General features: G+C 41.6%; 2 protein-coding genes and 2 long non-coding RNA genes across 11 annotated transcripts; 1 reads left to right on the forward strand and 3 right to left on the reverse strand.

Annotated features, from left to right (window-relative positions):
* Positions 1 to 17741: 17741 nt before the first annotated feature.
* On the reverse strand, positions 17742 to 52134 carry LOC112996728 (uncharacterized). 4 transcript variants are annotated; one of them, XR_003262528.2, is made up of 3 exons: positions 51586 to 52134; positions 45660 to 45755; positions 17742 to 19479 (listed from the first exon to the last, which is right to left on the reverse strand). It is a non-coding gene; the product is annotated as an uncharacterized LOC112996728 (long non-coding RNA). The 4 variants fall into 4 exon arrangements; XR_003262527.2 differs by lacking the exon at positions 17742 to 19479 and adding an exon at positions 24928 to 25612; XR_003262529.2 differs by lacking the exon at positions 17742 to 19479 and adding an exon at positions 29059 to 29174.
* An 18576-nt stretch (positions 52135 to 70710) lies between these two features.
* On the reverse strand, positions 70711 to 136457 carry LOC112996729 (uncharacterized). The gene is made up of 7 exons (XR_003262530.2): positions 136280 to 136457; positions 130810 to 130986; positions 128562 to 128687; positions 126665 to 126757; positions 105720 to 105871; positions 73297 to 75408; positions 70711 to 72670 (listed from the first exon to the last, which is right to left on the reverse strand). It is a non-coding gene; the product is annotated as an uncharacterized LOC112996729 (long non-coding RNA).
* On the forward strand, positions 75228 to 123419 carry ADRA1A (adrenoceptor alpha 1A). 3 transcript variants are annotated; one of them, XR_003262526.2, is made up of 4 exons: positions 75228 to 75359; positions 101514 to 103176; positions 116062 to 117279; positions 119298 to 123419. XR_003262526.2 is itself a non-coding variant. In XM_026122375.2 (3 exons), exons 2-3 carry the CDS (start codon positions 102294 to 102296, stop codon positions 116580 to 116582), a joined length of 1404 nt encoding a protein of 467 aa, XP_025978160.1. In that variant the 5' UTR covers positions 75228 to 75359; positions 101514 to 102293; the 3' UTR covers positions 116583 to 123419. The 3 variants fall into 3 exon arrangements, 2 of the variants coding, with proteins under 2 accessions (XP_025978160.1, XP_064353945.1); XM_026122375.2 differs by having other exon boundaries at positions 116062 to 123419; XM_064497875.1 differs by lacking the exon at positions 75228 to 75359 and adding an exon at positions 99870 to 100149 and having other exon boundaries at positions 116062 to 123419.
* A 10752-nt stretch (positions 136458 to 147209) lies between the features above and the next one.
* Positions 147210 to 204716, reverse strand: DPYSL2 (dihydropyrimidinase like 2). Of its 3 annotated transcripts, none has more exons than XM_026122311.2 (14): positions 204004 to 204716; positions 190043 to 190131; positions 188513 to 188697; positions 169010 to 169174; positions 167408 to 167469; positions 166188 to 166268; positions 165243 to 165311; positions 160490 to 160610; positions 157091 to 157247; positions 156786 to 156927; positions 155885 to 156055; positions 152551 to 152730; positions 150865 to 151030; positions 147210 to 150085 (listed from the first exon to the last, which is right to left on the reverse strand). In XM_026122311.2, exons 1-14 carry the CDS (start codon positions 204352 to 204354, stop codon positions 149994 to 149996), a joined length of 2031 nt encoding a protein of 676 aa, XP_025978096.1. In that variant the 5' UTR covers positions 204355 to 204716; the 3' UTR covers positions 147210 to 149993. The 3 variants fall into 3 exon arrangements, with proteins under 3 accessions (XP_025978096.1, XP_025978099.1, XP_064353965.1); XM_026122314.2 differs by lacking the exon at positions 204004 to 204716 and adding an exon at positions 193109 to 193289; XM_064497895.1 differs by lacking the exons at positions 188513 to 188697; positions 190043 to 190131; positions 204004 to 204716 and adding an exon at positions 193109 to 193564.
* Positions 204717 to 215888: the final 11172 nt, after the last annotated feature.

Consider the following 215888-nt stretch of genomic DNA (forward strand, 5'->3'; position numbering starts at 1 on the left):
AGTTGGGAAAGGGTTCTGTTGCATTAGACCCAAGAGAAACTTGCTTTATTGGTGCTGAATGCCTTCCTCAGGAATAATTTTTGTCTACCTGTCTCTTCTCTATTTCCATTTATCTTGGGAGAAAATAACTCCATTTCAAGCAGAAGCTGCTTTTCCCAGGAAGGGCAGGTCTATAGGAGACTCTCAGATGTTCTCTGAGGATTTTACTGTTGCTACAGATTTTGTGCAGAAATGATTCCAAACTATGGCAATGAGGCAGTGTAAAATCCCAAGATAGATATTAATTGTTACTGTGCAGGAATGTAATAGCAACCAGGTTTGGAGTTATTGATCCTTATGGAGTTTGACGTAGTCAGAGGCTATTCTGGATGGAATTTGGGGAAATGAATTAAATACAGTTTTTTAAAATAGGAATTTATAGGTCATTTAAGGCTCAATGATCTCTATCTGGAGCTCTTGGCTTTGGAACCCTTGTGAGGAAAAAACAGGAAAACAACTCAGCTTTCTGACTGGGGAGAAGGAGGAAGTGCCCTGAGGAAGTCTGATTAGGAGTCAAATCATGTATTGGGAAATAGGCTTAAGAAAAGCAAAGGATAATTAAGTGCTGAAGGAAGAGGATGCAATTGGAATTCATCTCTCTTAAGTCCCAAAGGGGAAAAAGCAATCAAGATCAATGAGGTTAAATAGTGATGTAAGAGCAAAGTATTTATGTTAATTTCAGAAGACATACCTAAAAAAATATAAGCAGCTTTGCAGGGAGGTGAGCCGGGATGCATCTTTCAATAGTAGCAATATCAAGCTAGAGGCAAGGAAGAAATACCACGTGTAGAATCATTCCAAAGATTTCATCTCCCAAGAAATGGCTTTTTACACCTCTATTCTCTGGGGAGGAAGGAAAGAGAAATGAGAAAGGAGGGGAGGGGAATACAGAAAAGACAGATTGATTTCAACTGCTCTCTTTCTTTGCTTTACACCAAAGGAAATGGAGGTGGAATGACTCCAAAGACAAAGCTCAGATGACTGTTGACACTGCTAGGGGAGACCGTAAGCGCTAACTACATACAAGCAGGAACTAATGTCATATTAAAAGATCTTTGAATGTGAAGTGAGAGTAAGTTGTGTATTTTTTAAGGGGAGGGTCTGAATGTGGCAGAAGTTAAATTGCAGTGGAATAAATGTAAGCATGTATTTTTGAAAAAGAGTTTCTCTCCAAAAAGAGTGTCAGGAAGCAGAAGAAAATTGAAACTGTTCAGAGGTTTGTTAGTAGTTTCAGATAAAAATCAAAATCACTAGCCTTAATGCTTCATCGATATATTTTACTATACTTCTGCTGTTTTGATTGTAGTCTGCAAAACAAAGTTTTCTTAATGAAAATAGCCAAGATTTAAGGATCAGAAATCCAAAGCTGAAATCAAATGTTTTATTTTCAGTTGCCTGGGATAGTTGACCTTTTCATTACTATTCTTATTATTGCAGTTTGTTGTGTGAATTATATTTTTAATAAATGTTTTGCTTCACTATAAACCAAAATATAAAAAGAAGCAAAAATATATACAGTAAAGCAACAGTTACAAAATGAAGTCTTAAATTGAGCTCTGAATAGCTATGCTACTGGCTTTGACTACTACCATCTCCTTGCTAAATGTGAATGCAAAGTATAAAATGTCTTTCTCTCCAGAATTCTTGCTTAGCACTGATGTAAATTTCCTAATTAAAGGAGATTATGGAGTACAACAGACAAGTGCTCTTATAGGGCTGAACTGGAATAAAAGATGCAGTTTTCATGTGCATCTTTTAAAACTATTAATTGAATGTCTTTTAATAATAGCCTAGATTTTTTCTGAAACAAATACCTGAAGAGATGTAATATCCTGCTTCATGTTTCTGACAGATATGCATGGTAGTCTAGTGTGTGTTGGTACAAGAGGGCTATAAAATGATTTTCTTTGAAAGAAAGGTTCAGGGTGTTTTGGGTTTCTTTTTGCTTTAGGCACCATGTCTCCCACAATGCAATGTGGATGACAAAAAGTCACCCCTTTTTTCGTCTTAGATTTGTAATTTTCCAGAAGTCTGATGTTAACAATGAGTGACCATTCCTGGAGCTCTGTATTTATCAGGAATGGCAGAGGAGTTAATTGCATAGCCAGAGAGCTATGCATTAAACAATGCCTGGCGATTTGTTTGGGGGGTTGTTTATTGTTATTGCTGTGATCAAACACTTCTGTGCTTCCTCTCTTGCTGTTTCAGCTTCTCTTCCACTTACGAAAATAGTGAATAACAGACCACTGAACAATGGTGTCAGGGGATTCTTTTCTCCTCTAAGAGCTAATGTCTGTAAAGAAATACTGTTTCTTAATCAATCATTTATCCACTTCATTAGGTACCATTAGCAACTGAATAAAAAATGGGGCTGCTAAGATGATGCACATTTGTATTTATTTTCTTTTCTGGGGAGCTGGAGGTTGTTTAAACAAGCAGATGTGTTAGAAACACTGAAGGTAGAATTTTCTAATGAGCAGAACATGGGCTGGGTGACAGGGCAGGCCTGTTTTATTCCTGGCTTGGTCCATTCCTTGCCATGTTACCACTTCAGCTTTCTAGAGTGTATCCGCATAAAAACTGTGGTCTCTAACCTGGCTTTGAGGTACCCTCTGGAAAGAAGCTTTCTCTTCCTTTTCCCACCTCTTGCCTCTTCTGATACCTCTTACGACATGTATATGCAGGGCCTATTAGAATGCAACTTCAGTCTTTTTAGGGGTCTGTAGGTATTACTATAGTGCAAATAATGATGATAAAATCGATGTGGGAGTGCCATCTCTAACTTAAACAGCCTGACATGGAAAGGTGCTCCCCGCTCCCCCCCCAGTTGTCATTGACTATAAGAGGACATGCGCTCTCAAACACCATCTTTGAAAATCTGGCCTTAGATTAAAATGTTCACTTCTTTTCTGCTGAGCAAGTGAATAGCACTTGTTACACTGCAAAGTGCTTGCAGTGTAACAGAGCTACTATAGCATATCTCTGGCCAGCTGGGACTCTGCATCTGTCACGATGCTGCACACCTCGGCTGCTTCCTAGTGGCAGCAGGGAAAACTCAGATCTTCCTGTCTGCAACTCATATTCCTGTCCCTCGTGCAGAACTGGGTCTCCGAGGGCAATGAATAACAGAACAGTCGAATGCCCTTGGGTAAGATGACTGTGTCGCCAAACCATGGATGACTGTAATACCAGTCCTGGAGTGTGGTCAATCTAGACCCAAACCAGAGGAGAATGCTCTGTATTGAGGGCAATGCGTAACAGAACAGTCGAATGCCCTTGGGTAAGATGACTGTGTCGCCAAACCGTGGATGACTGTAACACCAGTCCTGGAGTGTGGTCAACCTAGACCCAAACCAGAGGAGAATGCTCTGTATTGAAGTGTGTTAAAAGTTTGGTTGCAGTCATCTGTAAGATAGAGCTTTCTTTTCATTAATAATTACTTAATACATGATTAAGAAGTGTTAGAAGCACACTGCAAGCATGAATAATCTGTACAAGACATAGTCATAAGTATCCTCTTGAACTATTGAACTACTAGAAAGATTGATTTGCCACACATTAACTCTTTATAATCTGTACATTTTAGATATTTTATCTCAGATTTCCATTAGAATCAGCTAAACCTGAGAGATTATATCACTTTCTGTGTTGTATGGTTGGAAAAAATATGGAAATGTGCTAAGCATATCTTGACTTTACATGGTCTCTGGTAGAGATAAGGTGAAGGATCTGTCCTGGGATGAGATCTGCAGTGGGCATCTTTGCTGAGGGATCCCAGGAATTAAGTGAGGCAAGAGGTGCTCGGCTCAAATCAGTTACTGTGTAAGTTAGAGGAAAATTGCGACTGCGTAAGGGCAGATGCATCTGCAAGCCAGTTTCCTTCTCAGTGCGAAAGATGGAACAGCCAAAGAAGGAGGGAGAGACCTTTCAAATCTATGTTTAGTGTGATACCTCAAGCCAGCAGTGTAGGAATGGCCTCTTAGACCCCTGGCCCAATAGGGATGTTTATTTCTTCTGCTCAGGGTTTATATTTTATAGGCTCTGTAGCTTTCAACTGGGGAGGCCACAGTAAACTTCATCTTTAATAGCTCACCAACTGGTTCTCATATCTGGGATCCAAAGTATATGCTTCACTGATGGTATATTTTTTGTTCAGACACTATACAGATGAGGAGCGAATAAATAGGCAGAGGCCTAGTAAGAGTCTTGGCTAGGAAGGAGGCAGAGCAGGAGTCATCGGTGAGAACCTTTAATATTTATCCCAGTAGTCATTGCTGGCCTGTAAATGGATGGACTGATATTCATCTTCCTCAAATAGACTGAACAGCTCTTCTTGCTCCTCCCACTCTCCTTCTGCCTGTGGGCCATATAACAGAATTTGATTTATTTGTTTCCTCTTCTCACATTCATCTGAATCAAAGGTCTACTGGACTGTGGATGTAAAACTTGCCAACAAAAAGTTCATGGAGAATAGCATTGGCAATTCCAGTTCTTTGTTGGCTACTAACCACCTGTCAAATTTTAATGTGGCGCTATTACTGCTCACCTCACCCCAGCTAGTATTCAGTCCCGTTTGCAATGGACCTTTTAACCTCTGCACTGAGTTTCATTGACAATATATCATATTTTTATCGTCACCTCTCACCTTGTCTCTGTTAAATTAATAAGCATTTCTTCATGTCATTAATTCATTCTTTTTTTATTTTCTGCTGCTGTCACTCTGTCATTCTGTTATGTGGCACAGAGAGAAATGAATTCCATTTGGCTGAATAGCAATGCAAAGATAAAATGGCCAAAAGTACAAGCTCTGGGAAAACATGGGGAGAAATAAAAGGAAATGAAACCCTACTGCAGAGAGTCTATTCAGTGGTTTTTGTATTTCTTCAATGATTGTCTAGTTTCATAATATTTCATGGAAATAAAAAGGATGTGATACAAATGAAACATGGACAGCCTTTTCCTGCATTAATCATCAGCAATTACGCTTTGCTCCATATATTCCAGACTTATATCTAATGACAATAGCTGAACACATTGAATTGATTATAATCAATTAGGACCCCATCTTACTTAAATAGAGAATTCTTATTCATGATGTATTTTTATAGTCTCAGAAGTCCTTATTTAAAATTCAAAGATAAGCGACTTTGACCCAGAAGAATGTGGGATGTATTAAAAAATCAAAGCCAAAAAACCCAGAAAGATGACTTCAGGCAAACCAAATAATCAGACAATTTAATCATCATGCTGCCCATCAATCTTTGCTTTTATCATTGCATGTATCAGTTTTATGGGGAATGCATAGTGCAGTAAATTATGTCTATTTCTTTTGTTTAAAACAATGTAATAATGATGGTGATGTTCGCCGGAAAGGCCGTGACAGAATCCATCACTAACAGTATTGTATAAGAGTAGAGAAGAACCAAGCACTTGCAGAAGACGTTCCATATCCTTCCTGATACTATCTCTGGTCCTGGGAGACCTGCTTGAGAATGAATACTACTTTAACATCCCAGATGGGAGACTCAGAGCTACTGGAGCAAGTGGCCCTGAATCTTTATGGGAGCTCTGACAAGACTGGAAGCCCAGAGCTGTAGTCTGCTGTGCCAGCTGAGTCTGCGCAGTCTTTTTTTCCCCCTACTTCAGAGAACGGTCCTTATAGCCTTCAGGTACAGTTTCAAGACACAGATCTTGGGAATAGCAATCTAGGTGTTTTCACCAACAGTAGAGCCTTCAGTGCTCTTTCTAGTCAAAACCTGTGTGATTTAGACTTCCAGTTGTATCTGAGTCAGCCTGGGACGGTCTTCTTTAGATAGGTGACAAGGTGTTTGCTGTATTTAAAAACTAACATTAAGGTAAATGTTTCCTTTTACTGTTCCCACACCCTGCAGCACAGAAGAAGCAGCAGCAGTGACAAGCAAACTCTTTCAGACACCAGCTTTGAAATGGACACTCAAAGGATTTAATTATTTCTCGGAGTCTGATGCTTGACAATTTCCAGTGCAACTCTGTCTGCTCACATATTAGTTTTGGTTGAGATTGCTGGCACGCATCCAGAGTGAGAAAGTATATGGATTAATTATAGTCCTGGCCACCTGCTTCACCTAACATAAACTCTCTGAATTTGTAGCTCATTTCACAATGGCAGGCTCTATCCTTGTGAATATGGAATTGGAAACGGGCTTGTAGAACACTGCTTTAACCAGTGTAATACATTCTGAATGTTCCACTAAACATTCTGCAAAATAGATTGGAAACTCAAAACTAGATTTTTCTCATTAAATCTGCGTACTTTTCTGGAATGGAATAGGGAAGAAATGATTAGATCCTACTCAGCCTCTTTAACTCCTCCTTCCCTTGGGCTGTGATGATTTATGGAAGAAAAGCAGGATGTTTTGGGGTAGAGGGACACAGACTGTAGCTGACTGCAGTTCAGGGAAGCCTGCGTATTTTCCGGGACATTTCCAAATAGAGCGAAGCCAATGACAACTGATAGTTTGTGTTGCTGAAGTAGTTTTTCTCCTATTTTACTTTCTGCTCTCACTCTGGCTTGTTAGAGGTTAAAGGACTGAAATGGCACTTTGGGATGCAGGTTTGAATTTTTTGCATCTTCTCTGAAGCTTTTTTTATCAAGACTCTGAGTTTCTCTATGCCTCAGTTTCCCATACTGTGGAGAAGTGGGGATAATAGTTCTTACTCCTCCTTCTGCCCACTGTCTTTCATATTATTTAAGTTGTAAGCTCCTTGGGGTAATGAAAGTTCTCACTGTGCCACTATCAAGGGCTTACAAATGTGCTGTAATCATGTCTTGGGCTTCTAAACCCTACTGCAATGGAAATAATACAGTGATGAGGAGTCTTGAAAACACTTGGGATTCAGTGATGATCTCTGTAATGCATGATGTCTGCATCATACCACAGGAAACGAATCAATAAAAGAATAAGGAGTATGAAAATAAGGATACTCACCTACCTTAACCTCTGAGGAAAGAAAAGAGTGGAAAAGAGAAGCCTCTTTCCCTCCTAATTACAAGATAACACTATTGTCTTTTTCACTGCAACTTAAGTAAGGTTCATCTTCCTGGCTGTGTTTGTTTCCCTACCTCTGTTAATGATGTAAGACCTCTCTCTTTATGTTTTTTCGGCCATAGTCTGTTATTCCCTGGCAAATTAAGAATCTATCCATGTTATCAGGGCTGGGTGACAATAGAGTCTCATTCCTAGGAGAAAAACTGTTCTCATGAGAGTGGCTATCTAGTCTGCCGGTGTTTTTTGAATCTTTAGATCAGTACAGTTTCTACTGAAATTGTTTGAGATCTTTGACTTTTGTGAATGCATGATATACTAATAGAGGATTTATGGATCATGCTTTGCTTGGGAATACCAAGCAGTAGCTGGTATCAGAGACACAATGCTGTGATGATGGGGATGGCACAGATACCTTAATGGACAGGGACAAAATCAAGGCTGCTCTGGAGAAGAACCTGAGCCTTCTTCCACTTGCAAAGTTTCTACCCTGCTGCAAATTTACTGATGTGGATCCTTTTTCTTGCAGTCCTTAGAAGGAAAAGGGAAGTAGCTTGCAAAGTTTGTTCATTTATTTGTTATTCACCACACTTTGGGAATTAGCTGCAAGAAAATCACTCCTGAATGCTTGAGTGTTTTGTTACCCATAGATTTAAAATTGTTGTCCAGTCCTAGCTATTTACATCCAAAATGTGATTTTACAGAAGATGAATCATGTATGTACAAACTCTGTGTTAAAAAGCTAAATTTCCCTCTGTTAAAATATGAACTGCAATTGGTCACTTCTTTCCATGCACATGAATCAGAAGGTTTTTGCTTTGTTTTAGAAGAGGTTTGAGATGGAAGATGCTGGAGTCTAATGTCTGAAATTAAATTGTTAAGCTTTCTCTTTCTTTATCGAAGCCTGGAGTTTGTTTAACCTATCCTGGTATCTGAAAAATCATTATTAGACCAATAATTTCTGATGAACATGTTCTAGGAAATAGTGTCAATTATAACTGTGTATGACTTTGTTATTTCAGTCTATTACCTGCCAATGAGTTATTCTGGAACAAGAAGTTCAATTGATAAAAGGCAAAAAATCAATAGGTAAGATTGTTGAGATTAATTCTGAGTTCATAATGGATTTCTTTCCCATTGAGGTTTCCAAAAGCTTTTGTAGACTATCTGTCTTAGATCTAAATTTAAGTTTAGTGGTGCCAAATGTGTGACTGAACTCAAGCAAAACTTTTGGAAATCCATATTTTTGCATTAAGTTTGTTAATAATTTCAAAATAGCAGCCATTGGGGATAAATGAGGAGAGCTACAGAAACAAAGAGGACCTTCTTTAGCAGAAATTGCAATAAGTTTTCTGGATGCAGTTCCTTAATCTAGTGAACTGTGGCATACGATGACACGGACCACAAGAAGAATGGTGCAAGAAAGCCTTTATTGAAAACACAATGGCTGGTTATATAGCCATCAGGCTCAGCCACTCCTCCAAGTATCTCCTTGGCATTGTGGTATCCTGTGATAGGTAGCAGACGTCTTCTGATGCCCAGCAGGCGGGCAGGACAGTCCAGCAGGACAGGCCCACCACAGCTCCTGACACGTAGGCAGGAAGGCACACCGTGACTGCTGACACAGACAGGAAGACACATCATCACTGGCAACTCACGTGCACACATTCTGGCCACAAATCATAGTTACCAGATCATTACTTTCTGCCTTAGAGATTGTCTGCTGTCTTACACAGCATCACTCAATCTTGGTCCCCAACAGTGAACGAAGGGATAATTTAGTTTAATAGTTGTATAACAAGTGTGTGTCAAGGATCAGGATGCTATTGTGCAGGGTGCTGGACCTGCTCAAAGAAAGAGAGTCATTAAACCACAAAGCTTATGATCTAGATAGAGAAGAAAAAGGGAATATTATTCCCTGTTTACAGCTGGGCATGAGGAGACTAAAGGCATTGACAAAGGGATGCTGTGGCAGATGTAAAAAATTTGAACCTCCAGCATCCCAGCCAAGTGCCTGATAGCTGTCTAAGGAAGATTATTACTGTATTTATGAACATGGCAGGTACCATGATTAGACTCTGGTTCTGACCTCATACTTCTAGGCACCACAATATTAAAAGCAAATGAGCCAAAACAGCTGCACTGTACTGAGCAATTTTGATTTGACAGGGAGAGAACTAGAAAAATGGTTACAGGTGATGTTTTTGCTTAAATTATGGAGCAAATGGTGAAAGATGCAAGTACTAATTCCTATGTGCTGAGATTGAGACCCTGCCTCATTAAGGTGTTTGAGTGATTGCCTGACTAAGTAAATGTAAAGAATTTCTTCTGAAAACCATTTGCTACTGACCTGTGTGAAATAAGATGGGCAGAGAAGCCTTTTTAGGCTTAGCTTTGGCTGTAAACCTATCCCTCCTCTCTGGCACTCCTTGCACTGCAAAACCTAGCACGCATTTTGGCAGCCTTCCTCCCATTGCCCTCTCTTGGTTATTGTTGCCTTTGCTGAACAGTCAGTAAATTTTGATAACCTGCAGATTGGAGAAGTGTTGAACATCCTTGAAAAGTCCTTGTTCAGTCTTTTCATGTGAGCAGAACAGGTCCCCCAGGATGTTCAGAAAAAGTGCCGCTTACTCTGTTCTTCTCCTACCAGCGTTTTACACCAAGGCCACCCACTCTCATTTCCTTTTACCTTTTTCTGCTGAACTGGGATTTCCTAACTCTCCATCCAGCCACCTTTCATTGTTTCTGGACAGAAGCTTAGAGCTATCAGCTACATCTCCAAGACCATCAATTAGTTTCTGTTTTAATCAAGGAATCATATCTTTCTTTTCAGGCCCATCAATCATCTCTGGTTCCTTGTGAAGCTGTAGTCATCCATCCTTCACCTGCCTCATTACTCAGAGGACCATTGTGCTGACATGATGGGCAGAGAGGTTGCAGTGCCAGCACTCCCTGCAGTGCTGTGAGATTGCAGGCTGCAGGGCGTTCCTCTCCACTGGATAGGACATGAATATTCTTCCTTTCTCCTTTCTTTCAGGGGACTTAGACTACTTTGTATGAGCTTCTTTCTTATGCAGCTGTAGTTCATTCTGACTCAGGCTGGGCAGTTATCCCCTCAAACTAGGGAATCGCACAATATTGTTCAGCACTGAGTAGGCTTTGGCAGAGGCTCTCCCTCTGCAACAGGGAACAACGCATACCACAGGAAACTCACTCTGGAGAAACCATAGCAGTCAGATCTCCACTAGTGTATCTCTAATTAATTAAGCATAAAGCAGACCTAATTAAGTGTGAAACAATGCCCCAAGTTAATGCCCTAATACCTGTCACTTGTTAGTGTCCTGCAGTTTGTGGGGGGATGATGAAGTCTTACCATATACTTTTGTCACAGCGATATGCTTGTAAATCCCTATTTTTAGGGTTAAGGAGAATGTAGCTAGATATTGCTTAATTCCTTGTTCTCTTGACTGGAAGTCCCAATGTCATGGTCTTCAGTGGGATTTATGAAGAAAACAGCTCTTGCTACAGACAGAGAGGTGTCCCCACACACCTTTAGTCCCAGGTCTCTCATTTGAGCAGGGGCCACACTGCATTTGGAGATTTCTCTGTCACATCTTGTGGCTAAATGCAGCATTGCAAGCAAAAGCAATGTGATACTGCAGTCACTGCTCTGTGCCTCTGAAGGAGGGGAGGGGTTAACAAACAGCTTCTTCAGATTACATACACACATGCAGGCTGAGAAAAGAAGCAAATGGGACAAGTGTAGTGAGGCATATTTCTCATTAAATATAGCAACTGGAAACACAGCTACTGGAAAAGGGAGCTCATTTATCATATCTCATGGATGACGCTGTGTTTTATTACCTTTGGGGCTATAGGTAAACTTCCAACTGTCTTTCTGGGTGACACTGGGAATCAGAGCGTTATTGTTGCTAGGGTTTCAGCCAAACTCCTATTTTAATATTTCTAGTCAGCTGCATTGCAACTTTTGTTTCTTGTGTGGAACAATTTGGGGCACTGTCATCTGACCCTGTTACAGCAAAGCCATCTGTATTTCCTTCGCTGGCTCTGTTTCCAGTGACCTCTCGGATACGTTATTGGACAGCTACGCTTCTCTTGATTGTCTACATCTTAACTTTCATATCTTGAAACTCGCATATTGGAATTGCCTGTCTTCTCACCTTAAATGCTGTCTCACATTAAGCTGTACCCTACAGACAGTGATTTTTCAGTGCTAATACTAGACCTTAGCTGACATGTGCAAGGCAGTGACAATGGCTGCTTTTTCACACATTTATTTCTTTTACAGATAACATCAGTTACAAATTTAAGCCCTTTCAGTAAAGTTCCTGACAGTAATTGTCCTATTAAATTTGTGTGAGAATTTTAAATTGAGAATTTATCATTTGATGACTAAACATTCTAGTAACATCTCATTTATATCAATTGTTGGTGTACACAGGCATTAATATGATCAATTCAGAAGCCTGAATAGCAGTGCAGATTGTGAAAATTTGTGAAAACTGACTGAACAGAACAGAGTACAACTAAAATGTCTACTCTTTTAATTTTTACTGCTCTTCACAGCTAATGCAGTAACAGCATTTTGCATTTTTGCGGGTGTGGGAAAGATGCCATAGCTAAACCGAGAAGGGTTTGCCATGTTTTTGTGGTGCAGGAGCTCTCACTTGTTCAAAAAGGACCTCTGTAGCATGAAAGCATGTCAGTCCCTTTTGGGTTTAGCTATGGTATCTTTTCTGTTCAACTGCAGAGCTGCCATTTTATTTTGATTAATAAGGGGCCAGTAAAAGAAATACTGCCCAGACTAATAATAAAACATTTATTTCTAAACTTTATCAAAAGACATAGTAGTCTAGGGAAACTAACACCCTTAGTGATTCCTGGTTAGCTTTTTACTACTGCACAAAAAGTGAAATACCGAGATTCAGATCTGGATCTCTGGTCCAATTTTCTAGGCCAGCTTGAGGCTCATGTTGGAACATCACTTAACTCTGTCTTGATGTGTGTATCCAAAGGGTGTTGAAGGACATTGGAGTTCATTTGCAAGGTACACGTGTAGATGTGGCTTATGTTGACTAAACCTATCTATGTTGAAGCATTCTAGGAGAATCTGAGCAGGTATCCAAAATGCCTCAATGGAAAGGTACTCCCCAGGAAAGGTATTCAAACGTGATACTGGCAGTGAGTATAAGAAATAGCATATATATGAAAGCACTTAAGTGGATGTACATTTCAGTCTCGATGATCCATAGGGACCAACACAAAGCTTATCAACATCAAAGGCTGACAAACATGCCTCTTAACCTTTTAATGCCTCAAAGTATATAAATTTGCTGTTTATCTTTTCTAACATTTTGTGTTTATAAATCTTTTCTGGTTTGTATGTCAAATACTTAACTTGTATTTATGCTGTGCTTCTTCATTTCAGACATCTTACAATACTGAAATATTCTGGCAGATAGGGAGCATCTGATTCCCTACTCCCTAGTGTGCAGTATAATTAATTGCTTCATTTTGACCATGCCTAGGTGTAGCATGGTCAGGGAACCATTTATCCGTCATGTTGTAGAGCACTTACAGGCCTCAGTCTGGCCTGAGCTCTGTTGTGCGAATTGTTTCAAAACGTGTACCAAAGAAATTGCAATCTAAATGATGGTGAGATCAAAATGGTACTAGATAAAGATTAATTCAGGGGGAGGTATGTGATTACGAACTCACTAGGGGTTATTAAATCACCAACCTCACTTACTGTTTCCTCTGTAAAGCTCAATCTTCTTTGACATTCAAGATGACATTACAATTCTCTAAAGAGTAAGTCATGCTTGTACTTTCACGTCCATTTTGCCACTGTTGCATTGCTATTTAAGATAGGTGGGTATCTCATGGCACTGACCCTGGTCTGGTGGGGGTTCAAGCAGCTGAAGAAATGGAGGTGATACTTCTCCATGGCTCAATTTACCTTTTTCCTACTTTCGAGTGAGGGTGAATTACAAAGGCAGAACAGATCTTCATGCATCGCTGCAGCCCACTCAGTAGTAGAAAATTGTAGATGATGATGATAAATCTTACAGAAAAATGTCAAACACTGGTGAGCTTTCTAGTTAAAACATTTCTGCTCACAAGTGTCATATGGAAGGGAATCATTCTGCATGTACCTACACCAGCCAGGCAGAAAAATCTGTTTTCACATTCAGTGTGATTGAGCACAAGTCAGTTCTCCTAATACTTTAAATGCCTACTCAAAAAAGTTATGCAAGTCAGGTGAGAAGAACTGTGGGAGATGAATTTTAAAACACTGGGACAAAGTGTATGAATAGTAGATGGACCCTACAGTTAAATTTTTGTTAAACCCTGATTTTGTTGGGCTGACACGCTTGTCCATGTATTTGATGACAGAACCATTTTCTTTGGAAGGGATAATACAGTAATTATCTATATTGTTGTTTACCATTATTACAGTAGGTCATAAGGAGGAAGTAATAGAATAGATACGGTCACAGTCATACTTCTAATTTAAATGGCTTAAATTTGCTTTCTAGACTGAGATTAAAGGTAGCTGTTCATGTCTGTAAATAATTTTGATTTAAAAACTAGTTTCATCTTTCTTTTTTAAGGAAATGTGATTAAAGGAGAAAATAAACAAGTTTTTGTTCCTTATTATCACATCTCTGGTGCAAATGCCTATGTTATTAGAAGGAGTTATGAAAAACTAGATTTCTTCCTTGACTGGTTCTGACTGTATTCAACAGTGAGACTTGAACAGAGCTTATATAATTTAAAAATACTATGTGAATAAAATGACAAAGTGGCTTTCTCTCTAAGCTATCAGTTTGCCATTCTCGAATGCACAGACTCAGTTGGAGAGAGCGTAAATGATTTTTACAGATTGTGTCTTTATGCTGTAACAAAAGATGTGGGATAGTGTCTGAAGAATTTTTTGTCTTTCTTTTGTGTCCTTGAAGGTTTTGCTGAATCCACCCAAGGATAAAGAATTAGGCGTTAGAATGGAGGGAGAAACTAAACCTATAAAGGAACCCAAACTGCCTGTCTCAAAAACCCCTTTCCAGCACCTTGTCTGTGAGGTGTTTTTTTTCAGTTCGTGCCATTGTGCACAAGTCAAAATCATTTTCAGCCCTTCTAGTCTAGCAGTATTCTATAGAAAAAAGCCCCTTTCATTTTTCGCTTAGTCTGTTGTTTGACTTGAAAGCTCCCCCCACCCCACCCCCCAGTGGCTACGGGAAGCACAGGAAACACTTTTTGTTCTAGGAATGGCTTTTTAAATTGAAACTAAACCACATTACCAAAGGCAAACTGTGTACTATCATTTAAACAAATGCAGGCAAGAAAAAACATGTGTTCCCCTTGAGGAAACAGTGAAAACACATGATGCTTCCCCTCATTTTTATTCTAATACTCTGCCTCTCTGTAATAAATATATTGTCTTTTCCCTACTATGGCTGCTTTTCTCAGCTTTGCCACATCTGTCCTGGCTTTGTGCTCTCTTCTCATTGCTATTTCTGTATCTTCTTCCATGCAGCTTTCTTTGCCAATCACTCCAGCGCTGTGTGCTGTACTTTCACCCTCCTCACTTTTTAGCCTGTGCTTGAAGAGCCTGAAATCCTGTGGCGACTGGCCTTTGTATAGAGCTATGTAATGAAAACTGTGCTTATAGTTGTTAGTCTGTTGACTAGTAGATCTGAGAGTCTGTAGACTTGTTCTTTTTTCTGAGTCTGAGCCACTACATACTGGTAGACAAAGTTTCCCTCTCATGGCCTCACATTTCTCCTTCTAGAAATTATGAGCAATGCTTTTTCTGTGCTGAGTACTTTGAGTTCTCCAGGAGAAAATCAGTGCTTAATGGAGGAACCTATGACTTAAAAACCTGTGAACCTCTCTGAACTGGGAGTCAGGCATGCTAAGAAATTTTGTATGGAAATATACAATAGTCACCACCGTCTATGTTCTCTACCTAGTCTAGATATATTGTAGTAGCGTCTATTCTGATTTCCAAGCACCTTCTTGCATAGAGAGGAGAAATATGTTGTCAGTGAGTTCCCTCTTAATTTGCATTCTTCCAATCTAATCAAACCTTTGTAAACACTGGCTTCTGAAAATAATAATCAACAGCAAGAGACACATTGGCAGGCTAAGGGAAGGTGGATTAAGATGCTTTTCTTTCTCCTATGCTAATCTTTTCCTAATTATGTTTTATTAATATTGTGATGCAGACACTGGCATTCTTGTTTTCACTCATCTTGTCCGTAGTTAAAATCAAATTGCAAATGAATGAGCTATATATTGAACTTAATCACTTAAGCCTCTCACTTTAATCATTTTCATAAGCAACCCCTACAGTCATCCCAGAACTGGGTGCATTTCATTTTTTTCTCTTTTTGAAGTATTCTTACATGATTATTCTATGGATGACATTGACATTTTGTAATGATAAATTGGCTGAGTCATTATCATCAGGGGGCTGTTCGTTTTTCTTATATTTATAATAAGGTGCTTTTCATTCCAGAATAAAAAAGGCAAACCTTTTTTGTTTTAAACAGTCTAACATTGCAGCTTTTTTGTCAGAATTGCCATGGAATAATGCTGTATTCTTCCCTTTTGATTTTTTAGGGATGCTTTGAAAGGCCTAATCAAAAAGAAATTTGAGTCTTGGGCTTGGTTGTTCTCCGCAGATGAGGAAGTCTCTGAAGTTGAACAGTTGGTAATCCAGTCTGTTCAAGATGTAGGGAGTCTGCAATGCCTAGTGCAGGCCATTATTTTTGCGGGAAAGTATGTCAGGACCAGCTTTTCCAGATAAGCCACTGGGCTGCTGTACAGTTCCCTTGGCGTAAGCAAGAACAATTTTGGAAAACACTCTTCTAGTAAATGAGTAACAGTATTTACCCCTCTCTGGAGAGCAAATGTTCAAAAAAAAAAAAAAGCGTAAGCAGTTCAGATGCCAATGAGACATAGATTTCCCAGTCACTGAGGTTTAGACTAGCAAAGGTATTTAGTTGTCTGATGGTATTTCTACAACTGAACTTAGGAGGCTGCGCTTTCTAGCCAGTAGACACACCGAACAGAGAGCATGCAGGTCAAGTGCTTGTGTTAAGTGTGTGAACATCCCTCCCACCCACCCCATATTGCACTTGCAATATTTTGTGCTCTCCAGAGGTCATAAAACCTCTTCAGTTTCTTTTGTCTTATGATTATCTGGAAATCTGGCCTTACATTTTTGAAAGGGTTAAGTTTCAAGTCCTGTTGGCTAAAAAGAAAAGCTGAAATACAGACCCTGCAAATCCAGACTCGTTCCCAACCTAGAAGGCGAATAATGTGTAATGCTGTCATTTAAATAATGTATAAGCTATTCATTTGGTTTTGGGTGGGCTGAGTGATGCACATCCATTTGTGGGGTGCAAGTATGGTTGTAACAATATGTTTTGGGGTTTTTTTATATGTTATTTTTCAGGTGCAGCAGTGTAGTGAAAATTGTGTAAAAGAAATGGAAATGTATGTCGCGCTGAATTTAGAAGCTTTTGTTCAAGATCTGTTTTGATAGAAGTGCCAAATTCTATCAGCTTAGTTTATTTCAGGTGGCTCTTGCAAATCCTCCTGCTGGCTTGTCCATCTGTCGATGCTGATGCTTTTTATTTTCTATTTTTTTATGGAGATATGAGGATACCCTTCACTGCTATGGACAATTTTGAAAATACTGCTGATGTTTATCAAAGAAATGTCAACCCATGAGTTTGTTTCCTTCCTGGAAAAAAGAAAATAATGCCTTAAGAGGAGAAAATATTTTTTGGTTGACAGAAGCTATTTAAATACATAATTAGCACTGGGAGGGAGTCATTAAGATGAAACATTTTCTACTCCGACGAATGTATTGAATTATTAGTTGCATCAGAACCATTTATAGATCTAGCTTAAAGACAGATATGTAAATAAGATATGGTGACTTACATCCAAGCTAACACACCCTCACTGCAGTTCTCTAATAAGTAAAGGGCTTAGTTCTGATCCTGTAGCACCTAAAAACTGGAGTAAATTCATTATTATCAAGAGGGTTGTCCTGGATTTTCCCTGGTACTACTGAGATGAGTCTGTGTACCTCTGTATATTAGGGGTGAAATTCAGTCTTACATGGAGGATCAGTTCAAGTCCTATGTGAGTTTAAACACCACTCAGCATTTAAGAAGAAATGCACAGTCTTTTGAAAATCATAGTTTTAAGGCCTTAAGTGGAACTTAAGTGGCACAGAGGCCTTCTGCAAAAGACTCTGTTTTCACCTCGATAGTAAGGAAGAGACTATCTTTATTGCAGAGTGCTCCTCAGTGCTTTTCCTTGTTCTTTCTTTCACTCCACAAATCTGGCATTTGCTGAAGAGCCAAGGAGATGAGCAAGCTGCTAAGAATGGGGCTACTCTTAAAAGGGAGATATATTCAGGTCTAAGGAGCAAATGTTCCCATAACTGTACAAAGAAAAGGACTGATGTTAAGAAAATGCTGGAACAGTAAAGACCATATTAAATTTAGGCAGGTCTGATAGGCGTGTGTAACATATTTCTCATCTAGCAATAATCACCGTAGTTCCAGGTTATGCAAGATGACCCTGGCGTTTTTTAATGCAAATAAATTGCTTTACTCACACCTTTCTTGCTGCACATTTTTCTTCATCTTATCCAGATTTTTTTTTTCTTTTAGATTCAGCTTTTCTCTAGTTTTATCCTCTCTCTTCTCTATCTGCACTAAACTGTGGTCACAAGAAGAGAATAGTCACAAAGTTAGAGAGGCAGGGACTCAAAGAGAGATTTAATGGGACTGTACTCCAGAAAGCGCCCCTGAGAAGATGTATATTGCAACAAATGGCCCACATTCTTGATTAAATTGCCTCCATTGATGGAATGAAATGGGCATGTCTTGCCAGAAGACTTGATTTTTCTCCTGCCACGCACAATATATTTGCTCTCGAAGATGCAAAAACTATCAAGAGGAGCAACTAAATATGCAGCCTGTCATACCTATCTAGGGACATTCCCAGACTCAACATTGTGATCTATAACACAACGTGTTGGAAGTGGGAAACTGTTCCTGTTATTCATTAATCTTGAGGTGCTGAGAGGAGCTGTCCTATGTAGTGTTACAAAGTGCATCAGACACACAAAGTTAAAGAGCTGTAATTAGAGTGGCTCCTGTCTTTCTCTCTATTTCCTCAGCACTTCCCTGCACACACCAGATCTCCATACATGCCCAAATGTACATTTTCCCCATGGTCACATAACTGATAGGCCAAGTGACCCATTCATTTGGAATAGATGCACCTGAGATAATTTTTTAAAAACAGGCTGCACATACAGTTCCAGTTGGTTTCAGTAACAATTAGTCATTGTTATGCATAGCAAAAGTTTTTATAGAAAAAAAACTGAGGGGTGTGCAAAGTGAATTTTTCAACCTAATTTAAGTGGGCGGGTTTCAATACTTTGGTCACTCATCTTAATTAGAATTATTCTTAATTGTAGAATTTTTCTTTGGTTTATAGCTAGTCAGAGTGAGGCACTCCTAGAGTAGTTGATGGATGTGCAGGGTCTGCATAAGATGATTTGGTTGCAGTCCAGTTCCCAGTAGACATGTATCCACGTTACAGAAACAGAACATTATTAAATGGCCATTGAATTGATGGAGTCAGAACAAAGACTCAGCAGGCCATTAATACTGAGGTCGGATGCTGGATGCTTCAGTGCTTAGGGTGCAGCCTTAGTGCTCAGAAGGCACTGTGCTAAGGGCACTCATTTAGGACTTTAGCTCGATCGCTGTCTGGTTTCCCCATCTGTAAAATGTAGATTGCTGCCCTTCCAGGAGAACCGCAAAGGTAAATAATCGAAAGGTTATGATATATTCCGATCACAGAGGAAGCTGTGAATATAGTTAGTTCCTTATTCCATGTCACAGTGACAGTGCTTTTGATCACTACGTAGACACACTTCCCTATCTGTGGCCAGATTGTAATTTTGTGTACTCTGTGGCATCCTTTTGTAGAATTTTCAAGGAGCAGTTTCCCTGAGAGATTTCAGGTACGTTCTTACTTTCTGGCTGTGTTTGAGAATATTAGAGATGGGCTGAAAAAGGTAGGTGTTGGTAATTTTTTTCCCCTAAATTCAGAATTTCATGATTTATCAAATACAGATGAGCATTAAAAAATTAGGGAGCCCCATTGGTAGATGAAATCATGCTGGGGAAATTTCGCAAAAACCTTAATTGCATATTGCTGGATATTGTCAATTTAACATGCTGACATTTGAAAAGATTGAGCACCTCTTTTTACAGCACAGTGAAGCCCTAGCAGTGACAATCAGTTATGCTGCTGGTAGTCGTCTTCCACTATTGTAGCACGAACATCCACTCTGTAAATTAGAGAAAAAACTCTATTACTGAACAGCCAAAGAGGGTTCACATCTTCTGAAGAAACATATTCTCCTCTGTAAGTACACTGCAGAAACACAGGGGCAACTGCCTTATTTTTGTCATTTCAGCTTCAGATAAAACTGTACAGTTCAGGAGTTGAAAGCTTGGTGGCTCACTATTACAGCTGAACAAGTTCTCCTTCATCTTTAGCAGAGCCTCAGAAGGAAAGCAAAGATGAAAATAAAAACCTGTTGAGAATAGAGGTCACCATGAGAGACAGGGACTCGGGATGAAAAGCCTCGAGAGAAAACAATTGGTAACAGCTCTCCAGGTGTCAGAGAGAAGGGGAGGGAGGTTTGTGCCTACAGGCACCACTAATAAGCTGCCTAAAATGAAGAGCAGCATTGTTGGTTAGGGGTGTTTGCTTTTTGCTTTCAGATAAAAAGAACAGCAGCAGAGTGGGCTGCTGTTTATCTGAAATTGTGACAGCAGTGGAGGATACATGATAGAATCATCTGTTTGTGCAGAACCTGCTTGAAAAGTAATCAGATGCAGGAAAGGGGTAGAGAAGTGTGAATGTTATTGATTTAATTCAACTACAGTGTATTTATTTTCCATTGTATTGGGAAGTGCTAGATAGTTTTGCTTTCGATCTTTTTTAATCTTATTTGGATAATAATAAAAAGTCTTTGAATTATGGAGGGAGTAAGAATTACTAGCCTAGATTGTATTGTGAAGGAGTCCAGTCCAGTGTCTTGTCTTTTGCCCTGGCCGCTGTCAGACATTGAAGAGAAGGGTGGAGTGGAAGAAACTCAGCACGTACAGGATAAAGCACCTGCCTCATGAAAGCTTCATCCATCATTCTTCATGGTTAGAGAGCACTTTAGGCCCTAAATCACAAAGTTTTGTATCCCATTGAGCTGATCTAAGAACCAGTGTGGGACCCCAGGCCAAATTTATCTTTTCCATACACAGGATGAATGAGAGCAAATCCGACTGCGTGAAGTTCTTATGCTTCTTGGCTGAACTTAAACCAATAGGGAAGTTCCAGACAACTTTCAGAGAAGAAATGAAATCTCAAGCAAAATACTTCTGTAAAGGCCCTTGTGTTTTTTATGCATCAAAATAATTACTTATAACTTGAACCAAGAACCTATTTATGCCAACTGGAATACTTCTGTTATATGATTGTGTCATGTGTTTGCAGTAAATATGTGGCCCTTAAGCACTGGCACTTAAAATCACATCCAAGAAACAGAAATGTGTTTGCTTGTAGGGATGACAGCATGGATTTTAGTGGGGAAATGAAGGATCTGTATTTTTGGTAGAGAAGTTCTAATGTATTGAATGAAAAACTTGAAATGCAAATGTATTAATCCTGAGTTGGAAACCTGAATCTAAAATCTCAGGGTTGAGTAAAACTGAGCATGGTGCTGTAGCTAAGATTATTTCTGTATTCTGTCTTTACTGCAGGCTGAACCAAAACATACACTTTTCCTTCATAACACCCCTAACCCTCTTGACCACGTAAAGCTCAGTCTGACTCTGATGAAGGCTGGCTGGCTGACTCTCACTGGCCTCAGGTGAGTCTGTACTCACTCAGAGTACTGGCCATTCCCAAGGGAGGCAAATCCCTCTTAGAGTTCCATGTTTCCTAATTTGTGCAGATCAGCACCAGGACCTGAATCTCCCCATTGTATCTCAGGGCAATAGCTGTCAGCTTCTGTTTTGTTGTTTGTTTACTCTTTTCTTGTCTCTTACATTCATGTATATTTATGTGAAGCTCCAAAATAGCCAAGAGCACTTTAATCAGAGGACTATCTACAACCTAATCAAGGATAATACTAATCAGGAAGCTCAGAACATGCTTAAACACTTACTGCAGGAGGGGGAAGTTTGCTCCCAACTCTAAAACAGAGTTTGGTGATGTCTTTTGCATTTGCCCCCTTTACAGGAAGGAAAAACACAGATTTACCATTTACATCTGGCGTTTTAAAGCCCGTAGGAGCAATGAATGCTGGGTAAGAGCATAAGAGCAGGTATCGTCATGAGGAAATTATGCAAACAGTACAGTGGTAATTTAGATCTACCATCTCTTGTGTTTCCAACCATAGGGATCTCACTTTTCAAGTCAATCTCTCAAAATCCCATATTTTTTTGTCACATGGCTTGGTTTAAATACGTATTTTAGCTTGCAGGAGAATGATTTAAATGCAGAAAAGCTGGCATGTTCCTTCTGTGTAAGTATTTTTAAATCATTGACTTTGCAATCTTGATAGCCAGGATTTTCCTACAGTGATTATATTCAAAAGGGGAGAAAAAAAACCTCTGAACATTTGGCTGCAAATAAAGGTAAAACTTTTTAAGGTTTAGCAAACTTAAAATTAGAGCTCATGAGGGTTTTAGACCTGCCAGGCAATATTGTACATCTGTTTAACATGATGCCCTTTCTTGAATTGAGATTTTTTTTTTTAATTCTCACTCTGACACAGAGTTTTGCAGAAAATCCTTTTACAAGATTCACATGAAAGTCTTTGCTTCCTGAAGTCTTCTCAGATATAAATGACAAAAGCTCACATTATCTGCTCCATTTTTCAATTGCAACTTTATGGGATAAGGAACCACAGTGCTACTGGATTATATCTTTAATGCAGATTTTCCACTGAGGTTTTATTTTTAAAGCATTCATCTTTAGAAATACGTGGATTTAAAAATAAATAAAACATCTCTTCCTTTTAGGTCACAGTCCTGCTTCAGCTGAAGTCAAAGGGGAGCAGCATTAGGCAACAAATTCTGTCTAGTTAGTGTGCGTATCTGCTTGCTGGATATCTTTCTTCCTCTTCCCTTAGATACTAATAGAACGTGGACCAGATCCTTTGTGGTGACAGTGGCATAGGGAGGAGGTCTGAAGCAATAGCTGTCTTTCCATACAAAATGTATCACACAAGAAGTGTGCACATCCCCAGAAATAAACAGTTGCTAAGCTGTATAATTGGACCCCTTTCCCTCCTTCCCTCTTGAGAACGTACCTTCTTACATATAAGTCGTAGCTAAAGTAGCAGAATAAGTACTTGTATTACAAGTACAGACAGCGTTGACACAGTCTTGTTGATGCCACATGATTAATTCGATTCCAGATCAGTACATAAGTTCAGTTGGCTGTCAGCAGAAATGTAGTACTATCTAAAATCAGTGCAGTTGTATCACAGAGCTCACATGCTAGATACTACTTTGACTAGTGTAGGCAGTCTACAGAAAGATTTTTTTTTGCCTATATTCTGCATAGATCACAACTAAAGGCTCTCTAGGACTCAAAGCCACAATCTAGTTACCATTGCTCAGATGCACTGCAGCAGCTTTCTTGTGCATGCAACTTCAGCTAATGACATTTGGCTCTCACCATGGGCTGAGCTACATCAAACTACCTACACCTTTGTCTTTGGCTAAAACAGCCCACAAAACAGCTACCCTACATCAGCTGAACCATGATAACTTGTTACACCACAGACGTTTGTAGGTTTGAATTTGTAGGGCACAAACAAACAACAAACAGCATGCTGGTTATGTGTACTGGTATTGTCAAATAATTATCCTGCCCTCTATCTTGTTTTAATGCTGATGCAAATGTGAACAAATTCAAAGTAGCAGTTGTGGTGGTTTTAAAGCCATTGCAGTCCTGATGAGTTGATAGCTTATATCCCTGCCACAATGGATTTTTTTTTCTTTTGTTTTAATCATTAGCACAAAATAATTTCATTCCTTTTATTGTCCTACAAAGCAACAAAGTGACAGAGCAACAAAATAAACATTTATATGATCTTCTTTACAGAGGAAGCAAAATTAGGTTTGCAAAATAAAATAAAGGAATCAATCACTTTTCATACACAAAGACTGGTTTTAAGTAATTCTTGAAGCAGGAGATGTTTTGGGATCAGAGAAGTGGCTGTAATCAAAATGCTGGAAGAAAATGGGATTCATTCAGAAAACTAAGTACGTCATTAAAAATCAATTCCTTTTCTCCACATTCAAATGGCATATTGATTATAATACTTTATCAGATCTCTTTATGGTTACATTTGCTTGAGAGGGAAAAAAAACATGTTGTGTCGTATTTACTAAAGGATTTAGCCATCTTTAGATGCAATTTGATACTCAGAAGTTTTGTGAAATGCCAAAGGAAGTTAGATACCTACTATGATATTTGCATGGGGGAGGGCAGTCATACCAATGGTTTATCTTCATTGCTCAACTCCTAACTGTAAACCTGACCCTTTGTGATGAGTTTATGGCTACCTAGCACTGCTTAAGTCACTCTTTCTTCACCATCAAGGCCTTTTCCCAGGAAAATCAGAGATCTTTCTGTTCTTACAGAGCATGTTACTAAAGATTTGCAAGTGAAAACAGGGTAACAAGCAGTTGATGGCAAAAGGTTCATTATTCAAATTCCATTTCCTGATTGCCAGCATGCTAACTTTCTTAATTTACAAGCAAGCAACTCCCTTGAGTCTTTGAGCTCATAAATTATTTTTCTTCCTTCACCTAGCAAAGCTAAACCAGCAGGTATTACTAGAGGCTTCAGAGTTCACTAGCAACATTGTGGTCTTCCTCTTTTAATGAAACAGCCTCTGAGTACCACCTGCATGTGATTCTTGATTATACTATATATCTCATCTAAGACAGACTTTGAATTGTACTTCTGAATATTTATAGGAGTGAGCCTAAATATGAATCTCATCTGACCATCCAAATGGTGATCTCTCCTCCTATATTGAATTGGAGGCAAGTTAGTATGTATAGTGTAAGTGAATAGGATTGCTCTGCTGTTTTCCATAACAAACATGTTCTTTGCATTCTCCTGTTCAGTCATCAATAATTATGGCTGATGGTACCTCCCAATAACACTAAATTCTTCTGATAACTCTCTTCTTATTTCGCTACCCACTGTAAACTGCTACAGTTTGGAAAATCTGACTAAGCTGACAGTAGTAGAGATGGGTAAGGGGGGAAGGAAAAACCTTGCTTTGAGGACAGTCCGTTTTTTTTTCAAAGGAAATTGTGGGACTGACCTTGCAGAAACACAACATATTCTCCTATTGATTTGCATTCATGGATCAAACTTAGAATACTCTTAAGCTTCCTCTAAGTGCCAATAAGTAGATTATTTGACTGCAGTTGCCTCATTGAAAAACACACCCCTTTTTCCTATCAGGAAAATTTGCGTACATCTAATTTGCAACATCTTAAAAGTAGTCTGGCTGGTTCTTCACTTCACCCTACAAGGGACTGTCCTCTGGAAAGGGGACCAGTGCAGAAGCTGCTGCAGTTGCTCTAATCCATTTAGTTCAGAGGCCTGCTGCTTTTTCTGTGCTCTTATAACCCTGTGTAGGGATGAAATGCCAGGCTGTTGCATCTCCCCCCTACTCCCCCCCCCCCCCCCCCCAGGAGGCTCAGACCAGGAACTTCCTGCTGACTTCATAATCTGTAGCATATTTTTGATACCAAGAAAAATGCAAATGCAGCAGAGCTTCCTACTGCCCTGCTTGAGAAGGAATGGCAGGCTCTGATTTTTTTTTAAGACTCAGGTGCTAACTACTGTGAAATGCTTTCCTAAGAGATACCAGTCCCCTAAGGGAAATTGTTGGGGGAGGCATTATTTTCCATCTAATCTATTAAATTTAGAAGCTAGGATGGCTGCCACCTGGGAGACCGCTGTGATTATTGACTTATGCAAGCACACTAATTTCCACTGCTATGTCAGCTGCATATTACCAAAATTGTAGACTTTTTTTTAGTATTACACTAGCACCCATGAGCCCCAGCCAAGATCAGGTTTCAGGTGTGATAAACACTACGCAGAGAAGACAGAAGTCTTTATCTGCCAAGGATGTACAGTACAAATAGGCTGTCAGGTAGCAAAGAGTAGGATCAAAAGCAAGAACAAATACAAGGCTGGTCTCAGAGCTGCTGAAATAGGGTCTGGTGCCTGGATGTGATTGTGAGCTGCCTGAAGGAGTAGGGACTGATCCTTTGTGTGGTGGGTATTCAGCACGTAATCAGAAAGAACATTTGACTTCATGTAAAATTTCAGCTGGAGACCCGAGTCATCTCCAGGCTTCTCTCACCAGGGCCAGACTGTAAAAATCAAACAGAAAAAACCCAGTAACTTTCTAGTTCTTACCAAGCAGTCATTCTCTACAAGATACAGAAATTTTGTAAGGTTCTTGATTTTTCTTTATTGCAATCAGTATTTCAAAGAAACAATGTTTGGAAAAAACTTGCTACGAAAAAGCAAGTTGATGTTAAGAACCTTTGCTTGAGTTAGGACAGTCTTCAGAAATAAAGTATTGTATTTCATGATGATCCTGGCTGTGTGCATCTGCTACTCAAATGCAGTCCCCTTTGAGACAGGATGTAGCTACTGTGGAAGGAACCAGACTTTGGAGATGCTATGTGAAATTTCTACAGTTTTCAGTCACCACAGTTTTTCAAGCTCTTGCTTCTAACTACATGTTGCTTACCAAGATGTGAAGATGCTTCAGGCATGGCTCAGTGGACAATTCATTGTGCACTGAGCCTCTGTAAAGCCAGCTTAAGGCCTGCTCAGAGCCAGCTGATGTCCCTGAGGAAACCTGCTGGTCACCATAGTATTTAGGATCTGTTGTTTTCTTTATGCATTATACTTTTGTTTATATATACCTAACTTTATACCTATACAGAGACATGTTTGTACGCAACATGAGTGCTAGCATTGACCCTGTTGCTTAGCAGTAAGTACACACGCTCTGCAGCACCATACAGCCCAAGTAGACCTCTAATGGCTGAATAATATGCTTCAGCTAAATATATCACTGTGCCATTGATTTAAATGGTCTTTGGATTGGACAGTAAGTCTTTACAATGTATTTTACTTCTCACTCCCTAGCTCTTGCTTTTTTGCATTTAATGCAGGCCTTTCCATGTTACTTTAAAAAAGTTTTATGTGTTTTAATTTTCTTTTATTACTTTGTAGCCAATTTCCAACTGCTTCACAAGACAAGTCAATGAGACAAAGCTCCTAATAAAGCTGCATTCATCAATGCCTTGTTTTACTCTCTCTCATCTCTAACTACTATCCAATCACTTGGACAACTGATGCTTCTGAGCTTGCAATTAGACCCATGCTTTCTGCTGCTGATGAAGGAAGATTAATTAAATCAATGCTTTTCAAGGCTAGAACAAATGCAGGAACATACCTAGCAATTTTCTCATTCTTTTAAACCTATAGTCTATTAATTGAAGACACCTGGCATGGAACTAACATTTTGCCCTGATAGAAGACAATAAACTGAGATTTATACACAGGAGCCTTATGGAAAGGTTTCTTTTCCTTCCCGAAATGCAAATGAAGGAATAAAACGACATGAGATCAGAGAAGTTTATAACCTCCCATCCAAACACTAAGAAAGACTTCTGCAAGGAACCTTTAACTTTTTAACTACACCTGAGAGGGAGAGCATAACACAGTAATATATTAATATCAGTATTTATCTCATAGAGTACTGAGATTGTTTTATCATTTGAAACTCCCTGTGGTGCTAGGCACTGTATGTGTCCACATGCACATTTAAGACTACATCTCAGAAAGTTTACAGTCCAAATAAACAGGACAAAAAGGATAAGAGAAAGAAGTCAGCGTGATTCTATTCTATTGTGCAGAACAGGAACTGAGTTGTGGCAAGATTTTAGATACAGAGATTGGAATTACTGCAAATCTAACTTAAGAGGCAAAAAGAGAAAAATGAGTGGTGGTGGGACAGCAGAAAAGGATCACAGGTCTGCCTGTACCTTTAATTTCCCATCCTGAGGGTGATTGGCAGGTTACCTTTGAACTGTAAGAGCTGCATTCATCTCTTGAGAGAGCTAGATGTGGTGGCTCTTCCCTTTTCCCCATGGGATTTAGGGAGAGTCTATATTCACTCTTGTATTCAGACTTTCATACAGATTAGTGAATATAAGCTAGATTCTGCCCAAGCTGACTTATCCACTGTGGACTCCATTGGAATGACTACGAGTAAAGCCAAACTCTTCTCCCTTTAACTCCCAGAGAAGACATTTCCAATTTGTTTTTGCTCTGGTGACAGTGGATTTCAAGCATCTTTGGGAAATTTGCAAGAGGGCATTTCTTTTTTGAGACTGAGAACAGCTCATGCTATTTAATACATCATGCTTCTCTGCTTCTCTAAGACAGTTTTTCTGGGGAGAAAAAGGAGGTCTGTTGATCTTTTTTACAGTCTATTTGCTTAAAGAAACATCAGAGATAACAAAAGACTAATTATTTTCCTAAGAACAAAGATCCAAACAGTGCAATTAGATTGTGATAGGTATTCTCCATTTACTAATTAGTATATATTTAAGGCTCTCTGTTCAGGATTGGTTTTTTTTCCCCACTCCCACAGGAACAACTGCTGATAGCATGCGGACTTTTTCATTTTCTGAGGCTACTCTTGTGGGTCCTGTAAGTGTCTGCTGAAGCCAAAGAGAGGAGTGTGACTTTAAAAACCTGGGTAAGAATCATCATCTTGGATGGAATTCATGTAAGTGGCATGCAGTAAATTTTCCTGTGCATCCTTGGATTTTGAAGGCCTAAATCCTACCGTTTTTCTTGTATTTTATGTCAGCTGGTGCTTCTGAAAGGCCTAGAGCCATGTATCCAGAGAAGATTTCAGCTATTGGTTTTAGATGGAAAATTCTAACAACGCTGTTAGAAGATGCATGTGTTTCTATACCGTTGCTTAGGTATGCTTATATAACCGTTGCTTAGATAACATTAGCTGAGTGGTTGCTTGGTAGGTGTCATTGTATTTTTAATGATTGTACCTGCAAAAATGTATTTATAACATTTTCTCTTCAAGTACTGGTGATTAATTACCTGTACTAAGGTACAGGTAAGGAACTGCAGATACTTTTCAATGTTTTAAGTATCTTATAAACAACACAAGAAATTACATATACTGCAAAACACTTGTAAGATACTATTTCCCAAAAGCATCACAATTGTACAAATATTCATTAACATGGTCTTTCAGCACTAGCTGTCTCTTCATTGTCAGTCTTTTAGATAGTATGGGTGCAATTTGCATAGTTCTGTGTGATTATATCCATTGCTAATGCCTCTCCCTTCGTTGGCTTGTCAGGGTCAGCCAGGGCTGCGTTGCAGGAGAACTGGAATAGCTTTGGTTGTAAAATGTGCAAACTCTCTGTTGGTGTCTGTTGTCCATCCATACCTTGCATGTGGCAGTGACTGGCTCCAAACTCCACTTGATGGTAGCCTGCATGCAGTGTCTGGTGAACTAGGCAGATCTGCATGACAGATTTGGCATTAATTTCCTCTCTTTTTGGAACAGATGAGACAATAAACATATTTGTCAATATAAACTGTTGCATTTTCAGAGACATTGGTGGAATGTGGCTCCCTGCAATTTCTAAAGATTTGTTGAAATCCTCCCTACTTGTTCCACATTTAGGAAAAGTCTGCATAAGATTTAGAGCTCCTCTTTTTGCAGGCAAAGCTGCAAGTAGAAAAAAACCCCTAAGCCAAACAGTGTTCTGCATATGTGGAATCCAAGGCAACATGCTATTTTATTGCTGTCAGCAATCTTCTCTGGTCTGTGTTCCAACTTCCTGATACAATAAGCAAGATATAATAGTGCTGAACCTAAGGCAGAGCACAAAGATAACTGTTTTCAGCTGTGATTTTTACTGATTTGTACCTATGTTTTAACATAGAGACATGGAGATTGCTGGTAAAATAGTACATGCATCTGTCTTTTTCTGTGATGATTTGAGGTACTCAGGTGCCTCACAGTGATTGTTGATTAGCTTGAAGCAGAGGGGTTCCCCACATCTTAGTTAATTGAAGCACACATCAAGTGGACATGATTCATAAATGGGTAATTTATAAATAAGACTGCAATGAAAAGATCTTGGCAGAAGTCACCACTAGAATTGCTAATGTGTATCAGCACTCATCCAAGTGGGATGTGCGGACATGCATCAAAACGTGCATGGACATGCATCAAAAATTCTCTAGCGTCATGAAAATAAGAGCAGTGGTAGCAGATGGATAAACACAAGTAATACAATGGCATCCAATTTTCAGTTTGGTGACAATCTTGGAAAATTTACTAATGTATCAAAAGTCTCTGGTAATTCATAGAAGTCGACTTGTAGGTATTGCCAGATATTGCCACCTTAAAAGGCAACTGGCTCAGGGACTGTAAGCAGGAAGAATGAGCAGAGAGAAAGGCTTAAGACTGATGCTGTCTGATTTTGGTCATTTTTGTCTCTGAGGCTTTAATAAACTACTTGTACACCAAGATAACTCCATTCTCCAATTGTTTGCCTCACCTGTATAACTTACAGTCTCTCCAAGGACTAAAAGTGCCTCTTAGTGTGTGTATATGCATTTTTTATCATTGTAAGGCCTGCACCTTGAAGCCTGCTTAGCACTACTGCATTCTAAATATAGACATGACAAAATGCATCAGTGTTGTAAACCATCATTATCTGTAAGTAAAACGTTTTCCAATCCACAGATGAAAGAGTCTTTAAGTGCAAAGTATTGCTATTACTGGAAGTTACTTCTTGTTGGGTTTTATTGGATTTTAAAAAGTAATTTTAAATATCTTCTCCATTTTTCTGGCTAATGTTTCACAGGGTATACCTAGGCACAGAGATAAAATGCATAGTTACTGTTGCCACGGTTTGTGATTTATAAAATAGTAACATACTATTCAGTGTTTTCCTTAAAAAGCCTTCTCCTGGAATCATGCACTACTCATGTGAAATACTGAATTTTCTTTTAAAACTACACTAATATTCACAGTTGAATAGAGAAAAACATGCTGATCTATTAAAAATACCAGTTATGTGTGGTTCGCAAGAGCTTTCTGAAAGACTTTTCTAGTGGGGAAGCAGAGGCAAAACAATGTTCTCAGGAATGCTGTGTAAGTCACTAAATACTTTGGATTTCCCTACTTGTGAGCTGGAAGTGTTGATCCTGATGATAGCTTCCTGTGTGTTTTGTCTTTTTGCTTTCCTATAGAAGGAGACTGGAGTGATCCTATGATCTTACCTGGAAGAAGGGGGAAGTAGACCTATCTATTTGCTGTAAGAACAGGATTCTTTAGCATCTTACTGCTAGTAAGAACAGCCAAAAGTTTGAGTGTGCCATTTAGGGATGCAACTGAACATATGGGCACCATAATCAAAACAAACTCAGTCTGTATCTATAAAAGTTTAGCCATATTTGCATGTTGACTAGGAAACAAGACTTTGTAATTGTAATAGGAACTGACAGGCTAGATTGTCCATCTTCAGCAAAATTGCCAAAGGCGTTGCTCTGATTTAAATACACTGTTTACTCGATATGGGGGAGAATGTGAACAAAGGGATGTGTTGTTTATTCAGGATCTGATTGTGCATTCATTCCATATGTTGAATTCCACTCAATCCAGCTGAATCCAACCTGTTACAAGTGAACCCTTTGCAACTGCTTTTGCTCACTGAGGTGGAGTTTATGAAAGCAAATAAAATACATTTGCATTAAAATCAATAGAAGTTGAATGTAATGAAACAAATTAGACATCTGCAAACATTTCAACTTTGGTGAACAAGGTCTTTTACCCTGGAAAACGGGAGTCCTCAGTCTGTGCTACTGTAAATGACCATTCCACTCCAACATGCATAATCTCAGGTTATCCTTAGCACTTACAGCAAGGTAGCATTGCTGGTAATGCACAAATGTACCTCTGTGAGAAAGGATTTGACTTTGGCTGCCCATGTTACATCTCCTCTGTAGTCCATAGGGAAGTTTGGGCTTTAGAGCTGCCAGTCCAGCATGAAATTCACATTAAAACACATATACTTCACAGATCCGAGAGCCAAGGGGTATTAGCCTTATAATTTGGCGGGTTAGACTCACACTAGAGTTTAATGGCAATTTAAATCTTTCTCTTGCTCTGATGCAGAAATATTAACACTTTGATCAAGGCCCTTCAGTCTTTCAGTTCTTTATCAAGCATAGTGCAGAGATGATTCTGTCTTAATGAACCAGGGGACCCAACTGTTTAAGACATCAAAACTAGGCAAATTTTCTTTTTCTTTTCTTTTTTTAAACCCTCTAGTCTGCAGTTCAAACCTTCCCCTTTCATACTTTTTCACAGCTCTTGTTACGAATGAATAAAGCAACTAGGGATATTGTGTTTGTAAGGCTAACAGTAATTAATGCATTGGTTAAAAATACAAAATTATGCACTTAGAGCAAAGACAAAACTCAAACCCTTTTCTGCAGGAAACTGTTTCCTAGGAGGTTTCCTTCTGTGACAAAAATATTTACTTGCAATCAGAAAAAATTTCTTTCTAGTAGCAGAACAAAAAATCGTTTTCTCTGCAGCCTAATGGGCAGAGGCATAAGTTTTCAATAAACATATGGAAGGATATTTTTTTGCAGTCAGATCATACCAATTGGTACTCAGAAGCCTTACAATGCATATAAATCTCCATTTTCTTTCTTTTTTTTTTTCTAACTGAGGCAAATTTTCTGTCTGTGTCCTCTAAAGTCCTAGCAGTTTCACTGAGTCTTTTCATGATCATTTAAGCTGTGCAAGTGTTTTCGGCATCTGAGCTTTAATTAAGATGGAGTTTCCCTATTCAGTTGAATTTCATCTTTCACTGTTCTAGTAATTTGGCAATAGGCAGTCCTTTCATTTGCAGTTTTCTTGGTGTGATCTTCGAGGAAGGTAATCTGTTGTTATCTTTCAAAGTCAGTTGCCTTCACATGATTCCCTTGCCTCTACTGTAGAGCCCCATCATGAAAACAGGTTCCTCGGTTACATCTTTGAGATCCAATTGTCTTCCATGCTGTAGGTATGAAATTGAGTGTTTTTTTCACAGGCATTTTTAAAGGTGTGATCCTTGGTCAACGGCCTTGTAGAGAAGATTGCACCAGTTTGAAAGCTGGATCAGCGTCATAAAATACGAGGATACTAGCTGCTTTGTAAATACAGAACAGAATGATGGCTTATGCCTTAAAGACATAGCAGTCTGCCCATCTCCTAGCAAACAGACAATGGAATATGGCTGGCCCACTATCGCTAAATCTTTTAGCCTCTGACGGACTGTGGTGCCTGCATGCAAACTTCTAACCAGTGATCACCAGTTTGAGAAGATACTGGGATCGGTAGATGGGAGCCTGCAGTACTTTTCCATCCTCATTCCTTTTTATTCAGAACACGGCATCGTTATTGGCAATGAAGTTTTTATACTTTACAGTTAGCACAGCCAGGTCATGATGTGTTATAAATCTTTGACAAGTCAAGCACAACTTCTTGGTGGGTACAGTATACGCTTGGCCCCATTAAGAATAATAGCATGAATAACCATAAGCCATTAATTTTGACGAGATCAGGCCCATATCACCTTAAAAAGAGTGCACTGATACCATGGGAAACATTTGGCTTTTTCGACTGTTCACTCCCTTAATGAATAAAAATATGAAAGTAGTTGCAGTTTGCCTGACAGACAAGTACCCAGAGCCCACAGGAAAGTTCCTCCTGCCAGCATGTGCAAGGGGAAAGCTCTGAGAAATTGTTGCCTTAGATGAGAGATGTTCTAATGTGTAAAGAGGCACTAAATGCACCATGCCTGTCTGACCCAGGGGTCTGGGAAAGGCCTTTTGGAGGGTGAGCAGTTTTATTTCCTGAAAATGCAATAATATGGAATAAAAAGCCCTGATTTCTCATTTGTGATCAGTCAGAGATAAATCCATCAAGATTCCCAAATTCATGGAAATCTTATCTGATGGAGATCCAGTCGGGAAGAGGGTAATACCCACTGTCCAGCACCCTAAGATCTTGTAACTACCACTTTGTGTGCATCTCCCTTATTAGCACCCCACTCATTTATTTTTTCTTCCAAAAGAAAGGAGTGCAAAAATATAAGAAAAGGTGGAGGGCAGGAGGAGAGCTGCTGTTCAGAGTCCCACATGTAGACAGCCTTCTTTGTAAGGCTACCGTTATTGTTGCTGCTGCTGTCGTTTAAAGCAAGGCATTTATTTGTTTAAAAGCAGCATCTTTCCTCATTATGTTAAGTATCTGTGTAAGGCTGTTGCATGCTCACTGGATAGAGTGAAAGTATCAGAGTAAACATTGTTTGCCAGCACCAAAGGAAATGATGTGCAGTTACGAGTTTTTCTCATCTCTCTTGTTTCCAGTGCTCCTCTGGGATCTGCAATGGAAATGAGGAGGGCAGGAATGGCAAAAATGTATGTATTGTGTAATGGTAGTGGAGCCTTAATGCTTGATTTAGAGGTTGATAGACATTACTGTAATAGTTGTATGCATGCCTCTTTCTATCATAGGGGATAAAACCAGTGGACTGGTGATGTGTGACCACATTCCACTGGGCTGGGCTTTTTTTGGAGGAGTCCTTTTTTATTTGTGTGCAAACATCTGTATTTTTGTGTCTTGTACTGGGAAGCAAAGCAGAAGCCCTTGACACCTTCTTTTAAAGAAGGTCGGTCGTGACTGTAGATAGTTTTCAAACCATCTGTTCTTATGATTGTTAGGAAGGACTCGAGAATACATTAGCCACTAATGTGAAAGTAAGCAGGAGGCATACTGTGTGCCTGCTTTTTTTTGTTCTTGTTTTTGTTTCTGTGTAAGATAAAGCCGTAACTGATGACTCATTCATTGTATGTTTTTCCATGAACAGAGTTTCCCATGATTAAAGAGCCATGATTAAGAAAAGAGAGAAAGGATAAAAAGGTCTTAACCTGTTTAATTACTTCGTAATGAGTGTGTGGTTTCTGGGTTTTGGTATTTATTTTTGTAATTCTTAGGTATGAATTCAGCAGTAGTGATAATCCCAAGTGGAGTCCTTCCACTTACTTTGTTTCTGTGGTCCACTGCTCAGTTCTTATTTTATGCCAAAAATATATTGGGTTTCTAGGTAGTTTTCTGTTCAAGTATTTGGCAGGCCAAAAACAGCTGATCTCTGAGATCAGACAGAAGTCGGCACCTTCACTCTAGCATGGCTATAATCCAAGCGTTTCAATAGGTAATTTCCACTAATTCACAGAACTGTACTGTTAATTACCTGAAAGATTTACTTACAGCTACCCCTTTGATAATGTTCTTAATGCCTGTATTAACTAAGTTGCTTCTAGATTGTAATTCTCAGTCATTCAGTGAGGTTAATATGATGTAGCTGATGTCTACTGCATGCCCAAAACACACCATACCATACAGAGCACGGTGTCTCCCAGCTGGCCTGATGGTCAGGAAAAGGGAATAGTTTAAACATTGTCAGGTTAGTTGAAGCCATAAAGTCGCTCTAAGTTGAGATGGAAAAGTCCAACAGCACATCTCTTTACAGAGGGAAGTGAGGGGTCTGCTAACTACTGTTAAACAGCTTATATGTCTCCTCCTGCAGCTCTGCTCTCTGTAGCCTCTATCTTCCCGACTTCAATCTCATTTTCTCCTATCCTCTTCTTTGTTTATCAGAGGCTGAGGACTATGATAAGCAACTACTTTTTTTGCCCATTCCTTGGGAACTCTTGCTTCCGTTCTTAATTTTTCCATTAAACTAATAACTCAGCTGGGTCAGAGCATCATTATAGGACAAAAATTCCCATATTCCACCTTGTGTGTAATAGATACCTTCATGCCTCTACAGCCTTGTACAGACAAATGCAGAGGAGTTAAGCAAGTAATAAAATTCAGTATGGACACTGTCTGTCAGACAGGCTTTCCTAGGGTCCCCTGAATTGGGGTTGACAACTTATGAAAAATATAAGTCTTCCTCCTGGTTGCAAATAACTGTAGCCATTTTCCTCACCAGCATTCAGAAATGACCAACAATTCACCTCTCAGTGGGACGAAACTTTGACACAGAATCAAATGACTTGCCACCTTTTATAAAAGAGCCTTCTGCAAGGTGTCAGCTGAAGACAGAGTTAGCTGTTCTTGCAGCACAGGAGAGGACACTGTAGTATGAAATTCCAACAGCCACAAAGCAACATGCTTCCATGTACTTGCTGACATGAAAGAAATTAGAACAGGTATGCCCTCTCTCTTTGTTGACTATGTCAGGCAGTCTGTCACCAGGGCAATTTCACAGTCAATTTCAGTAATTGCTTGGCATAATTTCTGTCAGGTAAAGAGCAGGAAGATTGTTGTGCTTCATCAGAAGACTGGATCTTCAGCAGCTATTCATCTTGAGAACTATTTGACACCACTATATAAAATGTAGTCCAATTTGTTCCTTTCTCCCATAGGACAGCTGTCCACATACTTCTCTCTACCCAGTACGAGAGGCACACCAGAAGAAAACTAAAATTCAATTATTTGGTAGTTTCCCAGCTGCACGCTTCCTTTTTAAATTAGTAAAGATTGCACCTCGTCCATGGCAAGCAGGTGGTTACTGCTCCAAGGAGCTCACGGTCTGTGCTTGGGGCATGTTGAAATAGACAAGGGAGAGAGAACTGGGAATACAGCACTGGTGACTTTTTCCCGCTCTGATTACCACTGTCAGGCATACAGATCTTTTCTTCTTCTCTACAGTATAGCCCTTAGTTAAAGCTGCTAATCATCTTAAACTGACCAGGCCTTCATGATTTATTTCTGTGGAAAATACCAGGCAAGTAGACTCTAGACCCACTTGTTTAGATGTAAATGCCTACTTGCCAGATTGTGTTACTGGTTAAAATGGAAAGCCACAACACAGCTAAAGCCAGGCATATACAACTGTCAAAAAAATAAAGGGTAAAAGCTGATCTGGACTCATCAATAACCTGACACACATCTTTGCCCATGCTCTGAGCTGAGAAAACACAATAGTGATCAGCACGCAGGTCAGGATTTCACCGAGCTGTCCAAGGAGAATTTACTCTAGCTTCTTCCTGACAAGAGACAGAGGTATAAAAAACAATACAGTGACTTCTGTTCAAGCAGTAGCTGTGTAAAATATTGTTCATAAGAGCTATAAAGGTTACCTCAGCAGAGAAATAATGTCTGCAGCTTTTGGCTTTATATTCCTTTAGGCAATCCATTTGTGAGTTTGTTGAAGGCAAGGAGAAAGATCTAGTGACTGGCAAGGGGATATGCAACACCCCAGCTTCAGTCCCTTTCAGTTAGGATCTTGAAGTCAGATTGAGTTTTTCCATTGGTTTAAATAGCCTCAGCAATTGCATCTAGTTTACAGGTTTGTAAAATGATTAGAAGACATCTAGCATTGTATTATAATATGTAGCAAGCACTAACTACCTTTAAGTGGTCAAATCACACTGATAACAGGGGTTTTTTTCCCCTCTCTATTCAATGTGCTTCACATAGAGGCCACAAAACAGCTGTGGGAAAGTAGCAAGCATTAATGCTTTCCACCAGATGAACAAATTGAGGAATGCTGAGGGATTAAGCAACTATCATGAGATCTGACAATCCCATATCTCACTTCTGGCTGTCACTGAACGGTTAAGAGAAGATAAAGCCTGAAACATTTTACGATAGAATAACCTGATCATAGGGAAAGTTGCCTAGTGCAGTTTACTTTATGGTGATTATTTCTCAGTCATTACTATAGAAGTTCAGGAAATCTTGACAAGAACCAAATCCCTCTGCTCTATTCAGACCATGAATCCTGTCTCATATTTATAAATTACACAAATGGCTCTAAATTCCAGGATTCATAAGGGCACCCAATATTCTGTGTAGATTGGCTACTTCCACCTCCTTAAATAAGTACAGTTCCAAAACTCTAAGCAAGTGCTGGAAAATGAGGCTGGTGAATAACTGACATAACAAACAAGATTTTTATTTAGTTTGGAGTTTGTTAGGTTACATTTGCATAGCTACAATGTCAGATTCATTATTCATGAGCATAAACTACAGTGGACCCCCCCCCCCCACCATCCCCTACTTGCACAGACATTTGCAAACACTGGCTCCCAGATTCCCAAGATTAGACATCTTTCTTCCTGCTTTCAGCAATTTCTCTTTAAAAGGAGCACAGCAGAGTGACAGCCTGATTTTTTATTCATGTGCGGGTCTTTTCAAGGCATATTATTTACCACAGTACCTAAAAATCAGGCTTGTAGGTTGGGGGGAGAAATGACTCAAGCAAATTGTCTTTAAGAGCGGCTGGTGTTAGCGGGGAACGCATGTGACCCTCCCGTGGTCCTTTCCTCTCTCTCCAGAGCTAGGGTAGTTCAAGCCTGTCATCTCCCATCACAGGCAGTTCCTCTCTTGTCATGTGACGTACACGTGCACCAGGTGATGGGGAAAGGCCAGGGTTCCCAAGGGAAGATTGCACCTGGGAGTGGGCTACTGCCACGAACAACGCATCCAGCCTAGAGCTTGTTTCTAGGCTGCCCTTGGGCTCCTTAAATCAGTTTGGCAGCAAGTGTGAAACAGCCTGGGGTTGGACAGATTGGTGTGTGTGTGTGCATGTGTGTCTGTCCTAAGGAGGGTGACAGAGTACCCATCACATTGAAGATGTTGCCGTGGGAAGGGAGGGAAGTAGACAGCCATTTGGAAGACAGACTTACAATTCTAAAAGATCTTGTTAACTGGAGAAATTGTCTGGAGTTAATAGGATAAAGGCAAGTTGGGGCAGAAATACCAAATGGGGAAAATATCTGGCTACACAGAGTTACTACATAGAGGAATTAGAGGGTAACAGTGCAGCGTATAGAATAAGCCAACAGTGTGATGCTTTTGCACCAAAAAAAAAAAAAAAAGGAAAAATGCAAACTGGTATTAAGCAGTATGTTGTATGTAAGACATAGGAGGTCATTATTCTGCTAAGTACTGATGGGGCCTCATTGCTTCCCAGTCACCACAAGTTAAGATGTAAACAGACTGGGAAGTGTACAGAAGTGAAAGGCAGAACTGCTGTAGAAAAGAGAAGGCTGTGAGACTGCAGCGTGAGGACGTGGCACATTTTGAAATATCTCAGCGTATTACAAAGAGCTGACAATCAGATATGCCTCTTAGTCACTGAGGCAAAAAAGTTCTTGGCTTAATTTGCAGTTAGGGAAGTTTAATTACTATTTTACTACAGGGAAGAGATGCAGATCTCTTTCATGGAAACCTTTGACAATGACCTATCAAGGATGGCCAATACAGGACTGAGCCTTCCTTAGAGCAGGAAGAAAGACTAAATGATATTGGGATTCTGATCATAAATAAGAAGGAGGAAAGAGTGTCTGAACATCTCCCTCTATCAGTATGTGCTCTTCAACAGGGAAATAAAAGATATTTTTGATGAAGCCCTGCATTGTTTTGTGACATTAGCATTTTTAGCACCAGGAGGGTGTGATCAGAAGCCATTCTGAGAAGCACTGCCAGTCAGTGATTTATTCTCTGTGTGAGACTCTCTCCTTCTCTCATACAAAGAAAAAAAAAAACCTAATCAACACAAATGAAACCAAGAGAAGTAATTAAACATCTAAAAAATGGTAGAGATTGCATTTAGCATATGACAGGCACAAAAGAAACACCCTGAAAGGGAGCATTTCTAGTAGGCAAAAGCGAGACTTTGAAAGGATGCTAATTGCTAGGTATCTTGACCTTTAGTTGTTATACAGCTGAGAATACAGACTGTAAAATTACAGCCCCATTTCTCTCTGCTCCATTACCTTTCTATGTCACTTCAGAACTTACTGACCAGAGACTAGGGATGGGAAAGACAGCGCTTGCCTTGCAGCCAAGGGATTGGGCCTCAAGAAGGCATAGTCTTAGCACTGTAGTCTTCCCCACTCAGTTCAGGACCTAGCCCTATCTCGTGCCCTATGCATGAGTCTCATTCATTGAGACTTCACTCACTCGAAAACTCTGCACAGCATCAGACATAAGTGAGTTCAGACGATACAGTGGTAGAGCCTTAGGACTGAGTTATTTCATATGCAACACTCTCAGGTTTGCTCTTACTTTTGGCCAGTTGCAGCCACTCTGAGCTTCCACATGCCTGCAGAGCTCTTAATTTTACAGGAGTGTTTAGAGGTAAAACTCAGCTTCTTTGAAGCATACAGACTGATGGCCACTAAAATTATTTGTGTGAATGAAAAACTCTCTTCTGTTATTGTTTTAATCAAAGAAAATATATTCTGAAGAGATATGTGGTCATTTGTTACATACAGAAACTTACACTAAAGCCTTTTTCTGCTCCAGCAGCAGAAACATAATTCTAGCAGCAGAAGCATAATTCCAGCATTGGCTTCTTCTTTGGCAAGTTAGCCGGAGTATTTCCACTGTATTTTATCCAGATTTATGTCCTGTTGCTGTCCTCTGCTGACCCACCACTTTCCTTTTCTGCTCTTGTGGTATGTAAGTGCCATCTGGTGGCAACTTGTAGGAAAGAAAGTATGTTTAAAATAACTTTTGCCAAGAAAGACTGTGTTAAAAGAAAGGGATTGGAGGACTGGTCATCTGAAACCTCTCCATTTTCTGGAGACTGGCCTCCATCAGAGATGTTGTGTGCATGATGGGCCATCTGAATAACCAAAGCATCTGCACAAAATCTCCAGGGCCCCACGTTTTATCTTCTGTTGGAATTGTTAGTTCATTACCAGTATGAGTGCTGGTAAATATTTGTCAGGAGGTTTTCTGATGAAAGTAACAGTTTCTCTCTATTTAGGGTTAGGGTTAGTTATTCTGACATCTTATTGTAAAAATTGAAAACTAACACAACCTGCAAGTTCTGTTTTTTAAAACTGCTCCTTTGTCTTTGTTCTCAATTGTATTTTCCCATTACCTGAACTTTTTCCCCTTCCTTTCCTAATTTTTCTACTTAACATCCTATTTTTTCTCAGTGGTCAAATGAATTAAAGAGAAAGAGAAACAATCAAAACTGGAAATCAAAAGTCAAAAGCCAGAAAGTGTTCTTGTATGTTCTGTCTCTGAAATTTTTTTATGTTTCCTGATACAGGGAGAAAGAGAGGAAAGAAGTATTTGGGGGTTTATTTATTTTTTTGTATAATATCTTTAGCAAATACTGATCAAAATGCTGTAATACTTCAGATCAACATGAGGTGTGTAGGTTTTTTTTTGAGGAGGGTGTTAATGCATAGAGAGAGTTGAATGCTAGCACAGAAGTATGAACAGGCATCTATGAAAACACTGATAGAAAAAGAGAAAAATGCATCAGATTATTATTCACTTGGTATTGAATGGGATTACAAGGAGAAGGGACATGCTGAGACAATGATTTCATAAGGCTGTACTTCACCCCCATGTAAAGGAACAGTGCAAGGCCATGCATCACTTATGCCTTATTTATAGGTCTTAAATAAGACTTCAGTAGAACATAGCTCTTGTGCTGACCCTTTGCAGATGGGTGAATTGCACCCTAAAGCAAATATAGGAAACTTGTATTATTCATCAGCTTCTGTTAATAGGGTTATTGCAGGCTGATACGTTGTCTGTCTTGACTGAATAGCACACGCTGGCCTCCATGACTTATGCCTGCATAATTATACTGTAAATTCTGTCCTGCTGTGTCTGTCTAATTACATTTTTAAATAAGAAAAAAATTATATACATATATATACATAGGGCTTTTTTCCCAAAGATTTCAAGGCCAAATTTTGAAGTAGTCAGGATTAGGGTTGGTTGGAAAACAAGAAAACAAGCTTTGCATTAGCAACAGAAAAAACTTGTGATTTGTATGGGTTTTTTTCTGTTTCACAACAATTAAATCAGGCATTACTCCTGTCTTTTAACAGGGGGAAGACTGTTTTATTAAAGACATTTCAGCTGGGATGAAACAGGCTCACTATCAGGGTGAAATCAGTCTGTGTAGTCTGCTTGGTGCACCTTATCCTAGTCACATAGATATCCATTCTGGAAAGGAGAAAGAGATTTGAGTCTCCAAATCCATTCTGGAAAGGAGAAACAGATTTGAGTCTCCAAACAGGCATTTTCAAGGAGCATTTGGTCGCGTGTTTTTGATGGGTTAAGCTAAAAGGAAGCTAGCCGTAAGCAGTGCTGGAAAGAGGTTCTTGTGAGATCTTCAAAGACCAGTTTTAGAATCTGCTTGGCTTTATATTTTCATTGATGACTTTAGTCACAAAAATGGTAATGGAGATCCGGCTAACAATAAAAATAAAACTCAGGAGAAACTGTGAGTGCAGAGGAATAGCCTTACAAACTTGAGTATGATAGCAGGGCTAAAAATTTAATAGTTCTAATGCTGGCTGTTTTTGCAATAAATTTCAGCAGCAGCTGGACATGACTGAAAAGGAAAAAAGACCTGTGTATGGATGACAGGATAATGCAAGAACTATGGGAATGATCAGAGAATGGAGTTTCTGTATTAACAGAGGGAGAGCTTGGCTTGTGTAGTTTGCCTGAATGAATGCTGAGAAACCATACAGTTGCTTTTTGTAAGGACAACAGGCAGTGGACACTGAGGAAGGAAAGCCATTGAATCTGAAGGACAAAGCTGGCACCAGAACGAATCGGTGTGAACTGGCTATGAATAAATGAAGGCTGGAAATTAGAAAAAGGTTCCTAGCCATTACAGCAGTGAAGGATATGACCGTCTGGGATAGCAAGGATTGGTCTTGCTGTCCCACAAGGCCCTTTCTAGACCAGTTCCTAATTTAACTTGGTACCTCAAGTTTTCTAGGACATGTAATTTTCTCTTTTAATTAAATGTAGAGCATTACCCTTCAAGCATTGTTCCCTTATAATCAAAATAAAAGGACAATATTTACTCATTCTTACAGAAACGTCTTTTGTTAGACATGTTAAACCTATATAATATTCTCACTGGGTCATTAATCTGGGAAATTTTCATATGAATGTTAATACTCTACTTTGTTCCCAGTGAGATCCTGCAGCTAAATTAGCTGTTTTACTTTCTTTAACTTGGGCATTTAAAGTCATGGAGTTTAATTTCCCTGAGAATTAATGAGCCCTGGTTAAAGAGATTACCACAAAGGTCTAGGGACCCAAATTGATTCTAATCTATTTATTCTATACCTGCTTGGAGTGAAGAACAGCATTAAACAAGGTTTTTGTGTCCCTGCCTATCTGTGTTAACATATTTTTATTACGTACTGTCATCTATACTCTGGTCTCAAACCTGATTCCTATAAGTTGAGTGTTCACCTTCACACTTCGCACATCCTGTGGTGTGCTTTCTCTGCTGTCCATGTTTATGATTTAAGTACCAATAACATGTAGCCAATTGCAGCTAAGCAACCCTGTAACCATGGAATCTTTGGTACAGACTGGAGCTAAAAATTAAAGTTTGGCGGCTTTATGCAGATCAATAATAAGGGACTAACAGAGTCTAATTTGATTGCACTTGCCGCTTCCTTTGCCTTGTCTGATCATCCTGAAGCAGCAAATGTGAAAATAAGCTTTCTTATACTTCAGATTCTCCTGCACGTGGGTTTTCCTTCTGGAGTTTTTCACCATATTCCTCTAAGGATTTGGGTTCCTGTGACCTTTTTGCCAAATGTTTTCATGTTGGTAGTTAATCATTATGCCAGGCCACATACTGGCAGATGGAGTCATCTCCTCATCTAACCTCAATAGGTACAGGAAACTCCCCGTCAGATTTTTTTTATCTCAGCCAAGATACAAATGCAAACAAGACTGTAGCAATAAACAGTTCTGAGAATGAATAGTTTAAGGCCATCAGAAATGTTTAGCTCAACAGGGGAATGTGTGTATGTGAGAGACAGACAGGGAATATTTTATACTGCCCACTGATTGCTCTCAAGCTCTTTATTTGTTACACATTGATTACTGAATGTTCTTACTCCATGTGCTTGTTCTGCTCAAGAATCCTGCTGAGAGATTTTTGTAAACTTGTTGAATATCCTGCTGTGAGCAGTATTGGGAAAGCTCTAAGAACCAGATCAGGAATCCCATGTTTGGAAAAGGATTTTTCTAGTGGTTAGGATGTAATAGATTGTTAAGTGATATTTTTGTTATGACTGAGTGCCTACCTTTGATGTTATTATGCCTAAATGCATAAAGCAAAAGGACAAGAAACACTGATCATATAGACAAGGAACTGTCTGAAATAGGATGTCTGATTGATAGCTATCTGTTGTACTGCATAGATGAATCAATTTTGTGAATTCTCATGTGATTACCAGAGTGTTCCTGGTCTCCTGGAGAGACACTCCATGAGTCAGTGTTCCCAATGCAAGCAAGAGTATCTCAACCCTTTCTGTTTCTGCAGCAAATTGAGCTGCTTTTTTTGTGAACTGGCCTTTCAGAAGACACTTGAACACCTAAAGCTGCGATTTCCAAAGGTGCTCAGATCCCACGTCTTCACTGAAGTTGGGCCTATTGACTTCACCAGGAGTTACACTGTCTTAAAACCAGTAGGACAGCATGAAGAATAACTCCCAGTGACTTCAAAGGGCACAGCGGCTCTGAAAATCAGACCAGAAAGCCCTGTCTGCTCTGTGTGAGCATTCAAGATCCTGTGACAAAATGCAGGGGGCTTGCTTTTGTGTCGTATGAGTGCAGAAAAAGGAAAAGCAAGCTATGCTAGTGAAAACCCCCAGTCACTGCTCTTCCCAGAGGTTTAGTAAAGCCTTTCTGGTCAGATGCCATCCCTGTGCATCTTTACAGAAGATGGTTCAATCTGCAGTAAAAACACCCAGCCACCTTCTGCATAGCAAAAGGATTAAACCAAAGAAACAAACAAACAAAACACAGGGATTTTGGTTGCACCTAGTCTAAATAACCCAAATAACTTTTTCCAAAAAATTACATCAGCAGGTTTCCTTCAAATTTTTGGTGTCAGGTTATTTCATCTCATGGTCATTAAGTGGCTATTAATATCGCTATTTTACAGGATAGTAAAAGACACAGCTAATTTGGCCATCATCAGTGGGTAATGTGAGGATCACATCCTGCAATAAATGCATGAGGGGAGACTCACATAGAAGGGCTTTGCACAAGGTACAACAGATTCCTTTTGGCTCCACATAGTTAAAATCAGGCTCTCCTTTTCAAATAATTTAAAGGGAAAAGAAAACCTACAAATAGTACAGAGCAGAGAAAAGGAGGAGTGGATATGTATAATGATACAATTACATGGTTCTTTAGTTTCATTGTGCGTTCATCTGTTTGAGGTCCTTTCCTAAAATCTCATCTTTACTCTAGAAGATTTCCTAGCTAGCAAACAACAGGCAGCAAGAATGCTCCCTATTATTTATGTATCAATATCAGACTCTTACCCTTTTCCTGCTTCAACAACTGATGGCAACTGCAAAAATGTCTAGGTCGCTTTTAAGCTGAAATTGATTTTAAAAGTTTCTCCCTCCAGGTAGGGCCTGCCTAAGGCCATGCCCAGCCCATGCCACATTGGCCACGCCCTCCACCTTCCAAAGGAGAGACCAGGCCCAATTCCTGGCCTTTGTCTTACCTGCTGCATGTCTCTGTGAAAAATGCCCCAGTTCTTGGCACCCAGAACCCATCTCCCAATGTCACCCACTGTGTCCCCCTCTCCAAAACAGGACACCTTTGTGTGCCTCTTTCCCTGAGAGAAAGGTTTCAGCTTAAAATTGGGAGTAGGGAGAAGTAATCAAGCTTTAATACCAGAGTAAAAAGGATTCTTAGGTGCTTTCTCCTTGTTTGGACAAAGACAGGACAGGGATTTTCTGAACTTACAGGCTTCATTATATACAGTATATTAGGAAACAAGAGATCGCATTGAAACATTCTCACCAATCACTGGCGTGTTTCAGTTGCTGTAGGGATAGTGTGTCTGTTCCTAGATGCTGTAAAGTAGACTTCCAGTATGAATTTTGAAGACTTTGTGCAAGAGTTAGTTGATGGTAGAGTATTACTGTTTAAGTTTTCGTGCAGGAGTTTGATGGAGTATTATTTTGCAAGTTTTTATGCCAGAGTTTGTTTATGGTAGAGTGTTATTGTAGGAAGAGTTGTTTATTTTGTGATGTTTTGTCTTTGAGGTACAGTATGGAAAACAGAACACTAGTTTAGCGTGACCACATGAAAACTGGACACTTGGTAGGTAACTGTTAGGTGCAGTGTAGATCACAAAGTTGACTTTGCCTGTGTAGTGCAATTGGATTGGTGCAGAAGACTAATCTGAAGTGGGCGATTGAAAGTCAGCAGATACTCAAGACCCAGACAAGAAGACAACGTACCTGTATACCTTGCTCACTCGAGTCACAGGTTCCCACCATTCCCCTTCTTGCTGTCAATATTCTTAGCATTTCCTTTGTCTTTCTCTTTTTCAGATTCTGTGAAGATGTGAAGGAATCCAAATTTTATACAGGGAACGTTATTACTCGTTTATGCATTAGCTCTGACATCGATCAGTAAGGCTTTTCTAAACTGCCTCCCTGAGGTACCTCAGCGCTTCCCGCGCAAACGGCAGCGCCGCCGCCTCCCTCAGGTACCTCAGCGCTTCCCGCCCAAACGGCAGCGCTGCCGCCTCCCTCAGGTACCTCAGCGCTTCCCGCGCAAACGGCAGCGCCGCCGCCTCCCTCAGGTACCTCAGCGCTTCCCGCCCAAACGGCAGCGCCGCCGCCTCCCTCAGGTACCTCAGCGCTTCCCGCCCAAACGGCAGCGCCGCCGCCTCCCTCAGGTACCTCAGCGCTTCCCGCCCAAACGGCAGCGTTTTCCCCTCAGATTCCCTTTTTACTCCCTACACTAGAGTCACCTCAGCATTTACCCTCAGCCCCAGTTCTGTCACTTAAGTCGTGTTCGGCCGGTGCCAGGTCTGGCTCCATCCCACGCAGGAGTCGCCTCCGTGTCTCGCCTTCCCCCTTGCTCGGCAGCGGCCGCTCCTGCCGGCGCACCTGCGCGCTGCCCAGCGCAGCCCGGCAGGTGGCAGACCCTCGCGGCGGCTCCGCCTCGCGCCGCTCTGGCACGGGGGGCGCCAGGGGGTCGTGTCCACGTGACCGTCCACGTGACCGCCGCGGCCGGGAGCCTCTTGCCGTGGCCCCGGCGGGAGCAGCGCGCCCCGGCCGCTCCTGGGCTGCGGTGGCAAGTGCGAGGAGAGCAATGGGCAAGGTGCCGTCCCCGCTCCCAGGGCGCTCGGCTCCGGGCTGCTGGTTAAAGCGGGGCGAGGAAGAGGGTGGCGAGACCTTGGCGCGCACGCAGAGGCGGCGGCGTGAGTGCGAGGTAGGGACGAGCACCTCGCCCCAGCTGTCACGCGTGTGGCACGCGGTCAGGCTACGTATGCACCGGGGGGGGGGGGCAGGCTTAACCCGGGGTCGCAGGGAAGCCACCGCTTCTGTGATGTTGTTCAAGGTGTTTCGGCATGGTCTCTGGAGAAGTTTTGGATCAGCACCCAGCTTGCGTTGAAAGGGGAGGACAGTTATGCCCTGAACTTGGCTCTATGCTGTTAAATTTTACTGTTGTTAAAGTTTCAGGTCCTGAAAATCTTACTAGTATGCATTGCTCCCCGATTCTTTCCTCATCTTCCAGGCAATAAAATCCTACTCTACAGCCCATCTATATTTAATGAATTGAGCCTAAATATCCCATCATCATGAATTTCGGGGACTGTCATGGCGGAGTGACTGCTCATTAGTGAATTAATTTGATATTCCAGTGGGCATCAAATGCAGTTCTGGAGCTATTTCATTGTGTTTTGACATTAATTGATGGACACAATCAATAAGATATGACATGAGTAAAAATTCTAGTGCTTTCCAAAAAGAATCAATTTTGCAAACAGCCAAGGTTTTGACCAGGATTCATGTTTCTTTCTAAATGAATTTATCTGTTTTAACCCTCCCACTCAGGTGGAGGATATAACTGCTGCCTAACATTGACAGTTTTAGTCCTTATGCATGTTAAATGATGAAAATGTATGCAGACAGAGCATGTGCAGTTCTAGTCCCTGTACACTGAATTCCACCCTGTGTAATACTGAGTCTGTCCTGCCAGCTGCTTGACATTCCAGGCCCTAAAGTTTCATTTGCAGATGAAAGCTCAATATTGCTTCTGAAATTGAGCCCTAAAAAGGGGGGGATGTGTCTACTAAAGCAAATCTTAGCTCTAGTCCTCCATCACCTGTGTATAATGTCAATGTGTATGGAGAATACTCAGCTTGATATATTCTGTGTATGAGGGACTTGGGTGAAGATAAACATAACAAGAGGTAGGTTTTAAAGGGCAAATTCAGATTCCTATCCAGAATTCCTGTGTATCGGAGTGATCAATTCAGAGAGAGCTTACTAAGTGATCTGCTGTCATGAGTTGCTGCTGCTCATTAGAAAAAGAAAGCATAAGAAATTGTTCTTTACAGCATGGATGGCTATGGCTGATGTTAAAGCTATTTTTGATTTCAGGAATGTCATTGTGATGAGCCTTGTGCTCATCTTCAGAACAATAGTTAGTGTAAATTCTTAAGCTAATGGGCTTGTTCCCATAAAAACCTTGTGTCTAATTAGTCCCAGACACTTCAATAACAGTTGATGGCCTGGCACTGACTAATTACAGCTGCTAATGCAAGATTATTACAATGGCAAGAGCAAAATGAAGAAATCTTTGCTCAAGTCTCAGTACATTTCCCTTTCCATTTCTTTCACGTTTTATCTGAAGTTCAAACAAGAATGTGTCAGAAAACCTAACAAAGGCAGACCATGGACTTTCTCATTTGCTCACTTAGCATTGTGAATATCCGGGCTTGGCATGCTGCTTCAGAATGGTGCCCGGAGCATGGCTCTAGATAATAAGACTGGCATAGTGACTTCAAAAATAGATATGTTGGTGGGAGGGCTGGGAGGGAGAAATGACATAGAAATTCCCTCTGTGGCCATTGCTTTCCAGGTAGGATGGCTCCCTTCTGTTCTTCATTTCAGCTGCTATGTGAACTTGGGGAACAGTTCGGTCCAGATCCTTAAAGGTATTCAGGCACCTACAGTTCATTGCTTTCTCTTTATTATTTTGTTTCCCTTCTTATCTTTTGCCTCTTTAATTTATGTTCTTTAGGAAGCAGTTGTCTCCTCCTCTTGATCTATCTGGTTCGTGGAGTAACAGGGCTCTGGTTTCAAGTGGTAACAGTAGGCAGTATTGGACTGCGATAAAGAGGACTTTGCTCTCCCCGTGTTTTGCATAGGACTGGTTTCTTGCCTCCTGACTGCTGGTTCAGATGACTGTGATGCTCTGAGTGAAGTACCAGACTGCAGATAAGGAGCTTCTGATGTCCCAGCTCACAATACATAAAACTTTTTTACAGGTTGGGCTCTGAACTCCACACTCCTCCGTGTTTTTTTCTTTTTGAGAAAGTAGAAGAGGGGAACATTTTCTCTTCCTTATGAGCTGTTGTGGGAGTAAGACTTTTAAAGTAACTGAGTTCATTGGATATGTGAAATGCAGCAAGCTGGAGTAAGAGAAACAGTTCAGGATTTGGTTTATTCTAGATGTGATTGAGATGGGCTTTAGAAATTCCAAGCAGTTAGGCAGGGGTTAACTCCAGCAGCAGGTAAGCAGTGAGGAGCAAATAAAATTCTGTAGGATAAAAAGTCTGAGGGGGAAATAAGAGAGGAGGAGCCTCTCACAGGAGAGGTGCCTGAAAGAGCTGAGAAATAGATCAGTGAAGCAGGTAAAATGTGGTTTCCAAGATGAGGCTGGGGAAGCGTGGAGGCTTCAAAATAGTCTGCTGCCTTCTGTAAAAGACCACAGATGGTGCTCACATCCCAGCTGTCATAGCTTCTCAGCCATCTCACCACGCTCCCCTTTGGTGAAATGACCCCCCGAAGTTTTGATGAATTTTATACTTCACCTTTCCCTATGGAATCAAAGAAGTTCTAGGGCTACTGTAAATTGCTACTATAGCTCTTAAAACTTCCAAGAGCATTTGGGACTGGCCAGGCTGCAGTTTTTTGATCCGTGCCTTTTGTTTCCCAGCAACATATTCTAACTCCAGGATTGCAAAATGTTTGCGATGTGTGTCATCCTCCAAAAAGCTCATTCTGTCTATGGAAGGGGCATTTTGTAGAAGCAGGAGTCCTCTAATTTAAGGTTCTGCTGCATCAGTGGAGGAGCAGTGTTCTGAGAACTGGATCTGTATGTTTTCTGCAGAATAAAATCTTTCAGCCAAGAGGCTTTAGGCATCGTCTGTGAATTGCTTATGGTGGCTCAACACACCTGGCAACTTTCCTAAGTGTTTTGGATTTATGGATCTCTTATAAGTCGGCTTTATTCCTCCTTTTTCCTTTCTACTTCCCAACAAAATAATTATAGTTATTAGGCTGCCTGCTAACCTGTTCTCCGGTTTCACATTTGGCATCTCTATTGCTAAGTAGGATCTGCCTAGAGACTTTTAATTAACTTTAAATGAAATATTGTTCATTAATAAAACCCCAGGACAGTAAAACATATGCCAATTAGTTTGGGGTGTTTGTGGGAGAACAATACTCTTGCAAATAGGAATGTTCCTTGTTTTTAGACCAGAGTACATGATGTTTAAGGAGACTTTAAAAAAAAAAAAAAAAAAAAGGCTAAGGGAAAATCAGGGATCACTTCAGGCTTTGTGTATTCCCTCTTGGTAAGATTTTTCATCTGAAATGAATCAGAAAAAAGCTCTCTGGGTATTTAACATCTGACTTTTTTCATGCTCCTGTATTTCTGCATAATCAGGATGTCTTCCTAAGGATGGCATAAAATGTGAAAGTGGTGGTTTATATTCTGCATAGCTAAGAAGAAGGCAGTAGGTATCCCAGTTATGGACCTCTTGGTAGTAGGTGCTGCAGAGATGGATAGAGAGCACAGGGACAGGGTAAATCAGTTGCTTCAGGTCAACAGCAGTTGAAGCCTGTGACGGTGAACCTCTTGTTCTAGATGATTTCTTACATACTACAGGGCAAGTCACAGGCAAGCCTTTGGTGAGATGCTTTGGAAGCAACAGGCTTCTGAGAGCTGCTTACTGCCCTTTCATAAAATTTAGAGATACTTAAAAACCTATTAGGAAAAGTGTAGGTGGGCGGGTGAGCGGTTGGAAGGAAATTTTGCAGACTAAAGTATGCAGCAGTCACAGCCAGTCTGTGGCAAAGCAGGCAGCATGGCCATGGCTCTGTTGGTTCTCCTAGGAGTCTGCTGCCCTAAACAGCTGTCTGCTTTGCAGTATTTAAATTTATCTCTAAAATAGGTGGACATTTAAACTATCCAGGGATAGATCTGAAAGATCGGCAGGAAAAGCTGCAAAGGGAGCAAAGCCAGAAACTTAAACGGCGATGAATGTGACTTCCACGAGAGGGAGCCCATAAACCATTCACAGATAACTGACAGGCAGGCAGTGACACCAGTGGAGAAGGAGAAGACCTAGCCAGGAGGTCTCCCTCTGTCAGACTTGGGTAAACTTTCACATCCTGGCACTGGTTGTTTACTGGTTACATTACATACTTTATTATCACTGGTAGCTTGTGAGCTTAATAGGCAGAAAACAAATAATATCTATTGCTTTAAATTCCAGCATATTCAGGCCCATAAAGATGTTTACATTTCCACAAAAAAAAGAGACAATGGTCAGAAAGACCGAGTCTAAGGGTAATAATATGTGTGACGTTATGCTTCTAGAATTGATTGAGAGAGAATTCCCTTCCTTTTCTCATGCCCACTGTTTTAATTAAAAAAAGGTATTTTCATCAATGCTTTTCCCAGTGTTGCATTTGCTTATGTATATTTATTTACGGTTTGAAATTAGCTTTTCGTTTAATTGTTCACTTTCTAGATTTTCAGTTATCTTAAAATAAATAGTAAGATAATTAAGATAAATAATCTGATCATTTTTATCATTGAGATTTTCTTTTAGTTGATTTTTTTTTTTTTACAAGCCTTGATAGGAAAATTTTTGACTACCTCCAAAATGTCATTAATTTCAGTGGTATTACTCCTCACTCATGCATTTGCAGTTCAAATAATAATCTGATTGATGCTAATTTACTGATTATGTTAATATAGTTTTACTCTTAATTTCATCCTATTTTCTGCAACTTGCTGCAATTTAACAACAGAAACAGCCAAATAAAAATAAAAATACAGCCCTCTTAGAACTCAGCAGTGCTTTTCAAGTTTATGCCAGGTGGAAAACATCATTTCTAAAAATCCAGTTCTTACCTGTTGTGAGATAACTATGGGAAGGAATTCTTGAAGTACTTCAAAGTTCTCCTGAATTTAGGAGTTGTTATAGTGAAACATACCAGAAACGAAACATATTTTGTTTCTGTCACTTGCAGCAGCAGCATCCACGGCCTTTGGTTTACACTAACACAGATCTCAGGAGGCTGGTAGATTTTGCTTTCAGAATAGCTAAAAGCATTTTCAAGTCAAGTCAGATGTGAAGCTTCTCAGCGTTACTTCAGACTTGGATGTAACAAATAGCAGTTTACGCAGTGCAGAGTAGAAACAGAAACTCCTGGTCTGATGATGGGTGCAAATTTGTACTCCATTAATGCTTTACAGCTGCATCTTTGCAGATTTAGCAGGAGAAATCACACTCTTGAATCTAAGAAGCTCTAAACTTTGTGATTAGTTCTCTCTAGAAACCCCTCTTAACCATCTTGTGAGCTAGACATGAGAGATGCATAGAGACAGATGGCATTTAGATCATGGCTATCTAAGGAGAAACCCAAGCTCTGAGCTGGCCAGACAGGAAACAGTTCCAGTCCTCAGCTGCACAAATTCATTAACGCAGCACTAGATCCAGCCAAATAAACCTTCAGTCAAATCCTAAGTCTAGCTCCTTGCAATGTGTTGCTGCTATATATTGCTAGCTCGGCAGATAAAAATGCTGGGTGTTTTTTAAAGCATTTGACTGAAACCTGTGATTCCCTGCATCCTGAAGAACGTTTTTATCTTTAAATCTAGATGTTTTAGTCTGTATCTTTTTTGTTCAGTGTTTATAGAGCCCTACCACAGTGGGAGTCCAGTCCATGAGGGAAGTTTTTGGCACTATCACAGGACAAAGAGTAAATACTTTTCTCAAAGAAGACAGAATCCTAGCCTTTCCAAATTCAGGGGCAGATTTCCCCAAATGGGACCAGGGTGTCACCTAGGATGAGTTTGAGTTTCAGCAACTCAAAAGATCTAAAGTGCAATAAATTTCAAATCCACGTTTGTAATTTGTGATTAATTACTGTTTACAATTATTATTACTGTTTTAGTGTAAGAGGTAGAGGGGAAATTTTTGACTTCCTAGGCTCTCTTTAGTTATACATACTCTGGATTTCATATTTTGGCCTCTGAAACATCTGCTATCAGCAATGTCAGCAACAGGCCCAGTCTCTTTACTGTGACTTGGCAGAGCACTTTTTGTCATTTGTCTTAAATCATGAAAATCTGGTGATATTTTAGTAATGAAAACGATGTGCGATGAGGGCTCTGGAAAGAGGAGGACGGAAGTAAGTCTCAGGCTAGCCACCTGGAAGAGCAATTTGGCAATACGGAGCTGGCAAGTGGGCACAGAACATTTTTTGCCCCTTTGACTTGTAGACGCATGAGACACTTTGCCTTGTCACAAAAGCTTCTAGTTGACAGAGATGACCTATGTGTAATTCACCACTTTCATTAAAAAATAACTGATCCTACAGGACAAAACTAGAGGTCAAGCATTCATTTTTGAAAATTCATATCCTGTTTCATGGAAGTTTCTGATCGTTTCTCAGACTGCATACAAAATTTAAACTGTGAAAAGATAGTTTCATCTCCCAGATAGATAGGCACCATATGAATTTCAACATTTTATTTCTGAATCTGCGTGTCCTGCCAAAGCTATTCTTCTCTTTGGAGTTCGACAAGCCATATCCATTTTTTATTAAAGTGATTTGAGTCCCTGTGCCTCTAAAATCAGTTTCTATAGCATCTTGAATATGTGGTCTGGGTGACTTGTTCTATAAATTGGTACTTCTCAGTGAATATGGGAGTCGATTTGCCTTTTCTAAAGCATCCCAAAATGTCTAGCTTTATGATGAAGGAAACCTGAGCATGCTACTTCACCTTCTGGTGCACAGCTCTCTGTCTGTGTAATGAAGACATTAATTCTGTGCTGCCTCCCAGCAATGATAAATTTGCTGTGATGAGTAATCAGCTACCAAGGGGAGGACTCCATGAAATGCATCGGTCAAGAGATCTCTATACTGTATGTGGGAGCCTTGTGGCATTTTATTGGCTCCTGGATACTTTCAGAAGTCCTATTCACTTTCCTGGTTATGGCGGGATAGACTTTGCAGGATATAACTTTCATATGTGAATGTGTTTTGTTTATGCTGCAGGTTGCTAAATAAAAATGGTTTAAGTTCCAGAAATGCTAATCAACCACAACCCATCAGTTTTGGTGAGTCTGTAGGATTTGGCTCACAGTTGGCCCTTGACTTTTTTTAACACACAGTTCTTTCTTTTCTCTGCTAAAATATACTCCTAGTTTTCTTTTTCTTTTAAAGGCCAGCAGAAAGGTCAGTTACCCAGCAGAAATGAGGCAAATACAATTTAATCCAGACTCAGATACTGAGAAAACTCAGTATCTCACACCTGAAGATCCTGCCTATATGCCCTTGAAATTAGAAAACTTGTCCTTTCTTGGTGTAGTTAAGCCTGCCACTCAGGAAGAAAACACTGATTTACACCAGATGGCCATTCCTTTACTTGGAACGGAAATGTATTCATTTGGAAATCCAGATTACATTTGGAATATTACAAACTGATGTTTTTACATGAAGAATGTTAGTTTTTCTTTTTTTGCTTCCCAGTTACCAAATTTCTTGTAAGAGCTTAAACTGATGTGACTGAAATGACTGAGCTTTCCTTCCCTTAATTTAAAGCCAATTAAACTAGATAATCCTTTCAGAGGGAAGTCTCTGTGCTTTAGGAGATCAGAATGTTATGGCTGATGCCACCCCTGGGAAGTCATTAGAGAAGCACAGAGAACAGTCTCCCTGTGTGGGAACAGGCATCAGAGATGCTGGATTGTTTTATTCATTGTATAATGAAGAGTATAGTATGCAGAGCCCAGAATGGCATGAACAAGGCCTGAATGCCATCACTGGAAGGAATTTTTGCTGCTTTTGTCATCAATTAATATATTGTAAACTTGTGCAAAAGAGAAATTGCAATGACAAGTTTTGAGTGTTGTGAAATTTCCACAACTCTTCCAATGAAAAGATCAAAACAGATCTTTCCCTTTGTGGAAAGTTCAGTATCCACTGAAATTAAGAATGATAATACCTCACATGCGAGCTAGCAAATAAGACTTACATGGTGTGTGCATTTTTAAGTTCCTAGTTTTTTGCTGGTCTGACTGTTACAATAAAGTTAGCCATACCAGGTTAGGATTCTCTTCTTGAGTCTGCACTTGTGTGGCTTTAGGAAAGATGCTTGAACGCTCTGTCTTGCCTCTGTGATGAAGGGAGAGCAGCATGTTCTGTAAAGTATGCAGCAATGCCTGTCCAAGTGGGAGGGCTATAGGAGCAGGTAGTGTTCTTTATTGTATATAGATATAAAGTATTCTTCTTTAAAAGAAGAATACATTATCTTTCATCTGCCTAAAATCCATTATGTGCTCTTAGCTTACACTTTTCAGCCCATTTTCTTGTGGTTATGATTGTCTTTACACAGGGTAAGCCAATAAGTGCCTTCTCCTCATTTCCTCGTGATTATCAAACTTCTCTTCTGGCTTGTACAGTGAAATCCTCTTTAATGTATACACCCAGAAAGGTGCTTGAAAGAGGCAATGGCCTGCTGGCAAGAAAAAGAGTATGCTTTATAACTTGACCTTCTGAGGCTTTGAAGTTAAAATGCTGGGACTCGAGGGATGTATGTTGCTGATTCTACGAAAAGCTGCCTGGATGACCTGAGCCAAGATACGTGACATTTCTATTCTTCACACTTCAGCCTGTGCAGTGGGGCTGACAGTACTGTTCTTCTCCCTTCCTGCACTTGAACTGCTGAAGTTTTTCGGAGTGGAAAGGTCTCTTACCATGTGCTTGAAGAGTAGTGGGGCCCCAGTTTTGACTGGAGCTGCCACAGTACACATGCTTAATGAGAGAGCTGCAAAGATTGGTTGCCGCTGCAGGATAGCACTGCTATTTGTCACTCACTCACCTTTATGCATTGCATCTAACCGCACCCAGAAAACCTAACTTATCTTCAGGCACAAGGTCCTCTCTTCTTGCTTATAGTAGGGAGATGAAAACTGTGCTCTTTGTTATCAAATGCCTTTTTGCTGAGTACCTTAAAGAAAAAATTTCAAGAAAGATTCACACAGATGCAATTTTTTAAAACAACAGTTCTAACTGAAATAGTTATAGAGAAAAGTTTGAAAACATGAGCACCAAGAGCTGAAAAATTAGCAGAGAAAGAGAAACAGCCTAGCATTTGCTGCTTTAGATTAGAAAAAAAGAATCCTATTAACTGACTCATGATTTTTTACTAGAGTTTGGCAATTCTATCTCTTTTCAGTGCTAGCTGAAAAAGATTGATGTCTCAGCCCCAAAACTGGAGGAAAATAACTGGAAAAAACCCCACTATATATATATATATAGATATATAGATATATATATATAGATATATAGATATATAGATACATAGATATAGATATATATATACACACACACATACACATACATATACTTCACTCTGCACCGCACTGCTTCAAACAGGACACAAGGTCTCTCTACATTCCCTCTTAGATGAAGCATCACTGTGGGTCTGTCTGTACAGCATCCCTGCAAGAAAGGATTTTGGGGGCTTACTGTCATTGTTTTGTTTCCTTTCAGAGGAAGATTCCTAAGAGCCTCTAATTCTCCTTACAGTATCTGTAATGACTCTTCCTAGAGAAATGCTCTTTCCACAAAATTCTTGTTACATGACACAAGTGTACCCAAGAATAAAAAAGATGACTTAAATAGTTACTGCTACACTGAGTATATTGCCCTGCAAATGCTAAGTGTTATGGTTGTTTGTTGTATTTGAAGGTCCGGATCTTGTACATAGCATCTCATGGATTTCTAAGAGCACAAATGGTATTTATTGTAAGCAGGCAGGGATTTTAGAGATATGTGTTAAAACACTGGGTCTTTTCTTGGCTTTTTGTGTCACTATGTATTTGCTGTTATAATACATACTGTGAGTTTTGTACAGCACTTTGTACAGTGGCAGGATGGGGGCTATTTTGGTTGTTGATGCTACTGTAGTAAAAACAGTAACAGTCAATTTAAATGGATGTTATTAGAGATTAATTTTTAAAATCTGACCAAAATCTTGCCAAAAAAAATCTCAAAATCCAGTTTGCTGCTCACAGATATATGAAGTCATTTGTGTTGTAAAATAGCACTTAAAGCACAGCATTACTTTTACCACTGACTTCTAATCCTTTTGAGCAAGTGATGCTTTTAGAGATGGCTTGTCACTTCTTCAGTTAGCAGGATCGAAGGGTAACTACATATTCAGCCAGAGCTCTGTACATGATTTATTCGACAGGGATTGTATTCTGAAGTGGCACATGTTGTGTGGAAAGAGCGTGGGGCCCTCCTACGGCAGCCTGTTCTGGCACCAGCTTGCTCTGTTACCAGAGCCCAGGCTAATACGCTGTAGGCTGGCTTGGAAGCTTCCTGACTCACCGCCATCTCTCCCACCCTTGGTGACTGAGTCACAGCCAGATCTGAACAGTGAATCAATGATATGAGCAATCCTAGACCCTAGTAAATGTTACATTCTTTGCTGCAAACGCAGGAGGAGGTGGATATATTGCAGCTAATAAATAATTGATTCCCTGTTAGACTAGCTGTAGGGAGGATGGGACTGGCCTCTCAATTGTGTTTCAGTTCAGCTGCTATTTCCCTTTCTTTGCTGAAATCAATGTCTGAGAATACAGAGCAAAATCGACCACTGTGACTAGATGAAGAGCCTGGGAACTGAACCAAGCCCACCTCGCAGTGTAACAGTTCAGCTCTTCTGCAGTTGCTTGGTGACTTGGCTTTCCATGAACTGCTCTGTGAGGAAGAAATAGAAATCCATTTATATTATTTGTCTACAAAATCCTTATAATCTCATTCTGAATTATTATTCTGGATGACATATCCCGAAGGCCAAGACAGGTAAAATGAGGCCAAAAAAAACCATCAGTGCCATTTGTCCCACATGTGTTTTCATTCCCATACTAAAGAAAGCTCAGTCGATTTCCTGATGCACTCTCTGCTTCTTCTCAGTGTGGCTGAAAATTAAATTAGTCACTTTACCACAAGCATGTGATCTGGTTACAGTATTGGCTCATGTTTACTTTAGCAAGCAAATCACAGAGACAGTCTAATCCTTTAGTGCTTCCATCAACATTTTTCATGTCAGAAGAAAAAAGGATCTGCAGACTTTTTAAATGGGTAAATATACATAGTGCACAACTTGTGCTGTTCCAGAAGGTTGAAAGCTGTATGACTGATAGATAATACTGTTCTTGTCCTGTTCCAGTTCTGTACTGAGAAAAACTAAATAAATGTTTGAAAGAGATGTATTCCTATTTTTATTACAGTAGCATGGAGGCACCCCAGTGTTTCTTAAACTTAGCTCTCTGCATATACCTAAACTGTCTTTATTCAGCAAAGCACTTATACATATGCTTGACTTCAACTTCCATGTACTTAAAATGAACTTCACGTTTGAATTTTTGCCAAAACTGAGGCCCAGTGAATAGGTTTGAGATGATCATCAGAGTTCACTGGAAGGGAATTGTGTCCGCATTTTTGATTTGCTGAGAACAACTTGCTAGATGTGGATGAGAACATCTTTCCACTCGAAGAATACAGGGCTTTAGGAAAGGAATCCTGACCAAAATCAGAATGAGAAAATGAAATCTTGACAAAGCGAACAACTCTAGGGCTAAATAGTACGGATCAATCAAAGCGTATTTGTCTTCTAAATATATTTAACTGTATTTACCTTGCATCTCCAGAGGAAATAATAGCACTTTAGAACTAAGCTTTCTCATTTCATTATAGGATAGTGAAGCCACATAGAATTTTTCTTCTGATAAAATTTAGAAATGAGAAATTAGCAAAGCCTCTTATCATTTTTGCAGACTATTGTAGTTAGAATATATCATTTTTCTGACACAGGTGCTTGTGCTGAAATATTCTAGACAATGACTTTTGTTTTGCAAATACAGAGTGCATTTGCTATGCACTGATGGGAAATTCTGGCTTTTCTTCTATTTGCTTCCTGTAGTCTGTGTGTCTGCTGATGAAGAGCAAAGTGAAATCTGTTTTTGCTACAGTGCGCACTCCAAATTAGAAAGGGAAGCATGTCCCAGGAAACTGAAGAATCAATGCAATCTATAGAAGAGGCTGCCCTTAGTAAAGTCAGAAGTTGCGCCACAGATATCAAATTGAAATTTATTCCACATAATTTAATTCAGATGAAATGTTGTCTTCCTTACAGCAATGTATCATTTTTATCATTATCTTTCTTTTTCTTTCTTTTGTCCATTTGGCCCTTTGAAAGTGTTAGAAATGAGCCAAAGATATTTACATTTCTTAATTCCCTTATCTTTCCTTAAAGTCATCAAATTAGCTACAAAATGAAGGAAGTAATAGCTGGCTAAGTGTGGCTGGTATATGGTTTGTATTCAGCAGTAACATTGCCATTCTCTGTGACAAAGTCCTGCCAGCCTCGCTAATGCTGTAATTGATTTTATTCTGTAAGAAGCCAAATTATCTTCAGAAGCGCTTTGAAGGAGTCTGCTGCTCTTCTCTCTGAGCTGAGAGTAAAATCTGGGACCATATGTTCCCAAGGGGAAAAAAGGTAGCACAAATTGTCAGTAAAACCAAAATAACATCTTTTCCGTGCTGTGTTTCTTGAGTGGTTTCTCTATGGCTGTATCCATATGGAGAGGGCAGATTCGTAATAAAACAGGCAGTTTTCCCTGGCCTGGCAGAGAGAGGATTGTAGCACTGCAGAATAAAGTAGAATTTGGTTTAATAACTATCCTCTGCTCTTACATCTCTCTGTAGATCTCAGGAGACTTTACAAAGGAGGGCAGAATCATTATTTTCTTTTTATACACGGGAAGCAAGAACAGGCTGAGGTGCGATGGCCTGTGAAGGCCAGCACAGCAGCCTAAGCTGGATTTTGGGTACCTCTGCAGGAGGTATTTGCTTAATCAGGACTTCATACAATACTATGTTATATACAGCTGATGCCCAGCCGAAAACAGCTGGTAGCAATATGATTGCAGAACCCAGTAACATCACTCTTGTGGGCCAGATTCTGCTTCAGGATCTCTCTTGTGATGTTTTTGTTGATACTTGTGCTGTTGGGTTGGGGCCCACAAAACATATACTGGGTGTAGTTACAGAAAGGATGGCTTGGAGGTTTTCTCATGGAATGGTTTTCCGTTGGAAAATGCCAGCTTCTCAAAACCCGAACTTTTCCTGGGAACACACATACCACAGGCGGCAAAAATGATATTCCTGGTCACAGCAGGAGAAAGGGAAAATGAAGAAAAACAAAGAAAGGAGGGGGAAAAAAAATCTTCACTATTCCAGAATTAGAAGAATCAGTGCTAATGATAGAAACATGAGATGCTGGAGTCCTGTTCCAGTAATTATTTGAATACAAAGAGAAATAACTGATAGGATTGAAAGTGCTGTGGTTCATTTTGAGTATTTAATAGATGAGAGATGAGATTCTAGTCCATGATCAAACTAGGAAAACAAGTTTTCTGTTTGATTATGTTAATGTTCCTGTATTTTCTTCTGCTCATTGCACATTTTGTTCACAAGCATATTGAACTGCTGTCTTCACTTCTTTCCGTGTAAGTTTAGCCATGCATGAGGTGGTAATACTAGTGGTGGTATGTAGATAAGCTTGATTAATGGTCATAAGCAACTTCAAAATTCTTGACAAGAGTTTTTTTTTCTGTATGTAAATATTTTTGTCTTGTGCAGGCTAGATCCTGAAATCCAGGGGAAATTTGCTTGAGGGATATCACGTTTTTGCCCATTAGTAGCAAGGTCGTTGCAGACATGACCTTTAGCAGATAATGTCATGAAAGTGGAACATGATGCAACTCAACTCTTGGTCAGTGATTTTTCAGCCTAGGAACTTATTTTTGAGAGTAGAAAAAGCATTTAAACATACGAGGATTTCCAAAAGCATTATTTTAGGATTTTTTTTCCCAAGTTGATTTAATAGGAATTAGGTGCTCCCAGCTTGGTACTTCCAAAAATACCTCTCAGTGTTTTCTGCCTGGTAGGTATTTAACTACCTGTGAACAAATCTTATATGGCTAGTCATTTGAGGTTCCTAATAGGTGACACCTTTCAAGACCCATTTTCAGCAAGCAGCTTCCTTAAAGCAAAAGCTCCTGCTAAAACTGACATTTGAAACTATTGGCAATTTATATTTACTCCTCTTGATCAAAACATTCAAGGAAAAGAATTTGCCAGACCTTCCCACTGCTGAGAGGAAAGAAAAAGAAGGGAGCATGTGCTGAGTAAGAGTCAAATTACAATATTCTGAAAAATAAAACCAGTCAGCAAGTAGGGAAAATCATCTACACAGGTCCTGGACTTTTCTAATTGATCTAACCTAATATAAGCACAGAAATGTTCACAGCATGACAAAAATGAAACACAAATGAAACAGAATTCAAGTGATCTTGACCACTTAAAATCAGTCTACTTCTCCCAAAAACAGTAAGAAGCAAGAGAACATTTTTGCTTTTTTTTTTTAATGCTCCGTGTATTTTGTGATAATTAAATCAATAGAAATGGCTGGAAAGTTATCATAACAGAGTGCAATGGTCTGATTCCCAGAGAAGAAAAGCTGAAAAAAGTAACACAGAAGTCCCCATTTTTGCAATTGATATGAGAGATCTACATTTAAATTTGCAATTTTACAACTGGGCTTCCTAAGGGTCGGAACAGTCGCCCAGAGTCTTGTAGATCTGCATTTGGAAAATAGCCTAAGTGACAATGTTTAAGGCAGTAATTTGTCATGTGACGGGGAGCAAAATAAACTGAACAAATGAAAATAACCTTTATCTGTAGAATGCTTTTTGATTAAACAGTATCATTTACATGCTCTCTGGAATATAAAAGTATTAAACATATGAAACATCTGGATAAAAACTAAAGCAAATTAAAAAAAAAGAGAAGAATGTTTGGGTAAATTTCTGGCATTCAGAGTATTTGAAGAAATTTAATTTAGCTTTTTATATATCTTTGAGGGATCCTTACACTCTAAAATTTAGATTTAGGTTATGACAATTGTCAGTGAGTTCCCTGGAGGGCCAAAGAAATCAAGAAACAAAAGGCAAAACCTATTTTGGAAATCTTTTTAATGCTTAAAATTCGAAAAAGAAAATGTCAGCAGTCTTCAAGATTATCATTAATTGTACCTTTAAAATGAGAGGGCATAGATTTACGCCGTTACTAGATCAAGCTTACTGAAATCATTGAAAGATCCCCACTGACTTTGTTGGCTTTGGTATGTATTTCTGGATCAGGTGAAAATGAATACGTCTTCGTATAAAATAAATCTTAAGATTAATTTAGCTGACAACCAGGTCCAGAATTTTATAATATGATAGGCAATTGCTGCACTGCAGCTCACTGTAGTCTCGGCCCTGCTTTCCACCCACTCATGACATTTAACAAGAATTTTCCCAGCATTAATGTTTTTATGCTTACCCACAGCCAAAAGTTAAATAATTTTGGAACACCAAATCACTGGGATTAACTAAGCAAACTATTTTCATTTAGCTTAATCTAAGTTCACCTTTACTCCCATAATCATTGATCTGGATTCTTCCAGTGGGTGCATAAATCTAGTTTCTGAATGCCTGCCACTGAAAAAGCACCATAGCATATTTAAACAATCATTTGTCAAACCCTCTGTTTTCTCTCTTATGCCACGATTCATCTTTTAGTGAAATCCAGCTCTCTTGCTTGTTTAGTAGCAGGGAGAAGAATTAGCACATTAGAGACGCAGGAAGAAACTGCTGAGTAGCAGGTGCCATCACCCACCGCACTTCGACTTTCCTGTGAAATCTCAGCTCTCAAGTCTGGATATGGTTTGATTGGTAAATGACAAAACCCCACTTGGGATTTTCCAAATCCCTGAGGATGAGAACTGGTTAACTTATACCTGCTTTTATGTATTGAGTGACCATCTAATGCCCAGGGCCACAAAGGTGTTTAGGACCTTAATTTGTGGCAAATTCTAGGCATTTCACTCCTACTGAAATCAGTAGAGTTTGGGTCTTTAAATACTTGCAGATTTGAGCTTAACTTGCTTAGTTTTGATTGATAATCTCAACCTAAAATATTAAGTGACTTGGTTACAACACAGGCAAGGTGGCATAGGAATGAAAGAACACAGGCTCTTGATAGACGTGCAAAAACATCTATGTGTAATTTCGTACAGCCACTAATGTCATAGGACAACAGAGCTTAAATTGCCTGAAACAAGGGCTCCCCTTAGTGAGGTGAGGGTACCCATATGTCAGCTGCGTATTTAGGTGATGGAGTGAGCAATTCTGGAAAGGTATTTAAAGGTTACTAGATATTGTATACTGCCAGAAACAAACTGTTTTGAGGAATACTCAGAGCTCAAAAAAGGCCATCTGGTGGCAGAGCTCCCCAGGGTTTTAAAAATAGCACGATTCCCTCACAGACACAGTTCCTGATGTGTTCACATGCTGATTAACCATCTGATTTGTTAGGCATTTAATTCTGACAGCTGCTTTGCAAAATTTAAGTGTGTGCGTTAAGCACTCATAAAAACACTTATGGACATTATTGTACATCACACACTGCATGCGCCAAGCAAAAAAATTAACATAACTGGATTGTTATTGTCTCCAAGCAAAAAGTATTATTAGCACAACTGGAACATCTCCAATTCTCTAGCCAGTCACATTTGGTTCCCACTGCTAATAGGATCTTTCTCATTTTAGAATGCAGAAGCAAGACGTACCACCATGGTGAGAGCACACACGTAGGTCTAAATGCTGAGAGAATGGCTTAGCTGTATAAATGCTAAATATCAAATCCTTATGATCCCAGCAGGATTTGCTAAGAAGTCTTCATCCTTCTTCAGTATGACAATAACTGAGATAACCAAGACTATCTTGATGATGTTATCCTCCTCATTATGCATGCTTGTGAAATCTCAGAGCACTATTAGCAAGACTTAATTAATTCTTCTAGAATATGGGCTTACTTTCCCAGATCCCATCAGAGTAGTACATGAGGGATTCATAAAGCAGAGACTGACTTTGCTTCTGGCTTTCTAACATCACTGAGGTCTGTTCTTTCTTTCATGGCCCCTTGCAGGATCTGGCACTAGGGGAGAACATCCATTAATGGCAGTAAGTAAAGTTGCAGAGTTACTATGCTTCTGAGCAGCTTGGCTGCATGCATCGCGAACGTGCTCCTGTCTGAGAAGGCTGTTAAAACACTTTGGAGTGCAGTATTACTGGTTTTGGAACTGTACTTTTTTGTGCGATCCTGGAAATTCCCCAAAATGTACATGCATGTGACAGCACTGAAAAGCACGGTCTGCCCCGCTTTATATTCCTAACAAACATAGGCCAGCTGAGCATAGGATGAAACGTCCTTTGGTTCGGTGCACACCATTCAGGATGCTCCAGTGCAGGAGGCACACAACCAGTGCGTTTTTGTCTGCAGCTGACAAATCAGTCTCAAAAAGCTTTTCCTTTTCAATCAAAGACAGCAAGGTCAGAAGAGCATTTTATTGCAACCTTTAAAACAGCAGAGGTCAGAAAATACTGCTGGAGACAGTTAATGCTACTGCTTGCATTGCAGTCACAAGTGATTAGTTTGCCATGATGTCTGGGTCCGTGGTACATTGTTCATAGTTTTCATTGTCTTGAGCTGCCATAAACTAATAGTTTATATTACAGTAATGTTTCTTCCAAATTAATGGGAGAAACATATTCAGTGAGAGTTTGAGCAAATTCTGAATAGAAATTGGGGGGAGGGGGATCAGTACACTTTTAACAAACAGCTTTTTCGTAGTGTTGGCTAGTTTTTCCTTCTTTTCCTCCTTCTCTTCTTCCATCTTTCTCAGCATGTTTAGCTATAATTTGTCTTGGACATTAAATCTGTGTTGAAGAATGATATGGAGATTTCTTTCTTTTACAGTAACAACTGTGATCAAAGCACTGCTATCTCCACATGCTGATTGAAAGATAGTATCAGTGGCCACCACACCCATCTCCTTGCTTCTCCTAAAGCCCTTACAGCCTCCAAAAAGGCTGTGTAACTTTCATCTCTGCTAACAGCATCTACATTTCTTTAATTTTTCAGCCCTTTTTTTTTTTTGCTTTTTCTCTTGAGTGGTATGATGAGTTTTGTCTTGTTCCATGGTTCTGTTCCTTACTTGTTGCTAAGCCCTAGCAGTAAGCAAGTGACACCATCAAATGTGTGAATGCTTTAGACAGAACACTAATTAGTACTGCATAGTTCTTGTAAGTCAATTAAAATATCAGAGAGGAACATAGTGATCAGAAGGTTATGGTTAGTTAAGAGGAATTCCAGGACCATTTTGAAGCTGCTGGTATTGGGAATATTGGATGTTTTCTTGTTTTCTCTGATTTAATCAAACAACAGAAAATCACATCTCATCAGCGAACGATAAAGCTGGCAGTTCCCAGCTACTGCAGTTACAATACACTGGGAGGATAATAAAATATCATTAATACAGTATAGTTCAGAGATGAGCGTAATTATAATTCAAAAGACAAAATTCTCCGCTTTTACAGACTGTTATTTACAGGGAACCAAACTGCAAGACTGTTTCAATTATCACTCAGTGCCAGTGCAAGGGGAAATAATGAGACTTTATCTTAGCAATGCAGGTAACAGCATCATCCATTCCATTGAAATTGCTGCTGCAGAAGACTATGAGCCAGATACTGCAAACGGTGAAGAGCCTGACTGGTATGTGAGACAGGGCAGAGGAGCTAACCTGGACTTCGGGAAACAGTAGGGTGAGGGGTTCCTGCCCATTCCTCTGTAATTGGAACATGTGCATATATTTTCTGGCTCTCATTTTCTGAGGATTATCTGGATTGAAGTAAGGTGAGAAATTCTGCTTTATCCAGGTTAAAATGAAACAATATCAACATGTTTATTTTAGAGAACACAGCAGATTGCGATATACATACCTAACTAATTAGGGCCAGTCCTAAACATGTGTTTGATTCTTAGCCTAGAAATCATCTATTTTATTGAGAAACCCAGAAATAATTCTCTTTTCATCTGTGGTTGAGTCTAACAGACTAACATTTAGCAGGCTGTTGAACAAAGTAAACTGAAAACATCCCTAGAGGAGCTGGAAGTTTTGCCCTCTTCCATCAATTCGAGTCCAGTAGTCCGGTTTGTTTTTCCTTTTGTTATGTTGCTTCCTCCAAATTATTTGCAAGCTGCAAGTTAAAGCTATAAAATACAAGTCATGGAGTCATGGAATTTCAGTCAGGCCTAGGGCAGGAGGAATTTGGGAATTCTGTTTGTAAGGCAGCAGATGCTTTCAGCTAAAGGTCTGGGCTAGCTGGAACAGACACCTGTTTGTTCACAGAGCTGATAGGGTACTGGCATAAAGTTAACATTGGGCGAATGTTCCCATCTTCAAAGACAGTCACATGAGGTGACATCTCATCTTACTGAAGCCAATGGGAATTTTGCCATGGACTTCTATGAAGTCATGGTTTTCTCCATGAAACCAGAGCTTTAGTCAGTGGCTTTATGTGCTGGATAAAGAGTCAAACTATTCACTTTCTATAGAATTTTTACTTAATATAGCAAATGCAGACAAATATTTACGATGATTTTGCAATGGTAATTGCATATACTGCTCCTCTGAGGCCTGGAAGGAGTCTGCCAAAATATCATTATTGTTGATTAATCAAGTCTATTTGAGCCAACTTCTGCTCTCACTGAAATCAATTGCAAAGCTCCTATACATTTCAATGAGTTCAGGTTCTTTATAATTTGGCCTTTTTTACTGCTAGACTCTGTATTTCTTTTGTTCCATTAAGCAAGGCTGCCTTTTCAGCAATTCCTGTCATTTCTGCTTTAACAAGTTTCTTCAAATGAATTGCAGAAGTATTTTAGCTAATATATGAACAAACATACAATACAATATTTCATTTGCATTCTAGCCTACGGGCCCTGATCGTGAGACCTCTGTGGCCCCAGGTTCTGAGTCTGTTCCCTTTGTTAATGTTCTATACTCAGTCTGGGGCTAAGTTCAGTAAAGCAGGATGGGGTTACTTTTGTGTATTGCATCTAAAGAGTTTGCAGAACAGAGCTTTGTTTCACCCATTTTGAACTTTCTAAGGAAAGATACATCTTTCATGCAAAACCTGTGGAATATACTACATATCTGGGCACCACTCAATAAAAATGTTGGGCCTGTTTCTGGACTAGGATAGACTTTGCGGTACAGAGGTAAATGCTTTGTTCCATGGAGGCCTTTGAGCTTTTACTGAGTGTATTGGTCACACAGCCTCAGTGTCACTACTGAAGAATGTTATCTAAACTTTGTGGGTGCCACCCTGTACCTCTTTTGTAGACAATCGGAGCATTTGCAGTCTCAGAATTCTGCCAGCACAGCTCTTCTTTGTACCTATAAGTACAGACAGAAAAAGAGATAAATGAGGAAATTGTAGATTTGTTTGAAAACTTTTTCATGACGAACATTAAACACCCTAGTTTAGATTGTTTAAGAGGATATTAGAAAATCTAGAAGGACACAGTGTTTTATGTTCCTGGTCTCCTTGCTGGCATGAGATCTTGTCTGATCAGGCCATGCACAAGCTTTCACGGCATCTGATCAAAAATAGACCCAAGAAAAGCTGTACAAATTCTGTTTCTAGGTACAAATATGTTGTCTCAGGTTAAAATTGAAATCCAGAGGAATCTGTTTCCCATCCTTTATGTGCTGTCTTCTCAGGGTAGAATTCACCCTTTATGCAGACAGACTATGCATCAGTTAAGACAAATCTAAGGACTTACTTTGAAGATTAAAGTGCAGAACACTTCTGCTGGTCTTCTGTGCAGTGGTGAATTTCACCTACAGCAAGTAAGAAGAAGTGTACGAATTGCCAAGACAAGCAGGTCAGTACGCTGCCCACACCTGCAGCAGCTGGCATACATACCAGAGGAGAAGGTGAAGGGAGCAGCAGTGGTTGGTTATGGAAAACGTATTTCCAGGGGAAGATAAGTATTTCTTAAACTGATGAGTTTTGATCTCCAGTTTTTTATTTGTTTTGTTTATTTTTAACAACTCCTGATTATAACACAGAATGTTTATTTCTCTAAATGCCTGCTTCTTTTTGCTCAGTCCTCCCAAATGGCCTTGGTGATCTTTTGTGATGAGGACTGAAATTCTCTTCTGAAATCCTCCAATGGGTCATGAATGTTTTTTTCTCCCTCCTAGAGTAGAAATAGCTATTGCATTTTATAATTAATTCACTTACATATCACTTCTTAGATGACTTACTTGATTATTCATCTCTAGTAGCTGTAGCTCTGGAAAAAGTGAGCCATTTCCATTTGTGTGCTTTCCTCTTATGTGAGAGTGCAGGAAAGGGAATGGTAGAATATTCTCAGCTATTTTTGGATGACGCACTTCAGTGGTTTTGTACAAGCTGAAGTCTGCTCTCCTCTTCTATGTCTATTGTTAAATCACCCAGTTAAATGGTTTAAGCCATCCAAGCTAATTTTTGCCTAAAAGAAATACTCGCACAGTTTTGTCTGCCAGTTTGCCCCAGCAAAACAGGAGATCATAAACCCTTGCCAGACAGGTGCGTAGCTTTCTGTTAGCAGAAATCAAATATTCCTCCAGAGCTGAGCACATCTGCGCTTCCTCAGAAGTCACTGCAATGTGACTGAGGCAGCCGGAGTTCGCTCAGGTGTCGATGGTGGTTAAGGTCAGGGAGCAGCAAGAGCAGGGCTGCTCCGCAAGGGAGGATGAGCTCGGAGCCGAGGGTGCTCTCACCAACCGGGGTGCAGTCCCTTAGCAGCTGAGGGCTGTGGGCAGAGCAGGGGGCTGGTAGCAGGCTCCATCACCGGTCCCAGACAAGGCGAGGTGACAGAATTCATTCATCCCCATAGGAGGATTTTTAAGGAGCATGGTGGGAGACCGTCTTCCCCATAGACTTGCCTTAACCAAAGCTCTGACCCAATGAATCCTTGCTTTGCTGTTGGTGCTTGGATGAAGAGTGAAAAGGCACTACCATTTAGGAAGATAAGTTAAGCGAGGACAGATTTTGCATAGTCCACAGGCGCATCTGCTGCACACAGTGTGCTTCGGAGAGTAGGGCTTCAGTTCCCGGGACTACTCTCCTAGAGAGACCCTGGCAGAAGCTGGAGTATAACAGTACCTGGTAGATTAATAGAAATGCATCTTATTGCTCAAAAATAAGGTGTTAAAAGGTCATTTTATGCTACATAAAATGTATATAATCTACAGATATCCAGTTTAAGAAGGGAATATTTTAATGTAGATTCTTTTTAGAGCCATGGAAAACTAATACTGCTGCTGGCTGAAAAAACAGTGGTAATAGCGATGACGTTATGTATTTCCATGGAAGTTTGAACTCTGAGCACAATGGTACTACTTACCTAGATTTGTTTTTTATTTTATTCCTTAATACTGTCTATCCATTATCAGCTTTTTATGCTCTTTTACTTAATCTCACTCAAGTTAGCTGCCAGTAACTTTTCACCTTTTCATACAAGTAGTAGTGATGGCGTTCTCAGGAGCAGACAGTATCGCCATTAGCCAGCCGGGGATGTGTGCGGCCTCCCTGTACGGAAAGCAGGGGCAGCAGCCTGCAGGTAGCTGTTTCTTCATGGATAGGATGAGAGAGCCTTAACCCTGCATTACTTGGGTCGCAGAAAGCAGGCACTGTCATTCTCAAGATACCAGTTTCATCTACCTGAGCTAGAGAAACTAGGTTTATTTGCACTTGGTACTTTTCCTGACCTCTTTAAAAATAAAACAGTACTCTTTCAAATTCAGTCTAAAAGAAACATCTAATTTTGGTGATGTATAAGAGGATATCACTGTTGATTTTATCATCACAGGCAAGTTAGGTGTGAAACCCTGCATTCAATGGGAACTAAGCATGAGGTATAAACTGCAGTGTTTGTTCAGATTATTCATATATTTTTTCATACAGTATATTCAGTGTATATATACGGTGTCTGTATATATATAGTGTATATATATAGTATATATATTTTTTCTATATATAGAATATATACTGTGTATATATTTTTTATGTGATGTTCAAATTGTGATGGAAGGGGTCTCAATCAGACCTCATGACAATAGTCAGTCTGTTGACTACCATATGCTGAGAATCAAGCACTGTGACTTAAAAATGATTATTGCCACTACCAGATCTGCTTCTAAAACCCCGCAGTGATGATTGTTAAGAGCGCTACAGTAATTGTAGCATTACTATTGGAATTGTTATGGTGGTTATGCGATTATTTTCATTACAGTAGAATCCAGAGGCACCAAATTAAATCAGGGTCTGTTGCTAGGTCATATGAGAAAAGTGCAAGACTCCTGTCTAAGAGTTTATAATTAAAAGGGCATTTCAATTTTGGCAATACACATTATCAGTATGACACAGATAGAAGCAAGGTAGAAGCAAGGTAGAGCTGGAGAAGATGGCTGTTTATGAAGGTGGCTATTAACAAATTACTAAGAAGCAGGCTCAATAAGCCTGTATTTTACAGTATCTGTTTATTCCACATGCATTAAAATCTTGCACACTGGTAGAAAACCAAGAATTGTAAGCCTCCATGGACAATGCAGAAATACAAGAAGGTGCCTGCACCTCAGGTTCATGGAGGGAATGAGCTGTGGCTTAGTGCACTGATGCTGATTTATTCACTTACCTCATTTCATTGGCATCGGCATAATTACACAATTTGCTCTTGCAGGCAGAGAAGAGATCTCTCACAGTCAGCGTGGAACAGATTGGCTCAATCACTGTCAACAAAATTATTTCATTCGTGTAACGATGTGAAAATTTTCACAACCCCTGCTAGCCAAATAGTTAGGAGGTAAGACCAGGAGTGCTAATAGGTGGGTAGAGTGTACTCCCAGCACGTGATGCTGTCTTCCTCTAGGAACTGAAAGGTTAGAGAGAGTTTGAGCTAACAACTCAATCTTCTACTGCAGACATAAAGCCTTGTTCAAGTTAAAAAAAAAAAAAAAAAAAAAGTTCAATCCCTTCTACCAAAAAATTCTTAGTATAATTCCAAGTGGTTTCACCCCATTGCTTGAATCGGCTGGAATTGAACAGGGAAATGTGTTGCAAGGACAATGTTCTGCATTGGCATTGGTAGACGAGCATGTTGCTTTAACCTATCTTTTGTGCTCTCTTCTCAGTCCTGTATGTACATAACAAGGACAAATCATTTCAGCGCCATGCTCTTCCCTTTGTCCAGCTGTATAACAAGAGAACGGCTAGATACCTTGTGAACTGGAAGAGCTGCTTGCCAAGAACAGTTGGCTCTATATAGCTTGCTTATCTGTTTTCAAATGACCATGTACAGGCTTTGTTTTTTAGGATTTTAGCTGTTGCGAAATTGTATATCCACAATCCATTCCTTGAATAAGTCAGCCCTGTTGACTCGCTGTTCACAAACCATTTACTGTAGCCATTGCTGTGAGGCCTTGCTATGCATATCTCTTGCTTCAGCTCAGAGATCTCCATGGATTCTTTCTGTTGCCTGGATGACCCACGTCCTCATGATGATATTAGCACAATGTAGAAATATATTCTATATTTAACACTCGCTCTCTTTTTCCTTTTTACTGTCTTTCTTGGCAAAACACTTTCGTGCAAATATGTTTGGAAAGCAAATAAAAGCCATTACCAGTGCCATCCAGCAGACTGGCATTATTCTGTGTCAGTTGATGCTAATGTATTAATTTTCTTCAGCGTTCATTTTGCTCAGACTACTAGCCTCACAAAAGCAGGACATACTTAGCTGCCACTGACTGACACAGATGTAGGAGGCACATGCAGGAAAAAATCACTAAAATTAATAGGGCACTAGAGTGGTGAATACATATGGAGCTTTAGGAGCAGCATATTTACAAAAGACAGGGGTTTTCAGAGGAGTTTAAATGCCTTGAGATGAGGTTCAGTGGGAATCAGGCACCTCATATGCTCCTGAAAATCCCTGAGATGTTGATCTGTATCTTTAAAAGCCTCCATCTCTCCCTCACTAGTGAGGTATCTAAACAGGAACTAGATTTTTTCAGCATACACTGCACCCCGTTGCTCCCCTTCATTGATTTTATATGCTGCTTTTCCTTCGGAAGGAGGCCTGGTTTCCGGTCGCTGCCTCTAGCCTGTCGTACTGTCCACTTTGAAAGAAAAGGCTCTTTCCTCAGTAGTGACACTTCAGCTGTTTGGTGCCTCCCTTGGGAGCAGGGAAACCTCTGAAACTGTATTTGCCGTGGAAGGAATAGAAACATGGAACCAGAGGTCTTCAAGGTTTTATGCAGCCGTAATACTAAGCTCTTTTGAAATAGATGTCCCTTTATATTTATAAAGCACCTTTCATCCTGAGAACAGAAAGTGCAGGGAATTACTATTAAATCTTATACTGCAATGCCAAGGCATTCCTAGATTGTACTGAATTATTTTCACATTTTAGTAATTTATTGAAGAAGTTAATTCTTGAGGATTTTGCTGTCAGGCAGCCAGTAGGACTCATAATTAATCCATGGTTCCCTTGATGCCAAACAGTCAGAGGGACCAGGGGTATTATACTTTTGTTCTTGTTTTATGGTAAATAATAGTAGCTCTCATTTTCATAAGAATTTAGACAGATCTGGCTGAGTAATAAAATATTCTGGAAAGCCAACAAGGAAAGGCCTGACTGCAAAGGCACTGCAGCTTTGCATTATTAGAAAAGGGAGTATGAAACTCTGTTAAAAACAAAAAATAAAACATAAAAATAGAAACAAGTTTGCCTGTGGTCTCTTGGCTCCAGTGAGCATCCTGCAATGCCAAAGACTTGTCATCAGAACCACCAACGGGACATGGGAAGAGCACGCTGCTCCCCTGCTCTTGCTGCTCTTGTTTGTGTCACTAACTTCTCCCAGAATATCTACAAACAAGAAATGGCTTCATGCTACTGGCTCAGAGTCCCTGAAAGTTAAAAAAAAAAAAATACCTGTTGGTGAAACAGAGAGTAGATTTTCCTCATATAAAAAATCATGTCAGTAAGATTTCTCTTAAAGAATCACAGCTGAATGTGGTTAAATCATTCAAACAGTGATTAGTAAATATTTTCAGTTCTGTGCTGCTCATGGAGTCACAGGAACCAGTGCCTGAAAGCAGTGGGACAACTGCTGGGTAGTTTATTTAACTCGTTCCCTGTATGCTTTGCCTTTTGTGAGAATATTTGCATAGCCCCCAGCTGAAGTGAACTTTGACACCAAAGTTTATTTTTTCAGTTTCATCATTTGTCAGTGAAGCCTTGATTTAGCTCTTATTCTGCAATAGAATACTTATCCAAACTCCGCTGCAGTCAGTGAATTTACATCAATGCAAAGCTGGTAGGACTGAGATCAGAGCTGTATTTGAAGGACCTCACATAGCAGCTGCTGAAGTCAGTGGGAAAAAGTGTTTGTTATCTTTGGTATATTTAAGATCAGACTCTAAAAGAACAAATGAGGCCTGCCCAGAAGGGGGTTTGCAGGTAGCTAGAGAGGCAATACACTGAAGTATAAGGCCGAACAAAACAGAAAATTAGGTCTGAATGGATGACTGACCTTTGTCTGAAAAAGCAGGAAAAAAGAGTTGACATCTTTCTATCTATTCTGGTGTTCTCTGTCTCTCCATCCAGGTCTTCCACTTCTTATAGTAACACCTTCTAAGACACCAAAGAGGGTCTGGTTCTCATGCTGGCAGTACAGAAGAATTATAAAGTGGCTTTATGTCTACTAAAACCTCTTCCCACTAAAAATGCTTTGGTGCAACACAAATGTCTCTTCAATAGCTTTCTTCTGGGCTTTCAAGTAAAGGCATACCCTAGTCTTTCATCTTGTCTAGTAGCCCACTGTAGACTCTTAACTCTATTTCATTCAAAGTTGTTCTGCTCAGGAGTTTGAGAGAAACCAGGACTCTGATTAGCAAATCTGATGTCAGTGATTCCTAGCCAGTATAATTTGTTATGGGGATAGATCATTCTGCTGCTGGCAGCTGCCACTCCTACAGCTTTTGCTTGCTCCTGCAATTTAGTCAGGGCTTGTTTTGTTGGGTGGCAGCTAAATTCTCTGTGAACAATTTTATGAACTACAGCTGAAGAAGAGTAGGGAAGATACTTTGCATGACTAATTCGGCTTCTTTTGGTGCTTTCACTATATCTTTTGCCCGTCTTCTCTCTTGTCTATTTTAGGTTGCAGTCCTTTCTAAGCGGGGCTGTACTGCTCCTCTGTAGAACATCTGGTGCAGAGGTAGTATATCTCAAATGATGGTATATTGCCATATTGAGAACATGCAGGTTTTACATACTTCCATAAAAATAAAAGCAGATTAATACAAATTCCTACATCATCTTTAATCCCTTGTCAGTGCTAATAAAAAGTAGGAGGTTTTAGCATTTGATTTTTGCTATAGGAGCAATCAGCAGTGAAACTCCAGGTTTCATTATTTAGCTAACAGAGTGTAAGGATCTTTGAGAACACTTCACAATTTAGTTATATTAATGGTTCATGCTGTGATATACATTGTGAAATATTGGAGATTAAAATAGCTCCTGTGATTATCTTTTGTGATGCCTTGAAATTTGCCATAAACTTATGCCTCCTCAAATGCTATTGGAATAGATTACTGCTGGCTGTCTCTTACTGTCTGCAAAGCTTGCATGTTTTGTAGAGAGAAGAGCTTCCATTTTGTTTCCTTTGCAACTGGAAGAATTTCTCAGCATTGTGCCACTTAATTCTGCAAACAGATTATTCCATTCTCAGGTTCAGTCTTCTTCCATTTAGCCATGACTCTCTTAAATGATGACAGAAATCTCTTAGACTCATGTGCCAAAGTGCAGAGGCAGAAGAATGAAGTGAGATAGCCAGCTAGTTTTGAACCTCCTGAGGAATTTCTCAAGCTTTCATATACATTGAGTTGACAGCTTCTTCTAAATAACAAAAAAAATTCCCTGCTAGTTTTCTGTATGAGGTAGTGTAATTTTCTATACACTGCAACTCGCAAAGATCAATAGAAATAAATTGTGAATTAATTGGTTCCACTATTGCCGTTGAAATGGGTTTCCCACATCTCACTAGAACAGGATAAGCTGTAGGATGTCTTGGAAAAGATGATTAAAGCATCTTCATGTAAGACATTTATATTTAAACTTAGCAAAGAATTTGTAGAAGGGAAGAAATGTTACATATGCTTTGGAAGAGATGCAGTAGTTAATCTGCGTATTCTTAAAGGACTGTGTTGAGATACAGGTGGAAATGGTTAAGTGAGTTACATCAGTGGTTTTCCCCACATTTACAGATGCTGCTAACAGAATAACAAAAAAAAGAGGCACAATTCCTACTACTGCAAACTGTCCAGAAGATCAGACAATATAATGGAAATCTGGTTAGCTTCTCTCATCCTTCCTCTGTCTTGTCTATTTTAGGTTGCACTCTCTTCAGAGCAAGGAATCCTTTATCATCTATTTATAAAACACCTAATGCAGAGATGGTATATTGCAAAACTGAGAATCTCCATTGGTTGCAGTCCACGTGTCAAGACTGGCAGGCTCTCTTTCTGCAAGACATGCTTCTATACTTCATCCAGTTCTGCAAGATGACCATAGCTCTTCTGGCCACACACCGGAGGGGTAAGCACTGCTTATTTTAGAACTGCACACTCTTGGGACTAAATAACTCCTGTGAAGGGAGCAAAATAAGGTGTTAAGTTTTATATGAAACTTTAGATCCTGCCCCTGTTAGGCTTTGAATATTTAGCATCAAAAGACAGCTTATCTAGATATAAAGAGAATAACATACATTGTATTAAGGGACAGTTAACCTGGATACAATGTGTCCCATCTGTGTCCTACTCTAATTACGGCAGATGTCTCTTTGCCTCCAAAGAAAACCTCTTTGTTGGTTCTGCGTGCTCTTAGGGCAACACTATTTGTTCTGTGAAGCTTGGAGGATATGAATCATTTGGTCTCTACAGCTTGTGGCTCTGCTAGTTTATTAAAATCTAACCCTCCCAGGTCACGCTTCTAATCTAGCACCGCCAGCTGTTCACAGCATGGTATTAGCTGATCAATAGTGAGTGACCCAGGAGAGTTGTGGGCATTCAGTACTTCACACAGTGGTTGGAGGCATCTGCTGGTCCTATATGAATCACTGTGAAAGCTCTTTCTATAAATAAAATAGGCAAGCATTGTTACATCTCACTGTTAGCAGCAGCAAAATAAATGAACAGCTTCATCTGGGTTTTAGCATCTTCTCATATAATAAGAAGAGCTGGTCCAAAAGAAAGTCCCAAAGTACTCCAGAGGGTCTCGAGGAACAACATACTGTGGAAATTAAAATGTGGCACTGGGAGCGAAGTTGAATTTTATTGCTGTAGAAAACTTGTGATTGTGCACACGTCTCTGAGCGATTTTCCCCGTCCTCAGAGACAGCTACCTATTTCATAACTTATCCACCAACCTCAACCATTTTTATTATTAATGTCTGAATAGCCCTTCTCATGTTTGCAGCTTCTTGAAGGTCTTGCACCACGCAGTGTTTACCAGTCTGTAAATACCAACTCAGATGTATGTACCTGCTGCCACGTGTTTGTAAGAGGCATTCATTTTAAGATCAAGGCATACATTATTATTATTAAATGAGATTAAAATATAATGTTTGTTTAGAGCAGTGTAAGCTCTTCAGTAAATCAAATCAAAATTTTGTTGTTTTTATTTACCTTGTATATAGATGAGGGTACATTTACCTGGCCATTAAGCAAATTACCATTATAAGAAGAGGAGATACTATATTTATAATTTAAAATGACCACTGACATAGAATTAGGTGTAGTTGCTTCACTGATTTACTTTGACTTCAAAGGAGAAGTCTACATACACACACCAATGGAATACAAGTATTCAAATGCAATTGTAAGTACTGGGAATAAAGCAAAAGCTCATCTGAGTCCAAGTAGCAGTCAATTAAACAGAAGAGAATATCATTGCATTTTTCATAAATAACGAAAAACTTGTGTTAAAGGCCAAATCATTTGCTCAAGACTTCTTATATAATTAAATTTGAAAGAATTTAAATGTTCCCTTTATGATCTTTACTTTCAGTATTTCACTGAGTGCAAATAATTGCACTAGGCTGAACAATTTACATTTGCTTTCAGTTAAACTAACTTTCCAGCTACTAAGAAATAGTGCAGCACTGTATAATGTAGAAAACTATTGTTGGCATTTCAAAGCATATTTTTCTTTAACTAACGATATTATTTGGCAGAGCATCTTTTTGCTGAAAACTAAGTTTATAACATATGTGATTATCTCTTTTAAAATGTTTAAAAATGTTCCGTTTAAAAATGTCAGACTTCCTGTAGTAAAAGCTTGAAATTCACACTTAGATATTGTAAAGGTGCTGTGGCAGGAGCTAAAAGCTTTCTAAATACATTCCGTGAGCAGTAGTCTGTAATAGAAGACCTGTCTTTATTACAAATACAGATCAGAACTACTCGTGTGAGTACAGTATGCTAAGAAATACCTCATTTTTATTAGCTGAACAGTACTGTCATGGTAACAACTACCAGGCTCTGTCCCGTGACACAGAGTAGATTCACCTTATGCATAAGTTCAGTAAAACCTGCCTGTACCTGCCAGTTTTCACTGTAGGTACAGTGTGACTGGATGGAATTCTGTGGCCTGCTGCCTCATAAAATATTGAAGTAAAAGTTTGGAAAACACAAGAGAAAATACTGGTTGGTTTCCCATAGTTTCTCGAGCTTTCTTGCCAGAGAAATAGAATCAAATTGAATGTCAGCTGTTAACAAAATCTATAGTCTTTTATCTGATGCTTCAGGCAAGGCCATTATATTCAACTAATTAGTTTAAAGAAGATGAGGCCAGCAAACTTTCTTAGAAAGTTGGCATTGATGTTGCAAACTAGCTCAACAGAGTTAGCAATACAAGAAAACATCCAGCTATCCTTTTCAATAATCTCTGTGTTACTGGAAGCCCTTTTGCTAGCACAATAAACAAGAAAAGCAATGCCTCTTTCTATTGAGATAATGGATACAAATTTAAAAAATCATTTCACGGTGGATGAACAGCTAACCTGTTTGTAGCTGTGCTATCATAAAGACGTGGTAAGCCTTGAATCAAAATGGGGAAAAAACAAATAAAAGGGAAGTTTGGGCAGCTTGTACTTTTGTATTTGTTACTTTCTTCCACAATCTTTTGCAAGAATTTGGAAGCTCCCTGCAATAAATGTGGAGGTATCTATCTGTTCCAGTTTAGTTAATGATGTGACCAATAAAGGCCAAAGTTAATGCAGTGTACTTCAGGTTGGTTTCTGAGGGTTTAACCTTTTGGGAATATAATTGTCTGCATAGCCCTTCATCTACCTGTCTTTAAACCTGGATGGAAGTGATTTTGCTAAGAGTGGGCACTTCAGGCTTCAAAGATAACCTCTCCCTAATTATAATAATTTTGCAGACACCACTATATTTAAAGCTGGCATTAAGGCGGAATTAAATAATGAATTCTGGCATGTGCATCCTTTTACCTCTTCCTCTATAACAATGGTATTTTCAACAGATATTATGAGAATTAGACACCCAGATCCCACTTAAGAAGAAACTATGAGTCAAGTGTTGGCTGCTTAACACTGCCTTGGGAAATACGTTAATCAACATTAAATCTAGTGGTTTTGAAACTCTCAGCACTGCAATGAGTTCATTTCATTGAATGGGTTTAATTATTAAAGCCCAGAGGGAGAACTGTTCAAGCTTCTGAGTAGCCAGTAGTAATGGTAACATCTTTGTATCCAAACTGATAGAGCAGCAAAGGGAAAAATACCATAGATGAAATTCATTCAGATCTGTAATATGTTAGCACAGAATACAAAAGATATCTTTGGGCTCTAGCTATAAAGATCTGAATTTTTCTTTATTACTTGTCTATTTACTAGCCTTGGTATCTCTATGCTTTTCTGCCTTGTTATATCTAATGCTTTCATTCTTGCTTGGCTGCTTGAGGTTCTTACTGAGGTCTACTTCTTGTTCATTTCTAATTAAGACTGGAATTTGTGAGTAGAAATACAGATGTGATGATTTAGTTTGGAGTGCTAAATACAAGGATATGCCTAAGACAGTTCCCAGGTTTGAAGTGTGTCTGAAATAGGCTCATCATTGCTAACAAGGTAGTGTAAAGCTCAAATAGTGTAGGATATACTTATACTGCCTTCCGGCCTTTGTAAATCAAATACAATCTACCTAAAATCTGTTCTGCCAAAATAGGTGTCCTGGTTCAATATATTGTATTAAAAAATACTGTGAGATGGTCCAGTTATCTTGAATTTATCAAGATCATTTTATGTAGAGAAATACCAGCCTTCTCACAGCTGAGTGCTGCTGGCTCTGTTAATGCTGAAGGTTATTAGCACAGGCTATCATAGAGATTGGCATTTGAGATAATTGGATGGTTGGGACCATGCCATGGGGGGAAGCGATTGGAAGCAAGGCTATAAAACACAGTGGTTATGACAGCCTCAGTAAATGATTAGAGAGGACTGGGATGGCTGCATTTCAGTCGTTAGTCCAAATTTAGTCACTGTAGCCATCTACCGGACTCAATGCTGATAAATGAAATTAATTTCTAGCTTGTAGAAAAAAAGGTCTTAATGATACATGCCTGTCTTATAAACGTGAACTGTTTTGTGTGATTTGGGATTTAGTTGCATATATAATGTAATCTCCCTTCTAGCCATGTAACTATTTGCCTTGATTAGTAGAATTAACTTAGAGAACAGAGGAGTCTGATGCTGGTCTAATTATTAAATCACAGATTCATGTCACCTAATGAAGTCACTCAGGCTAGAAGCAGTCACCAAAGGCTTCTTTTACAGGCAATGGAGAGATCAAGATACTTCCAGACAGTGATCCATCCCACCAAATGTGGAGGTGCCTGGGTGTCTCTGTGATGTGCAGGAGTCCAGTGTGACAGTGCTTCTAACTGAGACAGTTCAAGTTAGATGACATGCATCACTCTGAGGTGCTGAAGTCTTTCATGTCTGTATATAGTGCCATACATACAGCTGGGTGCGTAGCTTTTACAGGCCCGAGGGCAGCAATACCAAGGAAGTATCAGAGCAAAGGAGGATTTCTGTTGTCTCAAATAGCATTAAGGTAACGCAACCTTATTTTTTTTAAAAAAACACAATAGCAAATATATTGTGTTTAGGTAAGCGAGCATGATGCAGTCTTCCGAGATAAGACTGATGTACAGGCTGATGTACACTGATGACGTTTAACAGCAACACATCAACCAGAAATAAAGACGCAGATGCCTGAAAACCAATGTCACATTTCATTATTGGTGGAAAGTAACTTAATAATATGTATATCATGCACCCATGAGTCAATGCAGACTGGAGCTATTAAGCTCTAAATACAGTTCACCATTAATAATACAAGACTGACCCACACCACTGTCTCCGTTATAGCTATAGTTTAATGTCCTTTTTTGGTGGTATATTACCATTCTGTAGTGACAGCAGCAGGTCTGTGACTGATGGATTAAAGTGAGTGGCCATAACTTCTCTAGAAATATTAATGAGCTCATTAATATAGTGAAATGGCAGATAAAAGACTCAAGGTGAAAAACTAAAATCAATGAGTGTTGATTTGTTTGTACCAAATAGTTTTCCTTGAATTTATTAGCTTCTAGTACTGCTGAGCAAGCAAAATCATCATGTTCTGTAACTGATTGCAAATGGTGGCTGGAAGAGAAAATTCAGGGTGAAAGTAGTCCAGCCAGTCACAGCCAAACAAGCAGAAAGGCTGAGGTCAGATATTTAGTATTGTGCCATGAAAGCCTTTTATACAAATAGAAAACCTAGATTATAGCACATTCTGTATCAGTGATCTCTGAAGCTGTACTTTTCTGGCCATATGAAAATTGACTTTATATCATAATAAGCAAAGAAGAGGAAGATGATGACATGCCACTTGGCACTTTCTTGCCCAGATTATAAAAAATCTGTACCATTTATACATTTAGAGGGATCAGCAAATGTCTGTCCCTTTTATCTAGTTTTGTTATGTAGTGGGTGCAGTGTAAGGGTGGGCACATATATTTTAAAGATCAGTTCAAATTCAGCTTCAACAGCCACAAAATCCCAAATCCTCTCGTCATGGGAGTTGTGAGAACTGGAACTTGCAACTGCTACTCCTTTCCTTAATATCGTTTGGTCTCCTTTCCTGGTAGATCTCTCCCCATGATGCCATCTCCACAAGGTAGTTTCTGTGTCCTATAGCATCCCTCTTCAGACTAACCCAGTAGCCTCAGTAATGGCAACTCTAGGTCACAGAAATACAGCTTTGCCTTTTAAAAGAGGGATTAGTCAATCATCAGCATTAACCTTTCCAGATGTCATGTTATTTTTGTTACTTACAGATAAAGATCTAATAACCATTTTTTTAAATTTGATCTGTGGCCTTTGAAGAAAAGGCCTGGTGAGAGAATTGGATTAAAACAGAACAGAAATGTTTCCTTCTTTCCCATGCTCTAATCGAGGTCATAAAAGAGCCCCTCAGTCAGGGAACTGTTGTTTTTGCTTAATTATCTTCCCACGAAGTGGGAAAGGTAGTATGAGCTGTAGTACCTTCAATTTGTTGATAAAAACCAGAATTCTTTCTTCGCTTTTTGTCTGTGTGTACGTGTATCTTTGTCTATGGATTATAAAGGCAGTCGAAACAACTAGATCAGATATAAGCACGTACATTACAGCAATCGGTGCAATGAATTAGATGAATGTACTAATTAGCATTTACCTGTCTGGGAAAGAATAACTAAAGGGCGACACTTACTACATTTTGTTCAGCCAAACCTCCTTTTCATGCAAATTTGCTGACTTAATGTCACAACTGTTAGCAGTTGGAAGCAGCACAGGAAACCAAACAATTTACAGGTCAAGAATAAGTACATTCTGTCAGGTGTCTGCTTTCTTCTATTTCCTCCTTTATATCAGCTTGGTTCTGGAGTGACTGAAGATTACATTTCTCCTGAGTAATTTTCAAGTCTCTAAAGCTTTGACATTGGAGGTTCCCAAATCAGTCCCATTACTGAGGGATCACAGCAGAAGACCCATGCAACTTCTATTGCTTGATTTTACTTCCTTATTCTCTCTGAATGACTGTGGTTGCAAATATTTACTATGAACTTAAACATGGATATATTTTTGGCAAAACCCATTTAGCCAAATTCATTATTCAGCTCAATGCAGTGTTCGCTGTTCAATACCAATGCATTGCATTCAAAGGCATTTATTGCTGAAGCAGCTTAAAGAAACTCATAAAAAGGGTTTAAACTGTTCATCCAGATGCTAGCAGCCTATGAGTCCCAGAATGGATCATTTGCAACAGATTGAAATTTTTTCTGACTCTTTTACATTAAACGTTTTTCTTTGTCATCTCTGATCATCAGCATTGCTTTATAGCTAAATAAAGTGCTGATTTCTTCCCTTTTGTTGCATCTCTAAACATATTCTTTCTTTCTACAGAAAGTTACTGGGACAGTCCTTTACTCTTCTGCAGCCAACTCATCTTCTGTGGTATTTATGCATACAATCAGCTATCTATCTCACTCTGTGGTATAGAGTTTGCTGGTAAAAAGAGAAAGCTGGAACTTCGCCTACGCCAGGACAGATTTTATACTAGACAGTTTGTTTGCTGTTTAAAACAAACCCAGTTTTCTAAGGTGGAGAGAGTTCCAAACACTACAGGAACATGGCAGAAAATCTACAGCCTCTTCACAAAAACAGTAAGATTTACAGATCCCATTCAGAATGCATAGATTAAATAGATGCTTTTTTTTTTTTTTTAGCCTCTGAGAATTTTCTGTGGTAATTACATCTATCCCAATGAAATCTAATTGACTTTACAATATGTAAAGTGGCACAGCAGTATGTAAGAGTATGTGCCTGGCATTTAATCCCTAATTTTTCAGTTCTTACTTCAGGTTACTGCCTTTTCATTTCATTTCCTTCTTCATATTATGAGGCTCAAGTGGTCATCATGATGATAAAATATCTAATCCAAGGGGCTGCCAAGTGAAATTTTAATCAAAGGCATTTTGTAGCTGAAAAAACAGCTTTGTTAAGTGATCAATATTTATTGATGGCAAGAGCCCGAAAGAAAAATAATTCTCTTTGCTTTCGCCTTCAAATGGTGAAAGTTTGAACAGTGATAGAAGTTGTTAGAAATGTGGGATACTTTGCCCCTCCACTATACCATCCTAGGAGTCTGGATCTGATCCGAAGTACATAGGATGGCTGAAATCCCAAAGCACCCATTTTAACAGCTCTTCTAAGCTGTATTGTTAGTTGGAACCTGAGTCCGAAAGAACTGTGGGAAAGAAAAAGCTATTTTTAAGTGGATCAGGGAACATAAAATAGCAAAATTCTCACCAATTTCAAGTATGTACAGTTTCTTCTTTGCCAGATTTCTGATGTCATGCGCACACTTAGCTCACATGTGCAATGAAATACTTCCACCCCTTCTCAAGGTATTTTATCCATTCTCCATCAACATAAAAAAATTCAGCACATCTTTCCTGTCTTCTCCTCAAAATTATTGACAATTCATGCTAACTCAGCATGGTTTCTATATTTTGAAAACTCAGGCTTTGTCTGTGTTACGGAATGGCCGTTTCTCAAACCTGGAGCTCAGGTTTTGTTTCCCCTTGGAAAATTGCAAAAAGGGTTTTATTGGCCTTGCAGTAAAGATTACCCTAGACTGTGGTCTAGAACTGATAGTACAACACTCCGCACAAAAATATGGCTCACTGGTTAGCTCCGCACGCAAATACTACATCAGAGCACCGAGAATGCAAGCGAAAATCAAGTCAGTCCCAGGAAGATTTAAACATCAGATGTGTTACTGAAATGTGACCCAGGTCAGACCTTCTCTTGGGAGCTTGGACAAATACTGTTTTGGTTTGAGGCTTTTTGCTGGACCCCACTCTAACAGCACAGTCCAATATCTCGCTAGCATTTTGAGGGATGGCAGTAATACTACTGAGTAACGGACTGATATCTTAGCCAAGTTATTTTACAGAGAACAAAAGTGCAGTATTGCTAAAGCTGCATTTGTGTACTTTATCTATAAACCAACTACAGGAAGGCTCCTTAGATATAATGAACCTACTATATAAATTTGGTACAGATGATACTGCAGACAAACAAGCTTTTGGTTTTCAAGTTCTGTTTGCCTTAACAACTTTTAAAAAGATGAGTATAATGAATGTGAACCAGAGAAGCAGGTGAGCAATGTATAGTTGTTGCTTTAGAAAACCATATTTATATTTTGTAAAGCGCTCCTTTCTTTGCAGTTGCAACCTCACCCCACCCCCAGATTTTCAAGACTGTCTGGGTTTTACATTTGCTTACAAAGCTAAGTTTCTCCATGCCTCAAGGTGAGCTGGAAGGATCTCACAGTTCCTGGCGGTAGGCAGAGGTTGGTCAGCAGTCACTGATACAAATCTGCTTGTGCGAGCACGGGATTTGTGAGCATTCCTGCTGCATAGCAATGAAGTTTGCTTTAGAATAATACTCAGAAAAATTGAATTCAGCCTGGGTTAAACCACAGGCTTTTCAAAACTCTTCTAGTTGCTAACTAAACAATCCTTGTTGACCCTGTGCCCTATTTTCCTTTCTCACTGTCTCACATTAATAGAAAATGAACCATTCCCTCCAAGGTGGGAGGCCTTGGACCAAATGAAAGTCAGGCATTTAATGTATGTCTCAGCTAAACTGTGGAACCAGTTATTTTCCCTTAGGTTTAAAAATAGATAACTACAGTTGTCTGCATTTTGCTTTGACTATTTGCACTCATTTTGCCTGTCAGTAGAACCCCATTTTGATTTCAAGGCATCAGTCAAAAAAGGTCAGCCCTGACATAGTAGAAATTATCCTTCTTTCACTGGAGATCTCACTGTTTTCTGCATTGGCTTTTTGGTCAAGTTCTGCCCAGGCAGGAGGTCCTGATAAGCATTCTGATCATGTGCTTTCCCAAGCCTGATGTGCTGAAACTTCAGTGACGGGCAAACTCCAAGTCAGGAATCAATGTCAGGAAATATCTTTGAACGCAGAAGTAATAATTTTATCAACCATGAAGCACTGCCTTACCCATAAACCAAGCTGATCTGAGCTTAGTGCTGTGCCTGGCTGCTAACCAGCAAAATCGTAGTCCCCAAATATACCAGTGCCCTGGGAGTATCTTTAAAGTAGCAATAAATTCATGAAAATGGATGCATTACTTTTCTCTCTATTTATATGCCTCATGGACATCATTTAATCCATTTCCTACAGCAAAACCTGCATTACAAAACCAGAGGAATTCAGCGTAAATGAATGGATCCAGCCCCCGCTTGACTGCAGAGCGTTAATAATTTTGCTTAGCTACCTGCTTAGATTGTTTTTCACTCAAAGAGGAATTTACTGTAATATCCAAACATTATTTCTGAACAGGCAAGGAACATTCCTACAGATGAAATGCCATCTTCTAGATCACCAGGAAATGAGACAGAGACTTCCTAAGAAGGAAATTTGTAGTCAGACGCGCTACCTTGTTGTGGCAGGCTACATGCCCAGGGTGGCCGATGTCCCAGTTAGGTATTAAAGAGAAATGGCTTGGAGAGGAGCATTTTAGACTGTGCGTTTGGCTCCCATGGGAATTGGTGGAACCCCTGCCCCTGCCTCTTGAGGTGTTTCACAAATGGATAGGTCAGAGAGACAGAGACTGTGCTGCAGGGAATAGCGCTGCAAACAGAATATGGAGATCTCGTTGGTGTTGTCCAGCTGTGATTTCTGTGAACAAACCAGAATCTGTAAGTTTTTTGGTGATGTGTCTATCAAACTACTCTTTGGACAGAAGGACTGATTCTCCTTAGGTAGCAATTCTGTGCTGCTATTTTCAGCAGGTGTTTGGCTATTTGTAGCAGGAAAGGCAATATGAAATGCCTCAGAAGTCAGATGTCTCCCCTCTGCCCAGAGGCATGCACTAGAAGAGAACTCAAGAATCCCTAGGAGCTCAAATAAATGCTTTTTTCCTTTGTATATCAAATAATCTAATACTCAAGTGAAACCTGAAAGACTGGAACAGAGCTTGCATCAGTACGTTTTCCCCATTTGACATGTTAGAAGTATTGTAATTTTTTTCTTCTTTTCCATTTTGTCCTTTTCTTAATGGAGTTACAGTGAAATTTTAGCCAAGCACAAATGACCAGTTCTTCTTAGAAGTTAAGCTTTAAAATGGCCTGCCAGCTAAATGGAAGAGATGATTGTAACTATAAGTTCCTTTAAAACAGAGAGATTCCCAAGACACCACTTCATTTATGACAGGTCAGCTTGCTAAAAATACAGATATCTAAGGATCATAACAACTTCATTCCTTGTTCCTGCTTGCCATACCATAAGTGATTTCAAATCATCAGTCAGAGCTAGTGAACGCTTACACAAATGGCAGGCAGACCTTGTGAGTGCAGACCTTCAGGTACAGTCAGCCACTGCTCTTTTATGGCAGGATAGTGATAAAAGCAGCAGTTCTGATGTGGTGATGAAGAAGCCAATAAAAAGATAGATGATGTAAATAAAATAACAGAGTAGCCCTGTATTGTGTGCTCATAATAATAACAGCTCATAGATACTTATTTTAACTTAAGAATAGCCCTTAGGAAAGATAATTTTTCGCTCCATTTTACAGCAGAAGCAGAGACCAACTCAAAACAGAAAACTTGGCTCTCCCAGTCCCCAGCCCTATACCTAAACCATAAATCTCTTTTTCTTCCTATAATGCTACACTTTTTCTTTTTTTTTAATCCTGATCTCTAATAAATGCCATGTTTGTGAAAGGTACTATAGTATAAGGGGAGAAAAAAATCATAAATATTATATCCAAAGAAGAAGTCCAGCATCAACTGTTCCCTACACCTTGCCGGTGTTCCTTAGCACTGAATTTAAAGACATTATGCTTGACTGTGACAGGGTCATCAGTTTGCATGGACCAGCTGTTGTAAGTCTTGCTGAGATGCCACAGCAGCAGCAGTTGTATAGATGGCTGCAGACATGTGGCACTGAGGAGAAAGGAAAAGCCAAGAGGACTGAGCAGGTGGTTATTCGGGATGGCTGGGATCAATTCTCTGCTCCCAAAAGACATTGCTTAATCTCTGTGTCTCAGTTCTTTCTCCACATTAAAATAAGAACACTTTCCTACTTCACAGGGGCTATTTCTCTTAATATTCATGCAGGTCTCAAATACTACAGTGTTAGAGCTGCGTCCAGGGTTTTCGTGACATATTCTACTTTGCTGTAAGACACTGGATAGCTGGATGGTGGGTGTGACTTTTGGTCTTTTCAAACATGAGCTAGAATTAGTTACCTGCAGATGGCATTGCGTTGCAGCATCGATTCCCTGAATCTTTTAAACCCCCAGGTTGGAATCCTGCATATAAACCAAAGACTTGCAAGACTTGATTTATTCCAGATGCTATGTTTCTTCTCTAAAGAAGAACAATGAATCATCAAGGGTATCAAAGTATAAATATGAGAGCAGTGAATGGCCAGTAAGTCTGAGATTACATTAACTCCTGTCCTGTTGCTTTGCTATTCAGACCACAAATGGAAGGTCTCAGGTCAAAGAACAGGACATATTTTGCTGGGCTAAAAGAGCTGATTTTAATGTTCACACCAAAGTTGATTAGAAAATTAAAATAATTAAAACAGTGACACAGCAGATGTGCCTGCACTAGCCTGTGTTCCGGGAAGCTCAGGGAGTAACGAGAAAAGGGCAATATCAAGGATGTGATGCTTTGGTAGTATGTTAGTTGTGGCTGGGTATACCAGAAAACCATGCTATAATTTAAGAGAAGACTCTCAGAGATCCAGAAAGGGATGTAATAGGCAAATTTTATCAGGAGAGGATGACTGCATTATAAAAACCCCTGGCATCAGCTCATACTAAAGACATATAAATGTCAACCAGGTTTATTGTGCAGGCAGAAATTCAGTAAAAGATATATCCAGTCTGAATTTAAGGCCTGATTGATGGCAAGTTTACTTCTTATCTCAATGGACTTGCATTCAAACTCTTCTGCCTTCTTCTTCATACACTTGCCTTTCATGCATTTTTTCAGGCCTTGCATGAGCTTGCAGCAGCTACAGGGACTCTGTCACTGAATGGGTTTCAGCTTTATCAAAACATTACCTTTGCGAACTCTACAAAGAGAAGAGGTGTACATGGAGGACTCTCTGAATCAGTATAAGGCAATTTCTTTTGAGCAATTGCCCATTTGGTGGTTTCTCTGGGGTTTGCTCTTAAGGAAACTATGTATTAGCTCCAGCTGTAGTGGGCAAACCTGGTGCCATACACAACTTCTACAGTGGAAAATCACTGCAACAGCAGCAGGACCCTCCCCCCCCCCCCCTTCTCCTTTGGGTGTAGAGAACAGGAGGAGATACTTGATCTCACCTCAGTGTGTGCGCAACATTACATGTTGGATGTCTCATAGGTCACAGAAGTGTGCTCACATCCCAGAGATGGACCACTGTCTTTCAGTCGATCAGAATCAGGTTGTGAGAATCAGTGCATGGGATTCCCTCCTCCCATCTCCAGATCAGGTAGTAGGTGTCACCCCAGCATGGCATGTAGAGGCTGTAGGTACTCTATTTTAGGGCAGACATCATAAACTTTCAAGTAGAATATGGTAATCTTCACTTTCTGTTGTGTTCCTTTTGAGAACTGCTAGGAATCAGTTTTTCAAATGAGAAATTTCAGTAATGCATTTCAGTAATGTCTGTACAGTTTGTGTCTTTATCAGTTAGGAAAAGCACTTAATGTCGTGATGATTAGAAATCATCAGAAATGAGACTCTCATTCCTGCCAGCATTGAAATGTCCTTTTTTGTTTGTTTGTTTTTACTTGGAGCTAGGGGAAAAAGTCCAAATTTCAAGAATTTTTGCAAATCAGTTGTGGAAGACACCTTATGTCAGCCGAAACATTTCCTATTGTTATCCCAGAAAGTTTCATTACAGTTTTTACTGTACTAATTTCTTTTGTATTGCAAATAAATTAATTCTGCAGCCCAGTAGTTTAAAATAACCAGTTTTTCCCCTCCAGTTCAGTTTGATATGATATGCTATTGATTTTGTTAGCATTATTGTTATTTGTGTGTCAAAAACAGCAGTTTCCATAGAAAGCTCTCTTTCCAGCATAAATGTTTGGGTCTGTGCTGCTGTCTGTACTTTATCCTCACAACTCCAGGTATCAGGTACCTTGCAGATGACCAGTACAGATTGGTCTCTGCCCTTAAGGGCACAATACTACAGACATATTGAGTGCTGGTAAACAGGAAAAGTTCTACAGTATAAAAATATGAATACACTGTTTGCTCAATGAGAGATGGCATAAAAGCTTGGGAACTGTTTGAACACTGACCTAAAGTGAAAGCTGTGGCTGTTGGTTGAAATCATCCATTTAGCTTGCAGAGGCCAAAAAGTAAGTGCTACAGCAGAAGTGCTTTGGTTTGCCTTGTATAGAAGTAAAAGGCGGCTGTTTCCCAGTGTGGCTGGATTTCTTACTGGCATGGAAATGGAGAAGCTGGCAAAAAAAGGGAAACTAAAATCAGGTCCATCTGCTTGGAATTAGCTTATGAATCTATGCAATTCACTGTGCAGTGGTTAATGCACAACAGGAGAATGAAACCAGAGATGTATATTACAGCTGATCAGAACATTTTCAGCTCAATGAAATTTTGAAAGTGAATTTTCTTGCAGTGATGCGCTAGTTTTAACAGGTTTTGTCGAGCAGAAGCTTTTGTCTAGAGCCTTTCAGTCATTTAATATTTCAGGTGGACCCACACTGGAGGAGGAGAGTAAGGAGAGATCTGCAGGAAAACACTCAGGTTTTGTAATCTGAAAGTAGACAGACTGATGTCATTCTGTTTTGGAGAAAGATTTTGCTTCTGTTCTAATGTGGGATGAAAATGAAACTTGAAACTTCAGCAGTCATTACAAAATGGACTTATCCTCCCCCACTTGGCTCTAATAATATTTTTGGACAGAGGTCAGGAAGGGGATTACATATGCGTACAGGTCCATGTAAAGACTTTAAAAGAGAAAATTCCTGCCACTTCTGCTGTTCGGTAGTGACTGCCAGGTCCCAACACAAAGCCTTCAGCATTTCAAACCGTGTTTTATAGATAAAAGTACATGCTGAAAGTTAGCATGGGTAGTGGATAGCTTTCCTCCTGAGAGAGGTCACTGCACAAACAGCCACGAAGTCAGCAAGGTTTCTCCAATACTGACTCACTGAAGCGTTAACTTCCTCTAGCGAGAACCTTTCTGTCTGAATTTCCCGTGATGTAAAATATGGATGCTGCCTATCTTTCCAGCTCATTGACTGATTCCTTTCATCACGGCTTCCTATTTTTCCTATTTGCCTATGAAGCATCTTAAGATACTGTTTATACAGGTTTGGAATTGGTATTATGCAAAAATTCTGTACTTTTTGCCTAGCATTCAAAAAAAATTTCTTTTTTTTTTTTTTAATAACACGCGTCTCTCCAGATACTCAATTTCTGAGAGGATGACCGCGCTTCTCACCAATCCCGATGACGTGAGAGTTTTGTGATCTAGTGTGCTGTAGAGAGTAGGAAGAAAACATTGCAAAGAGCAACTTGAATTAATTTCTAGTTTCTCTATCTCCAAAACATTTATAGTTCAGTTCACTAATAGTCTCTCACATCTAGCCAAAAGAGGAGGAAAATTCCGTTACATAGCTCTTACCATTTAAAACAAAATGTAGCTTTCACAACTAATTTTTAAGAAAGTGTACTTTTCCTGTGGTTGAAAAAGAACCCCCTACAGGAAGCAACTAACTTCAGATGATATGGGCAAAAGGAATACTTTTCCAGCTTCTGAGAGATGGATTATTTAACATGACTTTTAATGTATTCCAAGGTAATACCACTTGGTTATTGTAAACACTGGGAAATCAGCATGGTCCTTGTTTAATTATCCAGTTTGAGTATTGATTTTGTAAGGAAATGCTTCTGCAGAAAAGCATACTGCAAGATATTACTAGGTCTTTACTTGCTTAAGTGAATTAGCTTCTCTCATTGAAGTGCTCTTCCTTTCTCACCTTAACCTCTGTACTAAAATAAGTCAGTTTGAGCCCCAGGATTTTGAAGTACTGAGTGTAAGTTCAGTAACACTGTGCCCCAAGATAACAGGAACTCTATTCTTTTTCTTTTTCGCCTGGGTAGCCCAGGCATTGGGCAAGAAGGGCTTTCCTCTTTTTCCGCAGGGTCTAGGGTTGCTAAACCAAGAGTCAGATACAAAGCAGAAGGAGCAGCGCTCCCTATACCACTCACAAAAACATACACATACTTTCCAAACTAAAATCTCTTCCAGACCATTGCTCTTTGCATGGGATTTTCCAGACCACGAGACAAGAAACTAAATTAGTAGTCTCCTACTCCAGGTACTTCAAACTCTCTTCGTTGCCTAGATAGGGAGTTACTTAGGCACCTAAAAATAAATGTGTCGCCTACTTCCAAACTCCCTATGCCACATTAAGTATAGAACAAAGTTGCATAGCAAAATCCAGCACTTGTGGCTGGCTTCTCTGACGTTTAGTCACAGGAATTCTGTGTATTGTTTGTGCATGGAAAATGTTAGAGGAGAGAAACGTTTTAGTTTGGGTCCATTCTTCAGTATATAAAGAACATTATGCCCCACGTGTCTGCCAAAAAGCAGCATGCACTGGCATTCTGACATCAGCCAGCCTGGGAAAATCTGTACATTCTCACTGGGGCCTGGTTTCAAGGTAAGAGAACAGCCTGAGAAGCTCACGCATTCACGTGCTTGAATTTTGCAGGCTCTAGGGAATGGGAATTTTCTAAGGTGTGGATGTGAATTAGGAGCCTGTCACACAGCAGCCAGCACAGGATGTTCCAGAGGAAGAGTCTGAAATAATGAGTGGAAGATTCAAAGTCCAATAAACATGCAAAGTAGCTGGAGTACTCACTCAATGTTGATGTAGCCTAAGGTGACCACAGGTCACTTATTTTCTGAATTAACACATGGGAAGCATGTGCTAATCAAATAAGTGCCTGTATTGATAACCAGATACCTCTCCAAGAGGAGAATGTAGCAGGCATCTCCGGTCTGTTCTCAAAAAAGATACCCATGACAAATCTCTTCAGACAGGCTGGTCTCTGCTAATCGCATCTAGATTTTGATGCTAAAGAAAATTTGAGTGAACTTCTTAGTTGCTGGGATGTGGACCAAGAGAAAGGAGCTTCTGCACACCAACAAACAAAACTACTGGCAAATAAAAAGTGTGGTTCCTTTTTCCTCCATTTTTGTGGCAGATCAAGATGAAGCCATCCAGCTGCTTTTCTCTGTCTTTTCAAAGGCCTTTTCCAGCATTTTTTTTTTCCTAACTGCAGTCAGAAGTGATTGCATGAACTGCAACAACACAGTCTGACTCCCAGCTTCCATCTCAAACCACTAGACAGTTTTCACCAGGTTCTTGGTCTTTGTGTGCAGCTCAATATAGCCAGGAGAGTGCAGAGCCCAGCTTGGACTTTCACAGGAAGAATGAGGCTCCTGGGAGCAGCTGGCAATAACAACAAGTGACCCCCTCAAAGGATTTTACCTGAGTTTCCAAAACCTCCTCAGCAAAGAAACAAGTAAACCTGTAAAGCTACTGCTTTGACTTTCTTCAAGCCCTTCCAGCAGACTTTATTGCCCTGCCACCCTAGCTCCATCAAGCTGATTGTTTTGGCCAGACAGTTGCTAAGCTATGACTTCCTCTGCCTAGGTTAAACTTACTCCCTTCTCCCAACCTGTTTGCTTCTTTACCCATCTGCTGCATTATGTCTCAAGCAACATGGAGTTGGAGCTGCCTTTTTTACTTCAAGTCTGAACAGAACGGAGCATGCTGTGTCCCTAATTAATATATGGAGGTATTTCCATAACACCAGCAATAAATACCTGAATTATCTTATTTTCCTGTCTCCTGATGGGTCTTTCTCTTAAGGATCTCAAATCCCAAAAGGAGTTAACATCTTCCATGCTCCTAGTACTACAACAAAAACTATTGCCCGTTTCTTCTTTTAATTCCATTAGTTGAATCAAATTATATCTGTAGAAATGTATATCGTTTATATCTCAATGGCATGCCAGTAGACGTAGGTGTTTGAAAAATGCTAGACAGATTTCTATTTCCTTAAAGCAACAAGCTGTAGTTTTCTTCCTAAGTATATGAGCTTTTTACTAATACGTTCCTTTTCGTCTCTCCGATTTTTCCGTCTCACTAATTGTTGTTACTAAAATACACACACCAATAATTCCCTTCCCCCGAGCCAGACTCTTAAGACTGCATAACACAATTGCTACAAATTAGCATCTCATGAAAAACAAAGAAACAGCACAAAGCCCAAATACCCAAACAAACCCTTCCAACTGCCTGACATTTAAAAACTTAAAACTACTTAAAACACCAACAGGCAAGAATGGTAATTACATTTGCAAAGCAAAACGTTTTTACATGTTAAGGACTTTACTTCAACAGTACTGTACATTTTATTTATGCTCAGAGTCTGTATCCCTGGAAGACTTGCATGCAAAGCAGGCCCTAAGCTGTACACGTGGAGATGGGCTAGGTGAAGAGTGAGGCATGGGAGTAACTTGGAGGACAACCACAGAGAGCTGTGATGAGGACAGAAGTACAACAGCTTTTAGATTACTGCCCCTTCTCACAGGAAGATCGGAAACATCCTGAACCCTCTTAAATGGCAAAGCACTAAGAACATCTCTGTATCTTGGACACTTTCAAAGAAGAAACTCTCAAAATAATTACCTTAGTGTCCAGAAGAAGGAAATAAACCTGTATTAAATTATGAGATGTCAACTGGGAGTTATTTATATTCCTAAGTACACAGATGTAAATCTTCCAGCACAAATTCTCCATCTTAACATTAGACAGAGCAAAAACCTCAACTCCAAACGTGCCTGAACTTTTGATCAAACCCAGCTATTCTTACTGTTTGTTAAAATACTTATGGTTCAATCATGGAGAAAAAAAGACCTCAAAAAAACCAGAAATCAAAATATGTCTAGTCTTGAGTTGCTTTTTCTTTACTACTCAATGTTCATTTTTAGAGTAGGAAGGTAATGGTAAAATGGTGCTAGGCTAATTTAGCAAATATGAGCTTTTAGTGAGCATTCCTAGATGATACATGATGGGCATTCATGTAGCTAAGTATGAACCCAATACATGATTTGTAAGATTTTCTATGTCTGTTTTTAACATCATATGGATTAGAAAGTGAGTTAAAAATAGGGCAAATTATTAGAATTAGTCTCAGAAGCTCCAGTGTTCGGGCACGGAATAGTCTTACATGAAGGTGATGGAGCAGGAGTCAAAGAAATTGCTCCTGATTTGGTACACCCTGTTTGAGCCTGCTGTACAGGCACACTGTTTATATAGCTGCCTATAGCAAATGTGCCCAACTATTTTTCCCTTGCTGATGAATCAAGATTTAAAAGAGCACAGATGTATTTCTGGCATCTTCTACTGTCACAGAAATTACTAAGCAACTTAAATGTGAAATGACAAAGTATTTGGGTGAAAGCAGAATAAAAAGAAATAGGTTGTTTAATACACTCTAAATCCATTTCACAGAGTAGGAATGATGTACTGTGCTATTTATTGCCCTCTAGACCCAAGTATAACTGCATGCAGCAGGCTTTCCAAGAAACTAAGAGTGGAATTACAAGTAAATATGTATTTCCTCACTGATTATTTCAAAGGAATAATCTGGCTACATATTTAATATAATTATAAACTTGAAAGGAATCAAAGACACTTCCACTTGTATGGATAGGTTATTAGGAGAGAGGAACGGAGTGTCTTGTGCTTGCGGCAACAGAGCAGGATTCTGATTTGCTTTGTACACTTGTATCTGCTAGTATTACGTACATGAAGCAAGAAGAACTATACTACTTCTGTAGTGATGCTGTATAACCACATTCAGGTGCCTCCCTAGAGCTTGCAAAATTCATTTGAATGGAGCATTGATTTATTCTAGCATGGCAGCTTCTATCTGTAAGAGAAAGAGCCCAGTAACCTCGGCAGACAAGTTTCTGGAACTCCCGCTATTGACTGCCGGGGCCTTTGGATCACATCTCTTCCCATTCCAGTGGTTGTGCTGCCTTCAGAAAGCCGCTCCCTCTACCACACTGCCAAGAGTACTTACTATTTCCACATTTCTTTTAAAGCTGCTGACTTCTGTTGTCATTGATTTGGGCTCCTTCTGATTCGAAGGGATCTCAGACAAGATATATTGTGGGTAAATAATGAGAAAACATAGGTCTATGGAAAGACTGATAAATCACTAGCATCATACATCCTTTCCCATTCTTTCCCTAAACAATTTTCTCTAATGTTGCTAGCAAAAAATTGCTGCCTGGAGGTGGCAGCAGGTGAAACGCAAGCTCCTTGTAGATGAGAGGCTCAATATATCAAATATAACTTATTATTATGCTCTGAGCTGCTTAAAAGATTACTTGGACAAAAGCTGCTGTTCAGGTACCGTGGGGAAGCTTACCAGAGATGACAGAATTACGTGATCAGTCACATGGCAAGAGAAATCTAGCACGGCTGCAACGAGATGCCCTGTACGAGGACAAACAGCCAACAGTCACAGTGACACAAGGGGTAAATAAGCTCATACTCAGTCAAGCCCAGACCCACTGGAATAAGAGAACGTTTCTGAATAAAAATGCAAACTTTCTTCGCCAGGATTTTTCAGAGCTGTCTCTCTAAGGTCAAGGAATTCTGTGTTGTGTGCTTTGGATGGAAAAGAAATTTTGCAGGCCTGCAGTGAATACTGAGGCACAAGACCAGACCTAAATCTAGCAGAGATCTGTGAATGATAAAGCAGCACACTGGGATTATTTCTGTCACAGTGATGTTAGGAGGACTGCAGTCAGGACTCTGTTGTACAAGACGTTGCCTGTGCCACACTGGAAGCATAGCCAGAGTCCTGGCCGCAAGGAGAGTCCTGCCTTGCCAGACAAAAGTTAGAAAGAGAGATGGAGGAAGATGCATCAGGCAGAAAATCCAGTCAGTGACAAGAAGGCAGGAGTTTCAGAGCACTGGATCTCATTGCTTCTGAAACGTAGACAGGCAGCATATAAATACCCAACTGAAGTATTTAAAACACACCGTACAAGTTAGGTTGCTTTCTGTCCCTATGATTTAGACACACCTACCTTTTATGTAATACCTTCAATTCCTCTAAACCATTTTACATACTAATGTTAAGCTAAAGCAGAGAAATGTGGCATAAACTCCCACTAAAAGAAAGTAGCAGTAATATCATGGGAAGGGGCCTGGCTAGACACAGGAGGTAAACAAGAAAGAAGCAGGGGGGATGAAAACTGAAGTAGGCACTCATTTCTGGATAGATTGGTTTCAGCAGTAGGTAAAAATCAATCTTCCCGAGACTACAAAACTGCATTGTTCTTTGTGGGTGTTTAGACCCCACCAGATCATCCAAGTAATATGTAAAACCAGGAAATTCTTCCTGAGCTGCACGGAAATAAGCATTTAACAGTGTCTGTATCTAATCAGGCAGTCTTGAGACCTGCAGCAGTACACAAAATCTGGTGGCACAAATCACCTGTTGTGAAACAACAAAGTACCATTAGCTCTAATGAAGGTGTTTTGTTTATGCTAGCTGACTCTCCATCTTTACACATCTGACTTCTAGTGTTAAATGCAGCCTGTGTTATCAACATAGTGACGGGGTGGTTTTATTAGCTCCCTTCTTCCCTAACACTTGGCAAGCACGCCACAGCCGACAGGTGAAGGCATACTTAGCTAGAGTAACTAATTGTTTAAGGATAGAGGACATGAACTAAGGATTGTCTGTTAAACTGCGGGGGAAAGGAAACTTTTTTCATTGTTGTGTAAGCTATTATTCAGGCCTAAACTTACTTTCCCGAAAATGAGTTTTCAAAAGTATGGATCTTGTTTACCCAACAACTGGCCTATGCTTAAGTGATTTAGAAACATGGTGGGAAAGTCCCTGTGAATCCCAAGATGGAACATTTTAGCCATGTCCCATACTTGGGGGTCTCATACCTCTTCAAGTGAGCATGAAATAAACAGGCAAATCTAGTTTGTTTGAAAGTTTCAGCCCTTGTCTTTTTGTTCCAGTTTTTTTAATCCACTGTTTGTGTGCTTGTTATTTCGAGTCCTTCAGATGATTCAAATATCTTTCACCTGGTTTTCATTTATGTAATACATACAGATCTTTCCATCAGCCTATCGCCTCTGGATTTAAACACAGTTGCACTTGCAAATGAGGCTGGTAAGGAAAATTGAATCATCAGTGCTGAGTACATACTACTCTTCCAACTCTCAGATCACATACAGCAGCATACTCCAAGGTGCATATTCTCAATGCAAATCAATTGTCACTAATGCACAAGCAACTACAGCCCAACAACAATTATGCCGGGTTGATTTTTTTCCCCCTTTTTAAATACCCAGAATTTGCAATTTATCTTCAACTCAGCTGTGCTGTAAGCTTCAGGGTCTCCAAATCTTAAAAGATAGAAGAATGTGTTTATTTCCTGATTAATATAGAAGTTTAATAAACAACATTTAACATGACTTGCCCTTAGGTGGGTTTTCTCTTTCACCTAGGTATAAGCAAAACTTTTACTAACCCTGAAGGATGATTTCTCAATGCAATACTTTTCACTGCTTTCTGAAGAGGCAAATTAACTGATCATGTCAAGGCCTATAGCACCTCCTAGAAGAAGTTATTCCACTTCTATTCCCAGGCTCAGGTTGCCTGCAAGGTCTCTCACTATGCTAAGCAGCTTAACGATAGCTCTTTATTAAATGGCATTGGACATACATGCAACGTGTAGCCAGGCCTTTGTATGACACTCTTGTAATGAAAAGACAACTCTGGCCAAAAGCCAGCATTTGAGACTTAGTTTTAATGAAGCTAGCAAATAAGAATGGGTCATAGGCTTAGAAATGACTGAGCAGCTGCACATTATTTGCCTGGAGGCTTCCCCTGGGAACCCTCTCACATTACTGATTATAATTTACAACACAAGAGAGCCTAGGAACTTGTTTGTGTTAAGTGCTATCTAGACACAGAGATATCCACTACTCCAGAAGGATTGCAGTCTAAGTGAATAAGACAGAAGGAAGAGGAAAGCATTGTTTCCCTTTTCACAGATAGGGAAGTGAGGCTTAAAAATGAACTTGCCCAAGATCACCAGGAAGATAGAAACAAGAACCCCCCAGGATTCCCCTTCTTCGCTGATGCCTGAACATAGAGACTTGCCTTTCTCTGCAAATCTTAATTGTAGAAAATGATGTTAGATGGGACCCTACTGGACATTTAATCCTTACTCAAGAGAGGATGAAGGCTAAGTAAAACACTGCTGACTGATCTTTCTCTAACCTGTTCTTAAAAACTTTCAGTGATGGATATTCCACCACTTCTATAGGCTGTTAGCTGTCTTCAGGGATGCAGAGTTTTCCCTGTTAGCCTAGATTTTTCTTTTGCTGAAAAGAGAAAAATTCCCCTGCATGCCTGCAGTGAGTAGCAGACATGTTTTCTAGACTTTTATCATTCTTACTATTTTCTTCTGGACACTTGTTGATTAGTGCAGGACTTATAAACTGGACACATGCAACTCTACTATAGGTCTTGCCACAGCCAAGTTGAAAGATTGCTTCATGAATCTCAGGTGTGATGTTAATTCTACCCTGCCCATCTTCACCTGATAACATACATTGACCATGCTTTGTTTAGTGATTCTTCTGACCTTTAACAGTTAGTGTTCGTTGCATGTACGAGTTCTTTACTGCAAATGCATTAATTTTTCTCTGAGGATTTTAGGAAAAAAACTACTATCTGGCACTTCTTTCTGCTTCCCTCCTTTCCAGAAAGATGTCCTCTAACAAAGATATTACTCATAGGCAAGCTGATACTTTGAATACAGTGTTAATAACAGAAGCTATGAATCTAACTTTATTTCCATTGTGCAATTAAGAGCCTGGAGCTTGCCATCAGTGTGAAGAGGCTCATATACATCAATAGAAACAAAACCCTGGATGGGGTTCATCTCTCTTCCCTCCACCTGAGTCATCCAGACTCATCTTCCATTTGATGGAGTGAAATAGGGCATGAGTTGCCTCATTTTAAGGTAGACATCTAAAATAGGTCTGATGAATCATGGCCTTCAAGGGCCTTTGGTAACTCAAGCTTTCCTTTATTCACTTAGTCTTCAGCCTCTCTCAACATCCTTTGATACTCAGGGAAATAAGGACCATGGTACAGGACGACAGTCCAGTCTGTGCAGGGGGCTCTGTCTCAGTCTTAGCTCAAGACCTCTGAATAGCCTTCAGAAACAGGTTGAAAGAGAACCACGTTAGAAGGGGAAAGGGAACACACTCTTAACAGCACATTCTGCTTAAATATTTCATACTTTACTTCCCAAAACATCCACTTAAATCCAGGTATAATTTTCCTCTTAGAAGTTATTGCAATGGCTCTCACTCACCTCTAAGGAAAGCAAGAGACAACAGGAGGAATCCACAGCATTCACAGATTTATGCTTTCCCTGCCCAAGCAAGGAAAGCCCCCATCAAGGTCAGCTGTGCTGCCTACACTGGAGCTTCATTCCAGCATGCAGATTAAGTGGTCAGTGTGGCTATGACTCCTTTTCAGTTTCTTCAGGCTCAGTTTGCCTGGCAGACAATTCTTTTTGTATCCAAGCAGAGCTACAATATCAAGGGAACATCTCCCTCCCCCCCCCCCCCCATGTAATTTTCAGATGACTGCATTTGTTTTCAGGCTACTTATTAGCCTGTAAACACTAGCTTGCTAGCTAGCTTCCACTTTCTGATCTCTGCAGCAACTACCAGTTTGTATGGAAAAAATTTTTAAAGACACCACTTGACATCTGACTAGTGCGCTCTCTTTCTGAGCAATACGGGAATGGCAGGAGATTACGGTAATGGCAAGGATACTGCCTGCTACATCAGCAGAGCAGTAAACTTACTGCTGCTCCTTGGCAGTGTGGAGCTGAACACTGCAACTGGGGAGGGGAGGGTGCTTTGAGGGATGCTGGCGTCCAACCGCTCACAGCCACTGGGATACAGGGAATCAGTGCAATTGTGAGTCATCAAAATACTAGTGGGGAAATAGAGGGAGAAAAAGAAATGGATTTTCAGGCAGAGTCCCATCTCTGCATGAAGAGAGGAGCCTGCCGTGTTGTGCTATGAATCTCCTTTCCAGATGCTCAGAGGAGCTGTGCTACCTTCTAGAGACTAAGGAGGTGAGTGTTGATTGGGGCAGGCATAAGGGTTTAGGATAGGGTCTTCCTCTGAGCCATGTCCCTCCACAGGCTGAGTGTTATCTGGTTGGTTGCAAGTATAAATATCTCAGTCATTTTTTGCTGCACCTCCTCGACTCCCTAGGAAGTTTTGTTTTACATGCTTCGAAATCAAGTTTGATTGCTTCTTAATTTTCAGGTCCACCATCAGCCCTTTAATGATTGCAATTGTAATGGTTAGAGATGCTCAATACTGCGATTGCTATTCATTTCATTGTTGTGCTAATTAAAATCTGTCTTTTCCTTTCTTGGCATTATTGTTCAACTTGTTCTCTCTTGTGGAAAAGATATAAAGATCCAATTTTGTATCACTTCAAAGGCGGCAAATTCCAACGGTGGAATACCTTTTCATCTCCCCCTCTCCCTACCTGTGAACTAGGAGTCTCAATGGTTCAGAATAAGAGTTGTTTTAAACATCTTTGCCTGCAGAAAAATACACAGCTTTGAGATTCAGCTGTGTGACAGTTGTTGCTGTTTGGTGTCTGTATAAAGTGCGAGCTGAGGAACACATCTGAAAGACTTAATATTAGGGTCCTGTCCATAGGCATTTAGAGTCTTACCTTTTCTCAGATGTAACAGGAGTAGTGTTAGTGGTGGTTTTTCAGATGTCCGCTCAGTATCTTGGGTAGGAAGGCTACATCCACATCTGTGTGTTGTGAGAGGCTTTCAGCTGACACTTGTAGCTTTCCTTTGGGCCCCCTTCATGTTTATTCCCAGGCTTTGTCTCACTTTTCCATCCTAGGTACCTTTTCTCCATATTTAGTCAGCTGAGGCTGAGCTCAGCTTCCAGATACTCTGAAATGTTGTGTCACTCAGTAGGAAACTTGTTCTTTACAAGATCTGCTTGGCAGGAATTGTTTTTCCCTATAGATTTCTAAAATAGGCTGTTCAGCTGGAGTAATGAGCAGCCCAACGTGCAGTAGAGTTGCTTAAGAAATCTTAGACTAAATTCTGGACTTATAAATCTGTTTCACAATTTGTGGTCCTGAACTGTGTCCTGCAGGGTTCTGTCTCTTCCAGAACTGGTCTCTGCAGGTGAACTGATAATTAGGATTGATTGTTATCCCTAAGGAAAACAGATTGCTGCTGAGAACATGGAAAGAAAATCCAGGCAACAAAATTCATGTTGGTCTCTTAGTTGTTGTTAAACAACGCGAGGTTGAAAAAGGTTGGTTCCACTGGCTGGAGGCAGCCTGGGGAAGGCTCCGTAAAATAGCTTCCCACTCTATTCTTATATGGGAACCATAGCAGTAAGTGAACATTGCTCCTGGGAATCATACTGTGTGTGTCTTTTGTGTCTCCTTCAGGGGGTGCGATCTGAAAAGAGCACAACAGCACGTCTCTGACATGGCAAACTTCACTCTCCCCTTTGGTGCTAACCAGAAGCTGAAGTAAATGAACTTCAGTTCCCAGTCCAGGAGCTCAAGTGGCAACTGCTCCACAGCATGCAGAGGCTTTGATTGGCACTTCAGACCCCAAAGACCTGCAGTGGCAGATGTCTCAAGCAAGTATCTCAAATGACAGTGCTGAGCAGACACAGCATCAGCAGCCTTGGCCAAACCCTGCCAGGTTTCTGCTAAGCCTGTTGTAAGGAAGAATCAGAACTAACACAAGGCAATAAAAGCATCACTGACTTCCCCCACAAGAAACCTAAATTCAAGATACTTTGGAATATTTATATTATTTAAATATTGAATCTTCCCAAAAAGGCAGAAATGACTTTTACCTGCAATTCCAAAACTCCTTCTCAAGTTATCCTGGAAAGTATAAGAAATAGCCTCAATTTTATGTAGCCTCACTTCTGCATCCCAAGAAAATGCAGAAGGAGTTAAATTTGAATGTGAAATGGTAGCTGTGCTATTAACTAGGGGAATGATAAAACTTAGGGAGAAAGGTGGGTTTTCTAATATTTCCAAATCCTTCTCATTGTTCCTGGTGCTGCGCTTCTAAGATATTCTTAAACTTTTTTCCCAGCAAAGCCAGGCAAATGTTGCCTGTAGGACCTTCTGAAAACTGATCTCACCATTCTTTACAAGAAAAGGGAGTGAAATACACCAGCTTTGCATGAACATTATCAGCCACACACCATGGTTTTCCTCCCTGGAAATTCATCTGATTGCTCCAACTGCACCCACTCTGTGGGGCCTGTGAACATTTCAAAGGCCATTTTACTAGGCATTATTCTAGGGGGGCTGATTATTTTTGGGGTCCTGGGTAACATTCTGGTTATCCTCTCCGTAGCCTGCCACAGACATCTTCAGAGTGTTACCCACTATTATATAATCAATCTGGCTGTAGCTGACCTCCTCTTGACTTCCACTGTCCTGCCCTTCTCAGCTACCATGGAGATTTTGGGCTACTGGGCCTTTGGGAGAATCTTCTGCAACATCTGGGCAGCTGTTGATGTCCTTTGCTGCACTGCTTCCATTATGAGCCTCTGCATCATCTCGATAGACAGATACATCGGGGTGAGTTACCCACTGAGATACCCAAGTATAGTGACAGAGAAGAGAGGCCTCCTGGCTTTATTTTGTGTTTGGGCATTGTCTGTGGTGATATCAATTGGACCTCTTTTTGGCTGGAAGGAACCAGCACCAGAAGATGAGACCATCTGTCAAATCACTGAAGAGCCTGGCTACGTGCTGTTCTCTGCTCTAGGCTCCTTCTACCTCCCCTTGACTATTATCTTGGTGATGTACTGCCGTGTGTATGTAGTGGCCAAAAGGGAAAACAAAGGCCTGACTTCTGGCCTGAAGACTGAGAAATCTCGTTCTGAAGAGGTGACTCTACGGATCCATCGTAAAAATGCTCCTGAAGCAAGCAGATCAGCATCTAACTCCAAGAGCAAACATCATTTCTCAGTGCGTCTCCTCAAATTCTCCAGGGAAAAGAAAGCTGCCAAGACCCTGGGAATAGTTGTGGGATGCTTCGTTTTGTGCTGGCTTCCATTTTTTGTAGTAATGCCTATTGGTAAGTAAAGCAAAAGCCCCTGCCTCTTACAGCACCTTCTCTGGAGGGAGGGCCATGTTTGTGCCTGTATACAATAGAGCTGATCAAAAAAGCTCTGAGGGAATAATTTCTCTATTGGAAAGCTGTCAAAATCAGAACATTCACCATTACAAATTGGTGAATGAAAAAAACTGAGAAAGTCTCAAATCAAATAAAGCATCCCTGATCATAATCCTTTTGAGGATTAAAGCATAATCCTTTTCATTTTCAGAAGATTAAGTAACCTTTTTCCATATAGAAAGTACTCTTTCAAAACTAGAACTGTTACCTCTGACCAGCTCTACTATAGGAATTATACCTTTAGGAGTGTGTGTTAGTATCCACGTTTGTGGCCGGTTCTTCAGCTGATAAAAATGTGTAAAAGGTCAAGATACTATATTTTTAAGGTCAAAGTAGCTGTTTACAAACTCAGGGCCAGATTTCCCAAAGTGCTCAGCACCTAATAATTCCCACTGTGAGGGAAAATCAGCTTCATACCAGGAAGTTTCACTGTGAGATACTGTACTGTAATATCCCTCTCTCAGCTCCAAACAAGATGAATGTTGTATTTTTGATTTATCATATGACCAGTCAGAAGACAGCTGTGAAGATCCTTCAAACTAATTTTGTACTTCCTCATTCATATCTTACATGAAATGCCACTGAACTCACTGGCCAAACACAGGCTGCCCTCTCACCCATCATACTGAATATGAATATTTATTCATCAGTTTTAAACCCAAAGGGAAGGAATGTCTGGGGTTTGGTTTTTGCTACCATTCAAAATATAAAGCCTTGCTAATTCACCTTTGATGTGATTTCAGAATTTAAAAGCAGAATACTGATTTTATACCTCTATCTTAGCATGCAGTAACTGGCATATCACACTAAAGTTTGCATTGTGAGAGTTGTACTAAATACAATTTTTTTAAAACCTGGAATCTAATAGCTTAAAATCTGTGATTGCCCAATTTCAATAGCTTTTCTTACCAAAAAGGCTTGTGCTCTATAGGAAAATGAAGTAAGATTATGTAAAAGTTTTAGCTAGTAAGGACCAGTCTGTAGAATTAAGAAAAAAGGGTTACCTAGATACTAAAAAAAGACTGAGGTTTTTTTTTTTTTTTTTTAAAGGCTGTTCTTTTTCAATTTACTGATATTAGATTTATCAAGATTATCATGTTGTTTCATGAAATCCTGCCGCTAACATTGCCACATGGAAAAAACCCCTACAGGATCTTTTCTGCTGGTCAATACTGGGAAGTGCTGGAGTGAGAGATGTAGATGTTTTGTAAGGGGGAGCCCTGACAGGCCTGGCTCATGCTGTCCAGGATGTCAGCATGTTGGAATGTTGGTTGCCAAGATGTCTAAAACATATCCAAAAAGGGTTTGCAAGAACACATTAAACACACTTTTCATCTGCAAATGTGGTTGCCCACAGAGAGCTGTTGTTAATTAACTTGCTTTGGATTTAAGAAACTTTCTGGATTCAAGGCTCACTTTGCATCTTTCTTTGATCCCATATAAGGAAACTTTCTGAGGTTAGTTTCCCTATCTTTGTGGGGTTATTGTGTTATTTTTAAAGCATACAATAAGTCTTTTCAAAACATGTTTGTTAGTTTTTGTCTTTAAACAAAACTATTAAATAGAAAAGTAGCATGAAGAACCATGTCTTTGGAAAAATAAGGAAACAGCCTGATGTAGACTGTCCCACCCAAAGTCAGGGACTCACCCAGAGATGTTTTTACATGGCACTCTACATCTATACAATACAGACTACTTTCAAAGAGAGAGTAAGCATTTTCAGATCTATCCTGCAGATAGGTAAAGTCAGGCACAATGAGGGGAAGCCATTTGGCCACAGTCACACAGCAGGACAGTGGCAGAAATCTACTTTTTTCAGCTGTGCAGAGCATTCCTCATTCTACTGCTGAAATTAATGGGAGTTGTGGAGTTCACAGTACAGCTGGCTGGGGAAGAAGAATTTTGTTGTGCAAAATACCAGTTCTGCAGCTTTTTTTGCAATGGGACAAACCTGTAAATGGTTCCATCAGCTGCTGCAGGTCATTTTAGTTACCGCAGGAGATAGAGCCTTTCAGAATCAGACCCTGAATGAAGGATACCCCCCATGAGACAGATATTCCTAGGCTTTGGCACACAGACCACTTCAGATGACTGGCAGGTGCTTGCTTCTCAGACTGAAGGTTTATTTGGCTGTGTTCTACAACATCTTCAAGATCCCCACATCTATTAACATCAACAATACCAGCTAAGAATTGAGGTAAAGCAGGAAACACAGGCTTGTTACAGGGCATAAGAAATGGGGACGAAATCTTTAGGGATGGGAACAGGACTGACAGAAGGATATCAAGATGGGAATAAAGGCAGTGCATCCATATCAGCAGATGTTGCTAATAAACAGCTTGCATATCGCTGCCATAAGACAGTATCTTAATTGAAAACAGTACGTAAAGTTGCCAGTTGGAGGGCTGGTTTGCGATCTATGTGGGTAATAATGCTTTTCTTACCTTTTGTGATGGATGGAGTTTTCATTCCAGACAAAGGATTTATCCAAATGCTTTATCCACACAATAGCTGACAAAGGTTTTCAGCCCAATACACCTTCTTTTCACTTGGCTTTGATGTTGTTCATGGAGTGAGCCAGAGAATGATAATCCTGCTGCATGAAAATAAAAGAGGCTTTAGGATTTGTTCTTCATTGCAACCTGGAGCATAAACCCAACCATCATAAAGTTTCTATAGAATGGAAGTGTCAAAACAGCTGATTTCCCCTGGAAGAAGCCAGGTTTTCATTTCTGAATGCAATCTCTTTTTAAAGTTGCAGATCCACTCTTCATCTATAGGTTTTCCTGTAAAAACTTTGAACTCAACATGTCTTCATAAGTTATTTGGGCTTTGACTTGGAAGGTTCTGTCACATATGTCCCAACTTGATATGCAGTCTTCACAGTCTCCTTATTAAATCTGAGTTTCTCTCTAGACAGTCTAGCTAGTAGGACTGGCAGGCAACAAAGCTGCATTTCAGTTTCACTGCATTAGCCAGAACCTTATCACCACACTTTTTTCAACTCAGTTATAAAATGAAAACCTGCTTCCCTTCAGAGGGGTTTGACATTCTGCTAAAGTCAGAACTGGCTCCTAGAGAAATCACCACATCAACAAGGAGCAAAAGCAGGGCTGCTGCACAAGGGAGGACAGTCCAGAGGGGACAACAGCACAGGCAGCAGCCATGCCCTTGCCAAAAGGGTCTAGTCTTGCAATACCTGAGCAAGGCAAACAAAGGTGGCAGCTACAGCAGGTTCAGCTAACAGTCCAGTGATCACCAGACAAATGCAAAGCAACCTATCTGCAGAGGACAAGCATACCCCCAGTACAGACCAAAACAGGCTAGGGACAAAAGCCTGACCTTATATGCAGCTCCCCTGGCCATGGGTGGAGGCTGCATGGGTGGAGGCCCCAGGTGAGGCTGGTCGGGGCAATTAAGGCCTGTTAGTGCACCCAGGGCCCTGACACTTGGCAGTGCTGGAATGGCAGCCACTACACACCATGTTTGTTTCACTCTATTTTTGTTTGTTTGTTTGTTTTCTTCTTGCAATTGCTGGAGAGGGGGATAAGTAGACAGGTGGACAAGTACAGAGATAGACACTCAAAGCTATAAGTGTCTGGAAGTTCAGTGCATTTCTGCAATCATGAGACCAGTTTTCAAGGTGGATGAGGTTACAATTGACAGAGCAGATCTTTCCCTGGAACTGGAAGATGCTGAAGGCTACTCACAGCATATTTCAGAAGCTTCCCTCTCACCAGCATAGATGACAGTACTTAGTGGTCATCCTGAAAGATTCCTTCAGGGGGATCACACACACAACGGATGGGGAAAAGAAAAAGAGGCTTGGTTAATGACAAGAATGGTGCTAAGTTAGGATTGATGGCTCACCTTAATAAATCCTTAGAAACAAACAGACTGCTTCCTGTAGAAAGCTAGGTTAAATTTATCTGGTAGTAAGTGGTGCCTTCAGACCCAGAAAGAAGAAGAAAGGGCAGGTCTGAGCCAGCAGGCTGAGGGAGAACATACAATCCAGAATGCTAAACTAGGCAAAGACAAGGGAGGCATTTAGCATTTGTCGATCATTCTCATAATGAAGACAGCAGAGAAAAGGATACTCGGGGGGGTATTTATATTTGTAGTAGAGTAGTAAATTATTAGGCTTGTGAACGGGCACAAACACTGTCAAGGGAATCCTCTAATCCCATCTATGTGCCAGTCTGCAGCTGGTTTCTAATAATTTTCTGTTGTTATGCTTTCACTGGCTACAAGGAGGATAACTCTCGACTGTCACTAGAGGAGAACCAGAAAAGTACAATGCATTTTTCTGTCTCTGCTATTGATGCAATGTCTCGAGATGTCACAAGGTAGGGAGTAGTGACAGGAACCGACACCCTGTGTTTTCCTGTTAGGCTTGTGTTGTTTGATGTATCACAGCTTGCTATATGCTTTAATGAGGTGGCTGATTTGGCTATAGTGCTTTGCTTGGGCTCCAGGGACATGAGTGCACACACAGTCTACTCATTTGTAAATGGGAAATTTGTTTTGGGGTGCTTAAGTTAAAGCCTAAGTCAAAGATTAAAGTCAAAGGTGGCTAGATGTGATGGAAAAATTTCAGCCTATCTTCTCTCAGGTACAGAAATTCATCTACCTTAATCATACTGCTTAAGGCATGATTGACCTCTCCTCCTTTATTCTGCAGTGCTGGCACCATGCACGGCTGATTTCTGGCTAGACTATCGTGGCTGATTTCCCAAAGGCTGTGCTTCAAGGACCCATCTGCTTTTTGCTACCAGGAAAAAATGTACCATTCCCTAGGTGTAGCTTGATGGTCACTTGCTCTTTTCAAGATTATCTGACTCTTGATTCAATACATTCCTGAAGACCTGAAACATGGTGTCCCCCTGACTCATAATCCAGCAAAGCAGCTGAAGAAAGTGGTGCTATTAATAGCCATTTAAACTGTAAGCAAGAGATTTATAGAATCAGTTGTGTTATGTTTCATGATTCATATGCAGTATCTACAGCTTTCTTAAATGAACTACCTGTCAGAGAGAAGGCATGTCCTTGCCTTTAAAATGTTCTTGCCTTGTACAGTCACCACCTTCAAGTTCCTGGAATAAATGAACTGAGAGGAATGTCATTTTCCACTCACTCTTAAACATCATGGTGCCATTTAGAATTTGTTAGTGATTGAAAGGTAATGAATGATTCCCCCACCCCACCTGGCAAATTTCAGGTTTTGCCTTCAATTTTTATTCGTAAGGGATAGGTTTTCAGCTTTTGCTAAAGAAGGTAATTCCAGTATTGCTAACCGTAAGGATTCCAAAATCACGACTGACAGTCACGCAGTGGCAGAATCGTGACACAGGCTGAGTTAGACTGAGCTTTTCAAACTATTCTCTGAACCACTAGATTTTTGTTTTTTAAATGAAAGCTAAGATTCTGTTGTAAGAACATGACTCTGGGAGATCGGCTTTGGGGAGGAATATCAAATATTTTTAAAATGCTAGCAGCAAGATCCAGGATCATTCCACTGCAGTTATAGTATGGGAGCTGGAATTTCACCGATAATGCAAGTGACTTGTAAATCTTAGTCAAGATTTACAGGGGTAACGAAACCTCAGTTTACCTGCTGATGTTTTTATTGGCTTTTTTAATCTGCACACAATGAATCTAGCAATAGTTGCTTGAGATGTTTGCTCTTTGCCAGAAATATCATCCACTATAAGTGGGTACAATATGAAACAGAGCAGAAATTAGGTCTGAAAAAATCCAGATAATCAGAGCATCATCCCCAGATTGACCCATTCCTGTTGTCTGTCCCTTCCACTCATCACCTTGTCTGGAGAAACATCCACACCCTACTGAGTGCTCCAGAGCTCTGAGTTCAGGCCCTTGTGAAGACAACTAACCTCTCTCTCCTCCTTCTATGACTGCTTACTGCAGGTCAGGGATATTTAAAGACAAAGTCATTCTTGTTTTCCCCTAGAAACAGCCACAATATTCTAGGCCCTAGGACAGGCACATTTGTAAAGGTACGGGGCTTCACAAATGCAAGCTTTCACCATTCCCCATGTCTGTTCTTGCCAAAACATAACTGCACTGCTGCTCTGCATTTGTTATGTGAATTTGGTTGTACAAAACGCAGAAGCATTTCCTAATCAAGAGTTCTTTGATCCCATATTTGTTCCCACAGAAGATACTCTCCATAAGGAAGCAGCAGAGTGAGACGTGCTGGGGGAGCATATATGTACAGAGCACAGCTGTTGCGTGTCTGCAGCAATACATATATATAAATAAATATATATATACATATATTTAAAAAAATACAGTTTCCGTGGGGTGTTTTCTGTTTGACCTGAGACGCAGCATAGAGTGCAGTCTCATGGAATAGAGTTTAGTGCTAACATTGAGCTTGGGAACACAAGATGAAACATATTTAGCAACATTCATAGTGCAGACTGCCCTGCAGGAGATCTAGGTCACCCCTGGTACAGAATCAGTCTGTGTGAGGAAATCAGTGCTCCTTTGTGCTTCGTCCTTTGGGCCTTTAGGGCAGTCGTTCTGGAATAGAGCAGGTTACTGCTGGTTCCTTAGATCTTACGGGTACAGCCCTGACCGAATTTTTGCACTTAACTCTGCTCTGAGCAATGCTAATGTAGCCATACTGCCCTGCTTGCCTGTTCCTCTGCTCTGACTCAATCACCAGATTTGTGCCATACAACATAAGAGGGGGGAAAAAGCAGTGAACCTAACCTTGAACATCATAACCTCATGTATCTGTGATTATTTGCCTTCCCTGAGCTTTCAATCACAGTCACCAGAGCAGTGAGATATAAGAGTGGAGCTGGTTTTTTACCAAAGCTGTGAGGTCTATAGGACATAAAAATGTACTGGATCCTGTTCCTTTTCTGCTAACGGAGACATTACAGAGTTAAATAAGTATCAGAAGCTTCTTTAGTTTAGGGGTCTTCTAAATCCCTGTGTGCTACCTATCAGTGAATCTATGCATGACACAGTACTGACTTTTAAGCAACCTATAATCAAGCAACTCTGTAACTTCTGACTAGTGAGAAAACCAAATTACATCTTTGTGACTGAATTGGCACTTACTCAGCAGGGAGTATATGGAAAACAACTCTTAGCGCTGAAGAAAGTTGAAGTTGGCAAACATGAAAATAAATTGTGAGTGGGGAGAGTGCAATCCTGACATTTTCAGGGGCGAGTGATGAAATATTTGATGGCAAACGAACTAATAGTACATTTTATGAAAAACAACTGAATTGTGCTACTGCCACTTGATAAACTTCAACCTTTCAAAAAGAAAAAGGCAGGAATTCAAGCATCATTTAGTCAATCTACCATTCAAAGGCATTAAAAGATCAGTTTAAGTTTTCTTTACTGTTCTTTCAGCACAGACTGTAGGAGACAATGGAAGATGAGTCCTCTAAACCTCTTTCAGTTTTGCCACTATTTAGCATTTTGTTTCTGACAAAGTACCAGACAAGACATGAAGCCGTGTGAATAGGTTGGAGAAGCAGTTTTAAAAGGGAAAATATTTCACTTCACAATTTCTGCTTACTATCCAACCTCTATTAGAAGATGGCTGGATGATGGCAGCACTTATTAGTCTGTGATTACACCTAGCCTACTAGTGAGAGAATTGGAAAAACTCCCTCTGGAGTATTAGGTGCTATTATAAATCTATTTTCTCGGTCCTGACTGTTAGTGGGCAAGTGTCCAAATCCAAGATGACATCAATTGGCAGCCTCCACGTGGCCAAGGATTGAATGAACATGGACTCTGAACTGCTCACCCCAAGGGAGGATGAGCTGTGATGATAACACTGTTGCTCAGAGCACATTTTATTCCGTGCACAAATGTCCACAGAACCAAGCAGTGCTTGGTGGCTCTTAGCCTTTCTTCATGCTTCAGGGAGCTTGCTCCCCTTGCCCAACCCCTGTGCTTGCATGGTGACACTGCGGGTATGCGATCAAGCACCTGCACACCTTTCCTAAGAGGAGACACAGTGCAAGGAAAGAAGTCATTTGTTATGGGGGAAAGAGGGAGAGACATGCTGAAGAACTCTGCCAAGAAAAAGAGTCCTCTGATTTCCTCTATGAGCAAACTTTAACTTTTTTTTAAGTACAGTTCTGCATACTTCCAGACCTTTTAAGGCCTGAAGGCAAATGAGGTCAACTACTCCATCCTCCTGTATATCGCAGACCAAAGGATTTCACCTAGTTACTCTGTATTGCCTCACTGCTACATAGGAAATGGACACTCTTGCACTGAGCACCCTAAGGAAGAGAGAATTTACCACTCTGTTGTTTAGTCTCATGGTTAATCACAGTCATTGTTTAAAAAAAAAAAAAAAAAGTTTTATTTCTACTTTGAGCTACCAGCCACTGCCCATTTAGAGGTTTTAGCACACTTTATCACCAGGCTTAGCAGCACTGTTTGAAAATAACTTCTGCTTGCTACCAGGTACATCAACCACTGATATTAATCACAACAGCCACATAGCAGAATGTGAAAGAGCCAGAAGAAAAAGACTGTATGTAATAGGTTCTTAACCTAGGGAACCTGGGGAATGTAATATTTTCCCCCTTTTTCCAGATATTCAGATAGCTAACAGAAGAGCTTAGGAAAAGTTTGTAAACTATAGGTATCGAGGTGTCTGCAATAGAATGGAATTGCTTTCTTTGGCTATCTGAATGCATAAAACAAATACAAACATGTCAGTATTTCCTCACAACAATCCTGCAAAGTATGGAGAAGATGCAGAGAGTGAAATATTTTACCCACCTTATGCAATAATTCAGTAGCTCAAGGTTTTGACATGCTGAATTTGTTTTATGTTGCTCTGGAAGTTGATGATGGTTTCAGCATACATGAGAAGAGGGTCCAAATTATTTCTACTTTGGTAGAAATCACATCTACCTCTGTTACATATTGGGTCCGTTGACAATCAGTTCCAATCTCAGTCCTTTCAAGATGCTACTTACAATATTTTTTCCTACTGGTGTTAGTACTGTTTCATTCACAGGACAACATACAGTTTTTATTAAGCCTATAGATGGAGCTTTAGCTGGTGTAAATTTATGAAACACCACTGACTGGCATGACCAGATTCATGGCAGAGCAGAGTTCCTGTCCTAAAGCCCAAGCTGCATCTACCATGGTAATGAAAAAGTTAAGGACAATGTGTGATGGGGTCTAAAGATGGCAAAGTTTGTGTGCTGTTAAAATTACTCCATATCCTTTTCCCTGGCAGTGTGTTGTTGCAAGACAGGAAATCTCAAACTGATGAGCCAAAAAAGGTTACATTAATAAATTAGCATGCAGATTCCCCTTCACACACACACACACACACACACCCCAAAAAAAAGAGCAAGAGAAAGATTCTGACACTGGCTATTTTCTATTTTTAACAGGGTTTGGCAAAGCATTAGCATTCCATTTAAGGTGAGCCAGAAGTTGCAGCAAACAGGAATTGTTATTGTTGTTTATCCATTATTACACTCAGCCTCATAGAGCTGACCACCTAAACCTGGATTTGTTTCACCTTTTGCCTTTACATTAATTGGGAAAACAGTGGATATGCTGCACTTACATGCAGAAACAGAGAAGTAATTCAGTGGGATTTGGGTATCTAGAAGCCTTTTTATTTTTCATCTGCCAGTGTCTTGGGCTTGTTTTTCCTTGAAGGAGAGCAGTATTAATGTGCTGAGAAAAATTTTAGATAGTGGACACAGCTCCTAACTTATGCTTTATTGCAAAATAACATTTTCTTTCTTCTGCACAACATTTTTGGTCTTAAAAACTGGTCCGTGTTAAACTACTCTACCCAGATGGCTTTGAGCAACACAGGAGCAGTCATGGAGGCACTGAGACTCATGTTTGATGCCCAAGCTGTAATTGGAATTGGAATTAGAGGTTCAACTGCTCGAATACAAATAGCAAGCTCCTTTGGTATGTTCTGCAGAGCCTTTGGGTATTCTGACTCAGTCTAATCTATCTGCAAAATAGTGGCTGCTCTAACATGCTCCAGATGGCCAGGGTCCTAAGGGACCTCTCCCAAGTCAAAGTTAACTGGAGCACTTCTCACCCTGCCACACCTCCTATTTCTTCCTTGACAGCAGCATGTCCTCTGGGCCCATCAGTTCCACTCAGAGAGTTGCCGCCATGGCAAGAAGACATTGCTTCATGTTTCACAGCCGAGACCATGTTCAGCAGAAGCAGAATGAGCAAGTCATTAATCACTCTGCACTATTTGTGTCTCTGGTTCAGGCAGTATTTTGATACATTCTCACACAGGCAAAAACACCCTGAGAATTCCTCTCTGGCTTTTGCTGCTTGAAAGCATTTTCTGCACTCTCTGTAGCTATGCTTGACAAAGATGGGAAGAAAAAAATCAAGCCCAAATTCAGCAGCTCTCAGAGTTAAATTAGAAGTCCCTCTGATTGCACTATCAACTTTTCCTAAATCAGGGGAGGTCCAGCTAATAGATCAAGCCCTGTAATACTTAGGATCTGCTTACAGACATAAATAAACAGTAAAGGATGACAAATGCATTGAGGCCTTAATCTTCCACAGTATTTCTTCCAATATGGACATGCTTATAATTTTTTTGGAGGAGGCAGGAAGACAAGCATGTGTCAGCGTTAGAAGTTCTGTTCGTTATAAACTTGACTATAAGCCTAAAAGAAGCCAATTAAGTTTTCTGGGAAATTATAGTACTTCCTATGCCCATGATAGGCTATCCAAACTAATTACTGACTTTTGGAAAGATAGAACCACTTTTTTTTTTTTAATGGAGCCAAGCAATTAAAGTAATGAACAGCTTTTCCCTTGACAACATGCAGGAAAACTTTTTTCTCTTTTTTCGGTCCTAGAGGATCTGTTTTGAAAAATTGGTCCTAGAAGTACTGTTACTACTTACTCCCACCACAATATCACATGGAGTTCAGTTTTCTGTTTCATTCACATTCAGACAATATTGCTTTTATTTCTAAGCAAAGAGAAGAACCAAATAAGAGAACTACAGGATCCTGTTACAATGGCTGGTTTCCAGTGTCATTCAGGAAGCAAGAGCAACAAACTTCTAAACAATTCTCCATAAGCAACAGCAGTGATTCTTTGGTATCCTAAATATGTCTATGTAGCTTTATAATAACATGAGTAAATCTTGCAAGCATTTGCTGCCATCCTATTCAAATCATTTAAAGTTAAGCACTTGCTTATGAAAGCAGTAATGAGCTCAAATTGTAGTTAAACAATTGGCGTTACGAAAAATGTTCCCAATGGTTGCGGTGGAGAAGAGGAGGAACAGATTGTCTGGGAAGGCTGTATCATCTCTGAAAGGTTTTTAAGGTTTGAAGGTTTTTCAAGAACAGTTTCAGTAAGTCCTTCCCAAGAGTGCTATACGCTGAGATGATCCTGACTTCAGACAGGAGAAATACAAGATGAATTTCTGCAGTCACTCCAACTGTGTATTTAATGACTCTCGATTCTTATGTTATCTAAATTTGGTTTGTGTAAGTCCATTTCATTTCCAAATCCTTAGAAAAATGAGACATTTTCTGTAGTGATTCTTTTCAACATTGGGATGTTCTACTCTGTATGAGACAATTAAGGAGGGCATCAGTATGTGAGGAGAGGAACATCTGTCAAAATTTGACTTTTTGGCAGTTATCAAAATTGATCTCCTGTCATTGGAACAAATCCAGACTAAAGTTTCTGAAGTTTTCAGTACATTATTTGTAATGCACATTCATGAAACAGTTTCCTTTTCCACTAAATATTAACCGAAGAACAAGATTTTAAGTCACTAGATATCTCGTATAATTGAATTCCATGTTATCAATCATATATTGTAATCTACTTTAAAAGAAAAGGAAATTAGTACTGCAATTTCATTTTCAGTTGACATGGTCACTTGCAGCTGGCTGTTGTTGTACCAAGACACTGAGAACAAATATTTTTGCCTCTGTCATTGATTTGCTGAAAATCTTTGTGAAACAATTTAATTTTTTTGTACATTATCCTGCAGTTTATAGAATAAAAAGGCCTACAGTACTTTCCTTACTAAGAAGTCATCTAGTTCTTCCTCTTCAAATTGTCTCCATGGGAAGATATATTGCAAGGAATACCTTGCAAGTATGTACCAGTTTCCATGAGTGGCTGCCCGTGAGACCTGATCCAGTGTTCACTGAGATAAGAAGGCACTTTTCCTTTAATGTATCTGAATTTTGGATGCATTCCATGAGGCAGAAAAATGTGGAAAATGACATTTTTCAAAAAGTTTCAAGGGAAACTGAGCACCCAGTACTTTATCATCCTGTAAGACCCTAGCTGGAATGCGGTCAACCCAGTAATTCTACTTTGCACTTAGTCTGGCTTCTGAAATGGTAATTTTCTTGCCATTTCAAATCCCTTTTGATGATCTCCTTGATATGATTGTTACTTGGCTAACTAATCTGAAGTTAGAAGTCCTGGAGGAAGGAATTTCCCTTTTTCACTTGATATCATGCCTCTTGCTTGGCTCTCTGGCTGTAAATGGGAAGATACAATGCTTGTATAATAAAATAGATGTCTTGAATTGATCTCTGATATAATGTCCTGTAATTGTACAACACCATACCTTCTGAAAGACTCGTTCCTGAAAGAGTTAGGCTTTGAGTCATCAGTTTTCCAGGACAGAACTGAATCTTATTTATTTTTTCCAGTGTTTAAGTTTCTTTGGTTACCCGCAATTTCTCATTGCCTTTGCCTTAACACTCTGTGTATTTTCCATTTTAGGTTCTTTCTTTCCTGCAATCAAACCCCCGGACACACTTTTTAAAATAACATTTTGGCTTGGCTATTTAAACAGCTGCATCAACCCCATAATCTACCCATGCTCAAGTCAAGAGTTTAAGAAAGCGTTCCAAAATGTCCTGAGAGCCCAGTGTCTTCCAAGAAAGCAAACAGCAAAGAAGCAATCCCCAAATTTCAACCTCAACCATCCTGCTAGCCAAAGCATGGAGAGTCACAAAGGTGTGGTCCGTATCCCTGTTGGCTCGGGCGAAACCTTCTATAGGATTTCCAAGTCCGACGGGGTCTGCGAATGGAAGATATTCTCCACTGTGCAAAGCATGCCTGCAAAAAACGCAGTCTCTAAAGACAAGTCTAGCTGTACTGCTGCCAAAGTGAAAAGTAAAGGTTTCCTACAGGAATGCTGCTGTGCAGGCACTTCAGGGAACGTTATCCGGGAAAATCGTAAAGTGCCAACCATTAAAATACATACCATCTCCCTCAGTGAAAATGGGGAGGATGTCTAAAGGACTGATGTGACTAGTAATATAGGCTGGCAAACTCATGGCTCTGCTAATGGGATCTTGCTCATTGCATTGGGAAGTGGTAGTAGGTGCTACAACAGTTGAAAGGATCCAGGTGAAACAAATAGCATGCTGTAAAGCAGGGCCAGATCTTTTGAGGAGTGATGTCTTTGAGTGCTGGTAGCCCCTTAAAATCTGTGAATGACTTGGGCAGATGGTGAGCACCCAGTGCTCTTCCAGGAGTCTGTCCTCTGCAAGGGATTTGCCTGACATCTTAAAGGCCTTATTTTTCATGGTATTCCCCTATTTTAAAGTTCCATTTGCTCTGATTTTTAAGTGTAATGGGGAGAAAGAGAGAGCAATCCTGTAGTGAATTCAGCACGGATACTTTCAGACAACTCCAACTTCACAGCCACTTCAGTGATATAATTTTGGCTTTTTAAGCTGAATAAGTTGATTCAGCAGTCAAAAGAGCTGAGGTGGGGAGGGTCAGGTCTAGGGTCAGCGTTTACAGATCTCTGCTTACTCTTCAATAAGGGACTTGGACAAGAATGTTTTTCTACTACGTCTTGCCTCTCTTGTTCATCTCCAGGTCCCAGTTTGGAGAGGTCCTGCACTCCTTCCCGAAGAGGACAAGCAGCTGTTTGGATCACATCTTCAGCTGGGCAGCCCCATTGTCCTCATTCCTGAGCTGCACCAGGTGGGGATTTGGTCTTCCATAATGCCCGCAAGTCTGCTTGCCCTCAGCCTGTCTGGAGACGCAGTCAGTTCAGCTGACGGAGCTTGGCAAAAACATTCCCTTGGCTCTTGCCCTGCTTGGAGTCACTCTCTAAGTTTCCCTTTGTGCTTTGGATTTCAGGGAATTCCATTGCCAAGAAAAACTTGATCCAAATGACTGCATTCCACCTAGTTTCAGAGACCCACCAGAATTTTTCTTTTTTTGTACAACCTATCTCCACACAAAACCAAATGAAAATTTGCAGTCATCTTATGTTTCTTTGGAAGGTCTCTCTGCTTTGATGCAGATCAAAAAAACCTCAAAATTAGGTGAGACATCATTAAGTGAAGCTCAAAGAGGTACTCAACCATTTATTCTCCGTATTCTTCTGAGGCCAGCAGAGAACCATTTAAAAACTCAAAATCTCTTTGCTCATGTGCTTGCAGTAGTCAGATCCTGAGGTACTGCAGTGCCATAGTCACTGGAAAAGCTGCAGCTGTTTTGCTGCCTCCCTGCCAGGTGTTACGCCACACTCTTCTTCTGACTACTTCAATGCAAAATATTAAGCCTTCTATGAGTTCCTAGGTACCCTAGAGGCAGGAATTTTATGGGAGTTAAGCCCATTAAATGACTTAAGCATGTACATCCCCATGAGAAAGGACCATCCTTTGGGAATTTGGGAGAAAAGCATTTGGAAGCATGCTATATTTTAATATAGCTAATCCAAGTAAATAAATAAATCAACAGTTCAGCATCTGGAATAAATAGTGGGAGGAATTCTCTGTATAATATTAGAAATAAGCAGCTCTTGACATAACTCCTCCTGAGCCTGCCAAGTAAGAATGCAGCTTCCTTGAAACAACACATAAGCCTTTACTCATGTCTCAGTGTCAGCTTTGTGCTGTGCTGAATATCTAGTGGCTTGAAAAGGGAAAGGGCTTAGGAGAAGGTTAGCTTTTACAGGATAGAACCTTGAAAAGGCACCTTGATATTATTGATGAGGAATCATTGTTCATTCATCTCTCATTCAGTAGTACGTCCCCAGTGTCAAGAGCATTTTAGTCTTCTGTGTCTTTTATTTATGCATGAATGAGACTTTTCTCTTGTAAACAAATATTTTCAGCTAGCACATTGCCTGAAAACTTGCAAAAGTAGGCTCTGATTCTTATAATTTCTTGCAGTACTGTTGCTTTATATAGCTCTGGGATCAGGAAGGGTGTAAACCTGAGGTGTAAATGCAATTCACAACTATAGAAACAGCATTTTACATGTCCAGGATGCTAATAAAGCACTCAAAGTGAAAGGAAAAGAGTAGATGGGCCTAAGCCTCGATTTCAGGTCAAGAACTCCTGGTTAAATTATGAATAGGTGTTGGGGCCAGATTTACCAGCGTGTTTAGTGCCAGATGTGAAAACCCCCCAACTGACTTCTGAAGTCAGAACACCCCCTCCTGAAAGCCCTCCCTGGAAGTTAAGTGCCTAACCTGCTTAGGTGCTTTTGGAAAATCCCAGTAGATGCCTATCTGCATTGCAAGGCTCCTAAAATGACTGGACATTGTTAACAGGCTATTCATATTCCACAGCTTTGTTCACACATCAGAGAATTATTTCAATCAATACATGCAAGAAGGAGTTTTTGTGTAGACTGTTCACAGAGGCAGGGCAGGCTGGTTAATTTTTCCCCTACATTTGGCTCTGTTCTCAATGCATTAATATTGTTCTGCAATATTAGAACATCTAGGAAACCTCGTACAAGGTACCCTTTACTGGAGATCCTGCTAATCTCAAAGTAGGAAATCAAGTCTTTGAGCAGATTCACTAGGTGGTATTGGCTCAGACAACACCAGCTTGATTCAACTATATTAGAAAACAAGAAAGGCCTAAATGAGCTTGTAAAGTTGGCATTTTCCTTCTAGTGTAATAATGAAGAACACTGCAGGTCTCATATATGCCTGTAAATTTTCCTTGCAGCACTTGCTGCCTCAAATATTTGTCTTACAGGTGTTTTCAGGTGCTAAAAAGTCAAATCAAACAGGGGACTTGCTTCTCCGAGCCTTCAGGTAAATCAGTAATGCAATGATGTGGAATATGACGCAAACATGGTTCTCAACTCTGCCTGCAGTGGTCCTGAAGACATTGAGAAGATGCTTGCATTTGGAATTGTGTTTTTCAGTCCTTCAAGCCTTTGTTCTGTTCTGTGGGCCTGTAAATGGCACTTTCAGCTCTCCTTACACTTGGAGAATGAAATATCTAGTTTAGCTGATTGGCTTAAGCAAATGGTTATTTGTTCTCCCATATGAATACTGTGTAAGAAAGCTACAGAATGTCCTAAACAGGTTAAAATTAGAGATTACTTCAAATCAAAACCCAGGACCCAAACCCTTATGTATTTCCAGAAACATGAATGTATGGGCACCAACTCTGTTATCCCTTTTTTATCTTAAAAAAGAAACCCATTCACCCACCCCTCAAGCTTTTCTTAAGTTTTTTCAATAATGACTAGGATTTGAGACCAGAAGTGTTGAAACACCATGAAAAAAATTATTCTCATGGTATTTCAAGCCAAGACCAGAAGCAGAAAAGCTGGAAATCTCATAAGAAAGTGATGTAAGACTCATAGCCAAGGTTTTCAGTCTCATGGGGTTCAAATATATGGGACATTTATTTGAACCAAACCTGAACTCTGAAACACTTGAAAAATGTCCATTAAATTGAGCAAGACTAGATAGCAAGATTTAATATCTTCACTGCATTTGCTGTCCAACACTATTTGTATACCTATTTTATAACTTCAGATGGACCAGTAAGGTCATTTGTGCCATCTCTGCTTTGCAGCTGGGAGATTTACACAGTGGCTCTCCAGTCATTTTAGATTTGTTGAGGTTTCATGCTGTCACCAAGGGGATTATTGTGAAGCTATACGTAAGCTGAAGAAATGGATCAGTCATTAAAGAGCAATTCTGAAATAGCAATATAATCTAAACTTGTGTGGTTAGAGTAAGGAAGTCAGTGTGCTGGTGGCAACATCTAGATAGTTGGGAAGCACAGTGCTCCTGCCTGTGAGAGCCAGAGGTCAGAATAATTTAATCTTTGCCTCATCTTCCTTCTTTTTCATCAAACAGAAGCTGAAGAACCTCTCCCTGTCTGGGGATTCTAGACAGACTCAGACCTCAGTGTCGAGCAAGCCTGATCCTAGCCACACCTCTGCTTCCCAGCAAGAGTATATACATAATTTGTTTGGCTCACTCGACAGAGAATATCTGCATAAAAATTGCCCCATTCCCTTGCTGCAAGTAGGATTATAGGCACTTGTCATCTTTATGGACATTTGGACTGACAAGTTTCAAAAAGTAGAGTGCAGATTTAAACAGCCTTTTTTTTTTTTTTAATTAAAAGTGAACTTGGCACTAGTATAGGAGTTACAGCCACAGAAGCTGAAAGTCTCTGTCAAAAAGCACTAGCAGTACAATAGATTCCCTGTCGGCCTGCCAGCCGTCATTGCAGGTATAATCCTTCTAGGATTAGGGCTCTGTTGTGTGAAGTACTGTAAGAGAACAAGAGAGATCCAGGGAGTTTACAAAATAAGAAGGTGGTCAGATGGGAAGTATGAACACAGTGGAGCATGTTGATTTTTCCTCCAAGTCACATCCACTGGACTGCACTGCTTTTGATTGATGTGTCCTGAATGAAACCTTGCCGGGGAGTGTGGGGCATCCCTCTGTTCCCTCCACTGAGAGCAACAGCTGAGCTCTCCAGCCTGAGTGGAGCACATCATCTCTCCTGTGAAGTGTTGAGAGCTGCCAGCATTTAAGTTAGCTGGCTTCCGATTTACACTGGTTGAGTCTAAGTGAATCACCAGCCTGTTTTCTTCCAGGAGCAGGAATAGGTCAGTATTCCAGTTTCCAGGGTTAATGTTCATTCAGATTTAGTGTCTTAAAATTTTAAGGTTTCATATATTTTGCAACATTATTCAAATCCCAAGTACTCTAAGGTTTTCCCATTACCCAAATAAATGTCTGCTCATTTTTTTTGAATGTCATTCTGCCAAGTCCAAGGATAAATTATGCATTGTATAAAATAATATTTTCCTTTGCCAGGCTTTAACATCTTGAAAATTCATAGCATTTAAAAGAGAAAAGATTAAACTAGAAATACTTCCTGCTTTTCTACTCATTGGACTCAGATTTCACTGAGCTTTTCCAGTCTTATTTGCAAAATGTATCTGCCTGACTTTTTTCAGTTTCATGAAAGGTAACATGAAGGACTTGAGTATCATATACCAGTTGAAGGCAGTTAAAAAAAGATCTCATTGGTTTATTGAAGCAGAAGTCACGTAGTTCTAGGTATGTCTGTTAGCGTCACGTTAACTAATGCTCATGTGTGAATGGGTTTTTTTATTATGAACTCCATTTGAAAATAAAGATACTGAGGCAGTGACCCAATTCAGGTGATTTGCTCAAGGAAGATTTCAGCCGTCTCATGCAGAATCTGTGCTTGGTAATTAACTCTGTATCCTACTCAGAGATACTTTTATACTCTTTCCTTTCTTAATACTGTTTGGATAAGGAAGACACAATGTTGAGAATCAAATCAGTAGGCCAGGCTGTCGATGCCAGTTCTTTCGGAATGATTGTGTCTGTCAACAGGCCCAAAAAGGAAAGCCAGCCAGCCTTCAAGAAGTTGCACTAAGCTCAAAGCGTTGTTGGGACCTCCACAATGCAGTGTCCTTGTTTGCCAAGTGATAGCGGGAAAAGGCGCCTAATAGCTTGCAAGAGAACTATCGTAATGAGGCAGGTTTGTATGCACTGCTGCGCGCTCTGTTTTCTGCATTAGTCATGCCTATATCCAGTCATCCTTCTGCACAGAACCTTTATATCTCACTAGCATGTTGGCCTTTAACTTATTTTCCCAACAAGCCCAGTAGTCCACAAATAGGAATCTTTATTCCGTTTCTTGCCTAATTATAATGAGGCTCATAGTGAACTCAGGGCAGAAGGGCAGGCTGCCCGGCCAGACTAATCCCATTTTTTCCTATCATTGCACATAAGTAAACTAAACCTTCTCCATCTATAAAAGGGAGCTAATTCATAAACATAATCAACTACTTTCTGGAGGTATTTTCAAGCAGATTTTTTAATATATGACAGTATTATGAAAATCCAAGGTGCTGTGAGAGAGTTTGTAGTGCATTAAAATAAAGATCTTCTGCCGAGCCTGATAAATGTAATTGAATCACTTATTTCCCAATGGGAGATTAAACATTCATATTAAAGATTCAAGTAAAATGTCATGCCTTCTATGCAGAGTGCGCTGCATATTTCTCATACAGAGAGGAGGAGAAAAATAGCAAGTATGAGCTATGGGGAAATGAATTGCTAAGTAGGAGCTATGTATTGCTGTCAGCTATCACATAAGAAATAACACACCTTTTAGTTCAACGACACACTCAGAAGTCTAGCTAATGTAGATTAGTATGTCTGCTATACTCAGCTCAAATCCAGGCTGAAAAATATCTTCTCCTTTAGCATCATGAAACCTTCAGTTCCTTTTCAACAGAGTCAAAATGGCCTAGTGTTTACACAAAAAAGCAGAAATGAATCCCCGGTAGTCATTGTCTCAGACTGAATAACCTGATCTTCTCTATTGATCTGCATTTCTACTGTAAAAACTTCGTCCTTGTAAACCAGTTTTCTGAAGTAAGAAAACAAATATAGCCAGCATTTCAGCAGTTTTCTACTTAAAAAGTGGTTCCACTGGCAAGTGAAATCTCAGCTAATGATCGTAGCATCAGATTTGTGATACAGTATCTTTGCTGACTATTGCTGAATGCTTAGTTGTACTTACATATGATTTTTGGAATTGTATGCAAGCTGGTGTGGTCTTTTGCTTATCCAGTTTTCTGGTTGCAAAAATGTTTTATTTTTCTTTTGTCTGATGCAGCATTTTGCCTGCATGCTGTACAACTTTGGCTGCCAATGTTTTTTAAAGATGTTTCTTGAAATGGACTGCATTTTCTGAACATAGTGTTTCAATGTCATTGGATTTTCTACATGCTGTTTTTATAGGCCTGTTTATTATGCAACATGTTTGAACAGTCATGCTGGTCATTTTCTTGAACAAAATTGAATGTATATGAAATATTGTTAGATGAACAAATAAATTATTGGGGGTGGGGGGAAGGTGCACTTTGGGACATGTGAACTACAAGTTTGTTTGCTTGTTTTTTAAAGTTATTTATACAAGTGTGAGCTTTCCCCTATGACAAACCCTTTCCTGTGGATCAGGTAGAGATTCCTACTGAGTCATACAGCACTTTACTGATGGTATCAGTGGTTTCAATGGGAGTAAGGTACAAGGTGAATAAAGGAATGACATTTGTGTTTCTACTGTAAAAAGATAAAATTGACACATGATCCTAAAAAATTTGAAAGGACACCAAAAAGGTTATTTGGGTCACAGGTCCTTACCATGCTTATTCAGTGGGATTGATCCTAAGGCATTTGCTTACAGGAGTATATCATGTCCCAGATGAAATCCAGCCCATTTTGCTGGGAGGACAGCGCAGAATGATTTTTTTTCTGTGTTTTATGGAGGGATAACTGAGACACAGAGAGGGAAAGATAGACTTCCAAAACAGCCGATATGCTAGGAACTTAGAAAACCCTGCATGTAGCTGTCACTGGTGAAACCCTTGAAAATTTCATCATAGGTCTCAGGGAAGCGCTGGAGAAAGACTGCAAGTGAAACACAGTTGCTTCCTGCTTCTTTCACAAGACTGTTCTCCCTCTGACTTGGGGTTAGAATTTACCTCCCACCGCTATATTGCTTCGTATTATAGGAGAGCCTGTGAGCCTCAGCTAAGGACCAAGATTTCATACTTAACTGACACAGGCCTTGCTCTAAAAAATTCCCATCTAACTTTCTTAATGGACATGGAAAATGTTGTAACTATAAGTAATAGCTCACAGGATCAGAATGCCTTTGTGATCACTAGATTTCCTGTTGGATAATGGAGGTAGAGCTATTTTTAATCAATGGTGGGAAAATGGTGCAGGAAATGTTCATTTTTGCTTAGCTTTACAAAATAAATGCAGTTCAATTAAGGCAGTCTTAGTCGTGTGGTTATAGGCTCTTCCTCTGTTACCCAACACATTCCCTTCTGTCCCAGTGAACCCATCAGGTGAGGGCAGGAAGGAGTTACAGTCCCTGACCTACTGGATAAGGACTTTATTTTCCTAACTGGTCATCATTTTCTGACCTTAGGCAAGTCAGTCCATTTGCACTGTGTTTAAATTCCCCTCTGTGCAAGGGATGTGATATATCCCAACTGTCCCAGGACTGTTAAGCTCATAAAATGCCATCAAGTACTTTGAAAAGCTGATATATGGCAGGGAAAAAAAAAAAAAAAAAAAAGCAAACTGTTGGTGCATTTGTTTCATTTCATTATGACTACATGAAATAGGCAGATTTTGCCAATGCTCTTTCTGCCCTTTCCTGATCCTCAGATACTCTTGCTGGACTCTCAGCAGCTCCTGTCCACTCAGTTCCATCAATAAACTGCCTCCTTCACATCCTCATTTCTGTAAGGGGCAACAGCCCAGGGTAGGATGGCATTCTGGCTGCCTTGCTAATAGCAGCACAGTGAGAAAGAGCCGCAAAGTTGCTATTTCTGCCTTTCTGAGATGTGATGGCAAAAGGTACGGCTGTCACTCGGGTCCTGCCCGTGGACCAGCATGGCTAAATACCTCGCTGCACGGGCATTCTGCTCAGGGCCCTTTCTTAGGCTACTCTGAGTTATTTCTCTGGCTTGAACTGTCAGGGAACAGACACACATGCAAGAGGGCTGCAGGAGGTCCTCGATTTCCTCCAAAATAACATCATTGCAAGAAAAAGGAATATTTCCATTTTTCCTCCCTCTGTTCTACATATTAATTTCAACAACATCCTTTTTTATAAAAAGGAAGCCAGATGTCTGTGCTCAGCGTTACAGATAAAGTTTAATCAATCCCCAGTGCTTAGCTAGAGAAGTTTTCTGTTTTATATGTGATCCTGCCACAAATCCCAGAGTTGCTCTGGATTTTCTTACTACTGCAAGATACAGTGTTATAGACACCATAGTAATTAAAATACACTAAATACTATTCATGCAGCACACTTCATTCAGGTGTCTCCAAGTGCTTTTAGAAGCATTTCTTAATTAAGCTTTTCCAATAGGGAAATTGCATTATACATATCCCCCTGAAGGTTCCCAAGCTATTTCATAAACTTTAACTGACACATAAATGCTACACAAAGGTAAAGTCAGCCTCCACTCAGGTGTGAAAGGAGGTGTCTGTCTTAGTACCTGCATAAGCATTACACCACAGCTTTGATAAAGAAATGGCTATTTCCATCACCAATTAGAACTCCAAGGGAAATGTAAGTGGCAGAATATAATTGCCCAAATATGAATTTGGCCAAAGTAACACACTCAACATAACAGCAGTTTTCAGTCTGAATGCAGTGTTTAATAACCCACGTACTGGTTATGCTAGTGTGACTGCTCCATCTCCCAGAGAAAAAAACATGATTTCTGCTAATGCTCTCAGGAACTATTGATTCTTATCCATAAAGATTCAGACCCAGCAGGAACTTTTACTACAGGTTTAATTACGGTCCGCTGCAGGATAAAATTTGTAGCCACAACAGCCACCTGGTTCCCTGGGGAAGAAGAGTCACACTGATTCAGGAAAGGAAGCAACCTGGGAATGTGCAATCTTAATGCTGCAGCTTTTGATCTGTTAATCTAACTGCAGGCAAAGTCCAAAGCGGTCAGAAGCTTTTTGGGGTTCAAACACTTTCACAGTGATAAGTGAGACTGTGCTTACAATTACAGGAGAAGTGAGAGCTAGAAAACATCCAGTTTTCTTTTTATCAGATTGTTACTGGCCTAATGCTCTGGTGGTTTTTACAGTGAACTTCTTTTGCTGTTCATTAAAGTGACAGAGTGAGCAAACACGTAAGTGAGAACACATAAAGAGAGGGATGGAATTTTAGCTGAGGATTATACTCAAACCTGCTTTGACACCAGAGCACACCTTTTAGCTTTTAAAGTTTGTTACAGTTAAAATGTTCTGGGGGTTTTGTGTTTTTTGTTGTTGTTGTTTGGTTGAGCTTTTTTTCTCCCTAGAAAACACAGTACATGATGGATAGAAGTTTTCTGCGTAAGCTTTCTTTTTGTTTTTTATTTTCTTCTTGACATATTTTGGCAGAACACAGAAAAAAGAAAAAAAGGAATGCCTCCCATACCCAAAAAATGAAGGGCTGATCCTGTTTCCCCTCAACCCAATTAAAAATATATATATTGAAGCAGATCCAGCATTCCTTACCCATATCGAGTAGTCAGTCACCAAGGCATCCCAGTTACTCAGTGATACAGCTCCCGTCAAGACAGCTTGCGAAACTGTTACCTTTGTCTCCTTCTGTAGGGCAGAGGAAAAGTGATTACCAGCCCAGTACTATTACCGGCTCAAAGTTGTTCATTTGCTCTCATAAAAACTCCCTGGAGGTAACAGAGTAGTGGCACTTGTTTTTAGGTGGATTAGCAGGAAATGCTGGTGAATTTTTACAGATCCAAGAATACTGGGAGAGTCAAACTGATGGTAGTCTTCACATGTCATACTGCTGTCCCCAGCGTATAGCAAAAGTCCCCTCCAGAACAGTATGAGGGAAAAAGTCCTTCTGTCATAAGGCTGAGCTGAGAGCACTCTGTTACTTACCAGCGTAAATTCACGCCTTCATTCCTACAGAGCGTAACATCACCTTCTCGACAAAGCCTTAAAGCCACAACTAACTTCACTGGGACTCCGCTGGGTGTAGGACTGAGCACAGGCCGACCCAGCAAGAATAGCAATTGGCACAAGCAAATGATTTTCAGGATCTGCATGTTTTATTCCCCGCTTGGTTTACATGAAGCACAAAAACAAAGCTCTACGATGTTACTGCTAGTAGCAAGACAGGATTTAGGTTTCCTTTGCATACTAATGTGTTGGGATATCAGTTCAGTTCCCATCCGTGGGCCTGCAGTCCTTTTCACTAGCGTGCCTCCTTTTAATCAGGTTGTCCAAACCCCATTAGCTGCTGTGCATCTCCAAAGGGAGAAAACTGTTGACGGAAACACAAGCCATTTCTGTGGTATAATGGACAAACTGAAACCAACTCAGTATCACATTGACAAATATACACATGCACATATATGTATGTATATATACACACACATATTACACACCTATGACATACATATACATGCTGACTCTGTCTAACCTTAGCCCAGAACCAAGAGTATCCTATTCAAAGCCAATACACTCTCTGGCTAGTAGAATATTTCCTGCCCACATATCTGTCATGTACTCAAGAGGTTTTAACCATAACAGATCAGCTCCTCAGGGGTGAAAACTGGAAAAATTCCACTAGGAATAAATGAAATCCACCTGTAGTATTTCAGCCCAGCTAAGGCTCTGCTGTACTAGTGGTTTTTTATTTTATTTTACTGGTTGGGGTTTCTTTACTATTAAAAACAAAGTCTTTTTTTAATTAAAATTCCCATTGTGTTGTTTGGTGTTGTCATAAAGCTGAAGAGCTAGTGCCATTTTTTTTTTACTGCTCTTTTTTTCCTCATTATAGCTGCTGAGATGGAGGCAGCCAGCAGCAAATGCTAGGCCTGATGATAAGTTAGATTTTTGTTAATGCTACCTACCCTCAGTTGTGATGCTTTTATATCATCATATTGCTTCTGGAAATCACACTGAGCTAGTCTGAGATGAAATGTTTACTATTTATTAGTGAATCAAGTAACAGCATCAATGTTTATTGGCCCCAGGCCTCCTAAACCAAATGTCCCATATGCTAGCAGCTCCCATGATTTATCCTTGAGAGTGACTCTGCTATCTGAACTCCAGCTCGGGGACTCCAAAATGCTACTTGAGTTTCAGGAATGTTCTGAGTTTCCCTTGAGAGTTATAAAAATCTCAAACTAATGGTGCTATATCCGGAGATGTAGTGGAGGAGGGGGCAGGCAGGAAGAATATCTCCAGTGAGTCTTAGTTTTTAAAAGTATTTCTTTCCTTAAACACATCTAAAAGGCAAGACAAACCAAGTCTTTTGGTGACAGGTGGTACTGTTAAACCCAAGGGTCATTAATCACCACCCCCCCCCCCCAAATTAAAAAAGCCCTCCTAACATTTTATTTAGTTATTTTTAATCCTGAGAATTAAGAAAATCAGCTACCTTGAGAAGGGGAGGAGTCCTCTTTCAGCGGCTTTTACAGTTGAAGGAAGCCTTGTCAGCTGATACACAATACCTGGGCTCCAAAGAGTAATATAAAGGTGATCTCATGCATGTTCTGGAGATATTCTGGAGTGCAGTGAGAATAAAATCAATCAACACTGTAAAGAGCAACTTCTTCCTAAAAGACACATAAAACCTATTGCTAAAACGCACATAAAACCTGTTGCTTTTTGTTTGCCTTCAAGCTTTTAAGTCCTCACACCTATCATGGATTTTTTTTTTTTGCAGAAGCCAGCCTTATCATCACATACTAAGCTATCATCTAGTGTGTCAGCCAACCTCTAAGAAACAGGGCTTTCTTTAAAATCCTGTGAGAGATCCATTTTAGAGATGCATGGGTTTTGTTTGTTTGTTTGTTTTTAATTCCTATACCATTGGCCCTACGTTTCTCTAGACTCTTTTGGAAAGCTGACTCTCATTCCAGTTTCAATATTGCTCGTTCAGAGCCCTATCACAGCATAATCATAGTTCTACAGAAGAAAAGGATCTCTGAAGTGTGCTTTTATTAATACTTACTTCTGGCACTACTACACGGTGGCCTGAATTGAGAGTTGCATTCAGTCACCAGACTCTGTGCGTTTCTGGTGTTCTGCCTGTCTTTCCTCTGCTCCAGACTCAAAGCTATTATTTAGCTACTTCAAGAAAGGCATGTGACATTTTGCTACTATCAAACATCACAAAATGTAGAGGCAACAAATTAAAATTGCTGTTTGCTTAATCTCACTTGTTGCCACTCCCATTAAGGAAAATAACATTCCAAACAGGTTCAGTAAAGCAAGCACATTATTTGGTATCAGAATATTAATGTCTTTTCCTCTGTGCAGCAGAGTAGATTCTGCAGGAAAAGTTAGAATAACCAGCCCAGGAGGAATTTTGTTACGAGGTTAACAGAGAACTTATTTCAGCCAGTTCAAGTGGGATAAATTCATATCCCCAAAGAGCCTGCGCATTCCCATCTACTATCTGAATAGTTATATGAGAATTTATAAAGTGCATGGCAAATCTGTAAAACATGCCAATGCAAAGAAAAAGGAACACGTACTTATTTATGAACACTAAGTCCAGATCCATAAATTGCCTCCTTCTTTTGCCAAAAGAATAGGTTACATGTGGTTGTTAGCAGTCTATTTAAAGGCACTTTTATGCTTTTTACTATGTTGTTATATCCAAAGAACACTTGATTGGGAATTCAGTTGTCTAATTCTGAATGCATGACACACACCCAAAAAGAGGCAGTTAAATTAAATTATAAGACTTGGTTGGCGTGTTGTTTCATTTGTAACATGCCTGAAGTGTCTGCTGGCTTCACTGGGGAATATCTGTATATAAATCTCATCTCAGGCTGTATTTACATATGGATCTGGGCATATTAAAAGGGTCCAGAGGACTCATAAGAATCACATTCCAAATTGTGATACCTCTTCCTGGTGCTGCAAAGTGATCATGCCTTAAATACTCCAGCCAGACCCAGGGTTCGCATCAGGCATTTTACTGGGGACATTTGTTTTGGTGGAAGCTATGTATAAAAATACAATTCAGAGTCTATCAAAGCAGGTGGCAAACATCAAATTGGCCAGTAAACACCTGTTGCATACATAATGCTTGTTCTGGGCACGTTTGGCACAGCTTTGCCATCTTGTGGGCTACTCAGCTCTGCAAGTTTGAAAGCAAAGTTGGGGTGAAAAGGAGAGGACCTGATAGCGCAGTTGGAAATGGGAAGAGCATGAGATGCTACTCTAACTCACAAACAATGGGCAAAAAACATCTAGGGCAGACAGGGAATTGCCCCCCAATCTGTTTGCCCTCCCGTTTTACATGAGTACATAGCTCCACTGAGGGTATCAGGACTACTGATTTACACTGGCAGTTCAGAGTCATGCACTTTGCTGCCAGACGCAATTTCTGATCCCGCTTTCAGCAATGGCCAGGGACAGGGAGGAAAAAATCTTACCATCTTTCAACTGCTTGAGGCATTTATAGGCCAATAGAGCTCATCCTGAATAAGGTACATGCACTGGTGGGATCTTGTTGTTCCCCTGTACTTGGACTCTAAGCTAAGCTGGTTTCTCATGCTGCTTGTATAGTAATAATGATAATAAAACACACGGTGTAACTGGGCAATGCTGTAACTGGGCAATGCTGTCACTGTGTTAAACAGAGAGGACACTTTCCTTGCAGTTCAACTCACAGGCACCTTTCCTGGTAATGAAAAATTTCATTTTCTTTCACTCCGTAGCTGCACTGGTGACTCTACAAAGGTGGCACAGTGGGTTGAGGAGAGGCCGGAGCAAGCCAGGCAGACATCAGCAGGCAGATTTGGAGAGTATCAGCCGTGGCAACATCCACAGAGAATGCTCGCAAATAACTGAGAAGACCAAGGAAACATGAAGAGTGACATGGCAGGATTAAATCTTTATGTGAAGCTTTCTGACCACAGCAGTGAGTTAACACTGAAGTCTTTGTACCTTCCCTTTATACAGCCAGGGTTCCCCAATCCCTTTGGATACATTCTGCTTACTATAACAGAGGAAGTCCTCCTCCCAGTGTTTTTTGGCAAGGAGGGGGTGGTGAGGAACATATCAGTGGGGTACAGCTTCAGCTGCTGTAAATGGATTAGTGCTGGAGAAGCAAGAGCCAGTAAAGCAATATGTGGTCAGTGGAATTATGGAGCGTTGCAGTTGCTGATCTCCTGGCTTCTTCAATTCCATGAACTCTGGGAGCTTCAGAAATGTGTTAGCTTAATTGGTGTCATTAATCTAACTAGAATCATATCACCTTAATTTGTGTTGAGGGGAATGTTTGGGGAAAAAAAATGGCTAGACTTTTGTTTAAAGGAGCTATGTATGCCTTTTAAACCAGCTATTTTATTTTAAGTGATGAATTAGGAGGATAATTTCCTTTCAGGTTTTGAAAATTAACATCTAATTATACTTAACCAAGGGGATATTAACACCTCTTATTAAAAAGGAATAACATTATAATCTAAATTTAGAAGAGAGACCTTCTCAGTGAATGGCAAGGCTGGAATTATTCAAATACAAAAGAATCAAGCTACGGAAAAAAATTAGTATGTGAAAACAACAAAAGTAATTGTTAGGGCAACCAAAGAAAACAGAATCTGCCTGTCCGAGATCAGTATTGGTAATATTATCCAACACCTTCCAGCCTTGCAGCTCCAGAACTGGTCAGTATAAGTAGCATGATACAGAAACGGGATTTCCATTCTTTTGGAGCCCCTAAGATTTTTTTGAAGAAACTGAGACTATTTTCATTTTTTTGCTTCATTTTAAAAAGTTTGTGTCTGGAAGAAAAATTAGAAATTAGATACATTATTTTATTGGTGAGAGCAAATCGCCATCAAGACAGATTACCAAGACGTGAAAAACTCTCCAAGTCTGAAAGTCTTTTAATAAAACTGGATGACTTTCTGAAGAATGTTCAACCTCAGACTCTTAGTTCTGTGCCTTTGTGCACTTAGAAAGAGGACAAGCATTTGCAGTTTTGCAACTGCCAAAGAAGCTTAGATTCCCAAATATTAAGTCTTTTCTGAAACTATGATTCTTTCTCTGGTTAATTCCCTCACTGATTCCAAGATCAGGCCTGTTTTCTGGCAAATATTTCATTATTTCAGACTCTCTCTTCCAATGAGAAGGAGGTGCATTTTATTTTTCTTTTAATCCTTAAAACACAGATTGCTTAGAGAGAACTGCAGCAACCAGAAATGGGACTAGTTATAGCCTGACAATCCATTACTTGAACCTAATGAATTAAATCTCTTTGGGGAAGAAAAGCAGTATGACAAGGGCACTTTCCTGGGAGGATGTTATTATACTTTCAGACTGTCCTCACTGAACGTCCCCAAGTGAAAAGTCCTTGTTCCGTCACATTAGCACATGAAATCTCATGTTCAAGCCATAAAGGAAGCACTTGTCTCCCTCTCTTTTGGCTTGGGATTATTTTGGCTCTTCCCTTTGGATGTCAGGCTGAAGTCACTCTTGCATCCTTCCATAGTGAGTGCTCGTCACTGAGAATATTTCCATGCAACAGAAAGCCAGTGGGTGAATAATTTTTGGACCACAGCAAACAGAGATACATGACTATGGCATCTGCAGTTTGCCTTATTTCTAAATCAAACTCATAGGGCAGGCCTCATGCCAAGAGGCTTTTCTCAAAATAGGAGTTTCCACTCCCCTGATATTGGGTAGCAAACTGCACTTCCAAACTGGGACACGTGCTAATATTATCTTCTCAGATGTTCCTGAGCTTTCTCCTAAGCTGTATTGGTGGTTAAATGAAGCAGTTCTAGTGCTAGTGTAAGTTTTGACAGCTCTGTAAGTAATTCAGCACGGAACAGATATGGCACCAAAGGGTGGCCAGAGTAATCAGTATGTTTCCATCCCTTTTCCTTTGGTGACCACCACATGTATGTAGGCCAAGGACACAGCAAAGTTGGGCAGCAGAGAGGCTGGCTGGGCACTCAGGCGAACTTTGTGCAAGTAACGGCTCCAACGCAGATCTTTGTATACGACTTTGGGCACATTCCTCATTCCTGCTGTCTTGATAAACGGGCAGTGATTCCTCCTCCACCCTCCCGAACTCCTCTACACCTCTGTTAGAGCTTCAAGATGAGAACCTTCCTTGTGGAAATGAGGTCTTTGTGATCCCTAGGGCCTTTCTGAACTGCTTTTGCACCCTGCCATAGCATCCTCAAGAACCAGGGTGTGAGGAAAGATGTTTTAAAGTCAGACTAATCCTTCCACATATGCTTCAGGCGCAATTTTTCTGTGAGCAGTAATGCTGAAGGAGGCAGTTTGTCTTTTCAACACAACCACGCAAAGAAAAGGGATAATTACATGAGTTTGTCTTTTCACTCCACACCGTATTATTCAAAAGGGCAAGATATTTGCCTAGAAACAGTGCAGTAGGTGGGAGGGAAAACTTCCAGCAAACACTGTGCACTTCAATAGCATCCCTCATCAGAGAACGTGAAAGGGCTTTATAAACATTACAGGGGAGCTTTTTGCTAAGTATTCTGCATTGGCTGAAACTCTGCTTCTGTTAAAGGCACTATAAAATTCTTGCTGTCCTTCGTTGGAGCAGTCCTAGGAGTTAGGCTGACACAGTGCTTTTGAGATGCTGTCTAAGCTTTATTAAAGGTTTTTAATGTCCATTTCTTCAGCTGTAAAATAGCTTTGTCCCAAATCATACAGTGGGTCAGCAAGGGATTTAGTCTGTTGAACCCAGGGGTTCTTTATATTCACACTTCTGGAAAAATAGGTTCAGATGTACACAGCTAGAAGAGAGAAATTTGAATCCAGTTGTCCTCAGGACTGAACTGCTGGTCAACAGGTTTTTGCTTTAGACAGTATTGTTGTATTTCCACAACCCCTGCTTGCTCTGTTTTTTGGCACTGTGCATTGGCTTAGACACCCTGCCTCCAGAGAGCAAGTACAGGGCTGCAAATTGCAAGCGGAGGGAAGGCATGTCCTCCCCTACCGCTGAATTATGTGGCTGGGTTGTGTCTATCACTCCCTTCAACGTTTCCTTATGACTACTATGGGAGCTCTGCAGACAGACAGCACCCCATCTGGGCCTAGGATTAGGACCGTGGATTTTCCTCTGGGTAGCAAAGCAGTATCTCAAACTTCAGGCTTCATCAATTCCCATTACAGTCAATGAGCTGGTACTATGCTTATAGCCAAGCACATACCAACATACTCTGCTAAATTTTGGCCTAAAGCTGTCTTACAGGCACTGGCCTTTGAATGCAAGTATTAATGAGCACTGTTAGCCCCACTTCTACACCATGCAAGCATGGCTTTGCAAAGAAGATTTAAAACTTGCAGAGTTTTAGATTACATCCCCTCTGTTGCTGTGGCTTGTTCATAACATGGGTATTTAAAAAATAAACTTATTATAAATAAAAGGACCATTTAACATCCATATGACAAGTTACAGCTAAACTCGAAGTGTATAAATGCCAAGGGTTTTTTTCTTTTTCAGTTTATAAAACCTTGTTTCTAAGTTTATATAAAACATCTTGCTGGGTTTTTTTTTTTTTTTTTCCCTACTAAAAGAACTCTAGGACCCAATCCAAAGACCACTGAAGTGGATGGAAATACTCTCATTGATTTAAGTGATTTTGGATCAGCTCTATTTTTAATATAGGATGGCTGGATGGGGAGAGATTTCTCCAGTGTGAGATGAGGAAATCTTGCCCTCTGGTGGATGTTGTTCATGATAGAAACAAACTGCCAGGAAAAACTGGTTTAAAGCTGGATTAGAAAAGAACCATCAGCCAGTCTCACTCTGTCAGGAAGGGTGAAATCTCCAGTAACAGATAATGAAGGCCTGTCTGTTAACATCAGTGTAAGCTAGCCCCCAGGAGCGGAAAGGGCAAAAACTGTTTTCTATTTTTTCCCCTCTAATGCTTCCAGATTTTGATCTATTCAGCTGCACAAAGTGGGATTTGGGGTAGGATTCTTCAGAGCTGTGCTGATGAGTTCTCCATTAGATCAATGGGCACTGACCGATAAAACTCAGCACCATACATACACATATATTTAACAAAGAATGATTGCCAATAAACCACAAAGCCAGGTCCCCAAAAGATCCTAGGGCCTGTGTTGCGTTTGGGTTCCTCCCACTGAATCACTGGGATTTGGTCACTGCCACTCTGAGGGTTTGCTAGACCTTGTCAGGGTTAAGGAAACTGCTCTGCTCAGTGTTCTTTTCATTTTGGTGAAAGGCAGAGCAGTTCAGTCGTGAAGGACATGTTCTTTGTTGCTGAAATCAACACTAGACCATGAGAAGAGATAAATAAATGAATCTGAGCTGAAAAATTCTTAGCCCAATTTTTTTTTTTTTTTTTTGCTTCTGAGAATCTGACTCATGGCTTCATCACAAGACTAAACCTAAGCATATTTAGCATTGCATAATTACATTGTTTCAGTGTGACAGCTTTCATTGGGATAACTTCAAGCTCTTTACCATGGTGGTCAGAATCATATTTCTGTTTTACAGGGGGTAAACTGAGGCACATCATAGTAAAGGAATTCACGCTCCATCGGCCAGTGCAGAAAGAGACATAATCATGGCACCCAATTTTAAACATCCTCAGTGGAGGCATCCACAAATGAGGAGGTGAGTGGAGTCTCTTGCTAGTCAATAGAGGTAAAGAAGCACTCTCAGGGCATGCTGCAGCTCATCCTAGGAGAGAAACCTTTCCCCTTTGCGTAGTTCCTGAGGGAAAAGGCTTTAAATGATGGCTGAACATAGAGAATCAAAAATCAGCACTAAGGTTGTATATGAGCTCGAAGTAGCATCTTCTGGGCTCTGTTTTCCTTATTATTTCTATTGAGGTAAGAAGAGGCTGTCTGTACAATAAAGTAAATGCCAAAATATATTCTTTCACTCCTACAAACTGAACTTAAAGTGGTTCTATGGGCACTTTAAAATCAGTGCATGTAAAGCAATGCACAATAAAGAAATGGTCCAAAGCCAGATGTGCGGCTGTGATGTGGAATGAACTGAAAGGCACTTCCTGTAATAGCTACAAGAGGTGCCTCTGCCATGGCACATGGTTTCCCCTCCTGACTTTGTAGCCATGTCCTGGCATGGTTCTAAAAGGACCTACACTGATGCTAATAATAGCTCACCTCCCATTTCGATCCAGTCCTCAGGAAGGCAGAATGTTCCCATCTGTATCAACCTCTGCTTCATCTTCCCACCTGTGGGGCTGCCAGGCTGCCAGGAGCACGTACTCCTTTGCCTGGCTGAGTCATTACTGTCCACCACAACGAGTAATGCTCCAGGCGCCAATGTGGAGACGAGTGAAATCTGGAGGAGGGAAAGTGATGATTTTTAGTGGGGAAAAGATCCATAATTATTCATAGGGGTGTCTCTCTCTCTCTGCACTGTCTCACTGAAAAAACAAACTGTTCAGAATTATTTTGAGCTGATTTGTTCTAGCTGAAGTTCCCAGCACAATTGTTTAGCCAGAGCCAGGGAAGGAGGGGGGGGGGGGGGGAAAGATACTACAAGCCAGATTCAGATCTCAGTTACCAGCCTGTGAAGCTCGCTCTTAACTCTTTCCATGGCAAGGATGATTTGTGCCTCATCATAACCTCAGCCCCAAACCCAGTTTGGATATACAGGAACACTGACAACACTCTAAGAGTCAAAACAGTAAAATTGGGATCAGAATTTGATACAACTCCAGACCAGCTCTGCTAAAATAAGATAGAAAGATTAATACAGATTAAATGGACCAGGACAGATGCTTTTTGGGCCAACGCTTGTTGAAATACAAAACCTCTCATATCTAAGCACTTGGTCAAATACATAGAATACGACAACATATGCTGGTGTAGTCTAGTGATTGTTAGCAAATGCCTCAGTGACATCCCAAGGACCGAGACTCACACAACTCCTTACAGGGGGAGCACATCAACTGCTGGGCAGCAGGGTCAGGAGAAGGCTTGCTGCAATGTGCCCAGCTCCTGGTGCTTTTACTAGTACTGCATTCACATTAAAAAAGGGGGGGGGGGGGGAGGGGAGAAAGGAAAATAAGCCTGCTTTGGGTTTGCAGTCGGGGGTGTTTCCTGTAATACTGATTCTAACACTTCAGGGAACAGTGAAGTGATATGTCATGTCTTACAAACACACACAAAAAAATCTAGAATCAAACCTGTGCCTTCTCTGAACACCTGATGGATGTGGCTTGGGACTCCCCATTAAGGGTCAGTCCCCCCGGGGCTGAACCCTGAGCGCAGGGTCTGCAGTACCAATCCATGAGAGTCAGAGCTGTGCACTGGCGGGTCAGAATAAAGTTTATGATTATAATTAGTCTTCAAGAATGACTGCCTGCACAGATGCTTTTATAGCCCCAAGATCTAGTCTTGGCAAGGTTGTCTCCTTGAAGACACTGATGCTCTGTCTTCTCTACCTACCACCTTCACCGAGTGGTAAAGAGGCTCAGTACTTCCACAGTATCATTCACACTAACTTGAATTAGCCCTGTGGGAGCCATGGTTGCACTGTAGTGGCTAGGGCAAGGCATAACGCACTATCTGCAAATTAACAGGCTTGGACCTTTAGTTCATGTGTTGATCCAGATGGCTCTGGATCAAACCCTGCTCCAGATCCATGTGAGGGCAATAAAATGACAAGGAAGGAAGCTGGGCAGTCCTCCAGCAGTAGCACCCCTGACCTCGGGAGGCAGTGCACTGCTGGAGGGCGGTAGTGACAGCAGAACACTGGTGCTTTCAAACAGAGGGAATTGACTTGTGCTGAGACCAGGCAGATAACTCAGTATTTACACAGGATTTCAACAGCAAAAGCACGTTGTTATGCCTTAAAAGCTTTTGGAGGATGAGATCCAAGATGGCACAGCAAAGCCGTGGAATGGCTCCAAATTCTATTTCTTTGTGATAAATTTGTCAAAATGAGGTGTTGACTCTGTAAATCGCTAAGTGAGCAGATGTTGCCCCATTCAGAATGCCAAAGCTCCCAGCAGCCCTCCAGCCTCAGCCTGCTGATTGTAACTTCGACCTGGAGGCTCAGTGAAGTGCCAGGAGTGAGGCTGAGGGGCCAGGGTTAAACTAAGGAGCTGGTCCTAAATGCAATAGCAGCCACTTTGCACATGCTCTGCACTCCAGGCCTGGGCTGGGATCAGCAGCTGACTTATCTCCTGGTTCTGCCACAGGATTCCTGCATAACCTCAGATGACTCACTTCATCCCTCTGGGCCTCTGTTCTCCAACTTTAAAATGGAGAGGGTTGTATGCAGTAATATACCTCCTTTATCTGTCTTTTGTATTAATGCTCCACACAGTAGTGTTTGCCTCTTACAATGCAGAGCCTCAGTTTTGGCTGGATGTGCCTCTATTGCCACTGTGTCATAGTCATAACAACATAAATTTATAATAACCAAGTTGTGCTTATTTTCCTACGCTTACTGCAGGAGCCCCTTTCTTTATTCCAATTTTTGAAGTCAGAGGCAGTTACACAAAATCTGCATTAGAAGATGATGTATGACAGACCTTTGAAATCTGCCATTAAGCTGCTGTTGTTCTTGCAAATGTGTTTACAGACTTAAAGAGACAAAAACATACTAAAGGGTTTTAATCAGCAGCAAAACCATATGAAGCAGCGCTGCAGCTAAGGAGGCAGAAAACCCAGTCTCTTACCTGGCCCTGCCAGGGAGAGGGTTGGTGAGGTCCAGGGCAAAGCAACGCTCTGCCCTTGTGTTTGCCACTGCTACGGGTAGTTAAATTGCAAGTTCCTCATGGCAGGGACTCTTTCTTAATATATATTTCATGCCAGACAAATAAGACAGTGGGTCTCATTCTAAACTGCTACTGTCAGAGTAACTAAACCCTCAGGCTTTTCAGTACTGGCACCCTTTCCACTCACTCCAAGAAGCTAAGCAGGTATAATGCACCCTTCCTCTTCTCGTGCTGCTTACTGATCAGCTGTGTTTGTCCCCTGGCTTTTCATCTCTCCCCATCCCTCTCCACTTGAATTTTAATCGGAAGCAGCAGCTGAACAGAAGGTGTCATTTCCATAGCTACGGAAGAGGCATCGACAGCGAGAGGTGATGGAGAGGCTTTTACCCAGATGCAGCCATCATTAACATTCACCATAATAACCTTGCCTGCGAGCACAGCCCTGCTATGGCAATAAGGCGCTTGGGCTGTAAATCCCTGGCCAGGCTTCTCTTTCATCACGGAGAACAAAACCTTTTGTGGTGAGATTTTTAATCTGCCAGTTAATCACTTTTATATGTGGCATCATTTACACATAAGCAGGGACCACTTTAAACCATGTATGGCTACTCCAGTGGTCACCTTGCCTGAGGCACATGCGGACAGTAATTGCCCTTTCTGAGGTATTAGGCATACACAAATGCACGCGCGCGCGCACACGCGCACACACACACACACACACACACACACACACACACACACACACACACACAGCATCTGCCGTCTGCATATTGCTCCTCCCGTCGGACTGTTTTATGCCTCTAGAGACAACACAGTTTAGCAAAGACAGTTTCTCTGTATTTCTGGCTGTGCCACTGAGTTATTTTGGGTACTGGGTAGGACCTTTCCGCCCCATTGTCTCTATTTAGCTTGTGTTTTCCCTGTCTTAAACCTTCTGTCTCTCCTCCTCAAAAGCACAGCCTGCAGCAGAAATTATTCCTCCCTACAGGAGCCTCACAAAACCAATACATTGTTCAGGGAAAAAAAAAAAAAAAAAAACCCTTGTCATGCCATGGGTTTTCTCCATGGAGCGTGACTCAGGCCGTTACGGCTTATCTTTCATTTCAGGTATAAATCCTGGTCAGTGGCTGACCGGAGAGGCTGTGGGGGGGGGGGGGGGGGGGGTTGTAGCAGCCTTTGGGGCACGTACTACAAGGGGCTCGGTTCTGCCATTACATTGGGGATCTCTTTCCAGCATTGGTTTGTGCCTGTTATGGTGGAAACCACCCCCACAGACACCCAACATTTGGCCTGGTGTGTCCTGTTAGAGATTTTTATCCTAGTTCCCCTCACAGGAGTGCAGGGCAAGAAACTGGATGAATAAAAGGGAGGGAGGGAATACTGGTGGGAGAAAATAACCCCTTGAGTAATTTATGAGGCACGTTTATAGCTGTTATTTATAGACCTCTATGGGGGATTCATATTGTTCTCTACCATCTGACATTATTTGGCAGTTAGTGGTGCCTGCAAAAAGAAAAAAAAAATACCACATTTTTGATTAATAATCTTGAAAACTCAGGCTGTCAGCAAGCCCTCAGAAAGACTGTCCCTGCTCTCCTCTAATAACTTATGTCTTAAAGGTACAAGGGCTTGATTAAAACTCTCATCACAGTAAATCAATGGTAGCTCAAGGAAGAGATCCTTTCCCTCCCCCTGTTCAGATCAAGTTTACCTGCTTATGCTTTTCTGGCATTTGATTTTGCATGCATGCAAAAATACTAAATCAATGACATCAGTGAAGTGCTCACTGGGGGTCCTTATTTTTTTGCACAGCAAGCTGGAAAGCAAAATTTTTTAAGCATGTGCCTTCAATGTTATTTTTGGAGAGATTAATGAATTCAGGTGCAGTAAAAATAGTCTACTGCAAACAAATTCCTTCTTAGCATATTGAAAGGATAAAGAATGTCATCTGCATAAGCACAGCCTAAATGATACCACTAACTAGGCAAAGCAATTGCACCACTGCTGTGGCTCTTCGGGGTAGTGTTTTGTCTCAACTGACCTTGCCTGTTAGGAGCTGTTAATCACAGCTGGATCCCAGCATCTGGAGAAGAGAGTGGCTGAAACCTTCAAGCCCCAGTTACCGCTCTACGTGGGAACAACGTGTGCATCTAATTGTAGGAGCGAGGTCGGTAGGGGGCTGGAAAGTAAACGATGATTCTTCAAAGCCTTTGGCTAGCAGAGTGAGGAAAAGCTCATTTCCTTGCCTACCCTGATATCCTATGAAAGGGACAGTTATTTCACTGTGTTTCTTAAAATATAAAATCTCCTGAGAGTTCAAACCAACCACCAAGCCCTGGTTCACGGTGGAGTCCTCCTTAGCCTCTCCGGAGTCTATTCCAGCACTCAGCAGTGTGGCTGCTGCTGGCTTGCTAGAGGAAAGGCTAAAATGCAACTGACTTCAAGCAACCATGTGGGATGATAGTTCATTACGGCGTTGGCCCAGAGCAGAGAGAGTAGAGAGGGTAGGAGAGCAAAGGGAAGCAAATTGCAGGATCTCCTATAGAGCCCTGGTTACTCCACAGACAATTTTGGTCTCAGCCTCAAAATGTCCAGCTAGGCTGAGTCCTCTGGGACTTCATGTTTCTTTTTGACCAAGGGGTAACATGAAACAGCCCAGAAAGAAAGGCCACATTTAATCTCGTGATGCTCCTGCTCTTTACAATATCACACAAGGCAAGCCATTCCTGGGAAGTGTCTATCATTGGAGCCAAAAATCTGAATGGGGCTGATGAGCTGTGACATTTGAATGTCATCTAGCCTCAATCCAGTTGCCAATTTCTGTTCGACTTGGCAGCCGGCTTCCCCTCCCTGTCCCAGAAAGGCAACACTCCACCAAGGTCACAGCCACCTCCAGATGTTGCCACCTCTCCCCTGCCACGCTTTTCTTTGTTCTGTAGGAGGAAAAAGCTACAAGGAGATGCATAAATAAAACAGGGTGTTTTTCTGCTTAGTCGGTATCATTAAGGTAGAGAAATGCAGCTATTTTCATGATGTTTTGACTACCTTGTGATGAAAATCTTGCTAGAATGTGTAGGAAAAGCCTATGGGGTGAATCTGACAGGGCTCTCTGGGAGAAGCTAATAAAAATATTATAGCTTTGCTGTAGAATTTTGTGTGTGAATTTGAATATGCACTGAGAATGAGATGATTCCCTGTCACACTTACAGTGATTTCTAATAGAAGAGCCTAGACTATTTCAGCTGTGTATGAACCAGAACTTAAAATGCATCTATCTAATCCAGGAAAAAAAATGATGGCAGTTTTTTGGTGTTGAAAAGTATAATACGTAATATCAATGCCAAATCCTATGTCCTTTTTGTTTAAGTAGGTCCATATCTGTTTGTGGAGGAAGTAATGTGAATAAGAGGGGCAAATAGGCTCAAGAAACTAGGAGAAATGCAATTTAAATATGCATATCTGGTGCCCTCTTGTGGAAAAATGCCATGCTCCACTTTGGAGGAAAAAAAGCAACTATTCAGTGGTTTTAATGAACTGAAAATTTTGTCTTTGGGTAGGGCTTTTCTTTTTTGCCATGCATTTGGACTCAGAATATGACTGAGACTGATAAAAAAGCAGAGTTTAGGTAGTTGTTTAGTTAATCATTTTTCTGAAAAAAAAAACTTGAAATTTGCTGGGATAGCAGCTGCTGCAGTTGTATATATTATTTGAGCAGCTGTAATAACCGCACCTCATTACTGTGTCGCCTGTTAGTGAACAAGAGGTTGTGCTGGTGAAGCATATGCTGGTTGCTCCCAGGTATTTTGGGGAGATTGGAGGAGGAAGTGATGCAGCTGTTGCAGAAGCTGAAATAATAGTGGAGTCTAAGTGTGTGAGCTTAAATAAAGTTTCTAAACACTTGGGTTTTTTTGAATATTGAATGAAACAAAAGCAAAAAAAAAGGATAGTAATCATCATGTTTTGGAACTGAAATTTGGTGGTTGTTAGGGTTTTATTTTTTAATTCCCACTAGAAGATGTAAGCAATTTACACAGTCATTTCACATGCCTTCAGAAAGTAGAACAAGCTGCTGACAAAACTGTGTAGTTAACAGTGAGCTGCAATTTACTCTATTTACTCTTGCATTTGCACTGCTTTAGATCCTAGGAATGCTTTGAATGAAAGGCATTAAATACAAATGCCCTCAAATACCAGCCAAAGCATGAAGTTTTTGTCGCTTCTACACTATAATCCTAATGATCCAAGCACTATTGGTTAAATGTTTTGACTCTTGCACTCATAGCTTACATGGGAAAAATGAGCAAATAAAAACAATTTTTTTAACTGATTAGAATGAAATACTGTTTAAAATACACTTGGGGGAGCAAACATTGGACCTAATTGCAACCAGGTTGCAGCAGGCACAACATATTTGCAAGTGTATGATAATGCAATGTTGCAACTTTTTTTAAAAAAAAACACTACTGCAAAAAGAGAATCTGTGTTTTTTCTATGCCCTTGCATTTACACATGTACCAGCAACAGCCATATCTGTAGCCAAAAATCTGAAAAATGTAGGCTCATTGGAGTCAGATCTTTCTACAGTTTTAGATGGTGGCTAGTACTGTATAATAGCACAGTGTTTCATCAATTCTGGCTCGCCTGACTGTAACTCAGCATGATGACTAGTGAGGGGTCAGCAAGGAGACGGCGCTGCAGCGTTCGCACACAAGCTAGCTGGCTACACTTACAAGTGGTCAGTGTGACTTTGGTTGCAGGTCTGTTGCTCTCCTCACACAGCGGGCCGTGCTGTGTCTCTGCAGCAGGGCGTGGCGGGAGGCGGCATAGAAGAAAGGGTTAAAAGAATAACCCACGCAAGTCCCTAATGGTAAATCCACAGCTGGAGCACCAGGGCGGTCAGTCGGTCACAATTTAGCAGAGTGAGCAGAGGGTAGGCTCCTCTGGCTTGTGTTATCTCGGAGGAAAACAGATAATCTTGTCTAATTGTAGAGCAATCATGTGGCAAAGTTTGCAGTTTTACAAGAAGAAAGGAGACTAGCAGGAGCAATAGCACAGAGGAAAAATGATTCTCTTGAAGCTTTTAGCCAGAAGCTAGCTCTTGGAAAGAGATGGTGGGACAGTTTACTGCTGAACAGAATCACTGTTTTGATTGTTTTCAAGAAATAAAATGTTTTCTTCTCTGCTTTTCTTTTTCTATTCTTTTTCAGGGAAACTATTTCTGCTACTGGTAAAAAGAGCACGGAGCAAAATTCTGCATATTTTCCAGGTTAGAGAGGAAGAGTCAGGGTTTTTTTGTACTTTTATTTTTTACTATTTTCTCAAAGAGAAATGAGTGAGACAAACAAATATAATAAACCAAGCAGTTGTTCACACTTTCCTTCTTATTCCCCTTCCACCAGTAGCTTCTTATGTAGGGAACTGCTCCACAAAGCCAAAAGAGAGAAAATCCTGCTAGCCATTTAGGAAAGCCAGGACAGAAACAGAACCATTTCAGAGGCAAGAAAGCGCTGCCACTTCCTCGGATCTGTCTTTCCTCTGTTTTTGGACATGATGCTTTTGTGAAGAAAAGTCAAAGCCTCCTTAAAAACGATGTTTTTTCCTGCATCTAGATTGATGCTGTGCATGTTCTATGCTTACTACATCCTACGTGGTGCTGCACACAGGGCCCCAAGAGCTGGCAGCTTTGTTTTGTGTCTCACTGCCCTCTGGTGGTGCGAGCTACGCCTCCGTCTTCTGGGTTAAAGGGAGAAAACCAGTTCTGCAGCTATAGCCCATATCAGCATAGAGCAAGCAGCTGAAAGTATTCCATGCTTTAATTATTAGAAAGTCATAAAAATCTTGGGAATTCAAAATAAGTTAATTAATAGGATTTCAGTCCTACATAAGCTATCCAGAGTCATACATAGTACCTTAGGGGCACAAAACCGAGGTGGTTGACAGAAGAACAGCCAGGAGCTATGTGACACCATGTTCCCAGCCCACGGGAATGCACTCACCACGACAATCCACCCTAAAGGTTACCCAACAGTTCCTGGAGTGTTTTTGCCAAAGAAGAGCCTTGGGGACCTGTGCAATCACTCTCAAATTACTGTGGTGGGAGGTACTGACCTCTAGAAACTCTGCTTTTAGCCTTCTGGGAATGCGAAATGGTGCAATTTAAATGTGTCTGCTGCAAAGTTGCTTGGGTTGGACAGTAGCACATATATGTGTTTTTATGTAGAATACAGGTATAAATGAGCCCTAGGTCACAGCAGTTTTGGTTTTGAAAATCTTGCCTTTGGTCTTAACACATAATGAAGCAGGACAGCAAAGGACTAGGGACAACTGTTGCTCCCAACCATCCTCCCACCATGTGACAAATGAAGCCACAGCATTTTCAGGGGTGCTTACCTGCCTCTCCTCCTCACCAGCTGCCAGCTAGTGTTCCAGGTCATTGAGTCAAATTTGTCTTCTCCTCTTTCTTCTGTTTTTAGCCACTAATTCTGTACCAATTCTGAGCTCAAATTAGATCTATATTGGGTCTTATATACACACAGACCAGTCAATGGGAAAGCCTGCAGAAAACCACATCAGCACATACCTAGTAAGCCATGAGCTGGATCTCAGTGGTGCCAGCATAAAGGGTTAGCTGGATTATTGGGTTGACAAAATATGACTATTCCTATGCTCTTCTGTAGCAGCAAACCAGCACTGCCCACTGACCTGAATATCCTTCCGAGATTTCTCACTGGTATGGTTCCTCAGTACATGTTAGGTTTAGATCTGGTTGTTCATTACTTCTTCCTGACCTCAAAAACTTCTGTATCTTCAGTAGATTTTTTTTAAGTTTTGTTGTTGCTGTTCTTGCACTCTCTAAGGCCTGCTCCAGCATGGACTAGGTTCATAGGGTCCCTGGAATGGATTCCCTGGGGAAAAGGTTTCTTTCTTCCAATTTAGTGGCTGGAGGAAGAAATAATGATAGAATAACAACAAATGGAAGGTCTGCAGATATGCATTAACTAATTATCAGTGCTTTAGGCTGAGTGTATCTTTCACTGTGACATTATCATAGGGACAACCTAATATACCTTATACACAGCTACCCACCACTCCTGCTCTGTGACAGTTGATTGTGTACATGCTAATATCTAATCTAAGCCTCCAGCAGCCAGATAACTGCATGTCTTTGGTGACAGAGCCAGGATCCACAGCCTAACCAAAAGTCTTCTGTCAGTGTATGACAGTTGCCTCATGTTTCTCATTAAATACCAGTCAAAGGCTGACCCACCTGCTGGCCAGCTGATAGGTGACCACTGATTTGGCAAAATTGGGCAAAATGGTGACTCCATTAGTGTTGATAGTCTAAACTTTGAGCTCAGCCTGTCTTGGTTATTCCATTGCACTCCATGAACATAGTTACTGCACTATTACACTAAACATGCTATTTTCTAGTGAAGACTTAACTCACAGCCCATCTTCTCAGTGAAAAATTGAAAAGCTGCTGTCCCTTTTCAAACAGATAAAAGAGAAACCCTGATCAAACTTCCCACTGGATTGGGGCACCAGGTTTAAAGCTGTGTGGAGAAAGCTGTGTACACAAAGGATTTAAACATTTGGTTTTGTTCACATTAGGAAGAAGAGCTAAATATCGCTGCAAAGTCCGTTGCAGAATCCAGCTGTGCTCAGCTTTGGGGGACAGCCACAAAGGGGGGAGTGTCCTTGCAGATGCATGGATGCAGCAACCAAAGGCCTGAGGGGCTGACAGCCTTGGCTGGTTCGGAGACCTTGCAGTGATCCAGTGTGATCTCAATCACAGCATCACTTCTACGCAGGAAAACCCAACCACTTCCACTGAAAATGTCACTGGAACGTGTCCAGCCAGCTCTAACACTCCCCATTCAGTTATCTGATTGTGGTTTCTATTTAAGGCCATACTTTCTCTCCCCTCCCCTATCTCTGTTATGAAGGTCCAAGTAGAAACACATCGGAGAGCCGAGGATGATGCCAATAATTTCAGCTTCTTTTGCTTGCCTTTCATCAGTGATCCCTACATAACCATGTAATGTGGAGCCAGGAGTCTTTGGACAAATGTCTCTTCTTTGCCCAATACTGCCTTAAACAGACAACTGCCCTGAGGAGGCATGGTCTCCCTTTTCTCCAACGGAAATCACACTGCAGACCATCAATCGCTCTTTACTATCACTAGAACTGTGAGGCCTTACCTTCAGCTCTGCTACCGTATATCTGACACGTACGTGTGATTATCAGCAGTCTACATTAGCACTGATTTCAGAGCCAGTCAATTTTTATCTGCTGAAGGCACCAGCCAAGGTACGCAGTTACACAGAACACGTATTCCCTTGAGACACAGATGCACCTAGTGAAACAACAACATTTTGTCTTTATTAGGAGTTCCCATGGTAATATAACACAGAGTTCTTAAGGAATAAAACACAAGACTTGTTTTTTTTTCTTTTTTTTTTTTTTTGCCATTGAGACAATGGTCAAATATCAGTACTTCTTTTTGTCTACACACATGATCAGCTTTAGCACTTACAGCTCCTCCACTCATGGTTCACAATCACAAATCCAAGGGTTAAATCCAGCTAGTATTAAATCCTACTTTTTTTTTTATTTATTTTTAGAGCTTCAAGTCACTGCGGTTAATTAATTAAGTCATTGACTTTTTTTTTCTTTAAGCATTTACATATGACATTCATTAAACAGACACAAAGCGGACGAGCTCTCACAGGAAAAAACATGCTTACATAGCCTGCAAAAATCTTTTTTTGTGATTTTTTTTCCTTTTGAAGAACAAATTAAAATTAAAAAGTCATCATGAGTCAGTGAAGGAAAAAAAAGGAAGACTTAAGTGAATACTGAAGAGCCGCGAGTGTTTCGTAGAATTGAAACGGATTTGCATTTCTTTTTTTTTCTCCCCAACTCGTTCAAATTGATTTCAAAGTACAGGTGAAAAAAATGAAAATAGCTGCAATATATATTACGTTTACGGATTACTTAACAAACAAAGTGCAAACTCTTTTATGCGAAACTAAAAGACCCAAAAGTTAAACCAAAATGCAGGGACAGATGAGTATGGTGATGTTTTTTCTTAACTTTTACGTTCAAAGGGGCCTAAAGGAATTAGGGGCTGATGTTGGGAGGGTTTGGGTACCTACATAGCTTCCAGATCTTTTGAAAATCCCAGCACTTACACTTCATAACAACAAATTTGGTATTTGTTTCTTAAAAGCCTTCATATATCTAGTTTTTCCTTAAAAGAACCTGTAAACACCATTTAAAAAAATACTCACAAATATGGAAAAACAAGGTCAACGTACATGGCAAAATACATAGAGAAGAGAAAGCAGAAGAGGCAGGTAAGTGCCAGGGTGTACAGACACTGGGGGTAATGCTGTGTTAATTGCGGGTAGAAAAGCTCTCTGTGCTAAGAGACAGTCCAAGGCCTTGGGACCATCAAGCCCTCCAGCTAAGCTTAAGTGGGAATCCAACAGTGCAGATTTATTCTCCATGTCCTGAAACATGAACCTCCAATGCTAGGGATAAAAGACCTTCAATCCTAGAAGAGATTTAAATGCCCAGATCCTGCTGACTGCCACAGAAGCCCAATCTCCAAATCTCCCCCAGGACTGCTCAAGGCCTCTGGTTTCTCCGATCGGGGGCAGTAAGCATCTGAGGAAGGGCAGGGAACAGGCCTTCTCAGGACTATTTGCACAAAGGCAGATTCCTGAAGGAACAAGTGACTGTAGAAGAAATTTGCACTGTGTGTGGGAGATTCTCAGCTGCTGTTGACCCATCGAGCTGCTCTGAGACTCCCAGTTACAACAGCTGGGCATCTGGTCTCTAACTAGAATCGCTGCAGATGCTCATACATGCACTCAACTGACCAGCCTTTAGATGAGAGCTAAAGATAAGCTCTCACAAGGTTTTAAATTAACTGCTCATTGATGGCCAGAAAGGAGAACGTGGCTGCTACAGAAAATTTTCAGACAATTTGTTATTCATTGCCTATGGCCCCCTGCTTATCGATTTCCACCTCCAGGAATGAAAGACAAACTAATTGCTAAAAGCTTCTCAAGAGACTCTGTCCCAGCTTCTCAGCTGGTATCCAGCACCTTTTTTGCACCAGCTCAAGGCCTAGTATATTGAAGTGAAGATCATAGCTTATGAACCTGCTCCGTGACCTCCTACCGAAGCTACGTGGGAAGCACTGGCGGGAATGATGCAACCTAGGAACACCTGAAGAACCAGGGCAGCAGTGGCAGTGACACTGGCAGGAGTCTGTAATTCGAATGAGGCTCGGGAAGGACTGGGAAGAACAGGGAAATCCCCAGTTCTGAGATAAGGCTTCATAAACACAATGATACAAAAATATTAAACACACACACACAAATATTAAAAAGAAAAAAAAAAAGTTTCCTCAAGGACCTAGTTTGCAGCAAAATCCAGAGGGAAAAAAAATGAAAAAACAAACAAACAGAACAAAACCCCCCCTCAACGATTCTAGCTCACCCGTCGACGGGGTGCGATGCGCTTTGTCAATTCCTAGTGCTGGGTCCTGTTCTCTCTCTCGGCAGCAGACAGCTATTCAGTGACCTCCACAGCAGTGGCAAGGAATGGTTACAGACAGGCCTGGATTTGTGTCCCTCCATGCTCTCCTAGCTATTCCACTGGAACACAGAACCCTACAGAATATCCAGTTTAAAACCCTTGAACTACTCTTCTGCTTGACATTGAAAAACAAAAAAAAGCTAATTTTTACATTTATTATTTATTCCTTTTTTGTGTGTGTCGTAAAGGCAGCTCATGGGAAATTCACTTTATCCTTCCTTTATTAAAAGAAAGATGCTTAATGGGACAGAGGCCACATCTCTCAAACATCCTCTTTACATTTACTTTTCTGTGTCAGAGGTGTCAAAAACAGGGTTTATTTCCTTAAATGTGTAGAGGCTGAGGGGGAAGTGAGAGGGGTCAATGAAGATGAGGAGGGAATCTGAGGGGACTGAAAGTGGCGCCTTACTTCAGCCCCCCCCCCACTGGTTGCCCGCAGTAACTGTCACAGGCTCTAAAAGAATCAAAAAGGGTCTCCAGGTGCCCCCGTCCCCTCCCCTGGTCCGCTAGGCGGGCACAGAAGGGGTCGGTCCTTAGCCCAAGCTGGTGATGTTGGCGCGTCCGCCAGGCGGTGCCACAATGCGCTGGGTCGTGCGACGTGGGATGTTGTCATCGATCTGTGCACCTGGGGGAGACAGAAGCTAGGTCAGGTCCCCCACGCAAGGAAGAGCTGGAGATAAGCGAGTTACATGACAGCCTCCCGCGGGCTGAACTTGGCCAAGGGGATCAGGAGAACACGGCTGCACTGAAACCCAACAAGTCCTCTTAGACTGGGCTCCAATGAAGTGCACTAGAAGCATCATCTTTGGAGGAAAAGCCCTTATTGGCTGCCATTCTACTGAAATCTGTCCTTTATTATCTATCCCTCCATCCAACAACTAAGCCACCCAACCCTATACATTTTAGAGTTGGCTAAGTGATTTCATGTTAGTGGGCTTTTAATTCTTTTTTATATTTTTCATCACGCACTTTCAGCTTTTTCATTTTGCAGAAAAAAACACTTGGTCCTACTCTGTTACAGATGCTTGTATCGGCAGTAACTGCTGATCCTCTCCAAACTGTTCCACATCTTATTGCACTGAAATGGTGCAATCAGAACTCATATCTGTTGCATGAGATATCCACAGCTGGTCTCAGCAGGCAAAGCTCCACTGAACTTGTTGGAAACTGTTTTGTTCAGATACCCTGCCAAGGACCAAGCCCAGGACGCAGTGGGGTATTCAGTATTTGTGGCATGGCACAAAAATAAACAGGACTTTGTCATAGCTCTTATACTGTTCTGCTTCCTTTTTAAAGGGATAATCTCCAAGCTAAAAACATCCTGCAGCTTTTCTCATCTCATTCCAATTTCAAGAGAATTCATGGAGTAAGTAATAAATAATTTAGCCCTATAATAGTATGTACCAGACAAGCTAAATCCAGATTGGTGCAGGTTCCTCACAGGTGGGGCCTGCTGTTTGGCAGGAGACGTCTTAGCCGAAGACGCTGGTGTGACGGTCTTGGGTGTCACTGAGACTTCGCAGACAGGCCCATCGTAGAGGCCTCGTGGCACACCCCGCAGCTCAGCCAGCTGAAAAACACAGAAGCAGGGAGACTTCAGGGTCAAAGTAGTCTTCAAAACAGACCTAAACAGATGCTTTTGCTGGTGAGATGTTGCTACGCCAAAGAAACACATTTCAAGATTTGTCTTTAGGACCAGGACGATCTTAAAGATTCATCTTTAGGATCAGGATTTGAAGGCATATAAAATCTCCTCCATGCTGATACTTGGGTGGTAGCTGATCTTTTAAGCAGTATGGCTAAAATGAAACACGTTCTGGACCATTCTGGATCCAGCTAGCTGTTAGCTGGTGTTAGAAGCCTAGATAAGACAGCACATGCTTCTCCTGCATCACAAGTTCTTTCTTTCAATGATCTCAAAGTACCTGTTGTTACATTAAAGACTTGTGACAACTGACAACTCTCTAATGAAACTTATTACTTATGACCAAAAAGCACAACAATGCTGACACAGAGCCAGGGCTGCATAAACAAGAATCAGACTAGCTTTATATCACCAACTTCTGAGCTTTAGATTGGGTTAAATGCAATTATTCCAGCTGAGATACTGCTCAGTTGGATTTATAGGTCAAACACATTTCTGTGGGAGATCAGAACACAGTGGAAACCATGGCTCTATTCTCTGAAGTACTAAATTTTTTGATTTCATAATTTTTATAATTTGTAATTTCTCCACATGAACAATTGAGGAAAAGAACATTTGTAAGGAATGTGCAGACTACCTATGACCAGCAGAACTAAAGCAGCTCCACATTGGTCCAGCAGAGGGTAGTATTTCAGACAGCTCAACATTTTCTTTCTTCTCAGAGATCTGATGACTTCATTTGGAAATGAACTTTTTAAATCCTTGGCAACTAAAAATCACTGAGAGTTCAGCATCATCTTTTGTGTCAGTTTTCACCAACTAAAGGTATATCAGAAGGCAGTTCCTGCTTTGAATGGGTGTATTTTACAAAAACACATTTCCAAGAATTTTAGCTTCTTAAAAATAGAAACATTCACACTTTTAAACCATCAGTAGGTTGTGCCTGTGACTCACTAGTCACCAGACAAGAGCATCTGATTGCATATGCATAAGACAGAAGGGAAAGCAGCATGACGCATCTTTAACAATAAATTAGAATTCTAAATTGTTGCTGAAATGTTCAATATATAAATGGTATTACTAAGTTCACTTGATACTCCTGTGATAGGAGAACCCTGCAGGGTTATTTGCAGATTGACTCATGTCCAAACTGGACAGTTCTCCCTAGACACACACAGTGTCAAGGTGACTCTGAGACAGAGAAGAATTAAAGAGCAGAAATTAAATTTGCAGCAAAAAACAAGTTCAGGCCAAGCATATCCCTGTAATGACTTCAGTGAAAAGCAAAAATAAATGAGGAATGAGATAAATATGGCTCTTATCCAGGGAACATTTTCTGTTACAGAAGTGTGTTTGGCAAGCCAGGGGATAGCATCTGTTTTCCACCCACTTTAACTCAGGAGTTCCACTGAGAGAATAAATGTGCATCTATCATCCATACTCACCCTGCTCCTTGCTTTGATGCGCTTGTAAACAAAGTCAGGAAACGGTTTCCTGGGGATATACCGTCCAGAGCCCTCAGTTACATGGAGATTCCCGTCCTCCAGCACTATCTTCCCCTGGCTGATAACCACCAGGGGAGACCCACGGCACTCCATGCCTTCAAAGATATTGTACTCCACAGACTAGGACAAACAAAAAGATAGTGTGAAGCAAACATGTTCATCCCCAAAAACTTGCTGTGCTTTAATTAGCAATCACCAGTCATGCTAATTCCCCAAGTTTTGAGGCTAGACCGAAGCAAACCCAACAGCATTTGTCTGAATTGTACATACTGTGGTGTAATAGTGAGACTTGTCTTTATTATCAATTAAATTTACTGGGGACTCACTCATGCAGAATTCCTATTGAGAGAAGATTCATAAAGAGGAAATACCATTCCAAATGAGAATACCTCAAAGCCTAGCTGTTTAAATGGATTTAGGCACCTAGCTCCTATGTACTGTAATGGATTTAGGAGCCAAATCACGTTTACTCTGAGCTTCAAATTAAAAATAGTGATAATTATTAAAAACCGTATTTCATACCAGTATTTTGGTTAATGGTTCAGGGACCAGGACAATCTTGTTTTACCCTAATGGGATTGCTCATCCTCAATTAATAGGATTTGAAACATTACACCATGGAAAAAAGTGAAGTTTTAAAAGAACCATTAGTAAATGTCACACCCAGGAAGCATTGTGGCACAAGATGCACTACAACCATGTTATTTGGGGACTGAATCCAGGCCTTTTTTACTGAGCTCATGATGGAGTTTGATCTTGAAGTGTGCTGTAAGTATGGTAAGCTTGACTGCAGATTTACGACTAGTTGGAAAGGAAGTTAAACTGAGAGCAAACAGGGTCCAGGATGAAAAAAGTTGTGGCAAAGGGGAGGCTTGGTTAGAAGCTCATGAACTAGCCTGGTTCCAAGAAAAACATAATCTCCCTCTCTAGCTCCTAATATTTCCTTGCCAGACAGTGGCAAGAGCAATGTGAGTTCTTGGAAAACGGCCATATGTTGCTCTAGCATTTAAAAATGTAACAATCATCTGATGCCACATAATCACTACATCTCATTGTGTCGCAGCAATCACTCAGTTTTATATTTGACCAAGCTAGAATGCCTTGACTTTAAAGACAGCTCCATGTTTTTTGCTCCTAGCAACTTCTCCTCTATCACAAGGCACGTAACGTACACAGCGTGAGACACAAAAAATATGCCAGCAGGTGCAATGCCAGGTATTACAGGTGATGTAATGAAAGAGGGGAAGAGGATTAGAGCTAGACTTTATACAAAGAAGTCACATTGCCCTCTGGTTTATCTGTGGAGCACCCAGAACAGAAACATACTCCATCCATCCTCTTCCCTCCATCCACTTCGTTATTATAAGCCTTTCTGGAAGGATTTGGTGGCAGGAATTGTCTCTGTACTTTCAGTTTGCACATGGGAGGCCCCTGATCTCCAATGAGCGTTTGTGGGTGCTTCCGATATTGTAACAAAAGGGCTGCTATTTCTTGGACAGTTCTTCAAGTTCCAAACTATCCACCTGAAAAGAGAGCACTGACTCTCCATCCTCTATAGCCTTGGCACCATGTTTGATCTTAAAGATGCAGCCTTCAGCGATCGTTGATCATGGAGTGCTGAGACCGCCAACATAATGCAAGACTTTCGGCGGGAATTTACAGTCCTTAGTCTATAAAGCATTTCTGAATGCTTGTTCCAAGGTAGATCTGGTTCTCCTTCAAGCTCCTCCAGACCTACAGCAAAATCTGGTGATGGTATGGACTCAGTCATGACTCTACTGCAGCATATCCACAAAAGATAAGGTCTTTGAATTTTTTGTTAGGAAATTTAAAGAGTCTAATTCATTTCCCAAAGACAACAGTCATTAAATGGCAATGACTTTCAGATATTCAAGCCAGGAAGCTACTTCCAGCCCTTTCAGCTAACCACAAACCGAGAATCAGACCACTAAATTTGGCACCTAATAGCAGCATCTCCCTGGAAGCCCAAGCAAGCCAGGCACCTCCTGATTGGAGGTGTGATGAGTCTGGAAGCACCTCTAAAGTGATTAAGGTGACTAGACTTCTGAATCTGGGTGCCTTTGTTAGGAGTCTAAGCACAGGCATGATGAATCCAGGCCATCTGTGACCAATTCTGACAGAGTTAAGTCACAGGGAAGTGAACCAAACCTTTTAAAAAAAGTTTCTTTGTGAATGTGCCCAGAGATCCAAGCGTGGAAGAAAATTTTGCTCCTTTAGCTCCACAGTGAATGAAACCATTCATGGAAAAAGACAGCAAGGGTTTTTTTCCAGGGAAACATTCCATAGGTTCATCGCCAGCAGTGAAACAAGTTGTCAACAAATGCAAACAGTGGTCGCTTTCTCTGAGACAGTGCTAGAAGGTCACAGGGGGACTCCAACCAGTCCTTTGCACTGGGACCATTCTGCAGTTTCCTACAGGGTGGGACAACTTTTTCACTGCAGGAGCCAGGTGTAAGATCTGGGACACCGCTGTGTGCCACAAGCAAACAGTGCCATCACAAAGCCACAAAAGAAATGGTAGTTTGGAAGCTGCCTTGTGTCTCTCTGCACCAACTAGCATGGAGATGATTATCAGTAAAATGACGTATAAATATGACTCCACACACATGCCTCTATAGATTCACTCAGCTCATGGTACTTGAAATCGGTATTTTGCTAATCCTCTCCTCCTCACGGATATCCACCAACTTTGGATGTGCACAACTAACCCTGCCTCTCAGCAGAGAGGAGACTAGTAAAGCCTGAGCACAGCTGGAGGCCTGTTACAATCGCAGGGCCAGATCAGTATGTGGTGTAAATCCCCTCAGCCTCATTGATCTGAATGAAAGCTCCAGCTAAGGTGTCCCTGAGCTGACATGCTTCACCAACCGCAACTAGAAAAGGCCCATTTCACATTCCCACCACAAGTGAGCCAGGTGATAAATGGCATATTGTGGTAACAGGCCTGTTGGTATTTTAAGAGATTTAAAGAGCTTTCTGTGTGCTCAGATCCGTGTGCAACACTCAGATACAGCAGACCGTCCCTTTGCTCTGAGGGGAATCTCAGGGTACGCATTCAGGTTTGGACTCAGCGGTTTTTCCTTCTGTTCATACAACTGAGCTGTACTGGATGTAAAACCAGAGAGCGCTTGGGGCATGGAGGAAACAAACTCCTGAGCTGTCAAGAGCTACAGTTCTCAGCAGCACAATCTGGCATTGAGGGAAGAGAGGAGGAGATAAGCAGCAGAGCTCACACCACAGAAATTATCCTTACTATGTTATGAGTCTTGGCAGAGATTGTCTTGACACTGTCAGGATCCCAGATAACCAGATCAGCATCAGAGCCCACTGCAATACGGCCCTTCCTTGGGTAAAGGTTGAAGATTTTAGCTGCATTTGTGCTGGTCACAGCCACAAACTGGTTCTCATCCATCTTGCCAGTCACCTGGGGAAAGACAAAAAGAGTCACTGCAATAGCCAGGTGGGGACTATGCTGAAAAGCAAGTGGCTGACAGCACATCCATCAAAAACTGATTGTCGGTGATCTCTATAGGGGCAAGAACCTCCAGCAAAGGGGCCATAACAAGCAGAGGGGAGATCACAACACACACTGGCAGGTTTTCCAGCTCTCAATGTCTGCTTACAGCCTAAGGCACAGAAAAGAAAGGAACTTGTCTTGCTCACCCTCTCAACTCTGGTACAGAAGGTACACAAGACACAGAACCCAAGACACCTTTCATTACACTATCCACTTGGCCACACAGCCCTACTACCTTGCAAACCTTGACGAAAGAATGCAAAAACTGTTGTTTGATCAGTGCGTCAGCAGCATTTTACAGGTGAAAAAAGAGATAATGGAACACACATGAACAGAGTTTCAACTGCTCCTTGTAGACTGGCACTTTTAGGTCAGAAATTAGCCGTGACAAAAGAAGAAAAGATTCAGACCCGTCATTCAATGCTCTCCACTCAATTGCTATTCTGTTACTAGCATAGAGGTACAAAAAAGTCACTAGACAGGAAGAGTTACCAAATGCTACGTAGGCTGGATTTTCCAGACTGCAGAATCATGGGTGGAATGGTGGCAGAATTTAAAGCAGCCCCAAGGCTGTTATACAGAGCAAAGGCTTCTGCTCCAGCCACAGTACAATCAGTCAGCGACCCGCGTGACATACCACAGCCTTATCCCAGATGATGGACATCCTCTCTTCAGTCCCATTGGTTCCTTCAGGAATCAGGGTAAAGTTGTCCTTTCCGACAGCTTTCTGAGCAGTGTTGAAGGTGCAGTGGGCACTGCCAGTAACTTGAAGGTCCCCACTTAAAAAAGACAGTGATAGGTATTTACAATGTTTTATCATCAGAGGTTTACCACTCAAGGTAAAACAGCCTTTTGCTAGCTGGCAGCAACAGCTATTATTTCTATTGCCCACTGGTCTCATGACAAAGCATGTGCTCTATGAACACACAGAGCTCTACTCACCAGGACAGCAGCGAGTTGAGAAAATCAGGAGTGGTCGGGTCAGGACTCAGTGGTGGGGAAGTGACAAAAGCTGCTGCCTTAGCCCAATTCTTACTCCAGTAATGAGATCCATCAGTACCCAGGCTGGCTGTGATGGGCTCTCCATATACCACTGTGCCTACAGGACAGGAATACAGGCAAACCTGCTGTGAGTGCCAAGCAACATGCATCTCCAGCTTGGCTTCCAAGTACAAAGCATCTTTCTGAAAAAGGATGAAGTTTTTCCTTGAGTAACTTAGGCCAGCACTGCACAGCACAGTGCTGAAATCCCTGCAGGGCTTCTTGGGGCTTCTTCTTAAGTATGTGATTGCAGACACAACACTGGATTAAATTCACTGGCGTAAGTAACAAAATGATCAGATATCATTAAACTCCTGGCCCATTCAGTGCTCCTCTGAAACTGTGTTACATTACTAACGGCTTATGTTTTCACAAGCAAGCTCTTAATTGTATATGCCTATCTTGAGATCTCTAAAGAAATATAAGCATTTTCCAAAAATCAGTCCCCCAGAATAAATATCCAAACCTCTAAATACCTGAGTTAATAGTAAAGATACCGTTATTGATAAGAGTTTAGAGCAGCAAAATGCGCACAACGCCTTCAGACAATTGCTGAGGTCAGCATTGATTAATTGTGCTTGAAAGGGTTACAGCAAAGATTCATTGTATTCCCAGCCAGGAACCTTACAGAAGAGGCCAAGGGGAATTTTAAGAGAGTGAGGAAATCCAGTCTGGCTCCATCAGAAGGGATATTAAAGAAAAAGAAGGAAGAAGAAGAACAGCACCTGAAATATTTTTATAAGTGTGTATGTATTATAGCTCTAACAAGGCTGGCCTTAATGGAATAGGCAATGTAAAGAGACCTGCTAAGAGAGAACTTGCGTCAGGAAGGTTACTGCCTAAAGAGAAAGTACACCACTGAGGGGAAGTATCAGTGTTTCTGGTTCACAAATGTGGCTCGGGAAAACTGAGCGATTCCCCCAAGGGTACATGGCAAATCTGTGGCAGAACCAGGAAATGAAATTAGACCTTCTGACTCACTGTCCAGTGCACTAACCAGCAGTGCATCCTTCCTCTTTATTAGCATTTTTGGAACCACATGAAGGAACAGACGATCTTTAAGGCCATGATACTTTGCATGCTGGAATGCACCAACAACATCTGCACACCAAGCAGATGCACGATGCTACAACTTCAAAAGCTGTGGAAGCTGGTAGCCCCACAGATCTGCTCACCAAATGAAACCTTCGCGAAATCTCTGCAAAGTGCCTGTCCACCTGGCTTCTGAGCCCAGACCCTTCTCATGTTTGTATGCCTGCAAAAGATGTGGGTGGTTAAAATACTAATACTAAATACTTGAATTTAAAAAGACTGGCAAGGGCCATGCCAGAATTGGCCAGCAGGCCTTATATACTTCACCATACAGAACACAAAAATAGGATCTTTTGCCAGTTTGTTCAAACTGCTGATAAGCCTACAGCCTCTCAAGCTAGCTGGGAAAGAGTGGATTAGCCGAGGCAGAACGATACACTAACCGACTCCATGCTGCTTGCAGGGCCACACTGAAAGAGGAGGTATAGGAACAGCCTTTATCAGAGGGGAGCCAGCAGCAGAGGAAGAGCCCGTCTGACATCACTTGCCACAAATGGGGTTATGAAATCAGAACAAGGCAAAACACACACTGGCTATTAATGGGAGGCCTGTTGCGGGCTGATACATTGGGAGGATTGTTCTGCAGGGAGTGATGTTTTGAGCTCCCAGATCTGCCAACGACAGAGTCTGCGGGGAATCTCCTCCATACAAATGCCACTGGGAACATCTGGCTTTAAATAACGTTCGTTCTTTTCCATTTAGCAAAGCAGTTCTGTTTTGTTTCTTGCCTTGGGTAGATACGTTTCCTCTGTTCCCTGGGAGGGCAAGGGTAGTGTGTGTGGCCCTCTTAGGTTACTCAACTGGGTAACTAAACAGCATTTAAATTGAATTATTTAAATAAAGGAAGAGAGAATGGTGTGCCACTTATACCCCAAATTCTCCTTATAAGGAAAAAACGCAATCTGATTGAAAACTGTAGCAAACTAGCAAACTGCTAGTTCACTAAGGAAGCTAAGTAAAGTGAGTTTTGTGGATCATTCATCTGGGACAACCCTGCACCTTTCATGGGCAGGCCAACATCCACCCAAGTCAGGTTGTGTTTTATGGCTTTCGCAATGCAAGTGCATGGTCCCTCATCTGCAAGCCCCCTGCCACTTGTCAGCCAGTGGTCGCAGGGGACAGTGAGCACAGGAAGGAGGTATTTTTGTTGATGTTGCACCTCTGTAGTGCATCTGTCCCCACTCCTTTGTCTAGAAAAAGGGAAGGATGCTTCCCTGGCTTATAGGATTGAGTTGCACAGACACATCAAGTTGGTTTTTTGGGGTGCTGCAACATGTAGCCACTTTGCCACATGACCACATCTTCTCACTTCAGCATGATCTCTCTGATATCCATGAGGCCCACTAATGGAGCTAGGAGCAGAAGGTTTATCCCAAGCAGCTTGAGCTGCTTTCCATGCTATGACCAGAAAGAGATGCCTTGGAAATCAGTCCTCCTTACCAACTCTGAACTCATTTAACAGGAATCATGGGATCAAAATACTTGTAAGCCAATACACAAATACAAATCTGTTTGCTGCAGTAGGAAATTATCTCTTCTAGCACCAAACACCCAGATGGAAAGTGATGTCATTTGTATATCTATTCAGGCTTATTTAGACTGCATAAAATTAAATCCAACCCTGAGCAAAGGAGGGGGAAAATTATCCCTCCTGCTTACTCACCCACACAGAGCCGCTTTAAATAGAAATTAAGGGTTTAGTCACAGAATTAAAGGGGGGAGACAGGCACTCACTGTGCTTTGTACCCCTTGTTGCTTGGGGGCAAGACACTGAGGTCAGGACTTGGAAGAAACTACTGCATCATTCACAGTAGTGCAGCTCCTCTCACTTAGAGAGAGGAGACATAGGGCAGCAGTGTCCAAGGCAGGACTGAGTCCTGCTACCTGCAGCTTTCTCAGGCAGAGCTATCAGAAGCAACTGATAACATACAGAGATAACATACAGGCGCGTGGCTCAGTGTGATAGGTTGAGCGTGAAGACAGAGCCTCTAGGCTGAAAAGGAGGAATGGCTCCTGGCACAGATAACGACCAGTGAACACTTTGTCCGTGGGAGACAAGACAGAAGAGGTTGCTTGGGACCTTTTAAAAAGTTCCTGGACAACAGCACTGCAAAACAGAAACCTCTCCTGTAGGAATCAGGCTTATGTTGGCAAACAGTTGAACTGCATGAGCTAATAGGCTGCTTTCATCCAAGGGTAACAACTTACCCTTTTTCCTGGCTTGAGCAATGACATCAGCGGCACTTTTGCTCATCACCTTGGTGATATAGAGGGGGCAGTTGGTTTGGTTGGCGATGGTTATTGCCCGGTTCACAGCTTCTGCCTCCACCTGAAAAACAAAGTCAGCAGCAAGTTTGTAATATCCCTGTATGTTAGCATATCCCGTTCACCTTCAGATGGTCAGGCCCTCTGCTTTCAGGGGAAAACAGGGCATGCAAAACTGAGATGGGAGACTTTGTGCCGCTCCGATTCTGAGCCAGAAAAGGGTACAGTATAATCAGGATAATTAAAATTACATCAGGCTATAGTCCTCTCTCATTACTACCTTTCCTCCCAGGCCGCTTCAGAGTTTTTTTACAGGAGCCTAAGTCCTAAAATAACACTCCAGGTGCTCAAGGTCAGTATGATTAAGCCCCTTCTTTAACCTAGTCAAAAATAAGCAACTAAATGTTGACTCAGCAAAACTATTCATGTTCCAGCCCACGTGGAAGAGAGCTGCTGTAGCCACATATTCTGGTAAGCCACGTTTGCAAACAAGCCTTCTAAATTGTACCCTCCACTACAATATCTGGCCTGGGATCTGACAGAGTGTGAACCACCCCATAAATCATCTTTTTCTTGCACGTGTAGAGAGATATCCTCAGCAAGACTGAGAGGCTTCTTTATAAATACAGTTTTAGAAGAAATGTAATCACTGCACTGGATTTTTATAGATCACACATCCTAATCAAATCAGTCCAGATGACAAATTTAACAACAGAGCAATGCTTATTGTGTCTAGTACTATGGAGAACTGAGCCTGCAATAACATAAGACATTTTCCAAGTGAACAACAGAGGAAACTGGAACACAGAGCAATCAATCAGCTGGCTGAGTCCTGAAAGCAAGAGACTACCAGCACCTCCCATGGACTCCAGTGGGACTGGAACATGCTCAGTACTTCTGAAAATTTGCTCTGCAGTGACTTATCTGAGGCCAAGCACAGTAAGCCATCATCAGTGCCAGCATCAGAATGCACTGACTGCTTGTTCCTATCCCTGTGCTCGATTCACCAAAAGAAGAACCTAAAATCAAGGACCCAAGAGCTTAGAAAACTAACTGTGCATTTAAAACACTGACGCCCTCTGTGCCCAGGACAGCTCTGCCCACACCAACAAAGCCGCCACCTGTTATACTGCTCTAACCGTTTGCAGCTGTACTGCTCAAGAAAAACAACACAAAAACAGCTGGGTGTCTTTTTGGGGGAAAAAAAAAAAAAAAAAGCAGCCCCCGCCCCAACCTAGTAGGTTGGTTTCTAGCACGGAAAGGGTTAAAGTCCTAGCCTGCCACCACCCCAGGGCTTGTGACTAACCCTCCCCGGGCAGTGGTGAGGTACAGCGCCCGACAGCCTAAAAGGGGACTTTCATGGCTGGGCTGCTCCACCCGCATGGAAACAGCTGCAATGAAGGGTGTTGATTCCACGAGGTTTCGCTGGAGTACGCCGCAGCCAGCAGCGCTTGCAGGGAAGAGGGAAGCTGAAAGGAAGAGCCAAGAAAAGTATAATTGTCCCTTCTGAGAAACAAGGAGAAAACTTAAGACTGACCGACATTTCCAGGCAATGGTATTCGTTCACAAACTGCCCGTTTAAAGTGGGCCTGCGCATAGTTCTGTCCATGCAGCACTTGGAAGTCACATTTCCATACTGTGCCTTAGTTTCCCCATCTTTAAACAGGGATAAAACAGTATCTCTAGGCTTTATACTGAAAGGTACTAAGCAACTACTAAGCAGGAGGAGAAAATTTTCTGTACGGAAGAGAACAAGGTTGTTGAATTCATGCCTTGTGCCCAGATGCTATGGTGACAGGCACATAACAATAACCCAACAACTAGTCCAAGGGGAATGTTTGCAATTACCAGAATGCATTAGAAGCCCTAGCACAGCAGTTCTCTTGGAAAAAAAGACAGACATTTCCTGGAGCACTTGGACTGCTTGTGCTTTCAGCGTTTTTGTGGTTAAAATAAAAACAAAAATGATGGATCTGAAAAGTCATCACAGAAGGATTTGAGTTATAAGGGGAAGAGTTTTCCAGAAAGTGATGGCTGATGCTGACTTGGGATAGTGGTGTCTTAATTAAGGCTCCCTTTGCTAGCTGGAACAACGTGCTAAATACTGTCACCTTGGCTCAACCCAGGTTACTGAGGTGAGTGCGCTAAAACCATGAGTCAGCAGTGCAACTTAAGCCTTAATTCATGCCATGGGCTCTAGTTGGGAACTCAGATGTGTATGCTTTGAGGAAGACACAAATGCACGCAGCCAGACCCTAAATGTTTCACACTGACAAAAGTGCCACTGAATTCAGTGGGAGTATTGACTCAGTAAATATTTTGGGGTCTTGTTCAACATTGCTCTGACCCAGAGTTCTGCAAAGGCAGTGGGAATAACTCCTGCTGCTTTGCTTTAGATGGAGCTCTGAATAAAGTGAATTTTCAGTAGGATGACAACCACCACAAAGTCATAAAGTAGGACAGACTTTACACACTATAAGGAGCAGTATGAAAAGCCAGTTCTAGTGTTAACAGCACCCCGGAGGGATATCAAGAAATCTCCACTTATGCTGACGTTAACAGTAATTATGGGTCTGCAGCCATCCTCAGGATCTGGCCCTTGTCATCAGCCAGCTTAAAAGGAGTTGTATGGTTTTAAAAACACAAAGTTGCTCCTGTGTTCAGGAAGAGGAGGAGATGGAACCAGATGACATCATTTCCTGCTCTGTTTCCTATGTCTTTAAAGGAGGAGAATTTGGACCAAGTGCTTCCCCTCTGGGCAGACAGCTTAGCTCAGCTGCACTGCGGCTGCTCAGTGACACTGCAGAGAGGCTCTACCGATCCTCATTTGAGGCAGCCACGTGTCCTCAGGCAGCCTTCCTAATTATACTGAGAAAGAATGCACTTCTGCATAGCGCAGGAGACAGATGTAACAAACAAACCAAACCAGGGAACCGTGCAGTCCAGACTTTAAAGCTCATTCCACTAAGGATGGGCTTTGAAGTAGCCAGACAAGACTGGGCTAATATGACAGCCCAATCCTTCAAGGTAAGGAGTGGCCTTTCTTTGAAGTTAAAAGTCTGGGGGTACTCCACAGATGGGCCCCAAAGTGTCATGCCAGCATCTGTTCCTGCTCTCCTCATGCAAGCCAAAAAATATGGAAAGAAATGCAGGAGTGGGTGGAAGGCTCAGTGCAAGTGTTTGCTCACAGCTTCCACGAAGCAGACAAGCCCAGCTCCCGGAGCCAAATGCAAATTCTGTGAGGATTCACATTCTGCCCAGGCCAGGCATTTTCTTTCTTCTGTCTGCAGCAACTGAATGATTTCTATTCCTGCTGAAATGTCTCGGATGCTGTTTGTCTGAACCAGGGGGAGGAAACAGAGAGAGAGCACAAGGGGCATATGTGGATGATCTCACACACCCAGCTTCCAGCAGGACCACATCTGGCAGTCAGCAAAGCCCCACTACCCGGGAGGGAAAAAAAAAAAAAAAAAAAAAAGCCCTGCCTGTACATAATGGATAGCCTTCACAGACCCAGAACACCACGGCAAAATGTCCAGCGTAGAGATCCTGCGAGATCAGAAATGAAGAATGCAATGGAAACCAATCTGAAAGGCCAGTTTTACAGACTTAAAGGAAGTGTGATAAATGTGATTTGGGCACTTCACCCAAGAGAAATCAATGGGCAAGAATGGAGGTTAAGTACACTGAAGTGCTAGCCTAGGATGTGAGGATTAGTTCCCTCTCTGTTACGTACTTTCTGTGCCTCAAGCATATCACTTAGTGCCTTGGTGTAAAAAATCCCCCATCTGTACAATGTTCAGCAAATGATCAAATATTATGGTAATGGAAGTTATGCAAGTGCCTAAGACAGAATGTCAGGACTTGGTCATATATAAAAACTTTTGCTGATTCAAAAGAAGTCTTGATGAAATAAAGGCTGAGAGAGAAGCCCAGAAGATGGGATCTAGAAAAGTCCGCAGCAGAATTCTACCGTACATAAATCCAAATTCTGAAGTCTTTAGTCACGCAAAATTCCCACTGACAGTGATGAGAAATTACAAGAACCTCAAGGTCTAGCTCTATAAAGACCAACATAATCAGAACAGGAAATTCCTCAAGGACTCCTTCTGTAAGTGTTCCAGTGCAGCGGTTAAATCAAGGAATTGGCGATTCAGACAGTCTGTGCTCTTCCCACCGTAGTGTCCACAAGCAGAGGACCTAGGCCAACATTTTCTACATCTCCTAATGTAGAATTCCAGTTCGACCTACCAAAGGGCTGTACTGAAGATGTGCAAAGTACCAACAGCTCTCCATGTCTTGAGTGCTCATCATGGGCTCTGTGGCTCAAATTCATCTTGCCTCACTTTAGCTACCCGAGGTGGGAGCAGAGCCTTTCTAGACTCCCTCCAACAGTCAACAGAAAGGGAGAGGCATTTCCAAAGGTTGAATGAGGGCTGATGAATTACTTCCCAGAGGTGCTTCCTCTCCCAATACAGGGGGGAGGCTGAGGGGCTCCTAATTTGGGGGGAATGAATGAGTTTGTTAGGCCCTAGAAACATCGCTTAGTCTCCTCTTCTACTCCACACGGCAATACTGTTTATACCTAGGGTGAAAATGTATTTCTAGCTACATTCATCCCAATAGGAAGTACCCGATGGCAACACAGAAATGATAAAAATTGGGGGAGTAAATGCAAAGGTAGTAAAGTCCTCACCTCTTCAGGTCTGCTCAACACATGCCCTTCAGGTCCTGTGATTCCCAGTTCCAGGATCCTTTGCTGCTCCTAAGGCAGAGAGAGAAAAAGCAAGAAAAGGACTTAAAGCAACTTTATTTGTTCTTGCAACACTCCGAGCTGTCTGAAAGAAAGGTATAAATGAGATCCTAGACATCTGTACTAGCTAATGATCACATGGGGCTTTACATAATGGCATTAGAACCAGAGTCCTGTCCAACTTCCCCCGTGGAGAATAACCAGAGCTCTAAAAAACCCTTGCTGATTTGTTCACAGGAAGTTAGGGAAACTTTTTATTTTGATTTGCTTCACACGGGGCTCATAGCCCCTCAACTTTTACTACACATTTGGGTCTACAAAATAATCTCTAAGGCATGGAAAAAAAGTATCTCATAAAAAAAAAAATCCTGTAACTGCAGGTAACTTGGCCCAAAGACTCAGGTAGTCTTTTCCCCAGTCACACAATGCAGAAATCCTCTGCAGCTCCAAGCTTTGTACTTTTGTGACCCAATGTATAAAATGAGCTGGAGGTCAGATTAAATCCAAATATGTTATTAACATTTCTTTTTCATCACTGTCTAAAAGATGAACAGATCCCAAACATCAGCATCCCAGGTACTGTATAAAGTTATATTTCTTCCCACTGCCCCTGCTCTGAGTTATTGCAGAACATTTTGCTATATGCAGTGACTCCCATACAGACACAGTATTTCAATTATAGAAGAAAGATGAAAACCTGCTTTATCATTGACAATAAAAGGGGATGAGATTTGATGTACAGCTCTGTTTGCCTCCTTGATACAGCTATGCCCACAGAGGCAGTGCCCTTAAAAGTCTTGGTGATCTTCTGTTTGCAGAGAGGGATTTAGAGTTTAAACCTCTCCCAGTACTTTGCAGTTAATAATCCACAGATTAAATATGACATACCTCAGCAATGATGTCACCATTCTCAGCATGCACTTGAGCTGTGGCACCAATGTCCCGGATTACACTCAGAACCTCATATATCTGGAAGAAAGAAAATACACATCACAATACACAGTGAGTGCACGCTTACGTAGACACTATTATGTAGTATACACTCCAATTTCCTTTAGCATGCAGCATTTTACAGAATGTAAAACAGAAAGGGAAGTATTAACAAACATAACATGTGGTTTGCTGGATAGTTATGAGCCAGTTTTCCTGCCACACCTGACTTTCCTCATCCGTACAATCAGATGCTACTGACATGGCAAGAAGCGCTCTTCAAAAGCCAGGTTATTGGTATTTTTACCTCACTGGTGAAACAGGAATTGTGCAGGCCTACAGCTGAAGTAGTTTCAAAGAGTTCGCAGGGTTTCAAAACACTTCAGTTTCATGGTGTTTGGTATGAAAAAAACCCTTACAACTGATTTTCATGGAGAAGCTACACCCCCCCCCCACCGCCCGGGATAGGAGCAGTGCACTCCGAACATCAGACTGAGAGGGCTCAGGTTGAGTAACCCACAACCGATGCCTGCTCAGTCAATGGTCACTCATTAAAATGCTTACCAGAGTCATTAGAGATAACTGTCATACACCACTGCCTCCTACACTGTACCGCATGACTCCCAGGCATTCCTCTCCTCCCACCACATTTAGAAATATAAACTGCTCATTTCAACAATAAAATGTACACAAATGTATCCACTTGGATAGCAAACAGGGCAATTCCTTTTTAAGCTCCCGGTGATTGTAATGTTAAACCCAGAAAGTGGGTTTCTGGATCAGGATCAATTTCAGCTTACAAACACATAAAATAGTTATGCCAGAGATCCCACTGTCTTGCCCTGTGTCTAGGCATCAAGTAGCAATTTATAAATCTGCCAATCCTGCCACACTAAAGGGGCTGGAATAAACCCTTAGTTCCCTCAAAATGAGAGTTTTGCCATTGCTTTGCCTAGCCAAGACTTTCAGGCCTTTACTTAAAAAAAAAGATTACAAAGATTACAGATGGCAATCTTCAAACCAGAGTCGTGGGTGCTGTTACAAACCTTAGGTACTGTTACACATACAGAGATTGAAAAGAAGAGAATGACAGAGCCAAGTGCACTGATTCAACCCCTTATATTTGACTAATGCACAGCTTGCAGTGATGGAAGTAAGTGAACATTAAGCCTTCCTACCTGAGAATCAGTTAGCTGAAAGCGATCTTTGAAAGCCATGTAAACCAAGAAAGAGTTCACACCTGGTAGAAAGAGAACAAACAAATTATCTTTGACATACAAATTGCAGGCACAGATAAAGCTATACTGTAGCTCCATAAATAAGGTGACATCCTTAATAATTGAAATTAATATACAACATGTAAGACTGTAACAGTCTCGAGTCTGATCATCTTCTCATATACGCTAACCTTTATAATCTCTTCCCCATCACATGAATTGATTTTGTATTTGTCCAATGCTATGACCAGCCTGAACAATCCCTACTAGCTCTAGAAGCAAAACTACATGAGATGTCAGATGCTCAGCACTAGGAGGGATCTGTCCTTTCTTGCCATATGTCCTAACAGACCTGCTTCCATTGACACTAAAAAGAAACACTGGCAGCACCAGAAATAGACAGCCATCATCCTTCGCAGCATCCACACACGCTGGACAAGTTTATCTGACCATAGCCTCTAATGAGCCCACAGTTTCTTGTGGAAAGACATCCCCGTCATTCAGCCCCCCAGCAAGCAGAAATGATAGGTAGAAAAATAAATTACTTTAATCTGCTGTGAAATGTATACATGTGTGTACACACACACACGCACTCTTAACAGATCACAGTGTAAAGCCAGGATCTCCTTAGCCATGTGGCGTTTATTAACAGAGCTGATGAGAGCAGCGGAGCCTGCACTCCAGCCGTGGGGACAGCTAAACCCCGAGGCTTCCATTAACATTGAAATAAAAATAATTCTGTGGATTCAGCACTGTAGGAGGTTGAGTAAAAAAATAAGCAAAATATATTACACACACGCACGCACAAAAGCAGCGACTGGGCCTGGCTGCCTGGTCCCCCACTCCCTCCTGCAAGAGGGCTGGGAAATCTCTGGCTGTAGGCAGGCCCTCCTCCACCGTGCTTGCACTGACCAAGACAGGGACTTCTCCTAAGTCAGCTTTCCCTCTTCTCCGTTCTGCAGCACACAAGCCAGTAAAAGCCCTTACCCAACATGTGTGGGAAAACATTCAATAGGATGTAAAAGGCTGGTTTTTTAAACTACAAACAGGATGGAAAATTATTCTAGCCCGAGGACAAAACGTCAAGGAAATTAAAGAGGGGAAAAACCTATGAGGTCATTTTATTCAGCTCCTCTCCACCTTTACTGACCAGTACTGGATTGGTCCTCCTGGGCTTAATTCTTCTCTTGTTTACAACAGTTTAATGTCGGGAGCTATCACCTACCTACCCTAAGAAAAATCCAGCCATCTATGTATTTCCCAGCTCAAGGATCTGCACTGAACAAAGGTGCTTCTCTGCTTGGCAGCAGCAAGATTCACCTGCTGCAAATCACTGCTCCCTCATCGAACCCACTGCAGTGATGCTGGTTTGAATTACCCCCCTGGGGCAACTACGACAGCAGCTCTTGCTGTCTAAACCTTAACAAGAAGCCAGAATGGGCCCAAAACAGCTTTATTGGGATGTCAGAATAAAAACTTGCAAGGGCCAGTGTTCAAAAATGGGGAGGGGAAAGGTTTCCCTTCTGAACAGAAAGGGTTTTCCCTTCCCATAACTGAACTTACCATGATCTTTAACAAGAGCTTCCATTTCCTCCTGGACACCTTTATGCCACTCTGTGATGTCCACGTGCAGAGAGTAGTCACAGCAGGATTTGCTGTCTGCCCATTCTCGCCACTGGTCAAATGCAGTCAGCAAACTGGAACCGGGCTCGGGAACCACGTGATCAACTGGAAGAAACAAAAGCATTGGTAAATGGCCGGCACGATAGCTTTCCTAGCTGGATAAGAAGCAAAGCGAGCTTTGCACAGGCTGCTGGGAAAAAAAAAAAAAGCATCCCCTTCCCCTTAAAATATACAAGTTTGAAAGACCTGGTTTCTAAAGCCCTGCATCTGAAAATGCAGCCAGGATGCTAATTACAAAGCAAAAACAGAAGGAAATAGTTCAATTACTACAGCCTGTCTGACTACAGCTGTTTGTGAATGGAGCGAATGAAATTCCTAGGGCAGCAAATAGAGAGTGCTGCAGAGAGCTCTATAAACACCGCTCCCGTTACCTCTTAGGGCAACAAATAAACAGTGACACAGGCAAGATCCCCTGTGAGCATCAGTTAGCAGATTTCAATACTCAGCAGCTCCTATTCAAGCAACTCCTTTGTCTGTGCCTGTGGAGATGCTAGAAAAGGTATCTGAAGAGTGCAAAGATGTATTACTGCTGGCACACGTGGAGCGACAACCCCCTGGTTGTCCATGCACGTGTCAGAGCTGTTTTGTGCTGGGACACAACCCAAACAAGATGACCTTCCATGAGGAGCATACAAGTGAGGCCTGGAAGAAGCAGGACCAACAGTCTGTCACACCTGGAGGGACACCTGCTGACAAGACAGTCATGGCTGCTGCTTGGCATCTGTTCAACCTGACGCTCGTTCTAGCCTAACACCTCGGGTCCAACGGCAGCTGGGTTCATAGGACATTCCACCAAGTCCTACAGTCTCAGACCAATCTCAAACAGTAACAAAAGAGATTTGACTCTGAAGGTTTAGTATCCCAACCAGTAATCTGAATAATATTCAAATTTTTATTTGAATGCATGGGATCTCTAAGATCTCCCCTGGCCATGAGGAAACAAAAGAAGCAAGCCAGCACCTCAGAGACTGAGCTGCTGCTGCGAGAGCAAGAAAAGCTTGCAGGACTTCAGGGGTTACAAACTGGACAGGCACTGCTACGGAGGAGGAGAGCCCTGCCTTGATTTTACATCAAATCACAAAAAAGCTGCTTCAATTATCAGCAAAGAAATCCAAGCAGTTTATTTTTAACTTTACTGATGAGTATCTGGGCTGCCATCAGCTCAGCAGTCAGATCTAAATCACAGCTGGAATAAGAGATGAAGTCCTTGAGCCCTATTCACTTTCTGTGAAGTACAAAGCTTTCTTCTCCCCCAAGCAGACATATCAACCTAGATTTACTGGGTTTGCAGTGTCTTGAGACCTAGATTTACACTGAGACCTCCTGACCTGCTGCACAACAGTATTGCTCTCCCGAATGACTCATGAGGTTCAGCCGCCCAAGTCTGTTATGACGTTTCCAACATGTCTGAGATGTGCAAATACTGTACAAAGTCCAGATGATTACCAAAAACAACCCTCCCTCCCGCAAAGCTCTGCCCACCACCTCTCCCTTTTGCACAGGTGGCTACATGACAGATAACAAATGGCAGCTGAAATATTTGTGCTTTTCTAAAAGGCTTGTGCTTGCCCCTGAAAGTATCACACTAGCCGGCAAAGGGAAGGATATGATGCATCCCCAGTACAGCTACAGCTTTGATCAGCGGTGGCTTAGGGGGTCAGAAGCGGCTGCTGCCCTTATTCCATCCAGTGTGGCAGCAACCTCCACTCAGATAGCATCATCTTCCCCATTAAAAAAGTCCCTGCTCTGAAGGAAAGCTCTGAAATTTTCCTGGAGGCTGGCATCAGATCAAGGATGTGCTTTTCACCACCCAAAAGCAACTCAAATTTAACCAGCCAATAAACTATCCTGTTTGAAGAAACAGTCATTCAATGTCTCTTCCACGAGCTCCTCCTCCCTAATGGTCAGAAACCTCCCACTAACTTCCAGACCAAAATGTTTCCTGGCCAGTATGTAGCCCCTTGTCAGTCTGCCAAAGTTAATCTTTAGCTTAAATAGCATTAACACTAAGGAGGAAAAATAACTTTCTCCCTGCGTTACCAATGGGATTCAGAGAAAACCCAGATCGCAAATGGCCATTGCCTTAATACAAGAGCTGTCTTCCTCAGTCCACTAATTAAAAAGCCAAAAAAGTCCATTCAATCTCTAACATGCCACAGTGATAAATTCATCTCTACCAAGATGAAAGGTGCCATAACAGCTCTAGCAACCCTGAAACAGCCCATGGTCTATGGGCACAGGGAAGCTCTGCCAGAGGCACCAAGGAGTTAACACAGCGCAGCCTTCACAGCCCAGCACCGAGCCCCTCGGAATGACTCTGGTGTCCAGGATCAGAGCTTTATCACCAGCTTATTTCATGCACTGCCCAAGTATGACTAATGGGAGTTTGCAGAGGGAGTGGGAGAGGGGGTAAGAGAGCTCTATCAGATCTTTGACAAAGTCAAACCACAGCTGGTTATAATAAGGATAAGGGATGGAGGTAGTGGTGCACATGTGCATGAAAGTCAGCTCTGGGATTTAGGAATATCTCATATGGAAGCTGTGCTGCCGATACATCTCATAGCAGCTCCCTCGAGCTCACTGATAGCCAAATCACCCATCATCCTCATCAAAATAGAACACAGTATGTTTCCATAGCAGCTCTCCGCCAGGCAAATATTACTAATCAACCACTTTATAGTATTCACATTGAAGAAGTCAGCAAGAACAGAGCCTGAACGTGCAAGGTAAACCATGAGCCTTCAAAAGCCTGTCATCGAACGAGTGCAAAGAGACTCAGAGAAGGGACAACGTGGTACAGCGTATCAGGCAACAGTCACGGTGACAGGCGCATCCTTGGACAGAGGCTCACGTGATGGAAAGGGCAGTTGCAGCAGCTCAGCACCAGCGCCTGACACATGGCAGCCTGGAGCAGGAGGGAAGCTGTGCTGCCGCAGGTGAGGCAGCCGTAGCAGCAGACGAGCATGTCTTGTACTGAGCAGAAGACATGAGAAACATGAACGTAAACCCAAAGTTGTAGTCCAGGGGTAATTCAGATATAAACGCAAATGTCTCCTCAACTTTCCCATCTCTTGCTACAATGGAGGAGGTGTATTACATTGCAAGATCATGACCTACATCCCCACATACTAGGGCTCACGAGTGGTGCTGTTATTTTTCAAATAAAAATATAATGGCTAGAACCCAAATAAGTATAAATGAGCCTAAATCCTTTAAAGGAGGAGAGTCAAGATATTTTTTCACCTACTATTAAAACAACTAAGAGCTCAAACTACTCCTGCATATTGGCAGGGGTAGGAATCGCCCACACACAGCTCAAATGATGTTCTCCTTCCAGCCCTCAGGCAGAGCTCAAGAGCTCAGAGTAAAACAAAAAGCGTTTTCTTTAAGGTTGCTGGGCTTCAGAGCAGTACAAAGCAGCTGATGAAAGCTCCATCCGCTGCGTTCCCACAGCCCTAGGTTCTCCAGATGACCTTTGGGTATGATCGGCCACAGGACCATGGATACAAGGTCTTCTGACCCACCAAAACATGCAGCAAACCCAGCCGTGGAGATCACCCTAGAGTCTTCCCATGTGAAACGCAGTGTGCTGTCCTGACCTCCCTGAACCATTTGTCTCTAGGGAACCCCACTGCTTGCACTGCCCTGTATTTCGTTCCTTCATCTCAGATACCAGGAATGTTCAACTCCTGCAGCAGTCAGAATGGCCTCGTGTCCGTAGGATGCACTCAAGACAAACTGTTGCAACACAGACTGTTGTCGCCCCTTTACTTTCTACACCACTATTGCCTTGATCTCTCCTTGCTTCCAAGCCCAGATGTTTTCTTACTGTTGTTGATTATTGCTGTGCAAATGATGTCAGCTGCTGAGGTCTGAAAAGGAAGTTGCCAATTCAGTTTAAGCTCAACGCTTGATCCAAAAAAAGAAACAAAAGAAAGAAAAAAGAGAAAAGGAAAAGATCATTTAAGTATCACTTCATCATTGCTGAAGCCTTCAAAGGAGGAATTAAATAGTCTGTGGTCCTTACACTGGCTCCCTGAATCAGACTGAATTTCAGACCTAATCCTAATGCTTCTCTTTATTTAAAATATACTCTCAGCAAGTTAAATGGTAAAACCAAGGCAAGGATTACAGTGAACCCATCTCCTACTTTGTAGCAGATAGATGACAGCAGAGAAATGCTGAGTGGAAAATCAGCCTCACTGAATTGAACACCAGAAGTCAAAGCAACCGAATTCCTTTTGCACCATCTTGCATAAAGTTAAAGTCAACGTTTGCCTGACTATAGAGGGCTGGCACAGGGCTATCTGTACAACTTGATCTCAAAAAAGGGAAATATAGGGAACTTAAATGAGGCATGAGTTTTATAATGATCCCATTAAGAATGGGAATATGGTTAGACTGAAATTTTGCTAAAAAAAAAAAAACACTATTTTTCTTCTTGCAAATAAAGGAGCAGGTCCGCGGGCAGCGTACGTCAAAGCCAAAGCCACATCTACACACAAGCAGGAAGCAAGTTATTTTACATCAGCAAAGTAACTGCTTTACAAAAACCAGAATCTTGTATTTTACAAATTAGATAATTTTTCCCTTCTTGAGATACTAGCAAGATTCCAAACTGAGTGGATAGTCTGTCTGTCTGTCTTCTTCCCAGACAAACTGAGAGCTCACCTCCCTTTGAAAGGCAATGGGATTTGAGCACCTGTGTGCCCAAATGCCATGAGTGGTCCAGCCACAATCACTAAGACTCCAAATTACCTCTCCGATGCACCTGGTTTTGCTCTCCCATCATTACATGCCATTTCACATTGCTTAGAAGGTGGAGCTGTTCTTACTTAAATATTTCAGCTCCCACCCAGCCATCATCCATGGCTGTTTTTCTGTCCGTCTCTCTCTCTGTCATGATCCCTCACTCCTCCTCGGGCAAATTAATCAGCTCAAGATTAACAACAGACAATAAGCCCAAGTGAGACAACAACACTAACCACTGTTAGCTTATCTGTGTGGCTTTAATGTACCAGACCTGGCACTCGGCCAGACTGAAATGTTATGTGTCCTATGAGCCCAAATGGCTGAATACTGTGGGGGAGAAATAACAGCCATTTCTACATCAGACTCTTCGTGTTAAATGAAAGGTGAAGGCAAAAACCGAGAGGAGTCGATTCAAAGGGAACTTTCCGACCATGGGGAAAAATAAAGTAGCATTAAGTTAACATACGCATGAAAATCTAAATAGGATAGAAGAAGTGACAGTGTCACTTTAAAAAACGCTAGCATTTGCTAACCACATCACTAATCAGTGCAGGTTATTAAGGGCCGGCTTTAAAAAAATCTTTGTTCTTCACGTACCAGCTGCATTTTCTCACTTATTTTAAAAACCACACGAACCCACTGGCTGCAGAGCACATTTAAAACGGTGCCAATCTCAACTTTAAACAGTAGCTTTATAAAATGCTGCATCACATCCTGGCTTCTTCTCACAGACTCTGATACACTGTGGCCTTTTAGTCCCTTAAGGGCTTTTCTAAAGCACTAGGATACGCGGAGCTCTTGCTCAGCTCCTGAACAAGGGGGCAGTTTGAGAACCGAGTTAGCTATTCTGCGTGGACACGAGGGATCCCACCCAGGAGACTGGGGAATCTAACCAAAGCCTCAACGCTTTGAGACTGGAGCTATAAAAGATCCCATATGAAACGTCCCTGGCACTTTGAAGCTCTCAAAGAAATGCAATTTAAGAGCCATGCCTTTATATTTTTGACTCCTCACTAAGCGCAAGAGAAATTATTGTTGTTCTGGACCTCAGTGGGACAGCTGAATTCAGCTATTGGCCTTGCATTGACTACACGGTTTTATTTTTTGGATGGATGTCCTCATGGGTGCGGATTAGCGCGTTTTATAGCTTCCTGGTATTGTAGCACGTTCAGTTTTTTTCTTTTTTGCATCCTGCCTCATTTGAACAGGCCTTGGCTTGCTAACAGCCTCTTCCTGAAGTTTCTATTAATAGCCCTTGGTTCTAGCTTTCCCCTATAAAGCTTTATTTCAACTTGTTTAATTAAATGTCATCTAAAACATGTGTGAAATTTTTCTCAGTCTTTATCTAATGAACACCACTACCAAGAAAAGAGAAAAACTGCTTGATATGGACCACATAAAAACCAGTTAGGGTCAGCTGTTACAAAAATTGTGTATATAATAAAACCATGTGTGCAGGGTTCTAGCTGCTATTATAAACTGCAGTTTTACACATTACTTCAGTCTCCTACTAGCATTAAATGTGCCTATTGTTTAGGAGGAGTTTATAAGGTGTAAATCCTTAACATTAAGCTTAACTGTTAGCAGGCAGATTTCCTCAACCAAAAACTTTAAATAGCAGTTTGATCGTTATAAACACATCTGCCTTTTTAATACTACTTAATCTTCACAGCAACTGCACGCGATGAAATCTGGCGAATTTATTGAGTTGTACATTCTGTCACAAGCCATTTTATTGTAAGATTGTAATTAAATTCAGCCATGGTAATTGCACAGCTCCCTGCTTAGGAGTCTGCAGTTGTTGCTAGTCTAGGGCTACAGCAGGATTTGCATGGCCCTGGTGTGAATTGGGAGCAATGCTATGAAAGCAAGCGGAATAAAATCCACAGACGTGAACTGAAAAATCAGGCCCTTGACTGAGCCAAGAAGCTCCACAGATTATCTCAGAAGCAAATACCTTACTTCATCCAAAGACCTCAAACTCTCAGCCAATGAGATGCCCAACCCCTCTTAGTTAAATATCATTACGACTCTTTTACAGGTCAAGAAAGTGAGCTACAGAGAGCTGCCTCATGCAGTGACAAAGCTGTTCAAAAACCAGACTTCCCAGCAATGAGACTTTTGCTCTAAGTATTGAAACATGACTCCTAGCTCACTGGATCTGTATCGATTTAGGCTAGAAAGGGACTTCAGCATTTCTTGAGCTCAAAAATGCCAAATCAAGCAACCTAAAAGACCCTCATATCTCCTATATTCTGATTTCATATCCAGTTCTTCCTCTAAACCATGCTCTGGCTCATATTTTGGATATAGGACAAGAAAGGATAGCAGCAAGATAGCTTTTAAGATAACTATCTTGCGTACTTGACATATTTAAACTGATGCTCTTGACCTCACAAAGTTAAGGAGAATTCTAGTGAAGAATTTTCTTAACGTCCTGGATCCAGCAATCAGATTTTGGGTTTGCACATTCGGGGGTTTTTATTTCCTTTTTCTTTTTCTCTCTCAAGAAAAGATAGTGAAATCAAATAACTAGTGCTGAAGAGAAAGACAGCTCTGCACAGAACAGCATTTACCACTTCGATACAACCACGCAATTGTTTGTTGGTATGTGTCTGCTAAACTAATACAAGAGGAGGCAGGCTAAATGACATCACATGTTGTTTTCTATCACTTTAGGTCCAATTTGTTAGACACTACGAAGAAGAATCAGAAACTGGACCAGATTCAAAAGGATTAGACATATCTGCACTACAGTGATTACATTTTCAGACTGCAATGTTCTGTTATTCCCTCGCTGATGTCATGCAGATACTTCATTTGTCTTTTTAGCTGTCTGATTAGAGCCAAAATATGAATAATTATTTAATGCCTGTTGGACACAAATTTAAAGAATAGGAGGCCATATGTCCAAACAATAATTAATAACCCTCTTCAACAGTTGGAATGATTACACACTTAGATCAGAGTAAAAAAAATAATTCCTTCACAGTGCAGGTTTATTATACATCCAGCTAGGCTTGCATCACAGGAGGTCACCATGATAAAGGAGAAAGAGAGCCAAGTTCAAAAGAGATCTCCAAGTGATTCCAAGACTTATTCTCTCTTTTAGGCATACTCCACAGTTGAAGCCCATGAAAAAGGATGCAGGACTTCAAAGACTTCCATATAAATTGGTCTATAAACCTTGAGGGAATGGGATTGAGTAAACTGCTGTTCGTAGCCATGGATTTAAAGTCAAGACAAAACACAAGTATAACAACATCCAAAGGGGTGAAAGTTTGACCATAAACAAGAGGACAAAAGACCAACTGCAGCAGTTCTGTCCCTCTCAGGTCAACAGAGCTATATGCTGCCTGTCAGGCTTTTTCCACTAGCTGGGAAGCTGGAGCAGTTCTAGATCTGCATCGTTGTCACTAACAGATTTTGGCTTCTTGGCTTCACTGCATTCTCCATGGCTGTCTCAGGGGGCATTGGAGGCAAAGAGGAAACAAACTGCACCACGGGAATTTTTACAATGGAAATTTATGAGGGTTCTGAGAGGGCTTTATATTTTCAGGAATAAAAAGATGAAATTTGTTTCCAACAAAATAAGTAAAATGCAAGGAGTTCTGAGGCACATATGGAAGATAAATTCTATTAACAGCTTACGACAGAATTAAGGAGAGGGAGGGGGGAAAGAAAAAACAAAACAAAACAAAAGGACCTGCTTGCTGAACCTGTCCTTTCCCTCTGTATATTTGCCATACAGAAATCTCCCCTCACTAGACAAAGACTACAAACTCCCTCTTCTCACGGCTATGATAAAGTTGTATCATGCTTTGGAGAAAGAGGTTTCCATCAGTCACCATCGTACCACTTCCATTTCTGTTAATACATTAAGGGTCCCCATTCTGTTCTCAGTTAAGCCATTGACTTTGATGACATTAAAGCAGAATTACAGACAACAAAGCAAGGGCTGAATCAGACTCAAATGTCCATGTATCCACATACAGGACTCATTTTCTAACAAATCTATTCTGCACAGAGATCAGTCGGCACTTTCATAGCGCACATGCCAGTTTTCTGAACACACTTGACTGTCTGCTGGGGTTTTGTTTGTTTGTTTTTTAACTTACAAAGTAAGGCTAATATGGCCTGCAAAACAACTAGTGAGATCACTATAACAACAACCTGTAGGAGGCACTAGCCAGATCACCTTTAGTTTAAATGGGAAATTCAGTGACACAGCCCCAAACTGCCGAGTTTCCTTTCTCCAGGTCTGAAATAGCCCTATTTGGCCTCTCAAGCAGTCTGGTATTTTCCCAGGCCTATGAAAACCCCCTAGGTTCGAGGGCACAAAACACTGCGATTAAGGCAGAAAACGATGTGGTCCTGGGAATCATCTGATCTGGCTAATCCAAAGATGGAAACTGTGCCTCGATGGGGCTCTTTCAAGCCAGGACCCCTACAGCAAACCACGTAGAGAAGCTCCTACATTCAAGACTCTGCCTTTTATTTTTTCCATGCCCAGAGCCCTTACAGGCATCTCTTACATTCCCAGCCTCAACATCATCTCCCATCTCAGACGGGAAGGCCAGACGATCAACAGCTCGGACTGCCCCGGATCCAGGCTGCGGGACAGCTTGGCGCTAGTCATTTCCACACAGCTGCCATTTTCCCCTCTTACAGAGTATTTGCATAGCAGAAGGACTAACTGCTTTGCAAAGCGGCAGTAGCAACACTCATCTTGGTATCACAGCCAAATTTTATTTCATGTAAGAACATCCTGGACGCCTACTTTTTTCCCCAACTACTACTAAAGACTTAACAAGACATTTCTATTTCACTTCACGGTGGATAAAGTGTCTATGTACATCAGTCTGAAAAGCAGTTTATACCCCATTATTAGCTGAACTCTTCTCTTTCAACAACTGTACAAAACCTGAGAAATCAAATCTGAAATAAATAAAACTCCAGAGGCACGAGACATGAATCAGTCCCTGTGACCTGAGCCGGGAAGCACCGTTAACTGACATGCATTTGTGGAGCGAGATTTTAAAGCACTATTGTGTTGCAGTATCTCTGGCTGGGAAACGATCTGGGAATTTTCCCCCTTCTTTTCCTTCGCACAAAAGCAGTGCTGTGTAATAATAGCGGATCATTCTCAAGGAACAACTTTACCAGCTCACGTTGCCTGTATGCTGTGCCAGGGAATTTCATTCACATGTAAAACACCACAGAGTCTCCCAGATTCCAAAAATACGCACACCGCACATATGTAACTACTTTCAGGAACAAAGCAATCTGGTGAAAATATGGCCTAGAAGTGGTCAGGAAAGGGAACTTCCAAAAGCACGCCACTTTTTGATGGGCTTTGAAAATACACTGCCATGTCTCCCAGTATCATTTGCATGTTAAAGTGTAACAGTTCCTCCCATCAAAACAGACTTTCAGGATCAAGGAAGCCACAAGCTCCCCATGCACACAGGGCTCACCTCTTCTCTCACCCACGCACAGGTTTTTACTTTTATTTATACCCTGACAGCGAGGAGAGCTGTGCATCAGGAGCCGCAGGGACTGGATACCTGCACCTGCATGGACCTGGGGTCGGCTGGGAGGGACGGGGGCTCTCTCCGTTAGGCGCACTCCCAGGGCTTCGCACGCCACGCTCTCCAGCAGCTCTGCAGTAAAAGCAATCACAGCCCACACAGAGCTCTCTGACACTGGGGAGTTTTAAATTAACATGAAGCAGAGGTGAATCCCCAAAGTCCCGCTACCAAATGAAGCCCAGAAGGTAGCTTGGCGTCACACGGGCAGCTCTGAAGGCAGAAGCCCCACGCTGCACTGCGAATACGGTCGAAATTGTGCAGAGAGGAATCCTTACCCAACCAGACAGCTGACACTTCACTCTTGCAACATGAGGGTCCAGGGGAATTTGATCAGAATTAAAGCTTACAAGCCACTGGCAACAAAACCACCTCCTGTTACAGACAGCTAGCATGGAGAAATCGAATGTCCTACCCACGGTCACAGAGGTCTGCAGGCCCAACGCTAACTGCAGCGGGGCAGAAAAGAGCATTCCCAGAAGCCATAACTCTAAGATACCCATCTCTGCATCCCTTTTAAACGCACACGGCTTGCACGGGAGTGAGGGTTGTGCAAGGACACAGGCACAGCCCCAAGCTGGTTATCAACTTGCACTTTATAAGCATGATTAAAGTATGCTAGACAGGAAGAGCTATTTTGTATTCCTTAAACATTTCTCCCTCTGACCAGAAAGATTTAAAAATTCAGCCTCTAAGAGACTGATGGGATCTATGAGCTAAAGTGGCCAAAGGAAAGGTGAGAAAACTGCGCTGATCTAAGCCACCGAGTCCCACTGTACTGCCAGCACTCGCCCGAGTCCGTCCCAACTGGGAAATACTACACTTTGTTTTAGCCACCACTTCTTTCAGGCATCACTTGCTTCCTTCCCCTGACGAGCAAGGCTAATTCCTAACACGGGAAGTTAAAAGGTCCTGTCTGACAAGGATGATTTCTGCTGAGTCAAGCTCAGGGGAAGGTAAAAGAAGCCAAGGGATTGAACACGTGTAGGAAGGTAAAAAACTACAGAGAGAAACATGACAAGAAAAGAGCAGGAGGCACCATTTCCTGCTGTTTCCTTTAAGACCTTGCCTCAGCTTGAAGGTGATTGACACAGGTTATCTAGCTAGATTTAACACATGCCCTGAAAACCTATCACACACAACTGCAGTTTGGAACATGCTTACTCCACTTAACATTAAGCCCAGATTCCTGTGTGGAAATGACCTTGACCAGCTCACACATTTTACAGTGCAAATGTTGTAACATTAATGGAGGTGACTGATTTTTTTTTTATTTTATTAAGACTGCTTCTCCATCTACAGCAAAGAGGCCTTTAGCTGAAGGACCCAACTTCTACACCTGCGCCTTACGAAGTACCAAATGCACTTCCCGTTGGTATGAGCAACTGTGGAAGGGGCAACAGATTGGTGAAAGAGCGCTGGATCTGGAGACAGATTTTTTTGCTGCAGCTGAAGGACCTGCATCCCACAGAGGCCCCGGTCCTGGAAAGATGCCCAGAGAGTCTATCAGGCACTGAGTAGCTGCAGCTCCTCAAGCCAACAGGCCAGAGCTGACAAACCAACTGGTCTGAGCAAGCACTGGCCTATTTTCCCCCATGTTCCTTGCTCTATCCATTTATTGCCTGTCTTTACTTAGCTTGCAAAACGTGTGGGGCAAAAGCCCTGTTTGCAATCAGCACAAAGTCCAACAAGATCCTGTTTAGAGCTCCCAGACTCTTCTGTAAGACAACAGTAGCCTGTTTATGTCAGCTGAGGATCTGGCTCAAATTTGGTGGCATGGAAAACACACTGTCAGATGATATCCTTTAGCTCTTTACTTCTCCTGCATGTACTCCATAAGGCGCGTGGCACTGGGAAGAAGGCGCTGGACACAGGAAAGCAAAAAGAGCATTTGAAAGCAGCTCTTTGAAGAAAAGAACGTGAAACACCACTCTTCCCCATGCAGTGGGAAAGCAGCTTTAGCGATCCCAACCATTATATGGAACAAGAGGGATTAAGTGCTATTGCATAAACACACACGACATTGGTTACTTCTCTGGAGCGAGTGCCAAATCCCTCTTTTCGGATGCATGGAAAAATCTAGGTCAGTTACATCTGCAGGAAGACGGCCGCGCTGTCAGTGCTGTTGCCATTTCAGCATTCATTAGCTCATGGCTAAATCAGAGTATCCAGGCTCCAGCACGTGTGCTACAGGCTGCAGCCATTCCTTCCTCTCACAGTTACAGAGATGGAACAGGTCCAGAGCAGAATGAGGCAAAACAGAAACAGAGCTGAGGCCCTGGGCACCTGCTCTTTTAAAAAACAGTGTTGCTAGAGGCAGAAGACCGGGAGAGGAGTGAGGGCCAGGATCCAGAGTAGCTGCTCTGGGGAAGGCAGAAGATGGGAAAACAGGGAAAAGCAAGCCAGGGTGAACTGCGATGCCTTCATGGGACTCCAGACCCACACCAGACACTGCTGATTTCACCTTTAAACCCTAAGAAGGAAAGATAGCCCAGATGGTAGGTAGGCACGTTAGCCTGAGTATCTGACAGCCAGAGTTGAAGACCCTATCACACCACAGGCTTCCTGCATAATCTCAGGTAAAGCTACCCAACTCCAAGATCCCTCTCCGCTCCTCAGAGGAACCTAGTCTCTCAGCAGCAAAGACATCACAAACAATGCTTGCAGCCCAAAGGGGGAAAAAAAGAAAAAATACCCCCCACAACAACACACAACGTATGTTGAGGACTGAACAGCTGTTTCCCTCTGTGCTAACTGGCAAGAGACATCAAGGGCTTGGCAGAGGCATTTCGTTTACTTCCAGCAAGAGCCCTGCGGAAACCCCACCAGAACAACGGCTGCAATCCCACCCGGCAGAAAGCAAACGCCCCGGAGCTCTGTGGAAACACAGCCAGCCCCAGTGAGGCCGGCTGTCATCTTTACAGTAGCTGCACACAGCACTCCGGGCAGAGATGCCTAATGGACTTAAAGGGGTTTAAAAGCTTGGGAAGAGCAGCTCGCAATGGGGGAGCGCCCATCTCCATCTACGGCCAAACTTTTTCGTTAACGAATTCTAAGCCTGCGCTGAATGAAAGCAACAAACACAGCAGCAGGAAGCTGCAAGGCAGAAGTCAGTGAAGCAAACGAGATTTAGCATGAATCAGTGCAGAGGCCTATAAGCATGGGGGTGTAGAAACCATTGCGGGGAGTTCAAGAAGAGAGCAGAAAAAGGGCTGGGGGGACTTCGTACTTCTGTGTGGTTAAGTTCATTAACTTAGTAACAAGGTTCAAGGAAGCTTCTCCCCATATAAATCAACAACGCGCTTTTATACAAGCAAGTAGACATTTTTGCATGATTTCTAGAAAATTAAAAGCCATTTGTTTGCTGCAGAAGAACTACCACCAGCTGCTAAAAAGTGAAATGAGCCATATACGGCAGCGCAGTGTGTCCGAAGCACTAGCCCCCTGCTGCAAAGTTCCTCTTTTTTCTCTGCTGCCGGGTGCAAAAAGAAACAAAATTCAGGCTGATCTCTGCAGAACACCACAGTGTTACGTACACACAGCCACGGAGCCTTGGTGAGACACTGCAGCTCTGCGGTCACTGCCCTTGGACTCAAAACACTTGGTTTATACTTCCAGCTCTGCCACAAGCTACTGCACAGCCACTGCTGTATCACCTCATTCTGGGTTTCCGCTCCTGTCCCCTGCTTCGCCCCCAATTTAGATTCTTGCTCTCCACCAGGCCAGGACCAATTTTGATGCCATACAGTAGCAGAACTCACTAGGGTAGAATATGATCTATTCTTCCCTGGCAGGTCTAAATATCATCCCTTGCCACGCTTCCCTTGCCCCAGCACTCTGCCTGGCCCTTTCCCAAATCATTCCCTAAGCTCACGCTATCGCAGCTTCGCACTCTGAGCTCCTTTGGGGTGACTCCACTCACTCCATCACACTCATTTCAAAAAGCCGGAGGAGAAGAAGCCTGCTAGACTATTTCCTTCTAGCACCTGGATATTTAGGCGGTGCTTTTCAGAACTACTAAAGAGACCTAAAGCCAACTCACTACAATTTGACAGGAGCTGAGCAGCTAACACTTTTAAAAACTCCTGCCCTCCTGCACACTAGCCGTGTTTAATAGCAGAGTAAAACATTAGGAAGCAGACTACAGTCCATTTGAAGTTCCCCTTCATTTTCTAAACCTCCCAAGACACAGAGACTCTTATCCCTAGTGTATATTCTCCATGTTATTAGGGTAACTGCTAGTCAAGTTCAAAAGGCAGCTGGCTTCCAAGACACCAAGCCAGAAAGAGCTATAATTTTTTCTCACTGTAATTTCTCTCCGATTATAACAGTGGTTGACTGAGTCAACACATGGAATGTCAGCAAACGATTTCACTCCAGAGCAGCAGATACCCAGGAAGAAGCACAGTCTCTCTTTTTTTTTTTTTTTTTTTTTTTGGGGGGGGGGGAGGGGAAACGTGTGTGGGAGCTGGCCTGGATAGAGGCAGTTCTCACTAGGACATTAAACAGGCTCAAGGATCAGAGAGTCAATAAATATACATTACCTAGCTTTGTCCTTTCTGAAGGGTTAAAAGCAGAGAAAGGAAATCCTGCCTCTACTAAAGTCAGGGGGAGTTATACCAGTGATGTGGATGGGGATTTTATCCATCACGATTAATAACAGACCAAATTGTCGTAAGACACTGAGAGACCACCCTGTTCTTCAGCACCAATATCCTTCTTCTCTAATAGCTCCAAAGACTGTTTTATATACTAAGGTATCTAGCTATTTCAAGCTGGAATAAAGCGGGCTCAAAAAGCCTCAACAAAATGGTGGCTCCATAGGCTCCACAGATGAGAAAGAGCCTCTTCTAAAGGGCAACTTCAAATTGAGTTAGAGTCCTTTTCCAAAACTCTGGAAGAACTGTTCCCCTTTTCATGGCATTTACAGGGGAAGCTACCCTAAATGAGCTTGAGCCTACGTAATACCCCTCTCTCCTCCAAAGTCTTCTGCAGATCATCCTGAAATAATCTGTTCAACCTAATGTCCAAATACTGCACTCTGACATTTCAAAAGGGCAATAATCCAAATACAGTTATCCTAAAACATGCTGTGTTGTTTGCCTTCTGCCAATATATCCACTATAATATTGTTTTAAGACAGTGTCAGAAAAAGGATTATGCAAATTTCTGTTTCAGAAATACAATCATATCACTAAACATCATTTCATCTCTCAGTTCTGCACAGCAAATCCAATTGTATTGTTTCTTATGTCAGCAAAGTCATCCAGAGTCTTGCTACGTGCCTTTGGCACCGAAGGGGATAGAGACAAAAGGATCGTAGCTGGCAATCTTGTTGAGATGGTGTTTGTGAAACCAGCAGCTAGAAGAACAAATCACTGCTAATTTCTGAGTGCAGCAACGTAGAGAAGGACTTGGAAACAGAAGGACTGGAGAGCTTCACAGTAACATCTGGGTTGCAGCGCGGAAAACGGCTAACTCGGGAGACCGTCACTGCGAACCGCTCTCCTTCACTCCAGCTGACTAGTGGACAAGTTGGGAAGTGCTGTACTGGAGTCAGGTCTGCTTCCCACCGGGATAAACTCGTGCTGGTCCCCACAGAAAACAGGGCTACTCCATTTCATACCAGCTGAGAACCCAATTCTCCTATCTCAAGACATCTAACAATGAATTTACTTTAAAGGGGAACGGAAGTAAATGAGAACAGGCCGTGGAAACAATAGGTTACATTCTTGAACTTGTATGTGCTTCCCTTGGATGTGTTTACGTGAGAGTTAAAGGGACAACACTGAATTTGATCCGAGCTGAAAATGAAGTTCAGTGAAACCAAACCAGACATACAGGTTGAATTGCTGGCACCACTGAGGTCAGTGACAAAATTCTCAGTTCCTTTGCTGAAGCCAGGATTTTACCCACAGTTTTTACAAAACCAACAACCAATAGAAACCTATCCAAGCTTCTTTTAATTTCACTGGAAAAATTTACATAAAATAAATATTTCCCTGCAACGACTGTAACATAAACAGCCTTAAAATGCCCTCCTGCAGGAAAATGTGAAACAAATTGAAGTGTGAAGCTGACTGATCTGTTTTCTTGCCCAAAATGAGGGATACGTATGAAACAGAAAAGTGTATGGAGTAAGGGTATTCATAAATAAATAATACAAAGTGTTGTTTAAAACACGAGTGAAGAAATGAGAATGATTTTTAAATAAAGCTCGCTTCCTTGAGGCTTAGCTTTTCGAAAAAGCCAGAAGGGAGGCACACAGCTAGACACATTTTCACGAGGGCAGCAGCCTCTTTTGAAAAATCCCAGACACAGTGCTTAAAATGCACCATGACATAAATGCTAGCTTGTCATTTTCAGGTTGCAATTTGTTTGCAGTGTTATGAATCTAGTTCATTAAACATCGTCCCATCTATCATAAAGGGAAAAATGCTGAAATCAACCACGACTCCCACCTTCTTTGGGAAGGATCAAAGGCCACCCACCAAGAACATGTTCATGAGGGCTTCTGCATGCCTCTTGGTGGAAAAAAACTTTTGCAAATGGTATAATTTTGCTAAGAAGAGAACAGCTGAGCTGACATAGACCACTGTGTCCAAAGCTCTGGTCTAGTTGGATTATTTATCCCACTTTCCACTGTTCAGCTCCAGTTGCTGAAATCCACCCATCAAAAATGCCTCTGTCATCCTAAACAGTGCAATTACTCTCCTTGCTGCTATGCATTACGAAGCCACTTTTTGTTCAGAGGTGATCATGTATTTCAGTATCCTAATCCAAAACACTCTGGAAAGCAGGATGGCAAAGGGAAAAGGCTGTGGGACTAACAGATCGCAATTCCATTTTCCAGTTTAGCCACAGGCCTCCTCTACGACCATGGACAAACCATGTAATCTACACTGTACCATTTTTTCACAGCTCTAAAATGAAGTTATAAAACTGGGGGACTCACCTCCAATTTCCCTAATTCATAGATGTGTTATGAACACGATTAGTGAGATAATCCGATACTACGGTCACAAAGGCAATATATGTATGAAGAGGGGTCCAAGCATTCCTGAAGTATGAGACTTTACATGGGTAGAACTGGGCAACCAAGGCGGAGGGGTACTTTGGAAAGTTTGCCTAAAAGATTTAAAGTGTTGATTTAAACATTTTAATCATTTAAAAATTATTTAAAATGCCTAAAGTGTTTTTAAAGTGCCATTAAGGGAAATAATGCTGTTATAAACCTACATGCAAATGACAGGGAAAAGAATTTTGATCTAATTCAGTTTAGCAAGGAAAAACAGTGAAATGACATTTCAAGTGGACAATGTGAACCAAGTGTACTAATAACACAGGAGTAACCAGTGAAACAGGAAGTCAATGAACTGAAGCTGAAAAGAAAATACCGTTTCAGTGCAATTAGTTTAAATTGACAGAAAAGACTTAGAAAAAATGGGTATTAGTGTGCACAATGAGAACGTTCACAGCTACACTCCCACTTTATGTTATCTATATGTATTTAGGTTAACTTCATATACAAACATCTTAATCTAAACTGATAACATGAGAAATAATCTCCCAGGTTATTTCATGGTTGTTTATTTGTACCTTCTTTGAAGCATCAGGCCAAGTTCACAGGCCGGACACAACCTGATGCAGGGTCCAGGCTTTCTTTCTGAAACACAGCGAGGCTAGTTGTGTTTGGACACTGCTCCTGCTCCCAATCTCCATGTCAATCAATCCCACCAGGCTAGAGACCAAAGATCACTCATACCTGTTCTCTATGAGATGAGGATGTTCTAGTTCATAGGTAACCAGGTTTGAACTGAGGAGAGTTAGGCTGATTTTTGGCTGTGCCAAAGATCTCTTTATACCCCTGGACTGGGCAATGGATACTAGTACTCTTTCTGATTTCTGAGCCACGTTCTTTCATTTCTCTGTACCTTAACTCCTCTCCTGTGAAATGGCAGTACCTCATGATACATGAAAGAATGCAAGATGCTCAGATATTTATCACTTTTATCCTTCAGCCTCATATAGGGCAACAGACTCCAGGATGCCCTGTTGCAGTTTACATCTAATCAGCCGAACTGCAACTGATATCCCCCCGTCCAGGTCAAACAAGGACAGTAACAATGATTCACTTTTGGAGGTTTAAGATCCTGGCTCTGAGAAGCCAAGCATCTGTAGCCAACAGAAGCATGGTCAGCCAGTCTGGAAGTCATTTTTGAAGGCATTTTAGAGGCAGAGTGCTGTTCGTGTCTAATCCCAATACATGCAGAACAGCCCACCAGTCAATCTGTCTCTCTTTTATTTTGAGATATTTTCATTTCCCAATTCTCTCTTCCTCCAACAAGAGGATGTGAGCACAAAAGAAACAATGCTCATTTTACTATTACAAAATCCTGGAGCCAAAACTGCATATGTAAGATTGGGCATTTAACTCCTTAAACAAGCAGCCCAGTTTTCAAAAGCACATATCGCAGGCCTTTGGCATCAACTTGCTGGGCATGAATTATACGATGGACATCCACCCATCTTCAGACAACCCTACGTGAAGTAGCTGTGCCACCTTGTTCTGTATGCATAGCAACAGCTGTTCCAAAAATGCTGAACTCTGGAGTTGAAAGAATACAAGCCTCTTGGAGTCAGCAATCACAGAGAAAGGGAGGAGAGAATCTGCAGCTCTTACTGTAGCCAGAGGTCAGAGCAACACTGGTTTCAGCAGAAGCAGACCTAAGTGCAATTCAGCAAAGTCACAGAAGTAGCAGGGTAAACCCTGCCAACAGGGAAGACAAGGGTTAAGTGACTGACAGCTGCAGGATTTGGAAATCCTGTGGTCTTGTTTTTCCATCCCTTTTCCCACTCCTGTGCAAGCTTTTCTCACCAACCTGGACACAGACAACAGAAATCTCCCACTGCTGGTACTCAGTCCAAAATATCATGTTACTTACGTAGCCCACAGTTTCTCTGCTTATCTGAGTAGGAGAAAAATAAAGCTGCCTTGGAAGAGGGAGAGAAAAAAAAAAAAAAAACAAAACAGCCAGCTTACTGATCATGGTGGTGCCCCCAGCCAGTGAAGCCTTGGTGCCTTGGAAGAAGTCATCAGCAGATGTCATCCCCTGTTCTGGCATCTGGAAACGGGTGTGAACATCAATCCCCCCAGGAATCACCATCCTGCCATGGGCTTCGATAGTTTTCACTCCCCCTGGCACAATCAGATTCTCTCCTATTTGCCTGGGTAAACAGGTTTCAAACAGCAAGTCAGACACAAACAACAGCCAAGACAGTCTGTAAACAAGCATCCTTGTGCTATTTACCCTTGCTAGTATTTTCTGTTCCTATATAAAGCAATGGACAGGATCAGCATATACAGCTGATATTTTATTCTTCCACTTGAAGCAGCTGCATAATAGAGAGAGTAAAGTACGCAACTACTCCAGGACCTGGGGAAACATTACGCTTAACAGGAAGGAAAGAGAAGGAGCCACACTGGCAGACAGCTGGACAAGGAACCGTGCAGATAACCAAACCATCATGGCATCAAACAGAGCGAGACCCTTGCAAACAGCTTTACTGGGATGGAACTGGGTTTGCTGAGTTGTAGGCCAACACTTGATAGTAGCAATGTAAGAGCAATTTAGTTGTTGACACTGTTTTGGAAAGTGCTACAAGAATTTCTGCCTCTATCTTGCCTACTTTTTTTTCTTGCACAAACATTATGCACTTCCCGCACAAATATAAGCCCATGCATATATACTGGTTACCAAATTCCTGATGAGAGCTCCCCGCCCTGCCCCCACCAAGACCTCTCCAGTATAGCTCTCTATGCAGATTTATTTCTAAAAGTGCAATAGTGGACAGTACAATGCAATTAATTACGTGTCTTTAGCTGGCTCCTTTAACTTTTAACCTTGATTAACAAAGCACATGTGCTGACTCTATAGCCAGAACAGGAAAATTCCTTGTTTGTAACCTCTTGCTCATCCATTTTTTCCTAAGAGTAATTTTCCAAAGAAATCTGTAATATATTTAACATGCCAGAAATGCATGTTTCAGGACTAAACACATAGAAGCGTGCTGGAAAGTGATCTGAACTGCCGCACTTAAAATTACAGGATCCTTATCAACTTTAAGGGGTTTGGGGTTGATCCTTGTGTCAGAATCACAGAAAATGGGGCTGCAAGAGACCTCAGGTGGTTACCTAAGTCCAAACCCCTGCCCTAATACAGAATTAACTGTATTAGGGTGCTGAACTCTAGATTTAGAGTATCTTAAGTCATAATTCAGTAAAGTATTACAGCACACAGATAACGTGTAATCTGAGTATGGGACAATTCACATGGCTAAAATTAAGCACATTTAAGTACCTTCTTTGACCCATGTTTAATAACAAGGGTTTTTTTGCCCATTTGTTTAATTCAACACCTTGTTTTTAAAATTCCTCCATCAAACACCAGCATGTGTGTGAAATATTCATTTTTCTTTGCAATCTAATATAACTGAGACCAAGTTATTCTTTGCTATTATGCAGTACATTTCCTACATTTCCAATCACAACATTGTATCAGGCTTCACTTACTTTATCAACCCATCTTCCATGTAAATGTCTGCATAGAAAGATTGGTCATCATTAACTATTTTACCACCTTTGATCAAAAGACGATCACTCTGAAACAAAGAAGCATACAACAACACATAATTATTCTGTAAGAAAACTGACAGTCTGCAGTGTCACTTCCAAGATAAAAGAGTAGAGATGGAAACAACCTCTGCATTATTCAAAAGCGCATGTCAAAATACAAGTCAATCGCTGCACTTTCAACTGTAAAGATAAAATATTTTATTTCATCTGCAAGTCCTTTCATCATGCTAATGATCCAAAAAATCAGAACAGAAAAACAGTTTGCTTTCAGCGGGCTTGTCTACTTGGCTGCTTCACTCGTACCTGCAATCTGTTAAAATGGCACCCCACCATCACCTACAGCAAAAGCATTAAAGAATACTTCTCAAGGGACACATCATAGCCACATCTCTATTTTTTCTGCTTTAGTTCTATGCAGAGTTTCCTATATGCACCCACACACTAGAGTCACTACTTGGCTAACCATGAGTCAACTGCTGTCAGGGAAATGGACCAAAAGTCTGTTGCCATGGGCTACACAACACAAACAAACTCATTTTGCCCAACTTAGCAATGTTTCAATTCAGTGGATACTTTTACTGCCTTCCTAGATCATTATGCATAATCAGACAGAGTAAGCACATATTAGCAAATTATGTTAAAGAAGAGGATTTAAGAAAATGTGTTATTACATTTCCCTCAGATTAGAATGCAGTTTAGCAGGAACAAAAAGGTAATTATAACAAGGCAGCTATCAAGCGATGTGTTTTATATCTCAGCTCAGGCTACATCTCACCTTTGCAGCTATTTTAGGTCAAAAACAAATTTATCTTTTTGTGGTACTCTTAAACAATAGCGAAACATACTCTGTAGAGCTCTGGATGGGGAGGAAAGTCAAAAGTAACTATCATGTTCCTTTAGTTCCTCCATTCCCCGCATTACACACGCATAGATTTAAATCAAAGCATATGCACATAGTGCAGTGCTCAGTTAAACTACACCCCAGTGCTTATATCTGCCCTTGTACATATTCTGCTAACTCTCCCCCTCCCAACAATTTATTTAGGAGAAAACAAAGCTTTACCAGCATGACATGGCCCAAGGCTGGCAAAACCAAAGGCGGGCTTCAAGAAGGGGTAGGGGGCAGGACCTTAACTTGATGGTGCCCTGAATTTATAGTTAAAGCAAATACACATTACATTGCAATGACAATGGTGTTCAGGGGCCCTACTTTGGATCGGGGCTCCACTGTTCAGACAGAAGAAAAGAATCAGGCATTTTCCCAAAGAGCTTATATTAAATTGAAGAGAAGAGCCAGAGCATCAGATTCTCAACTGATAAGCTGACATGGCTCTTAAAACCAAAACGGCTACATAAATTGCATCAGCTACTGATTTACACCTTTATCTCTTTTATATAACTGCAAAGTATCTATGAGATATTCAGTGCATCTCGTTCCTTCTTTGCTTCTCCTTCCTCCTACTGCTGCAATAGTTTCCCTGAGTAACAGCACCAATGTAAAACACAAAGAAAAACCCAAGATTTAAATTTAGGATCTGCTGTGAATGCCAATAAGCCTGAATGAATTAACTTGGGGCGTGAAAAACCCACTTGTCTTTCAACGCCAGACTCTACAGCACACTGTCCTACATGTTTACCATTTCCAGAAACACTGCAGTATTTATGCCCACCTCTAGAGCAGGCTTCTTGTGCTATTAAAAAGGCCTGCTGCTATTGAAATCAGATACAGTTTTGTCATCGATGTCAATAACAGCAGGAATAAGTCCCAATCCACCGAGCATCAATCAGGAAAGAAAAAATTATTTATAGTGACCAAGAAAAATGGGCCCTGGACTATTTTAACGATGCTCCAAACGCTTCTGCTAGTAAACAGGTCTCCTGCTGCGGCTGCATGGAAGGCTCCGAAATCTGGGCGAATCTGCTGATTTCAGCCACCTTGGAGACAAAAGCACATGCAATTTGCAACGGTGCAAGGGCCTGGTACCAAATGTGTACATATTTGCCACGCTGAGGCAGTTAAAAACAACGCCTATACATTGAAAGTCCCTCTTCTTCAAGCATTAATCTTGGTCGATCAATTCTGGGTTTACACGACAGCAAAAAAGACCAGAATCTTGCTCCTTTTCTCTTCCTTATCTTTTGAAGAGAATTGCACCGGGTGCACCCAACACAAATCAGAGCTTTTGGTCACACAAAAAATGCGTCAGGCTCCTTTTGGCCCACGACGATTCCCCGTAGCCTTCGCCTCCGCTTGATCGCAGGCATCTCCGTGAGCTCTGCTGCCGCTGAACTCTCGCAGGGAAACTGTCCCCCCTCCCCGAAAAGCGGGGACGCTCCCTCCGCCACGTACCACCTCGCGCATCCCCCGCGCTCGCTAACGCGCAGGGCACAGCCAAGGGCCGGGCGCGGAGCCCCGGCGGCTCCGCTGCCTCCGCCACTGCCCAGCGCTGCGCGGCCGCGGCTGGGCGTGACCGCGGCGCCGCCAGCGAGCGAGCGCGGCTCAGCGGCCCGCTACGGGGAGCATCTGCCCTTATGCAACACCCCGCCCTCACCCCTCCCAAAAGTTGCTCCCCTCGCATCTGCGATAGCTGCCCCGAAGCGGCTCCCGCAGCCACGAACGCGAGGGAGGGGTTATGTAACGGCCCTGCCCGTCTCCCCCAGGACTGCACCGAGCGCGACGCGCCGTGCGAGAAGCTTCGGGGGAAGAAAGGGAAACGCCGTCGCGGCAGGCCGGGAGGCGGCGGCCCCGCAGCGCGGCCGAGCCCCGGGGGCGCCGCGGCCCCGAGCCGCTCAGGCCCCCCGCTAAAGCGCCGCGGCTCCCGTGCAAGCCCCGTCGGTCCGTCCCTCCCTCCCTCCCCCTCGGGCGTCAGGCAACGCCGCAGCACAGGAAGCGCCTGTATTAGACCCTGATCTTATTATCGTGCCACAAACCCCTGCCGTCGCTTTCCCAGCACACAAAGGGCTTAATCCCCCCGCCTGCCCCTCCCCCGGCACCGAGCTCACCGTGATCCGCGGGATGTTCTTCTTCCCCTGGTAAGACATCTCGGGAAAGCGCCCCCCTCGGAAACCTCTCCGGAAAGCGGGGCGGCTGCTGCACCGCTATTGTTTCCCTCCCAGCAAGCGCTCCGCTAACCGCCCCTCCGAAGGGCAGCGAGCACCGCACGGCCGAGGGAGCGAGCCTGAGCCGCTGCGGGCGCGGGGGCTGTGCCGGGGAGGGCGCGGCGCGGCGGGAGGCGAGCCCTGCTCTCCGCAACGGCACGACGGGCAGGAGCAGCCACCCCTGCGCGTCTCCCTTTCTTCGCTCTGCTCTGCTCCGCTCCGAGCCCAGCCCGGCCCGGCCCAGCCCAGCCCAGCCCGGCCCAGCCCCAGCGCGCAGGGAGGGGGCGAGCGCCCGCCAGCAATAAAAAGCCGCGGCGGGAGCGAGGCGGCAGCGGCGCATGCGCCCCCCGCGCCGCTCCCTTCCCTTTCGCCGGCGGGGGGCCGCGCAGCTCGGGGCGCGATTGGCTGGGAGCCTGGCGGGGATGCAAATGAGCGGCGGCCGCCGTGCAATGGGGAGGGGCCGCGGGGGCGCCGAGATGCAAATTGGCGCAACGAAGACGTCAGTGCGGGCCCGGGGACGCGCGCTCCCGCCGGCAGCGGCGGCGCGCACCGGGGAGCGGCGCGGGGCGGGGGGGGGTCGGCACCGGGGCAGGGCTGCGGCACGGCACCGCGCCCGCGCCCCTCCCGCTGCGGCCGCCGCAACCGCGCCGCCGCCCCTGCCGGGCGGGGAGAGGCTGCTGCAGAGTGGCGGGATGGTGGAGCCGCCGCGGGAGGGGACACGGCGCGCCCCCCCCCCCCCCCAAGCACCTGCGGCTGGGCAGCGGGAGCCCCGCACCGGCCCCCCCCGCGCCGGGGCTGCGCGCCTGCGGGAGGAGGCGGCCGGCGCGGGGGGGGAAGCGCGCTGCTCTCCATCTTCTTTGTCCCACCCCGCCCTTCTCGGCGCTAGCGGCGCTGAAAGCTGCGCGGAAGCAGGAGCAAATTAAGGGGAAAAATACGGTGCGAGACAGCTATGCTTCCTCCATGCCTCCCCCCCCGTCCGGAAAACACCCCGCGGCTTTGAGTCCCCTCCCGTGATCGCGACCTGAATCTCTAGCGCCAGGGAAATCGGGGCTGGAGCTCGGCGCAGAGCCCTGCTGCTCCTCTCCCGGCACTCTGGCCATTTCCTACCCTCGCAGCACTCCGTGCCGCAGTCACGCCTGGAGGCCCTTCTCCAATTTCCCTGCGCCCATCCTGGATGGATGCAGTCCCCGAGAGCTGTAAGCTGGGACTTCAAGGAAAGAGATGCACTAAATGGCAAAAACGATTCCTCACTCTTTACAATGCACTTGCCCCAGCGTAGTGCAGAGAGGGGGGAGTCATGGCCAGAGTGTGGGATGACTGTTCAACATAAATCTATTTACGCCTGTTCCTCACAGACCAGCTGCTCCTGGGGAGGGTACAAGACACCTTTTGGGGAACCCAAATAGCACAAATCCACTCCTAATTGAAGATCAAAACAGATCAGTTAATGGCAGACAAAGACTTACCTTCCCTCAGTCCCAACTGAACTGCACACAAAATAAACCACGAGCTCCCGGGACCACAGGACAGCGAGGATCTTTACGTACACAGGCAGCCCTGCGAAACACACTGTGCCCAACCCATAAGAAATATAAACTTTAGTGTATTACTGCAGTAAATCGTTATAAAGGCAACATCTGTTTAGAGAGATGATTATCAGGGCATTTCACATACATCAGTTCACAGGAGGCTACAAGGGAAGGTAAAAGCTCTCCCTGCATATAGGCGGGGCATCAGGCAGCATTTAAGTAGCTAATATGCCAATCACTTAATATCCAATTAGTAGCAAATGAAAAAGTCTCTTGTTATGACAGTAGCAAAATGATTCATTTGCTAGCCTGCTGGGTTTTATTTTGTTTCAATGATTAGACAATACTCCCTGTCATCCTGCCCCGCTCTGATCTGCACTGGCAGAAGTTTTGAAACCTCAGCATATTTTTGAGGGGAACATGGAAGAAAGCATCTACATTAGATTTCTAAACTTAGGCAGTGCAAACGTACCTATCTTTATAGTGCTACTTCTCCTCCTCAGTTTTGTATCTGAAGGGTTTCTTCTCTTTGCTTTCCAGGCAAAAGAGTGACTTCAGCTACCAAAGAGGAAGCAAACACTACCTAAGGGTTCAAGAGATGGGATCGAGGTCTGTGGGCAGCTGATCTGAGACGTGCTGAGCCCTGCTACCATTTCAAGATCCTGCCTCAACAGCAGCAACATGATCTGCAGACGAATGACCACAAATGTGGGCGCAGGGAACCACTCATCTCCAGCGTGATTCCCCTCTCTGACCTTGGGCATGTCATTTCTCCACTTTATGCTAAAACATGGGAAACAGCAGTATTGACTGAAAAAACAGACGCACCTCTTAGGGGACAATGTAATCACCGCATGAACATTTCTAAAACTACTCCGATCTGCTCATGGAAAGAGAGATATTTAAAATACCTTTTAAACAGTAACGCTTATTGCACATGGGCCTAACTCAGAACAGCAGTTCTTGAACTTGAATATATTCCATGACTTGCATCCAACAGGGACTAGGTTCAGATAGACAGACAACCTCCAGATGACACTTAGCTTTTCCTTCCCTTCACCATGTTGCAAGAACCTAGGTAGTACAGAATAAAATAAATGAAGAGATTAAAGGACTAGAAAATATGGTCATTCAATATACAACATCTACACTGCACCAAATCTAAAACCCCTTCTGGATCCGAACTTTGCAATTCCTTCTCTGATCATTTAGTGTGTACCTAAAGGACCAGAACAGTCCTTCCAGGTGCATCTTCTAACTCTATTATAACAAGTGCCAGTGTGACCCAATTTTCTTTCCTTCCATAGCTAAAAGGGTGTCAAAATAAATAATTTAAAAATTGTTAATGTAGTTGTAAACTGGGTTATTTAGTCTTGCTAAACGAAGGCAAGGGAGGGATATTATCTGCTGTATAAACACATGTGAGGGAGAGGCAATCATGAGGGAAGGAGAAGAGCTAGTGAAGCTAAAGGACAATGTTGGCATAAGAACAAGTAGGAGTACAATCTGGAAATACAAAGACGTACACCTGCATTTTTTCAAAAGCTATTTCACTCCCCTGCTTAAGCTACAGTTTTTGTCTAAATCCCCCACAAGTTAAATTAAGAAAGGTAACAACATATGAAGTGTCAGCTGCAGGAGTTGGCTCCTAGGTTAAAACAAGTGAGTTGAACTCACTGATTAAATCCTTGCAGGCTTGTGTGACAGCCCGACTGCTGCACAACAGTACTGTCACCGCCAAGGTAGTCCGGGAAATGATAGGAGCTCTATGGGAACACGGATGCACCTTGTCTTCCACAGGTCTAGCACTGCACACAGCAGGCTAAAATTAGAAGATGCTTTAGAGAACAACCACTGCCAGATCCTCCCTGCCAAATGCTAGCTAAGGGAAGTGGTGAAGGATAGCTGGCCGGTCAGCCCAACCCACCTTCCCGACTGTGGCCACGAGGACAGGACCAGCAAGGTCACTGCAGCCAAGTCACATCAGAGGTGGAGAAACAGCGAGAAAACATTAGTATCTTTAACTACTCTGCATCAGCACATTTGACAGCCCTTACAACATCCATCAAAAGGCAGAACAGGGGAGAAAATGCACAGATCAGAGCATGATGCCCCATGCTTGACCTGCCAGCCTCCACCCTGACCACACAAAGAGCGGTGCTCTGCACGGGGTGCATGTCCCCAGCCCATCCTTCAGGCTCAGGGTAGTCAGAGGCTATAGTGGCCAGTGGATACAACAGGATTGCAGCCAGGCATTTCTACTCAGATCTCAGCTCATACAGGATCTCTTATACAGCTTTGCTGTACACAGTAGAGATGAATTTCATGCTAAAGTAACATTTGTAACATGTGTCTTCTGCAAAGGCCTAGAGGGAGAATTGCACAAGAATATGAGAATCTCTGTACAGCGATAATCTATGCTAGAAAAATCATTATAGGCATCCATGGAAATCTGCTCTGAATCTTAACTCCACGGATTCTGTAGACCATCCTATTGCACTTAGAAAGAAAATTTTATTCCCACTGTGGAATTACTGGATGGTTGGGAAAAAAAAACTATCAAAAGAGTCTCTTTCTCTGTGAGATTTTAGTGTAATTGCAACAAACCCAAGAATTTCTACAACACCCAACTGCTTTTATCCTTACTAATTTGGGGGATTTTTTTCCACAAGGACGTTTTGCTACGAAATTATAAAACCTGCAAATGGAAATACATGTTTAAAAATATAATGAAAAGAGGGATCAGAGATGGACATTCCTGGAAGCATTCCTGGAAGTATCTGGAATTGCAGCACTGCAGCATCAACAAGCTCTAGATTTCCCTTTAGGCTTGTTAGATGCTAATAATCCCCACTCCCTATCGGGGAATCACCCCTGCCAAAGGCAGTAAGACTCTTGTTATTGTGATCAGAGGCAGCAGGACTGGGCCAAAAGAGCTTTCATGAGTTCACCGATCAGGCCGTAATGTTATGTCGCGATTCTGCCCATGACAATTGCTGCATCAGCTCCGAGTCTCAATGACTTGAAAGGAGCTTCCCAGGGATCCAGTAACCCCCTGCATCTTATTAGTGTTGGGAGGATTAAATACAAGCTGATATCTGGCAGAAGCAGCACATCTGTCCTTCCCAAAAGCTGATGAAAGAACTGTCCAATATTAATAACTATAAACTAAATTACAGAGAGGAACTATCCTCACCAAGAGGCATCTTTTGATTGTATTATCATCCTCTATAGGGGAAAATTAAGTGTCATGCTATGGAAATGACCACAGAGGTCAAATATGCTACTGTGAGGAGATAAAATCATACAACTTCTCAGAGAAATAGCTTAGCCTATTTGAATACAGAGTATCTGAGATTGTGACGAGGGAGTTTCGCTTTCCAGATGCACAAACAGGTCAATAAAAATGTACATTTGATCCACAGATTAGAGTTAACCTTCTGACTGATTTTGTTTCTCTTAAAATCACAGGAAACTTTGAGAAGCTTCAGAAATAACCATCTAAAGAGACTGTTAGCATCAAAGAGGGAAGGCTTTAATCTCCAGAGTATGAACTCAGGGGCAAAAAGCTGGGGTCCCTCTAGCTTCCCTGGGACCTGGGTGCTTGATTTCTTTTGCATTTCCCCCAAGAGGAAAATTCCAGACACTCTCCCCCTTTAGAAGCTCCCAAAGGTACAAGTGCTGTTTAAATCAGATACAGGGATGCGTAACACACACATATATACTGTCTTTCTTAGAGGAAATATGTCCTGAGCATTTCAGACGCACTACAATCTTAATTGCCCTCAAACAAGCCCTTGTTGCTGTCCCAACGGTTAATATTACTAACACTTCATGTTACTGGTAAGGAGACAACCCTCTTCAGAGATCACTCTGTCACAGGTAGTACAATACATAGCAAAAATGTGCTCTCTTCTAAACAGCATACAGCCTACACTGGTGCTTTGGCCTTCACTATAAATACAGCATTTCTAGAACTAAGGCATAGGACATGTGGGCATCCTTGTCACTGTTCCTCCCTCTACAGCCAGTGGAGAGAGTCTGGCATCTCCAGGAGGTGATTCAGCCCGTCTGGAATCCAGACCCCCAGCTGGACGTGTCCCCTCTCCAGCAGCAATGGAGGCAGGCCTGGGAACTACACACCCAGTGCTGGCAGCTCACTTAGGTGCCTGAAGTTAATAGGATGAATCCAGCACTAAGTTCCCAAGGTGGGGACTCTAATGAGCTCATATACCCAGGGGACCAAGCACGCGATTACACGACCTGTTATGAGAGTCAGTGTTAGATTTATGGAGAGCATGGGTAGCATCTAAGGAACAACTCATTTCACCCCACTCCGAGTGATTTGCACCATTTCTTAACACTATAACCCTCTCTCCTTTCCCAAAAACCTACATCAAAGCCTCAGGCTTCCAGCAGTTGTTCTCACTGCTTATGTCAACCAGGTGCCTACCTCTGGCATTCAATTATTACTCCAGACAATGAGAAAAAGAAATTCTGACCTCCATTCTCCCACCCTAAGATTCATTCCAGCTTCCCAGGAGGCGCGCCAAAGAACAGGATACTGCACTTCTATGTCAACCTTACAGTAAAGAGCTTTGATTTTTGGTAATTTGCTACAATTCTGCTCCCAGATGTAGTCCTTTTCTAGGGTAGCAGAGTTCATGTAGAACAGACAGATTAACCTCACTTGCTTTGCTACCAAGGTTTTTTCTCAGCTTTCTAAAAGCCCTACAGAAGAGAGACTCAAATTTAATGTGCAACAAGACTGACAAGTGATACAAGGAGTTAGTCAAGGTCCCGTTGGTAAAAGATTTGGAGCAGAAATAAATGACTGCTCAGCACCTGGTAAAAACAGATGGCTCTTGTCAAATGAAGTCCATAGCACTGGCGTGCGGACTGGCAAAGGTGCCATTCTCATTGTGCCAGGCTCTGTGTCATCCACAGAGATAAAGCCTGCAGCCCGAGATGCTGCTGCAAGACCAGACCTCTGACCTGGCTCAACTCCAAACTGGGTGGAGGAAGATCTGTGTTTAAGTTTTCCCTTGAGTCTTTAGCCCAGAAAATATGTTGGCCCTGTATCAATGCCCCTTGCTCACTTCTGCTCGAGGAGGAGTGATATGGGTAAATTCCTGACATAACATTAATAGACCACTCCACAACATGCTCACCGGATGCACCGCATGTTTCAGCTATGTAGATTGATGGCTTTGAGAAGGATCTTGGAATTTACAGGAATTTGACATTTGTGCTCATCATTGCTAGTTTCTTTATGGCTTTTTTTCCCAGTAGCAAGACGGATTATTATGATCCACTGGAAGAATATGCAAGTCATCTCCCTATATAATTATTTTGCAAGCAATGATTGTTGAAACAAGGCTAGAGAAATTACAGGCATTGTAACAAATTAAACTCAGAACAGCATTTCCAGCTGTCTGGAACAACTTCTTTGTTTTACACAACAGTTCCATTAATGTTCCAGAGTCTATGATTGTTTGTGCTCTGAACAACGTCCTGTTATTCATTATTTTTTCCTCCAGGAATGAACAAGTGTGATCCTGAGAGCTTTGAGGTTTTAGCAAGAACTCCAGTCATGTCAAAAAGCTTCATAAAACTGTGTTTTGGAACTGTTTCCTCTCCTGTCAATTCTAAAATAAAAATATTTTCCCAGTCTCTGGTTATTATTGTTATTTATCTTATTACAATAGTACATAGCTTTGTTGTGTTAGACCAGCAGTTTACACCCAGTGCTCTGCACATCCCTAAGGGTTCATGAACTGCTTCTAAGGGATCCAAAAAAGGTATATACAGATTTCTGCTTGCTGCAAAGAGGAATCACCTGAATCACGGGACTAATGACAACATGGAAGCAGGAACTTCAGCTAGCAACTTAAGAGACCTGTAGTCCTCTCAGGACTTGTACTTAGGTTGCTGTGTCTTAGCACCTACTCAAGCTCTCCGTGCAAACTAGATTTAAGCAAGCCACACGCTTGCTAATTCCTGTTGCAATCAGACATTATCCTTCCCTATAGATATTCCCTAAAAGATTGCCTTTTTTCTGAAGAATCTCAACAGATGAGCAAAAGAGAGGGAATACTGACTTTATAAATGGGAAATCAAGTCAAAGGTCAGGGACTAACGCACTAAGCGATGCTCAGACATAGAACAAATAGCTCCAGGACCAGATATTGATAGTCTAAACAGGGAAGACAACTGAGTTTAAGATGGGAAATGGAAGCACAGCGACTTCTCAGAAGCTTGACAGCTGGTAAATAGCAGAGCTTGGCTCAGATCTCCTGAGCTGCAGACTTGTTGAATAGGTCACACTGCCTCCAGAGGCCTAACTGTAAAGAGCTGCTTAAACTAAGATAGAAGGTCTTCCTGGTGCCTCTAGAGATGATCTTAACCCTGAGTTATGCAGCATGGCCCAGAGGCAACAAAGCGAGGCTATGATAGATGCCTATAGAATACCTTAGATAGGATAAGCACAAAGATTTGATTGCCCTTATCTTTCCCTGCAGAACAACACATTACAATTTAATGTAGAATAATTACCTTCTTCTTCTTTAATTGTAAGGATATTTAAGGCTTCAGAAAACTAAAAAATGAGCTTGTCCATCTTGCTTTGTTAATGGTGTTAGTGGAAATTAATACAAGATCTTTCTATACAGTGACAGAAAGGGTGATTGTGTTTTAAACCCACTTTGGATCCAATCACTGGATAAAATATTTCCACATAATTCCATTGCCTCCAGTAGATCTGCATCCATTCCCACCAGCTCACGATATGGTCCTTTGGTTTCTGAAGCAGAACACTGACCATTCTGTATGTTGATTGCTACATATATTGATAGAAACTGTAATTATTTTCAGCCTCAAGCTAAAGAGAAAGAAGCAGTAAGGTTTCTAGACTATTGTGAAATAATTTATGTGGCTTATAATTTTAAGATCCCATAAATCAGCATACTGCTCCTTTCCACTGTAAAGTTAAATTCTATCACATGGCGACAACGTACAGTCTGTCCAGGGAGAACCTATTTCAGATGCATTATTAAATGGAGGTTTGAAAATAATGGGCCAAATTCAGTTGCAAAACTTTAGAAGCCTTTTAGCTTTTCAACTAGTATCTAAATTTATTTTAATGTGGTGTTTACTTTAATACCACTTTATGCAGGATTATTTTTCTTTCCTCTTTTTTTAAAATGTGTTGAGCTTTGATTAGCATAAAGAAATTTCTATTAACTACACTGGAGTAACACCAGTTTTGCCAGCTAAGGATCTAACCATTGATACAAGCTATAGATGCAATCAACCAGGAAACCACCAAAGCTAAAACACTCCTGCTATAAAGTGCCAACCCATAATAAGACATTTATCATAGAGGACTGCACTCACCCAAATGCACACAACCCCTCCCAAGCACACAACCCCTCACAGCATAATCCATCAGCATCAGCTCTTTGAAAAGCTAATGAGAAGCAACTCAAATGTTTAGTACTATCCCATTACTTCATGCCTTCATAGTTAACGTTAATATGAAAATCTTTACAAATAGAAACAAGTAACAATCTTTAAAGAATATGATTAATATTCTGTATGGATTTCTGATTTCTCACCATATTGTTGTACTTACAGTTTTTTATTATGCTGGTGCCCTTCAATCACACAATAATTCACCTTATCAGAATTAACGCATCACCTCCTTACACGTGCATCCTGTGGGTTTTTCACCACATCAAATTGTCTGAAATTAGTTCTGAAAACACCCTGAATTGCAAAATCTTTGAGGCTGCAAACTGAAAAAGTGTATGCACTTTACTCCTGAGGTGTATCTTTGTTAGTCCAACAAGACTAATTAATCATGGCAAGTTACTTGATTAGTAGGCACATAAACACGGGCAAATCAAGCCATGGGCTTCTATAAGTGGCAAACTTTGGCCAGACCTGATTTGAAGAGGAGTGAAACATACCTCACTCCAAAGCAAAGGCTGGTGTGTAGCACTTCTGAGAATCAGGGCCTCCATTTGTGATCTCACAGTAAACTCTGTGCAGTTGCTGTAATAAATGTGTGTAAATACAGCTGCATGGAGAGCTTAGGTTACTGCAGTAGGAAAAGCAGAGTAGGGTCTGATTTGGGGAGCATAAGCCCCCAGTAACACTCCTCCTAATGTGTCACATTTCTGAAAGCAGGGGGAGCGTGGGGAACAAGCCCCTACTATCAATTCCAGGCAGACTTGTGCCTTATATATGCAATGCATACCACTAGTAAAAACCAGGAGTCACTTCCCAGAAACAGTTTCCAGAGGAAGGGGCTGCTCTGTAGACCCTTTAGGGGACTACTTGGAAAAACTCCTTCCCAATATGCTATGAGAAGTTTATCAGGTTGCTGGTTGCTCATATGCTATGCATATGAGCCAGCATTGTCCAAGTATTTCATAGCTCAGATATGAACAGAGCTTGCTCAGATCTATTTATCTGGAAAAAGAAATGTGCATGGTCAGCTAGACCTATGGCTTGAATGGGTTTTGCCTCAGGAAAAGGAGAGGCTCTGTTACACACCATTACACATACGGAGAAGAGAGAAGACAGCTCCAGAAGTCTTAAAAGACTGGGAGGAGTTTCGTGGGTTTCTATGAGAATGCCACATTCCTGCGAAAGTCCCAGCAGATCTTCCTGAGACAATATCCCCACTGTAGCCAATGGCCTTGCTCAAAATTGGTATTGAAATACAGCTCCCAGGGAGTCACTTTGGAGTCTGTTCTCCCCGGGAGGAGGGGGTAGGAGTGCATCACTGAGTTTCCCCTGGAAGAAGTCTGCAAGGATTTAGTCCCTTTAGGTGGATGCTCACTGATGCTCTTTTGCTAACAATTGCATTTCTGTTCCTGTGAGCTGCATTCACTAGCTGGGTGGGGCATTTTGCTACCGTTGTGCTGGAGGGATAGCCTAAGAAACAAAAAAGTCAATCTCTATCACCAAATAGGAAGGCAGGGTGGGGAGAGGGAGGTGTCTGTGGGTGTGGGGGCTCCTTTCTTCTTATGCCCTCTTCCCTGTGCACATACACACACACCTGCAGAGAGCACATGAATAACATTAGAGGTCTGGCAAGAAGGATCTAGTAGACATGCTGCTTCCTGGAGGAAGACATTTACTGCCACATACATGCAAGTGACATGAAAGCAAGAAACTGCAGGGTGGAAAGGATACACCCCTCCTGCAGCCTACCTTGTCTGCAAGTTGCATCTCTCTCTCATGCACACATATGCAACCCACCTTGTCATTCAGGTTCTGCAGCGCCTCCTTCCCCGTGGCACTCCTGATCTCCACCTTTCTTCCGAAATCAACAGATGGTTCCCCTCCCTTCCCGCTCTGCCTGGAATAGATGGACTGAGCATCCGGACCTAGGTGGGCAACATCCTTCTGCTTTGCCACGACTTTGTTAGATCCGCGGCCCACCGAGAGGGAGTCGAAGTCGATGGTCTTGTTCTCCAGGGAGCCTTCCACTGGGCAGAACATGCCACAGAATTTCTGCCGGGGCTTGGGACTGCCCGAGCCCAGGTTTTTGAAGAAGGCTGGTACTTCTTCCTCTTCACCCTGCCGACCAGACTGCTTCCTCTCAGCCATGGTTTGTGTGGTCTCCCTGCTAAGGGAAAATAATAACAGCAGTAACCACAGGATCCTTCACACACGCACACACACGCACACACACGCACAAAAAAAGAGGAGAAAAAAAGATCGCTCTGGGTCCTAGAGATACAGCAACATCAATTGCAAAGGGCTGTGCCTGGAAAATCCCCTGCCCCCATCGGTACAATGTGGTCTGTGGCTCGTTCTGTTTTCTTTGATGCAGTGCAAAGTTGAGGGAAGGTTGGGGCAGATCCTGCAGCAATCAAGGGAGGAGGTTTCAAGTTCCCAGCATCCAGATGGGGAGGGAGGGAAAAGGAGAAGGGAAAAAAAAAATAACCACCTCACTCTGCAGCAGAAACTGGGACTGATCCGGAAGTGATGTGACTGGTGAATTGGCAAATGGACTCGATCAGGTTGGAGCAACAGCCCCCATCACACACCCCCTCCCCCCTTCCCCAGCATGCTGCTATTGCTACAAGTTGCACAGAGGCTGATGGGGATTTAGCACCCCCCTCACCTCCGGCTACTCTGGAGGCGTGTTCCCAAGGCAGGGGAGAAAGGATCTCTTCCTTCCTCCCGTCACCCTTCCCCTTCCTCTGCTAGCCCTGCAATGGAGGAGTCGGGGAGCGCTCCGGGAATCCTATTGTTCCTCACTTTTCTCAAGGCAGCGGAGCTAGAGAGTGGGGAGGGGATGGGATCGCGGTTGGGGTAGTGGAAGGCAAAAACCTGACTCATCTTTCTAGGTTTTGGGGGATCACTGGTACCGTGACTCAGGCGGTTCCTTTTCAGGGGGTAAAAGGGCTGACTGATGGCACTGGAGAGAGAATGAGAGAGAGAGACAAATGGGAGAGGGGTGTGGGAACTGAGACACACGGAAAATGAGCCATTAACCAGAACTTACCTCCAAGAGCCGAAATTAGTGACCTTGCAAGTGAGTTAACCCTCTGCAATGCCAGAAGCCCCCCAATCCCTCCCTGCAGGGGATCAGGGGAGGCAGCTAAAGGCGGCTCCGGCTGAGTTCGGGTTTCTAGAGGAGGAGACAGAGCAGCAGCCCCTTGCCTCCCCGCTCCTGCCCATGCTGCTAGCGTCCCTGAGAGACGACGAGACAACGTTGCTAAGGCAGGCAGCGAGGGGGCGAGGCAGGAGGGGGCGAGCCAGGCCGGGCGGGCGCTGCCCGGCGCTGTCCCTTCAGCACCACCGCCCGCGGCGCGGCGCAGAGCCACCTCCAGACACCCCCCCGCTGCCCCCTCCCGCCATGCGGCGTCTCGCAGGAGCGGCTGGGCTCTCACACGCCCTCGCGCTCCCCACGGCTAGTACCGCTGCACGCATAGCACAGCTCCTTTTCACTCTTTTTCTGGGGGGTTTGCACCGAAATGAACCACCCCAACGGCTGTGGTTGAGGAGGGAGCGCTGCCGTAGTCGCTTCCGATGGGATTGTGTCGGCTGGGTACACCGAACGGCTCTGCAAATCCGGGTGAGACTGCACATGGGAGAAGAGTCATTTTAGCACAACGGCAAGTGGTGCAGCACACAATAGGTTTAGCTTCGCTGTCTCCACCTGATACATGCTATTAATACTGCTGATCTGTGTCCTTAAGGCTAATCCATATGCAATATCATTCCGAACCAAACTGAATCACCAAGCTGTTTATTGCTATGCATTATTCATTGATATGCATCTTTGCACATGCATACATTAAATGCTAAATTAGTGGCATCTGTGTCCAAATGCACCAGGCACCTTAGCAAGATTCAGGCCTAGAACACCAAAAGCAAAAATAATAATAATAATAATAATAATAATAATATTATTATTATTATTATTATAAAAAAGTGCCTCAACCATCTCCCCCCCCCCCCCCAAGGAGCCCAAGTCAATGCATTTTCACCAAGAGGCAAAGAAAAAAACCAAGGTCACAAACAAGTGAAGCCCTGTAATAAATGCACAGGACTGTGATGAAAGACTCCAGACTAAAAAGGAAAGAAATAAGCCTGCAGCTTGGCCCTGAAGGAGGAAGGCGATGTGCTCTGGTAACTAATGAAGGAGGGAGAAATCCAGAGACAGAGGCCCTCCAGGGAAAAAGCTCCACTCCCTTCCCCTTCTGGGACCATAACTGCAGATCAGCCAGAGCTGTGGCCATACTGATCTCAGGTGCTTTGATGGGCATTGGAGAACAGCATATGGTCTCTCAGGTACACTGAAGTCCTGTATTATTTAAGGTTTATAAATATTAATAGTCATAGCACTGCTGATCAGGCAGTCAATGGAAGCTGCAGAGAGCGCTGACAGAGGCTCCAGCAAGTTGAAAGCCTTAAAGCAATTGCGTTGACACGTTCTGCAGTCTGCTGAAATGTATGCAGTGACTTTCAGGGACGGCCCTAAATAAAGCTCATTCATCACATGGCGCATCCTTGGAAGATGCTCAGATGGCCACAGACACAGCCCCTGTGGAAGGACAGAAAGGGAAGCGACTGCCACTAAGCTAGCCTAGAGGCTGTGAACTGAGTGGGACGAGAACCAAGTTCTGCAGACAAGATTGCAACTTCCAAACGCTCCAGAGATGATCAAAGATCACTCCCAAAAGCCAATATTTCCTCCCATGTAAATCCAACTCTTTCTTTCACAATATACCCCAAATATACACAGCAATCACATGCTAAACAGCCATCTCCAAATACTCCCCCTTTCCGTATGTACCCGAGGACACATTCAGCAATGCCTCCAATTGTTTCGTGTCCAGCTAACAGCATGATCAGCGACTTGGAAAAAAATGAATCAGCTGATGGAATCCAATTGCATTCACGGCAAGTCTACGCAGGACACCGTCTCCAGATGAGTCCAGTGGAGACTCTACAGTGCCTGACACCCAGGTCTTGTCTGGGATACCAGAATTCCTGGCCAGAGTTATATCAGACTTCATTACCAACTGTGTTACCATAAAAACAGTATAGGCTGGTGCAACCTGCACTCCAATTTGAATATATTCACAGCCAGTTAATATGGCACAGCTCCTGAGCTGTGCAGTTAACTGTGTCAACTGGATATGCTCATGCTTTAAGCATGGAGATGCCCAAACTTTACTGAAAACCACTAGGAGCTGATAATCTGTGTATTCAATAATATGGTGCCTATTTTCACATAAAACCACAAAAATGACTTTGAAAATGACACTGGTCCTCATTTTGATTTCATAAATCTGGCATTGATATGAAAAATTCCAGAGATGATAACAAACCATATTTAGGCCCAGTGACAACAGAGGTGGAGAAATACTGTGAACAGAGTTACATGAACAAAACCTGAGAAAAGAATCAAACCGATCTGAGTTACATTGATAGCCTTTAGTCTACATGCAGCAGATTTCATATCCCAGTCCAGTCACAACATTAATTGGTCCTTACAATAGCTCAGTGATGCATTAAGCATTGCAGGAAAACATGATAAAAGACAACCCCGTGCCTGAAGAGTTTATAGGTTGCAAAGACAAGAGAAAGGAGTGCATGAAGAGCACTAGGGTTTCACAAAAATCCTTTTACAGAAGATTTTTTACATTGATACAGCGGGAGAAATATGAGCATAGAGACATGAAGTAAGCAGGCTCCTTGTCATAACAGTTAGTGGACAGCTCTCTACTTGCACACTATCGCTCTCTCCGTGCTGGTGCTCGCAGCTTGCCTGAGCAGGCAGTAAACTGCAGAGCACTGGTGGCTCTACCAAGTTCTGATCTTCCATTCTGTCTGCTCAGATGTGCCAACTTACTTCTTATGCATAAAATGATAAATGATGCTTTATTACATTTCATTGCCATAGTAACTTACATGTGCAGTGTAAGGCTGAATGATCAAACTTGATTTAAATAACATAATGCAATATAAGGTTTATGCTGCTTTAATTCCCTACCATCTTTAGGTGAGAGAATTGCTGCAAATATAGTATTTTCTCCATTGCTTAAAGATTAAGAACCCAGCCAGAAATTATAGCAATATATTCTGCCATTAAATTGCCATTATTAAAATAAATGACAGCAACTACTTCCAAATCTGGGGCTCTTCCTATTGCAAGTAATTAATTATTAATACTTCCAGTGGGTGCAAAATTTATCATGCAAGGCAGGATTCCATGAAAATATGGTATTTGCAATGGCAGAACTCTACAAAACCTACATTCTCCATCGACAATGAGCAAACAGGGAGCCTGGTATGGGCCACTATGCCATCTAAAGGCATGGCTCTGGTCCAGAACCATCCATAGGAAAGTGCTCCTGTGCTGGGGTTTTCATGGCAACCAGACGTTTGTCGAAATACCTGGCAGAATATCATGAATATGAAAAAGAGCCCCTCTGCCCAAGGGCAATTTATCTGTCCCTAGCTGCAGGGGTACTGTGCTCAATGCCATCAATATCTGAAAAACAGCCCTAAGGAGCAGAAGCCAAAACCTTACTAGAGAAAACTGTGGCTGACCATGCAAACGAAGTAGGGTAAGTGCCAAAATATGTGCGCACACTAACTAAAAGCACAAATGACATCCACGCTGAAGAGCAAACCCAGATGAAAAACTGGCCATTTTTAAGCCAATGACAACCCTTCAATTAAGTTTATTTGGTTCAGGATTTAAGAATACAGCTTTGTCCTCAGAATTAAACCATCAAGTTGATACGGTGTTTTCAACTGGGTCCATTGAAAGAGGACTCCACAGTGAAGTTAGTTAGTTTGCTTTTACTGAACGTAGAGAAAATTATCATGATGCCTAGGAACACGGGCTAAAAGCAGAGATCCAATGATCACTTATATACACCACCAAATGATTTTCAAAGACAAGGTGAACAAAGCTTGAATCTAAACCCACAAGCAAATTTCAAGGATGCTCAGAGTGAGGGCCTGGGACTGTCTGCGCTGACCTCCACAAATATCATTGCTTACAAAATTATGCAGCTCTTAAAAATATCCAACTTGCTGCATGTGCCCCTGCAACAGCCTGCAAGTTTCACTGCTTGACCACAAGCTGGGAAAGCAATCTTTTCTTTCCTTGATTGTTGCCTTACCTATCACTGATCCCAGCATCTCACCTCTGTAATTTCCATATTCTAAGATGTAGGGACAGTATCAAGAAGAACTGATTAACTTCCACTATATTTCAGAATATTTCTTGAACATTAAGAATCAAACCAAATTCTAAAATGCTTGATTGGGTTGGAATTGTTCTGGCATAGCACAAAAACTGAAAGACCAAGTTGTCCACAGAGAAATCATTAACCAACTTCTCTTCAGGATACGATAATTGCTGGAGTGGTTGACAACCTTTCTTGGCGTTGAGCACTCAAAGACAAGACACATTATTTCAGAAACATTAAAGAACAGAAGAAAGTCTTTTGATAAATGAGTAACATCCATTCAAATGCTGAAACAAAGCTCATTTATTTCCATGCTCCTTTTTATTTCTGCTTATCCTATGCCTCTGTTTTCCTTTATGGTTTTGTCCTCAGCAACCTCAACTAATGTAAACCAGCCTTGGTGAATTTCTGCCAATCAAGGTTTCCTGCCAGTGGGTTTCAGTCCATGAAAACAGATGGTTTGAAAGCCACATTGTGCCACTGTGCCCATGGCTAATAGCACAAATATTTAGTCAATTAGAAGGGGATTTTCCAAATGCACAAATGGAAATTAGGCACACAACTCCCATTGACTTTCAGAGGGAATGGAGAGCCTCACTGCCTTCAAATCTCTCCGTACTAATTCAGTGTTTAAAAAAATAAAGGCAAGTGAAAGGCACCAGGCCTCTCTGAAATCTGACATTTTTCAGGTATTCCCATGACGACAATCACGGATAGCAGTAATGGGGACTCTCTACCTCTTTGAAATATCCCATATTCAAGACAAAAGTTCTAGTAAAATTGCTGATTTCATTAAGGTCTGTAAATGTCCTGTGACATTTTGAAGCCCTAACAATATGTCGTGTGGATTGATTATGGCTGAGTATTGAGGCATGCTTCTTCCAGACAGTGTCATTAAGAGAAATCACCCGTCTGACCACAAAAAGGCATCATTAAATATTAACATTTCCTCCAAACACCTCTCTAAGAATACAACAGTTACTGGCTCATCATCACTAAAACCTGCACGGAACTCGTACTCAACAGGAAATAGCTATTGATTTATGGACTGGAAATTATTTAAAATTTTGTCAGCATATTCCCAAAAGAAACCAAAACGGACAATGAAAATCTTTACTGCTGTGACATGGTTTAAAATAGAGACCTTCCAAGACAGAGAGCTCTTATCAAAAAGGCAAAGAACGGGTGGATATTATTGTTTATGTCCCATCATCGGGGATATCTTGACTGCTCAGTATCTGTCCAGATGAGATCCTTCCATCGCAAGCACGCCAGAGCCACGATGCACATGGCTTCACACACCTCCTGAGTGCTAGTTAATAAATAACAACAACAATAATAGTAAGGGTCATAAAACATTTCCTGCTCTATGAATGATCCACTCATTTGACTTTCAGAGTGTTACAGCCCTCTGGTTTACTTTGAGACAAGATATAAAATCACTAAAATAAAAGTCAGCAGTAAACTTTACACTAAAAGTACCCCAGATGCATGATAAACAAATACTACTCTGCTTAACATGCTGCTATTGTATCAAAGACGCAGCCCACCTTCACCTTTCCTTTCTGCTACACTCCTGCCCTTTCAACTGCTCCAGAATTGCTCTCTCCTGTCTCTCCTATTTCATGGCAATTCCTGTAGTAAGAACTTAGCAGGAAAGGGAACTGCCTCCCCATTTACTGGAATGGAAATATTTAACCCTTCAGAGTATCCTAGGATGTGATCTGCTACTTTGTGCTCATAATGTAGGAATGGTTCCAGAAAAGACTTCCTTGGACACTGACACCAGGTTTTTGCACTCACAGGCAGCGATGTAATAGATGCTTAGACGAGAACTGTGCTTACAACATTCACTACCCATGCGCACACGTGCACCCCCCAGCCCCCAAACACAGAAATGCTTCCCTAAACTTTATCAGACAATCAAGACCTTCAACTGCAAAGACCTGAGCTACACATGCTAAGAGAGGAAAGGCTGATGGCATATCCAAGGTCCATGTAAAGAAGGGAGGTTGGGTGAAAACGCCCTGGTAAGTCTAGAAAAAGATGTTACTTATGCTTACGGTTCTCTTTATCAACTTTGTTCACTGGATGAGAGCCCTGCCAGCACATAACACAAAAGCATCTTACCCTTAAGCTGCATTACAGCAGTTTCACCGGATGGGCTCTGTGTTTTGTGATGGCTTTAGAGACTATTTTAAACACCCTGCACCATTCTGCACAGGTAGGCATTTAGAAAACGGCTTTGAATCCATGATTAATCATGTTCGTATACATGCAATGACTTATTTGGTGAAAACAAGGAGAAAGGGGAATTACCTTGAATCTACTGATACAGGTAAATAGATGATTGTGTTTTACTCTGCAATAGAAGAGTCAACCAGAGACAATAACACAGAAAGGAGAGACTCATTCACTAGAAAGAAAATGAACATTACGGATGAGTTAGGCCATTGTCCCAGGTTTATTCCATTTCCAATCGCAAAAGCTGGCAATAACCCTACTGAAGCAAATGGATTTCCAAGTAGCACAACACTCTCAAACGAAACACAGACAGACCTAAAGCTTCCCAATATGTTCAATATCACTATTGCAGTAGGTCATGTGCTATATAAATATATACAAAGAGCCACTCTGTTCCAAAGGGCTCAAGGCAATATTTTCGCAATGACCAGTGTTTCAAGAGACATGCTGAACTTGGATTTGGTCTAATGGCAGAAAGAAGAATGTGTAGTTTTAAAAAATTAATTTCAGGTTGAAAATTTCAAAGCAACAATCAAATCAGGACATCAAAACACCCAGTTTGGAAAGCAAGAAAAAGTAAAGCATCACTGTTTTCCCTTGCTTTTTAGAGATTTCTTTTCCTCCTAAGTATGCTGTTTAGGAGAACCAGTGCTAACTGCTGAGGCATATTGCTGTTGCTGAATCTGAATTTTAAACTGAGAAGAAAAGCTTCAAGGAGAAACCTGTACTGGGCTGTCTTTGTATTACTTGGTTCCTTCATTTTGCTGACACAGCTTGAAAACCTCAACAGGCCACACTGCCCAGCAGGAGAGAGTTCAGTCCCTTCTGAAGATGCCTTCAGCAAAGCACTCATACAAGGCACAGAAAGTTATTTGTCATTTTTGAAAATCTCATCTCATTACATTTTAAATAGACAGGACACAAAGGCAGCATTATTAGCCTCACTGTACACATGGGAAATGAGGCATAGAAATTAAAATGGCCCACCTAAACCCAGAGAAGCAGCCTGCCACATGGAGCAATAGTGAAACACTGGCCCAGGCTCTCCTTTGCCTGTAGCCAGCCCTATTTGCGGATCCTAGCCACAATCACTGCCCTGTTCACTTTGCCTATGTAGTTTTCAGCCCTTCTTTCTGGGCAGGGGCAGAAGCATGCAAGAGCCAGAAACAACAGTTCTGGTAAGAAGAACGACTAAAAACAATAACAACAATGGGAAAACCAGACCTCTCTTTGTGCTGCTCTGCAAAATCCATTAGGTCTGGGGGCTTTGTAGCTGCTGCTAACTTGAACCAACGTCCTCATGTTGTGCTTATTAAATAAATTTAATCTTATTAAACTGCATTACAAGCTTTTATTTCATAAATCTGTGCGCCTCCCAGACCTCCCAGAGAATTAACTCCTGAATGTACCATGCCTTTCCTCCCCTTGGCCTTGCAGAAGGCACTCCTGGCAAAACTATAATCCCCAGTGATTACACTGCTCCCAAGGACCGGAACGGGCCCAGGGCGCTTTGCATGCATTACAGCCCAGAGCCCTGGATGCAGCTCATTGCGTCGCAGCTGTGACTGTCAGACCTGGAAATCCCAGCCAGCAGCACAAGCAACAGCTTCCCTTGAATTAAGGGGAGAGGCCACAGCACTGAGGGCGTGCTGATGAGGGGATGGCAGAGGGCCCTAGCATCTTGCTGCCATCTGCAGCACACTAATCAGAGGGCTGCCAGCTGCTGCTTTTGAAAGGAACAGTAAGGTGTCACCAGCACACGGACAGTCCCTATCCTCCTCTGCCAGGATATCCCTGCACAAGCAGGGACATATGCCAGCCACAGTGTCACACCCTACCCTTCCTGGGCAGGATGCAACCTGACAACACAGAGCGATTACTTCATCCACCAGTGAAATGCTTTTTTTTTTTTTTTTTAAACAGGTAGGAAAGGGGCAGCTAAGATCCTATCTTTACATACCAAAAAAGACTGCAAGATGTATACTCTAAGATATGGACTGTATGTGTGACAGTATTTGTTTGATTTGATCAGAAGAGCCTGTCATAATTCAGTGAAAATGCAGGACACCGCTAACTCACAGAGCAGCAGTACTCAGAGGTCAGGCTCTATGCTACATTCTGTGCAAAAAAGCCTTTCTTCCCTCTTGTATTCTGGAATTTTGTTTTAACAATTTGAGGTCAACATGAAACAACTTGTTGAATAAACTTCAGTGAATGAAAATGTAATATTTCAGACTGAATTGCCTTCTGATATGGAACATCTCATTTGGGGGCTGAGCAGTCTTTTTTAAGGTTGAATTATATTTTTTGTAGGATCAAAGGAAATGTTTGGATAGAAAGACATTCTGAGTTTCAAAATGAGGTACTTAAATAATGGCACTAACATGAATATTTTGACCCTTTGGGGGGGGGGGGGGGGGGGAGGAAGAGACCTAAAAAAGGAAATTCTCTCATACATGATGCAAGTGATCAAAGTGATTTTAAGCAAGGCTAATTTATTTGTTCGATATTCACTCTGCAAACTAGGATTAAGAATCTTCACAAGGGCCTCACACTGTAACCACTATAAATCTCCAGGATGAGCGAAGCCTCGTCCCACGTCTGGTTAGCAGAGCTGGCATTTGGAAGATGCACGTGGTCAGGGGATGCCTCAGGGATCCCAGCATTGCTAATACTGCCCTGCTGCAAATGCAAGAACATTCCCAAGCAATGAGCATGGCTTCAATATCTAATTCTGACAGAGATGCTCCAAGCAAGATACACATTACCCTTCAGTAGCTTCAATGTTAAAATTGAGATGAGAAAGAAAATGGAAGACACCTCTCTCTCCTGACCAGTCTGTGCATCCCCTTGCAAAGAACCAACCTACATTCAGAAACATGTGACAGATCTCAGCAGTATCGGTAGAACAATTCACCTGCTGAGATTTAAGTTAGTGTGCAGGTGTTTTGCTGGATTCAGTGATCCACATTTTGAAGTCTGAGCCCCAGAATACAGCAGAACATTCCCCAGTTCCAGTCATAACCAATTAGTTTTTAATTGGGATCAATTTTTCCAGTCTTTTATGGAGGAAAACAAACGAACTCCCTCAAATTACTCACCATTTTCTTTCCCAAACAGAAGCCAACAAATTAGCATTACAGTGGGAAATATGCACTGGCTGCTCTGCAATTTCCTGTTTGCTTTGCTAACATGTGCAAATGTAAGAGTCAAGCAGAGGACTCATATCTGCAAGGCTTCTTTGGCTAGGTACCACAGGGAAATAAATAAGCATACTTGAGTGAGTGACAATAATACTCTCTCCAAAGATGATGGATTCATTCATTCTTTACTGATTAGAAAATGCTTTCAGATACTGGGATTAAAGAATCTGAAAACATAGGTAATGAAATGAAATGACTTAGACGTGTATTGCATTTTACGCTAATTAAATAATCAGCATCTCAAAAACCAGGTTTGAAAAATATCAGTGCTAAGGTGACCAGTCATTTTTTCAATAAGAATGTGTGCATGACTTAGCACAAACATTATACCTATCATTTGAAAATGCATGAAAGTCCAGCCAGTTCAGAGAAGCAGGAATTTAAAGCACATCATTTGTCAAAGGATCTCTTTTAGTTCAAGGTATGTCACAGTCTGTGAGCCTAAAATATAGTCACTCCTTAGAACTTTAACCAGAAGCAGCAAAATTCAAACTGCAAGAGAAACACTTTTCAAGACAAATCTGGAAAAATGTTTCAAAAGCACTTTGGGCTAAGTGGGAAAATGAACCTTTTGGTCATGCAGAAAAGATGCTCTAACTGAGAATAAATTGCAGGCTGCTGGAAGGAAATGCTTACCGCTATCTCTGGGAAGAACAATTAAGTTGGAAAAGGGAGGAACTCAGGAAAGCTAGGTTTGATTCCTGTAGGAGAGCACAAGGAATTTAGTGTCTTTGGGCCTCTGTCCCCTAGCTAGAAACAGTAACTCAGTCTCTCCCTTTCTTGCCAGCAACTTTCTCCATTATTCTCTTTTCAGAAGGAACCCCTATATGTACAGCTTCTAGCACAAGGTCACTTTCAAGGTCAAGTCATTCAGGTACTCTTTTAACAAAAATTGTTAAGGTGCCAGCCACCCCAAATTCCTGAGCTCTTTCCCCAGTTCTCATGTTCATTCTTTCGACCTAAGCAAGCCACT

This window comes from Dromaius novaehollandiae, chromosome 26, assembly GCF_036370855.1.
Source record: "Dromaius novaehollandiae isolate bDroNov1 chromosome 26, bDroNov1.hap1, whole genome shotgun sequence".
NCBI lineage: Eukaryota > Metazoa > Chordata > Aves > Casuariiformes > Dromaiidae > Dromaius > Dromaius novaehollandiae.

Excerpts from the sequence above, each read along its gene's own strand:
- DPYSL2 (XM_026122311.2), bottom strand. The coding sequence starts at position 204,354 with ATGGCTGAGAGGAAGCAGTCTGGTCGGCAGGGTGAAGAGGAAGAAGTA. Across the intron at positions 167,470-169,009 it reads AGCTCTTGTTAAAGATCATG|GTGTGAACTCTTTCTTGGTT; the intron begins GTAAGTTCAGTT and ends TCTTTCTACCAG. Across the intron at positions 150,086-150,864 it reads ATCTGGATTTAGCTTGTCTG|GTGCACAGATCGATGACAAC; the intron begins GTACATACTATT and ends TGTCTCCCCCAG.
- ADRA1A (XM_026122375.2), top strand. The coding sequence starts at position 102,294 with ATGGTTTTCCTCCCTGGAAATTCATCTGATTGCTCCAACTGCACCCAC. Across the intron at positions 103,177-116,061 it reads TTTTGTAGTAATGCCTATTG|GTTCTTTCTTTCCTGCAATC; the intron begins GTAAGTAAAGCA and ends TTTCCATTTTAG.